The sequence below is a fragment of the Opisthocomus hoazin genome, chromosome 5, assembly GCF_030867145.1.
Source record: "Opisthocomus hoazin isolate bOpiHoa1 chromosome 5, bOpiHoa1.hap1, whole genome shotgun sequence".
NCBI lineage: Eukaryota > Metazoa > Chordata > Aves > Opisthocomiformes > Opisthocomidae > Opisthocomus > Opisthocomus hoazin.
Genome location: NC_134418.1, coordinates 18,105,809 through 18,394,166, shown reverse-complemented (window position 1 = coordinate 18,394,166; position 288,358 = coordinate 18,105,809). Strand labels below are relative to the sequence as shown.

The 288,358-nt window shown below is 40.6% G+C and overlaps 1 protein-coding gene across 10 annotated transcripts; it reads left to right on the top strand.

The window, feature by feature from the left end:
- The first annotated feature begins 68,639 nt into the window (after positions 1 to 68,639).
- Positions 68,640 to 285,347, top strand: LDB2 (LIM domain binding 2). 10 transcript variants are annotated; one of them, XM_075420596.1, is made up of 9 exons: positions 68,640 to 69,231; positions 147,635 to 147,737; positions 231,314 to 231,486; positions 236,606 to 236,728; positions 238,339 to 238,422; positions 273,593 to 273,716; positions 274,864 to 275,012; positions 281,204 to 281,346; positions 284,057 to 284,144. In XM_075420596.1, exons 1-8 carry the CDS (start codon positions 69,100 to 69,102, stop codon positions 281,306 to 281,308), a joined length of 993 nt encoding a protein of 330 aa, XP_075276711.1. In that variant the 5' UTR covers positions 68,640 to 69,099; the 3' UTR covers positions 281,309 to 281,346; positions 284,057 to 284,144. The 10 variants fall into 10 exon arrangements, with proteins under 10 accessions (XP_075276711.1, XP_075276712.1, XP_075276708.1 ...); XM_075420597.1 differs by having other exon boundaries at positions 68,641 to 69,231; positions 274,861 to 275,006; XM_075420593.1 differs by having other exon boundaries at positions 68,641 to 69,231; positions 274,861 to 275,012.
- Positions 285,348 to 288,358: the final 3,011 nt, after the last annotated feature.

Below are 288,358 nucleotides of genomic sequence, written 5' to 3'. Positions count from 1 at the left end.
GTTGATATGCATAGATGAGAACCCCCTGAGCCTTCTCTTCTCCAGGCTGAACAGTCCCAGCTCTGTTATATGTGAGGGTCTCCCATCCCTTTATCATCTTCGTGGCAGTTTGTTGGACTCTCTCCACTATGTCCATGCCTCTCTTGTACTGGGGAGCCCAGAAATGGACAGTCCAGGTGTGGCTCACCTCTGCAGAATAGAGGGGAAGGATCACCTCCCTCAACCTGCTGGCGACACTCATACAAATCAAATCAAATCAAATAGTAATTAATTAGTACCTCTTACGATTTGTATTCCATCATACCATCTGAGATAAAACCACATCTGACCTTCTTACACCTTCATTTTTCAAGCACTTGAAATCAGCTTCAGTCTCTGATCTCTTTTCAGCTCCTGCTAGACTTTTCATACGACCATATGCATAAGAAATCACAGTCTATAAGGACTGTATTGTTTTCAGTTTTGGGAGTTATATAAAACAACTGTTACCTATAGAAAAACAGTTTCTACACAGTTTCATTTGTTATGTATTATGGAAGTGCCCAGGACATACCCAAACACCTGTACAGATTTGTGCTAAGCTCCATATGGACAACTAAAAAGGAAGAGAGTTTGCCACGGCTGTACTTTTAAATTAAGCAGCATCCAGGAGTGTTCCCAAGACCTACCATTCTGCTGGTACTTTGGGAGAACATTTCCTGGCATGCCTTTCACCTGTGCCCACTAGCACTTTCCCAAGTGACTCCTACACATAGCTCAGAAATCAGGGCAGGTGAGGGAGCACTCCCAGTGAGCTGTTTGCACGGGTGCTCCCTCCTTTGGATGCTCGTGCCGGTTTATAACACTGCTGCACACAATTCTGGGCCTGCTGACCTCACCGCCATAGTGTGGTCTCGGGCACATTTAAGTTACTGGTATAGGCATCACCTCTGCCTCTGGGTCCCATGATGCCTCTGGTGTGTGTGCCAAGATATGAACAGAGAAAAGAGGTTTTAGTGGGGAAAAAGCTAAACGAACACAGTGGGATAATAAAGTAGAGGTTATAATTCCTAATCAATACCAGGTTGAAGAGATTTGTAAATACCATAGCAAACATAAATTTAAGGAAGGGTTTAAAGGATAAAGTAATGGTGTTGTAAAAGTTTGGTGGAGTTGTTCTCTCTGCATACCAAGGTACTCCGAGAGAAATCATCACTGCTTGCAGGGCAGCAGCAAGAATTTGATATTCACATTGATGTCAGAACGCAATGGGGCATGAGGGCTCAGTAAGATAAGAGATCTATGTAACATTGTTATGAAGTTCTGACAAGATGTATCATTTACTGAAGTGGAAGTCATCACGCAGGGAGCCTAAGGGCCCATGCAGTTTGGTACAATATATGGCAAACCATAAGGCCTCACAAGTTTCCAACAAAGAAGTCATAAGTCATATCAATGTAACAAAAACCAGCTTAGTCTTGTAATTTGTGATTCTCTGGTGGTCAGCTAATACAACTGCGTATTATGTGTATTGTAGTTACATATATTTCTCAACACAGATTCAACACATATATATATATATGTATAATAGATTAGATATTTAACATACCAAATTTAGGTAACTTTTCTTGTTTGGTTTATCAGTCTTAACAGCTTGTGTATTTGAAATGCAGAAATTTGTTTTCCTTCCAGACTTCTGGGAACAGAATTCTGTCTAAGGAGATGTTATTAAAAGCACATTAGTGCAAGGCAGTATTTAATGCAGAAGGGAAGAAAAAGGCAACCAAGCAACTCACTACTGTTGTCCGATTTCACGTGCCCCAGGCCACCCCCACAATGGATTATGTAGGTAGTACAGATCCTGATGGTTTTGTTTGCTTCTCACCCTTTTGTGAGACCAAATTGTGGTGGATTTGCTTTGAAGCAGAAGTTATTAATAAAAACACATCACCAGAAGTGCTGTTTGCCATGATTCAATCCACGGCACACTCTACAGTAACACCTAGAGGTTAAACTAGGTCAGATGATGATAAACTTATTTCCAATGAGCTGCTTGCTATATTTAATTGAATCATAGAAACACAGAATGACAGAATCATAGGTTGGAAAAGACCTCTAAGATCATCAAGTCCAACCATCCGCCCAACACCACCATCCCTACTAAACCATATCCTGAAGTGCCACATCTACACGTTTTTTGAACAGCTCCAGGAATGGTGACTGAACCACCTCCCTGGGCAGCCTATTCCAATGCCTGACCACTCTTTCAGTAAAGAAGTTTTTCCTAATATCTAATCTAAACCTCCCCTGACACAACTTAAGGCCATTGCTTCTCATCCTATCGCTAGTCACCTGGGAGCAGAAACCAACACCTGCCTCACTACAACCTCCTTTCAAGTAGTTGTAGAGAGCAATAAGGTCCCCTCTCAGACTCCTCTTTTCCAGACTAAACAGCCCCAGCTCTCTCAGCCGCTCCTCATAAGACTTGTTCTCTAGACCCCTCACCAGCCTCGTTGCTCTTCTCTGGACACGCTCCAGCACCTGAATGTCTTTCTTGTAGTGAGGAGCCCAAAACTGAACACAGTACTCCAGGTGCGGCCTCACCAGTGCCGAGTACAGGGGCACGATCACCTCCCTACTCCTGCTGGCCACACTATTCCTGACACAAGCCAGGACGCTATTGGCCTTCTTGGCCACCTGGGCACACTGTTGGCTCATGTTCAGCCGGCTGTCGACCAACACCCCAAGGTCCTTTTCTGCTGGGCAGCTTTCCAGCCACTGCTCCCCAAGCCTGCAGTGTTGCATGGGGTTGTTGTGACCCAAGTGCAGGACCTGGCACTTGGCTTTGTTGAAACCCATACAGTTGGCCTCAGCCCATCGATCCAGCCTGTCCAGATCTCTCTGCAGAGCCTTCCTACCCTCCAGCAGATGGACACTCCCCCTCAGCTTGGTGTCATCTGCAAACTTACTGAGGGATCACTCAGTCCCCTCATCCAGATCATTGATAAAGATGTTAAACAAGACTGGACCCAAAACTGAGCCCTGGGGGACACCACTTGTGACCGGCTGCCAGATGGATTTAACTCTGTTCACCACCACTCTCTGGGCTCGGCCATTCAGCTAGTTTTTTATCCAGTGAAGAGTACACCCATCTAAACCATGGGCAGCTAGTTTCTCCGGGCAGATGCTGTGGGGAACAGTGTCAAAGGCCTTACTAAAGTCCAGGTTGATGACATCCACAGCCTTTCCCTCATCCACTAGGTGGGTCACCTGGTCATAGCAGGAGATCAGGTTGGTCAAGCAGGACCTGCCTTTCATGCTGGCTGGGCCTGATACCCTGGTTGTCCTTCACATGCACAGTGAGAGCACTTAGGATGAATCGCTCCATAATCTTGCCTGGCACCAAGGTTACGCTGACAGGCCTGTAGTTCCTGGGATCCTCCTTCCAGCCCTTCTTGTAGATGGATGTTACACTGACGATCCTCCAGTCATCTGGGACCTCCCCTGTTAGCCAGGACTGCTGCAAGATGATGGAGAGTGGCTTGGCCAGGTCGTCTACCAGTTCCCTCAGCACTCTTGGGTGGATCCCATCTGGCCCCATGGACTTGTAAGTGTCCAGGTGGTACAGCAGGTCATTAACTTCTTCCTCCTGGATTATGGGAGGTTTGTTCCGCAGTCCTTCCCTATCTTCCAGCTCTGGGGGCTGACTACCCTGGGAATAACCAATCTGACTATTAAAGACTGAGGCAAAGAAGGCATTAAGTACCTCAGCCTTTTCCTCATCCTTGTTGGCAATATTCCCCCCCTGCGTCCAATGAGGGATGGAGACTCTCCTTGGCCCTCATTTTTTGTTGATGTGTTTCTAAAAACATTTTGTGTTGTCCCTTATAACTGTGGCCACCTTGAGTTCTAGATCACAGAATCACAGAATCACAGAACGGTAGGGGTTGGAAAGGACCTCTGTGGGTCATCTAGTCCAACCCCCCTGCCAAAACAGGGTCACCTACAGCAGGCTGCACAGGACCTTGTCCAGGCGGGTCTTGAATATCTCCAGAGAAGGAGACTCCACAACCTCCCTGGGCAGCCTGTTCCAGTGCTCTGTCACCCTCAGAGGGAAGAAGTTCTTCCTCATGTTCAGACAGAACTTCCTGTGCCTCAGTTTGTGCCCATTGCCCCTTGTCCTGTCACTGGGCACCACTGAAAAGAGCTTGGCCCCATCCTCCTGACACCCACCCTGCAGATATTTATAAGCATTTATTAGGTCCCTTCACAGCCTTCTCTTCTTCAGGCTGAACAAGCTCAGCTCCCTCAGCCTCTCCTCGTAGCGGAGATGTTCCAGTCCCCTCACCACCCTCCGCTGGACTCTCTCCAGTAGCTCTTCATCTTTCTTGAACTGGGAAGCCCAGAACTGGACAAAGTACTCCAGATGAGGCCTCACCAGGGCAGTGTAGAGGGGAAGGAGAACACCCCTTGACCTGCTGGCCACACTCTTCTTGATGCACCCCAGGATCCCATTGGCCTTCTTGGCAGCCAGGGCACACTGCTGGCTCATGGTTAACCTGTCGTCCACCAGGACACCCTGGTCCCTCTCCGCAGAGCTGCTCTCCAGCAGATCCACCCCAAGCCTGTATGATGCGTAGGGTTGTTCCTCCCCAGGTGCAGGATCCTGCATTTGCCTTTGCTGAACCTCATCAGGTTCCTCTCTGCCCAACTTTCCAGCCTATCCAGGTCACGCTGAATGGCAGCACAGCCTTCCGGTGTATCTACCACACCTCCCAGTTTTGTGTCATCAGCAAACTTGCTGAGGGTACATTCTAACTCTTCATTCAGGTCGTTGATGAAGAAGTTAAACAAGACTGGGCCCAGTACTGACCCCTGAGGGACACCACTAGTTACCAGCCTCCAACTAGACTCAGCGTTGCTGATGACAAGCCTCTGAGTTCTGCCATTCAGCCAGTTCTCTATCCACTTCACCGACCACTCATCTAGGCCACACTTCCTGAGCTTCCCTAGGAGGATATTATGGGAGACTGTGTCGAAAGCCTTGCTGAAGTCGAGGTAGACAAGATCCACGGCTCTCCCTTTGTCTACCCAGCCAGTCATGTCATTGTAGAAAGCTATCAGATTGGTCAGGCATGATTTCCCCTTGGTGAATCCATGCTGACTACTCCTGATAACCTTCTTTTCCTCCACTTGCTTGATGATGGCCTCCAGGATAAGCTGCTCCATCACCTTTCCTGGGATGGAGGTGAGGCTGACCGGCCTGTAGTTCCCTGGGTCCTCCTTCTTGCCCTTTTTGAAGATTGGAATGACATTGGCCTTTCTCCAGTCCTCGGGCACCTCTCCTGTCCTCCAGGACCTCTCAAAGATGATGGAGAGTGGCTCAGCAATGACATCCGCCAGCTCCCTCAGCACTCGTGGGTGCATTCCATTGGGGCCCATGGATTTGTGGACGTCCAGATTGCTTAAGCGATCCCTCACACAGTCCTCCTTGACCAAGGGAAAGTCGTCCTCTCTGTAGGCTTCTTCTCTTACCTCTGGGGCCTAGGATTCCTGAGGGCCAGCCTTAGCACTGAAGACTGAAGCAAAGAAGGCATTCAGATGGGCTTTTGCCTTTCTGATTTCCTCTCTGTATGACCTAACGAGACCCCCTGTACTCCTCTTGACTTGCCTGCCCTTTCTTCCATAGTTGGTAGACCCTCATTTTTTTCCCGAGTCCCAGCAAGAGCTCCCTGTTCAGCCAGGCCGGTCATCTTCCCCGCCGGTTCGTCTTGAAGCACATGGGGACAGCCTGCTCCTGTGCCTTTAAGACTCCGTCCTTGAAGAATATCCAGCCTGCCTGGAGCCCTTTTCCCTTCAGCACTCTCTCCCAGGGGATCCTCTCAACCAGTGCCCTGAACAGTCAAGTAGGGGGGCAGATCATACCATGGGTAGATCATACCATGTTCCCACTGACACACTTAAGAAGCAAAGCACAAAAGTAGGACCATGAATATGGAATCTCAAAGCTAATAAAGCAGTTTGTTGAAGCAGTGAACACTTAGAATTCAAAGAGAATGAAGATGGAATTGAAGTCCTAGGAATTGCCAAGAGGTGTGTTTTCAATTCTGAAATATTTTTTGCAGTGTGATGGAACTTTACCTTTTTTTTAAGTACCATTTATTTCTTTTTCATCTTAATCTAGATTTATTATGCAGTACAAAAAAAAATCAGAGTTTTTCAGCTGTATTTCAGCTAAGCCTTTAAATCATTTGTGGACATGGCAGCATAACTGCACTGCATGGGCCTGGAGTGTTTTTCAGGTGGTTGGAGATCTAAATTATTGAAAAGCTTAATTTTTTTCTTTGGGGTGGCTTGGAGAGGTTGTGGCAAGGACTTAAAAATACAACTAGGAACCATGTTTTTAAGTATGTAAGGAACATAACATAAACAATCATTGTATAAGTGTAGTTCTCCAGAGAATCACGAGTAGAAAAGACAAAGAATATCTTAAGGCTAATGTTGTTATATGTGACAACAGCACTGACTTTTTATGAAGGAGGGAATAGAACCTAGGGTTGCTGTGCTGTTGCCCTTTGACACTGAGTAGTTACAGTGGGTGAATCGGTAAATCTCTGTTTTCATTCTCCCAAATGCTCTTATGGCACGTGTCTAGGAAAACAAACTGAGCTTGAAATGTGCGCTTGGTGTGTTGCATCTTTCTTTGGAAATTTGTGTAAAACAGGGTTGTCTTCCCTGAATGCACAAACTACTCAATGTTGAGTGCAAACTCAGTAACTGTTGCAGTTTTTTGACAATCCACAGTACTTCTCAGAAGGTACAGTTACTTACTTTCCGTATATCTGTTCAAAATACCTTTGTAATTCCATTATAGCAGCTTTATACTAGTAGATCACTTACCTTGTGTTGAGAGATTTTTTTTTAATCCACGTGAACTATGTAAATGATGATACACTATACCTATTTTAGCCTTCACCAGAGCTAATATTAGTGCTAATTTCTTGCATTTTGCGTTGGGCTCTTTCTTTACTATAGAGCTGTCTTGGGATATACACTGGGACTTGGGTGTGAATGGCTGCTCTTCAAGGTGGGACTTCAGCATCTCTAGCTGTGCTCCTGTGGAAAGGTTGCTCCTAATAAAGTCATGAGGACTTCTGTGGTCGTACTGCCGGGTTTCCAGGGCTGTGGTGAGCTGAGATGCTTAATGATGCTTTCCTGCAGACTTGTGGGAGATATGATCTGTTTGTTTTGGGGTACAAATAAAGGATGACGAGAAGGCTTTGTGAGGACTGAGCTCAGGTGGTTTAGTTTGCATCTGGGCTGTCAAGTGGATGTTTAGCCTCTCAAAGGGAGTGGTCTGCCTGGCTGTAGCCTGTCCTTCACATTTATGGGAAGAGATTTATGTGTGCATGAGGGGAGGTGGCTATGTATAAACTCTAACATTACTGAACTAATGTATTTCAGACTATAAAACATCTTTAGAAATTAGATTTTTCAGGGGAAAGAGTGTTTATGTTTACTTACTGATTTATAATGATTCTGAGAGTAAATGTTACTTAAACCTTTGCAATTAGGGAAGTTTTCTATTCACTTGTAATGGTGACTCTAAACACTGCCTGATAAGTGTCGTTGTAGTGAAAGTTACACTTGTCAAACAGTGCCTTGAAATGTGATATTTTCTTCTGAATACGGCTGAAAATCTTTATTTGTTTATTAAGTGGGAGAAGTGCATTACTGCAGTATGAAGAACGGAATAAGACTCATTTTGGCTCCAAGGACATTACGAGATAGCAGACATTTAAAGGAATAAATATACTGGGCAATTCAGACGTTCTGACTGGCAGTGGTGTCATTATTTTCTCTTCATCTGTCCTCTCTCATAGCTCACACGATAGATGGCGAATGGGTAAAACACTTTTATCTAGGCTGATGAGTGCTGCAAAAGAAAGATTTGGCCTGGGAAACATGGGCTGTCTGTGTCTGAGAGCAAAAGGGAGGCCTAGGTATATAGTTCTAAAAACTGAGTTTTCCTTCATTACTGTGCCACGTGTACAGCAAGAGGGCTGCAGTGCTCGCATCGTTTAGTGGTTGGAGAAGCGATTTTGGTATGAGGACTATAAATTTTATTTCTGACAATCTGTACGACCTTAGGGAATTTATTTTATTTATCTGGGCTTCAATTCATCCAACTATAAAAAGTGGAAAATAATGATTTTCCACCTTTCCGAAGTGCTTTGAAAACATTTTTGGTACCATTTACAGAATATGCAAAATATTGGTGATTTTCAAACTGAGTTAGAGGGAAACTCCTTATCTTCTTACCAAACCCTTGGGATATCCATGACTTAACTAGATTTCAGGTGTATCTCCAAATATTAGTATTCATAAATCAGTTTCAGAAAAGTTTTTAAAGCTGTAAATCATGATCACATATGGTATAATTCTTGACAAAAATAAAAGCACAACAAGACTCTTTAATGTCATTAACTATTCCTCTGCAGAGTTTAGCTAACAAATTTTAAAGGCTGATGGGCCTTCAAATGGTCTTTGTCAAGTCTGAACCCCTGTTTAAAACTTACCTTGAGTCCAGTGGCTCTGCTTGAATGATAGATCTTTCAGGGGGAAAAAAAAATGACAGAAAAAACAAAACCTCATTCTAGTGTTGGTTTAAACATTTCTAATAATAGAAAATCCACTACAAACATTGGTAAATTGCTCTGGGGTTAATTGTGTTCACTGCAGAAATATGTACCTTTTCTCTAGTTTGAATTTGCTTAGCTTCAGCTGAGGTTTCAGTGTTAATTCTTGTATTGATTTTAAAACGTGAAAATTCATTTTTATTTTTAACAGGAAATGGGTTTGAGTTTCAGTACACTGTGGAATAGAAACAATGTTGAAATTATTTTTCTGTGAAATAATTTTCCTGTTATTCAGTCAGCTCTACTATTATCCTGAAATAGTTTTGTAATTTTTTAGCTCCGTGTCATTTCTTAGGAATAGAAGTCAAACTTATGCAAGAGTAAATTTCATAACTCTTCTTCTTTCTTTTTCATGAATATTTTGTTACTTCATTTGCTTTTCTTCAATCCAGTACCTCCACAATTCTATTATTTTCATTAAAGCACCATCAGTGGTATACATGTCAGTTATTTAATTCCATAGAATGAATACCAATAGGTCTTTGCAAAACTGATGAGGTTATGTGGTTAAAGTTAGAGGCTGGATGCCAGCAGCATTTTTTCTGGAGAAAAGCAGAAGACTGATGCCTTTATTCGGTTTTCCATTAAGAATACATTGTTATAAATACACAAGAAATTTTTTAAAAGAAATTTTGGCAAATCGTGACCACTAAATCAAATTGTATAGAAAAATGAAATAGTTTATAAATAGTAGATAAAACACTTGCAAAGGTGAAGTGCATAGTTGCCCAGTGAAGAAATGTGTAAGGACTGAAAGGGACTGGGGTATAGAAGACTGAAAGCATGGTATGTTTGCATCTACTCCTGCTCACACAAACAACTGATTTTTCTGAACCGAGCCTAAACTGGGTTGCAGGCAGACCCTCCTGATTGTAAACTGTTTTGGAAAACATCAAAGCAGGTTAATCTTTGCAATTGTAGCAAAGGTACTAACAGGATATAATTCAGAATATATAGTGATAATAACGCAGAGCTACATAAAACTAGAATGGATGATTTTCTAGGTGATCCCCAGTAATGCTATTTGCATATGTGCTATTGCGTATAAATTAGGGCCCCACTGTCTTGAGGGGAGAGGGTATGTCTAATTGTTGGTAAAAGAAATGTCAGCAATTTGGTGAAAGGAAGGTTAAGGAGTACTGACTGAGTACCAAGAGGGCTGTTCACTGGTAGAAGTGGCTTCCCATTTGTTTTGGCGAAGTGCCCCTAGACTTGATGGCTCCAGTCCCAGCAGGAATGGAATCTGCTCTTTGAGATAGCTCTGGAGAATCAGTCCTGAAAGACTAGTTTCAGACCATCTGGAGCCAGATGGCCAACTTCAGACTTCTATAATTTAAAGGGCAATTTATTGGGCTTATTGAAGTCTAAGTGAGCTTTGCCACTGATTTCAAGGAGGGACATGAACTTACACAGGGTTTGGGGTTCAGAAGTATTACCAGATTAGAAATCTTTTAGCATGGAAGACGAACACTCTAACAGAAAATGTGTGGGGGCTGTACTGGGAATGAGAATCTGGATTTTCCAAGAGCAGATGGTGAAAAATATCTTTGCTGCTAGCTGGTGCCTGAGCTTGAATTGTACTACTTTGCTGTTAAAAAATCCAGTCTATTCAAAGTCTGTCTGCATGAATTGTACATTTCTAAATAAAAGTGTAATAGGATAATTTAGTTATTTGGTGTCTGCTGTCTACTCACTCACTCTTCTAAAAGAAATTACCAAGATCCAAATACACTAACCTCTCAGTGTCATGACTACAGATATTGCTGAATGATTCTTACTGTACTCATTGGTAAACTATTGTTTCTTTTTGGTGTTTTGACTGTCTGTTCTAAGCTTTATTTACCTTGTTTACTGAACTATCAATTTACCATGCTTTTGCAAACGGAATTATCTTCTGTTCATGATTCTTCCATTTAAAAGTCCCTTCAAAAATAAACCCTAAAATGTTACGATTACAAATATCAAGTCTTTCCTTTGAAACAAGCTGAGTAATTCAATATTGGGGGACATGGGCGAAAAGAAGAATTGAGAAAGGAAGTCAGTATATTGAAAAGAATGGTGAATTATGTAGCAAAAAAGGTGAGGACCTTTTAACAGGTACATTATTCAGTGCACAAAGTAGCTTATTGTGGGCAAAATCTACTTAGTGTATAGCACCTATATAGACTTTTCAGGCAATGTTCTTGTATCTTGAAATTACATAAAGTTCTGTGGAATCATAGCATCCTATGAATAAGGTTCCAATTATATGTGTAGTGCTGAAAAAGAACGGCATTAGTGAGAAATTTGCTTATTACTGGCATAGGTGTATAGACATGTACAACAGTGATATTAAAGTAGTAGTAGTTACTACTGGATGAGTTTTTGTGACTTTCATTGCAATTGTGCAGATGCTTCATCTCGTTTTCTATACATATAAATAAGGACTGTTGTTTTCATTCTGTAGCAGAAAAACTATGCCATTCCATATTTTTCAATATGCAGGAGCTTGGACTCAGTCAGCCAAAGGTTTCTTCTGGCCCCGAGCTCTGAGACTCTATGTGCGTGCCTCAGGTACACAGGGGAGCACGACAGAGCATTCCACTAGTGAGTAACATGATCAACTACGTTTCCCCATTGCTGTGCATGATGGCACCATGCTAGCGCAACAGTGACATACACGTGTTAGTTCAGCCTTGCTTCCAGGTCGTAAGCTGCATAAGCTCTTCTGACCCCATCACGCTCATTCATCTCTGGTCTTCACTCCCCTCTGTGGATGTGGTGTATGAATCTCTACAGCCCTCTTCTACCAAAAAAGAATGGAAAAGAGGATTGTGCACTGGAATACATGGAACTTGTCAGCAGATACCAGAGTGCAGACACTAGTTACAGAGTCCACATAATTAGATGTGAGATCTCTGCTATCTAAAGATATTACTATTGGCCCCATTTTATGAAGGATGGGCATCATTCTGCTTTCTTCTATATCTCCACTACACCGTTTTAGTTTTACCTTGAAATCTGGCAAGCAGTGATCTTACTACTATTCCCTAATCATTAAAAAAACCCAGAGTTGAGTACTTCAAAGCCAGGCAGAAGTTGGTGGGACTACCACTATAAATATCCCCACTCAGGGATTCCCTGCTAACACCTTGTGCTGACAACAGATCAGTTGGTCAGGACCTCATTCTTATAACGTGGGCTTTATTGATATTGTAGAGTGCTCATGTTTCAACTGGGTTGTTACACATTACAAGTTAGTGTCTTATTAAAAGGTTAAGTATATTGCGTTCAATTCAATTATATTTATCAATTTTTCAACTTTTGCCAGACTTGCAATCTTTTAAAAATAAGTCAGATTTGATTAGATTTGTTACCAGTAAAACTGATTAACTGGCATTATTGAGGCTTCTTTGTGTTAATTTTTATTCAGGTTAGTACTGTATGTGATATCCCATTGGTTTAATCACTGCATTAAACCTAGGCCAATAGTTATCTGATTTTACCACATTGTACTTTTTGACTATTTACACAGTAGCACTCTGCAAATCATCTAGAATTTCCTTAATACAACAAGATTTATTATGGATTAACATCAGTGTGACGAACATTTTCTCGGCCATTTCCTTCATATACTTGTGTGCAGATTACTGAGATCCATTGACTTCAGCATATGTATTCCAAGTAGCTATTGTTTTAACACCAGCTATGGCACTAATGCATTAAAAAAATCATCCCAGTGCCACTGCACATTACCTTTTGTCATAACCAAAGAACACGTCAGATTTTTCTATATGTCTTAGCAATTTGTCACCTTGAAATAGTCAATATGTAGCTAAAAATCCCTTTCATTAATAATATCCTTACAAAAAAAAATATTTACCAGGAGGCCTGCCAGCATGGATTTGTCTGAATGCCTTTAGCTTTCTTTTCAGACAAATTGTCGTGGTTTTTGATTGCAGAGTCATGGCTTTTTTTTTTGTTTTGTTTTTTTGGCTAGATAATGAGCTCTTCTTAAAAAAATCTCTTATCTGTATTTATTTATTGTCTTTGCTTTTTCTGTCCAGTCAGCCTTGCTTAGAACTTTCTGCAGATTTGGGAAATCAGCCATTTGGAAACCTTCAATGCATATGTGTTATTGGCAGTAGCAAGCTCTGCCCATATTAAGCGTCAAAGGGTCATGCTTATACATGCTATCTGTAGTTTATAGTTTTGATCTTAATTATTATTAATAAGAGTCTAAAATAGTTATCTCATATTTGGTTCAAATTCTTTTAAGTTGGTTTACTGTTACTGTTGGCTGAACGGCAAGACACAAGTTTGTTGTTTTTAATGTTTTGGTTTCGGCTGCCGCCGGCAACAAAAGTGCCACGCGGCCGCCCCTCCCCCCGCCGGCGTGTGGAGGAGAATGAAAAGAAAGAGGCAGAAACTGGTGGGTCGGGATAAGGGCAGTTTAACAGAACAGCAAACAGAGGGAAACAGGAACAACAACGATACAAATAAGGAGAAAAACACAACAACGAACCGTACGACCCAGACAGCCGCTCTCGCGAACAGCACCGGCGCCGAGGTCCCCCCAAGCCGCGAGAGCGTTCCCGCCGTGCCACCCCCCCCACCGGAACCCAGCGTGACGTCACATGGTATGGAATACTGGGCTCTGTTTGGCCAGGTGGGGTCAGCCCCCACCCCCTGGCTGTGCCCCTTCCTGGAGTCCGGTGAAAATTAACCCTGTCCTGGCCAAACCCAGGACAATTTGTTAGGTGAGAGTTTCCACATATGCCTTCCAAATGGAAGTACTCTATAACATACTTCTCCTCCACACATTGCAAAGTTAAGGAATACTTAATCCTGATTTTGGTTTAATTTATTGTTCTGTATTGTGTGTGTGTGTGTGTGTGTGTGTGTGTTCATTTTTTTTAAATCTGATCCTTGCTATGGACTTTGTCACATAGCGCATTTGTCTGCTTCTGTTCAAGATCCTTTGCCTCTGAGCAATAGCTCTAAAATAATTATCATCTTTAGTAGAGAGCGTCACTCAGTGGTTTTACTTGCAGTGGAATAAGTGCCCCTCCGCTGCCACTCAGGTACCTGGTGTAGAGTCAGATACTTCAGTATGGTAATCATTCAGACTATCCCAAGTTTCAGTGACTGTCCATTTTCTCAAATGGGACCAATATAATTTTGAAAAAATATGAAAGTATTTGTACACAAAGAACTTAAATTCCTAAGCAAAAGCTCTTCTAAATCCTTCTCTTTTTTGTCTTTCGCATCTATTGTGCATACTTTAACACACACGTATGTTGTATACGTGTCAGAAGACATGGACATACAAAACATCTTTCTCCACATATCAGGGAAAAGATGTCCTCTGAGTCCCCATCAGTCAAGACGCAGAACCAAATCCTCTTCCTCTAGGGGTGCATGGGCTGAAAAACTAGAAGAAAATCTCAGCCTGACTCTATGACACTGGAGGTCATAAACAGCTTGAACAAATGTCGTAAAGAATGCAAAATTTTCAGTTGCTTATAAATCACGACTATCAAACAACAAACAGACAGTGGAAGTCAGTTCCTGGAGCGCATTCACTCCTTCAACACTGAAATAATTTTAGGAACTAGAGAATTTTGAAAGTCTTGGATACCTTTGCTATGTTTTCCTATAATTTGCATAATGATTTCTACCCCCAGCTGCAATATTATTCCCTGCAGTATTCTCATTCCAGACTGTTTCCTTATTATGTGATCATTACAGTTTTCAAGACTGATTGTTTTATCATTCAGCAGCAATATGAGGGATCTGGCTAAAATGACTTCCAAATACTATTTATTTAAGTGCTAAAACAGTATTTATGATTGCGGTCACAATTTCAAGTCACTAAATTCCCAAATGTGTGTGAAGCTGAATATGTAGATTTTTAAAATATATATATCAATATATTAATTTTATAGCCATTGGCATGATTATAAAATACTTACAGTTTATTAAACATTTTGTAAAAAGATCTTTCTGATTTATTTTCAAATCGATCAATCCATCATATATTTTGGAAACATGCCAGTCAGTTCTTAGATATAAAGGAAATAAGCCATACATTCCTCAGATATGTACATCATTTTTCTTATATAAGAATAAGTTAAGCATTTTCGCTTCTGAGAGTTGATTTCAGAAATAAAACTTTGTTGCTAAGATTATAAATCTTCAGCGAGACATACCTGCTCAGCATTTCAGGATGTGATTCACAGGGATGTGAGGCACACAAAGAACCATTAAAGTCAACTGGAACTGTGATCAGTTCCCACTTCTCAAAACCTGAAGGGCTATTTGCTTTCATCTTGTTAGTGATCACGTAATGCTAGTTCAGATCCAAGATGAAGGGATAAAGTCAGCATTACATAGGCAAGAATGAAAGACCTTCATAAGATTTTTCCATGTAACTACTATGTAAAGCCATTTCAAAGAAACGTGAGGCCCTCCAGTCACTCATTTCTACTGGGAATAGATTTTTAGGGCCTAAGACAGGCTTTACTATTTATTACATAGTAATGGAACATTACCTTTGTTGTGAGACTAAAGGAAGAAGTTGAATGCTGGGTTGTAAAATCTGAAGAAAGCCTCACGCTTGTCAGAAATATCCAGTAATTACCATATGATAAGTTTGAGGACTGAGGTCCCAAACAAAATTAAGAAATAAGAACTCAAAGAGAAGATTTTTTTCTCTCTCTCTCTCCCAGTTTCCTCTGTTCCAGGAAATTCATGTGGTCAAAGGTTTCTTTTAACAGAAAATTATTTACAGGTGCCGTTCCTGGCTCTGTCACAGAGCTGTGTCTTACACCTCGGTCGAAGTGCCGTCAGTCTTTGGATCAATGTGACTTCTTCCTGTAGGGATCTTTATGTTAAATAACTGCCTGCTACAAAGCCAATGTCCATGGCCTTCCAGAGCGTTGGATGACTGCAAAGGGCAATGAGTATTTCAGCTGGATGGAGCAATAGGATTTCTAGATGAGGTTATAAATTTGTATATAAGTTACTGTATTTCAGAAACACTTCATAGCAGCACCTGAACATTTATTAAAAACCTAAAACTTCTATCCACAGCTTTTCCTTTGCAATACAGTAACTCTGGGATATGGGATTTAATGAACGTGTTTGACTAGTAGTGCATGACACTGTTTACAGTGAGGTTTGCTATTTATTGTTGTTTAATCTTTTTGCATTCCAATTAAACATCAGAAATCACAGCTAGTTCACCTAGAAGTTAACTTAATTTAAAGCTTCTATTACCTAACACTCCAGAGGACATGTGCAATATGTTATTGAAAACCTGCCCCTTTTCAATTTTTCCAGTTCCAAAACTGAATACTTACTGTTCAATAGATTTTGAAAAAATTATTTATCAGACCTTTTCTCCTACAATCGTGAAGTGTGGAAATGCAATTCTTACAAATGATGAAGAGAAAAATAAAAGAAAATTGAGATTCAGTCACAACCACATGAATCCTGAAGCTGGGACTAGAAGATACACACCTTTAAAGCCTTGCGACTTGTACTGCCCTGCCGGTATAATGAATTGCAACTTATTTTGGCTTTGCATTACAATTGTCAGATAGCCTTCCTTTCTTTAGCACTGATCAGCTTCGAATTAGGCCAGTGTGGCCTCTTCAGGGGTAAATCCCACTCTGAGTGAGGCCTGAGCCAGGTAAGAGAGCTACTTCCCACAAAGTCACATGAACTTCATGTTCTAATTCAGTGTAATCGTGCAAAAAGGTGCAGAAATACTGCAATTCCAGTCCTTTTCCAACATTCAAGAGGTTTTCTTTGATTACAAGTACATAAAATAATTCACTGAGAACTGTGTAATATATGAGACCTATTATTTAAATTTTATGTAATTTTAAAATTGCAAAACTGACCTAGCCTGAAAGTTTTCTAGAAAACCATTTGCCTAAGGAAAAAAATTAAAGAAAACTCTCGGCCTGTATGGGATTTGTTTGAAGGAATTTGAATTCAATCTTCATTATTTGTCTTCTCTTAGTAAAAGAATTATAAGTACATTTCATCCGCTTACTGAATGTAAGCAGGATTTCTTTTAGATTAAAAAATATTATTATAAATGGATACCTGTAGCCCTGAGGAATTTTTATTTTACGAACCTGCTGAGTTTAATAGAGTGAACGGTAACAATCCTTGAATATTTCCACTTTGTTTCACTATATCCAAGAGGTGTAGGGGCTTTCCTCAGTCAAGCTAAACTCTTAATGCGAATCTTTCAGGATTCACCCAGAATTTAGTGATTTTTACTTATGTCCTGTAACACCCATGTCTTCTGTGCAGATGCAAGTGAAGCATGCCAGCCTCAGCTCAGAGTGATTTCAAACAGCTGAGCTATTGAACACTCAAAAGCAGTTTTGTAATAGAAACCTCAATTCAGCACTAACTATGGCACTTTTAAATGTATGCATACTATATTAATAACATCAAGCAGCATTTGTAGCATTTTAATCTTGCTGTCAGATAGCTTATCTGTTAGTAGTTTTTTGTGATAAATTCAGAGATTTTACGCTTAGGGCTGAGAAGGTGAACATTGCACAAAATCAGCTCAACAGTGAAAGGAAGAAGTTGTTACTAAATATTTCTTGGTCACCAAAATATTGAAATTTCTGTAGCAGCTTCAGCTTATTTTTACAACGGAGTCTTTTCCATTATCCAAGAGTGGTTTTCCGATTTCAGCTTTCTCCTTCATTTCTTTTTTTCCACACACTTTTTGAGGTTTCCCTGCTTGGGCCTCTTTTCTATCCTTCAGTAAGGTTGAATTCCCTGATGGTAATCATAATTATAAACATATGTTGTTACTGTGGGCTACCAATTTACTTGCAGTCCTTGGTATTAAAAAAAAGTAGGTTTCAGAATATATTTTACATCATCAGGGCATATCTCATGAATAACTAAAGGAAACTCAAATTTGTAGTAAAGAGCAGTCTCTGGAATACCATGTCTAAAGATAATTGTATACTAACATAGGTTTGAAACAAGTAAGCCCTCCAAACAATTGATATCATGGCAGAAAAATATTTTTGAGGTTCATTATCATTGATATGTTTTAAAAATTGGATATTTGTGTCTTTGCGATTGGGATGACTATTAGGAAAACAGAAAAATACAGAAATAAGTATTTTGGAAATTGCTAGACTTAGAATATTTAATTTATCACAGATATTTACTGAAAAAAAACTTTGCAATTATAAACAACTAAGAAAAGCAAAGTAAAAATGCTCTGAATTTTACATTTGTTTTAGTGGTTTCTTCCAAAATTTGTCTTTCATTCAGGGTTATTGCAAAGAAGTTCCTCTGTAATTAACATATTAGATTTTTAGTGACTTATTTTACTGTGTAGTGTTTTATTGCTGATGTGTCAGTCAATGTAATGTTCACAGTGCTGCAGGGAATAATCAGAGCATGCATTAGGCAATTCATATTGTATTTGGTATCCTGGTAAGACAAGATAAAATGTTCTGAAGATTAGTTTAGAATTAAAAAAACCAAAAAACCAGTACCACACACACACTGGGAAGATATAACAATAGTTAAAGAATGAATTTGAAAGGAATGTAGGTCCATTTTAAATTGGGCTGAACCTGATAAATTTTGCAACAGGGTACTTCAAGAACAGGTGTTGGCAGTGTCACAGCCCTGAGCGAGCAGTTCATGCATGGATGTCGTGGTAGCAAGAAGAAAAATGCAGTAGCTACCTATGAAAAACAGTGACAGAGATGCTGGGGTGTTACACACCACTGAGCACCAGTTCCTGGAAAAGCACTGGAACAAATAATGAAGGTTTGTTAACAAACATACAACAAGGAAAAGAATAAGAACTAGATATTGATTTATAAGTTGAATGTGTCAAACTAGTCTAATTTCCTTGCTTAAAAAGGTAACAAACACTGTAGATATGAAGGAAATAGATGTCATATGTCTTGAGGCTTTTGTCACTGTCTTATGGCACAGACTGGGTGAAATCACTATAAACTGAATAAAATTCTAGTTGGAAAGCAGTCCAGATAGTAGTTATGTGTTGAGCCAGGAGGAGATACTGAGTAGAGATCTACAAGAATCTCTCCTGGGTGTGGCTAAATTGCATATTTTCAGTAATGGAGTGCATGACAGAAGAAAGAGCATACTTACTCAATTCACAGTGCCTAGCTGGGAGAAAGCAAAACATTTTGGTAAGGAAGAGACACAATTCAAACTGATCTTAAACAATATTCTGAAAAAAGCATGCAGTTCAAGGAAGAGAAGTCCAGGGTTAGGTACCAACAATTGCACAAATGCAGGAGAAGGAACAAGGGGCTTAGATATGGTCTTGGAGGTCTGGGAGGCATAGTACATTGCAAGTTGAACATTTACCAGAAGGTAGCACACATCAGCAATGGCACACTGCTGGGGAAAGGTCAGCTGTTTTACTGGGATGGAGAAATGATTATTGTCTGGTCCATCTTTTTGATCTTGTCAGCATCGATGTTGCCTCAGCTGGAGAGCTGCGCCCATTTACAAGCACAATGCTTTGAGAAAGATGTGGATCAGCTGGATCCGTGCCATGGATAAAGAAAATACTGGTCGTAAACTGCATAGAGGAAGATTCAAGCCAGCTTTAGGAATTCTTTTCTTATAGGAATAATTTAGCTTGGGAAAAAAATGTCTAACAGTATTGTGATCTTACTGTCACTGGGAGATTTCAAGAGCAGATTGGGTAAACATCTGTCAGGAATGTGGTAGTTATATTTGATACTCTGCTGAAGCAGAGAATCGACTAAACGACTTCTCACTTCTCCCACCCTCGTTTTTGATGATTTGTTGAAATGATCTCAAGCTACCAGTTTTGACTAAATGGCCAACTGTTCTTATGTTGAAGTCAAATGATGTAATTTTCTATTGATTTCACTAGGTTTGGATCAGGAAAGTGGTGAAGAGCAGGCATATAAATGTCAGCTGTAGAGTAAGTATAGGAAAGGCCTGATCCTGCTCCCCTTAAATTCAGAAGAGACTTAACCTCTTTCAATGGAGGTTTACTTGAATTCTAATTGTAGGCCATGTATACTTACGTATATGTGCATATCAAAATATATAGTGTTAATACAGTTCTATCAGTTCTGCACAATCACTGAAAACTTGCTCTTTGAACAAGTGTGAGAGAACTGAAACTTTACCAACAGCGTGTCTTTTTCAGAGTTTAGCAATAGAAACTCCAGCAGAAGTGTACCCCAGTGACACACATTCCAAGAAATTCTCATAGACTTGCTGATAGCACCTGGGTGGATGAGACACTGAAGCATTTAAACCGTATGGCTATAATGAGTGAACAAGATGCCAGGAAAAAAGGGATACTTGGGCTCCACTCACAGTATCTTCTTGGTCACCTGCATTCTTCTTTTTCATTTTAGGGGCTTATACAGTATTCTAGGAGTGATAGAAGTGGGATTTTGCGATCTAGCTCTCTGGGAGTGGAAGAAAACTAGCAGTAGAAATAATCAAAATGTGCAAAAAGACTCTTTTCAGCTTCTCTGGGACCTAGCCAAACTCATAGATGGCAGCACAGTAAGAAAATCCCCTTCCAGATTATTTCATAGTTAGACTGGTCCCAGCCTGGTAACTTGTCTCTGTCTTTTACACTAAGCAAAGTTCCTCTGTATTGTCTGGAATTCTTGCTCATCCTCTTAGCACATGACTTTTTCATAAGCCTAGCCCTAGGAGTTTTACAGCTTCCAGAACCAGAGAGGCTTGGCCAGGTTTAAATAAACATCCATGCTAACCATTTACCACTGAACATTATGATGTTTGCTAGCCCCATAAAATGCATGCTCTAAGCATCAGCTGATAAATGTCTATTTTTGTTGAGGTTTCAGTCAGAATTCTCTACCAGAATGAACAGAGAAACTCAGAAACCAGCTATGTGCTCTATACTACAGAGAGGTATCAATATGTAATAGATTAAAGAAAAGCAAATGCCGCCACATAGGTAGAGATCGTGAACAGTGTATTCACCCTGACATGCATGGTCAGTAATTCATATTTCAGTTCATGAAGGAAGCAACATTACTCCATGGGTAAAACTGCAGACTAGGGCTTTTGCATTGTATTACTGCATGGGTCTGCAGTACATCTCTAATTTTGGAAGTCACTTTATTTCCTTCTCTTTGCCTCATTTCCCCTGTCAGAAAACAGGATGAACATTCAAGTGAGATTCATTAGGCTACAGGGATAAAAATGATGTTAAAAAAGAATAGTTGTTACATAGTTATAGTTAACATGTCTTCGTGTTATCTCTACTTGACCTTTACTGAGAACCTGAAATTGTTTGACTTCTTCAGACTACATTTGATTCCTACTTTGAGCCCCTAAAAATGGGTCAGTTTTACCTGGGATAAGATGGGAATTAAAAATGAGATACTAGGCTGCAGCATATCTTTTTATTAAGAAATGTAGACTTTCTTTTTTAGCACAGGGACTATTGGTTTATATCTGATTTTACAGATTTTGCTTGAGGTTATCCAAAGGATGAATGATTCACAAGAGATGGCTCCTAACTATGCTTCCATATTTTGGTATTAGTTTGTTAGCTAATGTGGCTTTTTGCACCAGAAGGGTTACAAGTTTTCCACTTCACTCTCAGAAACTCTTGTGAAGAAATAGTAGTGTTTGAAGGCCTCCCAGGTCATTGAAGTCCACACAAAGGTGGGCTTTTGTCTTGTTTGTAGCATTCCTCTGAGGGATCTAACAGGCTTTTAGAGCTGCTGTTCTGTATGTCTGCACTGAAAGAACAATGTCATCCAGTAGACTTGCCATGAAATGCCTTGGAGGAATTCGAACAGCAATGTGTATATGTGCATGATGCATTCTAGTCCACTGTCATCCATACTCAGCCGAGGAAAAAGACTAGAAAGGTTTCAGGAGCAAGAGGAGAAAAAAGTGTAAAGGTTAAACTCAGTGCTAAAATCACTGACATTTGAACAACATAGATGTAAAAGAAAAGTGAAAGCATCAGACATTAACTAGGGTTATTGTACTGGAAACTTTTATCTTCGTAATGATTACCAAAAAAAAAAAATAACCTGCCCAAAAAACCCAACCAAAAAACCCCAACCCAACCTACTAGGAAGGCTGTGGATCAGCAGAAGTACATTTTTTTAAAAAATATGCCTTTATATAGATACGATCGGTATAAAATCTTGCCTGTCGTACACGTTTGAACTTGTTCTTCTGTAATTAAAATCAGAACTAATTTAGAATTTAATGCCATAAGAGCAGAAAGAGTGTAGAACAGAATTATAAATGTGATGCCATAACAGTATTTTTATCTTCTGAATTATGTACTTCCTCAACATCCCTTGATATATTTGACTCCATCTAAATATCATGGATGGATTAACTGACTGTTAAACTAGTGCCTACTTTATGTACAGGCATGAACATTTCTCTTGTTTTCTTTCTGATTGAGAGGATGTGAAAGTTGTTTTTTTTTATGAAGAACAAATCAAAGATTCTTGCTAAGTATATGATCAGGAATTTCATGTTTGATTTGAAGTAGTATCTGAATGTGTTTATCTTTAGGAATAGAACGATTTCTAAAATAGCTTGAAAATCCTGGAAGAGCAAGTGAGTCTGATAGTGCCATGTGATTTTCAAGTTTTGTAACATATATTTGAATTCTTATATACAAAAAGACATACTTATCAGGAAGGACTTCTCAGCACTAGATAAATAAAATAGAACAACAAAAAAAAAGACATAGGAAATATCGAATGCCATAATTTCAGTGAAGGACTAGTAACATTTATACAGATGTCTCTACTAGTTTGTTTGCCCAATTTCTGGTTAAGAAAGAACAGACATAGGTATACATTAGGTTCCTTTCATTTAATCTCAACCACTAATAAATGTGTTGAAGATAACTGTTGCTCTTGAGCTAGCCTGCCCTCGTCAGTGGCATTATTAGCTCTTGGGATACCGGCTAACAACACAGATTCAAATCTCTCCTGAAATCTAGCTTCTTTTGAGAGACCCAAAGCAATAAACATCAATAAAAAGCCATCAGCATCCCTCTTATAAACATATATGCATATACTCACAAGTCCGGATTGTTTTTTTGTACAGGCATGAGCAAGCATAGGCTTCCTGGATTTCATTTCTTTGAGACCTTGTTAACTTCAGTCTATTTGTGTCTTCCACTTAGCTGACCACGTTGTCAATGCTTACCAAATAATAACTCCTAATTATAGTAAAATCAAGTTTGGAGCACGCAGCTGCAAGTCCTCTAAATTTGTCTCTCATTCTGCCTCTAAAAGCTCATCCTTGCTGAGACTGCTGCCTTTCAAGCAGCAGTATTCTTGGCCTGAAGACTGACTGATATTTGAAATGAATCAGCAGTACAGTAAATTTAATTTTCAAAAACATATTGTTGTTCATATTTAGAGCTTGGCCAGAAATTTTATAGTAGCATTCACTCTGCGTGCTTTGCTCTCCCCAGGGCTGGTTGGTGGTAAAATTGAGCCAGACCAGGGGAGCTCCAACTATAGTTATTGGTATGAGTGAAGTCAGGCTGAGAGGAAGCGTCTCAAGGACCAGAACAGAGGCCGACGCTTGAGGGTGCAGCCTGTAATCAGTCAAGCTGTAATCACTAGATGTTGGGACCAGAGTGCGCACGTTCTGACTGGCGTTGGGTCAGTTCCTCCAAAATCAGTACAGGTCTTTCTGAGGTGGTCTTGAGCAGAGAGGAAGAAGAGACACCAAGGGAAGGAGATAACTGGGATACAGATATTGAATAATAAATAGAGATAGCAGCACTGCTCAAGAGGGTCCAAACCAACATTTAAAGCCGTGTCTGAGATTCTCTTATATACAGAATAGTCAGTTCTTTAATTTTTATTTGTCTGGGAATGTATTTCTGCTGTTCAGCACATTGGTTTTCTCTATCACTCCTATCAGGCAGAGCTGAAGCTTGGTACGTTGGAGCTATGTAGTTGCATTTTGTGTTCCCTTAGCAACTGAATAACTGACACTGGAAGAGGAAGCAATAAAAAAGCATGTTTTAATTCTTTTACAGTTTGATAGAGCTTGAGAGATGGAGAAGCCATGCGGCAACTTCATGACGAAGGAGAAAGTAAACAGCCTTTTGTTTATATCTATTAACTGGTCTGAAAATACCTGCCCTGTTGCTGCTATTTGAAAAGCACACTCTATGTAGCTAATCTGAACTGATGTATTTATGTTATATGGAATCCTACCTATAGGTTATTTGTAATACAGATTTATATGTTTAGTATAGTAGGATGAGAGTGAAGAGAAAAGGGAGAGGAATGAAACAGCTAGGCCACCCCTTAGCCACTTCCTAAACCGTTTGCCTTCAGAGACAATTCTGGTTATACAGGTTGGTCAATTCCAACTTTTGTTTTGCCCAGCCTCGGAAGCTTCTCTGGTGCGAAAATTCAAGAAGGCAGAAGAATTAACTGGCAATTTGACTTTTTGAGGAGTGAAGTGGGATAGTTTTTCGAGGACCCACGAGGTGGCTGGATAAAATGGATCTACCTATTCTTTCAGGAAATGATATGCCTTTAGATAAGGCACATAAATATACACACAGACAGACTGACATTTTTAAAAACATTCGCTTCAAGAGAATTGTTCCTTGTGTTAAATGTAACTTTTTTTTTTCTAAAGAGACTGTTATTTATCCCACTTGGTGCAGAGTTGTGGGGGATGGAATGGAGGGAACCAGGCTGCACAAGAGATACTCAGAATGTAGTCAACGTACTGTGGTCTAGGGACTGTTCTGAGAAGAGCAAATTTATTCGAAGCTTTTCCAGAAAAGGCAGATGTACAAGGTCTAGGGTAACACTCATCAGGAAAGAGCAGAATGGTGCAATATCCCTCTAACCATAACACACATCCTGTAAGAAAAATGCTATATCCTTTTATTGCCTCTTTACTCTTTGCCTTTTTGTCTGCAGTTTTCTGCCTCACATTTTACCTTTCTCCTTGTATTGCCCCAACCATTCATTTTAATCACCTCTTCTTCCATAACCTGCGGCTTTAGTATTCTGCATCTTTCTGCATGCTAAAATTGCTCTCCCGAGCATTGCTCCACCCACACTTTGATGGATTGCTGTTTATGTGCTACCGCTCCCTGCTCTCTCAGAAGTGCTGAATGCACACAGGCACAGGGTGCAGACACTTTCACACTTCGGTACAACTCTGAACATGGATCTGACTAGACCTACAGTGATGCTTCTGCATTTCTGTGATTGTGCTCGAATACTTTTGCTATCAAAACCAGTTTAGGGGAGATGCTGCTTCCTCATGTCCTGTTTGACTCTCAATGCTTTTTCTTTTTTTTTTTATTGCTTGTCTCTAATCCTTCAGAAAAGCACATCTTCCCCTATCAATGATGCTTGCCTAGGGCCAGTGCCTGTCAAAGCAGACAGGTACTCTCAGTGTCCTATTAAATTAGGTAATTTGACTCAAATAACTGTAGCATGTTCAAGATTTTGGCTACTTTAAATTTGCAAAGTTTTCTGATGCATGGCAGTATCCCTTTCTTCCCCACAGATAGGCATGGCAGCAAATGGTCATGTCAGGCCCTTGAGTCTGTCCTAACTCTTTCACCAGGACATCTACCACAGCGGTCCCTTTCCACTAGTGGTCACTTGGTCGTGTCGCAGAAGTGATTACCCTGAAAGGACTGTTCATCACCCTCCATTTCTGAATTAGTGAGATGACAAATAATTTCCACCTGAATATCTGTGACATTTGGGTTCTGAAACAGCCTCAAATACCATGCTGTTCATTAGTGGGGATTCAATTTCCTGTACCTCTCTGCTTCAGTTTTGCTTCAATGCATAGAGTGTGCATATTCATTAAAAACAACAATAATAAAGTTTTGCCGGAAAAGGGGGGTGTGTAAATACAAGATGCCTGGGGCAAAGCTGTGTTTTGTGTTCTGGACATTTATGTAGCTATTTGCAGTGTTCTTCAGTTAAATAGTAATAATAATAAAAAAACCCAGAATTACCATAGCAACTGAAGCAAGTATGTGTTACATTTTTAATCTCTGAGACACACAAACCCTTACTAAGAAAACATGCAGAAGAAAAAATGTGAACTTGTGTGCCTTCCCTATGTTTGAAGGGAATATTTTGTTTCTTATTTCCTTGCCAGTAGTTAATGCTGCCTTTGTTAGGGGAGTAGCTTTGTTCTTTTTGCATTGTTACGCTTGCATCTCAGGCGGAGGATGAGTGCAGCAGACAGCTGGAATGCATTCTCTTCCGAGACATTTTGGAAACTGCCAGGAGTGTGTAGCAAATGGTGGCTATGAGGCCACTACGATATTTTTTTCCAGTACACTGGAATGAATTCCACAGGTGAACACATGGGGAACACATCTATAAATAAAATATGCTTGTATTTCATGTCTGCACAAAACTACTTGCTCTGCTTTTCTGAATCTGATGTAGAGGGAGGTACTTGTTCAAGTTTATTTCCCGTCCCTTCCCACCCCAGTCCCCCAGTTTTACTTGGTTTCCTTAAATCCCTTTTGAATTAGAGTACACAACATTTCCGCTACATAAAAGATCCATAACAGTTCAGTTTAAAAATACATAGGCCCACATCAGTGTGTGTTGTGTCTAATAAGAGTGAGGGGAAAGAGGCATCAGTTAATCCATTAGTAGTCTTTCTGTTACTTTCTGCTATGGTGGTAAAATTGGATTTATTTCTCTTGTTGATGGCAAACATTTTTTCCTCTATTCCATCCACCGCTATTATTGGCAGAATAATTACAATTCCTCTTATCAAGACAATCACAGGACTAAACTAGCTGCTTTCCCCATATTACTGCAGTACTTTGTTTTGAATCTATTGCGAAGAATGGGGCTTTTACAGTAACATGCCTGGACACTTCACTGTTTCCAAGACAAACAGCTCTTGAGCCAAGATCGATTTGGACAGCATGCAATAGCTTGCATCTTTTTTTCAGGAGATTCAGAGTCTTTTAGAAAAGCTAAATGAGCCTTACAGCAGCCCTAGAAGGAACAGCTGTGGGTAGCTTGAGGTACAGAAAGATTGTGCCTGCCCAAAGCTATATGAGTTGACTTAACGGTGCAGAGCATTACGGTTCTCTGAACTATTAAACAATTTCAAGCCTGATCTTGTTGGTACAGGCCTCTGACACACATTTTTACCAAGTATGTCTTCATGGTCTGTAGGGAAAAATCTACCCTTCTCATTTCCCTGTCAAATGTCTGCAGCTTACTGTATTGCAAAACCAAGCGAGGCCCCAGATTTTGGAGCAAATCCTTAAGATACTGACGGTACATGCTCTTCATATTCTTTACGGACATAAAATTTTAGGTGGAACATTACTGTGTTTTGTCAGCATGGCTGCATGGTATCCTTTCTACAGCTGGCCAAGAGTGTTTCTTTTGGAAACTACTGTTTTCTCAGAATGAATCTTTGCACGGGAAATCAGCTGTTTCATATGAATCCTCATTTTGTAAGTTTGTGATGAAATCATAGCAGAACGCTTATAACTTCTTGGGTTAGAACACTTTAATTTGCTTTGACGCTATGCATCACGCACCAGTCAAACTGAATTAAATAGCTGGAGTTTATCAGTAAATAATATTTTTTTAACTGCAAGATGTAAAAAACTGTTTATTCAAAATTTTTTTAAAAGTGGAAATTCTTGGTTTCATCTAGCTCTAATTTTTGCTTCAAAATGGTGAAATAATAGTGGCATAACTCAGATTTTTTTCTGGTTTATTTCTGCTACTAGCCTTGAAGTAGCGCTTCCATCTCCTGTGAATGTTGAGTAAAATCGACAAATGAAATATGAATTTTCAATAGCTTATGTTCAGCTTGAATTAAAAACAAGTAACTCTTCCCTTCCTTTCTCATCTTGGAGTTCATCATGCAGTGACAATTTGAAATTTACAACCCAGACATTTAACATCCTTCACAAGAACATATAATTTGAAAAACTTGTGAAGAGAAATGTCTCTGCTAAAAAATGGCACTATCTCTTTGTCAAAAAGACCCCTGTCATTTAAATTTCTGTTCAGCTTCCCTTCTTAAGCTAAATATCACTGACATTTTTTTCAGATGCATTTTTTTGAAAGTTACCCAGATTAGACATTCACTTAAAAGAGGTTTAATATGACGTTGCTGGCTTTCTTCTATATCCTTTTGCATAAATTTTCAGCTAATGCAGAATACAGATTTTATCAAATTCCATTGCTGCAATTAGAGACCATGCCATTCAGTAGGTGTTCATAATCCTACAAAATACCGAAGCAACATTTACCCTGAATTTGAAAAATGAAACCCAAAATTTTATTTCAAAAAATGTAGGGTGATGTATGTTTTGATAAAACCTAGTAAAGAAGGGTTTAAGATGAGGTTCTGTCTGTGGAAACAGATCTCTGATGAGATTAATAAAAGCAGGCTTGATGTCTAACTCTCCTCGACTCCATAGGATATTGGATACAATCTCTTTTAGTAAATCCCACCAAGTGCGTATCTTTATTATCTGTTAATTAAACATCTTTGCAAATCTATTCTTTACACACCAATACATATCTTTCAATTATATTTGACATACCTGATCCGCTGAATACCTCCTTATGTTAAAACGCCTCCTAAATTTTATGGAAAGATTCATTTCCCTACTAAGCTTAGTAAATGCACCATTTAGAATACCAGTCAAGGGAAATGCCTGCCTTGGAAAACTTTGAGTTCCTTCATATTTTAATTGGCAAGAAAAATTCTTTTAGTTCTTCAGTATTTCAAACGTGTGTTACACCCCGTCTCCATCCATATACAGACAGTAGAAAGAAGAGTGGGGGAGTTATTCAAAACCGAAGCTCTACAAAGCTTGCTCTTTGATGTGAAAGTTTCTTATGATGGCAAATTTGACCAGGGAGAAAATGTCAAGTAGAAGACACAAGAAACCATATTTCTTTTGTGAAGCAGTAGAGCAGACTCCATATCTTGACTAGATGAGATGCTTAGCTCAAAAAAGTTAACAAAGAGAATCCAAAGGAGTCCCCATAACGGGTTGTCTTATGTGGTAAGCTACATTGCCCCACCATGTTTTCTTCCCTCATCCTCAATGAACAGGCTTATGAATATTGTTAGAATTGCAGAACACAAAAGTAGTATAATAGCGAGCCAGATTTTATGCTAGGAAATGCTCCCTTCAATGTCTTTTTTAACTCTCATACTGGTATCAAATCAAAGGAGACATATTTCTGTAGGGTAACTTTGATGATAATGAAGAGACACAGACCTAAACTTCCAAAGGATGCAACATAAGTGTTTAATTCTCATTTTCAAGAGCATCTTTGACGCTGAGGAGTCCTTAGTACGAAGCATGTTACACAAGTTACTAGCAATCCTACTATGCCAAGCAGTTATTCAGGGGTGGGGGTTGCTTAACGTTTCCTACAGCCAGGCTATGCTGGATGTTTGCCAGGAGTGAAAGACAACAACTAATACATACCTAAATGTACTTCAGAAATGCACATGAGGAGACAGGTACATGACGCTTATGTATTTTAAGTTTGTTAGTGATCTACCTTGTTTTAGCTTAATCTTTCATTCACCTAGTTTTCCTGTGAAGCAAGTGATTGCAGTCTGCACTGTCTGAGCTCAGGACTGCATACAGTCCTAGGTTAACACATTTCTCCAACAAGCAAGTGTTTATTAAAAGTGTCTGTGGCTGAGTTCACTTTGTGATCATACGCGTCTTGTGCTGTATGTTATGAGCATACTAAGAAATAGTGCCTTTTCCACATCTGACATGCAGCTTGAGACCTATCTGCATATCTGGTAGTGGTCATTGAAAGAAAGAGGTAAAGAAATATTTTTTTAGATTTTTTTTTATAAGTGATTAAAGTTACAGTTAAGGCTTATTAATGGTTATGCTTTCAGACTAGGTTATCGTTTTTCCATTCCAGGATTCACTGTGGGAATAAAAGTACGAACGGGGACAAAAAGGGGTAAAAGAAGAGATCATTCTCTTGGCAGAGTCCTGTACTGGTGGTCAGTTTTGTGAAACGAACTATGGCTGGGAGCATGAGTTTATTTCTAGAAAGACAAGCAGTCTAAAATTGCTTAGAAAGTCTGTTCTAAACTGGAAAGAAAGTCTCCTAAACTTTGGTAAGTTTTGAAATCAGGCATGAACTTCTCAGTTCTCTTGGAGTTTTTCTAATCCCACTCGATTTATCCCTTGTCCCCATGCTGCGTTGCAGTTTCTTTAATCTCTGAACCAGTTGCAGAAGTTCACAGGCCTCTCTGTTTTGTAGTCTGATGCAACTAATGGGTTTTGACTCCCCTAGAATGGTCCATTGTGGTTTTACGTAGTTTGACATTGTAATGAGATACGTTTGTTCACAATGTTAATTTTGTTAGCACAGAGATTCTTTATATCTATGAAATAGTAAGAAACACAGAATGAACTCTTGATCTTCAGACTTGTGCAATGAGCAGCAACACAGATTACAGCAAAGTCACAATGTTTTAATTCATTCTGCTATGCTTTTCATTTCTGGGTTGTAAGCCCAAATACATTTGCCTTTAAATGCGTTAGAGTTAGACAGGTTGTATTTTCATTGCTTCTAAATATGTGGCTGCCTTGGGGCTTCCAATTTATTTATTTTTTTAATGGAGTGAGAGGCTATAAAACCTATGTGCTGTAAAGCAGGCAGACTTCTAAAAGTTTCCTACCAGCTCACCAGGCTCAGCTGAAAGAGCAGGTATCTTCAAGCTTATTTAACTCTTGTTCCTAGGCTTCTAATTAAAACTACTGAAATGCTCCTCATTCTGAAAAGGTCACATCTGATTTCATCTGAGGCATTCCCTTTGTCTCATTTTAGATGTCTCTAGTTTACATCTATATACTAATGAAAAAACATACGGTTTTGTGTATAAAAAATTAGAGTCAACTGTCCGTTACCAGCAGGAAGATTATCTGGTTGGTGGATGAGCTTTGGCAGAGGTGTGGACACAATTTCCCTGTCTCTACACGTATCTTAGCAGAGTTTAACCCAGAAATGAAGGCTAGAGACTCCTGAGTTGCTCTGCACAAAACAAGTGAGGACCAGGGAATGGTGCAGCTATGAATGGGTTTATTTGTTCAGCCCCCAACGCTTAGGAATAAAAGAAATTTGATTCTTCTGATTGTTATTGCATTAATTAATTCAGTTCCAATACAGAGTTTTCATCTCAATAACCTAAAATATCAGAATTTTTGGAGCTATCCTACAAGGGTAATTTTTAAATATATTTTTTAAGATATTGTAATAAGATAATTATCTATATGTTTAGGATATTGATGGAGTGCACTCTTCAAATGTGGTTATTTATCTTTGTCTATTTTCATGATTCCTTTTACCATAATATATGAGTTTCATGCCCTTTAATGTGTGAATCTGCCCCAGGCCTCTCTGTATAAGTGAGTATTAGCTACATATTGAAAACTGAATGTAATTCATACTGTCCAGCTTTAATTGTCTAAATTAAGCCTCATTTTGTTGCCTTGGATCCCAGTATGGGCTATAAAAGAGGTTAGGCTGTTAACTGAGCCGTGCTGGCTCGTACTCTACCTTCTCCAAAATGACTGTTCAGGAGTCTCAGTGCCTAAATAAGGCAGTATCACTATCCCTCCAGGAGACTAAGTAACAGGTTTTCAGAGATGTCTAGACACTTGAGAAAGCAGAGGAATATCAAATGGGATTTAAAAAAAAAATAATGCTGAAATGCTTAGGCATGTTGAAGACTTACTGAAGACATTTATCTCCATCTGCCTGCCTTGCCAGAGCACGGCAGGGTCTTGAGTTCAGATCTGCAAAGTCCTGTACCTCTGGTTAGTCAGTGGTTCAGTCATCTTCTTCGCTGCTTTATTTTTTTGTAATTCATGTCTTAGGACAGAGGATAGACTGTTGGCGTGGGTTACGGATCCGTTGTAACGATGTGACCCCAATATGAGTACGATCGTTCACCCTTTATTAGTCAGCAAAACAAGGTTTATATAGCAAAACTATTACAGCATCTGAATGGTTAAAACCTCAACCCATATATAGGCAAAACCACTGCAACTCGTTGTGATTGGTGCAGAGCTGCATCTCGATGTGAAAACAGTGCTGTGGCAGGAAGGAAGTGACAGTGTGGCAGGAAACGGTGACGTTCCCCTGCTCCAGTGTCCCGAGCTCGTCGCTCTGCCTTCCCAGCAGGGTTCCATGTCAGCCGCTCCCAAGGCTCACTTCCAGATCGGAACCTGGGTTGCTCAACGCACCAAGTTATGTCCCCTCTCATCCTGCCAGGACTCCACAATAGACGTTCTTCCCAGTGACCTTTGAGAAGTGTTTTTAATCACATTTGTGCCTAGGGAATACCAGCAACAAATAATACTAACAAGAACTGCACAATGACAGGGTCAGAACCTGTCCCCTGTCGAGTGGGTGAGAGGAACTGTAAACTTAATCCTTCATAACTATTTCTTTTTAGTATGTGACATAAGAAGAAAGATAAATATCACTGCCTTTATTTGTATAGTTTATGATATTATTCTTTCTGGAAATACTAGTCTATAAGACTTTTTCATGAGGAAGCATTGAAGTCCTGGCTCAGTTGCTGGTATTTGCTTTGACTGGCTGTACCAAGAGGTCCATACCCCTGTGTTCATTGGTGTTGCTGTATGGCTTTATTGTCTCCCCTTAACTTTTGCTCCCTTAATCTTAAACCTTAAAACAAAGTATCAAAATTTGCTGCAAGGAAAGTAATGATCCTCCAAAAGAAATTCGGTGCAACTGGAAAGAACCATTTTAATTAGCTGACAGAATTGCATTGTTTAGGTTTCTTTCAAAAATCAATAAAGTGGCTGCAAATGTTTCTGATGTCTTCGTGTCTTTAAAACTCTCACTGGGGAGCCCTCATTCTTACCACAAAAGAAGTTTTTATAATTTTGAAATTATTACAAAGGCAACTGGTACTTGGACAGGGCTAAAATCACAGAATCACAGAATCACAGAATAGTAGGGGTTGGAAGGGACCTCTGTGGGTCATCTAGTCCAACCCCCCCGCCGAAGCAGGGTCACCTACAGCAGGCTGCACAGGACCTTGTCCAGGCGGGTCTTGAATATCTCCAGAGAAGGAGACTCCACAACCTCCCTGGGCAGCCTGTTCCAGTGCTCCGTCACCCTCAGAGAGAAGAAGTTCCTCCTCATGTTCAGACGGAACTTCCTGTGCCTCAGTTTGTGCCCATTACCCCTTGTCCTGTCACTGGGCACCACTGAAAAGAGCTTGGCCCCATCCTCCTGACACCCACCCTTCAGATATTTGTAGGCATTTATAAGGTCCCCTCGCAGCCTTCTCTTCTTCAGGCTGAACAAGCCCAGTTCCCTCAACCTCTCCTCGTAGTGGAGATGCTCCAGTCCCCTCACCATCCTTGTAGCCCTCCGCTGGACTCTCTCCAGTAGCTCTTCATCCTTCTTGAACTGGGGAGCCCAGAACTGGACACAGTACTCCAGATGAGGCCTCACCAGGGCAGTGTAGAGGGGAAGGAGAACCTCCCTCGTCCTGCTGGCCACACTCTTCTTGATGCATCCCAGGATCCCATTGGCCTTCTTGGCAGCCAGGGCACACTGCTGGCTCATAGTTAACCTGTCGTCCACCAGGACACCCAGGTCCCTCTCCGCAGAGCTGCTCTCCAGCAGGTCCACCCCAAGCCTGTACTGGTGCATGAGGTTGTTCCTCCCCAGGTGCAGGACCCTGCACTTGCCCTTGTTGAACCTCATCAGGTTCCTCTCTGCCCAGCTTTCCAGCCTATCCAGGTCACGCTGAATGGCAGCACAGCCTTCTGGTGTATCTACCACACCTCCCAGTTTGGTGTCGTCAGCAAACTTGCTGAGGGTACATTCTAACTCTTCATCCAGGTCATTGATGAAGAAGTTAAACAAGACTGGGCCCAGTACTGACCCCTGAGGGACACCACTTGTCACCAGCCTCCAACTAGACTCAGCGCCGCTGATGACAACCCTCTGAGTTCTGCCATTCAGAATGCACTTCTTCATGTCTACGGTGTTTTTCTGAGTTTGCTTGGTGGCAAAAAAAATCCGTTTAAAAATCCTTGCCCTGTTTCTGATTTCTTCTGGGTTTGGTTTTTTTTTTTTTTTCCCCAGACTTTTTGTGGGTCAGATGTACATGCCGTAGAAATTTATGCTATAGAATATTGTGCTATTGAAGCCTAAGCCTGAAGTAAACACTTCTTCCCAGAACCTCTCTATCCAGAAAGGATACCACAGACTTCTCCTGTACCTAGGACCATGCTTAGCTTAGACTAGCTGGAGCTGTCTTCTAACACCCAGGTCTGGATCAATCTTCCCTTCCATTCACACAGAGAATACAAAGAATTATGCATGTTGCTCCAGTAACACTTGACAAATGGCTGCCACTGGCTGAAATCTGTATAGTCTATGTAACAAAATGGTTCTGAGAAAGCTAAATATAAAGTGGACAAAGAAAAGAGCTACAACTTCGTAAACCGAAGTGCACTGAACAGCCCTGCTCAATGTGCAAAATGGACATCTGGAGTACTCTGTCCAGTTCTGGGCTCCCCAATCCAAGAAGGATGAAGAGCTACTGGAGAGAGTCCAGCGGAGGGCTACAAGGATGGTAAGGGGACTGGAACATCTCCCCTACGAGGAGAGGCTGAGGGAGCTGGGCTTGTTCAGCCTGAAGAAGAGAAGGCTGCGAGGGGACCTAATAAATGTTTATAAATATCTGAAGGGTGGGTGTCAGGAGGATGGGGCCAAGCTCTTTTCAGTGGTGCCCAGTGACAGGACAAGGGGCAATGGGCACAAACTGAGGCACAGGAAGTTCCGTCTGAACATGAGGAAGAACTTCTTCCCTCTGAGGGTGACGGAGCACTGAAACAGGCTGCCCAGGGAGGTTGTGGAGTCTCCTTCTCTAGAGATATTCAAGACCCACCTGGACAAGGTCCTGTGCAGCCTGCTGTAGGTGACCCTGCTTCAGCAGGAGGGTTGGACTAGATGACCCACAGAGGTCCCTTCCAACCCCTACCATTCTGTGATTCTGTGATTGCCCTTCGAGGTCAGATTGACCAAAGAGTCTCTGCTGGAGGGCTCACAGCTGGTACCTTTTCCTTCATTCATCTTCATCTTTGAAAGATTAACATTTCTCTAAGATGAGTCTGAGTGTAGCTTTTGAAATCATACAAGCATCTGATACAGTTATGTAAAAAACCCCACCTGTATGTACGCTTTTGTGCCTCACAATTGTATTCTCTGAACTCTGATAATGAAAGAGAAAAACTTATCAATCATTCTTTGGAAAGGCCAAAATTCAGGGAGACGGAGAGCAGAATGTATCGCTCCAGTTAGTGGCAGAAGGAGACCGTAGTATTCTGGCTATTGCTTCCAGGTCTATGAGCCATTGCTTGCTCCTATCCAGTCCGAGTTTAAAATAACAATAATGTTAGCTTTGTCTCTGACTCTGAAAAAAATTGATTTCGCTTAAATTGCTGTATGACTGACAGAAATGTTGCAAAAGTGTTGCTGTTCCTTCTTCACTTTTCCTTTGTCTTCTCCTTAGAGAAGAGTTAATAATAGTATTAAGCCACGTTCTGTCGATATTTACATATGTGCAACTCCCCAGTAAGGTGTGATCTGCCTGACAAAATTATAGAAGAGGCAAAGATTACAGCTGATCAATGTGAACTGCTTTTCTGTGGTAGGGTTTTTTCAAACAGATAGATTACGAGTCCAATCCTGCATTCCTTACTCCCAAGAAGCCTATTTGGATTTTCTTTAATGAACATCAGTGCTGTTGATCTCTAGTGATTAGAATATCACTGGCAAGCATAAAACTCTGAAGTCCCTAAGACTTCTTCATGTGGGAAAAATTCTTCTTGAGTCCTTTCCTAACTTCCTATCCAACATAAACTATACAGAAAAATATACTCAATATTTTACTTTCCAGTTCTCTCATTCCATTAGTATGTAACAGATTATATTGTTGGTGTTCCATTTCCATAACTTTTTTTGAACTCTATTAGATATTTATGGGTTATTTCTCATGTACACTACAATACCACTACAACAATTAAATCATGGTTCGAAATTATTATTATTCTTACACAGTGTCTCTCTTTAATTTATTTTTCAGATTCAGACTCCTCATTTACATTCCTCAGTTCATTCTGTCTGGACTTTTCCTAGCCAATCACTTGTGAACATGTCGATGATTGTGAAAGAGTAAATAGAATTTAACTTGGATTCTCAATTCTTCCCTAGCCTCCTTCTTGAAAAACAACACAATTTATTTGAAAACGCTTGCCTTAAAGGTTAGGAGATCCTTAACATAGATATTAGTTGGAAGAAAAGATAAAATTGTGTTACTAGAGTTCTACCTCTGAACTTACAAAGACAAAATGCAAACATTTCTGTTAATACAGAAAATATGTTTCACAGCCATAGAAGAAATCAATAAAAACATTCCTTTGGAGGAAAACTTAACAAACGGTTTCAGAGATCAAATGATAAAGAGTAAGAAACATCCAATCTATTGTATCAAAAAAGGTGCCATGAAAGTTCACTCTAGGGGATTTTAGTGTGTATGTTCTCATGACAACAAAACTCAGAGCATTAGCAAGGGGAGAGAAATCAAAGGACAAGAGATTCCGATGTCATTTTGTAGCTTTGAAAGATCTTATCTGAGAGAGAACTACTTTAAAAGAATTCTAACTGACGAATACAATCTACTGTGATTCCTGAGAAAAAAATAGTGACGTAGCTGTGATGTCAGACTGTACCTTAGTTTTAGGAGTAGGAAGAGAATTTTCAAATCCATTAAATATAAGCATATTTCTTTTTTGCTCACAACACATGAATTACAACCAAAGCTAGCAAGAGCTTACATTTTATTTGTTGTATGAATACTTGTAAGGAAACACCATTCTGATTTGAGAGAAGGCTGCTTCTGAGGCAAAAGCAGCGTAATTGTCCAATGAGCTTATCCAAGAACTGGATAGGAACTCACTTCAGCAAAGAATGAATTTCCCTTTATTTGGAGACTCTTTTCCCTAGCTATACCTCCACAGTTGTCAACAACATCTATGACTCAGATCAACCCCTTCAAAGCTGATGATCAGTAACATAAATGTGGCGCCTATGTTCGCTCCATGTAGCCATGTTTCAGCAATACTTAACTTATTTTTCTGATTTGAATTCTTTTGTTGTTAACCAATGAGTGAAACAGAAAAGGAAAGAAAGTTCAAGTGCAAAGTCAGAAGTTCCTCTATGAGGCATTTTTTTCCCTTTTCAGTTCACATGAAAAATGCTGTTATGTTCTTGAAGTGCCAGTATGATACACAGTCACATACTGGCCTTGTTGAACTGCTGCTGTTAGCTGTATCACTTGCCGAACATCTGTAATCATTGAAGGAATCAAAAGCTGGGTCATTTGACACAATTACTGTGACGCTCAGCAACGTTTGTTCACAAAGCTGAGTGTGTGCATGTGAGAACAGGAGGCTTGCTTCAGTAGCACAGTTCCCTCGGTGCACAACTCGCATGCAAGGATGTGGAGACACATTTTCATTTCTTTAGTTGGTTTGCGGTAAGTGGTCTAGGTGGTCACCGCAGGGTCAACACCGCAGGACGTGGAGGCTTTCAGCTTGCCCTTGGAGAACTCTTGGTTAGCTTGTATCCATAGAGCATTACTTTGCTGCACACTTTGCTAAGTCGTATGGTAGCAGTAGGAAGAACTAAAAGAGGCCTCTTTCACAGTCACATGTTATTTCCATTTTATGCCTTCCCAAACTGTAACTCCAACTTTTCTCAGGCTGTTAGTCATCTTCTAAAACTTTCACATTTCTGGTGTTTACAAAGTTTTCAGGGCTCAGAGAGCGCTGTGAAAGTATGCAATTAGTGACAAGGATGAAAGACGGCAGAACCTTGTCATTTCATTATCTTTATATTATAGTGCTCACAGAGCTTTCCAGTAGCCCGCTGCCTCTTAGGAGAGCTATTGCATAGAGCTGGCAGAAGACTGCTGTTGCCCTTACCATCTTAGAGTTCAGTTTTTCACTGTCCTTTCTATGGTCTGTCAGAGGGGAAACTGAAGTACTTCTATTTCAGAAGTGGTGGCATCATTCGAATGGGGTTGACAGGAGTTTAGCCGAGAAAAGCATAAGCTTAGGGTACGTCTATGGCAGACTTGACTGCATTGTAAAGGTACTGAATGGGTTAGGTGAGCTTGCTCATAGATGAGCTTGAGGACCCATGGCAGCACAGAATTCAGTGTGGGGTATCCATATGGATGAGAAGCTAAACTGCATGCTGTTATAATTAAATAGTATGTGGTATCAGAGTGAGATGTCTATTTTTTTTTTTTAACAGCTGCCTAGGGTATGTCTCCATTGTAGTGCCATTTGTGGTGTAGATGCAAACGTCTTTAGCAGGAACCAGATCTCAGTTTCTCAGACAATTGCTTAAGCAGAAAGGAAGCTAAAATTCTATTCTCATCATTCTCATGTCTCTGGTTTTCAGGATTTCTGTTTTCTTCCAGATTGCATCACCACGTCACATGTAAAATCCCATGTCCAAGAAAGGGGTGGAGGGCTATGCCTCTTCTGAGTTGAAGAACAAAGTCTGAAATCATTTGTGCAGTAAATGAAATAGGCTCAAGCCTCCTCTATGGTATGCAACTAATTAACTGATGTTCATTTTCAAGTGTCTTGTTCACAGTCAAGCTGAGACAATGTGTAATATGCATTATAATGTCCCAGGAATGTGTCCTGATTCTAACAACTGCTTCGTTTTACTATTGCTGCTCCCAACCATGAATAAACCCTGCTTGAAATCTTGAAAGGTGATGGGTGTATGCTGGAGACACACATTTTCAACATCTTCTGAATCTGAGCTCTCTGTGATGCAAAGGCTGTGAAAGAGAGCGACTCTGGCATTACTGCCTAGGAAAATGTCTTTCTTTTGGCTTTTTCTCTCTCTTTGTTTCTTCCCCTCTCTTGATGCTTACCAAAAATTTCAGTTCTTTCATTTCAAAAAAATTGTTGCTCAGAGACTTTTGGCTATTTGCATCCATTTAATTTTAATAATACACATACTGGATTTTAGTGTTAGCAATGAAACGTGATTTATTTTTTATTATTTATTTCTATTTATTTAGGATTTAGTTAACAGTCTCTGTAGTTACAAGCAGCTATAAGCCAGCCTAGTGAGTCATTTCCTTTACACTGACACCCACTGAAATGGCTCCCTTGCTGAAAATTCACTGATGTAACCAGACAAGCAGTATCGCGAGAGGTCATAGCTCATTATTTCCCATTTACTCAAGTACATGAATGTTTCCTGGACAGAACAAAATCAAAAGAAATCTAGGTCTAGAAGGGTCAAGGACACAAGGGAGAATGAATTTTAGCCACATGAATTAATGCAAAATTTATTTGTAAAAGTAGGTTTAGTTCTCATCACAGGCAGAAACAAGACAATGAAAATGTTCTTATTAACACTCCCTGTCTGCACAAGCCCTGGTGTCAGGCTTGCCTACATGTTTGGAGATAAAGTATTAAAATCATGATAATGCACTAACTCTCGTGAAGAAAGCAGAACCATAATTGACTTAATATTTAGAAGCAGCTAAACTAAATAGACATTATTAGTACTTGACATTTCTCTGATAACTTTTTCATTTACTCATCGTGGTCATCTGAGGCCTCAGTTTTCTCCCTCAGTGTTTAGAAGGCATATAACTGGAGCAAAGAGAATTTTATTGCTGGAACATTCAAGTGGAGGTTGTAGCTGTATTTTGTTGGTAAGAAATCAAATGCCTACAATGTACAAAGTGTAAAGTCACGCATGTAAATGCTGGAGATCAAAGAGTTAGTCTTCTATGGGCATTATCTAATGTTACTACTTTCTTCCTCACTTATTATGGCATCACTCAGAACATAGTGGGATTTCTTGTCACATTTGTTGATATACTGGAAAATACTTGAACTTTCTCCAAGTCTGGAGATCTGTCTGCCAGGATGGATTCCTGCAGAACCCGGAGGGGCAGCTTTGGGATCATCACTGTGTTTTTTTCACTAGACTAAGATACATTCAATAAATAAACAAGCAAACCAACCCACCAACCCACCTTGGGATAAACGAGGTTCCAGATACCAGCCTAGAAAAAGAAAATCCTGCCCTCGCACGCTGCTTCTCCTAGACAGCATTGTGCTGCCAGCTTCTGCCTGTCCCTGCAGACTGTGCCTCATCTTCTTTGTCACACGCTCAGTTTTGGGGCTTTTCAGGCCAACAACCAACCAGCATAATAACAGAGGAAAGATTTACTTTAGACTTTAAATGGTCTCTGTGGTAATTTATCATCTTTTTATCTTTTTAAGAAATCCCAGTGGTTAAAAAAAGCAGATTAAATTGCATTTTTAAAACACGTACTGCACATTCCTTAGAAATGGTGGGGGCAGAGGGAAAGCGAGATTTGTCTGTGGCTCAGCACCCAGAGGGGAGGCCTGTGGAAGCCTCGGTGACCACAGGGCTGAGTAGCCGCTCCAGAATCAGCGGCAGGTAGCTTGGCATGTCTTTGGCAATCCCTTTGCCTGCACAACCTCCTGTCACATGGCTCCCACACCCACTCCCTGTCACAGCTTCACTGCTTAAATGAAAAGAAACTGACAGCAATAAGGAATTCAAAAGGTCTCTGTTGGGAGAAAGGAATGCATGCGACTGTACAGGATGGAAACAAGTTTGGGTATAAGGAGTTTAGGAGAGAATTTAAACTTGTCTTTTTAATGCCTGAGTAAGTTCATTTGCTTCGCTGAAGTTGATTTTATGATTAAACAAGTGTTTATCTCCCATACACTTTCTGGGGAAAAGCTGGACAGAACGGAAGCCTTGTGGCTTTTCAACCTGTTGAGTAGAGGCTTTTCATGCCTCGGTATATTCTTCACATCGGGGTAAATAATCCCCAGCAAGAGGTGGGGCACCTCGCATGTATTTATGAGGTGAACCTCACAAAGCTTGAATTTCTTATACTTTTCCCATAAACATGGAACAGTATAGCTGCTTGGCTGAAAGTAGAGTCTTTTATTGTTAGCTACATTTCATCGCTGCTGCTACAGCATTTCTCATGTGACCTTGTCTGCTGATCTGCAGATCTCCTGAGCAGGGGCCCTCTGCAGTCAGCTTCTCTTCAGGCATCAGTCTTCACACGCAAAGCCTGAAACTACTTGCTAACAGAGAAATCCTCATGCATCACTACCACCCTTCTTTACACAACTCTTTCAGAAGGTAGTTACAGGCTTCCTACCTCACTGACAGTTTTACCAGAGTATTTGAAGTGTTCAGGTTCATACCACTGTTGTGCAGTATTTTGTGGCAGCTTGTTTAGAAATATTCTGGCCATGATAATTTTCTAGCATCGTGCTATTTAGGGGAAGCAGAATAGACTATGCTTGACTAACTACAGTCTCATTCATTTTGGGGCAGAAGGGCAGGTTCTACATCATTGTGCATCTCTTTTTTTTTTATTTACTGCTCTATTAGGAGAAAAAAATGTAATAATTAATACTTAATTGCATCAAATGGGCCCAAAATTTGCTCTGAATTGCATGCACGTAACTCACTGGCAATTGTACTTGCATTACCTGAAGGCATTTAAATTGCTTCATGAGATTCCCTTTCCTTTAGCCAGATACATAATACTTCTCCTCTGAGATCTGAACTGTTTTATTTAGTAATTAAGGTAGTTTGTGCAACATCTTAAAGATGCAAAGGGCAGATACATCAATTCAAAATCCAAGGACTAACTCAATGGCTCTTAAAGCTTTCCCATTAGCGAATTCTCTGAAGACGAAGAATTCTCTCAAAGGCATATGCCTTTACATTTGGATTTGGCCCATTTTAAACCAGTATCAGAGACATAATGAAAATAAACACTCCTAAATCTAATGGATGTTTAATAACATCCTCTCATTTTGTAGCTTTACTACTTTCTTTTTCATTTCCTTCACATATTTTAGAGCTGACTTTCTCATGTTACTCACAGCCCTTTGGTCATTGCAGGTTTAATTTTGTCCTACAGAAGATATGTGAATGTGTGTAGAAATTTGAAATGAAGTTTGTGCTGGTGCTTGCCAAAGAGAATCCTCAAAAGATACACAGCAAAGCTTTTGACAGTTTCTAAAATTTTGGAAATCTTACAGCAATCCTGAGCTGTTATGGCTTGAAGATGATGATTTCACCAAAAAGTTCCCCAAACACAACTGAGCAGGTGAACTGGAGCAATAGAAATGGAAATTCAAGTTCACACTTTTTGCATATAATATTATTTTTGCCCTAGGTTCTACACATATCTGTGAAAGATGCCTGATCTCTATGCATATGTAGTATAAAACTAGATAGCAAATTAGGAATGACATGTTGGCAATTTGCTAGTGGATGAGTGTCACTTGTTTTACAACACAATATATTGCATTTTGCTGTCTTCCTTTAAATCTCCCCACTCATATCTCTGACTGCTCAGTTTTGGCTGTTCTGGTATGCCAGAGATGAATGGTGGGCATCTTTCCTTAGCAAGGTGCTGCTGTGATCCACACTCCTGACTCTTTCTGCTCTTGGAGTTCTTGCATTGTGTTTGATGCCAGAGTCCAGTGGCAGTACAGAGCATTGGGAGACCATATAATTACTTGTCCACATCCTCTTTTGGAGAGTAATTACAGATCTTCCCTGCACTCTTAGTCGGGTTTCTGGATTTCTTCTCACTGGAAACCACTGTAAGATTTTAACTGGGCTAGGGAAATAGCAGATTTTTGAGGTCTGTTCCAGAATTCAAAGAAAAATTTGTCTGCTTTGAGGGAAATAAATAATTAAAACTGCTAGATGAACATGAGAAAAATATTTAATTTCATTTTGAATTCTTTAACTCCTTTTAAAACACAAATGTCATAGTAAAAAATCTATTTTGAAAATGCATAATCAACAATTTTAGACACAAAAATTTCTTTTGGATCTTTGTGAGCAAACTTCTCTTTTTCCCTACTGAAGTGCACTCTGCAGCAAGTTTACTTTTCATTGAGAACATCTTTTTTCCACCATTTTGCCCAGCTAACGACAATCTTAGCAAGGACAATGGCTAACAAAGACATGGAGCTGGAACAAAAAAATTTGCTCTGCAATTAAATTTCTCATGACTCATATAAAGTAAATAACCATTACCAGTTTGGGTACAGGAAGAAAAGTAAGCGGTTTCCACCTTGTAACAGCTAGTTTCCGCCCTCTGGGCCTATTGAATGCAAACCAGGACCAACAGCCTTGGGCCCAACGATAATTTATCCGTCTCATCCGATATCCAGGCTTCTTACTGTAGGCTTTCCAAAACAATTTTCACTGGCTGTGTACATCCAGAGTCAAGTTTTGCTTTTACTGTTCTCTTTCAGAGATAGAACACCAAGAATGGCAAAACCCTTTAGAGATGAGCAAAGATGGCTGTCTTTCAGAGGTTGAAACCTGTCCTAGTTCAGGTATTAACCCTCACATGGGTTGCTTTTACATAGTTGTGAAATGAGATCTTGTTTAAAAAAATCGCCAGTTATGGTCCAGAATAAAATATTGGCTGCAGACTGCAGCACTCCTGTGTGCCCTTGCTCTGAGGACAGCGACTTCTGAGAGAGGTGGGACACAGAGTACAGAGCAAGAATTCCTGTAACCATTCCAGTTAAACCCACTTCCCCACATGAATTGGCACCCATCTTTTCTTGTTTGTTCCGACACAGTCGGCTGCTCAGTAAGGGCTTTGAGATATATTTGTGGCACTAATGGTCATATATACGCTGCTCAACGCTGGAACTTGGAATAGCATGTTTGTGGTTTGCGCATGCGTGCACATAAGATGCTATTTCCTGTCTTCGGGTCTCTTTTCTATCTCCCACAGCCCCTGTACCTATGAAAAAGTGGATGGTTTGGATTGTTTTTAATTAGTCTAAACTTTCTTGCAACTTCTTCTTAAAAAGGAACATTATTTTGGGTCTATTTTCTACCGTAGAAGAATTTGATGATTTTATATGAGAGTGCCTCAACTGCGGGTATTTAATCGAAGCTTGCAAAATAGTGAAATAAAAAAAGTCTGCTTCTTTCCAGCTGTCACAGTTGTTTAAGCCTATTTGGTACCATATCATCAGTACTAAAATTTTAACTATACTGAACAGTAAACGGAACCGTTTAGTAAACTGTATCTGCAAGTGTGTAAGTAAAAATCTCTTCCCTAATTAGCCAGTAGTATGTTATTTAAATCAGCTAAAATAAATAGGCAGTTGCTGCTACTGCCATAAAATGCATTTTGAAAACACACAGGAAAAGAGGGCAACTCCTAGGAGCTTGTTTGTCCGGGTTGTGCATGACTCTTCATGCTGTAGCATTGTCAAATTGCACCACTGCAAGGTGTTTGCTGTACACCAAGTAGGCATGAAACTATGTTGAATGCAAATTATACTCTGCACTTTCTGAGTGAAATGTGACAGAGTTTAATTGCCCAAATAAAAGGAGAAGTAACAAATAGGTCGTGTTTAACTGTTTTGGAGCACTGTTTTGTATATTACAGACGAACTCTTTTCTCTGGGCTAGTTTCCAGGATCCTCTGTTTAATTGTCAGCTTCAACTCTTCAGAAGAACTCTTCGAAAAATCTGAAAATATCAGGATTTTTTTGATAATATGAGATTTTTTCTTATTAAGATCAACTATAGACAGTTCATAACCTGTTTATTACCTCTGAGAAAATGAAAATCAAATATTTTATCTTTAAATTCTAAAATATATGAATTTTTTGTACAATGAATTACTTAAACTTTGTTAAAATTAGATGTTTACACTTAAAACACTACAAAAAGAGCCTTACACTGTGTGGCATAAGTACGAAATAGGATGTATGTTTTAAAATGGCTGAAGTTTAATATTTTAAAAGAAGAAAACTTTGGTCCTTTTTCCTCAAGAGATAGCTATGGATTTTTTTTGACAACTTTTGAACAAATAACAAGACAGATAGAGATAATAATCTATTAAATATAAAGTCTTTGAGTTAAAATGCACCAGGCATGGAATGTGAATTTGAAGGAAAGCTGAAAATTGAAGCATGAAAAAATGAGGAAATAGTTAGCTGATTTCAGAAAATGCTATATTCATTTTCATGGAATTTGAGTGGCCCTGCCCAGGTTTTACTTGATGAGAGATTATTTTCAGGAATAATTACATGGGGAAGAAGGACAAAAGCAGAACGTTGAAAGTGATTCATTTGTACGAACAGTGGGGGCCTGCTGGGTGAGTGATTATAGTAAGTTATCAGTAACTTTGACCAAGGAATAATAGCACCCTCAAGGCATATATTCCACACTACTAAACCTGTAATTTTGAAAGAAAATGTAATGCATGCATTTTTGAAAGAAATGTAAATGCTGGTTTGATTTTGTGATGTGATATGGTCCCAAGGCGCTCCGCCATACTTGCCTCCCAAAAGGGCAGAAAACAGCACAGATCCGTCAGACGGACTAGGTAGGGTCTTGTACTTCTGTAGTGCCAGCTGGCCACCCATAGTCCACAGCTGTCCCTGCTCCACCTTCTTGTGTACATCAAAGCATACCTCAAGGAACTGGTCAACTCAGGCTGCAGGTTACCATTTCTATTGAATCCCTGGCAGATGCTGAAACTCCCAGAACGCAGCTTATGCATTGAATACTCGCTGTCATCTCCAGCTGAGGATCTACACTCACATACTTGTACATTTGTAACTCTTATATGAACTCTGAAGACGTATGATATCCACTATGTTGTCTTCAGCATGTAAGAGTCTCCAAGAACTGAGGCTTTTTAAAAAGTGTATTCTCAACATGGCAGCCTACTGTGAGCACATCAGATCTGTCCTCTGATGCTTTCACTGGCTTCTCCTTAGATTTTAAAACAGATTCAGGGAGCTGTTGCTTATATTCAGCCATATTCTTCATTGCCACGTATGCCAATGAAGGCATATTTCATTGCCTTGTCTGGGATATGTTAGAGATGTGGAAGGGATTTGTTGCTCACTACACTTCTCTGAAAAATGGAGCACTCTATGTTAAGAGGAAATGTCTTCCCTATGGAGAGGATAACTTTCTCCAGGGCTGATCTCATACTGGAATGAATTCTGGAAATTTTAAAAGCCCCCACAGACCTCACTGCCTTCTGCTCCAGTTGCAAGGCACTGTTCTTTGACCCCCATCCTCTCTAATGTAAATATTTAACAATATACATATGTCGAAAGGAACAGCGACCACAACTCTGAAACTCTACCAAGCAAAGCACAAGCTTTTCCCACAGGGAGCGAGTGAGAGGACACACAGTATTAGGGATGGCGCTTCCTGCACGACAGTAGGTGTTCCTCCATACATAGCAAGACAGTACGGAGTGCGCTGTAGGAACATCTGTAGAATGACACAGCAGCTCTGGGTTGCCTCTGGGAGAAGGTCTAGCCCTGAAGCCAGCTGCCGGCCCAGACTCCTTTGCGTCTGAATGAGCAGTGGAGATGGTACAGGGAGATCTGAGTTACAGGCAGCCTGAACCTTGTGTCCATATTACCCTGGATCTCGTAGCAATCTAACCATGTGGCTATCACCTATCTACTTCAGCTTTATAGCTGAGGTTGTAGACTTGTGTTTTAGCTAGTACGCCATGCCACTCCATGCCAGTGGCAGAACTTCAGCTATCTGTGTGCAGTACTCAAGGGATGTGATATTTTTTTCTGTTGCTAACTCATCAAAGTCTAGTGGTCAAGTTGATAGCCTGACCCAGGCTTTTTCAAGCTGTATTTCAAGACCGAGATGAACAAGTTTAAGTATTTGCTCAAATAAATAAGCAAAAGTATTAAATCTTGGTAATAAGAATTTGGCAACAAAAGCTTTTTATTTCTGCCTTGGAATACAACACCATTACTTCTTTCTCTCCTTCCCACTCGTTCGATTTTCCAGGTACCACTCAAATTGCCCATAAATCTTGGACTCTTAATTTAGAAAACAATCTCTCAATCTCTATCACCTCCTAAAAAATACTCCTGAAAAATGGTAACTATTTTAAACATCACATTATGGGTTTTGTTAAGCTTTCAGTGCTTGCGCTACTGAAAGAACATTGGAAAAAAGGGAAAATGAAAGTAATAAAAAGAAAAATCTTAACTGTGTTTAGATTTCTCGCAACACATCAAATAGAAAACACGTATCATGTTACACCATTCGATTAGCTGCAATCTGCCAATTCCACTGAAGTGCTACCACCTACATACACACTTTTTTCCAGAGTTTGTGAAAGGCTATACCTGGCAATAAAACTCCTGGTATTTTTGAAATAGCACACATGCACACACAATACGTGAGATATACGCCATAACCTTGTGATCATACTTTTAGTTGTACTTACAGGAACACAGAGGCCTTCAGTAGTGCCATGGCTTCTAATGGCCCCTGTTCTATTACGTATAGATACACATAACTAAGATAATCATAATACCTAAGAGTTTATCTGACTAATGTGTGGCTTGTGTCCCACAATTGCGATAGATATTTCAGTGGAAAAAAATCCCTCACTTGTCCTACCTCTTCGATCCTCCACTTCCTATTATTACAGCCAATTGTTGGAGGCAAATAATTATCTCCTTCCATCTATGATTGGTGTCCCTGCTTGAGAGGGAAAATGGACATCGCTAGGTCTCAGGTGGCTGGATGACAAGTTAGATGGAGAAGAGCCTGCCTGCCTGAAGCTGGCTGTTTGACACCCACGGCCCAGCCCGGGCCCCTGCCTGTGGGCAGAAAGCACAAGGGGGCTGTGTCGAGCCGCCTCTCGCCCCAAAGGGCTGCGCAGGGGGCAGAAGTACTCTTCTGTAGCGCTACTGCGGAAGCACAAAATGATGTTTTTCTTGTGCCAGTTACGTTCTTATCATGGTGTAATTCTTGCAAGTGGCAAGAGTTTATTTTATGTTTGGGGTGTTTTTGTTCCTTTTGCAAGTATTTGAGATAAAAATGGAGTTAAGTAAGCTATTAATGATTCGGTGGGCACATTTTTAGGAATGACCACACTACCTCTGCTCAATACGGTGGAAGAGAATAGCTGGTGCTCTGGTTACATTATTGTGCTTTAAAAATTCAAAGGGAGATCCCATATATATCCCATAACACCACTTCTTATTCACTTGTGCTCCCTAATGGCAACTTTAAATTCTGGCTTCTCTATTGTCTTTGCTAAAGACGCATGACTTTGTGCCTTTGCTGCCAGAGTGGCATGTATTGTGCCAGTGAAATGCAGCCACTGCCTAATGTGCATTTACAGAACTTTCAAAGACCGCTATATATACATTCCTCTTCTTTTTTTTTTTTTTTTTTTTGTGGAGGATATATGATTTCTTCTATCAGAGCAGCAGCTTGTGATGTGATAGTACAATGACACACGAGGCCAGTGCAGCCAGATACCTTTTTGCTTCATATTAAGGGTATGAGCCTTCTTTGATGTCAGTAAAGTTAATAAAATTTAGAGATATAAATATCATGTCAGTACTCACTGACTAAGAAAGTAGTACTAGATTCCCTTGCTAGCCTCAGTTTTTACCAATTTTCCTATTTATATAAAAGAAAAACCTTTTAGAAATAAAGACACACGTCCTTTGTTTGTACAACTTCTTAGACAATATGTGGAAAAGAAGACCATATGTTCACTCCAAAGTTACACCATCTTTTGGTCATTTTATAGCACACAAAAAGGTGTCTTGCAGGGAAAATCGCTACAGCCCGAATCCCTCTAATCTCTCCCACAGAACTCACAGCAAATCCAAACTGAAAATTAAGTGAGATTGGGGAATAAAATCCAATGACTTCTCCCTTCTCAGTAGGCATTTTTTTTTATTTTGACAGATATCTGCATTTTTTTATTCTGAAGAGCACAAGGAGAATTTGTAGGACAAAAGGGTACTCACTGAACATTTCCACGAAGCTCAGCCTATAGGCTAGAGAAGAAATAACAGTGTAGTAATTTTGCCTTTTTTACACCTGTCCACGATTTTTTTCAAATGTGCTTTTACTTTCCTAAGTATACACACTGCTCAAAACCTGGCAACCAAATAGATCTTTGGCTGTTCAGTTTTGTCCATTACATAATGGAAAACTGGTTTGTTTTGGTTATAGGTAGACGGTAGACCGCATGACATTTTTTTCTATTCTTTTATTTTTGGACTAAATCCAACAACTAAATTGACACAAAATTTTGAAGTTGGCTTTCCCTGATTATTCACTAGTATTTTCTTGTTATGTTTCATGTAATTTTGGGAAGTGATGAGGATTATTATTCTGTATCACGTAATTTATAACGCATCATACAACCTATTTGCTGCATTACTTGCAGAGATCGAAAAGAGGGGCACAAAAATGCTTCACTGCAGCTGTAGCACATAGTCCTGAGTACATTCCTGTTGCATTATCTTTATCTGTTTCCCAAACAGAACATGATTCTAAAGTGGCTACATACGCAACAAGCAGTACTTAAAAAAACTAGTCATAAACTGAAATGTGTCAAAATGTGTTTTGAAGAGGTTCTTGGTTAATTAAAGACTCCTTCTCATGTTCTGAGCATGAGCCTGGGCCTTGAGACCCAGCTTGCTTCTTATTCATACTTTGTAAATGAGGGCTTTTACTTACTTTCAGGTATAAGGTTTAAGCTTGAGCCAACTTCAGAGTAATGCCCATTCCTTAGGTCAGTCTACAGTATCCAAAGACAGCAATGCGAATGTGTAAAACCGGACAAGGGAACTCGCTCGATTCTTTTGCTGGGCTCTTTTGCCTGGCACCCTAAATTCAATACAGTCCTAGCACGAGGAGGTGTCAAAAAAAAGCCTTTTGCATTCATAGCTGCTTATGATTTTCAAGCATACCTGTAACGTGTGCCTTCACAGAATCTGCTGGGGTTTTTTAAAGTACAGCCTCGTCCAGAACAGGACCACACCTGCTGGTATCACACATTAATTTAAGTATGGTGTTTAATAAGGAGATAATAAAGACAATGACTGAAATGCAACCATGAGTACAATAACACACCCTAATAACTTTCAGCTGACTGTCTCATGTTCATTTAAGTGGCTGAGGATTAAAATAATGGGAATAAGGTAAAACAGGCCTGTTGGTAACATGTACCAGCACAGCTAAGCGGGGACTAATAAACCATGTATCTATTATATTGTATAATAGTTGTCCTTCAAAAGTCAGCACTGCCATGTATTTCTCCATCTTTTATCCAGAGGGCAACATAACTCTCTGTAACTGGGAAATGCTAAGCTTTTAAAACACCTAAGAATGAGGAGACATATTACCATGGTATCATATGATGAATGGAAGATGTGATGCATCCCTCTTACTGCATCTTACTGGCAATATTACAAATTTACATATATTAGCAAATTAGACGATAGTCTTAAAGGATGGCATTCTGAGTGTTGCATTTGTATCCTGGACGTTTCTATGAAGCATGCCTAGTATATAAATACCAGTTTGCTCTAACACATACAAATGTAAAACTGCTAAGGAAATAGTAATTTACCTGGATATTTTGACTAAGTCTCCGAGAAATAGGTCAATTCAGACTAGTTTCCTTGTAAGCTCTATTTTAATGCCTGTATCTCTTTTCTAAAGGCCAGGCCATTTTTACCCATGTAAATGTCCCATGTTCTGAATTGCATGCAGTAATCTTGAGGGGAGAATATGTATTTGGCACCATTTTCAATGATCAAGACACTTTACATGACATTTTTGTTTAAATGGCATGAAAACCAGAGTTAAGTGCTGTGTAAATGAGGGCAGAATAGAGCCCTTTGTATCTCATTTTCCAACTGCCGTGGGATCATCTGGAGGTATAACCACATAAACCCCCTGAGGATATGTCGCCAACTCTCTCTTTTAACATGCTGTTCCCTGATCACATTGGAAATCCACTCAATTTAGATTTAATCTCAGCAAAATCTACCCACGACTTTCTTTCTAAATTTGCCATACTACCTTTTTGTCACTTTTTTGCATGGGTGATTCTGTTTAGCTGCATTTTTACTCAGACATCCTCAAACGTGCTTCTTTGTGCATCGGGAGGGCAGGGGTCTCTCAAAATTAGGGATGAAACTGGTGGCTCAGCCTCCCGTATGGGAGCGTATTGCTCCCTCTGTCACCGACTGCTGCATGATGTTAGGATTGTACCTTCTCCCTGATTTACTTTGCTTTTCTGTAATATGGCCATAATGTTTTCCAAACATTTTTTTGCTTAATAATATTTCCAAGTTAAGGCTCTGCATTTCATGGAGCAAAAGTATGACCATTCTCCCCACCCAAAAAGGAAGCTCCGAGCTTGTAATGCGTGACTATGGCAAATCTACAAGTGGAAAATAAATAGGAAGTTGCATGTGGAGGAAGAGAAAGAGACATAGAGACCAATGGATTTATATAAATGCAGCTTTTAAAGTGTTGGAGGTTTTAAAAAATTAAATAATTGTAAGGAGTAACCAGCTGTAGTATTATTCTTCACTGTGTAATCTGCACAGTGAAATGTAAACAGGGGGTCAGGCTCTCCTGTGGCCATATGACCCTCTCAGCAGGAAAAGGGGGCACAGAGAGAGGCTGTGCACAGAGAAGCGTAGAAGGATATTCATGAGCTGGGAACTTTTGCAGCAAAAAATAGCTTTCCTGCATAGTCAATGGTGCATAGCGTTCGGTTTAAAAACCCTTATTAAATTAAGAGGAGCTTTCTGCATCCACCAGCCTTTGCCACCGCTGCTGTGTGTACTTCCATAATGTTGTTGAGAACACTGGGTCTTAATATCAACTTGAAGGTTTAGAAAAATGCAATAACATTCAGATACAACTTGATTACTGACGGAACAGAGATACAGAACATGAAAACTGATACATCTGGGGAATCCAGCTCTTCTGAATCTCTTTGTTCCCTAAAAGAATTATTTCTTAAAAAACCAACGTCTATCTATATGTATATATGCATTCCTTTGTCAACACAGGAAGATGGAGGGATTGGCAGCCCAGCATTCTTCAGTATGTTAATCATCTAATGTTTTCTGTTCTTTAAAATTCTCTTTTCTTCCTTTTCTTTTTTTGCAGATTAGAAAGCTGAGCCTGTCTCTTGCACTCTGATCATAGTTCTCATGCTGTGTATTTAATACAGCATATTTTTTAATTCACAAGCATACTCTCTCTGTCATTGCTATAGTCACTATAGCTCTGACTACCTTTTTGTTGTGGTTCAAACATCTTTTCCCTGCAGTATTTTTATGGCATAACAAACCTTTATTTATTTCTTCATTTATTATTTTAAAAACCAATATAGTTTTACACCCAAAACACCCGTTTTTACATAACCTTGAGATGCCTATTCATTCTTTCTCAGGAGGAGTTGAGGGGAAAGGTGCAGCGCCCCTCTAAATCACAACTGAAATGAGTTTGTTGGCTTGAATAGTATTTCTCCTTTCAACCCTCCGCACATTTCAGTGCATTCCATTAGTCATTGTTCAAATGAGGCTGTTCTCCGACCCTAGAGGCAGGGGAGGAGGGAGTTTGGGGTTTAAATGAGTTTGCCGATCAGTACATAGAGGCACATTGTTTCTCATCTTATATTTTGCATGTTCTGTTTACAGAAAATAACCCTGGTTCCCAGCACCAAAACGTTTCAGGTTTTGAGCATACAGTATGTTTGATGCAGCTAATTTAAATAAATGACATTCACATTTAAGCAATTAAACCTATAATTAGCACTGTTTGAATGAACTAATCAGCTAATACCCCATGACACACAATTCTTTTTTTCCTCTCAATATTTTTAAAGGGAGAGACATTTATGAAAAATTATAGGTGATGCAGTAAAAAAAATATGCTTTGATTCATGGAAATTACAAAACAACACCACAAACTATTGAGACCAAAGTTCTCCTTTGCCTTCCAGGGAATGTTGAATTATGCACACTCATTTCCTCTGAATTCAGAGGAAAAGACTGCCACAAACAAAGTAGTGAAGCTTTTCTAAAGCGGGCAAACTCCTACCAATGTTGTGTGTTTTTAGAAATACCCAAATGCACTTTTAGAGTACTCACTGTATTTTAAAATGTGTGCACATATCTAATCCAGTGGTAGGAGAGCTGCGTCAGCCATACCCTTGGGAGGTTCCCTCTGACTGGTAGAACGATAGCCGCTCTCAAGAAGATGGAAATTTATTAGGAGGAAGTTATCCTGGGTCCTCTGAAAAACGGCATTCCTGATAAAAATCTTGTTCTCTGACAGCAGTCTAACAAGCTACATTTGTTAGCTGGTTTTGTTCCTTGGACTCATCTGTTAATTTTAATTCTTCTTTTGCACTGCTTTGTATTTACGTTCTGAGGCAGACATGATCTATGTGTGCTCAGTGGAGATCGAGATGTTAGGGGTGAGAGGGCACAGAAGTTTAGGAGAGACCTAGTATTTTTTTTTTTCTTTTCCTCTAGTTAAAGTAAAATGGAAAAAATGTACTTACATTTTTATTAAAGCTTGAATTTGTTAATAAAAGTTGTGCCTCTTTGAATCTATGCTACTAGAGATTTCTGTTACTACAGAAATATGTATAATTTATTATATAATTCTTTTCTTCAGCTCTGTTGTCTCTAAATGTCACAGTAGCACACCTAGGACATACAAGTCACATCATATACTAGCATTTTACTACTTTTTTTCCTGTAGAACACCATTAAATGTCTTCAAATGCTGAAAACATCTCCTGAGGTGTTCAACTCTGAGGTGTCCTGAGGTGTTCAACTCTGCCTATCCTCACTACAGCTCCACTAGGGATGGGATTCAGGACCCTTCTATCCAGCCTGAGTTTTCCTTGAGTCTCTGCCTCATGTAGGGCTCCGACTGGAAGGTTTTCAGAGAAAGAATGTGGATTTTTGATGAATGAAGCTGGCATTGGGAACCCTCCCTGCAGTATCATGACTTGCCAAGCTTAGTAGGTAAGTAGTGCTCTGCTCTTGCAGAGCAGACAGGACAGCAGGAAGATGGCAGATGGTCTTCTGTGGTTATATGGCTCACTAAAACTTCAATGAACTGGTTTCTATTCCTGTGTGATAACCAGCTTCTGAAAGTGCTTTTTCATCTGCCAAGCTTAAGATAAGAGCTAGTTTAGATTTAGATTATTTTTCTCAAACATTTTGGGGAGAGTAGGAAGGAAGAAAGGGGTCACAGGACAGTGCTGCCTTACCAAAACTTTTCAAATCAGATAGGATTCACCCTTGCTTTTGATGGAAAGCCTCAGTTCAACAAGGAATTTCTGTTTTAAGTAAGAGAAAGAAAAAGTACCACCCTATGCAACCCATACTATGTTGTAGGGAACATTCAGAGAAGCTCTGGGTTTGAACCATCAGGTTCAGAGCAGAAACTCGCATCTCAGGCTTTATACACTTTTAGGTAAAGGATTTGACTACGCAGTCATTTCCCATGGTGATAGTCTTTCTGCCTAATGCTTCCAAATGTTTCCTCCAGCCTGGACTGGGGAAAAACATTATTTTTGGAAAGACGGGAAAATAATTTCTTCCTTGGCACTACTTCTGAAAATCTGAAGCATTGACAATTCTCACTGTAGATAAAGTCTGAAGGAGTGGCAAATGGTCAACAGCTCAAGGGAACCAAAGCCTAGGTATTTGAAGTTGGGCATCTAATCACCGAGGCACCCCAGACTCTAGGAATTCACAAATTTTAGCCTTAATCTTGCTGTTTGGGAGCCCATAGACAACACCGAAGCACTTATGCCCTAAGTAACAGGGGAACTCATTGCTAAAGCAAGAGGTGCCACCACCTGAGAGACATACTATGCTGATGAAATTCCTAAAAGAACTCATGAGAAAACAGACAATTCCTTATTCAGAGAAGCTTTTGGATAAAGTGTAGTGAGTATTGAATGAGAGGGCTGGCAAGGTTCACATGTGGGCTGAGAGATACTCGGTTATGAACTTGCTCTCTTGAGAACCTTCCCCTACGGTAAGAAAATCCTGAGTACTGATACTCAGCAACAGTAGAAGAGAGGTGGCTCCGCAGACCACCCCGTGGGACTGTGGTCAGAGGATTGCAGAGGTTCTCTGGAAATCTAAACCATGGTCCCCCCATGTTTCTCTCAGCATGAAGATCAACTGGACCTTTTCTTGGCACACATCTGCCACACCTTTCAAGGCCTGCTAGGGAAATGCTGCAAAGTTACTCTAGTTGTAATTTTACAGATTTGAGTTGTAATTAAGTGAGTTTGCTACAAGTAAGCTCATTATTTCTAGAGTAGAATGAAAATGCACAGACTTCAAAACTATTTTAATATATTTTTTCTATGTAATAATCTCTGTACGATATAAAATGATGGTTACTCTGGTTAAGTATTGATAGCCATTAGCTCTGAATGCAATTCTTTAAGTGCCAGGAAATATCCAGTTAAAGCAGCGCCTGTAACACACCTAACTCCTACAGGGCACGCTAACTTATCACTTTGTTAGGGTCTACGCCTCTCCAGTGGCGTTAGCACAGATGACCCCACACAGCAAAAATTATACCTGCAAAAAGATTCTGTATAAAAGATTATAATACTATCCTGGTTGGTTCAAAGTTTTAAACTCTTTAAAGTAGAAATGTTATTTTCAAAACTATTCTGCTTGTTTTTTCTATTCATTGTTTCCATGGCAGAGCTGTAAAGCTATTACAGCTGTGTTTTGGGTGGTCTATTGTATACCACTGTTGGTTTTGATTATTACGTTCAACACTCTCTTGGTATGTGTTTCACTGTCCCAGTGTCTCCACACAAATAAGGAGTGGTGCTGCCTCCACCCGTTGTTTACACAATTGCTCTGCGGTTACAAAGTAGGAAACCTAACATTTTTGCCGTCTTCTGCTTGACGGGTTCACATGTCCATACACCATGTCCTAGGAGCGTGCCCTAAGCACTAGGTTACAGCTTAGTATATAAAAGGGCATCTCTCTGCCCTTCCTTCTGGAAAAGTCCTGGAGCCAAATGTAGAATATAGAAGAACGAGCACAATTTAGTGTCCAAGCGATAATGACAGCTCGCCGAGAGGAGGACACCAGGTTTCTGCTGGTTTGACTCTGTGCTTTACATTGAACCATCATCAGGTAAAAAAAACCCAAAACCCCCCAAATTATAGAAAGATATCTATAGGCTAAGGTATTGCTGACGTGATTTTTAAGCATGCTCTCATAAAGGCCTTCTGCTAAAGTCCATCAGACAATACACAGTGCACTTGCCTGCAATACACTACTCAGTGTAATGGACACTAACTTTCAATAACGTGTGTTTAAATGTCTGCATTCGGACATTGCTACAGAAGATGTGATTTATTAAAGGTTCGTAACCTTCAGAACCGAATTACGAGTAGTTAAAATACCGACTGATGTCTGTAAGATACACACGTTATTTGCTGCAGAAGACAGGAGAATAAAAGTACTTCCTTGGACCCAGGATTGTGAAAATGAGTGACTGTGGGTGTAAAATTAGTGATTACCTGTGTAAAATGGCAGTTGTAAATACAGTGTGTCTAAGCTGACCAGCAGAACGCATCCTGTCCTGTACAGCAGCTAGCGAGGATCAGAGCAAACAAAAACTGCATTGTGGCCTGTCCTCTCCTGCTTTGCAATTATACAGCATTTGACCTCCTGCAGCTGAAGCAGGACCCTGTAGCCCAGCCATAAAAACAGCCTTTAGAAACCTGCACCTTGAAGGGGACTTAGGCCAGCTGAGACACACGTACCTGGAATCAAAAGTAACTGATGCCTTACAACAGTCAACAGAAAATTTTCTTACGCCATGTACTTTCCTTAAACTATGTGGTCTCATGTTGGTTTAATTACTTGATGTAAATGTTCCCATTTTACGCTGGTTTTCTTTGTCCAGCATTCACTGAGAATAGGAAATCTATAAAGGCAGGACTTGTAACGCAAATCATTATTCAAAGCTTCAGAGGTTTGTCTGAAACTCATCTTAACTTTCTATGTGTGTCTACAGGTTAGTTCTGGCAATATTGTTAAATGATTTTTTTGTATGTAAGATCTTCAATCCTTGATTTACGATGGAGTCGTGGTAAAAGTGAAAACAAAATAAAAACCCAGGAGATTATCTGAGCATTATTTAAGGGAACTAAAATTAAGATCATTTCTAAAGTAGGAAAAACACACAAGATGGGGCACAAGAGCCTGTTATACCCTAAAAGAAATCACTAAGCTTTTGTATTCATAAGAAACGGAAGTCTGTAACCTACTTGGCTTAACAGTAGAACAGGAGCTGGTTTAGCACCCGAATGGACATTACTCTGGTTTGAACGGGAATGACTACAAGCCACACAGATCGTGTAGTGAACACCTTCGCATCCTCTCTCCTCTGGCTATATCCCAGTCTTGAATACATATCTCAAGGAACTGTGACCTGAATTTAGATGATTGATCACAGTAGCAGCAGAGTAAACTTTCAGTATATCTTCACATTGACAGTGAACTTGATATCAGACTTTAACCTGCAGCACTTTGCTTTCCCATAAAATAAAAATATTCTGTCCTAAATCACTGCCTTTTCAAAAACACAAACAAAACCAAAAAAGCCAATTCTTTTTGACTGGCTGCACTGATTTCCATATAATTCCAAGTTTCTTATCTCTCTGATTTCCCATGCGCTCCCTCTTACCTTTCCTGATCTCCCACAAAACCCTGGCAGAATATCAGCAGATCTGACAGTTTCTTCTGGGCTGGCTGCCATTACCATATTTTATGTACTTCGGGCTTTCTGTGGGATTGATGACGCACAATACATCATTGGGCTGCTGTGACCAAACAAGGTCTGTGTGCTGCAGCTTCCCCTAGTATTTGGCCAGAAGTGCTGTGACCTATCAAGGGGCTGAAGAGAGATGAGTACATGTTGGTGAGTGATGGTGGGACAGTGTTGAAACAGAGTAGATGCTGGGTAGGAGGAGAGGTCTAAACACAGTGTCAAGGGAAGAGTTAGTAGGCATTTCAGAAATGTCTGAAATTGAAGGGAAGATAGAAATATTCTGATTCAGGATAAGATGTAAGGAATGGGCTACTAGGGGGAAATGAAAATAGGGACTTGAATAGAACAGAAGGAAAAGAAAAAGGTGAGTTTGGATTGGGAGGATGATGACTGCAGGCAGAATGATGGTGGTGAGAAAGCTTCATTAGGATTTAGTAAAACAAGCATCTTTGTATCTATGCCTTTGGCTGAACTGAACTGTACTTCACAGCCTTTGTGAAATAGCCTGTCCCTAACTGCAGTCCACCGCTGCACAAGGTTATTAGTGTTAATCGATGCATGACAAGGATTATGTCCACACTGCAGGACAGGTGCATTTCAGGATCCCATGGGTGAGCCTTGCAGTGATGTCCTAACCCTGTGTTGGGAAGACAATGCGGCATGCTGTCTGCCCCTTTCCTCACTGCTGGCAGAAGACCTGGCTGCATGAGCTGCCGTGTATGACTTTAGAGACAGCAATTTGGACCGCTGGGCAACCACTGCCACAAGACACATTGGAGAGTGTATCTGCCTTGATATGCACCATCAGATTCCACTGATGTGATGCTCTTATGATACGTGCAGGAACTGCAGACTATGATCTGAGCACAATATGCCTGTGGAAATGCCGTTCTGAAATCAGCAATAAATGATGTCAAACTGTACGCATGATATATGCTCCCGTTTCTTACAGGAAACATCATTAACTTAAATTTTAGGTTGTTAAACTTCATTTAGCATCATCATATACTGTAAAAATCTAAGAAATAGCTAGTACAGTCACTCGGCTCACTATCCCAGTCTCCCACCTCAGTCTCACCTCTTGCCTCCTCATCTCAACGAGCACTCTCTTTGAAGAATGGTTGTGGGAGGTGCATAAAGGAACCAAATAGATGCAAATAAAAATTAAGAAGAGGAGGCAGAGAGGTCTCTCCTTTTATATTATGGCCTCATTGCCACTCTGAGACTGTAAGGACAAGTGTAATCTATGTCTTTGTAAAAGCTTGCATTTTCTGTAAAGTGGCAGGTGTCTGCTTTTGCTTTAGACAAGAAATACTGTAAGATTTTCCAAGTGTGACCCAATTTGATTGTTTCAAATCAAGGAAATTAATGTGAATTTGGATTTCAGAGTTTCCAAAGTGGCAAAGGCTTAAAACTGTGCCATAGTGAATATATTTACATTCTAGACCTTCTGGGAAGCGTGAAAGCGATAACAGCAGTAAACATACGGAAATTAGTCTGGACAAATTTTCAACACAGGAAAATGTTTCCTCTGTACCAGTTAGTAAAAATGAAGCTTAGGTATGGGACACTTTAAAAAACTGTTATTGCTTTAGACTTATTTGCAATCAGATGTACTCCCTGAAACTACTTAGAAAAGCCTGACCTGCAAAATGGAGGTGTAACTACAGATCATATACAAACTACCTGCCATCTGCCTTGCAAAGCGAATGGCAGCCGCAAGGAGATAACCCATGGACATGTCCCTCCATAAACTTGACTACGCACACTGGTCATGTACTCGTCCTGGCACCCCCATCCCATTGTGCTTTTTTATTACTCCACTAGAAAACTGTAAGTGAGCCTAGATATGGCTGGCAACATTTTGCTCTGTCCCACAGTGCAAAGAAGTTCTAAAAATCTAAACTCAGTTCATCAAAATGTGAAATGATTGGATTAAAATGCTTTTTTTAAACAGCAAATTTCAATGTAGTCTTAACGGAAGGCATGTAAACACCTCTTTTGTTTTGACCTCTATGTAACACATATTGCTAACTAGTGTGTGATTATAATGTATGTATATACATGAAACACAAAGGTTCTACCAAGACTTAAGAAAATTTTCAGTGCTCGTGCTGTTAATGTAAAACAGCCCTATAATTGCCCTTATTATATTCGTAATTCTTTAGCTAAATGTCCCTTCTCACACTTTTCTTTATCTTTCTCCCCAAATCTTAAGTTCTTAAGTTTAAAAATCCAAAAGCCTAGAATGTTGTGAGTTAGAATTCCAATGCCTGAACTCAGTCCAAAATTTCATATTGCATTAAGGATGAGGTGGTTTTAAAATACTTGGCATTGTTGTGCTACCCTTTCTAGCTGAGACACAGGAAAGTTCGACTGCAGGTCCTGTGGTAAATTTACTTGCTATTTTTGCTTTTGCAAATTAACACAAATGTCTTGCTGGTTAATTTAAAGGCTTTTATGTTCCCTCCAAAATTTCTGTCTTTATTGGATTCACATCTGTAGTTTTATTTAATAGAAACCAGATGTTGAAATCAAGGCAATATTTATTAGGATGCTTGCACTGAAGGAGGCTTGCTACAGATAATGTGTCATGCCAGTTCTCTGGGTACAGTGTCAGGCAGAAATAAAGTATGCTGGAGGTTTTTTCCTATTTCTGTAATTAGAAACAAAGCTTTCTAATCAATAACCTTCAAACGTCAGACTTCACAAGAAAAGAGATATGGACAAATGTACAGAAAATTCCACCAGCTGTTGTACTTCATACACAAAACATTGTGCTGTTGTTAAAGCTGCAGGTTGGAAATACACCAGTATAAATGGGCACGTGTGGCTGCAGAATCTGTGCGATGGATGGGATGATGCTGGGAAGACAACAGACAGCACAGAGCAGAACGTGCTCTTAGAATCCAAAATCCAAGCTAGGGATGAGAGCAGAAGCTGGGAGATGCAGCTGCTGCCATTGAGCAGCTGGCTGGTGGTGTCCTGTCTCTGTGAGAGGCAGCAGCTCCCGGTGTGGGCTGGGTTACAAGTCAGAGGGAGCCGAGATCCGCTGCAGCACCAGAGCTACCAGCATCTTTCCATGTTCTCTGCAGTATGCGCGTTGGACATGTTTAAGATGCGTCTGGTGTATTTTAAATACTGAATTAGATACATGGTCACTTTTTTGGTCACTGTTTGGATATAGCTCACTGAGTATCATGCCTGAAAAGTATGAGATGTAGAAGGAAAAGAATCTATGACATAGAAGAGATAAAGATTTATTCAGTATATGTTTTGCTTAGACTCTATTTTTCTGTGCAAAATCATTATTCACTAGAAGGAGAGGCAGAGCCAGTCTTTCGCCCTCATGAGCTGGAACATTTTCCTCTTGCAGCATAATCAGATTTTCCAAGCAAAACTCCTGGTTATTTCAGTCACATTTATGCAGCCGTACAAGGCCTTGGCAAAATTCAAGCCCGGCAGAGCATGGTAATGTTTCAAAGTATAAAATTTAAATCAATAACATATACTTAAATTTTAAAGGCCAAATTAAAAAAATATATTGTGTCTACAAAATATGCATACAGGTAACTGATTGCATTTTTCATGTATTGAGTGTACAGTCTACAGCAGTATAGAGAGTATCTGTAGCAGCGATGTCCAGAATCTCAGTGGATTGCATTCAGCATGCTTTCATTTCCTGGCAAGCTTTGGCTTGTGTTTCGCAAGTGCAAAGGTTTAAGCTTAAGATCAAATCTTTCTAAAGAATGGAGAAGGAGTTAGAAACATCAAATAAAAGACTCTAGAAAAATCTGTGTAGGAAATAACATTTTCCAACATACATTTCTTTCCACTGTTGGTTGGGACTTGGTGTTAAAATAGTTGAATACTCAGAACAGAGTGGCACTGCCTGTTTTGTAGCAAGGCATAACTGTTTGTTCAAAGCAACGAGGTGAATGCAGTACAGGCTTTGGCAGGAGCTTTGCTTAGTTATATGATAAATGCCTAATTACAAGATCCAAACTTCTGTCAGATTAATCCCACCTTGGTATCAGGCACAGAATTTCTCTGTGCATCATTCCATTTCACACCGGTTGTCCTGTCTGTCCAGCACTTGTTCTGCTTAGTATGTGTGTCTGTTCAGTGCAAGATCCTGACAGAAATCCTTAAGCCATACTTTCCTGAGGTGTAACTACATTTCTGCCACCGACTTCCCCAGTCATTCACCTCTCCCTTACCTTCTCCACCTGTAACATGGGGAGAGAGACCCACATGCAGGAAGCTGCATAGCCTTGTCGTAGTGCTAATCACCCCAGTGTCTCTACGAATGTTTATAAAGTGCTTTGAAGATGAAAATTGCCAAAGAAGTGCTAGGGATGGATTATTAGAAGTTAATGAATAAATTTCAACATGTATTTGATTGCCAGGTAATTCAGAAGGGAATCACCAACCCTTCCCTCTCTTCGAAGAAGAAAAGTTGACAGTCAGCTAGTTGCTAATTAGCACTCAGCTGAAATGCCTCCAAAGCTGAGTGGTCCCAGTTGAGTCCTTTAAAAAGTAAGCTTGCAACTAATTGAAATATGCTGAAAGTTGAGCAGTGGGTGAGGTGTGTAACAGGTAAATCAGTATGGTGGAGTTGGGTATGTAGAAGGAATATTAAACTTTTCCAGGTAGGGAGTAGAGATTTTGGGGGAAACACCAGCCAAAATGAGCGTCTTTTTTTTCATATTTGCAGATCTCTTTGCTTTCTCAGGCCCAGTTTCTAATCTGTCGCAGGCAGGCTGTGCTGCCATATATCTGTGAGGGCAAGTTAGGGAGGAAGGGTTGCCTAAAAGCTGTGTTGAAGTGTGGTGTTGCTCATTTGTTACTACATTGAGGAGGAGTTATAATGATTTGTGCTCTGGACTGAGATCAACTTAAGAAATTTTGAATAACACATTGCTTAATATGTTAGAGCTGAGTGACTGTACCACCTGCATTTAATTCATATTTAGCTTACCTGTAAGGGAAACCAGTGTATCAGAAAGGGGCGTGGACTCTTCAGGTCCTTACCTCTCTGCTGGCCTGCCTGATTTTTTGCTGGAGGGTCAGTCTCCCAGACCGTAGTCTGCTCCTGCAGCCTCCCCCACCACTGCTCTGGATTTTGTTTTGGCTGTCTGCCAGCGCTATAAACCGCAGCACTGTCTTCTCTGCTGCTGAAGGCTGTTTTCTTCCTCAGCCGCTGGGAGATGGCTGCAAATGACAGGAATTTCATCCCTTTCTTTTCCCTGCTTGACTGCTCTGGATTCGCCATCCTCAGCATCAGCTCTTCAAGGAAAGAGGAAAACACACTCAGATAAACCTGTTGAGCACTTTGGGTGAAGAATCTTAGTTGTTTCAAACAGCACTTACCAGCATCAGCCTCCAGTGATAATCCATCCCATCCTTCAGCAGTGTAGATGGGGGAGGGAGAAAAGAATTAAAAATGTGTGGGGTGTGAAACTAAAAAGGCAGATATTTAGAGGTGATTCCTGGGAAGAGGAACTGTGTACTCCAAAAGGGGCTATGAGTATGGATGATATGAAGGAAAATGGGAGAAATGGAGTGAACACAGAAACAAGGGGGAGATGGAACAAAACAAGAGAGAAATGTTCTTGAAGCTGCTGGATTCTGGAAAGCAGCCTTCATGGTATCCTCACGAGGTATATAAAAGCTATTTGGCATTTTACTAGCCTGGAAGATGATCTGCTTCTGTCAACGGGCAGGTGTTCTTTGGTATCCTGAAGATGTTGCAGCCCAGGGAAGCTCAGCCTCACCCTCTCCCTATCCTCCCAGTACCTCATGGAGCTATTTCCCTTGAGAAGAGTCCTCTCTGGTCCTATCTTGATGCATTTAGAGGGCCCATCACTGTAACACCAAGATATGATTTGCACCACTTCAAGTTTGTCTCAGGTTTTCTTCCTCGGCTGTCTGCAGCGGGTGCCCTGCATGTACTGTATAGGTAAACCAGACAGACCGTTCGGTCAGAGGTGGACAGGCACCTCAAAGACTGCATTCAGCTGTGCATTCACAAAGTTCCAAAACAAAATTTAATGCCCATTTTGACTGCGGACAAAGACGTTGTGTACGCTGCAGAACTAAAAAATATTTAAATTCCCCTTTGTGTTCTCATCTATTCAGAGGTACTTCTGGCATCATTGGTGAGTGCTGGAGCTGTAACTCTAATTTGCTAGCATTAAATAGGTGAAGAGAATTCTTAGAATTCTCATATGTATCTAACTATCATTATATGTAATTTATGCAAGGTGGGTTGGAGTTTTGCAAAAAGCCTGAAGCATTTAAAAGACATGAACCCCTCTTGCTGCATTGTAAATTCTAAAACAATAGCTTTGGTGCGCCCCACTTAGAGTTCTTAAAAATCTTTCTGATAAAAATAATCATGTTGTTTATTAATGACAGAGAAGGACAATTATAACGATCAAAAAAGAAGGTAGTCTGCATGGAAAAAGCCTGGAAGTGTATACTGAGCCCAGCAGATCTTTTTAACAATGGATTAAAAAGATTTATTTAGTTTCCTGTCCACAAATTGTCTGCAAAAGGGCAGTGTTTTCCGGAATATGTTTTTTATTTCAATATATTAATATTTAATGCAAACAAATTACAGCTTCTAGATTTCTTATAAATTGCAAGCATCTGGTACACTCCATTCTATAGCTGTAGAAATTAATGGCAGTATTCAGTTCTGAAACCTGTCAAATTCCTGTGTTTGAGCTCAGCAAGTGAGCGTGTATTACAGGTGATGGGGCATTACTGGTGGTTCTTTACTGTGCATCCCAACTTTTGATAAGCAAATTTCGTTTAGTCACTCCTGAGCATCCAAAGGAAAACAGTTTTGTCCTTTAACCAAAGGTTACTCCATCAAAAGTCTTCAATGCTATCTGGCTTTCATATAAACAAAGGACAGTTTGAAAAGGCACGTCTGTTGGTTTTTTCCAATAAATTAATGTTTACTTGAGTATTCTCAAGAAATCTCATTTCAAGTATCTCTAGTTTTTAGCTCTTGCTTTGCTGTGCATCTGTAATGAAGCTCAGTCTCTCCGGTCTTCTTAACAGCTACAAACCACCTTAAATGTATCCTTATAAACCTGATTACTGGCAGACTGAACAGTCAACGCACACCAGGAATAAATACAGCAATTACACCTATTTACAGCTGTATCTCTTTTCTGCATTATTATTATTACTAAGTGGTTATTAAAAACAGTGCAGCCATCAGAGCTTCTCTGACTGTCAGCTGGGTGAAGCGAGGACTGTGCCTCGGCTGCGTGTGGTGCTTTCGGCGTCGCTGCGTCATAGGGCTGGTGATGCTGCTTGGTGTCACGGTGTTGGGTGGCATGGCGTGGCAATGGGCAGCGTGGGTGCCCTCCTGATGCAGGCTGTGCAGGACCCACTGTGCCAGGGGCCCCGGTAACAGCCACAATCAGAAGGCAGCACCCGACCACATGTGACAGCATGAACAGCAGACAGATGAACAAACCGCGCCAGTTCATCCCTTCTCGCTCCCTGCTAACGCCCTGGAGGAAGTTTCTGCTGTTGGTTTGTGGTCCTTCTACTATAGGGCGTCTCAGCTACTCGTAGGCACTGCAGCTTTCATGCTGGTGGGCACGGAGGAAGAGGACATGGACCCTTCTGCTCCACGACATTGATGCTTTCCCCTGAGATGAAGGGAAACTATCCTCCAGTGCTGTCAGAGCGGGGTCCTTGCATTATGGGGGTCCTTCTGCATCTGCCCAGGAGAGGGCAATCCGGCACCCAGCCATCAGCCATCTCAGTGCACCATATCTTGGGGCTCGGTGGGCTCTGCGAGGCGCATGTGGTTAGCACCGGCCAGATGGACACGAAACACGGCTCCGTCTCCGCTGGTGGGGTCTGACAGCACCCTTCTCTTACCCATTTCCTCTTCTTCGGTGGGGACTGTGGGCTGTGTCCTGGTCCCTCTCCGCTCTGGCGTGCCGCCTACTTTCCCACCCAGTGCAGCACCCACGCGGGGTCCAGGTGAGCCCACGCGGTACGGAGATTTGGGGTCTGGGTAAGGCAGGGTTGTCGTGGCTTTCTGGGCTCTGATCAGCGGGGTAAGGCTCTCTGCTTGGAGACATGGTGGGGTTCACGCGGGTGTATGCCCTGCAAGTGCAGCTCTGCACACGCTGGTCTCCCAGCTGTTTGCAGCAGCGTATGCACAGGCACATGCACACACTCCTTTTCAGATTTGGAAAGACTGGCTTGTCACTGCTTCTTGTTTTCCTCCACCTCTTTTTTTTTTTTTTTCCTCTGCTCATATTAAACTCCTTTTCCAGATTAAGGAATTCATTGATTGTCCTAAATCTTAGGCCAGATGTTCGCCTTTGACCCCAGAGCCGCTTTGGGTCGCGGCTCGATGCCAGTGATGCAGGAGTTTGGAGCAGCCCAGGCAGCAGGGCTGGCTGCGCGGCCCCTAACCGCCACTCCCGGAGAGCACGCGGAACTTAAAAGGCGGCAGATCCAAGCGGGAATGGAGATGACACTGTCAGGATCCCTGTAACTTTATTTTCCTTTGATTCTGCCTTCTGTTTTACTGCTCTGCGCATCACGCTGGTCTAGATGATAACAGGCAACTGGAAGTGCTGCCGGAGCCTGTAATTAGCAGGCTCCTACCCTGGGACTCGGTTCTTGCCGGTGGGCTGTAGGTGTGCGATCATTTGCCAGTTAATCAATGGGAATTATTAAAATATCACCGCATATTTTTGCTTTGCACTAGATGCGTACACAGCAGCTCTTACACGGGGCGTGCGGGCAGTATCTGGGGTTCCCAGTTGTGAAAGCAAATCCTACCGCTCATTGACTGTCAGTACTCTGAATTTGCTTTTTTTTTTTAATTTTAAAGCAACCTCTTCCTTTCCCCCCATCCCAGCCAAAATGAAAAACACTGATATTATTGCCATGTTTAATTTCTTCAAACAGTGCATTTTAGCCTAGTGAAAAAGTCCGTAAAACAGATCTAGTTTTCAAGCTGTGCAAAATTCTACCGTTTTAAGTACAAAAAGCAGTGTGTCCCTTCTTGAGCAAGTACGTTTTACTTTGGATTTGCTTTGTAAACAAAAATCCACAGTTTATTGGGTTGATTTTTTTTTTTTTTTGGCATTTATTTACATAGATGGTACTTCAGCCATAAAAATTGTGTACATTAGTGCTGTAACTCTGTAATTTTTCCGGTCATTTTGGCTTTAGGCTTTAAGGTAGCCTTGCTGGGATCCGGCGAGAGTACAAGGCAGACGCAGGGAAGTTTTCTCCCAGGTATGCAGCCATGTTAGAGGCTTCTCGTGTGGCCAGCGAACCCTGGAAGAGCACTGCTGCTGTCGTTACAGCACTGTTGAGCCAAACATTGTACGCGCTATTTATTAAACCCAGCACTTCCTGTGATGGTACTGGGGCGACAGCACAGTGTTGCCACGTAGCTGGGGAGCATTTACAGAGAGAAGTGAAATACCCCATGTATTATCTGTTGGCTGTGTGTTCAGTGACAGAAGCTGTGGGAGGTCTACAAAACAGCTCAATACGTCACTTCTTATGGAAACTGTTATGCCACAAGAGCGTACAGAAATAGTTTTGCTAAACAGCGACTGGTATCTCAAAGATGAATTGTGATCCTGATCAGTGGTCACCAGAACAAAATGATGAACTTCTGTATTTTCTCCTGAAGACAGAACTCTCATTTTCCTGACTAAGCCAAGTGCCAGCGAAACTGGAATTTTTCACATCTGTCTTAAAATGTTCCTACGTTCAGAGTCAAATTCATTTTTTGGCAGTGGATGAAGCCACCTCACGCTCAACTCTTTTTCGGGATTATTACATAGATTTAGAAAATGTAACGGTGCGTGCCTTGATTTCCCCATCTGTGAAATGGGCGATCCCGCAGCGCTCCTGTGAAGCACCCCGGCTGGGAACCGCTGCGACTGCAGCTGATTGTTATTCTCTTAATCATATTAGTTAACTAAATCTGTTCCTAGAGTGGTTCCATTTGCTTGAATGAATTTACATGAGAGATTAATTCAGTGCTGTTTATTGTTGGTTTTACATTTACTCAGCACTGTAAATAACGCCTGATACTTTACAGCTGTGTATAAGGACAGGGCGTGTGCTTGGAGGGCTTTTTTGCGCAGGTAATTTGCAGGCTCCCCTCTCAAACCTTGTGCTTTCCCACAGAGTGGACGAGCCCATTTTTGTTCCTCAGTATTTCGAGGACTTTTCGTTCACGTGGTAGCCGCTCCCAGCACTTTCCTGCGAGTATGATTCAACAGATGAAGTTGACCCTTCGCCTCCGAAGGGTGACTAGCTCCCCTCGGCCCCCTCCTCCTCCCTCCGTGTCTGCCCCCCCAATTTTCGGTACGTTTCCTTCGCAGTGTGCTGTGACCGCTGCTGGGTTTATGCAGAGCGATGACCCTGGGAAGAGGGAGCGGGCTCCCACCCGGCCGCCGCCGCCTTGCCGCCGGGGAGCCGCTGTGGCAGGGGTCCGGCCGGCTGCCCCCGGCCCCGCCGAGCGGGACTCCCGCGGCCCCTTGGGGGGCTCTTGCTCCCGCCCGGCGCGCTGGGGGGTTGACGTTTCTTACGGGAGGTTTCTATTACGAGCATCGGACTGCTCTCCATTGTGTGAAGTGTGGCGGGGGGGCGGGGGTTATTTCTTTGTGCGGGCTACCCGGCCATCCCCCCCCCAGCTGTGGGTGCGAGGGGCAGCCCCCCCCTTCCCCAGGGCAGCCCCCCGAGGCTCCGGCAGGTCTCCCGAGACCCGCTGGCCCGGTGCAGCAGCCGCCCCCCCCCAGCTGTGGGTGCGAGGGGCAGCCCCCCCCCCCCGGGCGGCCCCCCCTGGGCAGCCCCCCGAGGCTCCTGCGGGTCTGCCGAGCCCGGCCGGCGCGGCCGCTGGGAGCGGGCAGAGCCGCGCTGGAGGCAGCCGGGGCGAAGCGGCGGGTGGCGGCGGCGGGGCCCGGCGTGGCCCGTGTTTATGTATTTTGTAGTAATCACATTTCTGACATTGCCCGAGCGTGCTCCTCGCAGAGGGTGATTGGCTCAGGCAGCTTTCAAACCACCTATATGCTAACAAGCCTTGCTGCCAGGTTCCCGAGGGGTCCTGGCTGGGAGAAATTAAACCCCAAACCTCTGCCAGGCGGGCAGGAAAATTGTATTTTCGAACTAGTGCACGGCGCGGACAGGAAATGACCCCTCCAGCAATCGCGGCTTTAAAGCGGCGCGGCGGTGCCTGACGCGCCCCAGCCGCTCTCCGCTCCCTCCGCTCCCCTCTCCGCTCCCCTCCTCTCCCCCTCTCCCCTCGGCGGAGGAGCCCGTCCGCTCCCTCTCCTCTCGCCTCCTCTGCCGCTCCCCCGCCCGCCTCCCGCTCCGGAGGGCTCCCGCGGCAGCGGGCAGCCTGGATGCGTGTGCGTGTGCGCGCTGCTACTTTGTACTGTGAAGAACACCCAGCCCATGTGCTCTGTATGGATGTTGGTGATACTCCGGGTAGCTTGAGTCTCTGCGAGCAGGCAAGATGTCCAGCGCACCACATGACCCTTTCTATTCTTCTCCTTTTGGCCCGTTTTACAGGAGACACACGCCGTACATGGTGCAGCCCGAGTACCGAATCTATGAAATGAACAAGCGGCTGCAGTCGCGGACGGAGGTAAGTCCCTCAGCCTTCTCTTCCTCTGCGGGCACCGGGGCAAGGTTTCAACCCCAATTCCAGCCGGAGCGTCCCGCTAGACAGTGGAGTGCGTGCAGGCACGAACCCTAATTAATTTCGTAGTTTAATTGGGTAATCCCTCCTTGTGTTTCCACGCAGAGCAACTCTTTGAGGAGATAGCAGTTTAGGCTGAAATCTTGGAATTACGGTGCAGCACTTGGGGATTGACTGGGATGCTGGTCTCAGGAAATTTCTTTGCCTTGGTGCACGGTTTGCTCAGGATCTGTCCTGCTGGCATTTGCCGCTGTGGTATTGCAAGGTATCATGCATAAAACTAATTCAGAAAGGTTGCAGGCCGAGGGGGAGAGAGGAACCTTTCTCCGGTTTTGTTTTGTAAACTCGTGAAAATTAAAAATGAATGATGACAGAAGACAGGAGCAGAGTTTTAAAAACTTACTCCTAGGCTGCACTTAAAGAACACATGCTCAGGACGACCGACAAGAGAAATTCGTGTTTACGTTTAGAATGCAGTTGCTTTTAGCCAGAGAGATGATCGGTTCATGACTTTATCCTATAGCTGTCAAAAGTATCCAGTTAATGTAAACTACATTCGCTGTTGGTTAGCTTTGTGTTACCTGGTAGTGGTTTATACACCCTGGCTTCTACACCCAGATCAGCCACCACAAAGAATATGCCGAATGGACAGGGGAAATACTTTCGTCACTTAAGGACAAAAAATAGCAGAGGCTGCATCTTGTTATTTACATGGTTAAATAAAGCACCCTTTTTAGTCTGTTGAAGTGAAAACTATGTGGACTGAATCAGGCTGCATTTCTGCCCATGTGTCTGTGTTTGTGCAGCAAACATTCTTGGGGCTGCAATTTTTCACAGTAGTTTACTAGTGGTGCCCTGAAAACACTTTTTAAAAGTATTCATCTTTTATAGTGAATGGCTTTATGCAGAGGCAAATACCTGCCAGATTCGTGCCAGGAAGCATGGTAAAGGATCTCAGATTGATCTGCTTGTTGTATTGTAATTCTTTGAGAGAACATGAGGTTATCATAAAATAAAGCACACATGCCTCAATTGTCAGCTAAGCCATGGAGAATCTGTGACGTTTAATGTATATGATACAGCTAACGAGATGTGACCTGCTTTCTGATTGGGTAACTGCCACGGGGTAACTGCTTTTCTAACACTGTTACCACTGCCAGGCTTAAAACATTGCCTTGGAGTAATGGGTAAATTAACTCCATGTGGCTCCTTGCTCCCCAGATCATGGCAACTGTTTGTCAGTTTTGCCCCAAGTTCTTGGTTGCGGAGGGTCGCTGCCATTTAGGTAGAACAAGGGGGTTTGGGGGGTTTATTCGCTACTGGTTTGCCAGTGTGTTGCAACTCTGTTCCTTACATTCCTGAACATATTAATGTAATAATTTCTGGACTTTTTCAAGTGAAAAGAAGAAATATGTATCATGAAGTGATTCCTTCAGGGTTTTATATACAAGCTGTGCTGAAAAGCTGTCAGTGCTCATTTAGCCTTTTTATGTATTCTTTTAGTGGTGCTTTTAATAATTGACCAGTTTCTGATTGCAGCTCCTTTACAGATGCTACGCTAGAAAAGTTTTTGAGTGACTTGTGAAACAACTTCCCCCTCCTGCGTTGCTGAGGTGTGCTGAGTTAGACTTCAGTGCCTTTAATTGCAGTTTTTGCTGTGCACGTTCACATGGACTGTTATGGGCAAAAAGCAATAACCCACTCTTTCTCATTAGTACTGCCATAGGTTTCAAGAAGCATTTTACTTTGGCAGACAGTGCTTAGTTAGTGAAGGCCTTATGCTCCAGCATGTCTTTTATTTGCTCAGAGTAAAAATACTTTTGCCTTCTGATTGTTCAGTGTTTACATTCTGGTTCTCTGATTTTTAATTTCTGAGCTCTGTGCTGTAAGCATTGTTGTTTTTCAAATGTATTTTCTAGCTAGCTTCAGGTCATCTCATTCGTCCTCCAATTAAAACACCTTCCTTAATAAAAAGAAAAAAAATTAAATTAGTTTCCTGGGACACTTACAGTGGCTAAGTGTGGACAGCCTGTAAAGAATCATGCTGGCTTGTGAGGCAGGTTGGGAGTGGAAGTTTCACATTAATTTTATGCACTTCCAAGCATGTTTGGGATTGGTAGCAGAAGGCTTTTGGAGCATGTATAACTAGCTCTGAATTTTTTGAACCCAGACCGATGGAGCCCTGCATGTCGTGGAAGGAATGTGCTTGTGCTGTGGGTGATGCAGGCTTACTGCATGAGCGTGTCTCTTCAGGCAGTCTTTGGAATAATGTAGGCACTGGTCTCTGAAGGAGGCTGCTTGTGCTCTGTGAGCCCCAGGGGGTAGGTGAGCACAAGTAAAGCGGCTTAAGGGGAAAGGAATTACAAAGAAACTCTCCAACAGACTGGGGGTAGCAAGCTGGCAGATTCCACTTGGGCGCAACTTCTGGAGAGAGCCAGTGGCAAGTGAGGATGCATTAAAAAATGGGAACCTACAGCTCTTAGCCCAAATATATTTTTGGAATGCCTTTGCGATTTTCCTGTTTTCCTACAAAATAAAAATGTTCTTAATAACATGAGTCGGATTCTCTGCTGTCCCTTGCAGTGGTGAAAGTTCCAAGGCAGAGCAAAACAGACGTAATTAAGTTTTACAGAGGATGGATGGAGAGCCTGTGAAATGAGTATCCATCCGTATACCATGTCTATCTGTATTCTCCTCTCCATCTGTAGGGCCCACCTTTGTAGTGAATTCTTGTAGCTGCTCTCTGGAGCTTGGAGGTAGGCGAGAGCAATTCAAAAAAAGCAAGGGCTGGTAGAGAGACCATTAGGGAACCCACCGGTTAATGCCATTTCTACTCCTGCCCCCTCAGCAGCAGGGTCTGTGGTATGCTGGGGCAGGCAGAGGTGTCCTCAAAGTGGCTCTGCGCTTGGGGACCCGCCCCTAGAAATCCACCGCTTCCACTCCGGTTTGCGTCAGCCTTGGGTGGAAGGGAGTAATAGTTGGCGTGAAGGATGTGCTCAGCGTATTAAGCAGACAAAGTACAGAGTGATAAATAAAGGTCATTTAGATGCAGCATGGCTATCTTTGTTGCTGTTATTTTCTTTAGGAAGAAATGTTACTTGTGAAAGTAAAGAATTAGCAGCTCTAGCCTGTGCTAGGTGTGCCAACTTTTGCTCTCCAAACTTCTTTCAACTTTATGGGCTCCTCAGGCAGAACCTACAACTGCCTTTTTAAATTCAGGGTCAGTCTTAGGCGAAGAATTCCAATCGCACCCAGGCAGGGGGTGGTTTTATGATGTAAGTACTGGCAAAAGTCCACCACCTAGCTAATTCTTATGTGATCTAAAGTAAATTAGGGAATCTGAATTACTAACTAGTGTACAGGAACACCTTACCTTCGTTAAAAGTTGTTCAAAGGCATTGAATCTGGTAATACTTTTTTAAAATGGGAATTGATACTTGCTATCTGAATAATACTTTGGGAGCGTCTGTTGCCGTTTTGTAATGCATCAACAAGCCTGATATAAGAAGTAAAATGAATATTTAAATGTTTAATAATCTCTGGCAGATATAAAGATAAATCTTATTTACTTCTATCATAGCTGATTCACTTTCTGGTTAACCAAAATGCAGCTGTTTCCTTGCTCTGTGTGTGGTTTTAAAGATTTTATTGCTGTTCACTCAAACACCGTTTATCTGAATATTTTTATATCTTTGTTAGTTTAACATTTCAAGAAAGCAATCCTATTGTGGCATATCAGCAGTTTCTAAAGTTCTAGGTAGCAATACACAACATAGGTAAATTAGCTTAAATATTTTCATAAAACTGAACGTTTAAAATAAAGCCTCTTTTCCTCTTTGTTGTAAATCCTTTTCTGTTCTAATTTTTAATCATTTGAAATTGTTCACACTTCAGAGAAAACAAAAGGTGATTATATCTTGTATGTAGTTATTTTTCAGTAACATCACAGTGCGCTGTGGATAGAACACTTAGAGTTACTGACAGTTTAAAGTTTGAGGCGTTGCTTTATTGCCAATAATCAAAGAAATGTATCGAAACTTTCATTTGTTTGTTTAGTCCCCTATATGGTTAGAACTTTTGCTTATCACAATATATTAAATTCACCTGTATCTCTCTCTCTCTTGCTACAAGAGGTTATGCTTTACATCATCATTATATGCACAACACAGCTTTCCTCCTGGCTAAGAGAGCAGTGTTTCAAGGTTGACTAGAGAACTTGATTAGTAGCGTATTTGTTTTAAAGACAGTCAGCTTAATCAGATCATATTAAACTCCTATTAAACTGTATAGTGAATTTAACGAAAGTAGAGATTTCATGATGGAAGAAAATGTAAAGAAAATTAAAAGGAAAATAGAGGAGGATGTTATGATTATTTAAAAGCTACTAAATGAACTGGAAGCTTACACAGATATTCATATTCAACCAAATATTTAAAGCAAGGCAAATCAAAGCAAAACAAAATTTCTGCAGTTTCATGGAAGTCTCTTATTTTACTTCCTCACATTGCTATCTGATAAAATAATCTTTTCTTCTTCTTCCTTGATGCATTTTTAATAGATTAGTCACAAAAATCTATGTTGTGACATCACATTTGTTCACATAGCAACTTAGTATCGCAAACAGATCTCTCATATTGTGTACATAAGTCTGAGTTTGTCCAATGAGTTTGTTTTGTTGAGGGGAAAACACATAAACTTCTGTCTCAAAGTATGTTTGAGGAAATATTCTTTCACCCACAAGTATACTAATACTTCGCAATGCTAGGAACATGAGTGAAGTATTTTTAAAAGAGTCCTTGTAAACCATGCTTTGCTGAAACTGAAAGGCCAGTTTTAAAAGAAAGCCCCTGAACTCCTTTAGGCAGACACGGACTACAGAATGGATTCAGGGCTCTTTTTATTGGTTGTCTTTTATGTCATATAGTTGTTTCATCCCGTTTAAAAATTTCAGTTGCAGCTGTTTTCAATTAAAATTGTTACAAACTAACAATTCTTATGAGGCTGGGGGAGAAAAAAACAAAGACTCTACTTCCTTTCCATGCTGATCCTTAGCTTACAATCAGGGATGTCTTGCTGCTTTTTTTCCCCCTAAAGTTGTAATACAGAATGTAAACTGTACGCATGAGGAACGGGGAGCTTCTGGGGGCAGGGGCTGGTGAAGGGGGAGAGGGAGTCAGTGTGAAGTGTAAAAATGGATCTCCCCTGCAAATCGCTCTGATGCTTACTAGATCATTTTCTACAAAGAAACCTGTTCAACCTTTCCTTTTCTTTTTTTCAGTCTGTACTTTTTAAACCATAAATCCACTTAAAAAACCTTAAACTCAGTCTTTGCCTGATGTAAACAAGATTTACTATGCAGATCCAGTCTCAAAAATAGAAGCCTCTGGATGGTGAGAAGGAACAAAATAGAGATCATAACAAGGGCCCAGTCCTGTGCTCTTATTTAAGCTGGAGTTTTGCCTGCAGTAGGATTGCAAGATCAGATAAAAAGAAGTCTTTTATTTTTGGTATATACACTTTTCTTTGTTTACAGAAAAAAGGGTATGGGTAGATTGCTAAACTCGTTGCAGTATTTTTAGCTGGATTCCTCACTTCAAATGGTATTTTTTTGTATCTTTTTGCCAAAAGTTGCGTATCTGCTGTAAACAGGCATTCCGACCATGCCGATACTTTGTTCGGTTGCTTCCTCCCCAAGAAGAGCTTTCTTTCCTGCACTGTACTGTGTAAACAGGCCAGCATATATACTCAGTTTTGCCGGGTCCTCTTTTCCAGAAGTTCTTTCTGGGCTACTTGAAGCCTCAGAGGGGTGATCCTGGCAGGGAAAAGCTTGCCCCAAAGTGGCTGATGATTAATCTCCAAAAAAGACTGTGGTAGGGCAGGGCCTGTTGGCCGGGTCTCAATGCTCTTATTTATTAGGCAAAAATAGTAGAGAAAGAAATCTTCCCGAACCCCTGGCTGAAATCTTCTCCCTAGGCTTGTGTCTTTTCCTCAGGACTTTCCTTCTGCATTTGGTTACTGTTAGAATTTCAGAGAGAAAGCACTTTATGGTCAGAATACTATTTCCATTTCTATTAGTGTGGTGGATAGCCACGCCCTTCTAAACTAAAGCCTGTAAGTTACTGATCTAAGCCAAATAGTACCCTTGGTACTCCTGAGGTAACTGGGGATCAACTGGAACCACCTGCAGTCCATGAACCTCAGTATGGGAACAGTCAATGCTTCTGGAGACAACCTGAGCAGTTTCATGCCTTATGGGGCTAGTGAAAAATCACCAGCCTGGAAAAATCAGACATTTGCAGAGCTAAACGTGAATTAGGACTTGGTGGCTTTCTAAGCCTATCACCTCTTCCAGACTCAAGAGTGATGGTAGTATAGAGTCTTTGCAAAAGCCATGAATTTTACAGGAGCAGGCTGTCCCATCCATGAGCCTTAGGTTGCCTTGACACCACCTTGCTGTTTATACACCATTGTCAAGAAGACGTAATCACGATGAAGCTGCCAGCCAGGGTGCTGTTGCCATCTGCATCATACAGACTTGAAGCATGAGACTTGAGTGTAGCAGACTTCTTTCTGAATAACTCTGACAACTACAGCCAAAATGCAAGTGTCAAACTAGAACTTCTTCCTGAGGTCTTTCTGTTGTCAATATTCACATCCAGATACTTGGCCGTGGCTGAGTCACAAACTCACAACTGATACAGTAAAGTCATAACTTTACATAGGTTTCTAAATGTACTTAAAATCTATTGCCTGGTTGTCTGCAAACTAAATACTGAGGTCTTTGTATCCTTCCAAACAACTAATAAATGATAATGTTGCTGTGATGTCTATCACACATGATCTGCGATACCTGCTGATGTCCATCTTTCCTGATTCTAAGCCACAGAGTCAGCTTGCCAAGCCTAGCTAGCTGAGCAGAAACATTCAAACCTGTCTGTACCGTTTGTGTGTGTGTTTAAAAAGGGAAGGGGGAAATCTAATCTCTGAGTATAGTTTTACTACCAGATTACTCATGTACAGCAGATTCAGTGTCTGTCCAGATCCTGTCCATTTTACACAACTGCTAGCTGCAGACTAGAGCATCCGTCATGACCCAGAAGAATTGCACAGGCTGGTTGGCTGACTTTATCTGTTGCATTCAGAGGGCAAATGAAACAGTATGTGTGTATAAAAGTCATCATATTTGGAAAGCCTTGATTAAGGCAGACCCAAGGATAGACCTAATCACAGATCAATAGCTCATTCTTCAGAAACTAAATACTGGGTAAAAACAACTGTCCCTGTTTGAGTATTATTATATGCGGTCTTACATCATTTGTCTCCTTCTCTGGAGATATTCAAGACCCGCCTGGACAGGGTCCTGTGCAGCCTGCTGTAGGTGACCCTGCTTCGGCAGGAGGGTTGGACTAGATGACTCACAGAGGTCCCTTCCAACCCCTACCATTCTGTGATTATGTGATCACCTGTGCAGCGCATTATTTTTACTTTTTTTTGGACTTTCAAACATTTATTTTTTCTAACTGCATTTTTAATTAGGTTATTTTCTAAAGTAGTAAATTGAGAAAATTATGACTTCCCGTACATTGCACATTTAAAGTATTTCATGTACCTTCTCATGATTCTTGTTCCAATTATGTAGTTTTGCTTCAGCCATTAGCAGAAGATTGTATGAGAGAACGAGTTGCCATCTGTCCTACAGCAGGTTGCAAAGAGATTTCTGAAATATTAATGACCACATTATACGAAAAGAAATATTCTAACTCTTTAAATACAGTAGTCACATGAAGAGAGGAGAATGCTCAGAAAGCAAAGTAGATAGAGTGAAACTTTTTAGTTTTATTATTGTTTAGGCTGAAGCACCCTCATGATACGCCATCCCTCAGGAAGGCAGTCAGCAGCACCAGCATCCCTAACAATCTTCTCTTCTACAGGTTAGAGATCCTCCAGCTTCAGGTGGCATTGGCAAGGCAGGCATGAAACCTGCTTCACCGCTAGATTTGCAACCAGGTTAGCATTTTACAGTTGAACAAAAGGAATACAAATTGCCATGTACCTAGAATGCTATGTTTTCTTCATGCGGTTTACAAAAGTCTCACAAGTGGGTTGTGCGGCGGTGGAAGAAGGCCTGCAAGCGTCTGTTTTACTCCGTCCCCCATATTCTGATAGTAACTTGCCTTTTCAACTCAGTGTCACCATCTTCCATAATTCTTGTATCCGCTTTAACTACCAAAACTGTTTCCACGTTACTCCATTTCGCATCACAATGATGTTGTTGTCACTAGAAAGTAGAACTGATGTAAAATAATTCCTTTAGAGCAAATCAAAGTTCTTGTTGAAGTTGTTCAGCATCTTGCGGGACCCTCCCTCCTTTTGGCACTCGGTCAGCATTTCTCCACTTTTTACCGTACCAAGATGTTGAAAACATTGACAGGGTATAGATTCTATATGGGCATTTGCAACCATATGGCTTGCTGTAGTGGATGAAGGTGATACAATAGCTCTATTACTTCTACCTAGACTTAACCACTGGAGTATCAGTTAACCCTTGGGGTAATTAGGTAATAATGTTGTTGGTGTGATTTGAAGTGTAATTTTAAGCAATTAGAAGTTCAGATATAATGTGCTGCAATTATGCATTATATAGCGCATCTATCCGTTTTACAGAGCAAAAATTACCATATGTTTTGTGGGAAGCTTGGCATTTTGCACTGACTGGAGTTCTGCTTGTATTTACGAACAGCGTGCCTGTAAACTGTGGTAATAACTCTTTGAAGGCCACACCTATGCACATTGCTGATTATGCTAAAAAGCATGGGCCCGTTTTAATGAATGTCTTGGCATGAATAATGGGACATGAAAAGCCAGCACACTGGGTAAAGGTTCATTACCTGAGTGCAACAAATACTACACACAGAATTTCCATGACTATTCGCTCGAGTTTAACAGTGGATTTGCTTTGGCTATGCTTGTGCTCTTTATGCGTTTCTGTGAATGTTTGATCAATGGAGTTTTATTCTTACAAATAATTGCAGAATGCAAATTTCAATTTGTTAAGCATTCTGGAAAGAAGTTGCTGATTTTACACAGGCTAAGCTGAGAGGCAGTGTTTTCTGTTTTGAGTTTCCAAACCCTCCCAGATAGAACCATGATACTTAGTAATTAAACACACCGGAGAAGCATCTCTGATTCCTTTGCAGTGAGGACTGACTGGTGTATGAATGTAAAGCAAATTAATGGGAAAAACTGGTGGCAGTGGGAAAATTTCAGGTCAGTAAATATGATATATGTGCATTTTTTTATCGTGGGACAGGGCACTGCTTACCACGCAGTTACTTTGGAAAAATGTATTGGGAAAGAATTGGTGAAAAAATTCAAAGATCTGTGGCACTTTAAGCTCTAGCTCCATCTGTGCTCATCCAGTCAAGGATGCGAAACGGTAACACACAATATATGACCATTTGCAGCATATTGTCTTAACAGAATATTACATGCTTACAGCACACTGCTTGTTATGAAAGACGAGCAAAAATATGTCTTAAATTTGAATAATTAATGTATTAAAATAAATTGTTATTAATTCCTAACAACCCTGAGTAGAACGAAGTGGAATTCGTAAAATTTATTATTTGACGTGAATTATTAGCTCATCTCTTTTCAGTACCTCTTAACACCCTGTCGGGGTTAATAATGCAAAGTAAAAAGATCGGTCAAGATGCCAGCGCACCAAGTACATCTCTTCTCTGACGGTGGTGTGAGATTATTTAACACCCACATCAAGAGCGTCCTGAAGCAACCGAGTTCCACCTTGACTGACTGTTTCAGCCGGAGGGCTGCACTTCTGAACAGGCAGCGCAGCAGCGTCTTCCCAGGGCCGAGTGGTGCTGGTGCTGGTGTGTGACACGGAGCCCCAGCCTGCGTGGCTGGAGTGACAGGAATCGGACCGCTTGAGCCACTGTGACACCTGGGGGCTTAGGAAGCCGCACAGGCATCTCTTAGAAAACGAACAGGTGAAAACCAGAGGTTAGTGGCTGTTGATAAATGCCCTCTCATGCGACTGTCAACAGAAATCTCTTTGCTGTGTTACTTCATGTTTTTGAGATACAGTTAAATTAAGCGGCAGTGGGCTCATTTCTGTTCGGAGTCCTTGTATTATATTTTGCTGTGAAGTGCCATAAGTTGGGGCACCGTTTTGTGAAGTCTGACCTGTTGCTGTTATCTCCAGGGCTTTGGTGTTTGCTCCTGATTCAGATCACATAAGGAAACACTGTTTTGGCTGCAGTACAGAGTAAATATTTTATTTGTTTGCAACCATTAATTTGGTTAACCAAAAGAACATTTGAAGGGAGTAAGGTACTTTTTGGTGATGAATATGTTCAAACAGTAGCAGGGTTAAAAGTAACTAAGATATAGTAAGCATTTGGCAATAGACACGCAACTCTGTAAAAACCTGAATTTGGGGTTAAATAGATCAGTGTTTCAGCTGTGGATAATTCATTAACTACAATGAAGCTGTATTTTGCTGAGAAATTCTCAATAAGCTTGAAATGGGGCCGATAATGTGTGGAGCTGAGAAGGAGCTCTGCATCTGTAAAAGCTCAAGACCTGACAGTACCTGACGCTAGTCTCTTGATTGTCACTTGTGGCATCTTCAAACATCACGTCCATGTTTTCTTCCATGGTGATCCTCAGCATTTGAGAGGAGTTTCCTCTAAACTCACGCGTTATGTCCCGTGAACACCTTCCTTGGCTGCGACGCGTTCAAAAATGTGGCAACAACTGGGCTGAAATGGTTTCCTTCTGTTGCCAAATACCGGCTTACTGCTGAACGCGCTCCCTTACGATGCAAGGGGTCTGCACCCCTTTGTTGTCCCTTATCTTCAGGTGCGTCCACAGTGCTGTCACTTAAACATAATGCGTAGACGCAGATGCCCAACCCTGCAGTTGACTTGCTGGTGTGGGAAGCGGTAGCAGCACAGGGCTCAGGGCACGCGATCGACCTTATTTCATGCATAGGTGTTTTGATTCTTTGCTGAGCTTTATGCTCTTAAAGTTTGGTGGCTACCAATGCTCATGTCCAGCCCTGTCTTCATGATGTGTACCATTATATTTACGGTAAGATTCTTGGGGCTGGGACCACCTTCTCTGGTCCTGTACGGTGCTAGCACAGTGGAGTTCTGGTCTGTATCTGCAGGTTGTTTTTAATACTGTGCTATGTATCGTAACTAACTGAAGGCTAAACGTAGATAGTAGTATTTACAATACTTTCAAAACCAAATCTAACTATACCACAGTCATTTTGATTTCACAAATCAAAATGTTGTAATTGATATTACGTGTATTTATGCACTACAAAGAATTATCTGACTAGAAAATACCACAATACTCTAGGTTCTTGGAAGATGACTGTTTAATGTTATTAACACATTTTGTAACTTCTCAAAGAATTCAGCACACCCATGCGAACTTACTGCCTTTGCCAAGAAAGTACAAATATGTTTTAGGGCAGCATTCTGCCAGTTGATTTGTACATCTGATATTGTTATTAAATCTATTACTTTTTTAGCGTGATTCTTTAGTAGTTTCATGTCAATCAAAGAAGCTCATTCCAAGTCCATTTTCTCTTAACAGTGGAAAGACTGTCTTATCTTAATCCATGGGAAAATCATATTCTTCTCGATGGGTGCTAGCGTTGTGGAATATGTATCTTATTTCATGAGGATTTGGGGATGGAATATTGTAAAGTCTTGTAATAAATAAGTTCTTGTAATAAATAAGTAGAGATGAACCAGAGAGGTTGTTCTAGGGAAGAAAGGCAACACTTATTTTTTTTTCTTTTATTGTTTGCACTCTGCAGATTTAATTAGCCAGTGAGAACAGACCCACTTTGAATATTAAAAAGACAAAACCAACTCCCCCCTCCCCCGTCCCCACATCTGTTGCCTTTTGGAGACTACTTACAGTACCAAAACTACCCAGTGTCTAATGGATTTTGCTTTTTAACAGACGTTATCGGTATTTGCTTGCAAATAAATGAGGTAGTTATAAATATTTTATTCTGGTTCTGAGGGAGAGGCGCTGTTTAAATTGTCATTTTGAAAGAAACAGGGCTACCTTAAGCAAAACTAAAGCATTTTTGGTGGTACACAAATGAAGGTAGTCACAGTCTTGACACATTTCTGGATGGTGATCTAATAGCAATAGTTTAATGATTACCATATTATAGAAACTTAAATGGATCTTGAGACTGCTTGAAGTTGGAAGGAGCAGAGTCCTGTGCGGGGTTATGCATTGGTTGGGAGCAGGAGAGCATAGATGGGTGAAACTACTGAAATGATCTCTGCCTCATTTCACTACGCTGCTGCCTTCTGCAGTATCAATTAGATGGACGGAATTTCAATAAGGAAGTGAAGCAGTTCGCTGCACCTCTGCTGGGTTAGGCCCACCCCTGCACAGGGGCTGGAGCCTTCTTTCTAATCGCGGTCTGGCGTATGAATATTAATGCCTCATCCGGATTGTAGTGTTGCAGGACCACGGGATCCTTGTCCTGCTCAGTGCCCATCCTATTTTGGGACCTTTCATCATCTCTGGACCCCGGAATTCCCTTGGCTTTGTTTAATGCTGCATCTAAAGACAGCATCAAGAAAAGGTGGATTTTTCAATAATTTTTTCTCACCTTTTTTTTATAGGCGTATACTAGCTATTTTACTAAAATATTTTTCCTTTTGAGAAGAAAGAACTCTCCTAATTTTGCTGAAGGTGGCTTTTTAGAAACACAATTACCTATGTAACTTTCAAGATTATTATTAGGAAGTACGTGAAACTATGAGGACCATGGGAACTTGGATAAACCCACCTGGCATGCAAATTTTGTTACCAGAATAGCTGCACTAAGCTTGAGAACACCGAGTGTGATTATAAGAGTCAACTGAGGAACATAAATTGAGAGCTCAGGCCAGCAGTCTTTCCCTTCCTTAGAGATTGATGGCACACAGATGCACAACTGCAAATAACATAGTTTGTGGGCCAGTGGTGCTGTTGTGACTTTTAAAAATAAATAAATAATTAATAAACCCCTTTTTCTCTATCACAAGCTTCCTAGGTTTGCTTCAGCCTGAACCTGTAACTGCAGCTCCTTATTATCCCATGCAAAGCTTTCCTGTTTACAGCAATGAAATGAGCATTTGGCCCTGTATGCGAAGGTGGTAGAAGAAGGTGCAGAAGCTTGTTCGGCAAAAATTTGTTTTGTGGAACCTACCTATTCTAATGGGTTTAGCAATTTTAGGTGATTTAGGTCTTAGAGATGAATTTGAGGCACCTTGAAAGGGCTAGAAGGACATGTTCAGCTTTGAAGTGTTGTCCAGAGTTGGCTATGTGATAAAACCTCATGTTCAGGGGCTTAGATTATGTTTGAACTTACCATTTCTCAAATGCCAAAGGTATAATAGAAAGCATGGTTAAGAACAAGCAGCACTCGCTATTAAGGAATATTGTGTAGCAAAACAAATAACAGAAAGGGGGTTAAGTTTTTCTCAATCAGAAATTCAGCTGGAGAGAAATGTATGGTACATAAATTAGCAGAATAGTAGGCAGATCTGGCAGGCTGGATGGAGTACGTCACTCAGCTGAGCTAACACACGCTGCTTGAAACTGGACTCCGAAGCCTACATTGTTAGCTGTATTAATATACAACAAATTTTGCAATATTTGTTATTGGGTTTATTCTTAGCTTGTTCTGTTTTAATACCAATCCAAACCAAACCCTGGATATTCATAGTTAATTTTTTTCAACGTTTTTCTCTAGCAGCTGCAAACCTCTACTGCTTTACCAGGAAGAGGAAAGGAGACGTTTAAATGAAATTCGTAGCCTTTTAGTGTCTGCTCAGTCTGCGACTGGCAGACACACACTGGGGTTTGTGGCTGCTGACCTGGCAGACTTACAGCATTTTTATGACGTCAAGTGCACGCATCGTGGGTCTATGCAAGCTAAATATGGGCTTCAAACCCCCACTCCCTGGTTGCTTTCATTTAGGAGACTTAAAGACTCCTCACAGTGAAAATCAGAGCAAAAGAATTGAACCGCTCGTTACAGTTGCGAAGTTGTGTGCTTGGCAACATGGCTTCAGTTACTGGGCCCAGCAGCTTTTTTTTTTTTGTAGACACACTTTCTGTATAGTGCTTTATTGGTTTGGTATAGTGAATGATAATTTGCTGCATTAATAAGTGAAAAATGGATGCAGCTAGCAAATCTGAGTTCTGCTGAAATAAATAGCAGATTCTTCATTAGCTTCAGCAGTACCAGCACTGTATATCTACCTTGAAGTATGGATTCCTGCAGTTTGTTATTTGTATGAACCTTTGGAGTTCTTTTGCTAAGGAAATGAAATTGAAATAATTTTCTCTGCAAGGTTTTATGTATGTTCACAAAATGTTACTGTCTGTTTCACACTCAGTTGCATTTAAAATCTGTGGGCGCATTTCAGGCCATAAAATAAGTTTACAAAATAACACCCACTTGCATTCATAGCTGTCTCCCTTGCATCTACTTAATGATTTATTTATTTCTAGGAATTGCATTTGAAATTCCCAGACATCTAAACCTTTTTCAGCATCAAACTGACCACTGATCTTAAAAAAATCATCTACATCAGCACCAAATCAATCATTGACAGGGCCTGGAGGAAATGAAACATCTGGGATCTATTAAGATTTTTATTTATGCTCTTAAATATTGAAATGTGTATCGCGGCTTGCCTTTACGCTTTGAGCCTGGATCCATTAAAGCAAGCTCTCACAACACAAACAGTTGCATGGTAAAGTGATTTGGGCTAGAAAGCGGAGACCCCACCACGTAATTGTAGAGGAATCGCAAGGAAGGCGACGACTGTGGTGAACGTCGGTTTATTTATTTATTGCGGTGACAGAAAGACTTTACCAGGTTCTTCCCAAAGATAACAGACTCTTCAATTCTCTTGTGGCTTCTCACAGAAAATGCTTCACCATTGCATTTAGCTGCTTTCTGTACACCATGCCTTTGAGGCGCAACCTTGTTGGCGACTTCAGTGAAGGTGTGATGGCCTGAAATTTTCTTACTACTGCACTTTCAAATAATCCCCTACTTGCACCCTCATTGAAGGACATTGTTTTTTATTATTAGCTTGTCTTTGTAATCATGTAATATTTTTGGAGGGGGAAGGAGGCTGTTAGGCCAGTAGCCCCGGCCTCATCGAAAATCGGCCAACTTTCCACAAACTCTGCTAATTCTCTTCAGCCCCTCCGTGCTCCTCCAGAGCCCGTGGAGGGAGCGGGGTGCGGGACGAGGGCATGGAAGCCTCCGAGGTGCTCTGTCACCACAGGACCGGGCAGGTTGTAAATATGTTGTTAAAGACAGACATTTGGGCACTAGGCAGTGCTGCTACTAGGCTTCTTTGGAGGTTGGTTAAGGAGAGTGTGAGCTGGAGTGCTGTCAGGTGTTCCGCCAGGCAGCCCCGCGCTGGAAGCGAGCTGCCATGTCTGAGCGAGGCAGCTGTCATGTTGGGGCCTACATTTTCCAGACTGCAGGCTCTTATTGTCACTTTGTAAATACACTTCTCTGCCTTGCTCCTCTTTCAGCTGATACGTTTAATTTCTAAACTAAAGAATTGTGTAGGCTGGGCTCGTTCGTCAGGAAGGCCCTGGGGGGGTTCCCGCTGCCAGCCCCCCCGCAGAGCGTGTGCAGCATGGCGGCAGCGCTGCTGGCGTGTCGATGCCAGGGTCGGCAGCACGGCCAGCACCTGGGGTGCTCAGCCGCTAAAGCTGAAGGGATGGCTTGTGTTAACTATCAGTAAGTAACTGTATCCTATTCTCACTGGGACCAGTCACTAGAGGGGGTGAGATTTCATGTATTAACCTAGAGTAGTACAGGCATTTTGGAGGAAGATTGTAAATCCTATTTATAGTGGCTGGTGGAAAGAGGAGCTCATTACCAGGTAGCAGTCCTTCAGCTGAGGCCCCTCCATCCCACAGAAACCCTCTTGCAAAATATCTTCGGGATTTTGCCTGTGGCGTGCTGATTTTACTGGAGATTCTGAACACAGTATCTGGGAACAATTAATTGGAAACCATGTCATTTGGGGGAAGAGGAGGGAATAAGGATGCACATTTGCAGATAGTTGGTGCGTTCAAGGTATACTTCCCATAGTGAGTTTTACCAGGATTTTCCATTCTTTACTTTTGGATTCAGGGAAATAGGAGAGTAATACAGTAAGTGGTGAAAGTTAGCTTGAGGAAGGGAAAGGTTTTCAGAAGCGACTTGCCAGCAAATATACCAGTCTGACTGACCATGAACAGAATGGATGTTTAAATAACTTTTTATACAAAGTACTAACCCAAAGGGAACAGTAAAAGCAGAAGTGTTCGCTGATGCAGCGTACAATGTCTTTAAAAGGACATTTTGAAACTTGTTGTGACCTGATATGAAAGTTCAAGAATGGCTAATATCCTCTAGTGAAGACGATTTACTTAGTCAACTGCTATTACCTTGATGAGCTACATTTAAAACTTACCTAGGATGTATCTAAAAAACTATACTGAAGTAATAATTCGGTGAAAAGCTAACGTATTTATCAACAAATGTTCACTAGATTACAAAGTTTTGAAAATCCTTCATGGTTTCCCTCTGGGTGTTGTCACCACGTACACATGAAAATGTTAGACATGTCAGCATAAAAACTTAAAGAAAAGTGAAATTAGGTGAAGTTTCACCCAGAACCTCCACTGCTGATACAGAGAACTGTAATGAATACTGATGATGCCACCACTGATTATCATTCAAAATACCAGTGTTGTGGGTTTTTCCTTTTAAGTGACATTGTAAGAGATAGTTTGGGGTTTTTTTTTTACAAGTTTAAACTGGCATTTCTCGTTCATTTAGAGAGCTGCACAATGTTGTAATAGCTGACAACCTAAACTTATGCTATGAATGAAAAAGCACATTTACAAAACCTTGGAGCTAGGTAGTAGCATGGCAATTCTGTGAGAGACTGTTCACTCAGGGATTAGTCACAGCATTCTTACTAAATGTGTTTCAATTCATTTTTTGTCACAGAGAAATCGAGAAATAGGTAGATAATTAAAGGCGACCACATCCTTTTATGCAAATTTAATGCACTTGGCAGGTTTATCATGATAAATGGTCAGGATGAGATAGTTCATGATGTGTCTCTAATCTCTTCTGTGAAGATGTTCATGTCTTGCAGGAAGTAGCCCCTTGAGAGCTCAAATCTTTAGAAGTATGTGGCAGATGGTGCTGTCTGCAGAGTCTCATAGATTGCTTTGAAGTTCCTCCAAAGGATGCCTTCAGTTAGCGTCTGAGTTTTTGCAGGTTCTCGTGCTTCACCTCTCCTTTGGTGCCCTCTTCCCTCCTCCATCGCGTTGTGTCCCCAAGTTGTTGCTCATACTGGGAACATGCACCGCATTCTTATACAGTACATCTCGACTCGCTCCCCAGTCCTGTCATATCTTTGCCTGTAAAGTTGTTCTTCCATTAGGTATCTTGCATATTTTAAGTGCAGTGGTTCACAACAGGAAAACAATAAAACACCACAAATGTCTTTCTTAGAAAAGCCTCTCAATCATTCATGCTTTGTGTTCAGTTTTTGAGTAAATCTTTGGAGCCAACATCAGCACCAGTGTCATGTTAACTAATTCATCAATGGTAATCAATTACCAATATTAATTAGGCCAACTTCTCTTTAGTACCAAGAAATCATTAAATTTTAATGCTCCTGCAGTGAGTCTGAAGGAACTCACAAAATCAAAAAACACTGCAAAGCTTTTGAAAATCAAAACTTAATTTGCTGGAATACAGCTAATGAAATAGATACAGTGTAAAAGCATAAAATAATACAGGTTACAGATCTGAACAATTGTGTATTTTCAGAGCTGAATATTTTCACTTTTCATTAGCTGGCCTTGATCAACTGAGTTTGGATGGGCTTTTTTTTCTGAAATTAAGTTCCAAATTTCATGTAGATTTTTACACCTGTCATATTCCCTTTGTAAGTTCACATTTTAGAATCAGTCTCCTTAAGTATCTCTGTTACCATCTTCCCGATACATAATCTTGTGTGTAATAATTGGTAATATTTAGTTAGGTATACATAATTTTTTAGTATCTAGGGTTTTTTTGGCATTATTTCTCTCTCAAATAGAATTCCCACAACTTGATCCCTTTTAAATACCTGTATTTGTAATGGTTCAATCATGGCCAACTGATTCCTACTAAATCCATAAAAAATCATGTATTAATATTTCAAGTAATAGTTTCATGATTGTTGTGATACTCCTCAGTCTACTGTATGCTGTGTAACAAAACATAGCTTCTGTTAAGACTAAGACCTAAATATTTCTGCTTGCATCACACTTTTACTGTTTAAACTGTCCTTGATGGCTTTTTCTTCTGATACATGTAGGAGCCACAGCTAACCATGCTGTGATCACGTGCTGTGAGACCCAGCTTTTGCTCTTAAAAGAGAGAAGGCCAATGATCTGTGTATTCTTGAGATGTGATTCAAGGAAAATTTGGGGAAACCATTAACTTCTGTGATTAGTCCAATTTAAAAATTCTTGATCTTGGGGTTGTACTCGCAGCCGTCAATCTATGAGAGTAACTAACCTTTCCTTGGACTTTTGGGATTTTTTTTTAATGAAGTGTCCATAATTAAATGTTGAAGGCACGTTAGCATATCTTCATCAAAATATGTTTTGGGTCCTTGTTATTCTGATTAGAAAATCATCATGTTTTCAAATCACAGTGGAGTTTTTTAAAAGAAAGCCCTCCAAACCAGTACCACAGACCTGACTCAGCTGCCTGCGATCTGGAAAGGGGTACTAAAGAATTGTAAAACCTCCTTGTTAAACTTCTGCACGTGAGTTAAGGAAAAGACTGTAGTGACTTTTCTGTCTCTGTGACATTCCCTTTGTTTCTGGTTGTTGCAATAGCATGTCATCCCAAGGTGATTTATAGTATCACTTGGAATGATTCTAGATTTGTAAGAATTCATTTGCAGACCAAAGAGGGTTTTTTGCTTTTGGAATGGAGAAGAAAGTTTGAAATGATAGTTACAATCTTTAATTTAAATATATATATATTCTCTTACCCAATTGGTACTATACAGTCTAGATCTACAAGGCCTATCAAAAGATTTCTTTCCCTTCCACAAATAATTCTTGCTGTTCTAATCCAGACCCAATGAACACTTTAATAATGATGTATCTTGTAGTATATTTTAATAAATTATGACTGAATGCAAAGTTAGATTAACCCTTACTCAGAGTGCCTGGCTGAAATGTCACCTTTGCATTTCTTCCCCTGCGTTGAACTGAACTGACAAACCATTTGTAGATGCAAATGAAATACTAAATATTTACCTGCTTACTGCCCTTCCTGTGAGTGCAGATTTTTTTCTGGAGGAATGGGGGACAGGCCTGGCAGTTGATTCAGTCCGTTCTGAAACCTTTGGCTCATGTGCCGGGGAGACTGAATCGGTGCCTGTGACTTGCTGCGCTCTACCACAGATCATATTAAAGTTTAATGGACAAGACCATTGGAGGCAATCTGGCCAGGACCAGGAGATTCATTTGTTCAAATCTCACCCATTTTCCAGTTTGGCTGTTAAAAGTACGTCTGGGCCGTCTGTGTCCCTCTTGATTGCTGTCTTTTTTGCATGAGCCACGCTGCCTGCTTGTCATCCGCTGAGCAGCACCACTTCTTTCTCCACCTGCTTTCAGACTTGGACCTAGATCTCCTCAATGCCATGCTCCGACCTGACTCTTCTTGTCCTCTGGCCCTGGAAGATTGTTAACAATATAGTACTATGTTTTTGCTAGTGAAGTTCAGTAATGAATATTGTACTTCTCTGGCTTTCTGGAGCAGCGTCCAAAAGACCGATATATTTACAATTCTGAATTCTCCAACTTTGATGTTAATTTTATTGCAGATTTTTTAATAATATCAAAATAAGAAACTTCTTTATGTATTATTCTGAAAATCATCATAATCCTCATATATCCATGGTGCAAATGAATATGCAGTACAGTGGTATCAGTCAAGAATGTCCTGAGTAGTACATCCATTGCACACATTGTGAATCATAACCCAAATCTTTTATCTAGGGCATCTTTTGACTGTGCTTGTGAGTGGATTGCTCTCTGGTGATCTAGTGATCTTCAGAGGAGAAAAGCTGCTTAACTGGAGAGAAATAAAATAGGAAAAAGGGGGGGGAAAAAAATAATGCCATCAAGACTAAACGCTTCACCAATGGCTAATATCTGTGTCCACATAACTGATACTACTTTTTAATCAATGATATGCACTGATAAAAAGGAGGTTACGTATTCCAGCATGGAAAACCCAAAATATTTACTCAAAAGTCTGTTTGCTTTTATAGTAGCAACCAATCTAGACTTTTATTTACAAACTGTGAACAAAGATGAAACACTAAAATAGCTGTGAAGTTTCCTGGTTTTTTTTTTCTTTTTTCCATTTGGGAATTCTTTCCACAACTGTTGGTTTAGTAAATGAACACATTTTTAAACTTTAGGCATCATACACGATAGCTGTATAAACTAGCCAGAGTCATTTCACTTACAGGAATGCCAACAAAGCTCTGAGAACTAAAGTAGACCCTAAAGCTAGCTCTAATTGTCCTGGCCACGTGGGCACAAACAGGGAGGTACAGTGACATCTCTTTTGCATGGCTTGGCCATCCTGCCTGGAAAGAGAGAGCAGGAATGGAGAGACTGGCATGAATCCTCAGTTCCTGGGAGCACCATGAAAAAACAGATTCAAACTTAATAATGCTGTGGGCCAGCTAGCAGAGTCAGGAAAATACTGGTAAAGTAACAGTTTTGGTTTTAGAACAGCCTGAAGGCTCTTATTTTTGTTAGGCAGCAAGAGTAAAGATAGTTGATAGACGCCATTTAGATTAGTCAACTTTGATGCTCTCTTTCTAATGCTAAGGATTGCTTTAAGTACGTCTCTTTTTTTTTTTTTTTCATAGAAGAGCCTTCCTCCGGACTTAACAGATGGGTTAAGAAGGATCACCTGGTGACAATCAATAGAGTAACTCTTGTTTTTTCAGGAACATAATTTAGCGATGAGTGTGTACAGTTGGTCTGTGTGACCTTCATGTTTATGCAAAGGCTAAAACTGATACATGGCTTGAAATGTTAGTTGACCATTTTTCATGAGCTCTAATACAGAGAGGAGAAGGTGAAGGAGAGACTCTACAAATATGTCTGATATCTTACAGCTGTAAATAGCTGTAAAAGGAGACAACATTGCAGGATCCTCCTCTGCCCCCCAGTATGTAAGATAATAATGTAAGTATGAAAGAAAGCAAAACATTGTAAACTTCTAGGATGGTCTGCAGCCAAAAAGTGGCAATTCTGCTTACTGAAATAGAATAGGCTGTTTGTTCTCAAGAGGAGAATGTTGCCAAAAGGAGCAACTGAATATATATTCTATAAAAAGTATGGGTTTAGGTCTTGTGAATTTCTCATAGTTGAATCCAATATCACTTAGGAGAGCACAGAGCAGTTGAAAATGTGCAAAACCAAAATCCTAGAATATTCTGTTGTCACTTTTCCAGCCACACTCCCCATCTGGTTTTGTATAAGATTCATAATTGAAATTTTAGTTAAAAATAATACTGTCAGCTACATAAAAAATGAAAAAGAAACCAAAATTCCTTGCCAGTAGTGCTATAAATAGAAGAAACAATATTTTTTTTAATATCTGCTATACCTAGCACTGCTTATTATGTAGTGTTCAAATTTGCGTAGTGTTTTCTACCTGGTAGCGAAAATATATTGATCCTTTTTTTATATATGATTCTGTTTGTGGTGGATTTCTAGGATGGATTTTCTGGGACCGACTGACCTGCAGGACTACTTATAAGGGCTTCATAAAAAGTAACTAGGAAGAGCAGACTCCATGTTGACAGCCTTTTATTTGTCTTTCAGGGGCTGGTATAATTTTTGTTTAAAATTTGTAGGTGTCTGCATTAAAAAAATGAGAAGTGATGCATTGTTTGGTTTCATTGTCATATTTTAAACACTAACTCCATTGTGCAGTGTCTGGGTAACAAATGAACGGATTCATTGTCCTCTACTTGTGTCCTAATATGCAGGCTCACAGACCTCAACAGAGATCCACTGAAGTTCATTAGCTCTGACTGTAGCTTCCAAGTTTGTTTGCTAATTGATTAAAATAGTAAACAAAGTCTTAAAAAGATCATCATCACCCCCACCGAAAAAAACCCAAACAACAAAGAAAAGGAAAAAAGGCCGAGATGCCTGAGTTGAACTGCTAGACATTATCTGTTTAAATTCTCAAAGATAGTGAGATCTGCACAGAAACTCAGAAAGAGCATCCATAGACTGCACATTTTCTCACATGTCAGTGCTCTCACAGGCTGGCATGTCAGAAGAGGCTTTGCAGTTTTGTTTTTTAGGGTGTCACAAGCTAGCACAGGCGTGCAAGCCTTCTACAGTGCATGAAATTGGAAGAAAAACTGATCTCCTCAGATAAGAGTAGGAAGGAAGCGGGTGTTTTCTGCTGTTTTCCTTCCATCCATCCTCCATCATGCTCTCATTCAGAAGGTTACATTTAGATAGAAAATTTAGGCCTCAAACATTCTCTCCTGCATACAATTTTTTCAAAGATCAGTTTGGGGTGGGGTCACATGTTAGGTCTTTACCTATGAAGTCATCTACCATTGAGAAGCTCTGGACAAGTTTCTTTTGGTGCCTGACTTCATTGTAAATCTGGTGACTAAATGGGCTTTTTCAGCACAGATTGCTGCAGTGAAGGTAACTTCTGCTATAGTTTCTATTGTACTTGAGCTTTTAGAAGTCTTTCCCCTTTCTGTGCCTCTACGTTCACGCAACAATTCATTATTTCTGCTGGGATCAGCAAAAATAAGTGTGAAGTTGGATGACTGGGTGAATGGAAGGAGTGAAGTGTCAGAGCTAGCAGTGAATCTTTAACATATGAATTACATGCTTCTTCCTTCAGCCTGTCCAACTACTTTGGTGCCCCTGACAGAGCTCATTGATGGGCTGGCATATCTCTCTCGTACAGTGAAACAATTCTCGGAGAATGTCCTAATCTGCCTGTCTAGGATCTTGTATGAACGCTCATTGCCATTGTATCTGAGCACTTCCCAAGTGTCAGAACAACAATGATATCTCTCTCTTCCTTCCCCGCCGGGGATGGAAACAGTTAGTTTGTTCTTTCCTCATAAGGGAACTTAAATGGGGTCAGAGAGCCAGGATGGTTAACAATATGGTTTTGTAACTGAGCTGGATGGGTGGATTTCATACCCATTGTTGCTTTCTTCCTGCTTCATGGTGGTTGCACGCTCGCTTGCCAGCTTCCCTTTCTGGTCCCGGGCACAACTCAAAAGGGGAAAGGAAGGCTCGAAGTGGCGGGGAGCAGAAGTGAGGCTGGGAAGAGATGAGATGTTGCATGATGCGAACTGGTAAGGAAGAGGCTTGATGACGCGGTCAGACAGAGGAGCTTTAAATGGTGAAAGTCAGATCTGCTGAGAAGGATTTATTCCAGTACCAAGAGGTCATGTATTTTTCTCTTATGAAGCCTCATAGGAATGGGCTGTAGTGCAGAGAACTATGTGAAAAGCCTAGTGGCAAGGAAGGGGAGTTAGTTCTCTCTCACAAACCAGGGGAGAGAGAGTCATACACTCAACTGTATGGGCAAATGTACATGGTGGAGGTCGTACAGCTGGGGGCAGGTCCCAGCTTTTACTGCAGTTGGGTGCTGTCTAGTAACTTCTTCTCCTAAAGGCAGCGACTTCAGCAGGGTCCTTCTAGTAGGCAGGTCGTGTTGCCAGAGAGTGACTCTGAAAATATTTGTGAGGAAAAAAAAACCTTTAAAAATCCACTGCTGAGAATATGGTGCTGGTCAAGGGTTTTGTTTATTTAGCTCAAAAACATTTTAGCAGTGACCATGTACCCTTTGCATGAGAGCTCCGACAGATTTCATCCTTTATTCCCGTGAGGCAGGCTGGATGGCAGAAGGGAAGTAGTAGAGGAAAGATGGAGTGGTGTTGAGACACTCAGAGCTGGAGGAGTGCAGGGCGCAGGGTGGGTTTGCCTCGTACAGGCAGGGTACAACATTGGCTCGAACATCTCAGACGTGCTGGTCGCATGCTCAGATCAGAGGAACGCGACATCCTTAACTGTTAAGTTTTATTGGGCTGTTCAGAGTGTGTGAAATGCAGAGGGTTTGCATTTCTTCTTTCGGAAGATAATATTTCCATGCACTATGTGTCCACCCTGACCCTCCATACAAACAGCCAGAGTGGCACAAGGGTAACAACGCAGCATGAGGCATGATGTTTCCACTATGGTCAGTAATTCTAGAGGATTCTTAATGCAGTGAGCATTTACAGTATGAATTGCTGCCAGAGCTACAGGCATACTGTTGCTAGAACAGCAAACAGCAGAGCTAAAAATGCCAAGGGCCAAAATTTACCATTGGGTTAAATCTGAGAACTGTGTTATTTTTTCAGGGAATCCCTCATGCATAACCAGTTTACCAGCATATTCTACTTGATGCCTGGTCATACAAACCCTTTGCTTTCTCAGTTTTTGTAGTAAAGGATTCTTCCAGATCTACCTTTTTTTCTTTTTGGAAAAAAAGTGCCTGGCCTTTGAGAGCTCTTTCTTTCCCTCTTGTTTCGCCATTTATTTTTTAATCCTTCCTTGGTTTCTCTCACCTTTGGTTCACACAAGCTGATGTCCTTAGTAGCTGTCAATGCACAGGATGCCCCAGTATTAGCTGATGATTGATAGGTCCTTTACTGAACCCATGCTGTCTTTCTACATCCCCTTCCCTTTCCGTGTTTCATTTCCCTTTCCCCTTGACTACACAGTGGTTTCCAAACTGGATGTCTTTGGCACTGCTTTGACTTTAAAAATAATTCAAATTCACGTGTTTTGGGAGTTGTGGAAAGAAAAAGAGAATGGTTGAGGACTGGTTGATGTTCCTCTTACTTTCTGCTAGAGTTTGAATTTCCTTGAATTCCTGTGGGAATGAGAACAACTTTCACAAGGAACAGCTTTGCCAGACTGACCAGGAGTTAGATCCTGGGAACCTGCACAACTATTCACCTGTGCTATGAATGCAGCAGTCAGAATATCTCCTATAATCTCCTTCATCTTGCAATTCAGAGCTTTTGATTCAGACTGCAAAAAGCGTTTAGTTCAGTATCAAAAGAGGTGAGAAAATATATGTATCCACCTCTTACTGGGCTTCTAAATCTGCCAGAGAGTGAAAAGTCTTTCTTGCAGCTGCCCATGCAGCAGTGTTGTCTCCCACTTTTGCTGAGATTTGCAGTCTGCTGGAGAGCTCTGCCCAGCATATGCAAGAGATATTTTTCTGTAGGTGTCTTCTGTCTCAGTTTTGCTAGCTAGACTCAACTCCATTCTCTCATTTTCCTTTTGACTTTGGTTCGTGTATTTGTTCTTCCACCAAGTGCAGCCAGAATATCAGAGGCAATTCTTCCCACATCACTCCTTGTGTTAATCTCTCCCCAGTGACCATAACAGCCTGGTTGGCTGGCAAAACCCCTCATCTGACAATCATTTGCAATTGTTTAATTTATGTTATTGCAACTATCTAAACTGTTTCCACGCACTCCAACTTTGGTTCTGTTTTCTACATTTTCTGTCGAACTCTGCACTGCTCAAAAGTGAAACTCCCCGGTGCCAATGAGACACCCCTGGGAACGGAGAATTTTTAAGCCAGCCCTTCTCCACCTCCATAACTCTAGGTGATAGCATGAAAGAAATGGAAAGCTGATTTATACAGCTTGAGAATGATTCATCTTTGTATAGAAATCTGTGTGTGGCTGTGGTAGCAGAGAATTCTTATGGGAGTGTGAACTAACTTGTGTAGTATTTTGGGCAAAACTGCAGATGGCAGAAAAAAGAAGTCTCTCCTGATCGCTCTGTTTTCACGTGGTGGAAAACCATGTTGGCCATTGCTGGTTGACTAAGGTGTGCTGCCTTGATCCTTCTGGCCTTGGAGACCAAGAATAAAAGTACCAAGAACTTAACGTGACTCAGTTACAGGCAGTTACTTGCTACACTGAATAAGACAATCTGGGAAGTTTTTTCTTCCTGTCTACATATTAGCTTTGGCATAATAGTTCAGGAGGATGATCCAGAAAATAGCTCTCATGCTTTAGTAATTTCAGCGTACGTTTATTTATGTTCACAGAATTGAATGCAGACTGAAGCTCACTCAAATAATAAATATAGTATAATGCATGTTTTCTACAGCCTATTGTATTTATCAGCATGTGTATTTAAAGTAACACTACACAGAAATGCTAGTCCAAGTTTTTTTTTCTTGGGCATGATCCAGCTTAACCTTTCTCCCTGTGGTGGGCTGTTCCTACACACCATTCCCACAGGACTTTCCTCTCTTGAGAGCTGTCATAATCTCTGTAAATATTAGGGTAAACTAGCCCGATCACTCATCATCACTCAGCATTTTCCAGGCGGAACAACACCTGTTCATTTGGGTGTAGGGGAATACATGGCAAAACCACTCCTGCTAGCCTGTGACAAGTAATAATGTTTTGTTAGTTTTAAAATTCCTCTCCTAAAACACACAAAGAACTGAGGAAAATTCTGGATGTATAGCTGTTAAACACGCTTGTCTTGGTCTGCGGCAAAAGAGTTGATAAACGCTGATGCTACGCTTGTGTGATTAACAGGGGAATACATAGCTGATCGCTTGAAACAAGAAAAGGACCTGCCACGCAGGAGCATTTTGAATTCAGCATCCTCCTTTAGGACTGAATGGCAGTTTCAGCAGACAGAGAGCTTAGACAAGCTCACAACTGACCCTGCATACTCCTAACCTGCACAACAAGGAATAAAATACATCAGCTTAAATGTTTTGGGTTAGCAGTTTCCCTAATGTGCCGAATCTTGAATCTGTGGTAGGCTAACAGCATGCATCCAGTTAGTTACTGTCTGACTGTTGTACAGACACATGCTAGATGGTGGTGACTCATTGTCTGGGTCTGAACTACAGGTAACATAGCAAAAATGGCCTGTGTTTAGAGGACTGGGTTTGAAAACAGGGCTCCTTAAAGGCATTTCTTACAGGCACTTCTGCTGTGAGAGCTCTCTAAGACAAAGATTCCCTAGCCCTATGATGAACAGAGGTTGGTTTACAAAAAATAAGAAGATGCCTTTGCAAAGAGGTAACAATCTATTAGCTGAAAAGCACTGCTTTGGGACCTGGAGAAAGAATAAATACACCTGATAACCCTTGTTGCTCTCATGGCCCTACTTTTGACTCGTAAGATTCAATCTGAGATTTCTGGGCTGTAACTGATTTTTCCATGTCTAACTAATATCTCCTCAAGTACATATTACATATGTTACATATAAAGATATATGTAGTAAGAACATATTTTATTCCAACTTTGTCTGATTTTGTTGTTACACTGCCTTCAAATGAGAGAACATGGAGGAGATGATACAGCATCACCCACGTAATCCTGCCATGATCCTCTGTTAAGCAATCCAGAAAGCCAAAGAAAAAGCAGGAGGAAGCAGTGTTTTGTAGAAATTTTATACCAGTGGTCACTCTCATGCATCCCTACTTCACCAACAGTCTTCAGCCTGTTGATCAGGGTTGGAGATATTTTGCTCTATATGCCTCTTGGCTTTTACCCTCTTCCTCTATGCCACCTCTAGATCATGCTAATTGATTCTGTTAGTGTTCAGTTGTGCTTGTTTTTTTTTTAATCAGGCTACTTTCATTTCAGATGTCTAATTCAGATTTAGCAATGTAAGTATCGGCAGTCAGATTTAAATATCTGGGCCATAATGTTCATACTGCACTGAAATATTGAATCTGTTCTCACTAACAAGGCAGTTTTTCACACATTAAAGGAATATGTCGAATGTTGGATCTGTTATATTCTTGAAGTGCTGGATCTCTCCCCTGCTCAGAGCAGTAGTCCTCGTCATGTCTTTCATTTCAACAGTAAAATATTGAAACACTATTGAATCACATGGATTCTTCTCATGCTTCAGTCCTATAAAACATAAAAAAACAAAGCTCAATTGTACCTTTAGCCTGAGACAATAATTCATCAATCCTGTTAAAACAGAATGTGTCATTAAGTGCTAACATAATTTTTCAGCTTTATATGTCCTCTACAAGTAATTGTGGAGTTGGGGGGGGGAACCACCACTACCCACAATAAGTGTGTATGACATGCACTGCCTATTCCTTCCCTGTATCTTTTCAGGTGTAGTGTATTTAGTGTATGGCATTGTCTATGTCTCTGCTGAGAGCTTGTGTAAAGCCAATATACCTATTAGGTTTCCGTAAACTCTGTTTATACAGTCTCCTGGACCTCTACAGATGGCATTTAATTCACTGATAAATATCTCGGCTCTTTTCTAGTTAAATGGTAGAATTCTGTGCTTCAATAAAACAGAGGTAATATGCATCTTGAGTAAAAAGTGGGAGAGCTGATACTTCAAGTTACTATTTAGAAAACATAAAACTATATAAAATAGAATTTCTAGTGAAATAGTAGAGAAAGCTATAGCAGAAGTATCTTTAAAAAGCAATATTACTGGGTCATTAGACTTTGTTTTTCAGAGTTAACAGCACTGAGTTGCATGTGTATATTGATACAGTTTTCAAAGTCAATAAATACTGCATCAGCTCCTGTATGGAAAGAGGATGTTGCAGAAATAATTATGACATGATGCGATAACCCCTTGTTAAAAAAAAAAAAATAAAAAAAGAAAGGGAAAAAGCAAAGCAGAACAATGCTGTAGTGTTCTGGCCATCAGGAAACCACGACAATGCTCCCACCTTTTTCCTGTGACTTACCCAGAGTTCCTTCCAGGCGACACAGATAACTGATAATGCCGCGGACTGGATCCTGTGCCAAATGAAAATAGAATTTTCTTTTTTTTGTTAAATTTATATCTGATTAAAAATGGGTCTTAACAACACCCTTTACACTCAGCTTTACAGCTCTTCTAGGCAAAATACTGCTTTCTAACTTTAAACACTGCATTGTTTACTACTGCAAGTTTTAATTCTGCAGAGGACAAGCACAAAAAAAACCTTTATAAATTCATATCTCATAAGCTAACCGTGATTGAATAAGAAGGCTGCTCATCTGTGTTTCTACTGAAAAAATAATCTTTAGAGTTATATTTTACGATTATGTGGGACTTGAGTATTCCTGAAACAGTTAGATTTACTTATAAAGCTTTCCAAAGTGCATATGTAACTTAAGGAAACCATCTCATCTCACAGTATTTGAAATGCAGATGTAGTCCTCTACATGTGAAGATCCTCTGTTCCCTGTGTATCCATGGATGTGTGTTTTACTGTATCCCTCAGTGCTCTGGGCATGGTGGAACTGGGGCAGCTCTCCAAGGCTGCACCAGCACGTGGGTTTTAGTCTTGGAGGTCCTTGGTCTCTGCCCTAAAACAGGGCCACTGTTTTATCTGTTTAGGAATGGTGTTTAGGTAAAATCTCCCATCAATGCAGGGCTCTGCAAACCTGTCTTCGTGGAGCGCAGCGTGGATTAGCAGTTGGCTGCGGCATCAGGTGGCAAAGAAACTCTTTGCCTTCTGCTTGCTGGGCGAGAAGGGGCCTCTCTGGTGTGGGTGGGTGATGCTGGGGTCCATGGGGGCTTGCTGTGGCTCCAATCAGCACACACCCACAGTTATCTTGTGCTTTCTGTACAGGTAGGGACCACTTTATAGTCCCTTGTTTTTAGCTCTGCTCACTCCGTTAATTTCCTCAGGCATTTTGCAGGATTATTTATGCTTCAGCCTGTACTTAGCAGCCAAGTTATTTTTTTGCGACTGGCTACTAATGAAGAGTAAGTCAATTTATCCTCATCAGTTAAATTATAAATACAGAGAAAACAGAGTAAAAATGTCAGCACATGGAGATGGCTTCACTTTTTTCCATTCCCTAAATCCTCGTTTATGTAAACCGAGATAAATATTTATAAAAAATGCTGGGCACACTAACCCTCTTTCTTAAACTATTTGGATTAGCTTGTGAGATGTAACTATTGATAACATAGTTTGGTACCTTTGTAAATAGATTTACTCTGTACAGCTGTATCTTTCACTAGGTTTTAAAACAAATGTTGTGTTTTATTTGAGCTGTGTAAGAAATGAACTTGTGAACCACTAAAAAAAAAAAAAAAAAGATGTCAGGAGAAGGTTAATTTTCATAATATATTTTGCGATTTAAAAAAAAAAAGAAAATTACTTAGAGGCCAAAACCTGGCCTCAGACCAAACAGGATTAAAGGGGACAGACAGCAGGGAGTTCCATGGACTGTGTGGAGGTCTGCTGAGCACCCAGAACACGTGCGGGGTGTGAACGGGTGTCAACGCAAGTGTGCCGGTCTCCCCGCTGCTCGGCACGTGGGGCTGTGGGGAATGAGGCAGCTGATGGGTCCAGTCAAAGCCTTTCTCAGAGGAGCTGGTCCCGCTCTTGTCGAAATCGGAGCGGGGCTTCCCTGTATTTCAAAGCAACAGGATTAAATTCCATGCCCTGGAGGTTGGTCTCTGGTTGGTCTCTGGTGTGACCGCTTTGTGCCATCCCAACCTCACAATTACTAGTTCTGCTGTAAAAAGTGTGCGAGCCAGCAGAGTTTGTGTAATTTTTTTTTCCTAAAAAGGGAAGTGAGGGATTTCAGCATTTTATGATGTTTTTAATAATTAATTGTCAAAAAACACAACAAAAGTAGATGGAACATTAAAGCAAATTTGCAAGCCATTGAAGTAAAGAGCTGCAAATAGAAGCAACGCCTGTGTTCTACCTTCAGCTATCAGTATAAAACTCATCAAAGTAAACCAGTTTTATTTAGACATCTGGAAAATGTACTTTGACAAACATCCACTTGATGACTGTCAGTGTCTCATAAAGAGACTTTGATATCAAAGATCCTCAGAAACTGTCAGAATAAATTGTATTTTTTTTATGACAAAAGGATGTTTCCTAGCCATGATTTGTATTGTCTGGTTGATATGTTTTTAGTATTTTAATACAAAGGATTATTTTTACAAACATTTTTCTATTGACTTGTGCAAAATAATGTGACTCTCGAAGAATATATTTTCAGAAGTTAAGCAAATGAGAAAAGCACAATCTGTATTCTTGCTCTTTCCAGCACTCTTAATTGTTCTGTCCCTGGGGTTAATGGATAGCAACTTTAAGACTTTGTATTTTTGATAGACTCACAGAGCATAGGTAATCTATCACAAACCCTTTTCAAGCAGACGAAGAGAATACGCTAATCATGTACTTTGAATGATATTGTTTCCTTGCATTTATGCTACTGAAATACATAGGAAAAAGGCAAAATACGGTTGATTCTGTTACATATTTTAGCCTTTCTACAAATGCCTTTTCATCAGCCATATCCAGCATACCTCACCCTAGATACAAAGAAGATAATTAGTCACTGAAGTGTATGAGACTTTAGGTATGACTGCAGATATCCAAAACCATTTTTTCCTCTTGGCTTTTTTTTTTTTTTTTAATCCAGAGAGGAGCTGTTGCCTTGCAGTGTTACTGGAGATGCTGAATACATTAAAATAGGAAGATGAGAGGAATGCCTTGTGGGGACTTCTTGTAAACATGCAGCATGATTGCTTTTTATTGGAGAAGGCATTTCTGCGATGTTCTGTGCAGTGCTGTAGTGCCATAGATATGTTGAGAATGCTATGAAAGCCTTAACTGTTTAATTCTCATAATCCATCTACAAGCACTAAGTGATTAGTTGCAGTTTATCCGTGTGTGGAAGCTGGTCTTGGTACTTGCATAAACCTGCCCTGCCAGAGATGGCGATGCCCATGCTCGGTGTGGCTGGCAAAACTTCTCTAGGAGATTTAGAAGAGGGCTGACAAGGTGGTCCTGGATAAACAGAAAACTGCAAAAGGTGAGCAGTTTAAACTGGTTGGAGGAATAGTGGTGTAGTGGCTTGATGGCTACTAGGATGGTCACACTGCTGAATTCTAAGCACCAAATTTAGGTGTATGGTTCCCCGTTTTGTCAATAGGGAAAGGAGGCTTCTCACATAGGTGAATCAGCGCATGAGACAAACTAAATTTTAGGTTTATATATACATCTCTAGGCTCTCCTTTTCAGCCTCCCTTGGATAGTCTGGTATTTGCTTAAATGTAGGTTTCTGCACGTGTCTTTTTCTGGTACCAAAGAGACGCCGTGATGTATTTCAGTGTCCCTGCCTTGGGCAAGTACATTGTTTGCAGAAAGGTTTTTTATAGGCAGATAAAAGAAATCCAAGAATTTTGAAACAGTTTGTTTTAGGAAAGCAGGCTGCCTTGGGGTGGATATCCTGTATGGAGTCAGGAAGGTACAGGAGGGGACAGGAGATGCTTGCTCGCAGTCGCTGTAGATCTAGAAATGGATAACAAAGGGGGAGGAGGGTAGTCAGTCTCTCACTCTTTCTTTCTCACACATAGGCTATTTTTGTCTAACAAATATCAATCCATCAGTATTATAAAGCGGTCCTGCTAAGGAAATACCCTATTTTCAAGTTTTTGTTTGATGTGGAGTTTCAGAAAGTTTGGTCAAATTTATCTCAAAATTTAGTGACTGAATTATTTCATTATTTACCTTTAGGATGGCTAAACAAGGATTCAGTTCACTTCTAAAATACCATGCTATTTCAGAGCAATTGCTTGCAATCCAGGTAATTACACCATACAGTTCGCTCATTTAAGGATGGCTGTTCAGGGGGTCACAGGTATCAGCCTGCTGGGACGCAGCCAGCATTGGCTGCAGCCTGAGCATTGGACTAAGCAGGTTAAAAGGAGGCTATTTCTGCATTTCAAAGTCTGTTTTTCTGAGGGAGTTTTTTGAGTATCCTTCCATGTTTTGGATCAGCCTCGGATGGTGCTCTAGGAGAACCAACTACAACAGTTAGTCTGAACCGAAGGACAGCTGGAGTCTATGCTTTGCTGGAGGCTAAAAGATCTTATGCTCTGCTGCCTCTGCTGTTACTTTGTGTATATGAATTTTTGCAGGTGTGCACAATGCTTAGTCTAGAATTGCTTGAGGAAATGAAAAGGAATCATCAATAACTTAAATTTTAACAGCGCGAAATTAAGCTAACTAAGCTCATTTAGGAAGAGGCTAGAGAATCACTGGAAATAAACACGTGCTGCTAAACTTTATCCTCCAAGGCAAGACTTCGAGCTGTTTTGACTAGGTGTAAAAGTTTTTAAGGCTTCAGGTAAGGTTCCACAAAAATAGCTTGTTTCTTCGTGGCCTGGATTATATTCCCCAGCTTTTTTCCATGACCATAAGTGTTTGAGCTCACCACCTTGTATTTCTAGCAAGGAGCTCCTTTCCACTGATTCTTCACTATGAGGCTGGTAAGGCACTGGCACAGGTTGCCCAGAGAAGCTGTGGATGCCCCCTCCCTGGAAGTGTTCAAGGCCAGGTTGGATGGGGTTTTGAGCAACCTGGTCTAGTGAAAGATGGCAGGGGGGTTGGAACCAGATGATCTTTAAGGTCCCTTCCAACCCTTACCATTCTGTGATTCAGGTGGGTTACTTTCCTTGACCTGGGGATGGTGTTCTTCCTCCCTACCTACACACGTCTTTCTTGAGGGAAGTGGCCTTCTCTGCTGCTCATTTTATTTTTTCTTCAAATGTGGGAGATGGAGAACTAGTATCCTCATTTTCTTTTTTCTTTTTCTTTTTGTCCCCAGAAATGATCTTCAGTTGTTTGTTTTGGCAAATGATTTCTGACAAACGATCCGTGAGAGCAATTGCTACTATTATATTAGCTTCTTGTAACTGATTTGTAGCCCCATGTCCAAGTCACCTCCTCTCACTGCTTTTCCTCTTCCTGACTATTCCCCCTGTGGGTTCCTTTGCGTTTTTTTTTTTGTTGCCTGTTTATATCTTTTTGTCATCCTTTCAGTTATGATTTTTCATCCGTCAGCTCACTGCTTTTGTAAGACAGGCCAAGAAACTGCAATAGTTTGCACCTACACTCATTTAGCCACACAGAGAGTTAAATCTTCAAGCTTCCGACTGTAATTTGTCAGCCAGTTCTCACCTTCCTTTCCCACTGTATGAACAGCCTGCGTCTTTCCAAATTCCAATTTTGGGATACTCTTTTTTCCCCTCCTTATGTTTAATTCCTAGGAGGTAGGCTGAATTAGGCAGAATGAAATGCTGGCTCCACTGCATGCTCTTTGCTACAGAGCAGTGCCCACACTTTTCATCTCTGTGACTCAATCTACGAAATTAGTGCCTGCGAAGCTCGAAGAGCAAGGAGAAGCGGCAGTTCCCAAGAAACACTGTTAGCAGGCATAAGCTGCTGCTGTCACAGAAGGTGGTGACTTTCTTCTTTGGGCTTATCCCTGTTGCCCACCCTGCCTTGCTTTCCTTATGCCAGAAGCATTTGTGTAAATTTCCCGATCAGGGAAGGATTTCACGTAAAGCAACTGGGGAAAAATAGAAGGCTAATTTGACTTTTTTTGTGTCAAATGCAAAGATTTTTTAGTTGATTTGTTCCTCTTTTTTTTAAGGAATTTCCATTAATAGTTTTTTTAAGGAATTTCCATTAATAGTTTTTAATTTTTCTTTTTATGGATTCTGTGACAATAGAGAATGCTTAAATCCTGTGTTCACTGTCAGAGAAAATGTGCAAAATTTTGCATTATAAATCTGCACAGGCTTTCCTATGGTGGCCAGAGACCATGTAGATTCCCTGGTAATTTCCCAGGCCTTCAATGAAATCTCGGGTTTTTTTTTTTTTTTTTTTTTTTTTTTTTTTTTTTTTTTTGCTTTTACCACTCTATTTAAGAAAAAAAAGTTACTATCGCCCAGAAGGATTCCCAGTTGGAAACTCTTTCAGTTTTAAGTGGAAGATGACAAACTTAAAGTACTTGGAGCATTATATCAGCAACTGTAGCTAACAATGTAGTTTTAAAAATATTTTAAAACAGAGAATAAAAGTTACCATAGTTGTTTACATCTAAATCCAAATTAGTCTCCTTATTTGAGTAACCTTTCAAAACTCTTATGCTTTCTAATAATTGTGTATCTAAAACGAGTTCATGCATTAAGTGTTTAATTGTCATCCAGAAAATTTAAGCTGTACAGTTGGTACCACTAAAAATATTTAGGAATCCAAAGAGCTAAATTTTCAGTTTTTGATTGAGCAATATACATGTGTATATATGTGTTTATATGCGTATGTGTACACCCTTTCATAAATATAGCTAACAATATGTTTTTCTGCTAGATTAAAAAAAAGAACAGTAGAGCAGAGTGTAAGTAACCTGTAATCATCTAAAATAAATCATTCAAGAAAGCTGAGGTGACCATATTTCATTCAAAACTCCATAATTCTGCCCATTTCAGAATTATGATGTAACAGAAATTTGTATTTATCAGCACAGTTTTTTTAATTTAGCCGTATTTTTTAACATTTGAAACAGCACATAATAGTCTCCTCTGTTTAGGGATGCTTTCCTGAAAATTTAAATCTGCTCCTAAATGCTAATGCAAGAGCTAGTTACAGTTCAGTTGAATTTTAACAAGTGTATGGATGGCACGTTTCTGTGAAATAAGATTCAGTGTAACTTTCCAGGGTAGTTGCTCTGCCAAGAAGTATGCAATTTCCCATACTAACTATATGTAATCATTGGAGGATATCTTTTGGTTTCTAGTGGTAGAGACAGAAAAATATGCCAAAATTGGTCAGGCTAGGTAATGTTATTTTGAGCTCAATCCTACATAGCACCCAGTGTCTCCATCACTCCTTCTTCTTTGCAGGAGACAGCCGGGAGGAAGGCACAGTGATGCCCAGTTTTCTTCTGTCCCACTTGGGACTGCAGCTGCAGATCCAGAGCAAATGGATCACTCTTTAACCCCAGCTGGAGGTTATGCCCATTTAACTCTCTGCTCTCTAACCCCTCTCTGCAAAACCATCGCCTCTTACAAAAAAGACGGCTTTTGGTTTTAGCTGCAGTCAGTTCACAGAAGTGAGGAGAGAGGGGACAGAGTGAGGCCTGGCAATGAATGTGAAGGAACGAGGGAGGACTGGATGCTGGTGCTAACTTGGGTCTGCTGCCAGGTGGGTTGTTTGGTCAATGACCTTTTAAGCTTCTGGTTCTTGTCAAGGTGGTCTCCCTCCAGCCATGCCCTCTCTTGTAGTTGCAATGGCACATCCTGAACCCCTCCAGGAACTGATCTGGCTTGCTAAAGAAACAGAAAGCTACCCCAAACAAACCAACAGACCAACCCCTGCAGTGTTTTGCCAGGTGAATGACCTGACCTGGCCCACAGAGGAGTCAGATGAGCTCAAACACAGGAGGTGGAGGGCCTGCAGAGCCGGGAGAGCATGAGATAGGAAGGGAAGGAGGCCAAGAAGCTGCTCATTTTGACACGAAGAGCTGTTGGACAGGCTCAGCTGTGCTGCTTAACCATGCTCTCAAAATGGGATTTGCAGCAGCCAGAACACTGTGCGTGGAGCCCAGCAGCCTAGCCAACAGGTAATGCAGGAGAAAATCCAGGAGCTGTAAATCCTGCCTTCACTTTGGTCTGCAAGGAAAGGCTTACTTCAGCTTGGAACTGTCAGCTCAGCTGTGTCCTGGAGCAGCCACGTACCCCTCTCAAGCCTCAATTTACTCGCTCCTGTTTGCATAAGGTGCTGGTGATGAAGAGGTTCCTCAGCTCTCTTGCTTACGGCGGGCAAACGGACGCAGAGCACCACATCCATGCTTACCAGGCAAGATGGGGTTGGAGAAGGGACTTGAGACCACAGGTTAGGAAATCGGGCACTCACCTGAAAGCGGGGAAGCCTGGGATCCAGCCCTGCTTCTGGCACACTGGCCACAGTTCTGACGATGTGCAGAAAAGGAGACTTCTGCAAACATGAGGGATGAGATTCACCCAAGCAAATGTGGATGACTACCTCTGAGTTGCATTTCTAGACTCCATTTGTAATTGCTGGAGAGAAACATGTTTGCATAGGACACAATTTATCTCCTTCCAATGTGGCCACTTAAAATAGATCAGATGAATTGCAGCCTCAGAGCGTCTCTGCATCAACTACAAGGACTTTAGAGAAGCAGCTCATATGTAAACAGCTACACCGAAGGAGCCTGCTTGAGATAAATCTTACAAAAGGTAGCTGAGGAATTCAGGGCTATTTTGAGATCAACACTTTACAGTTCTATTGCCTGAGCTTTCCTTTTGGCATCAAAGTCATTTAGTGCATCTAGATCATGTTACCTTACAGGATAGGACCTTTGTTTCCCAGAGTATAATGATTTTCATGTCCAAAAGTGCACTTCGTGTTGCACATTCTGATGGAATTTGTAGCAAAAAGCCTAGTAAGGAGGAGACATAAAACGTCAGAGGATAATTGTCTACCGACTTAAACAGTGACCAGAATTTGTTTTGTGCAACTCTTTGTCAACCCAAGCTTTTTTCCTATCATTGAGATGCATACATTATTTAGATTGGGAAAAAAAACACATATTGAACAATAGTCCGGTAGCCACAAAGCTGGGAAAGTGTTTGAAACATTTATCAAGTAATTTCCTTTGAAATATTGCAGCCTGATCCTGCCAATTCCAAACGTGATGTTTCCAGGCTGGGAAGGTAATGGCTGACCAGAGTACACCAGCCTTTCCACCAACAGAAAGGTGGCCATAACACATCAGGAACAAGTTCTTCCCCTCCAGGCTGGTGTGTTACTGCATCCTGGGTCATACACAGGTGTGCGCAGAGCAGAAAAATACCCAGAAGGAGAGAGAGGAAGAATAACTCCCTGCTCTCCAAAGGGCTTGGCTCAGTCACTAAAAGTAAAGGTGTAGTGAAGTTATTGTGCAGTTTTCTTCAGTAGTATCTTAGTTTGCTTCTGGTTTTATTTGCTCGGTATAGACCTCTTATGGAAATTACAAGAGAATTAGAACATTGAAAAAGTGAACTTAGAAGAAAAAGGTAACATTGCTGATTGTAGCACAGCTCTGTTCTCGTTATCTGGCCATGCTGCTGTGCCTTCCTGTATGGAAGCCACCAAATTTCAAACTGTAAAATAAGTGTCAGGATACTTATTTATATAAGTGTGTATGTATTTATATCTATATATTTATATCAGGATACTTACTTGTATAAGTATCAGGATACTTCTTTTTCTAAAATTTGTGAAGTGACATGACTCTTGAAAGTCTGTGAAGGTTTCTTTTCACTGGAACAGATCTAATAAATGCTAATTCATCTGCAGAAAGAAATAAACATTTCACTCTGTTAAAAACATATCCATATAACAGGTGTGGTCGTGATCCAAAAGGGCTGGTGTCAGGAATTGTGGCATATGAATGAAGACTACATAGGACCAAATAGAACTGGCAAGCGAAGACCCCTCTCTCCTCCACAGATTATGCACAGGCAATGACATCTGCTGTGATACGCAGTGGCATTGCTGTAATATATTCCCATCAATGTCATTCTGAAATTCAGAATTTAGGTCTAAAATCAACATTTTTGTTTTTCACTGAAACAGTAATAACTCAGCAAAATGGGCTGAGAGTTTAGGGAAGACAGATATCTGTTATTACAAGCATCTGAATAAAATGAATTGATGAACAACTAATCAAATTTCAGTATTCGGTATTTGTATATCAGACTGCAGTCCTCTTCAATCAAATGACACTTGCTTTATAGTAACTACAGCACTAATCATGATGAAGCAACAGGTGAAAACCACAGTAATTTAATTAATTACACCTCAAGCATTAATTTTCCCTGTGTTTGAGTCATAGTTTTGGGAAAGTAACAGAAAAGTTATGTTTGTTATTGGAAGTTGCTTCTGTGTAGCAAATTGGTTTTATCTAGTTTTTCATTTTCTAAGCTTCACACAGTGGTTTGATTCTGATTTAGTTAATGTTCAGCCTATTCAGAAGGGTAAAATTACTGGGGTGAGCTTTATTGCTGTAATGGAGGTCTTGAGAAATTTAAATTGAGAAGTATTCTAATGCATCTCTGTAGAATATTATCTGCCTCACTTCTGAATGCTTTGCTACCATGTGCAGAACATGGCACATAAGTGGCTTTTGGGGCTCGATGCATTTATGCAAGTGTTTTTCCTTGCTGTCTCCTAACACAACAAAAAGACACTTGAAGCCTCTTCTTGGGGTTTATGTTTATTGATAGCTTATATGTAAAGAGACTGAAGTCCACCACAATGCGCCTGTAGGCTTTTTTGAAATGTAGACATTGTGATGATTTTCAATGAAAAGGTCTGTTGCTGAGGAATTGCTGAAGTGAAGGTTTGCAGAAATCTATTGTTGAAGACAGAGGCAAGATTAAATGAAACAAAATTATTTTTGCAACTTGTAGATCAAAATTGTTTATAAGCTTATATTAGCCAGTCAGGGAACGTAAACTTTATCCTGTGCTTTAGCATAAACTTTATCCTGTGCTTTTGCGATTCTACAGAGCAAATGTTGAACTGCAGCTAATGAATTATCTAAGGAATATGCTCTGTGAACAGTTGCAAACATTATATGCTGAGATGTGTTCAATACACTGTTCGTGGAGCAACTCTGAAGAGTAATAATAATAATAATAATAATAATAATAATAATAATAGGAGCCTATCTGCAGACAGTTGCAAGCAGGAGAAATGGCTAAATGCTTCATTTAAATTATTCCTTATTTGCCTTGTCATACTATGTGGTAACAGTTAATAACATAATGCATTTTAGTAATGGGTTGGGTTGGGGTTTTTTTCTGGATTACTTCCTCTGGCCAGATTATTCTCTTCCATTAGCCTATTCTCAGTGGTTTATTTGTTTGTGAAGTCCATCCAGTGATCATAGGCTGAATTCAAACTTGGCTTTCCTACTACGTCCAAGCGGTGAAATAATGTTTTCTTGTGGACACTTTTCCATCAGACCTACTAGTGGAGGGTTTTGTTGCTATTTTATCAAATTTCTTCCTGGAGGCTTGGTAATAGCTGTGCTGAGTATCAAAGCTGGAGGTGGATATGGGTCTCCTTTACACATTTTTCAGAGAATTTCTGACCTTTAATACTGTAACGTACTTTAACAAATACTATGATTGAGACTTTCAAACAAGCAGACTTAAGATAGTATAAAGTCAGTTTAAAATTACATCAGTTTTGTAGTTCAAATATGGGACTTTACACCTCGCTAAGCTTTCCTGTTTGTATTTAACTCATCTATTACTTTCTGCAAAGGAAAGTATTTAAGCTTGTAGAAAACTGTGTCTTCTCTTAGCTGTTTATAACAAGCTGATTAATGTAATGTATTACAAATAATGTGGTATTCAGGGTTCTTTTTAAACTAAATCAGTTCATGTCAGACTTATAAAAATGCTAAAGACACAAAGTATATTCAGATACATCCATCTAAAAGCAGAGGAACACTGTGCATTAGAGTGAAGCGAGAGGAATTTTAGCGTATGCAATGGATATTGCCACTTGCATAACAATTCACCTCCCTCCGTTGCTAGTGAATATTCATATTCCCCTAGTAGGGCTCTTTGTATTTACTGTTCTGCCAAAGAGCGAGATGGCATCCAAGCCCTCTAGCGTTTTATTGGAGTAGACATGTCATTTGCAAGGTTACTCTTAAGCCTTCCTAAATAGAACAGTCTGAGATGAACAACACTCTTGTATACATCTCCTAAAACTCCTTAAAATGTAAATGTAACATGGTATCGACTCCTATATAACTTCCTCATTTTGTAAAAGCACTTACACTGGCTTGACTTGGAATAGGAAGCGAAGGTGGGGAGAAGGGAGAGAGAGTGGTTCTCTGGACCCTGAGCAGAATGTATATGTAGTCCAGAAAGCAAACTCTGAGAATCACCTGCATTAGAAGAAATAGTTTCTAGTGCAATAGCATGCAGGAGAGAATTATTACACAGAAAACAAATTATTTAAATTATAGGTGATTCCATTCAAGGGTTCTATTTGCTGTATAGCTGGAGTACAAACTTTCCAATAGCCATCACTGCCTGCCTGCAGAAGCACAGGCTGTAACTATGAGCTGTAGACTGCTTATAAAATAAGTAATCAGCCCGATTCCTAGCAGCCTTCCCTGCTCTGGCTGCCCTTGCCTTCCTGGCCCTTCCCTGGCTCCTTATGCCATCCTTCCTGCCTGTCCTCCCCCGCAGGTCTTTTCTTCCCGCTCTTACCCTGCTTCTCATGTGCTGCATTCCCCACAGTTCAGCGCGGGAGCTGCTCAAACCATCCGCTCTGGCAGCTGCATCTTTTCCAGGGGAGCAGCCCTCACCCCCTGCCCCAACAGCCCCCTTTCCCCGGGGAGTACCGGCTGTTCACCTCCCTTTCCTCCCGCCCCTCTGCTGCCTTCCCACTCCTGCAGCTCGTTACCTCGACAGGGCAAGTAGCACCCAAGAGCGGCTGGCAAATTTTAGCACACTTTAGTTACAGCTGCATTGGCTACGTTGTGCTAAGGGAGTCTCACCAGAGTGATCTGGACCTAAACTGGGACAGCACTAGGTGATCTCCCTGGCTTGGAGGGGGCTGTCCTCTCTCTGGGATGAAGGGGCTGCTCTCTGAGCAGTCTGGGGTGCAGCCGAGTTTCATGCAAAGCCTGATATCTGGACTCCCCAGGTTAGAGGCAAGTACATAGCACAGCCTCAGATGCCACCTTTCAAAACAGATGTAAATAACTTTTTCTGTCTTGAAAGGGATTGAAATCCACCTGCATAGCCGCCCTTACCAGCTAGCTTGTTCTCCTACAGTTAGCTTCTACAATGTTTGTGGGCAAACAGTGCTTTAAACCGATCAGGCAGCGTAATTAAACAAAACTGCACTTTAGAAGCACTGAGTTTCCTCTTCATCTTGGTGGGAAAAGAGGAAACATCCATTAGGCCTCGCACTTCAGCACACCAGAGTCGTACGACTCCCGTTGCTGCTCTTCAGTGCCTCTCTAATCAAGGTGCGTCTTTCCAGATCGCAGTTAATGCTTTGACAAGCCCTCGTCAGCCTCTGGTGCCCTGCAAGGCCTGGGGATGCCGACACCGAAATGACAACCTGTTGTTCCGATGGATCGTTGTGTGCTGTGCTGACAGTGTCCCTGCAGGAGCAGGGCTGGCGAACGTACCGAATCTGAGACGGGTGCTGGAAGGTTCGCTCTGAACAGTGCTGGAAAGGGCTGAGCCATCGGTGTGTCTGAGCGTGAGGTGCTCCATCCCTGACAGCAGCTCTGCAGCTGAGCCCTGCGAACCGGGGCTGCTCCGGGTGCCTCAGGACAGGGGTTCAAAGCCTGAAGACAAACCCTGCTAGGCAGTGTAAGGAAACTGCTTGGCTGCTTTTATCCACTGTCCTTATTCTGTATTAATTTTCCCAAATACGTGAAGGCAGAGGTTTTGTTCTCAGATTGTACGGTGACTTTTGTGCACCATCTGTGTTCTCTAGAAACACGCCATCAGCATGCTTTGGCTGCAGCCTGCCATTATGGGGAGGCCATACTTATTCAGGTAGTTACCCAGTGCCTGTTCCCTAATGAAAAACCTCATTACCACAGGTTTATGTCAGGGTGGGGGACATTCATAGCAACCGGTGGGAGCTGGGGCTCTCATTTCAGTTGGATTTCTTTGACTTTTGGTATTGCAACTGTGGTCCTGTTGGGTGTTCTTTTTGCTAGTGTAGTTGTCATATGGGGTTTAAAGCACTAATGTTTATTTAGTGAGTGTTGTTATCAATAAAGATAATTTTAATCACTCTCTTTCTGTAATCTACTTTTTCAGCATGACAGCGTTTTGTATTTGCTATTTGATTTTATTGCAGTCTCTGTTAATTTGAATCTGATTTTTGTTACTTTATTATAGTATTCAGCAGCCACTGTGTTTTATAAATATAAATGACTTATGACTGGAAACACTTGAGTGGGACATTATAACTTGTCATTTTGGAAAACAGATTTTCATTATTTTGTCAGGTGAACTTTAAGCTAAAATGCCTCTACCAGTAAATGAACAGCATGACTTACCTTGGCTGGGAGATCTAAAGTAATTTGAGTGAGCCAACTGCAATGCTTGCTTGTCTTTCACAGGCCATACTTCCATCAGAAATAATGATTCTTAGAACCACCTTTTCACGGAGGTTTTTCTTTACCCTCAACATATCAGCTAATACAAGAGCTCACTTTACAGACATACACGTGTGTGTAGATGTGGTGTAGGGATGGGGGGTGTATTTCAGATAGCACCAGCTGCCTCTGATGCAAGAGGAGGGGAATGCAATTACTTCTGTGGAAGTCTGTACATATTTGCCAGAATTTATAAATGTTTACAAGTAACTGGTCTTCACATAAGCAGGGCCCTCAGGGAGTGCTAGGCCCCCATCTGCTGGAGAGTTTTATGTCAATTCTGGTGAATTTTAGGTTATTTTTTCCTGCATTTTTCTCTAAGAATTATCATCACTTGGCTTTCTTATTTAAATGTTGATAGTGCCTGGAGAGGCAAAGGCCTGATTGTTTAGAGTACTCTACGTACATATGGTGAGAGACAGTTCCTCTCCCAACAAGTTTTCTATCTAAATAAACAAGGTTAACAGGGCTGGGAAGAAGCAGTAACTCCCCATTTCACGGAGGAAGCACCAGAAAGTGAGAGGAGCTGAGCACTGAGCCCCTATCCTGACAGGCACCAAAACGCTTGCTCCTGGCAAGGGCAGAGGTTTTTGGAAAATATTTTCAAGTTGAAAACAGTTGGAAACGTACTTCAAGAAAAATAAACATTGCAATCTGCTTGGATAGCTGAGGAGGAATGGCACAGCACTTGGCGTCCCAGAGGTTGTGGGGATTAACGGCTTTCAGCTACTTTTATGCCCTTCTGGGGATATTCTGTGGCCTCCTGAGTAAGTTTGGTAGCTTAATTTGCAGCTCTTTGGTGTTGTAGTGCTGCCTAGAGCTGTGCCTTTCGATGGAGTCTTTCAACTGTACTTACACAGCAAAACCCTTGATGTGACCGAACTCTGACCACGAAGTGATCCCCTCCTTGGTGGTTTTGAGGAGCCTGAGAAGGCAGCTGAGACATCTGCCTCGGCGTTTGCGGGGAAGGCATGCTCGAGGAGCTTCTCGCATGGCTGGCAGCAAAACAAACGGGGACTCTTGCTAGGATGCAGCTTCTTTTCTATGCACTGTTAGTTGGGATGTAGGAGGATGACGTACGAGGATGTATCCAGGGCATGCAGAACTGTCAGGCTTGTATAGAAATTGCCTGCTTTCCTCCATCTTTCCCCCAGTGTGGCCACTGCAGGAAGCAGGAGTGAGAGTGCTCCTGGGACCTGCCTTACAGCTCCTGCCAGCCACCTCCTGGCAGTGTGTGGAGAAAGAGTAATTGCTCACTTGAATTTTGCACTCGTCTTTAAGTGCACCTCTCATTATGAATGCATTACAGGTTACAGTTAAAAATTGTTGAAAACATGGAAAAAAAATTGGTACTTGAAATTGCAACATTGGGAATGTTTAAAAACAGACGCTTGTCATCAGCAGAGAAGTATTTAAGGAGGTAAATCTTATATTACCATTTCCCTCTTTTCCTGGGTAAGAATAGGAGTGGATGAAGAAGGAAGGTCCCTGGTCCTGTAGAGGAAAAACCTCTCTGTCCAGTGGAGATGGAGTTACTGGGGGAAAGCATCCAGGTTTGGGGATTCCTTGGGAAATCTGCTGTTTCTCCTCTGTGAGATCTAAGAAATCCTTCACAGACCTGCCCAAAGAAACTGGCGTGGAGCTGGTCCCAAGTTGTGCCAGCAAAGAGTAGTTACACTTCATCACACGATGTAGGTTGAAGAGACCATCAGGGCATAAATACAGCTGCCTGGTTATAATAATGGGCTGATTTTTTGGGGGAATGAATCATATTTAGGTAGAATCCCATTTATATTGCTGCAAATTAATTTTGAAAGTGACTGGATTCACCTGATTTCCTCTGAAGTCCTGTTTGTACTCTGTGACCTGATGTGGTGTAGAAAGGATCAAACAATCTCTATATTTAAAAAAAAAAAAAAAAGAGAGAAACAGTGCTCAAACCATAAAAAGGTTTTTGGTTTCTTCAAAAGAAGAAAGGCAGTCTTGCCATAAGTTCGGTAAACTGCATTTATAGTGCTTATGCCCACAGATTTAGCTTGTAACAGGGAAATGTGCTATGTTTAAATACCCAGAAGGAGTCTGGAAGACAGATTTGTCCTGATAGCTTGTCATTTACCAAAATGGGTAGTGATAATTGGACACAGGAGACGCTTGCAGATCAGCCTTTAGTGACAGTGCTCATAGTTACTGAAAACATAAAATATCTCATGGTGGAGCTTCAGTGCCTTTCCTCTGATCAGCCCAGGCAGTGTCCCCAGCAAACACCATATGCACCATTGCCAACTGCATTTTATCAAGATATTGTCAGTTCAGTCCCTTTCCCATTCTTTAAAATATTGTACAACTGTGCATATTAAAATTTACAGAATACTAATGAAATTGCAGAAGTTTAAGATAGGGATAGATAAACCCATCCTTTTGAGGTTGCCTTCGGCTCTGATGGTTCAGGCCTGGAGTGTAGCAGGCATATTAATTACCTCCCAGGATTAAGCCTGTTTTCCAAACCTTGATACCACTGGTCAGATTGTAATCTTCACCTTTTAGCCACCCCTTTGGTATTTTGTGCCACAGGGCTGAGCGCCACTCTGGTGGAATGGAAGAAGATGAAGAAGAAAATAACTTCTTCAAAGAGTGAAATATCACAATTAACAGAGAATTTGGATATCAAAGACCATCTCAATATGTCTGAATTAGAACCTTTTCTTTTGCATTGCTTTTAGGTATCACTTGCTGCAACTTCATTTTTTATTTAGTTTATGCTTTTTAAGAACTGTGTTACTTTTTTGTAGGGCACTGTACACAACTATGATATAATGCTAGAAATCTCAGCAAAAGGTCATATATCACTCTGAATTCTCCGACTACACTTCTGCCCGTCAAGTAACTTCTAAGAACTGGGTTTCTTTTACTGTTTTTTACATGCTTGCATGCGACATCTTAGATGCAGGATACTTACCTCCTTGCTCTGTACTGCCTTTTCTGCACTTCCAGCTAGTCCCTTTCCTGCTACTCACATAGGATACACAACACTGTCTGCCATAGGTGCCTGGATTGCTTAGTTGTAACCTTTGGCTGTCTAAGGAGCTGCTGAAAATGATATTCAGAAGCAGCTAAATTGCCAGCTAAATATTGAATTGAGCAGTAGATGATGAAGTCCCATGTAGTATTTTATTATTAATCTCATCAGGAGGTTGTAAAGAACAATACCAATAATTAGTCAGCCTTCTAACCCCGCAAAAAAAGAATCTGTTAGTTATATTACCCTTCATAGTATATTTTATTAATAAATTCCTATTGTCCTCATCGTATATTATGATGTGAGAAGGATTGCTGGATCTTAGTGAAGGTATTATATGAATTAAATAATACCATTTGACTGAATAGGTTAAAAATTTATTTATTCCAATCTAAACCAGTGCTCAGCAGGTTGGTGTGTATGGTACGAAAGGTAACTTTTTGATTCTGAAATGAGACCTGGGATTAATGGATGCTGGAAAGATTTAAGAACTTGCTTTGCTGCCCTTCTGCTGATGTTGTTGCCCTAGATGTAAAGTAGGCAGGCTGTATGTTATATTCATATCCGCAGCTTCTAAGACAGATGACCTGAATGTAACAAAAAGATAATTTTGTAATATAATGGTAGGAACTTATAAGGATAAGAAATGAGGCCAGCAGCTAGCCTATAATGAAGGTTCTTTTTGAGGAAAGAATCCCTGTGCAGGAGAGCTATTAAGTTCTGCTCAAGTAAATGAGATTTAGGCATATACGTAAAGTTAAACCCATACCTCAGTGCTGTTATTAATCAGGATCAGAAAGTTTGTTGATGTTTGTAATTGAGTCAAGAGAAAATGTTTGAGTGCGTTTCCTTTGAGTTGTTATGGCTTCAGTAAACTTTGTGCTGCAATTGCATCATTTTACCCAAAAGTCATTTGGAATGAAAGATCTGAGGGAGTTCAGTAACACAGACTGGGTCAAGTTCTCAAGAAAGCACAAACACTAAATGCATATATAGATTTAACTTTAAAGCATTTTGCTAAAAATTACTTAATTTAAAATTTGTTGCTATGTGCTAGAAATGGTTTCTCTGACCGTACTTTTGATGCGTGTATGAGTACCAGGTTGGGTCCGTGCTTTGAACTGATAAATATTTACTTAGAAAGTTGTTTTCTCTCGTTTCTTCTGTACTTATTAAGCTGATGACTGGCTAGTATAGGTCTGGTGTGAATAGAAGTGCCATCTCAAGCAACCCTCATTAAAGAAGGCTAGACGCTGAGACTGTGTGTTTTACTACTGTCCCCTCAAACGCTCACCGCAAGCCACAGATTGCCTGTTCAGGAAAGCATAGCAAACTGCAGGCAATGGTGATCAGCAGTGCCTGGGCGAAAGCACTGTTTAAAGGGGCTTGCAAACTTTGCTGTAGAAACACACAAGGGCAATTAAAACTTCAAATAAAGAAAAAAACCCAAAGAAGGTAATGGTGATTGTCCATTATGATCTGTCAGTATTTAAACTTAAGGTTGAAATCCCAGCCCTAGCTTTCCTCCTACAGGTTGGTTTGGATAAATACATAAAAGAGAAAACCCTGCTTTTCCCTCTTATGTATCTTCAGTTTTTAACTTATTCTTCTGTGTTTGGCCCAAACTAATCCAACTATGATAAGCTTAATGCTGTCATCTTTTTTTCAAACTTTTGAGGAGAAAGGGGTGTGCTGAAGACCAGTTTTCAAGCTTTAGGTCTTGCTTTCTTGTTTGTTTTGTTTTGGGATGTTGGGGTTTTTTGTGAAAGTAATTTTTTTCATGTGTCTAAGATGCTGAGAGCCAGGCTAGTGGTCTCTGAGGTATCCGATAGACATTGAAAAACATTGTAAACTGTGTTTATTACTCTGTGTAAGATGCAAGGCTAATGGAATGAATCGATAATGCTCTGCGTACACACACTGTGTTTACCTAGTTTTGCATAAATATGAATGGACATTTTACTTACTGTTTATCTAATAATTAATTAACCAGCTATATTAGTTCTGGGTATTGATTTTACACTAGCAGTAAATTCGAGAAATCTTTTTACAACTATTTAATTGGTTATTTTTTTGTTTGTAGATAATAAATTTAAAAGTCATGGCTGAGCCATTCAGCTGCCAGGAATGAGCACACACCAATACAAATGCCATAATAATATTTTGTCCTGAAATTCTTTGCAGATATCAAATCAGAGTCTGGTCTATGTACTCACATTTATCTAAATGTTCAATTCTTTAAAAGTTGAAAATAATAAGCCTCTAACAGTACAGGCAGGTGTCTGAATTTGGAGTAAGGTACCCACTTAGAGGTCCTAATGAGGAATTATCTGGTGAAAGTTGGCAGCTATAATTAACTGTCCAGTGACTACTTTAAATTGAGTTAAAGATACTTCAAGGTGTGTGGAACCACTGGAGGGTAGAAGATGGGGATCTGAATGCTAAACGCCCATTCAGGCTCCACCTGAAGTTAGTAAGTCAGAGTTTTGACGCACACTTCTGCGAGTAAGCGTTGTTCCTGGGGGGTAAATGTTGAACAAAAGCCTGTTTGGAGCAATGCTGGTTAGGAATGATGTCCTGCTGCTCATTTAGATCATGAACTGTTCGTCAATACTAACAATTAGTGGGCTAAAGATTCCATTGACCACATGACAAGAATCAATATACACAGTACTTGTTAGTTGTTTACCACAGAGTGTATTAAAGCCTATAGATTCACCATAAATCCTTTAAAGCTATCCTGCTATGATCCTTGCCACAACATGCATTGACACATCAATAAATCCTTTTGACAAGGGCGATATGTGAAAATCAATACCAGTTTATCAGCTATTTCCATGTAGTCTTTTCTACAAAGGTTTAAAGATCTTTTCCCAAAGCTGTGTAACTGACACAGAGTAGGGACAGATCTTGTATCATACAGTGACCTTGATTAATGCCGTTCACTCAAAGAATTTTGTAAATCCCATACAAGGGACATAAAACCATTTCTGATGAGGTTCACCCTTTGGAAAGTGCTTTTCAAAGCTTTTACCAAAACTATTTTTTTTTTTGTTGAAGCGAATGAACTTTCTGTATGCACACAGAATGAGTTAGGCTTTTTTTCTCAAAGAAAAAGAAGTTTCTTTTACTGACAGAAAATTGTCAGGTGTTTCCTTTTCACTAAGCTACTTTCTGCAATGTAAGGGCTATCACCAAAGGCTGTGATGTGTGCTTATTCTGCTATACAAACTTTATTTCATTATAAAAATTGATTTAAAACATATATGCATAATGGAAAACACAATTTAGGCAGAGTAGACCATTTTTTAGCTGTTTTTTATTTAGTGCTTGAGGAACTTTGAGCTGATCCTATGTGATTTCAAGTGTTGAGCAGTCTTTTAAAAATCTAGGTTCCTTAGGCTTCCAGTAGTTGATTATTTTTCACGTCTAAGTAACAGATTATTTAGATTTTTACAGTCATTCCTTCCACACACGCTTTCCTCCAAATGCAGTGTTGCAGTTTTATCCTGGAGTTGTATACGTTACTTGTTCTACCAGCAAGTTCTAATTGTCCTGGAGGATGAAGTAACCTTGGGGACTAATGGAAAAAAAGAAATCTCCCTAAAACCAGAAACATATCTGAAGCAAAACTTAAACAGAAAATAATAGCTACATTAATAACCTTGTTATTCTTTTTTGATTAAACTTTGTTCCCTCTTTCTTGCACAACAAATGAACAGTTTGAATTCCAAAGTAGGCAAAATACTTAATTAGTTCTGTATGTTGCGTTCAGGAGCATGTAAGTCATGAGGCAGCTTAAAAACCATCTCAGACCCCACAGAGAGGAAAGGATAAGGAAGCCTGTTACATGGCTCTTTGGGAATACCTCTTGAAAAGTCAGCTTTGATAGAAGTAAATCCAACTCCCACTTCAGTCAATGGGAGCTGGCGTTGCTAATGGTGGGGTTCCATTCTGCCCCTTTCATACAGTTTTTCTTGTGGAAGCTGAATGTACTGCATGTTACAGCTGAGTGCAAATGTTTTCTGTAAAGTTTTCTACAGATGCTGACCCTGAACAAAGGAATAAGAAATCTCATAATAGGAGATTCTGGTCTCTCAATCTCCCCCTGCCCCATGCTATATGACATTTTACCATAAAAATCTTACCTAAAACCTCCACTCTAAAATCTCATTTATCCTGCTATGCATATGGTGTAATATTATACATTGTGTTATCTACCTGCCTTTCTCCCCTTTATTTTCCTCACCTCTCCTTCATTTCTCCTTTATGTTGTTCCCTCTGATGAATCTCTATGTACTGATAAATGTAATGTATTAAAAGGCAGTAAAATACAGGGAAAATTTTGTATTGTTTAACTACCTTGTTTATGGTGATAAAGATATTTAGATGGAATCCCCTCCCCGGTTTAAATAATGAACTATCCTTAAAACTAATTAGTGAATTTTTCACTTTTCACAAAGGATTAGTTAAATACCTTTTCTCTGTCTCTCTCTCCCCTTTATAGAGGAGAAGTATTTTCGCTCAGAGCTGCTCTTTCCCATTAGAGTAGTCTGGATTTCTTAGTGCACAGCCAGGATGGGCTTCTGGTACCTGCTGTGGGGACTGAAGCTGAAAAGGGAGCAAAGCATGAAGAAAAGGGTGGGATGAAATCCACGTAAACAACCGAAGAACAATGATCCCTGAATGAAAAACAAGGTAGAGTGGCCTCAGGCAACAGATAACCCAAGCTCCAGCTGACCTTTGCAGCATGACAGGGTCTTTATATACGGACAGAATCCTCCAGTAATTTCATCAGTTTTGCCCCAGTGTCAACCTTCCATCTATTGTTATTTTACATCTTCTTTTCTTTTCTTTTTCTCTGCTCATATGTATTTATTGCTCAAGTGTGTTTATTATGGCTAATAGAAGTAAACTCTCTATGCATGCTTGAGCTCTCACAAGTCTCAGACTCCAGAGGACTTAGGAAATTCTGGAACTGTTGAGGTTTTTTTGTTTCAAAAGTCTTGCGCCAGGGAAAATCAGATACCAGTTTTGCACCAGCAGGGTTGAATTTTGGGCACAAGAGCAGTCTTGCTTTTCATTTTGGCATAGTTGTAGTGTATATCTTTTGCCCTTTCTGCTGTGAATGTGCAGTTAAACTAACAGCAGAGGATGGAAAGGCAGCCGTTTCAAACACGTTGGTTGGCAGCGACAAGACCTTAAGCATGAACAGATTTGTTGAGGCAGCTTTCCCAGCCTATTCAGTAAAGGCAACCAGTTCTGAGCCTTGTGTACTGTGAGCTGATGGGGTCTATTAGATACCCTCACATAAAACGCACCAGGGGGCGGTGTACAGGAAAGAAAGGAGTATTCATGTAGAGACCTAAGTTCAAAACTGTCAACAGTTCTGTCTCAGTAAGGCTACTTATTTGACTATTCGTTTGCAAAGGATGCGTGAATGCATCTTCAAAATTGTAAAGTCTGCATGAATTTTTTGTCATATAATAATTTTGCCATTTTTTTGGCTATGACAAACGATCGTGCCGCTGCACCTACAGCTGGTATATACAGATGAAACTGGCCAGCTGAGAGAGGAGGATTGCTTGGTGATCTTCATGTTACAGACTACCTTGTACCCTATGCACCTGTATTTTTGCATGAGGAGAACTTTTAAAAGTGGCAATATGCCAACAGGAGTCAAACACTTGTGAACTGAGCTGTGCAGGATAAAATTGTGTTACCATGGTGTTTTGATGTTTTAGCAGCTTTAAACATTGATGTCACATGAGAGAGTGAATTGCAAGTTTTAACTGATGATTGCAAAAGGATCCTTTCTACTATATGAAGCATTTTGTGTATGTCTTCATTTAAGACTGATCCACTAATTTCCAATATCTTTATTTTTAAAAGAATGAGTCTATAGCTTCAAAAAGCACACTAGTAAGAATACTGTTAATTTCCAGTGCTGCTGAAAATAAAGGGGTCTTCTGGTCGTATAGTTAAAAAAGACACTTGTCATATGACGAGACTGATAAATTATTACATGAAGTGCTGTTTGCTGTTTTCAGAAGGAGAGAGAAGTTTTGTCAGTCTTCTGCTGATTGCACCTGTCTTGATCAGATTTTGCTGCAGAGGAGGTGCAGTGGCAGAAATCTGTGCAGAAAACCCTCCAGGAAGTATCACTGCACAACTGTGAGGTATCTTCAGAAAATTATTATCCCTATAGTTGACAATTTGGGTTAGGAGCAAAGTTAGAAGTTTGAACAAACAACCAAACAAATGGCAAGGAGCAACAGAGAGGATTTCAAAGGCAGGGATTTGTTTGGTGTTCAGGAAGGTGCTTTTGTTCCTGCCCTCCAATCTGACCTACTTTCTTTGCTTTTGTTGTTTCATTGTTTTACATGAACAGTGAGGTAGCATGTGTGTTAAATAAGGAGCAGTGTTTTGGCAAGAAGAGGTTATATTTCAGTAGAAAAACTGTGTCAGTTGCTTTAGAAAGTTTGCAAATCCACTGGTAGAGGTACCTGAAGCCTGAAGTCTGACAATGCTGCGTAGATATTTAACTGAATTAATGATAAGGTGTAAAAGCATACTAGAGTCTGTTAGATGGGGAAGCAACAAGCACATTTTGGTTTCACCTTCAGCTGTTGTGTGACAAAACCAAACCACCCATTTTTCAATTTGTGCCTTGCACAGTGGGGGTGATGGAATGCTTTACTTCTTTCCAAGTATATGATGGTAGTGTGCTAAACTACTCAAAGCTTTTTTCTTCTAGAAATAATATTTCCTCAGCTTCTGAGGTTCATAAAGAGAATAGACTTAAAAAAAAAAAAAACCACCACCAAAAATCTTGTGGAAGCCTAGGCTATGTAGTCAGTCCGCCCATTATATGTGTTTGTTCCTGGGAATTTCTGGATTGCTGGGATTCAGACATCCCTTCTGTACTCCGACTGAGACCAGGGCCTATGCTGGAGAAGGCTGGAAGAGGAAGGGCTTGCCTTTAAAGATGTCTCGTCATGCACTTTGGCTGAGGTCCTCCCAGAAGTCCTAAAGAAATTTGGCAGGTGAAGTGAAGCAGTCCTTTGCAAAGATATTTCCTCGTGTTTGAACACCTCTGATGGCCGGTGCCGAGGAGGGACAATTGCCAGCCACTCCTAAACTCTTCCCAGCCCTTTTTGGGAGAAACTGATGTCATGATTCATCTTCGCATGAGGCAGCGCTCATGTTTCCCTGCTGTTTAATGCCTCGGCACAGGAGGAGGTTCTTTGTTTTCTCTCCCCTTGCACTCACTCCTTGCAGTCCCATGCAGGGCTAAATACAGTCTGGACCATGGTAGGGATTTGGAATCCGTTTGCTTGCTCTTCTACAGCTTTCAAGGCTTGCCAGCAATACTGTGGGAAGCCTGGAAAAAATTAAAGCTTTATTCTATCCTGAAACTTGTCTCTGCAAAAATGCTATTCTAGGCTCCCATGTTTATTGTTTCTCCATGATTCTTTGTATGAAATTTGATCAATTTTAAAAAGGCGACCAAAAAGGCAAAAAAAAAAAGAAATAAAATCCCTGATTACCTGCCCAGCAAACTCTCCTGTGAGCAGCCATCCTGAATTCTCTCTCCTCATTCTTCAAATGGGATTTAGCACTGGTGGTATGCACTACTGGTAAAAGGAGTCAAACCTAGCTGAGAATGGTTCTGCTGTGTTTGAGCTTAAAATTCTTTTCAGCTGAAAAAAATGAAGCTGCTTGACAGTAAATTCACAGTGCAAGGCTATTTTTAAAGGTCAGTATATTGACTGATTCATAGGGAAAACTGAGGACGGTAGACTGGGTCTGGCAATGGGGTTTCCTCTGCGCAGTAGTTTGATCATCTGTATTCCAGCGTCATTTATTCAGCCTGCAGAGTAACTTCTCATGTTTCAAATGCAAATCACAGACAAGTTCTCCAGTGAGTGCTCCTATGACAGCACGTATCATCCCTGTACTAGGTTCCACTGGAGACAGCCCATGGAGATTTGAATATTTGACCTCTATAAAATTCACCCAAGTTCATTGTGAACTTCCCTGTTGGAACTTTATGTATACTCGGAGGAAAAGCACATGGCACAGGAGGGGATTGAGTATTCCCTCAGTAAGTTTGCAGATGACACCAAGCTGGGTGGAAGTGTCGATCTGCTGGAGGGTAGGAAGGCTCTGCAGAGGAATCTGGACAGACTGGATCAACGGGCTGAGGCCAACTGTATGAGGTTCAACAAGGCCAAATGCTGGGTCCTGCACTTGGGTCACAACAACCCCATGCAACACCACAGGCTTGGGGAGGAGTGGTTGGAAAGCTGCCCAGCGGAAAAGGACCTTGGGGTGCTGGTCTACAGCCGGCTGAACATGAGCCAGCAGTGTGCCCAGGTGGCCAAGAAGGCCAATGGCATCCTGGCTTGTGTCAGGAATAGTGTGGCCAGCAGGAGTAGGGAGGTGATCGTACCCCTGTACTCGGCACTGGTGAGGCTGCACCTGGAGTACTGTGTTCAGTTTTGGGCTCTTCACTACAAGAAAGACATTCAGGTGCTGGAGCGTGTCCAGAGAAGAGCAACGAGGCTGGTGAGGGGTCTAGAGAACAAGTCTTATGAGGAGCGACTGAGGGAACCGGGGTTGTTTAGTCTGGAGAGGAGGAATCTGAGAGGGGACCTTATTGCTCTCTACTACTGCCTGAAAGGAGGTTGTAGTGAGGCAGGTGTTGGTCTCTTCTCCCAAGTAGTTAGTGATAGAACGAAAGGCAATGGCCTCGAGTTGCATCAGGGGAGGTTTAGATTAGATATTAGGAAAAATTTCCTTATTGAAAGAGAGGTCAGGCATTGGAATAGGCTGCCCAAGGAGGTGGTGGAGTCATCATCCCTGGAGGTGTTCAAAAAACGTGTAGATGTGGCACTTCGGGATAGGGTCTAGTAGGCATGGTGGTGTTGGATGGATGGTTGGACTTGATGATCTTAGAGGTCTTTTCCAACCTATGATTCTGTGATTAGTGAAAGAGTCCCTGTGCCATAAATACGGGGAGGAATATCACAGGTCCTGATGTGAAGGAGATCTGCAAGAATTCTGAATTAAAACCAGCATGTTTATTAATGGTCAAATCTTATGAACTGATGAGTAGCTTTTCTCATCTCTGGAAACCGTTCTCTTTCTGTTTATGCACAGAAAGCAAAAAAGTGAGCTCAATCAAGTCTTCTTGATCTGTGAAAAATAAAGCCCTTCTGGCCTATAGAGCCATAAAGACGACACTTGAACTGCTCTCCAAGGAGCTAAGAGCTTGGCCATTATTGGGAATGAGCTTGGGATTGTACTTATCTCCTTAAATATGATTAATAAAGAAGATCAAGCTTAAAGGACCACTGCTTATTTAGACATAGAAAAGCCAGGAAACTCAGAAGTCACATATGCAAATCTGTCTTGTATTCTTTTGGTTATCCCTATACAGCGTCTCTTGATGGCCATGTATGACAGGCCAGAGGAAAGGGACGGACGTTGTACGCAGCCTTGCAGCTGGCATCCTCTCAGACCTGGCGTCACATCCTGGCCTTTGTGGAGCTGCTGGGTCTGAGTGCCTCGAGTGGCACGTGTCCTGCTTCGCCTGAGCGGTGCAGGCAGCCTGGCACCCAAGGCTGAAAGCTGGTGTGTGGGGCTCATCGCCAGGAAGGGGAAGCTGGGCTTCACGGCGTTCGGTGGGGTAAATTACTGCCTGAAGCCTCAGTCTTAGCTGTGAATCCCTTCACTTATCTGCATTTAAAGCTGTCTTTTATGGTTAGTAAGGCACATTTTAAACACGGCTGTTTTCCCGTTTTTGAAAATCAATCATAATACAGCCATTAAAAAAAAATGTGGATACTTACAAACAAAGAGAATTGCAGGGCATTATTTGCTGCAGTCATTGGCAGGGCTGATGTTCTCATTACTTCAATTTTTAAAAGTCCTTTTGGCCCATAACATAAAGGATTTTTTCAATTTGATGACATCTTGCAAAATAAAATAATGCACTTTTAAAATAATGTGCAGTGAAATGATTGCCAAAATCTATCACAGTAGGCTATGCTTTCATTATATCAGAAGCATCAGTAATCACATGTTTTATACTATGTTTTGTGCTTTTTGGTGGTGTAATAGATGAGGTTTTACTAAGATTGCCTAACGTCTTCCATGATAACTCCCTGTTTGCAGTTGCTGATAACTTTGCCAGGCTTCAAACATTGGGCACCTCTGTGGGGTGAAGCTTTCCGTGCTGGGTTTCTTCTTACCTGAACCTGTTTTGGAAAATTTCAGCAAAAATTATTCAAACACTTCCAGTCATTAGGCGAGGGGAAAATATATTTGTTTTGACCGCACTGAAAAGTCCTGGCAAACCTTGTTCTGAATAGCTATAGCTTCCCATCCCTCCCTCTGTCCCCCACCCAATTATTTTGGAATAAGGATCTGAAATTTGGCAGGAGGGTGATCTTTGTCTTATAAAATTTTTATGAAAGGCATCACATTGGGTGAAGTTATAAATCTTTGAAAAAAGTTTAATGAAGGTAGGTGAAAGAGTGGAATTAGCTGAGAAAACAAATAGTGCTATCTCTGGTTAGCGCCATTAGGAAGTAATGGAGGAAAGCAAGGGGGAAAGGGATGTGAACAGAGAAGCAGTTAATCGAGGATGAGACACGGATATGAAACCGGAAACCAAAGGGAGTTAGGGGTTTGGTATTTCCTATACAAAAGATCAAGCCTTGGAATCAGCCTTTGCAGAAGACAATATCTGTGGGGGAGAAGGGTCGGATGTCCACTATGATGCCACCAGCAGCAGATGGTTTGGGGAATTAATTATAAGTGAGCAAAACTGAGAAAGGACCAAATACTTTTTACTGATGTATCAGCTCATCCCAAATGGGAGCTTGCACCTGGAGCACTGCCTTCAGGAATTACCAATGCATTCTGCCTCCAGTAATGTACCTAATATGTTTTAAAATTTGTGTGTGCTTCTGACTTCTATGAAGCCCGGCAGCAGTGAGTTCTGCAGCTTCTTCACTGTATGAAAAATTACTTCCTTCTACTGGGTTTAAAACTGGAAACTGATTTTATTAGCTGTCCCCAGATTTTTGTTTTTATAATTTATTTATTACAATTATGATTATTAGACTGAATAATCATTCCCTAATCACAGACAAGAAAGTCCAGAACTTTTATGGCTTGCAAACCTCTCTTGTACCCATCCCCAGTTACCTCTTTTCCAAGTTGAAAACATGCGGTTGGCCTTTTTTATCAGTACATATCATTAAACCAACATTTCCATGGAATTATCCATAATGGTTCCAAGATTTTTGTGCCGAGTGATAATAGCTAGGGTCCGTTGTGGTTTAGATCTAATTAGGATTGTTTTCCCTCATATGCATTACTTTGCATTCATCAATACCCTCTGCTGTTTTATTGTTGTTTAGCATTTTAAGCCTCCCACAACTCTTTGCATTCAGATCAGCTAGCCAGAGTGACTCTCCGTGCCTGGTAAACTTTTTCATGTTGTTATGCATCTTTCAAAGTCCTACAAGACTGTACCTAACATCTCAGGTCCTTGGGAGATGGGTGGGTAGGTTTCCTTGTTTGTGAAAGCTCGCCAGTTATTTCTACCCTTGGTTTGCAATCTTTTAATGATTTATTAACTAAGTCTTTGGTTTTCCTTTATTAATACTTAGAATAAGGTAAAAACTATCTGAATGTCATAAAAAACTTCAGTGCTGCCACTTGGAGATGCAGGAATTCAGTTTGCCTATGAAACTTTAACGGGCATCTTTTAGCTTACAATAAATTCTCTAACTAACAGATCACAGAGTATGCAGTCACATGATTCCTTCTTTCTGCAGAGCACAGCATGGCCCTGTAATAGGAACGAATCAGGATAACATAGGGGAAGAGACTGTTGTATGGAGAATATTTGTTCTGGAACTTGGAAACTGTACTGTGAATAAAACAGGGGCAAAAATGTCCCCTGGCTAAGGTGGTTAAACGTTAAGGTGAACAACCGGTTGCATTTTCACATATTACTTCAAGGTACTCACATGTGCAAATAACACGCAGGTTCTCATAGGGACCAAGGCCTTTGCCTGGCTATTTACAACAGGCTACAATAATTTTATGAGAGATTGGAGCAGTGAATGTTGTGGCATTCCCTAAGAAGGAATTCTGGATGAAAGAAGACACTCACACACAGATACATGGACAGATAGACCTATGTATGCAAGATCCTTCTTCTAACTGTAATTCAGAATTAGATTATTAGTGTTATTATTAGAAAATATCTTTGTCTCCAGGCAGCATAAGAACCACTGTCCACTGTGGTACAGAACAATTGCTTGCAAATGGTTAGGCTTAAATGTTGGCAAAATAGTGTCGAAACTCTCAAGACAACTCTGATGTGTATAAATCAACACCAGCTGTTCCTGTTTGTGCAACACTTTGTAAAAATAAAAGAATAAAATAGAATCTGATATGACAGCTCATATACCAAGATTCAGCTTTCTTCAACAACAAACCAGGCCATTAAAAAATGTAGGGTTTATTTCAGATATTCTAACAGAGCCAACTGGTCTCATGATAATAAACGTAACCATGTTTCTCTAATGCCTTTAGGCGTATGGCAGGTACTTGGCAAAAAGACGGCTAAAGCTAAGCCATCCGAGAGGTTTGCTTGCTCTCCCCCTGGGAGGAACGAGGAGGATGACCCTCTCATAGGCAGCACCTGTCAAGCATTTCCAAGTCATGTCAGGCTCAAATTTGCCTAGAGTGCCAAATTCTGATTTCTGTCACAGAAAGTGAAGGGATTCTCTGAAGTCGGTGGGGCTTGCTTTAGGAGAATTGCCCTCAGAATATAGCCCCAGATCTCTCTTATGAGCTGAGTGTGTAGTACTTTTGGAGTATTACTCCTTGCATAATTAAAAGCTCTTGGGTTGCTTATTTTGGTGATTGTTTCTCACATGCAGAGTGGCCTAGCTTACACAGTTAGCTAAAACCAATTAAGCGGGAAAAAAAGTAAGATTTAGTCATCTCACCAGCTAGGTGCGTGGCCCCCGGAATGGAATAAAGCCACAGACTGGTTCCATGTAAAGCGTAGGGTGAAAGCCAGGCACCTTGAAGCAGTTTCGAACAAGTCCTTTGCTAAGCTCAACACTAAGCTTATGGTTAGGTGGTCTTTAGAAGAGGGGATTTTTTTTGTTTGTTTGTTTGTTGTGAAAGATCAGCACCTCTCCAGAGCTGGGATTCACCCAGACACAGCTGCACACCCAAATCCCTGAGGGTAGGAACCTAAAATTTTCTTCTCAAAAAACAGGTGCAGATATTAGCACTATTTTTACCTTTTAAATATCTAGAAAATGTAATAGGGGCTGCATCTTCACCTCTGCTGGTGTTTTAGTTTGTACTTGGATTGCCACTTTTGAAGCAAGTTATCTGAGTGTCTCCACTTACTGCACGCTGGGTCACATCGCAAAGCAGTCTTGGCATGTGTGAACTGGACCTTAAAATCTCTGACTGCTCCTCGGTATTCAACCCATGAGATTAGTCTTAAGCTCATTGAAATAAAACCCTTCTTCTCCCTTGTCCCCCCCCACATCCTTACACTGTGGGCCTTGGATCATCAGCACCAGCTGTTGTGCTCTCATTGCAGCTTGCAAATGCAGAGGTGACTAGAGACCTTCTATACAAAAAGCTATTGGTTAGTCTCCAGAAGTATAAGATCTATATCTCCCAGAGGTGCTCAGCTCCCGTAGCTCCAGAGTTCCTTCTTGCTTAGTCCCTTCTTGGCCCTGAAAGTTTGTATCGCTTTCTAAAAACAGTGACAGAGCTTTAAAAGAGTCACTATAAAGGGATAAATGGTGTCTCTTTTGGACACTTTTGCAAATTAGAGCACTGCCTGGGTGATAGAGAAGGCAGTTTTGAATCTGCAGGCTCCAGAGAGACTTGAATTTGGGCCTTCTTGGTAAGTACTTTACTGATGATGTTGTCACGTAGGAATTTTCTCCTCTTTACCCATACTGGCCCAGCCCTGCAGGGGTTTAGGTGCTGTCTGGCACTAGCCAAACCACCTTGCAGCTGTTTGGGGAGGAGAGGTCTTGGGCAGGATGGAGCTGAAATCCAGCTAATTTAGGATCTCCCAGTGTAGACATGACAGTGTTTTCAGAGAGGGAGAGATTGCGTTGTGGGGGCTTTTTTATTAAAAACATGGCTGGGGGTGGGCTTCAGCTGACCTAGTCTGTTTTAGGTGATAAAGGCATTCTTTGGTTCTGGCTTCCTCTTCTTTCTAGATGGCATATCTAGAAGTTTTTCATTCGTTAAATGTTCAAAAGTAGATGATAAATTTTTTGATGGCTTTTGGAAATTTTTCAGCTAAATGTTATATCTCACCGTCTATTGTTCATTAACGGTAAAATATTTCCTATCTCTATTCAGATATTCTAGTTGCCTTATGGTTAGTCACCTTTACTTATCATTGCCTAGTATTTTTTTTAAAGCAAGCAGAAATCCCATCATGTGGCAGACTAACTAGTAGCAATAGTAGGTTGTCATGCTGGTTTTTCTATTCTCTAATTCTGCAACTCATTTTTTATAAGCTACCTCTGTCTCCACTGGAAATGAATTTAATTTAATCACAAAATGATTTTTGTTTTGATGATTGCATTCATCTTGGCAACCTGCCCCTAAATTCATTGTTCACAAACATTTGTATGAACTAATTTTTGTTGCAGAATTCTACATAAACAAATCAAATTGAGATCAGATTTGTAATTTGAAAAATTCCTTACAAAAAGATTTTTACATTATTCAGTGACTTCTTCTATTGACTGTTACACTACAAACAACTGCCTACAGATTTATTCAGCAGTGCAGTGGTAGGACAAGGCATTAAACTGAATACTTGAGAAGTGAGATGTACTTTCTCTGGCTGAATTTTATGAGCATTCCCTTGATAGAATTGTTCTCAGAATATTTACTATTCAAAAGCCACTTTTATTTCTAAATAGTATATAGCAATAATTGTATAGAAAAGAGCGCCGTAATTTTTCGAGGGCGGGGTTCTGGTGATATTTGTCACAGTGATTTAAAGCTAATAAAAAAGGGCTGGATAAAAGAAAAATTGCAGTCCTGTTAACAGAAGCTTGGCCCCAGAGTGGAGCAGAATACTCACCTGGGAAGAGAGTTGTTATGTCTTGCTCTGCAGCCAAATACTGTGATCAGTGCTTGCCTGAAGCACACCACCTTCAGGGTGTCTGTCATAGAACCACAGAGTCATAGAACGGTTTGGGTTGGAAGGGACCCCTAGAGGTCATCTAGTCCACCCCCCCTGCCGTGGTCAGGGATACCTTCCACTAGATCAGGTTGCTCAAAGCCCCTTCCAGCCTGGCCTTAAACACTTCCAGGGAAGGGCCATACACAACTTCTCTGGGCAACCTATTCCAGTGCCCCACCACCCTCATGGTGAAGAATTTCTTCCTTATATCTAATCTAAATCTACCCTCTTTCAGTCTAAAGCCATCACCCCTTGTCCTATCACTACATGCCCTTGCAAAACATCTCTCTCCAGCTTTCTTCTACCCCCCTTCAGGTACTGAAAGGGTGCTATGAGGTCTCTCCAGAGCCTTCTCTTCTCCAGGCTGAACAGCCCCAACTCTCTCAGCCTTTCCTCATAAGAGAGGTGCTCCAGCCCTCGGATCATTTCTGTGGCCCTCCTCTGGATTCACTCCAACAGGTCCATGTCTTTCCTGTGCTGAGGGCTCCAGAGCTGGAGGCAGGACTCCAGGTGGGGTCTCACCAGAGTGGAGCAGAGGGGCAGAATCCCGTCCCTTGACCTGCTGACCATGCTGCTTTTGATGCAGCCCAGGATATGGTTGGCTTTCTGGGCTGTGAGTGCACATGGTTGGCTCATGTCCAGCCTTTCATCCCTGAGTACCCCCAAGTCCTTCTCGGCAGGGCTTGTCTCAATTCCCCCATTCCCTAGCCTGTATTGATACTGGGGGTTGCCCTGACCCACGTGCAGGACCTTACACTTGGCCTTGTTGAACCTCATGAGGTTCACAAGGCCCCACTTCTCAAGCTTGTCCAGGTCCCTCTGGATGGCATCCCATCCCTCAGGCATGTCAGCTGCACCACTCAGCTCGGTGTCATCTGCAAACTTGCTGAGGGTGCACTCAATCCCGCTGTCTATGTCATTGATGAAGATATTAAACAGTACTGGTGCTAATACAGACCCCTGAGAGACACCATTTGTCACTGAAGAGACACAGAGATGGTCTTCCTACTTACCAAGTTTTGTGCAATATCTGGAAAGTAAAGACATGAAACTATGAAATCTCAACTTTCCTGGTTGGAGATTTTCTGGGACATGACATTTTAGTGGCAGAATCCACTAAATAGAACACATTATTTTGGAACTCTACTTTTAGCTTATTAATTTACGACTTGGCAGACTCCTAGTCAAGAGAGGATAACCCCGCCCTTAGTGATAAGTTTTAACAACTGCATGTTTATGCACCGGTAGGTATCAGGAGGTCAGTCATAAAAACTGTCAGTTTGTATTACTTCTCTGTTGACTTTCTATCACAGCATGAAGGAAGGGGAGCTGCCATCTTTCTTTTCATACCAGTGGGTACTATGTAATGAATTAGATAAGATGATTTTTTTCTTATATTGGTGCAAAATGCTCTCCCTTTGAGAACTGGAGAAAAACAATAAATTTCATGTATTTATTCTGTCAGTGAAGCAGAGATACCACTTTTGCAGGTGAAGGCAGTGGAAATAATGTACGAGACATGCTTCTTCTAGGCCCTTTTAAAAACACATTGGCAGTGCTCACAGATGCTTGTGATTATCTAGTGTTGAATTCTGATCAGGTCTCCCCAAAGCAGGTCTGTTTGGATATTAATGAACCGTTAATTTTTAAGTCATATGCAACAGGGAATAGTGTAACTTGCATCATCTTTCATATGTTCAGGTCACTTCCTTTTGATACCAACACTCAAATCAAAGAAGCTGAACGAGAAAAGATAATATCAAAAATGATCACAGTTTCTTCTGCTCCAAATGAGGAATTTACACTCTGTTGAACACCTTGCCTCCAAGTGAGCATCCAGTTATCTGATATTGATGGCCCTGAGAATGAACGTACGCGATTAAAATAGGCAAGCCACTGAGTGCTTCTACCCAAAGCAGAGCCAGGTTCTGAAGGAGCATGCAATTGGCTTAAATGTCATCCCATTGAAGTCAAAAAAGAGTTTGGAATTCCTTTTGTTCCCTTGCTCATGTTTAAATGCATTTTGTCACACTCAAGCTTCTCTCTGCAACCATGGCTACCATCAGGATAGGGTCCTGTTCTTAAGAAAAAGAATATAGATGAAGATCTATCTAGAGGACCTGAGAGCTTTGATTTCAAGTTAATTTTTTGACAAGACAAGCTACAGAGTGCACAGTCTACAGCAGAAGAATAGAGGACCTAGTTATTCTAAGCTTGCAGCAAGAAAGTAGGTACTAAAACCCAATGATTTCAAATATTAAGCTACAAGGTCTGTCTGTTTGCTACCAGCACTACACCATGCAAAACAGATGCTGCTGCATCTCCGCTGGGGTAGACCCTGTAGATCAGGAAGACATCCAGAATTTTTTTGATCAGTATCTGGGTGGGAAATAAATTATTTTTGTGTTGAAACATCATGTATAGTAGTTTCCTTGGAGGTGTTTATGGTACCAGTAATCAAAGTCAATGAATTGTGTACCTGCTTCTCTTTATTTCACCATGGGGTAGGATACTTCTGGGTTCTTCTCTCTCAAAATCAAACAGATGGCCACCTCAGAAGTACAAAAGTACTTGATTAAATCTAAGTACACCTGGCAGGTGCACATTTTCTAGGAATGAAAAAGGAGTGTAGGCTTTCAAGTAGGAAACATCAATTCTTAGAGCTATGGTTACTTCATACAGCACCACCTTTTCACCTTGCATTTCTTAGGAGACATTTATTATGCCTGACTGCTGTGCTTATCATCATAGGAGCATTGTGGAACATCATGTTTCCTATTATGTTTGCAATGCACTGCTACTGATGGTCCGAGAGGTTAGATATTTCCATACGATGTTCTTGACTGTGAGACTCGTCCTGTACTATGTAGAGGACTCTTCTGTTTTCACATCCCATCCTGACCGCTGGCTTCAGCTGGTATATATCAGCTGACAACCCATAGGATGGTATATCTGTAGCACACTGTATCATAGAGTTGAAAATATTCAGTGTCTCTGCAGTTTCTAGACCATTTCCTCTGGGCAGCTTGGTGTCACCTCCTTGGTTGCTACTAATGAGTGCTTGGAATATTGGCAAAGGGGTGAGGAGAGTACGGACAGTGTAATCCTCCATATGGTCACTTCATATCAAGGTGCATGAGTATTTTCAGAAAGAGAGAGGGAAGCTGCTTTGGTTCTGTACTTGCCGAGTCCATCGAGACTTTAGGACGCGAAGGCCTGCGACTGCCAGCTGTACTGGAGACCGTTGAATCAAGTCACAAGGAAGTCAGCCCAGATCTGATCCCTGCCAGATGTTGAGCCTTACTGAACTAGAACATTCACAGGAGTCTGAACAAGGAGCTGCTTGCTTGATACAAAGCATATCTGGTCTTCAGTGCACTCCTTTGTCCTTACTGTGTGCTGCAAGTTACGTGGTGGGCTCTGTGCTGACCTGGCGGTTTTTGGTGGGCCTCTTGCAGCTTTCGGACCTCACATGTTGTGGAGGATATAAAAAGTTCACGTTCATTCTAGAGTGTCTTAGACCAGGGATAACTTAATATATGATTTTAAAAGGCAGATGACCTGATCCAGGAGACACTACTACAGAAGCTGAGAATATCAACAAAAAATGAGTGTATGTACATCTGTATCAGTACATCTGCTTGTAGAAAATACACTTCCAAATCAGAAAGTGGAACTGAACTGAGAAGGCACAAGGAGATAAAAAGGAGTTGTTTGTTCTAGAGTAGAGAGGTGATCTTCCAGTGCAACATACAGAAATCAGGTGTGAAAGCCAAGCTGATTGTGGAGGAACTAATTTGGAGAAGGAGAATCCTAAGATGTTTGAACTGTCAGTGCCTTCAGAAGAGGATCTGTGAGATTTTGATATATTCTTTATTTGAGGACCTAGAGAGAGATCCAGCCATGATTAATTTTACAGACTCTGATTAAACATAGTGCACACAAATATGATAGCATCTCACAATGGTTGTTGCCGCATTGGTAGAAACCAAGCTGCCTGGTGTGGATCCATACATTCTTGACTGAGCTTGACATAAGCTTCCCCTAGTCTAAGAAGACATTAACACTGAATCTTTCCTGATTTTCTGTCTCACTTTGAGATGACAGCTCCTCTGGAAGTTACACACTCCCAGAAATGGGACTGTGTAGTTTCTTGGCTTTGTCAAGGCTCCTGCTGCCTTCTCAGGCTCTTTAGTAGTCTGAACACAAAACTTCCCAGAAAAGCTCTGGAACTGTAGATGCTCTGGGTTTACAGCACTCCTGAGGAATGCATAGTACTTAAAAAAATAATTTAGGGTTCTGAACACATTATTCCTTATTTTAGCTAGAAGTACACAGCTGTAGCAAATCAGTCAAACAAACAAACAAAACCCCAAGCACCCACACTATATGCTTTTGTTAAGATAGGAGGATTTAGATCTTTGAAAATAGGTCTGAGCTCCCCGAGAAGTGCATTCCTGTACATAGCTTCTTTAAGTTATTTCACTCTCCTCTGCAGCAGTTCTGTGCATGATTCACCATGTTATGCAAAAATGTTTACTTTCTTAAAATAGTTTTCTGTGTGTTTGAGCTTTTTCCCAGACTTCATATTCTTTATGGTTTTAAAAGGCTGTATCAGCGCTGGTATTTTTGTTTAGGCTACAGATATGCACCATCTCTTTAGATCCTGTTCCTTAAAAAAGCTGGGGAGGAAGGGAACTGCTTTTACCAAAGCTTTGCTTGCTCTTTGTGAGAAGATGGTTTCACCTGGAAGGCAACAAGGGTAAAAATCTTCATCACCAGTCCTAGGTGTCACTCATTCGGCTCAGACTAATGTGAAAGTTAAAAATCAGAAAGACCATTAGTCAGTTTTCACAGTGGAGCTTGTTGGCTAGCGTGAACGCACCAAGAAATTCCATAGATTCCAAGCAAATTTACAAGCTCTCTGTAAGCAAGTTTTCCAGATTGTCACGTGCATATGGTCCTTTTTTATACTGCTTTACATCTTACAACTTTCTACGAAGGAATTTTGAAAGCATTAGAAAATATAAAAGGCTAAATACCATCTATTGGAGGCTAAGGAATCTCAGGTGAATCAGTTTTACTGCTGACCTAACAGATCTAGAGTCTGAAGTGTTAGGCTGGAGTTCATAAGAGTCTACTGCTGTGATGAAAAGATATTTAAAATTTCATTAAATGTTTATGGACCCAGAGGTGAGGCCCCAGTGGATTATCATATACAACATGAAGTTTGAGGTTTTTTTAAAAAAGGATTAAACGCTGACCTGTTATGATCTTTTGACTAGATCATATCAGGTTTCAGCTACAAGGATGACCTTAGTGTGTAATTTCCCTGACGTGTAGTTCACACTTGGCCTTGCTTACTTTGCTTAAATTTAGATTTATACATTTTTCATGTTTAAGCAGTAGGGTAGCTAGTAACTAGACATTTTTAGTAAATAATTGCTCGTGTTGCTACTAGTTGACAGACAGCAAATGAAATCCTGCAAGGATTTTCATACATTGTGGTGGTAGTGATACAGCTAAGTGGCCACTTGGTAGGTGAGAGCTTTGTTTGTCTAGGGTTTTAGCATAATCATTAAATCACAGCTTTCTCTAATTGCTTCAGCCACAGCCAAACTCAGTTGGATGGGATTCTGTAGCAAATGGAATTCTGTCACATTCAATATCAGTGTTTGCTTTATTAAATAGCATTTCTCTTGGGACCCACATAGACTTTTGGAGTTTTTAATTTGTTACAGTATGTAGTAGCTGGCATCTGTGAAGGAATTGTTCACCAAACAGCATTCTTGTTATTTCGACTGATGCCTTTTTACCTTAAATGAGGTTGAGAGGATAAGATATGCCATTTAGAAGAAAGCTGTACTTACTTTGCTCAGTGCAGACAGAGTTTTGAAAGGGAGCACTTCTTGGCATGCATGAATTCTACCATTTCTTTGAAGTGAAAATTTAAAGTTAATAATTAAAACAAACACACAAAACTACTCTGTTATCACAGCCTCTGGATTTCCCAGTGTGTGCTTCATTCTCTCTATATTTCTTTTAGTGCCTGTCAGGACAGGAATGGAATATCCTTTGATTTAGCAACCTTAACACCCTTGTCAGTGATCTGTTACACTGTTATACAATATTATAGCAGCAATGACAGTAAAAATTTTGGTTCTAAGTACTTTTTTCATGGTAAATAGGTGATTCAGACTTCTCAATTTGAGTCAGTTTTAATTTGTAAATGCAAATGCCAGTTTAAAAAGTTCAGTGCCCTGTGCTAATACTGCTGCTCACCATCAAAACTTGTAAACCATGGTGTATACTGGGAATTTGTAAGTGTCTTCAGCACAACTCGTCCTCACTTTTCGGGACAACCTGGACTCCTGATTATTCTTCCTTCATTAATCAGATTTGGCTGTCACATGTCTGTTAGTGAATTTTATGTACTTGAGCAGGATAGTGCTACATGACGGAAACAGGGAGTGGCCAAGTGATCTGATGGTAGCAGAGTAATATTACGAGAAATTACAATATTTGGTATGTGCTGTCTTGACTTAGATTTTCCTTATATTTCCTATTTCTGAGGACGTAGGAAGATATATATGAACAATTCTGCCTCTAGTTTGATTGTATTTTGTGCAGGAATTTTGCATCCAACTACAGGTTGAGATAAAATACAGGACCTAAGCGCCTTTATTGGCAACTATGGCTAGCCAGGGAGTGAAGTTAGGAATCCAGGCAAATAATCACGTCTTCTTCATTCAAAACATTTCATACTGGCAGAAATCTTTAACCAATGCTCCAACTTCTGCTTGCCATTCGGAGCTTTTTATATGAAACAGCGGGAACCTGGCAGCCTGGAGAGCTTTGAGCGTTGCGAGCAAAAAACTTGAACATCATTTATAGCTTTTCCTGCCAAGACTGTAAAAATCTAGACAAAGTAGATATGGTTGTTTCACCCAGCTTTTCACTTATGTTTGTCCTTCACTATCTAAGCTCCCAAAACCTCAGCCAGTTTTCTTCCTGAATTTTAAATTCTTAGAATTTTAAATTCTTCATAGGTACATAGAATAGGATTTATCCTACCTGCCTTTACCCCCTGTAGAAGTTACAGGGCTAGACTGAGCTATTCTCTAGGCTCCCTCTACAGTCAGTGAAGAGACAGAGATCTCCAGGAGGCTTTTTATCTCATATGAATTTAGACAACTGTCTTGGGGTGAAATGAATCCCAGCCCTGTTGTCACCCTCCAGCTTTGATTCGGGAAATGTAGCAAGTTCCATTTCCATGCTGGGATTTGGAGCCTTGCACAGAATATTCCAGCGTCTGATTTCCACTGAATTTAATGGAAAACGAATGCATGAGCTTTGAAAATCTAAGCCTTAATGTTTGATTAAGATTGAATGCACATGAGTCTGTATATCAAAAATTACAATGTAGCTATATTATTTTCAGAAACCTGAGCATCTGACAACTGCAGCTGATTAGTGGCCCAAATGGCTGCTACCGGTGATACTAATCATGCTGTAGTGCTGAAAGCTGGACCGAGTAGGTAGGGTCTAAAATATGGACTTAATAACTTAATACCTCAGCATTACCTTTTTTCTTGTCTCCCTCTTAAGTAGATTTTAGATTCTGAAACACACATTTAGCACAGATAATATTTGTGGACAGAGTGACATTGCCAGTTGACAAAAATGGCTGTGATTACTAATCCCAGCAAGTACAGAATGTATACAGGAATTAACTTGAAATATACTTTTGCTATACTAAAGAAATAATAGTTTAAAAAAATCATAACCATGGGGCTTTTGAGATGAGTTGAACAAAAAATGTGAATGAACTTCTAAGGGACAGAATATGCAGGTGACTGTATCTCTCTTATGAAAATATTCGTTAATTCCCACAGTGGTTTTTTTTGCTTAAAGAATATGCACAGTTTATGTAGCAAAGATACAGTATTTTTTTTTATTAGTAATACATAAAAAAACCTCAATTTTGTGCTTTACCATTTCTTCTTGCCAGAATTTCTGCAAAACAGCGTAACATTTGCTTCTCTGCACTATCTGGAATTATATAGTGCTCTTATGGTTTATTTGATTCTGTGGTACTTGAACACCCAGAACCACAGTTAAATTATTAAGCACTTAAATGCAGCCAAAAATGTATAATTTAAAGTGTAGATATGCTTGTAAATAGTAACAAAAGGCAGTAATTTCTTAAATACTTCTCTCTTAAATGCTTTATCTTTTTCGAGTTATTAGTAAATTAAGCTTTTGTGCATGAGATTACCTGTCCTCTAAAAGAGATGGGACATATGATACACTGAATCTTTTCTACTTCATGCACCTTCCCAAGAAATAACAGCTCTTTGGTTAGACAGAGCTGTCCAGCATTGCAATATGCTCTTACCTGGTTTGCAAAGCTTAATAGGAAGTCATGATCTTTAAATAATTTGACTTGCAGGCTAACAAATGCATACTTGGATCCCAGTCCAGCAAAGCGTTTAAGCATATCCTTAATTTTAAAAGTCTTCTGCTGAGTCTTAGCAAGAGTTTTCTCAAAGTCCTGTAGGCTAGAGGGTATGTGTGTCGTATGGAAATATATCTCCTCACCTATATGTCTTTTCAAGCCATATAAGCTCCATTTATGATAAAATCAACTCTTCATTGCTGCATTACTTAGCCCTGTCAACATCTGATACTTTTCCAAGAAGTTGGAAGGTAGGCAGAAACGTGGTTTGTCTTACCTGGGTTTCCTATCCCTACCTGGGACACTAGGCTTGCACAAGAAGGCACAAGACTTAAAAGCAGTATATTTTCTTAACTTCACTGAAGAGCTGTTTCTTACCTCTCAGAATACAGTCCGTTAGCTCACAGTTTAGACTGTAGTTGTTCAGAGGCAGGGACCTCTGAAGGCCCCAGCTTCGTACTTGTCTCTAAAATGCGTGATGCTTTCAGGAGGCTTCAGTGAACAAAGAGGTGGTGAGAGTCCAGCGTGAAGTGGAGGCATCAAGGACTGTCTTTGTTGTGTTCCCATTGTTGTATTTAAATGTTGTCAGTAATAATTTTACTTTCACTGTAATAACTGATAAAGGCATTTGTGTTCACTAAATTTTAGAGCCTTGGGAGTTGGTGCAGTTGGGTAGCTAGACCCAGAGAGACTCTTTTACTAATGTTGCTAAGAATACGACTTTTTTTCTGTGCCCTAGTGACTTACAATGTTTGATGCTCTATATTCACTGATGGCAATACTAGTTATTGCCTTTTCATTGGGATAGATAGCATAGTAGCTTCCATTTACTCATACAGATGGAAGTAAACAAGGTAAAAAAGAAACCAGGTCAAAATGTCAGAGTAAAATAAGAACATTCATATGGCTGACAGTAGTACAATAGATAATAGACACACTTAATATTCCATCTCTATAAACCGTTCTTAAAGGCTGAGGCTGTGGGGTATTCTGTGGCAGAATAGAGGAGTGTAACTGTGGTTCATTTTTGATAAACACAAGACTCAAGTCTGTGATTTGTCTGCAATGATCATGGATGGAGAATACTACTAAGGAAATCCATTACTGTTCCCAGCCAGCTAGAGACATCCTCATGGCTATTGAAAAGAGGGCTCAAATTTAAAGCAGCTTTGCATATGGATTTAGCATGCACTGTATATATACCGAGTGCAAACAGGTAACTACACTGTGGGTGGAAGTGTCTATTTCTGTTAACAACTGTACATGATTTAGTTGTTAATGCCCAGTCTTTTTTGCTCACACAGCCAGAATATAGGTCTTGTCCATAGAGACTGAGTGCGATCTTATCCCATACACCTGAAAAAGACAAAAGAGCATCTTCTGCTAGTTATTGATAATATTGCTGTGAAATATCACGGATGATGCCATGGTGGCTATAAGGAATTGGCAGTGGAATATGTCTTGAGCACAGCTTCATTGCTGTTTTTCCCCTTTCTTTCTCCTATCCAATCTTGTGCATAAGTTCCAGGAGTGGAAATAATGAATTCAAATTAAAGAGACAGGTAAAATGACACGTTTCATAAATTAACCCCTTCTGCTCTGTACTGCTTACAGTTACTCTGCAATCTGTCTGTTTGCTGTAGGTGAACAGTGAAACCTGCACAGAGTGAATATTTAAGGATTCATTTCTCTTTTGTCCGCAAGCTGCAGTAAAATTTAAACAATGACAAATAATAGGTTTGAGACCAGGCATTCTTCTTTGATTCTGTTATTAGACTGAACCAGATAGCTCTGTCTTATCCTTTCCTGACAACTTAAGTTAGAAAATCTCCGTAATTTTAAGGACTCCAGTTTTAAAAGGATATCCAACTTGATATACATGTAGCATCTGTATAGACAGAAAAATTGGGCAGCTTAGATGGAATGGAATAACTATACTGTTATAGCTGTGTGTAGACTGGTCTTGCTATTTGCCAGCCTAGTGAGCAGTTGCCACAACTACTCTAACAAGAAGTCTCTAGTTTGGACATACGTTAGTGGCCAAATGACAAGGAAGAATTCAACCTTCCTTCTAAATGCAACAAAAATATTTCTCTTCCTCATATCGGTGTCAGCATGTTTCAGTTAATCTGAACCCCTAGTACAGTTGCCCAGTGTAGACTTGCTACTTGAGAATCTACGTGACGCTGTCTCAAAGCAGTGTATCTGTAAAGCTGAGGTGGGTGGCCAGTATCATTACAGCACAATTGTTTTGCTGTAGTGATGCTGATTCCCACATCCCTGGGTTCAGAGTACCTCAAGAAAATGGCATGTTTTGCAAAACCTCTCTCTTTTTTCTTGTCTCTCCTATTTTTATCTGAAATCAAATAATTAATGTTTGATTTTCAGTCCCCCATTCAGAAAATGAGCTGTTACTGCCCCCCTCCCCCCGTATTTTGTTGCCTGATAGTGTAGAGATTTATAGGCAATAAAAATAGGATCCTTGTTATATTACAAATTTCCAGTGGATCTGTAAGAGTAGCTTTCCGTTATGAGCTTTTCCCTGTAATTCCATTGGATTCTTAAAGTTACTCCATATTTAGGTGAGAAGCAGAGACGTTGTCCCCATTTTGCACCAGAGTCAGTCTCTCTGAGCCGGTATTGCTGTGGGGATTTGTTGCATGAGTATGGTCTCCTTCAATAAAACAGAAACTTGATGTTGGTTTTTTACTGTACAAACAAGGAGAAGTTCCAAAGTGGAATGTAAACAATAATTTAATTAATTGTTACGTAAGCTGAAGAAACTGGTATGTTTTGGGCATTGAGCAGAGTTTTGGCAAGAAATTGCAAGTATATAATGGAACAGAATACTACTTATGACCAAAGCCAAGTCTTAAAATCCTTCTGCCAGTTTTACTACACATTGTTTGAGGGACGGCATCCAGCCACACTAGTAAGTGAAGTAATAGCAAGCAACACCATTAAAACTGTGAATACATGTGAAATAACAAATGGAAGGAATAGAGTTGGGCATTCCTGGTCGGGGGAGGGGAGCTGGAGATTCTGTAGAAAACCACTAGCTGCAAGGTTAAAGGCATGTTTAATGCTATGTAAAACATGCCTTATATTTAAGATAAAATAAATGAGATAGATAGGATAACAAATGCAAAAGCAGTGGCAGTCGTCCTTACAAACCAGCCCTGGGGAACCAGACTGGTCCTCTTTTTCAGTTGCTTTTAGTAACTGTGCAAGGTACCACATACTGCTAGCAAAGTTGCTGTGAATGTAAGATAGGTGTGCACTTCTTGTACCCGTATGATAACAGCCAGTCATTTGACTATATGGCTTTCTCACCTACGTTCTGTATATGAGTATTCCGCTATTTCACTCTGTTCGTACTGTTTCCAAGAAAATCAATTTAAGACTCAGAATATCTGTATTCCATACAGAATTTATATAAATAGCAAGAAAAACCCCTATGCCAGATCATAAAAAGATTGTGCATTGCAGGGTCAGACATACAGATCAGTACTCAAATGTCCAAATGTATAAAATTAAGATATATGGGTCCCTGTTAATTTGTTACTCCCGTGAAATTTATGTCGGAACCTTAGATATGTTGGATAGTCTCACGACGGGTCTAATTTAAAACTAATGGGGAAAGTTACCCGTTTCTTGTATCCAGGCATTTTATTTTTAATGATCTGCCAGTGTGAGTATAAACATTAGTGTCAGAATCTTTTATGATACTTATCATGTGAGGTTCATAATTTGTAATGGCTGTGCAGTTTTTACAGGTGTATTTAATGGCAAAATCTTATCTTGAACTGCATTTTAAAAGCTCGAGTGTAGTTTGATTTTCTAGGAACGGGAGGAGGGGAAGAATACCATTCTCTCCTTGGGGAGACAGCAGTTTTCTCGCGCAGCATTAACTTGAAAGAATATGAGAAGCGCGTGTGTTGCCAAAAGGAGTGTGGACGTATAGAGTTCTGAAAATAGTAAGTGTCAATAGGGAAGGGTTGCAGGTGCCAGAAGAAAAGTGTAAGCTCCCAAAGGCACTATCTCTTTTTTGCCTTGTCTAATGCCAAGCCATGTAGGTTGATGGTTAAAATTCAGTCCTTCCCTGAAAAGTGATTATATATTAAAAAAGGTCCCGTTTCAGAACAGATGTGTTTTCTGTGTGTACTGAAAATCACAGTTATTTGTTTCCATGACTTTTTAATATACTATTTACACCTGTTATACATGTGCAGCCGAAAGTGATGTGAGGGGAGAAAACACAAAATCCTCTTCTCGCTTGTTACGAGCTGTGGAGCTGCCGTGCTGGGGCAGCTCTGCCCAGGGCTCGCAGGCAGCGGGACCTCTGCCTCCACTCTCCTTGGGAACACAGCAGCCGCGCTCTGTGGCTCTCTCCTCTCTGCAAAACGGTAGCCTGGGAATCTGTAACAGGGGATTACACCACTTAACCAGCGACAGCAGCAAACTGAGCCAATTATTACTTCTATCCTTGTTAGTGACGGAGGACAAGTGATCACTCTGCTTTATAGCAATCTTTTCATATGGTTGAAGACTGTCATCACATTCCCTGTGAGCTTCTTCTATCTCGTACTAAACACGGCTAGGTCCTTCTGCCTTGCTTCCTATGAGTCTTTTGGGATTGGTTTGTTTGTTTGTGTCTTTAAACTCAATGATTCCTGTTGTTCTCAGGTGAATTCTTTAAGAGTGGGTGGCCCAGACCTGGCCACAGTACTTCAGAAGTGGACAGACTATTCCAGTTGAAGTCTTTCCAGAGATGTATTTCCTGGAGTGGAAGGGAATTATTTCTAAGATATTTCCCTTATTTGCAAGAGCAACACATTGCTGACATATTTGCTTTATAATCTGGACCATTTTCTACAGTACTGTTTAGCCAGTTAGTCCCAATTTTGTATTTGTGCTTTTGTCACTTCCCTTTATTGAATTTCATCTTCATTTCAGACCATTTCTGCAATCTATCAAAATCATTCTGAATTCCAATTCTGTCTTGCAAGGTATCTGCATGCTCTCTCGAGCGTGGTTTCATGTTCTGACTTTTTACATGAACTCCATTCCGCCTTCCAAGTCATTAAACAAAAATAAAGGAATTTGGAGAAAATGCCATAGGCTCAGTTGGCCTTATATTCCAGTTGCAAGATCTATTTTGGTTCAGCAATCACCATCACAGGCAAGTATCAAAGCCTCATTTGGCTTGCAGACTGTTAATCATGTAAGTGTGTAAGGTGTAAAGAAGAACCCAGCTTGACTCTCAGATCCCACAGTGAACATGTGGGACTATTAGATGGAGGGGGAAAAAGAACATCATTGTACTTAAAATCTGATTACATTTGCCAAAGAAATCAGAGTCAGGAAAAAATATTGAAACCTTAGGATTCCATTTACTTGGAGACCCTATTCAGAGTTGAGCCATGCTTCAAATTACAAATAATACCAGGGGTGGAGGGGATCAGAGAGAACAATGGCAGTTGTGGCAGAAGACATTTTGCTGCTTGGGTAGCTGGCTACAGCAGCATGGCATCTTCACTCCTGGCCCAGCTCACTGGCTGTCTCTGCCCTCTTCTGTCCTTTGACCCATTCCTTAAGTTTATTTTAACTCAAAATATTTTTAAAGTATTAATTTTTTTTTGTTATGTTTAGGCCATTATTTCAATGTTTGAGCGTGTGAGTGCACTACGTGAAAGGGAGGTTGCCATGGTAATTTCTCATTACTGTTGAATAGAAAAATAATTACTCTGGCAAAATCCCCCATAACCTGTCAGAGCATAAGTTAAAGATGCCTGGGGGCAGCCTTGCCTTCACCGTCCCCTATCTGCAAGAAAAAGGGGGTGATTTTATTACCCTTCTTTTTCTTTGTAATAACTGGATCCTTTTTCAGCTTGGCTAGGGGACCCTCATTGAGTTTTGTTCACAATTTGGCTGTGAGAGTCGTTGGGCCCACCTGTGACAAGGGTGGAGCAGAGAATTAATCAGCAGAGCATATCCAAGCTTCACAGAGGATTTATATATTCTATGAAGGTTTGGGAGTGTTTTTGTGGGTGGGGGTGGGGTGTTGCATTGTCTGTTTTTCCTTCTTCCTGACCTAAAATATGCAAAAGTGTAAGATAAAGACCTTGGACAGTATTCAAACTGTGACAGAGTCTGGATATTTCATCTATCCAGGGAGAGAATCCACAGTAACTGTGTCTCCGCATTTTCCTTACCTTCAGACTTCTTGGAAGCAAGAGTGAGTGCTAATATGTGTGATTTTGAGGGGAGGCCCTGCACTTTCCCGGCTCTTCTCTGTTCTTGCCATGTGCCTTTGCATCCCAACTATGGGTTGCTCCCCTTTCGCCTCCCGTGTTGTTGGATGTTGCATGAGTAACTCCAGTGATACTCAACTACTGGGTTAACAAGAGCTGCAAGTGTGGTGCTTGACATTGCTTCAATCCTTCCCTCCGCTCTTCCTTCCCCATGCAGAGTATGTCCGAAAGGTCCCAGTTCAGGGATACTGCAGCCTCTCTTTTGGCAAATGGCAGAGCGTGGTAGCTCATGGTTACCTGGTGGACAACACACTCTTGTATGGGCTTATAACGTCGCCCACCAAGCTGTCCCAAGTGAAGGGTGGGTGCACAGAGGTATTTTGCTAAAAGCTGGTTGCTGAGCGTCCACTGAACACCTATATATGTATTCTGTACTTAGCACCGTGGCTACTCGGCTAGTCAATGTGGCGATGTTTGCACCTGGAAACACTCATCAGGTTTACACCAGCAAAGAGGAAAGAGCAGCAGCTCTCTGTGACAATGGATTTCTAAGACGTGGGGATGGTTTTGATGCCTCTTTGTGTGACTGAATTTTGAGCGAGTACCACAGGGCTGTGCTGCTTGTTGTGCTGCCGCTGCCGGGCAGGATGAACCTTGGCAAGGAAGGTGAATTTTAGGCTCTGACCCAGCCAAGAAGTCTCTTGGACGTCTCTTGTAGGACCTGGAATGCCTGTCCTTAACATTTCTTCATTGGGTGCTTGGCAAAAAACAAAGTAAAGTTGTGAGGCAGGAGAGATACCCTGCTCAGCAGTTTGGAGTGAAATCCCATAGTAATGTCTTCAGGAAAAACAGGATCAGAACTAAAAAACCCAGATAGTTATTTCTCTGCACCTGTACATACAATGAATGTGACAGAGGCATGTTTTGGCTTAAATCGGCGTTTTATCTCAGGGTTTTTTTTTCTGTGAGGGTAACAAATGTTTTCTGGCTTAGTTATGTGTTGCTCAGACATTAAGAGGTACTCAGTGCTCGCTAGGCTGAATGAACCTGGCCTTGCACACTGGGAAGGCAGCTGCCGTGAGTGGGTTAGAGTGGCTCTGAGGAGTGCGACTGGGGCATCTTCAGAAGTGTATTTCCAGCTTTGTTGCTGATCCTGTGTGCTCTAAGTGGTTTAAATCTCAGGGCCTCAAAGGAGCAGAAGAGACTGCACCGAACATTTCAAATCCAGCTGTTAAATGTATCCATAGCTTTTGAATGAAACAATTCATGGATTCTCTGTTACCTGACTTCTGTGCAAACCCTTGGAGGCTGGACCACTTGCACAGGTGCTAGACATTGAGGTTTGGGTGCCTGTTGTTCATCACCCAGGTCTGATAATGCCTGGTTCAATTGTCAAAACCAACAGACCCCCTGCAGGGGTGTACTGGTATATACTTTACATTGTACACTGTATTAATAATTGCTATGTTCCAACTATGTGTATTACTGTAAGTCTAAGTATACACAGGTCATCTCAAAATATTGTTTTCACTTCATATATTACACTGAAAAGTAGAGATTTCTCTCAACAATTATATTTAAGTAACTAGTTGGTATTTAATTAACCTGCAGTAGCATTGTATTTGTATTAAATGTATTGGAGTGGAATGGGTATTATATGTAGTTTCTAAATAACTTTCTTGTCAAGTCATGCTGATAATTGGGTTATGTAACATTACGGAATGAAGTACTGAGGTTTTTCCATTATTAGGACCAAGCATTTGAGATACACAGCCCAGAAAAGGAGGGGAAAAGTCGTAATTGCTTCATTTGCAACTGATTTATAAAGACATTTTTAACATTTGAAGAAACATGTGTATTTATGAGAATGAAAGTTTTTACATATTTATTGTGCTTGATAAAATGAAAAACAGTTTATTATATAATAAACTAAATATTTTAGCTTTTTTCGTAAGTTAGAAGTAGAACCTTACGTAAGAAAAGTAGTTTGAAATATCTTATAGACATGTACACTCCAAAATCATAGATGAAGAAGTGCAAAGTATGTGTGAACCTGTTGAATTTCTTTTACAAAAGATGAACATATTTTCATTTTGCCTCCTCTTAAGTGAATGATCTCTTGCTTCCTAGGATAGTGACAACCTCTGGTGGGATGCCTTTGCAACTGAATTTTTTGAAGATGATGCAACCTTAACCCTTTCATTTTGTTTGGAAGACGGACCAAAGCGATACAGTAAGAGATATATTTTTTGTTTTAATCGTAAGTCTGAGTTTTTAAGCACAGTTTATCTGTACGAGACAGATGCAACCCTGTCACTTGTGTGTATTCAGTGACCATCAAGTTCAAGAATTGCATGGGTTGGGAATCCATTTTTTTGTGGAATTCCTCTGAATTTTATCACATGAAAATAAATTATTTCGTAGTGGAGTAGGGCAAATAATCCGCAGTCACTGAAATGTTGAGTCTTGTGGGCAAAATTGTTCTCAGAAAGGGAACTTTGTAGCAAATTTCAGTATTGTTGCTGGATGGGCTTCCAGATTTAAACAGGAATCAGAAAAGAAAACCAAACCCAAGAGATATATCCTTGCTGGTGTAGATAATCATTATTCCATCAGCTGCATGGATCTATGCTGTTTGCACACATTAAGGACCTGCCCTGGATATTGTCTGAACGGCAATGGAAGCTTAGAATACTCTCAATCAAGCACTAAAGGCAAGCACTAAATGCAAGGTTGAATAACAGTGAAGCAGTGAATAAATCTGATGGCATTGGTGTCCATTGCCTGCATATGCTGAGCAGGAAAAAGGGGTAAAATTCATTGAACAAATTGTTCGAAGTGAATAATTCACTCAGCTTTAGCACTAAGCAACAGAGAGATAAGTAAACACTGAAAAACTGCATTACCAATTGTTTCACTCCATTCAGAGTGACCCCTGCTTCACAGTGACAGCGTGTGCTCCCTGCTTAATGTTCTGAATCTTGTGAGGTTCTTCTTTTCTGTGAGAGTGACTGATTGTCAGCATATCACTCACATACTTCTAATTCCTTTTATCAATTATCTCAGGTATTTATTTGACAAGTGTTGCCTTCTCATGGAGAAAAAATAACAGCCACTTTGAATGCACGTTCTGGGATTAGTGTTGACAGAATTGCAGTTTCTTGCCTTTCAAAGCAAGTGATAACTCTGTAAAGGTCCTCAAATTACAGCCTATAGCAACGTTGGTAACAGCTGATCTGTCCTGATTAGGTTGAGTCAACTTGTCAGATATCAGATTTGCTAGTTGTGTTATCAGTCCAGAAGGCACAGATACATCAGCAAAAAAGCAATTAATGTCCAGTTAGATCAGAGGGAGTTGTGTTTCTGGAAAACAGTGCTGCATATGAAAGAATTTGTCAAAGAGTAAAATATTCCTGTTGTCACAAATGCTTGATAATGGTTACGCTATCTGTAACTGGGACGGTTTGGTATGGGGCAATGCTGTGATTCTTAGCATTGTTGTTGATAAGAGTGATTGAAAGATCAAATTGCTGTAGGGATGTTTTTAAAAGCTGCTAGTACACAGGATTTTTCCTCTGGTTTTAATTTCTGACCTCTGACCTTTCTGTTATTCTCAGCATCTGGAACTAAAGCTCAGCATATAGCATCCTTTGTTAGTAAATATTTGTGTAATTCTGAACTAGAGTATTATCTATTCTTTCTGACACGAGCAGTATTCCTGTTTAGTGATACTTTAAAGTGCGTGCTTGAGCTGTTCCAGTGTGGGACTTGCATTGCCATCTGAGCAGGCTTTGAGAGCAGCCTTGAGGGTGCCAAGTTGTCCGGGTCCCCACTCGGGGACACCTCCAACATTGCTTGGGGAGGGCGCACAGTGGAGGTTGTGTGTTAAGAGCAACCCTCTCTTCCTGCCAGGAAAGTTTGCATCCAAAAGTGTGTCCAGGAGTTGAGAACAGAGCAGTCGGCTCCCCTTTGGGTGCAAACATTAGCAGAACATCACTTCTACCTGTAGCAGGTCCTTGCTGGGCACAGAGACCTGACTGAGGTCTCCGTTTTGCCTGCCCAAGCTGTGTGCGTGCTGTGTTACGACTGTGGAGGGTCTTGGCATCTCCCAAAGACCATGATGTCACCCGGTAGCTTTATTCCAAGTAACGGGTGAAATCCCTGGCCAGTGGGCTGGGGCTTCTGTTTGGTGCACCAGAGTATGCTGCGTGGTGGCAGCACTGAGTGCGGAGTTTGGGAAGAGATGAAACAGAAGTGCCTGGTCTCCATCCGCGCTGTCCCCAGCGAGACACCTGCCTCCCTGCCCAGCATGCACACTGGCTAGTATGTAGTGAGCAGTAAAAACAGTGGAGCTGGCTGAGAGTGAAGGGAAAAGACAAATTGTTTGTTCTTACTCTTGCAGGCACAAACAGTAATGGAGGGAACCAAGATTAGGCCCTGGAAAAGAGAAACAGGCATCCTTTGAGAAGTCCTTTGTAGAGTTGAAAGTGATGAAGGATGCCGACCTCTTGCCTTTGCTCCAGGATTCAGCTCGAAATTGCCTGCCTTTGTCTTGCTTCAGCCTGTGAGAGATTTGCTTACATCTCTGACATCGGTTGTGTCTGCCACTTCATTTTCTTTCCTTTGGGCAATGATTTCCCTCTTTTGGGAACTAAAATACTATCTTCTGGAGCAGATAAATTCCAGAAAAAAATCTTGTGGGGGTGTGTGTGGGGGAAGGATAAAGAGATTTTTGTTATCCATGGCCACAATTTTTCTCTGGATTATGGCAATTCCCAGTCCTTTTCCCTCCTTGTTCTCAGGAACTATCCGCATCTTGCCCTAAACTGCCAGAGAGGAGCAGGAGCATGGTGTTTTGCCCCAGGTTTTTTCTTCAAAGCCCCTGAGAGCATTGTGGGAGACTTGCATATTCTCTTCTGCTCTTCTCTAATTTTGACTGCCAGTTCCCAGACCCTTGTTGGGGCTTCTTTTCCATGCTTGCTTTTAACTTTTCCTTTCCATGGGTCTCCTGTCGCAGCCTTTTTCCCAGCTGACTCTCTCTGCCCTCTGCTCTTACCTGCACAGCCCAATCTCACAGCAAATGCAAATGTTCAAAGCACGTGAATCAGACCTCTAAATCATTGTTTGTGTAAGTGTTAAAAAAACATAAAATTAAAAATACTACTTTTACTTGCCTCCCATTTCTTTTAACTTTTAATAGACACTTCTGTCCAAGAAACTGTAAGGGCTGTAAACTCACTTTTTTTTTTTTTTTTCCTCAGAAAACTAAGCTGCTTTAATTTCAAGGCCCCAAACTGATGCTTTATGAAAAACACTGGATATTTTTAGGCCTGCCTTTCACATTACCATGTTTTACAGCATTCCTCTCCATACTGAGAAAAGTGTTTTTCTTCCCTTTGGTACTCTCACTGTTGCGTCTGCGACTCTCAGCCCTGAGATTCTTTAATTTGTAGGGAAAACCAGATATGGGTCAAAGTGGGGATTTGAAGTCACTGGGTTATGTTTACTTGGCATGAGACAGCACTGTGTACTGATACTCGAGCTACCTTTAAATGTGCCTGTGTATCTGTATGGCACAGCATGTAAAGATACTTACTTATGCCCTGGGAAGAGTAGAGGTCTGTTAGTTCAGTGATCCACCAGTGCTAATTAATTTGATTGCCAGGTTTGTTAGACCTAGAGCAGTTATCTTTACAGAACATTATTCTGCCTCGGATAGATGTGCACTGGAAAGCCCAGCTCAACTTTTCACGCAGAGATTCTGTGTCAGACCTGAAGTCGCTGCTGTGCCCATCTTTGCAGCTCTTTTTGTCTTTCTTCAGTATTTTATTTCTGTAGATGCGAGAACTTTACCTTCTGCAATTCTTCCTCCTCGGTACAGCATTCCAGAAAGAAGATACTATCTTCTTTCAAACATCCAGTGAAAATGTATGGTTTTCTCCTGCTTGCTTATACTCCTCAGGTATTCTTTTGGTCTGTTATTATCTATGAACCCTACTCATGCTATTAAATTCTGTGTTGAAATTGAGTTTTAATGAGAAACGCTACAGAAATGAAGATATATTTTAATGTAACAAGGGTGTAAGTTGTGTGTTTTCTCTAGTCTGGCTTCTTGGCTCCGGTGAGATGGAGAGAAAGCTCACACATTCCAGCGCCTAAAGACAAGGCAGGATTCCCAACCAAAGAGATGCTACCTGTTTTAAACTGCATTGCATTATATTCAACAGAAACTAAGAAGTAAACCCATGAAATTCTTTTTACAGTGACAGCAAAGAGAAATTTGCTTTAATTTATTATACCCTGATTTATTGGGTCAAAACATAAATAGGATTTAAACAAAACCAAAAAAGAAAATATGCTTAATGAAGCAGATTTTATTTTTTTCCTTGTTGTGGATAAAACATATTTGTTTCCTGTTAGGAGTCTTCTATCCCTACAAAAGAGTAAATACTAGGCTCTGATCCATTGTTGCCCAGGTTCTTTGTTTCTTAGAGACAAAATATTTCCCGAACAGATAAGAGAAACAAGTTTGATTGACAGCTCTTAGCAGAGTCTCATCAGCTGCTGTGCTGACAGGCTGGTGATGCGCACTGTGCTGATGTGGTAGGGACTGACAGGTGATTGACAGCCCAAGACTGTGGAGACAGGAAAGATGAAGCATGCTCAGTAAGAATAATGTGCAGTGTTTATGCAGCACTGCAGAGAATAGGAGCTAGAAAGTTAACTCTTTCAGAGCAAAGTGACACTGTAATGCATAATGGATGCAGTTGCCACTGTACAGAAAATTGGAGCTTGTCTACATTTCTGTTCACTAAATGCTTTCTGTTCATGGAGGAGCTATGTACTGTGAGGAAGCAAAAGCATGAGCTATCACATTTGTAGCTGTAAAAAAATTTCATGTGTGGTAGGTCTGATGGGTCCTCAAAATGTATTTATTTAAGCCTATGGATGTAGAATGTATTGAGAATTTCAGGCACTTTTTACGAGCTTCCATCACCCAATTTTATATGGCATTGCGTAATGTTACACAGCGGAAATTTCAGAAGGAATCAGTTGAGCTCTTTTGCTCTGTGTATCCCTAGAAAAACATAGTGATTTCAGTTTTATTGTTGCTCTGAATCTGTAGCTGATAATTGAATATGTGTTTTGTGTTATAATTGCTACTGCAGTTTGTGTTCAGAATGTACAATAGAACTGTATCACGCTTTGCATTTAATGCACTTACTGTGCATTTTCTCTGTTGGCTGCATGAACCCTGCTTGATTTTTTGATGACTGAAAAGTTAGAGGTAGAGTTTTCTGGGTAATAGTTTCAGAGTACAGTGGACTTTGGGCCAAATGGTAAAATCATCAGCTTTAAAGTGCTTATCTATGTTTCTCCATGTGCCTTTAGAATATGTTACATTGGTATATCTTAGACTTTTCTACAAATTATTTAGTGAATACACACCGAGTGAGCTGCAACAGATTCATTCTACCTTTGTCCCTGTTTATCACCTGTGCGATACAGGTAACTTTACAGCCCTTTGTCGGAGAACTTCTGCGGGAGGTAATGGTGGAAAGCTACATCCGGGGGGCATTTCTTACAGGCAGGGAACATAGTGTGGGAATAAAGAGGGAAGGATCGCCACACTTGATACACTTGCTTAACTATTGTCAAAAAGATGGTTTTGAGAGGCTAGCATGCTACATGATCACCCCAGGTTTCTATAAAACTGTTGTCTGGCTTCTCTCACATAACTCTTACAGAGAAAATGAAATTTGCCAAGAGAAACAGATTGTAGTATTTTCACGAACATGCTCTTTCTTTTTCCTTTTATTTTTTTTCCCAGAGAAATCCCAGTCATTAAACATGATTTAAGCATTCAGGTACAAACACAGTAAATTGGCCTAGCTTAGTGAGACAGATTATTCTGTGCGACTGCCTGGTCTTCATCTCTATATACCACTTCTCTAGTTTTGTTTTTTTCAGAGTTTCTTGGCAGTACTGTTGAGTTTAATTTCAGAACATAGACGAAAATTATGTTAAAACCACATCTAACAGATCCACAAGTGCCTGTGGATCACCACTAGCACGTTTGCCCCCCAGTTAATGATTTCTAATTGATAATTACATCTTAAAATTGGTGTTTTAAGGAGTTCTCAATCCATTTTATATATGCTGTATTAAAAATGTATATTACTAATTTTTAATAAGAATATAAGCAGTGCATTAGTTAGTCAAATGCATTACAGGTGTCTAAGTGTATTATATCTATGCACTTCTCTTTATCACCCAAACTTCTGTAAGCTCATCAAAGAATAAGATGAGATTTGTTTGACAAGACCAATTTTACATAAACCCATGTTGGCTGGCATTAATTACATCCCTTTCACTTCAATCTTAGTCAGTTAAATCCTGTATAATTTTTTTCACAATTTTGTCTGGATTGAGATCAGGCAAGTGTATTATGTTATATAGTTACCTGACTGTACAGTGTCCCTTCTTAGATATCAGCACAACTATAGTGGTTTTTTTTAATTCCCACTGTAGTTCTTTTTTTTTTTTTTTGTAATTATTATTTTACAATACCAGATAGAAATGTGCAAAAGTAACTCTTAGAACTGCTAATTTTACAATATTTACTCCTAATAGATACTATTCAAGATCATTCTTAGCTGCTGACTAAGGGAGAAAGTAAGGAAGCACTTTTCATCTCAAGATCAACATTCTTTCCAAAAATAGAACAAAAAAGCTGTTGTGTATTGATGTTAACAAATTTTCTGTTTCCAAATTAAATTAAGTTTTGAATAAAATTAAATGTCTTTTTTGTTTTCTCTAGTACATACAGTCATGAATTTTTCACTGCCACCTTCAGCATCTCATTCTAATATTTTATGTTCCATTTGTTTTTACAGAGTGCTTTCCCCTTTGTTCTCTTTGCTTTTATGTTCTATGTTCATTGTGACTATCAGGGTTTTTTCCTTCTAATTATTGCCTTCATTTTTCTGCTAACTTTTTTGCCAAAGTTGTCATCTTTTTCGCAGTATAGTTGTGGCTTTTGTGTATCTTATCAAGTCTCTTTAACAGATTCTTAATTTTCATCCATAGTTTTTATCTGTATTTTGTCCGAGTCAGTTGAGCTTTGGTGAATCCAGTGTTTTGAAGCACCAGCTGTATCTCTCCTACTGATTGGGATTGCCTTTGCTTTGTCTGTACTGAATGCATGTTTTAGAAGGCTTTTGTACAGAAACATGTGGTCTGATTGGAGAGTGTCCAGAGGAAAGCAAAAGTCTTGAAAATAAGATGTACTAAGAAAAATGAAAGAATTTGAGTTCGTCAGTCTACAGAAGAGAAGACATGGGAAAAAGGAGAGCGGAAAATGGGACATAATAACAGGACCTACCAAGTAAAGGCATGTGGTCTGTTTCCATATCAGATCCATATCTCCTCCATAGGAGGAGAGATGCTGGCCTTAAATGGCGTAAAAAATGTCCTTTGAGGGGTTAGTTGCTACTGATGAGAAAAGTGAGGTTGTGGAGCAGGTTCCCTGGGGAGGCTGTGGAGCCTCCATCAGCCAGGGGGCTGTGTCGGACCTGCAGCTCTGATTCCCTGGAGTCACTGGTCCCAAACCAAGTGCCAGCTTTCAGCCCCCTCTTCAGTTCAGTCTCAGCCACCGTAACAAGTTCCAGAACGATTTTCTCATCTGGGGTGCTAAACATTTTGTGATTAAAACACTCTACTAGTTCTCATATTTAACAATATGAATAATGTTTTTCTAGTACTGCTGGCTATGCAAAACTTCCCGCACGAATTTTCCACCAAATTCCTTCAGAACATGCATTTTTATTTTTCTCCATATTACTAACAGGTGCTGAAGAAGTAATTCCTTCTGGTTTCTGATTTGCGATTAGCAGGTCTGAATTAGACCTTCACCTCTGCCCGCTGCAGGCTTGCTAGTTAGCATTACACTCCCGCACTTCTGAGTTCTCGATATCTTTAAAATACAAAAGGGCTTCTTTACTGTGAAGTGCCAGCCCTGTGCAACACGTGTGTGCATGCATGTATGTACGCACATAACCTCAGTTAGGTGCTCCATGGAAAGGATTATCATGAAAACTGCCCTACCAGCCTCTTCTTCAAATATCTTACAAGTAAGTACAAGGTATCAGATATCTTATAAATGGGTATCTCAAATCGCTTCTGCTTGTTGCTAAGCATGTTGTACAAATCAATGTCGGAGACCCTATGTCTGTAAAGTGACACCTGGAAAAGGGCTACTAAACTCCTAATGTGAATATTTCACAATCATATATAACCTCTAATTGCAACGGCACACTGAAATCCCAGTCAATCAGATTGATTCTGCTGCTGTATAAACAGATTAAGTGATAAGCCCTCTTTGGGAGAAATCATAATATAATAGGACACGATACGTTGTAGGAGTCTAGGGTCCATTCAGAGAGCAGGAAGAAAAAAGGCAAAATTTACATGAGGGATCGGTGATTTATGGGCTTTTTCCCTGCCCAGTACAAATAATCCCTTTGTTGCGGTTGGCTTTTGTTCACCCATTTGGTCCGAATTATGTAGCATTCAGTTCTTTCTCTCTGGTTGAGACAATGGTAATAAAATGCTGGAAATCCATGCAAAATAATGGAAATTAATAGCTTTTTACACCAAAATATTAAACAACTTTTCACTATTCCAAACGCAGGGTAAATGGTTGCTTTCTTTGCATAGTGTGATGGCAGTTGTGATGAACTTTTCTGTTTTGCTCAGTAACTGGCAGGCAGATCAGTGTTTGGCTTCAGATGGCACCAGTACATTAAATATAGATGGTTAAGCTTTTTTTTTAAAATGAGAACTAAAAATGTTGCTATACTAAGTTTTTTTAAAGTATTTTTATATGAAATTGAAAATACTCGGTTATGACTACTTCAGCTTTTAAAATGATTGGGTGATTTTGAAGATGGTCAGTTAATGTATGTTACATTCTTGCAGAAATATATTCTAACATGCTTACAGAGTTCCTGTAAGAAACAAGATTCAGTCTGAATATTCATCCAAGTCTAGAGTTATATGTGTCTTTCCCTTAGTAGTCAGGAAATATTTTTCTTCTGCTTTTTTCATTGTATTTCTTTTCTTGTATTACGTTGTTTCTTATTCAGAAGTGCAACACTCCACTCTATGAGTGACCTCATCAATACCATAAAAAACTGGAACCCTTGTGGCAGAGCATATTTTCATATTGTCATCTTGTTTCTAGACCAAAGAGAGGCATTTAACCGGTGTAGTAATTTTACCCACAACCAGTATAAACTGTAATACTTTGGAGCATGCAAATTGCCTGAAGGTTTTAGAAACAAATTTCCTTTATAGAGCACTGAATAACTAAACAGTGGACTGTCAGACTTTTTTCTTCCTTTGTTGAATCCTCGGTTATAGGTGAATCAGAATCAATCCTAATGGGTCTGGGAGCTTTATATTTCTCATGATAACTTGAAAATGATTTGAAAATTCTGTATTGTGCATATACACTTTACACTGCAGGTAGTGGTGTTGCAGACCACATGGCTCAAGGACACTAGCAAAACAAGGCTTGCAGGTGCAGATGATCTTTTTGAAGTTCAGATAATAAAAAACTTGCTGCAAAATATGACTTCTACCCACAAATTCCCTCTCGCAGACATGTGTGCACACACAAATAGGACACAGTCAAATATGCAAATGTGCATCCTGATACCGTGTTGGGTTTATTACACAAATGTGCATGCTTGTGTTGACTGTACAAATAAACTTTAATAAAACCGTTACATGGTATTTCAATGATGCAGTAGTGCAGTTCCACATGATGCACCTTATTTTTAGGCACTAGGTATTTACTGTAGTGCAATATTGTTAAATGGCTTAGGAGAATACAATATGCAACATCACCAAAAATTATGGAATCTTTATAGAAATACATTTAAACTGAGTCAGCTGCAGCACCGTGATTAGTAGAAATAGAGTCAAAAGCTGGCTCTGGACACTGAGATACTGTTCCGAATTCCATATTGGAAGTTTCATTGAATTAAAGTAGTCATGAATTTTTTTTTAAAGTCTGCTGTGTATGAGAAGGCTGAGATATTACACAGTGGCTATCGTTCTTTATCATATTGAATTCTGCACTCCAAATTATATTACCTTTAAAATGTTGCTGACGTTCTGCTGTTCCACTATTCTGATCCATACAGGTTTTATACCACAGTATTTTAAGTTCATTCTGGTGCATATAGCAGTGTAAGCTGTACCTTGCATTTCTTGTTTCTTCTCTCCTTGTTTTCTCAGAAAAATGAGCTCTGTGGAGTATTTGTGTAGGATTTTTCAAGACATATGCAACCAGTATATAGATAGTATTGAAAGTTTACATCAGAGAGGACAGTTTATAGGAATATGTATTGGATTTGGAACAGAATGATTCAAATTTGTGATATTCCTTTGGTTTTGTGGAGTTCAAACTACTCTTTTACTGAACTGCTGGGAATGCCCTGCCTCCTGAAGGACACTGTTCGTTGCCTAGCTCTGCCTGCGCAGGAGGAAGTGGTAATTCAAGTCCAGTATTCCAGAGCTGCTCTTTTATGAAGGATCTTGGCTCCGCGTCCTTGAAAGGGAGTGTTAGTACCTTTTTTATTATATGAGAAAGCCAAGAGAAGGAATATGGGCTAGATCTGATGCACTGCAGATACGGCCTGGACTGCTGAGGAGGTAATGCTGCAGCACATGGAGTTACCTGCAACCTTGTGGTTTCACTGTGTAGGTCTGTTTCATTGCTGTCACCAGCCAAGACATGTGGATCATCATTCACTGTCTGAGAAAAGCTTATTGCTCAAGGGCACCATCACATGCAGCTTAGCACTGGACAAGAGTCTAGGTGATGTCTCTTCCACACCTCTACTCCAGAATGAACTGGCCACTTGTAAGAGTGTTCCTTCAGCCAAAGTGGTTTGTGCCTTGAGTACAGTGTCTTGCTATTCCTTCATTATCAGTGTTGACTTTTGCATACCATTCAGCTTGAAACAGCTAGTTTTCATCTATGACCTGGGCTAATCTTAGAAGTTTACAATTTTGGATATAGTGGAGGAATGTGTGCAGAGAGGAACCTGTGGACAGCTATCTGTTAAGCAGCAGCTTTTGTGTCAACATCATCTGTGCAGTTCACTGAGTGCCTGAAAGTAAATGTTGACCATTTTGTTGTATCTTTTAAAAATCCGTTACTGCTCCTATCTCCATTTGACTATGAAAAAGGCTTTTATATACAATTTTATCTAGTCCAGAAATATTAGAATACTGTGTAATTCAATTTTATTTTTGTCTTTAATGTCTGGACGTGAATTAATAGGGCATTACTTTTAATCCTGATATCAATCTTGTTCCTTTCATTCAGATCCAAATTCCTTTGTAGTACATGATTTAATTCACTAAAATGAGGTAAAATGAAACCCTGGTCCATGGACCATTAAACTAACATATTTTTGGTGGCACATGTGATAGCAGAAGCCTGCCGTGTAACTGCTTGTGTTTCTCTCCCCGTTTTTAGTTGCTCAGAGACTTTAAAACTTTTTTCACTGTCAAGAACCAATATTATCTTTATTTGTTCCTCCCACCCTTTCAGCCTTAAGGAAAATTAGTTCATCCATTATTGGATGAGATTAGAGAGATTAAAATTACACTTTTCTTTTATAAAATCAAGTCAATGATTTTTTTTTAAGCAATCCTGAACTCAAACTAGCTTGGTATTATCTAACCAAGGATCAGTGCTTTCTTTTGTGGCAAATTAGCTTAGATTTGACAGCTATTTTTGTTTCAAGATTGTACACACACTATTTTTTCTGCTGAGGCTTGGCTCTTAGGGACAGTTGCACGTGCATGATTGGCAATCCAAAGGGATGCTCCAGGTTATGGTTATTTAAAAAAAAAAGAAAAGAAAAAAGTCCAGGCAGAGAGATGTTAAACTAGAACGTGGCCTTGCACCAAGAAAATGTTTATCAAGTTGGAAAACAAAGGAGTATCTGCCCTTTCCAGACTGCTTCTATTCAATATTCTGCTTTTCTTCATCATGCATGCACAACTAAATTGATTGAACTGGTTAGTAGTTTTTGAATGACAATGAAATAGGGGATATCTTATACTGAGAGAAGGGTTTAATGTAGCTTCATAAAAAGTGCGCGACCTGTAATGTGAATTTGTGTACAACCTGAGAACTGTGTTGTGGTAGGGAGCAGGTGCTCGAGTAAATAGAAGGGACAATGCATTCCAACTTGGTGACCCAGCATCTCCAACCACCTCCAGAAATGTGGAGGTTGTACTGTTAGCACTCTCAGGGGCAGCTTGTTGATTTAAGGTTGTAATCTGTTGTGCTAGTAGCTGGAGGCTACGTTGACATTAGTAAGCAGTGCAGTGCGGTAGGAAAGGATCTGAGGAGCAAACCAGCTGGTGTTGAGGACAAGACATCCACACTGAATATATTTTGCAGAAGTTTACTTTGGACTAGGTCCAGTCCAGCTTAGTGAATTAAATGCCTGTTAATGGCTGGAGTGCATTAGGTGCATTCGTGGAGTCCATCTGATTCCTCTCTGGTGAAGCTCACTTGAGCACAGAGACCTCTCCACTCTCTGCAGCGCAGACCAAAGTGGGGTGATTCGGCCACTGACTTCAGAAAAGCAGTCCTTAACTGAGCTAAAAAGTGTGTGAATTTAGCTCTGGAGAAGGAACGCCTTTGTGATAATGCCTTCATTAGGCATTCTGCCACGTACCGTGTCTGGCATCCTGTGTAAAAAAGTTGGTTTAGTTTTACTTTTGATATCATTTATAGCATAGAGGGAGTAACCCCCCGCTTTTCTCCCTTGCTTCCAAAAAAAGCACATTGGTCCTGGAGGAGTCTATTCTACATCTCCAGCACTGATCATGTTCCTGTGACAATGCTTTTCTCTGGTCTGATGGCAATTCTTCTTCCCCAAACGCCTGATTTTTTCTTTAGAGATGTAGAGAAGGTAGACTATTCAGCACTCTGCCTTTTACCCTTTTCACTTATTTTAGTCCTTGTTAGGTCTGCGGCCTTGCTCTTCAGCTGTGTCTCTGCCCCTCTGGTGCTGCCGACCTCCCTCGGGGTAAGCCAGTAGCCAGGCTTGGCTGTAGCTGGGTTTTCTGCTCCAGACCCAGTTCCCCCATGCTGGGTCAAGCAGTTATCCCCAGCTGACAGTCCCAGAGTGCTGTATTGAAACCCTGTCGCTCAGGGAATGGTGTCATGCATGTTCTTGGCATACTTTAAAAGCCAGTCTTACATTCCCAAATGCCTTCTTCTGAAGCTTCTTTTCTCTCACCAATTCTCTTCAAGAATAGCAAAGATAAAAGACCTATTTAGAATCTGATGATGTGATTCTACAGTGTAGAGCTCAGATATAATAAATGTAACTTCAGCTGCTCCTAGCAATAACTTTTTCAAAAGAATGTAACAAATATGTCAGTAGAAATATTGTGGACTGCCATGACTTCAAATTAGTATTAATATACCTTGATATGTCTCTTGATTGTAGAAAGGTACACACGTATATCTAGATTGTAGTAGATTAGTATATCATCAGATTCATTTGTGCAAATGTATGTGATCATGTAATTACAGTCTGCATTATTGCAATACAGATGCGCAGGTAAGCAGGATTAAGATTGTGCTGTCGGCTTCAATTTCAGCATCCCCTGGCATCTGAGCACACTGCAATGCAACATTAGCTTTTGGTGAAGCTTTTGCTGCAACTGCCAGAATTAGGATCAATGCTTGCTTCTCTATGGCAAGTCACTGCTACCCTAAAGGCAGGTATGTGGACTTGGTCATTCTGATCAGTGCACCGGTCACCCACAGCACGCAAAAAAAGTACTAGGAATGGAAATAATGTCCATGGGAAACGTTAGCTGCTACAGAAAATGGCAGTGTAACTTCTTAGCAGAAGTGGTCAGTGAGAGCTGTGACGCAAGTACACGGAGCAGAGCATCCTCTGGACCTGGCCACTACCAGTGCATCTTGCTACAAGAAAAAAATCAAGTAAAGCATCCCACAGGACAGTTAGCAAGGACCAGCTCTCTCCTTGCCTTCGTGATTACAGAACTGCCACTGCTGGAGAAAAAGGACTGATCCTGCATTTAGACCTCCTTTTAGAAAGGACGAGAATGTCAGTGTATGATTTTTGCTTGTTTGTACAGTGCACCGTGAGGTAGTCATTCAATTCTGTTGAAGCTGAATGATTGTTTAAAGACATTTTAGTATCTACCGAAAGTGCTAGTTAATATGCAGAGACAATAAACAAAAAATGCTATTTACAGAGAGCACATTAAAGCCATTTTTGAGCAAGGCTTTAATAAGATAATATTGGCATGTGAGAATTTTCTGGCTTGCGTGTCTTTCTAATTGAGTATTCCACTTCTGTCACTCTTTTTTTTTGAAGTTAGGGTTATTGCAATTGCACAGCATTTATAATTTGTCCTTATGAAACTGATACATCTACTCACCAGACAGTGACACATTTTCTAGACCTGTTGATAGGCTCTAAACTATACTACTTCTGTGTGCTTTGAATTTGCAAGCAAAAGTCAGCAGGATTGAAAGGGGCAACCTTGAGTCCTTTACCATAAAATCATGAAACAGTTCTAATATTAGAGAAAAAGGGCTGGGAGCCTGGATCAGACAGCTGTGTTATGATAGCATGTACAGCTTTTCATGTACACATTGCCATCAGATTTTCATTCTCACTGAAGAACATTATAGATTTTTTTTTTCAAGCTTTTCAAGTGCTTATATCTTTCTCTTCCTTCTTTATACAATCATACTTATACTCTGATTTTTGTTACTGTTTTACTTTATGAAAGATGCTGTTTGACATGTCTAGCTAGTTTAGTTATAAAGGAAGGAGGCAATGAGAAAATAACATCCTAATATACTCAGTATATCCAAGACAGCAGTGCTTGGGCAAAACAGTGCTTTTGGTTTATACTCATATGCCTTACCTATGCAATGAGGAGGCACAGAGGCAAAGACCAAAATTTTCAGAGGCAGAGAATGCTTACAGTCGTTTTTACAAGTGTTCATATGAACTTCTCTATTAATATATCCATGACTGCCATTATATACAGCCATTTGAGAAAAAGAAAAATTGCTATTAAACCCACTGCTATGTATTTAGAGTCTCACCGTCATTTATGAAACTTATTTATGAAACTTAAACTTTAGATTTTTCATAAAATAATTATTAGTGTTTCCAGGTTTCTGGCACAACCAACTTGGTAAAATGTCATGCATATATAGCTTTTCTATTTGAAAAGCAGTCTAGGAAAGATAATATTTGATTGATTACGTATGAGTAAACCTACTATTTCAGACAACATAGCTGAATGTATTTTATGCAAAGATATTACAATGCATTTCTTCTAAAACAAAGATAGGCCAAAACATCAGTAATTATAAGAGTCTTTATGCGGGTTCACAGCAGTACAGCGGTTCTCTTTCATTTGATAATTACCTTGTTAAGCTAGTGTCCAGCTAACTGTATCTTTTAAAGAAAAATAACCTACTCATTAATTCATGGCAGAACTCCAGCACTGTTCATCAAAATATTCGTCTGGAAATATAACTGAGTTTTAGATTTTCTGGACTGAAGTAAGCAGCTCCTTCTCAGATTCCCTCTGGATCATTTGCCACTCTCTTTTTCCATTTCTTATCTCTCCTATTAGACTTCAAATTGTGCCGTACTTAATTGCCTGTGTTTGGTGAGTTCTGCCCAGCGCTACATAAATGGCAAGAAGTCCCTGTCTCCATACAAACCAAGGAGCATGTGATTTTTTTTTTTTGCCTGTCCACTTGCCCTCTAACTTTGTTAAAATTAAAAAACCCCAATATATACCACCTTTTTAACTCATCATGTATTTTTCAGACTAATGGTTCATGTTGAAGGGATGGCAGATAACGTAAGAATGCTTTAACAAAACATATAAAAGTTTCCTTGGGTGATGTGAGGATGGCTACAAATCCTCAAAGGGGAGTTTCTTCCTTTCTTTGATATTTCAAATGTAGCTCAGACTTGTTTGGTGGGATTGCTGGGAGCTGTTGACAGACTTAGATCAGTGGAAACCTTTCTCAGAAGTTACATTTTCTTCTTTTTCTTTGTCCCGAAGACTAACGTCTTGTTTCACATCTTAGATGCCTCGTGCTCACTGAGAATAGCAACGATCAGGTTTATCCTGTTGCTGAACTAGCTTAAATATAGACATCTATAAAGACAGCAATAATGAATCTCAGCTAATATCCTGTTTATTCTTACAGAGCTTTTGTATAGATTCCTTTGCTGTCACTGAAGATGCTTTTATGATTTCTGTAATGTATTTCTCTTTCAAAAGAGCAGAGAAGCTTTCATCTGTCTGCCATCATTACTATTTACAATTGCACTAAAGATGATCTTCCTCAAGTTTCCAATCCACAGTATTTTCTCATGCTCTTCAAAACTGCCAGAAGTTATTTCAGGGATAATACGTTTAATATAGACTATTAAATCTCATGCCTTGAATTCCTCAAGACATGCGAGAAGTGACTCAAGCTCTTACTTGTTTTCCTACGGACCACATGAGAGCATCCTTTTATTTGAAATCAACCCAATTTTACCCATTGCCAAAAGTGCAATGAAAATTAGTTCAGGATGGCTCAAAGGTCATAAGAAGCTTTGGTAAAGGTATATCTCATCAGAGTCCTCCACCCAGTGCTCTAGACATGCTGTAGAGTATGAAAGCCTGATTTTCTACTACAAGGAAAAAAAAAAAAAGGCATGGGGGGGTGGGTAGTGGTGTTTCAAAGTCCTCCTTTGCTTTTACTTAACATGACATCTTAAGTAGTTGGTTCTTTTTTGACTTTGTGTGGCCGTTGAGTGCCCAGTGCCCTCATGCGCTTTCACATCCTGACCTTGTACATAACCTGAGAACATGAAAGTGGGAGAGGGCACGAAGGGGCTCTGGCCCGGTGGACCGCCCCTGTGAAGGACATGTTACCCTTAACAGCTCCTAAGCTGTTGGCATGTAGTCCCGTGCTATGTGACATCCAGAAGTGCCTCTCTGCAGCCTCTGGGACGACCGTAATTCCCATGTGGATGGAAGCTGTATTGGCTCTAGCAATTGCTCTCTGCCTCTTGGCAGGAAGAACCAGCCGCTTTTCCTGTTCAGGAACATTTACAGGCATGCGTTGAGCCTGGCTTCCCCTCACCACACACTTTTACGCTTCTAGGACCAAGGATCCCTGAAATGCTTTGGAAATACCACTTTACTGATTCATCCCAGCCAAGTGAGCCATCTGTTAGAAGGCAGCTGGTTTTGTCTGGTTTTGGGTTTTGGGGTTTTTTTTCTAATTTTGGTCAAAGAAAAAATCTCCTACAAGGACTTTTCTTCCCTGTTCAATTGCTATGCAGAATTCTACTGAAGACCTCCTGCCTTTTGTTTGGAGTTTGGTCAGACTGTGCTATTTATTTTAAGTTTAGTGGGACACAGGCATTCATCAGTGCTATGCCTCTGTAGGCAGAAAAGTGTCTTTTGGAATTAGAAGAATGCCACGCTTCTCAGGAAGTGTCATGGTCTACAAATTTGACACGGCTGGGAACAGTTTTCCAATTCTCATTTCTGCAGTATTTGGACTTCTGAGCTCCTTCATGCTCACTGTTACCTGCCACTTCATCCCCTCCTCTCCAGAGCATGAAAAGAGTCAGCGGGGGCCCTACCACGGGAGCAAATTCTTCTTCGGGCTGGAGACAGAGGGTCACTGCTGGGGCTGGCCAGGGAAACGGGACCTGGGAACCTGAGGGACACTTGGCATGGAAGAGAATGGAGGATTGCAGGAGTTGGTAATGTGTGCCAGTGGCGTAAACACTGGAGAAGGAGGTAGGAGAAGAACAGATCTCAAATATTTATTTTTGTGTGTTCATTTTTTTTAAGATGTACTTGAGGCTCAGTGTTTGGCTTACAGCAGATGTGCAGGGAAACCTAGCACCTGAAAAACGCAGTGGTCCTCCACAGACTGTTGTGGGGTTTTTTAAAGTAAACATCAAGATGGATTTTTTTTCTTAATATCATTTTTGAGTGCTCTGAGGTCTTATCTCTTCTGAAAGGCAACACAGTGAGCTGGATAAAGAGTATTCTAAAAACTCTGAAAATAATGAGTCCAAGACGAATTGTCTTGCTCTAGTTATATATAGATGCTAAGAAGAAAACACAAATCCTCTGAGCTAGAATTCCTAAACTTTCACTACAAAGTCAGACTTTTTCTTTAGACCACCCATTCTAAAGCTTTTGACAAGATGCCTCCTAGTTAGAAAATTATTTCTGTAGTTAAATTCTTCTTTTACTATTATTTATTTCACTTATTTTTCTGCTACTGCCACCTTTTCCACATTTTGCCTCATTTTGGAGAGGAGGCACTGAAATAGCATGGGAACCGCTGTTTTCTCAGGATCCAGAAAATTGCCAAATACCATGCTAAGTTATTTATCATTCTAAGAGATCCAATCTGATTTTAAGAGTCAATGAGGTCTAGTTATGTAACCAAAAGTTTGAAAGCTTGCATGATCTAACAGGACCCCGGACCTCTTGTGAGCTGTACATTACTATAAAATGCAAATCAGATATTTTTCTTTTGCTGTAAGTGTTGCTTGAGGTCTGAGAAGAATTTGCAGAACTTGCAAAGGAAAAAAATCTCTTCCACATTGGCATCATTAATCCTGCATTTTCTACAGCAAAATACAAATTAATTTTATGTAGCACAGAGCTAAAAATCAAAGGTAATAAATCCTTGCAGGTTCCTTGTAATCTTCTACACTGTGTCTGACGGCATCACATCATCAATGGAGAAAAGACAGTTTCCATTTCAGCACACAGTCTTTTTCAACTTTTTATCATAGAACTTCTTGCTTTTGTGAGGAAAATTACCATGCTCTCATTTATTTTGTTGCTGCTACTTTTATCCTCCTGGAGGTGAAAAATTCTGTACCCAGTGATTCCTGTCCAGTAGCTGTTCTAAGAATGTATGCTTTTACATACCTTTTTAGTGAGACTTTTCTTCTCTAATGCATAACCAAAAATTTCTGTAGATAATAATGTGCAAATGATGTATTGTATGTGCTAAGTAAAGCTGCTGCCTTCTGCTATGGTTTCTGACTGAAGTTACACCTCAACACGTACAGAAGGTCTAAGGGATGCAGCTAGCAAAGGATCAAAACCTTGTCTACTCAGATTGTGACAGTTAATTTGGGTAAGATTTGTTCTGTTGGACAAGTTCAGATGCCTTCTTTGATTGCCTATCCAAAACACTGCCACACGTGGGAGATGGGTATCCAACAGCTCAAACTGCCTTTCCACATGCACAGGTACTGGGAGCTTCCAGGCTCATCAGAGAGAGTTGTCTTCTGCACAAATCAACAGTAAAGACTTTCTAGTTGACCCTCTTGCAAATGGAAGTCCATCACATCTTAGATGAAATTAGGGGGTGTGAATTTTGGTCATGCTGTGTGTAGTAAAGTGTTTGTCTTTACTTGTGACGCCAGTCCTACTTAGATTTGTTCTTTCTCGTATCCGCATTCCTTATTACCAAGGCAGTGCTTTAGTGTTAGACTATGAGGATGATGAGCATGGACAATAGGTTTCAAAAGGAAGGTCCTAGAATATGTTCTAGAACACCTATTTAAGGCCTTAAAAAATTTCCCTCATTTTCAAAATTCCAAACCACCTAACTTTCCACAAAGTCAGTGAAAGTTACTTGCATGGTTGAGGGGAGGACTGTCAGAGGCACACAGAGGAGAAAAATGCTGCATGCATGTGACCAGCCAGTGTGAGGTTCGGTGGCTGATACCACTCCACTAGATTAGATATTAGGAAGAAATTCTTCACCATGAGGGTGGTGAGGCACTGGAACAGGCTGCCCAGAGAAGCTGTGGCGGCCCCCTCCCTGGAAGTGTTCAAGGCCAGGCTGGATGGAGCTCTGAGCAACCTGGTCTAGTGGAAGATGTCCCTGCTCATGGCAGGGGTGTTGGAACCAGATGATCTTTAAGGTCCCTTCCAACCCTTACCATTCTATGATTCTATGATTTTAAGACAAATCTGTGCCACAGATCAAGTCTGTCGCGCAAATAACCAGAATTTTCACCCATTAAGTTTTTAGCATCCAGGATACCTTTGGTCTGTATTTCTAAGTTTCTTATAGGTGAGAAAGCCTCTTTCAGGCAGAGGATAAATGCTGATGTCTCTCTCCATTATTAAATGTCTGATAGAAAAGGGCAATGCTTGTTCAATCACATGACAGTTGTGCAGTGGATTTGTGAGGCTAAACTGTTAGTGATTCATAGTTGTCTCATTTTGGGTAGGAGAGGTAACCTGTTAGGTCCTTGTGAAAGACCGAGCCTCTTCCATACCACTTCCTCGTTTGTAACTTTTTGGATAGTAGTGACAGTCTGTGTGGACTTGTCTATATCTGTCATTTGCCTTGTGACTGTTAGGTATCCACATAAATATACGGCTAAGGAAATATAACTGAATGAATGATACAATAATTTTATTAACTGACACAAAAATCAACTTCTACACTTTTTCCCCCTAGAGAAATACCACGACATTTGTGTAGATGTGAACTAAAAATCCCGTATAGATAGAGCCTGGACTTCTGAACTCTGTTGGAAATGGAATATATATAGCTGTCAAAAACAGTAACAAAAAACTAGGCAGTGAGGAGGCAGATCTGTCATTCAGACTGATTGGACTTACATACATTCACCACTTTCTGTATCTTGCGCTATGCAGCATTTGATCATCCAGACGCCTTTTATCAACTGTTCAAGTGACAGAAGTCCATTGGAAATTGGCCTAACGGTGTGTGAATTACCTTGCTGTGATTCCTCGGGCACCCAAGGGCGGCTGTGAAAGGCTGAATCCGATTCACCTCTGCGCTCATGTCAGATTAAGCAGGTGTTACTTCTGGTTTTATTTGTTTTATGTGATTATTCATTTAACAGAAATTGCCAAATAAAAAACCCTGACAACTTCTTTTAGCTAAAGAGAAGAGAATTTGCTGGAATGCAGTGTTTGCTCCTTCCCTAATGTCAGTTTTGTTTCCATTCCTTTAAAATGCATATCCATGTTCAATTAAGTTTAGTTTTCTCAAACAAGCTAGTTGTCTGTGCTGCTTCTGAAGCAAGCCAGGCTTGAGTCTTTGCTTTACGTATTCTAATGTCCCAAAAAAATACGAAGAGGATTGGAGAAAATTGAAACAGAAGGACCTTATTTACAGGAGAAAGGTCTACAGATGTAAAGGATGTCAATGATTTGAGCAGATTTTATTTTGCTATTTCATAATTCACAAGTTTCTGTGGCTTCTTCTGAAGTGCTGTTCCTGCTGTTTACCAGCATTTAAAAATTTACAAAGAGCAAAGACTTTTTGCATTAGCAGATTCATCTCCACTTCTTTGTCCTTTCCCGTTTTCAAGATCAGCCACTGCCTGGTGGGAGCGTGCTGTTACCTCACCCTGCTCCCCACCATGTAAACTGCCTACTGCCTTCACGTAAAAGGTGAGGCTCTTAATATGTGCTTAAATTGATAGAAACTGAGTAGCATAGTGCATGTGGTGTGTTAAACAAATGAAAAATCACACGACATGAAATGTGGGCTCAGGCCCACATTGAAGCAGCACCTTCTTCCATTCTGCAGCAGTCAGAAATCTGTGCATTAAGTGCTGCATTTCTGTTCGTTATTTTTTGCATGTATGTGTGTGTATGTGGATATTTTCAAGAGTCTAAAATCATAACTCATGTCTGCAGTTTTACTTATAAAGCAAAGTCTTTGAATGGACAAATTTTTAATGTGCACAATGTGAAGAGGAACATTTAAACCTCTCAGCACCGCTTAAGCTGCAAGTCAAACTTTCTAGTCTTTGGCTCCAGTCTGTAACAAATCAGGTTGAAATCAGGGAATGCAATGGCTGATAATTTAATCTTTTGAGAGGAATTTCATCCTACGGGGAAATGTTCTGGTTTAAAAGACTGAGTTCTAGGAGGTGGGACCTGACTGTGATCTCATGTTGGTTTCCCAGTGCTATCACTCATTGACTTGGGGCAAGTTGCAACACTAGATTTACACCCATGTGAAATGATTATTAGTCCTTCCATGCCTGAATCTAAGCTTGATTGTCTAGAGTGGATGTAGACATATCATTTGGATATGTCTGAATTAGATAATAAAAATTGTTTTGTTTTCCTGGCACAATTGGCAAGGAACTGGAACTGGAGAGCATCTTGGTTGATATCCCAAATCCCAAACAAGTCCCAGCGCCTGCTAGGAGAGCTCAGGCATAAGTTCAGCATCTGTGACCACTTCTCTTGTTCTGGGTTACACACAGGGATCTGAGTTATCTACAAAGAACAGGCAAAAACATCCACAAGCTATCAAACCAGGTACTGTAGTTCATTTTGTGAGGTCTCTGAAATAGATTATGTGAGTGCAAATATTTGTCAGAACTGGTCTTGGCTATTCACTGATTTTAAACAAATGGACGACTGTCGTACTGCTTCCCTAGGTGCTAGAAATCAATGATAATGCCAGACTACTTCATTCATTGTTATTTTAGAAAACCCCTAATTAAAACAAGTAGAAGTGCTGATGTGTGCTCAGTGGTGGAGTTTTTTGTGTTCCTTGGAAAGATGATATTCGCTGGAGAGAGAGGAAAGGATTAGAAATGATAACCACTTTTTAAATACATCAGCTTACTCATGTATGTGGTGTTTTTCATCAGCTTTACAGCAAATGCTTCATTTGATTTGTGCAGGGATGTGGATAACAAGGAGAGAGGCCAGCGAGCTGATTTTTATAGTCTGTTTGTAGCTTAAACAAAGATCTGGGATTTTGCGGATAAAGACCAACTGAAATACAGCAGATTATGCAGCTTTGGTTTTTTTCAAAGATTGGTTAATTTTTCCCCCACACAGGCTGATTTTCGTGTGTCCACTCTACAGGAAAACAGGGAGATTTGAAACAGAATTTGTGGCAGAACTTCATCGAATCCTGCTCCGTGACTGTGGCTGATTTTTTGTATTCAGAAATGTGCCATGCTTAGGCACTGCTGCATTTCTGATAAACAGGGTTTGAACATGCAGCACTGTGACTTTAGGAGGCATAGGTCTTACTACTAAAATGCCACTGTTCTGGATAAAATCTGTGAAGTCAAACAAGAGGTGGAGCAAGCTGCCATCTTCACTGGAGAGTGAATGTAAGTCCGTGGCATGGCTCCAGTTTCTCTGTGACACAGTTAGAAAGCTTGATGGAAACTGTACTGCCTTGTCTCCTGGGCAGGAGTGGAATGTGCAGCCCTGCTAACAGGTTTCTCAGTGCAGGCAGAAGTAGTATTTTCCTTTTTTTCTTTTAATTTCTTGTGAACATTGTATACTTTATGCTTAAATTAGGATCACTTGAATGCAAAGTGGCTTCTGGACGCTGAGAGCTAAGTGAGAATTGCTGGTGAAGTCCAGCACTGCAGCTTCTGCACAGGCTCTGCAGTTCACAGCTTGCTTTCTTGCGAAGCTGAACAAGATGCCTTCACAACAGAGCTGGGGCGTCCTGCATTGGACATTTCTGCACTGGAAGTGCAAAGAGCCAGATAAATAAAAAGCATCATAGAGGTGCTGTGTGTGAAAGTATTTGCATTATTTTTAAATGCATAGTAGAAAGATAGGCAAGTGCAAGGCAGAGCAGCAGGACAGCACATCGGTTTAGCAGTACTGCTCATTTTCTTATTCTGATGAAGTTTTTTTGTCCAGTCTTGAAAGAAATGGATGTTTTTAAAATATATTTTTAGCTTTGTCTAGAATTTAGCTGCTTTCAGAACCTGAGATAGAGGTGTTGGTCACATTTATTTTTAAATTCCAAGGGAAACAAATAGAGGAATAAAATCATGTTTCCCTGCAGCACTTGGAAAGCGACTACTATTTCATCCACCAGGTACATGACCACCTGGAAATGCAGTTGACTAAAAATTGTCTAAACAAAGCTGAATCTGCAGGGAATATTTCCATTGCGGAGAGAGCTGCAAGGAGTAACTCCGCAGCGTTCTTGCAGGCAGCGGGATATAGTGGGCAGAGCTCTGGCACAGCTCCGGGGGGAGCATGGGGAGACATGGGTCTCAACTCTTGTAATCTGTAAAACAAGTAAAGCAGTGCTTTTGACTGATGTGTTTTAATTTTTCTGATACACGATTTATATACTTTAAATTTTCAATGAGCCATCCTTTTCCCTTTAAGCAGGAAATAGCAAATTGAAAGAGATGGTGCAGGCAAAACGAAGCATTCTTAAATAAACTAGAGCTACTTGTAGGAAGATTGAACCAACTGTCAGTGACTTAGAACATCTAAGGGATGGGAGCTGATTTTGCTCTTAATAGCTATACTGTCCCTTGTTTTAGAAGACTGTTAGATATTTTCAGCATATGTTTGCAAATTTGCCATCTTTGCTGTAGTCTTACCATATCTCATGTACAGCTGACATCCTGATGAGGGACTTCTGAGGATAACTCAGCCTGAGTGATCAATTACTGCATATTCAATCTGTAAAGCACTTTGGGTTCTTAGTGAGGTTAAGGTGCTGTCTGAGTTTTCCAGTAGTAAGGGTCAGACTCTGGTGCTAGTCCTCATATTAGCTAGTACCTATTCCTGTATCAGCTTCAGTGGGTATGTGTGTTGAATGCAATATGATTAAATGTGAGTTAAGGTAGCTGATGTAATCCTCTAAAGACTACACATCAGTATATAGTAGATATGGTTAAAAAACAATGGCTTTTGTAAAACCAGTGGCTGCACATGAAGAGGAAAATCTCAGAAAATAATATTCAGAGCTTTCAGAAAAACAACTATGACTTCCAGTTCCAAATCATCAATAAGCTTGTTGTATTTTGTGGTGTGCTTTTGAATGGTACCAGGCTGTGAGTTTAGACCATGTTCACTTCTCCTGCAGGTGTCTGGCCACAAAACAGAGTTCTGAAAGACCTGCTTTTTATTTTGCTGATTTTGAAAGGACTGAAGTAGTGGGGCTGCTGTTGAGGGACTGCCGGCCAACTGCCACCCTCAATTATATCTAGCATTCTTCAGCTTCAGTAGGGTAAAGTCAGAAAGTCCCGTTAAGAGCCTTTTTTGCTCTACAGGAAATGTCATGTCTAAGTTATAGTAGTGCATCTATCATGAAGTGTTCAGTTATGGGGCAAACATTGCTAAGGGAGGTAAATTTGGTCTCTGGGAAGCAGATGAAATAGAAAGCAAGCTAAAAGACTCCAATATAAATGAAAGAATTAGTATCAAAAGGATAATTGTGATTGTGTGAGACAAACCCTGTGTTACTGTGACTTTCATACAGCTGACCATTGAAATTCAGGGTCAAGCTGTGCTGGATACATAAGGGCATATTCTGAGGACTTGATCCAAAGGGAAAAGCTTCCAGTGGGACTGGCTCCATCAGGACAGGCTGCAGCCCCAGACTGGACAGGGGCTGGTGTGGCCGTATTCATCCCGTAGGACCTGAAGTGGAGGCATGCTGCACAGCTCAGTGTTTCATTCCCTGTTTGTGACAAGTATTAGCCAGTGCTGGCCCTTAAATCAGCCCCACCATGTGGGGTGAGGAACCCCCTGCTCTGGGCAAGGACATCCTCCCCATGACACAAACTCTTTAGGTCAGCACCAGGGGGAATTCATTACCAGTGATTTAGACTTGCTGCTAGCCAGAAGGTTCCCACGTAACTATGTCCCGTTTTTTAAGAAGTGGGTTGTCTTGGTTTAGCTCAGCATGTTGACTTCATTGGGGGCCATTGAAGATCCCTGCACTCTTGCTCCTGTAGGTCTCCAGCCCCCGCTTTGTCACAGGCCAGAAGCAGAGAATGCCCCAAAGTTGGGTAGTGGTGGCAGTCCTCAATCCTCTGCATTTCCCAAGTGCTGCTTCCAAGAATGCCAGTCAGCAGTGCATCATTTTTGTGTCTTACTGTCTTGTTTCGTGCATTCCATTGATCTGCTCAGCGCTGCAGAAATGGTAAAACCATGACCTTTCCCATGAATTTTTAACATAAGGGCCCTTATCTTGCAAACTCATCCGCCTCTGCACACCCTAGAGGACTAAAGTCAGAGCAGCTTGATAGCTTGCCAACATTTGTTAGCAGAGATCATCCTGAATCTGGCAGAGCTGAAGCCTAAATACTTGCTGATTCTTACAGAAATGTCCAACAATTCAATTCTAGGATTTTTCTGTTTTAAACATATTAAGCACAATGAAATTTTTAACCTGTGCTTTAAATTAACTTTCTGACCATATAGCAGTAATTTCAACCTGTCTTTCTTAGTGTATAAAGTTAATTTTTAATGCTTCAGTTTACAATTTGGAGTGACAATTTATGATGTTCTATTAATGTACATCAATTTGACAAGATTCTGCTATTAAAGTTAAATGTTTTAACACACATTTATAGTTGGAAACAATCTCTGTTATTTTGAGATTGTTTAGCAATAAATACAAGCTGAAATAAGTAAATTTTATCTTTAGTGAAAATAGTCTGTTATTGTTAAACAGAACTTCTATTATACGCATATTATTTACTATTGTTTGAATTAAAAAGAACAATTTATTTACATTACAAACTGTAAATTTAATTTACTGTTAAATAGTTAAATTACAGCATTAGTGAGGCTTAGCTGCCAGTAATTTGACCATAAATGTATGCCATTTTTTCCCCGAATGCTTTACACAAAACATTATGAAAATGCGTACATTACAAGAATGCAGAGAGGGAGTGCAATTCAAGCTCTCCTAATTTTTATCCTAAAATCTATCCATTTTCAGCATTAGAAAATAAGATGCAATAATGTATTCAGAGTGATAGAACAAGGGATTGTGATGGCTTTCAGCATCTAACACCCTTCTTAATGCTTCTAGGTTCTGATCCTTTAAGATATCATCTTGAAAATCATTGTGAAGGAAAGCTACTATAATACATGTGATACAATGCATCTGGTATCTGCTTTCATTCATTTTTTCCTTAACTGCCCTTTTTCAAGTGCTTTAAACTCACACATATTTCTGAACCAGTTTCCATAATCAACAGTTACTACTGACAACAGTTTTCCTATATGTCACCAAGGTCGGGGTCCTACAAGGCGTTGACTGCTCTGGTGCTGATCTCACAAGGGCCAGCCTCAGCCTTACCCTGAGCGCGCGGCTCTGGTCCCTGCTGACCTAGAGCAGTGCTAGCAGAAGGGCTCACATCTGGCTGCTGGATCTGTGGAGTGAGCAGCCTGGTGGACAGCAAAAGAGACCTGTCTGAGATGTGGCATGAGCAGCATATGAGCCCTGAAAATGAAAAAGATCTGAGCAGAGGCTCTAACCCTTCCTTGCTGTCCATTCTGACTTCCAAACTGGAGGCCTTCAGTTCCAGTTCTTGCCTTCCTTCACCGGAGCTTCCTCACCACAGGCTGCGGGTGGGGGTCAGGGTGCCAGGCCAAGGGCAGATCCATCACCTGTTGTAGAAGGATATAATGATTTTCATGTTTCCCTTGTCTTTATTACAAAGCTGTTTTCTCCAGAAAAGCTGCCAAATAGACACATCATTCATGCCTGCTCAGGCCTGCCCGTTGGCCCGTCCCGCTCCATCAGGGCCAGTAACGCTCCTGACCCCATTGGACTTGGTCCCCGCAGAGATTTCAGAGAAGGGATGCTTTTCTTCCTTAGGCCTCTAGCTGCCAGGCTTCCCCAGTACAGACTGACACTATCAAAGCCAAGATATTCACTGCTAAATTAATTATGTTGTTAATTGGTTAATCCAGGACAGACTGTATGGAAAAAATGTCTTAATATGTGTTTGTTGGCAAGAGTGGATGGAGCTGGGCAATGGAGATGCACAGATTATGACAGTGGAACGTTTTAATTGTAAAACATTGGAAGATGATGTGCAGTTGAATGTTCTAAAATGTCGCTAATATCATATGAAAATAACAACGTCCTCTGGAATGAAATCACAGACGCATGATGACTAAGCGTAGGTAATTTTGGTGTCTCTTCACTTTTTCCTGCTTAACTGGTATGGTCTTCCCATTCTAGCTGCCTGCTGTACAGAAGACAGCATGGCACAAAGCGGTAATGGGGTGGTGCCAGTTGAAATGGCGAGCTGCAACAGTGGGATCCTGGGCCTGGAATCCGGTTCTAGCAAAAGGACAGGATGCTAACGTGAGCATTAAAAAAAAAACAAAACACAAAAAATTTCCAAAGGTGAAACATCTCCAGCAATGAGCCGCAAGGAAAAAAGCCTAATTAAATTGCCCAAATCATTTTAGCCCCAGAGCTTGAAAATGTCAGTAAATAAATAATTGGTTATGCAAAGATTACTCTTCTCTGCTAACAGAGCATAGGAGAAAAGAAGCAAAACCACTAGGGGTTCCTTCTTTGATCCATAGCAGGTAATAAAACCACAGACAATACCACCAAAATAATAAAAAAAAAGACATTTCCTTTCATAGCTGTCAGTCCTCTCCTTGCTTTGGAAGGGTGGAAGGCGGGTGATCACTTGTGCATGCGTGAATTTCAGCCTTGTTTGCAGTATGGTTGTATAAATGGCACTTTATTAAAAGCTGTTATTTGCAGACTTTAAACTTAAACACAGCCAAGTTCAGGAATAGATATAAAATCCATATAACTCTTCAAGTATTGCAGACAACATTCTGAAAGGCAACTACTTAGAGTGTAGCAAATGATTTACTGATGAGGTTGTTCTGCTGATCCGTTTGTGGCTGATTTGCTATACCTTGTCCATTAACATTACTGCAAAATGGGACCGAGAGCTCGATTTGACTCTGCTGTAGGACTTTTATTTCATCTTCTGAAAAAATCAAGAGCAGCGTGTCTGAAAGTTTGTACAAGAGAACTCCTGACACCTAATGTGAAGCCATAATGTGTTTTTACACAAAACATGCTGTGCATTTCAGATTGTTTTAATCGTGGACTGTGCTAAGAATCTTGATTTATTTTGGAACCATTAGGTGCATACAAAACTCCAGTAGTGCGTAAGGAGAGCTAATGAAATGCTGGGTTACTGACTATGCCTTTAACTACTTCTTAGTGTCTTTCTATGGATTCTAAAGAAATTATATATGATTTCTGCAGTATTAATATTAATAGTATTTTCCTTGTATTACGTGGACTGAAATGAGCACAGTAACCGTGAAATAGAGTGCTAATATTTCCTCGATGGCCCCATCTTACTACATTAGTTCTCTAGCTTATCTGGTTCAGAGTACCATGTAATAGGTGAATGTCATTCATGTCAGTGACATGAGTTTGATGTCAAATGTGACTTAGGCTTTGAGGTTGATGGGATGATAAGTAGCCCACCGTTTCCCCCTGTGGGAGATAATGTCTGCACCAGCCTGCCTTTTTACATTCAAAGGTCACGTCCAGTTGAGAGAGCAACATGTACAAATGGGATTTTAGGTACAAATTACCTTTTGCCCCTGAAAGTACAGGGGGGTTGTGACACAATAAATATGCAGGTTTTTCTTCAATCTTACCTCTTCCTATGACTAAGAGCAATTTTTAAAAATGTACACAGCTTTAGCTTAGATATGGCTGCCTCTTTAATTAGATCCTTCCCCCAAAAAGTCAGCTTTTCAAAGCACAAGTCAGTCAAAGAAGAAAAAAACCCGTGAACATAGACTGGACAAGTGTCTTTATATATATAGTCACTGTGATGGGCACAGTAGAAGAACTCATATATGGTTTGAGGACAACAGATGGAAGTTCTTTAGAAAATTTTTTTTCTGAAGAGCTTTCTAAGCGAATTCAACGACGATATATTTTTGCCCATAATTTATATTTAGTATTTTAGGTCTCTCATTTTACTACCTACTCTAGAGATCTGAAAAAATAAAATATGAAAAGAGGACATACACATATATACTGATATAGTGCTGAAAATGTGATGGGAAAGATTCTTATCACTTTCCAGCCTCTACTGTGAAAATACTGGGTTTTTACTTGTGGTGTTTGATGCATAGGCACTGTATTTTGGACCAACATGAGTTTTAACAGGTGAGGGATCATTTTTCCCAAGGAAGTACGGAGTATGCCAGACCTCTAATTCCTATTAGTGTGACACTTTATAGTGACGCTAGTGACCACCACTGTTATCGGTGTAAATTCTGCATGCGCTGAGCTTTTATACACAAGTTGAAGGGTGAGTGAGGGAGGAGGAAGAGGAGACAAGGCTGTACAATGCTTCATGACTGGCTTAAGGGATATTAAATCGACCTTAAATCCTTGCCAACTGGTTAGATGGATAGTGCACTGTTTCTAAAATTTGCAAGTCAAAGGGAGACAGGCCTAAATTCTTTCCGCTATGAAACCCCCACAGTCCTCTGCCTTTCAGGCAGAAGCAAAAAGGAATGGAAAATTCCAAACTAACGAGCGCTTCATTTTTTTTTTTTCTACAGTGCTGTGCTTAGAAAAATTGCAGTCTTTTTTTTTCTAAGGCAAAGGAGTAAAATTAAAGTTGTATGACTGTTATAAATATTACATGTTCAGGGTATCAAGAGTACCTGTAGTTCTCTGGTTTCTGAGGGTGTTTTTGAATTAACCCTTTCATAGATACCGGGTTTTGGGAGGAAAGGATAACATCCACGCTTAGTCAAATCTTACATTGTCTATTTAGGAGAAAGGATCCTATCTTAAAGGTGCACTCATTGGAGTAATAGTTTGTGGTATTCGTGTGTACACTTGTTTGCATGTCTATTTTGTAGAAGTGGATTGTAAAGCACTGAGACAAATAATGACTTGGCCAAGTTTGCCTGACAAGTCAGAGATGGAGCAAGAAATGGAATCCAGTGTCTTCAGATTCTGTGACGTTTTGTAATTCCTTTGGTTTTACTGAATATTAGAGATTAGTCAATGTAGATGTTGGTTCCACACTAACTACAAATGTATTCAGCAGCAGGTGTATTCAGGATTCAGGAAATGGTGAACTCTTACAGAATTTCTCCAAGGCTGAAAAAAATATGCTGTCCTGTTTTATTGACGTGGTTCAGAAGAACTTCAGACTGGTCCTTTGGGAGGAGTAATGTAAGACAGAAGGAGGTTGGAGCTGCCAGAGTCCTTGGCTGAGATGTCCTAAACCTAAGGACCCATACAAGCAGGAATGGAGCGTGCAAGAAAGCAGGCTCCCCTGCTGATCTGGACAAGAAACGTGCACTGTGCAGTGCACTGACATTCCGGCAGTAGATGTTGCCTGGAATTCACTTTGTCATGAACTTCACTTTAGCTGAGTACTGCTCTTGCAGGGAATGAGATGCTCCCAGGGATGCTTCCTACATAGTTAAAGCTCGTGTGTAGCTTTCTGCTGGGTCTTGTATAGCAGTAGAGAGACTCACTATGTCCTCATTTCATGTATTCGCAACATCTTCCTACGTAAAATCTATCTGTAATTTAACCCATACTGTCCAGATTACAGTGTTTAAGAAGAACTTCCATCCTAAGCCAAAGTCAAAAAGAATACCGTCCAATTTGTTGTATTTCTTCTTGCGGTACTGTGGGTATTTTTTTAAAGCTGCTTCACTTCTACTTCTCCATTGACTCTAGTGAATTTACTCATTGGATCAAACTTTGTTTTTCTCTTTCATCGTAATACCCCAACCACATACCCTAGCATCACTCTGCCCGCCTCCAGTCTTTGTTTTGCAAGCTGCTCACAGCCAGTCATAGCGGTGTCCTGTCATTTTCTTCATAATCTTTAGCTGTCTTTGGCCTGGTTGATGTTCCCATGATTTAGGTAGATGCTACCTTATTTAAATAAATAAACACATTAAGTAGATTGTCGGGTATTAACGTAAACAAGACATCCCTAATGTAATTATTGTTCTGTGCGTTAGTGCTTCAGGAGTGCATCTTTTCTGTGTACAGCGTTATAAGACTGTTTTTGGGAAAATGAATACCAACTCTTAAATTCACTACTCTCTGCTGCAGAAGGAATTGGTGATCTTTGAGAAAATGTACTGGTTTGGATAAACATAAATACCTTTACTAATTGTGTCACAGGCAAGAACAACAATTTGAAAAGTTGTTAAATTTTGTATTTAATTTATGTGGCAGTTCTTAAACATTCCCCAACATGTCTGTCTCTTTAAAGTATTCACTTGCTTCAAAGCTATTTTTGCCTCTGACCACTATCTGATGAGAAATTCACATGTGCTAAATATACCCATGATAATAATCTTATTTTCAGTCCTCCACTAAAAATGCTGATGACCTGAAAGGGATTTGCATCCTGCGTGTAGCTTCCCTGCCATTATTTTTCCAGTGGATTTCAGGAGAAAGGAAGGGTTAGAATGCTAAGCAATGAATATTGCTGTAATGTTGTTTACCAATCATTCTGTCAATATAACATAATATAACAATAACAATATGTCAGTGTAACAATAACAGTATATATAATAATAACAGCGGTATTTGTCTCACAAAGGACTCTTTAGTGAATAAGTTACCAGAGAAAGGGGTTGGGAGAAATGAATCGTTCATACATATGATACAGTGCCAGGTGTGAGTAGTATAATTCCACCTATGTGATACATTTGGGACAGAAAGGAGTGTTGCAAAATTGTTCAGTTGTTCAACCAAACTTCAATTTGATTTTCGGGTCTCTGGGCTATGGCTTGAAATACAGATCATGGCAGACCTCTCTGATCGGTATGCATGCATCATTCTTAGCTTGAAGTCAGTGAGACTGTTGCAAAGTTACCTCAGAAAGAGTGGGCACTGGAATCCAAGTTTCTTCTGAAACAAACCTAAATGCCACTTGCCACTGATTATTTTGGCATGTGAGGGCAGATGAGGTGTATGATTATGTGCCATGTTTTGGTAGCTAGACCACAGCTTGATTAGAACTTTTCTGTTGTTTCTGTGTTACTCCTGTAGCTGAAGAAGCAGAAATTTTAGTTCTTGCATCAAGCAGCTCCTGATTTAGCTCAGGCAGATGATAGATAGGGCTTAGGTACAACTACGCTGTTAGTAAGTGCTGAGCCTTTCTGCTGTAATGCCCTGCAGAAAGAAGAGGGCACCCTGGTATACAGTGCATTGTTACCTTAGAAGTATTTATGTAGCCTACAGGTAGCAGTGTCTGTATTTTTCTCTCTCTCTGCCTCAGCTTCTACACAGAAGTCAGCAGCATTCTTGGTGTCCACCAGACATTTCTGTGAGCTGAAACAAGAAAGCTGTGATGAGACTCTGAAGGCTATTGATGCAAAAAACCTTTCGGATTATCAATGAAAGATTAAAACAGTCAAGCAAACAAACAAAACCCCTAAGCAACAACAACAACAAAATTACTAAACACAAAACCCCAAGATTTAGGAATCTGAGCATTATTGTTGGAAAAAGGTGGAGGGGAATAAATGTGGTTGTTATACCAACAGTGGTTTTATGCCTGCATTGTTTTTGTGATTAAGGCAATCTGGCAGAGTGGGAGTATTTTTGAGAGTGAGAGCAATAGGGAAGATCTAGGCCAGTGTCTAGAGAATACAAGATGCTGGTTTTGTGAGCTCCAGAAAAGTTAGGAGTTCATTTAATGAGCTTACTTTTCCAGAAAACAGGTTCATTCTCAAATGTATAACTAGCACGACCCAAACTATCTACTTGTAAGTGATAGATCACTCTCCAAAATAGCATAAGCTTTAAAGAATATAATATTTTTAAATTTTGTAATTTGATTTTAAATGTTTTGGGTATGTGTACTGGTTCAGTTTTGGTTATCTTCTGCAACCACTAAGTCTGTAAGCATTCTCTTTTTATCACATGAAGGCTGATTCCGGGACTTGCTATTTAAGAAAGTCGTCAACTATCATTAGACTTTCAGTAAAATTATCAGCTAATCATTTATGGTAGACTGGCTTCTTCAGGGCACTATCAATGAGCCACAGAGCTGCTCTCACCCACAGGCCACCATTTCTGACTCCCATGAGACGAAGGCTGATACAGTCATGGAGAGAATGGATTTTAGTAGAAATCTGAAATAGCAACACTGTACTTGCTGCATATCTACCACAGTTAGGTGGAGAAAATTAAAAATCGAAACAATGATCAGGACCCAAACTTTTAATGTGATTTAATTTAATTTTAGATTTGAGCTCAGACCTAAGCATTTCTAACTTTGAGGCTTAATAAAGATAATGCCTATAGGATCTTTTTCTACCATGCTTATTTTTGAGGTTTGTGAGCAGTTCCTACATTTAATCTGAGGGTCTCCACTTTTGCTTGCTTATTCATGGTGGTAGTTCTCCTTGAAGATCTGGATGAAGTTAGAGTGGTATTTGCAAATTCCCGTCCATCAAAACGATTCCAACTGTAGTAGAAGTTACATAATAAAGAGCTTTATTTGAATATTTAGTGCTGAAACTAAATAATAATTCCAATTATAAATTGGAATTATTTTACTGAATTACGTATCATGTCTGAAGATATAGATAGATAAATGAGTCCTTCTGGCAACATTCTAAATAAAAGCGTAATTTTAGTAAGCAGGTGAACATTTTCTTCCTTCTGTTATCAAACTGACAGATAACTACAATGCAAATCTATTCTCATAATTTGAAAACACATTCCTTCAACAAATATTTGACTTGGGTTAAGAAGTGAGGAAGATTATAGCTGTCTCTTTGTGCTTTATACTCAGGTGATATTAGGTATCTAACAGGAAAAATTAAGAATGTGGCAAATAACTGTGCAGAATTCTGAATTATAGAAGTACATTTTATTTAGAAAATCTTACTCTCTTTTGTATATGGTAGGTGAAAACAAACTACATTTATCTGGTTTCATTATAGTACACTCTACTACCTCACGTGAAGTTTTGTCACAATTTAGCAGTACCAGTAAAGTTTTGAGCACGTAGTATTTTAAGAAATTAATCTATAGCTTAAACTAATGCCAGGTTTTCTTCATCTTGAAGTTGCTTTCATGTTTAATTGGAATTTGGTTATTTGTTGAAATAAATTCTGATTGTTTGTCTGACTCATGGACATACAAAAATCACTTTGTGTCAATTCTTGGGGGCTAATTTAGCCTCCTAGTGTGGTGTGAACCTTCAAATATTATGGGGTTGTAATACTCGTGCTTCATTTACTAGCTCAGTTTACAAACTCTGAGGATTGTCATCCTTAGGTAGGGGAAAACAGACATAGGCTTACTGCTCTTACCAAAAATTAGTCAAGTGAATCATAGGAATACTTAGGTTGCAAGTGTTGTCTAAAGACCCTCTGGTCCAAACTTTGTCTCAAAGCAGGGGAAACATCAAAGCTAGAAGGTATTCTCAAAGATGTAGTCTAGGATCTGATCAGTGATAAAATGGCCTATTCATTATCCATTTTATTTAAAAAATGTATTTACTTTAATTTTCCTTTATAAAAGAAAGTAAGTGACAATTCTTCCAGAAATTAAATAGTCGGTCTTTAAAACACAGGTTTCTGTATCCTGTAACGTGGTCTGGATTATCAGTTTTAGCTCACTGAAATCCCATAATTTTGTAAGTATAATTTGCTAGGCTAGTGATATGATTAATACTTCAGCTTGCTACACATGCTAAAAGATCTAGAAGGAAAACAAACTACTCCTTTTCCTTTTACAGATAAATAAACTGAAAGGCTGCAGGAGATCTCTCCAGGCAGAGACAGGAATCAAGTTGATAGATCCAACTTTTATCTACTGGTTTGGAAATACTGTGTTCTTTCTGCTTGGCTGTCCTGCTCATACATGCTAAAATACCCACTTCTCCCCTAGCTAGACAGAAAATCTCAGATTTCTGTTTCCTTCACTACTGTCTAGTAACTGTAATAGCATGTAATTGGTCATTTTTCCATCTAGCTCTTAGCTTGTATAGAAGCTGTATAACTTCTTTGGGCATTAGAAGTCCATGGTCAGAAATTGAGAGTACCTGTAAGAAACAAGATGAGCAAGTTTTCAACAGAACAAGACAGAGTTGAAAAAGCAATCAATTTGAGTTTACTGATTTGACAGTATGAACAAATCTTCTGCAGTGAACACCAATGTTTTGCAGTAAAGTTTTGTCTTAATCTTTCAAGTGAAATCATACAACTGAATAAGAGTATTTTACATTTCAACACTTCTCAGACTTGGATTTGTATGTGTTTCTCCTTAATGGCATTGTAGATGGGAAGCTGTGAAAGAAATGATTCGTATCTGTTGGCCTCAGTGGTCACTTTGCATTGCTTTATGTTGGTTCACTTTTGCAGAGCAATCCAAAAAAAAGCAAGGGGGATAGAGAGTACGTGGTGGTAATCTAAGAACACACAAATTGTGGATCTGAGGGCCTTTGGGCCCTGGAGACCAGCTGTGTTAACTGTACCCCGGCTGCTTCTCCTCTTCTGCCTCTGATGGCAACACACGTTTCTGCAAAACTGAGCTCCAGTTCATTACCATCACATCTTCAAAAATACTGGAGTGAGGGTTCCCCTTCCCTGAATATTGAAGGCAAATGGGAGCATAATGTGGACAACGGGCTTTGACAGCTGAGGCCTTTCCCAAACGCATGTGCAAAGTCAAAAACATTTATATCAATCATGTGGAATGTTTTATTACTATTGATAGATACAACCACCCTCTCTTTCCCCTCCACAAGAAAGAACTTCAGGCTTCACCGAACCCCTAGAGGATTCACCATCTGAAAAAGAAGGAAAGACAGATAACAGAAAAATAACTCAAATAAGGGAGAGGAAAAGACAAACTGGAGATGTTCCCAAAGCAGTGCATAAGCCCTTCCAAAATGTCACGAAGTTATTCTCATAAAGCAGCTTAGCTGTAGATTTTGGCACTCTTCATCCAATGTTTTTGTGAGAGAAAGCAAGAAAGAGACACTGGTGATACTGGTCATTTTTGGTTCATTGGTCATTCCCCATCTAATATTTGGAATATTCATCTGCCCCTTTCCACACTTAAGAAACTTGGTGGTGCCTTTCATCTTCCTCACCAGAGACCTGGGGAGGAGGAGTGTTTCATTCCCTCAGTGAACCCGATCTCAGCTGGGAACACCTCTCCTTCTCTATCTGTGTCTCTTTGTTCAACTTTGTATCTGTATGTCTGCGAGCATGTTTTTAAGGCCAGGAAGCTCAGCAAGGAGAGAATAATGTCTGCATTTGTACCCACGGTTTAAAGGAATTATAGCACAGAATGATTTACAGATATTTTCTAAAAGGCACTATTTTAAGACATGCACAGTCTTTTTTTTAAAAAAAAGAACAGGCAAAGAGCTGTAGTAATTACCTTCAGTCAGCACAACCCTCAGCGTTCATTGCTGTCACAGAACAGAAAAATATTTCTTCTTTGTGTTTCTGGATGCAATGTTTTCCACTTTTAACTGCAGTATAAAAGGACAATGATTCTCTTCTCCACCCCCAGAAGAGTGAGAGATGAATGTTTAATTAGAGCCAGAATTTGTAATGTTCACAGAACAATTTTTTCCCCATAAGTGTCTCCACTGATATGGATACCATTTGTAGCTCATCTCCATACGTCCTTACTATCTGCTAACAACAGAGCCCTGCTGCAGTTGCTGCATAAGCAGTTTTTGCTTTTTTAATAAGGAGAAGGGAAGTCTTGTGGTTCATCCCAGTGGTGCAGTTTAAGAGAGAAACAAGAAATGAGGCACACAAGGGCAAAGACGATTCTTTTAACCCTCTGATTGCTTTTGCCATGTGGCTTAATTTACACTGGTGAGAGAAATTTCGGCAAACTGTGCCTGGTGCACCTCATTCCCCCTCACTGCCGAGAAATATCAACTGGATGCTGTCAAATGGCTTTTACCTGGCCATTTTTTCTTGCATTATTTGTCATAGCTCATTATCTGTTTCGACTATTGGCTGCCTCAGATTGCTGTGGCTCGTCAAAAAGGAGGAGGGGAAATAGCAAACTGGCCAAATGGGATCTGCTCAGCGGGGCCCTGGTGAAAGAAAACCTGCTGAAGCGAAAACGAAAAGTTGGGGGGGAAGCAGGGGAGAAGGAAGACCAGGACACCAACTGCATCCTATTTGAAACCTTCCGTAGAAATCATCAATTGTTTTCCTTAACTTTTGCCCTTATAAAGCAATTATAGCTGAAATAATCCTATTGTTTGTAAAGGAGCTCTTTGAGTGCTTTTCCGTGGTCTCCTGAATCTTTCAGAAACGGATGGGACTCTCAGGGCTGTGTTTTTATGGCAGGTTTGCCTGGCAAACTCTGCACTGGCCTGCACACTTTGCATCCTAATAGCCAATTTAATTGCTCTTTGATTCCAATGAAACAACTTACAGAAAGGCAGTGTGATGTTGCCAGGCATAAAATCCAAACCCCGTAGAGGGGTGGGATATAGGGAAAGGTGTGATGTTTATGTTAATCACTAATTCCAGTAAAAATGAAATATTGGGGAGGGAGGGTTGTGTGATCGCAAACATATTGCTGGAGCGGAGCTGCTGTAGTATCTCTCTCATTTATGGAGCAGTGAAATGTAGGAATGATAATAGCTCAAGTTTATATAGCACCTTTCATCACAAAGGATCCAGAGGTGATTTACAAACTTAAGCTGTTATATAGATGACACTTATAAAACAAAACACAATTGCTGTTTTCCAAGTAATGGTCTGAAACACTACAGATTGCATTAGTGCTACTGAAATTATTTGAGCTATTATTGGTGAATAGGTAGGATTTTTTATTTTTATAGAATAAAAATTGGATCACAGTGGCCAGCTAGCGAGCAAGCTGTAACAGCTGTTTAAATGTGCCCAGAAAAGCAGCACAGCGCAGGAACTAGCACGTCTGGGAAGAGAGGGTCTCTCTCGACACAAGTTGTAGGAGTGGTTCAGTGGAAGCAGTAGCATCACCATCCCATGGGAAATATAGCCTATAAAGGCTGCTGACTTCCATGGAGTAGCATGTGCCTTTCAAGAAGCCTTGACTTTTAAATTTCCTGCAAAAGTATGTCCAGCAGCTTGATGGCCCAAAGCATTGCAGGGGGAAAACAGACCTGCAGTCCAGGCTCCTGGAGAGCAGCAGCGTCTGTTGAATTTGCACTCTTATTCGTGACACCTCCTGGTTCCCTTCCAGGTTTCCAGCCGAGATGCTGGTGCTGCCAGTGATGTTTAAGGGGATTTATGGGAAAATACACTGAGGTTATGCTATATGAAAAGTTAATATAGGTGGATCTGAAACCTGTAGGAACTATCATCTTTTTTGTCAGTCATTAGCCCTCAGATTGTGATTGCAGAAGTGGTCTGTGCTGGCCCAGCTAGAAGGTGGCTCCTGTCAAATGAGAAGGCAGGCAGGAGCAACTGCTGTACAAACCACGGCTCTTTTGTCTGACGCCCATGAGGCGAAGCGTTCTCTCGAGTGCCCATTGCTGCCTGTTACAGGTGAAGTTACAGCACAACTCTCTCCATCACAAATGTGCGTAGTGACTCATCTGCCTATAAACTGAGCTGAGACACTCTTTAACATCTTCTCTGCAGAAAGAAGTTGGTGTCGTGGGTAAAACTGAAAATCGGACATCTTCATTTGGTACAGACTGAAAGCAGATGTAGGGGAAAAGGGGTTCAAATGACTACTAATCCTTGACTACTAATTCCATACTAATCAGGAGGAGGTGGTGCTGACACCTTGTGCAAACTGTGCTTCCGCACTGTGCCTGCATTCCTGCGCAATTATCACTGCACAGTATTAAATGGACGTTGCTTTCATCAGTGCTTTCAGCAAGACTTGCATTTCACAGTCTGTAAGAATTGTATAAAATACCCCCTGTAAACTGTTAGCATCAAGTGTTTGGAAATATTTAAGATACGGGCAGAGGAGATGTGTGCTTTTTATTTCAGGAACAGGTTTAGTCCAGCAGGCTTCTGAGGGGCTGTATCCATTTTTATTTTTATTTTCCTGTTATCCTGATTCATTGCAGACACATCTACTCCATGCAGTTTATTTTAACCTAAAAAAGAAGTTCCAAATGTAATGTATTCTAAGCAATAGAATTGAACGAATCTGTCTCGCTGGCTATATGGAGTACTAACAAAGTAGGTATTAAAAAAAATGTAAAAAATTTCAGCTGAGAGATGTGAGATCAGCTTGACGCTAAGCAGAGTGTTGGCAAATCTGTGTGTGGTTTTGTAGCTGTGTCTCCCATGCAATTTACTGTGGAAAATGCAAGCCTTAAAACTGCATGGTAATCTGAAAATATTTGTGTCTGTCCTGTGCTTGTTCCAGTACCATGTGAAGGGTAATTCAAAATGCAACTACAGTAATACAAATTGATCTACATAATGGGATTTGTAGATTAAAGCCTAATTAGGGCAAGTAGCTCAGGAAAGCCTTTTCCAAAGTGCAGCTGCACCATAGAACAACTTGTAACAGTCTTTCACCAAACAGTTCTGTATTTCTGCTAAGTAGACTAAATATCAAAAAGAGCGTGGGTCCGGAATTTATATCTTGGTTCTATTAAAACTGGAGTAAAGAACCACTGAAGGAGATGAATGCTGTGGGGTTGGTTTTTGGTGGGAAATGGGGAATTTGCTTAGGAATATAAAAAAATAATCAACGTGTGTAATCCTTCTTTACAAATGTCTGTACAAAACTCAAAACTGTTCTTAATTCTTCCCCAAGAGATCAAATACTCTGCCCTGGACAGGTTGCTTTTTAAGCTAGCTAGAATATCAGGAGACTGTGCTTCTATTCTGGTTTACTTTAGTTTATAGTTTTATGTATTCTATTATTATTATTCCTCATGTTTTAATAGGTTTATTTCTTCTATATGTGATATATGTTGGCAAGGTGAAACAGGACAATACTATACTTTCATGTATTCTCATTCTATCAGTTCTGCATCAGTATACCAGTTCAACAGAGAGATGCTTAGATTTAAGCCTGTGAATGATTACTTTGCTGAAGTGTGATCTTACTGTTCTCATTCAGTTTTTGTTCACTATTTCGGTAACACTGTTGTTGGTGTCAGTGGACGTTCTGCCTCAGAAAGAATTCACTAGAACAAAACAGAAATTTGAAGATATGACCCAACCTATAAAGGGCTGGATTTGCTTCCACCAGAAATGCCGACACAGGAAGCAGCTCTTACCCCGAGGATGGTAATAGCATGCAGCTCTAACCAGCTGAAATTACAGGGGAAGGTTACAAAGACATAATGTGACAACCCAAATTAGATTTTGGCAAACTGGGCAAAACTAGCGCCTTACCCTCAATTTTTTTTTACAAGATTTCCAGTGTCCCCAGTGGTCAGGTCCTTAGATTTATTTCTTGTAAGACTGGTGTGTCCAGGAGCAACACATGTGAATTAATAGAAGAGAGGGAAAATAAGTCAAACAGGAAAAAAACCCACAACCCAAAATAAAAAAAAAACCCACCCTAGAAGCAGTTTTATTTATATGAGGAGAGGATAAAGGTGTGTGCCTAGGAAACTAAATCAAATTCTCTGTGTAGATCTGAGAAACATTCTGCTGTTCTATGAAAATTTAGTGTTGATCAAAGAGAGAGAGTCAAGCAGTTAGCTTCTTTGAATGAATGCTAAAATGTATGTTTTATTACGGTTTCTGGTACTTTTCAGATGTGTGAATGCCATCCCTCTGAGCTGAGCTTGCTGGGACCCCGGGGAGAGAAGGCGTCCCGTGCAGGACCGTGTGCCACTGGGGCCGAGTGGCCCCGGTGAGCTCCCGCTGCCGCAGTGCTTCAGCACAGGCATCTCAGCAGAGAGCTCCGGGTTAGACTGAAAAAATTTGTTGATGTCTGTTTCGCTGATGGCCAGTTTTTGTGAGAAGGCAGGGGCCCTTGGAGATTGCATGCCAGGCTGTGCTGCTACCTGCTCGCGCTTAGTTTGCAGCAGGCTGAGGCAGAGCTGGGGGAAAGCTCAGCCTTTGCCGGGAGTGGTTCTGGGGGAAAAGAATCTGCTCACTGACGCAGAAAGCCTTTTCTTGTGCGAAGTCCCCCCGGCTCAGTCAGTCTTGTTTCCCAAACTGGCTGTAGGCTCTCCTGCGGCAGTTCAGGCACCGCCGGGGAGGGTGCTGCGTGGCTCTGCATCGCCTGGCTGCCTGTCCCAGAGGCAGCCTGCCCACGGGGGGCACAGCCCGAGAGACACAGCCGTCCCTCCGTCTGGCTTCGCTGGAGCCCAGCATGCCGCCGGCACTGCTGGCACCGCCGCCTGCCGCTTTCCACCCACGATGTGCTCCTGAGTCCCCACGAAAGGGGATCCATCTGTGTGGGTGCCCCCAGTCCCCTCACTTGGATGATGCAGGGACTGGAGTGCGACCATGTTGCTTCTTCCTTTCTCTCTGCCTTGTTGTACAACCCGCTACTGGGGACAGGCAGCGGCTGCCAAATTGCATCCTACATCTGTTCATTTCCAAACGCGCCTTTGTTAGGTGCAAACGAAGGCCTCATTATTGGCTGTAAATATGTAGTCACTTAGGAAAATAAACCAATAAGTAAACATCTGAGTGAACAAATTGGTGATTTGCATCTACGTGTTCCCTGAATGTGTTCACAAGTGGTAAGAAAAAGAGCCAGTGTCTCCAAATACATCCACGTGGCATTTCCCCACAATGTACTTTTTCAGATGGACTGCCTGGCTTTTGCAGCCAAGCGATATGCAGCAAACTCTGGAGAGAAGGGAGATAAATGTGCTGGATTTAGTAATATGGAGGACTGTGGTAAAGGTACAAATCTTACTATCCTTCTGGAATACTTCTAATTTACTCCTAAACACAAAGATGACCATATGGAAAGCTTTTTATGTCTGAAGAAAAGTAGCTCACTAATTCAGGTCTGTGAGGGTAACTTGTGCCTCTGAGGACAGTGAATCTCTGGGCTCTCCATTCCTACAACTTTGCATTTTTCTGTTCAGTAGATTGAAGTTTAGATTCAGGAACAGTATAGAATTAGAAGCAAATAAACTGTTAGAGAAACTCTTAAGTCATATTGACTTAAGTGATGAGATCATGCCAACAAAGTTAATACAGGCAGCTCTAGGGGAATGCTGATCAACTGATTTATTCATCTCTGTTTGTTCTAAGCAAAAACATATGTCTAAGGAGGCTTTCAAAGCAGAACAAAAAGCTAAAAAAAACAAGTTTCCTTTAAGCCCTTGTTGTCTTCACTCCCTTCGCTATATATTTTTCATATAGAGATAAAACAGTATGAAGAAGTGAACACACAGCATAAAGGCCTTTTAAAGTATCTTTTCAATTCTGCATTGACATTTATTAAAAACTAACCTTGGATTCCAGGTTGTGTGGTCCCACATCAGTGGGGTAGAATGTGGCCATATGTTTCTGCTTGCCTGAGTCACTGCTGATCTGCCTCACCTACTTTGGTTATGCTAGAGGCCACTGCCTGTTGTTTTATTATAAAAGATTTTCTGCAATTTATGCTTGCCTGTAAGGTTGTACAAAGATAACTGACAGCCTAAGATCTAAAGTGAGTTCAGGCTTTTTCGAACGGTAGATGCACATTGCCCACAAAGGCACACGGTCCCATGTTAAAAGGATGAATTTTTTTTTGTTATTCCACTCCTTTATGGAATCCAGTCTCACCCTGACATGCAGGTTTGCTGAGAGTCTGTTAGTGTTATAAAGAAACAGGGTCCAGTTTTCATTCTTCAAAAAACTCTCAGAAATGGAACAAAACAAAAATTCCAGACAGATATGCATGACACACAAGCATGCTAGGAACAGTTAAAAATTTTGTCTTCTATTTCTAGACTATAACCTTTCCCAAAAGCTAATAAATATGCGATATCTACAACAAATCTGTGCTCTGGACTGATTCAGCATGGACTTTAATATAGTAAATCATCCATCAGTATGAACTATAAAGCATTTACATCCAGGCACTGAAGAAGCTTTTAAATATTGCATTTTTAATATATTTAATAGGGACTTATAAGTTTAGTTGTGTTTGACTACCAAGCAAATAATGCACATCTCACATGCAAACGTACAGCTCTGAGATTGGCTGTGTAAATTAAACTCATTTGTGTAACTGTGCTTTTGCATGCATCTGCCTGTTTCTGGGATAGAAGGAGATACTACCACATTGCCAGTGAAAACCCTGACCTGTCAGAAATTCATGCCTCTGTTCATTTACCCATCTATGGCCAGAGTTTTGAGTCCTTTCTCATAAGAATCCTTTGCATGTGTATGGCTTTATGGCTTTCTTACTTAAGAATTTAAAGGCTACCTTTGCTTCTAATTCCATATGTAAGCATAAACACATTTAGCCATATGTACGCATGCTATTGTCTTCAAGATCGTATTAGATCTTCTAAGATGTTGAGATCATTAGATGTTAGATCAGCATAGTGTTGAGACACATTGTGTCTTTGCCCCAAAATTCATTACCACAACTCTTTTCCACAGCATAACCTTAAGGGGATCCCTGACAAAGCAGGAACCAGTTTCTGGGAGACTATGCGAGAACCTTGTAATTGAGTGGGTATGGACCAACCCTTGAAAGGGCAGTTCCAGTTGTTTGGAAGGGAGAGAAGTGATGAATATGGTCTAGATGAGAACTGCAGCCAACAGTGACAAAGAGAAAGTTTAGATTAAAAGTTATGGGAGAAAGTTGTGTGGGGTCTACAGTGCTCTCCACTGAGAAGCAGTAAAATAAACCAGTTCCGTTGGTTTAAAAAACAAGTAAATAAAGGGTTGGGAAAAGTCACAGAAATGTACCTCAGGGAATGATTTTACGTGGTTTCAGGAAATGACCAAATGAGGCATTCATTCTTATCTCAGTGATTTATCTCAATATGAGCCAAAAGCTCTTCAAGTCTCTGAAGAGGCACATGGCTCATCATTTTTCAGTGTATATAGGTGGCAGAAATTAAATCCTATATTCTTTCTTTCTTTCTCTCCAACTAAGGCACTCACTGTTAAACCTGATACACTCTGAAGAAAAGACTTTCCCCGTTAGGCATGTGAATCCTAGTGAACATAAAGATTCCCCAGTTGCTGTGCGATGGAGAATTTGGATGTAACCAGAATCAAAGTTAATCTTTGAATTCTGAAAAAAAAGATGCAGACTCATTAGCACAGGAAGTACTGCTCAGCACAGGAGGTTCTCATGAACCAAGAGTAAACTGATTACCTAAAAAGCATTTGTTGCATATGCATCTAGTGATCATGAACTTGTTATATCTGTGAATAGAAATGATGGCACCAGCCAATCACATCTACATTTAATACTTTAAAAAATACCACCTTTTTACGAAAGCTGAAATCTCTGCTGGCATAAATGATGGCAATTATATTTAAAATTGGAATTGTAAATCTTTGGTATTGTTGAAAGAGGGTGTGCTGGTTGATCCAAAAACTATGACTGTAAAAACATGAAAAAAGTTCTGAAAAGTCCCTGATAGAAGACATGTAGAATCATCTTTAAAAAGTAAATACAGGTAAGTACAGAAGTAATGGGAAAGTGTGAAAGTAGAAGCAGGGAATTTAAATTACATGTTAAAAATGCGTGCAGTGAAGAAGAGAAGCTAAAGAAACCAATGAGATATAAGTAGAAATAGAATTAAAATAGGAAGAAAGATTTTAAAGGATATTTAGGAATAAAAATCACCTTAATCCAGGACTAGGTCCATTGCAATATGCAGACTGTAAAATCAAATAATACAGAAAAGTCAGAAATGTTCAATTAATATTTTTTTTAATATTTGAAGAGAAGTAGAAGATGATACAGTGGATGAAATGAGAAGTTTACCATCTCCAGTGAAAGAGAATGTGAAACGGTACCTTTTATAATAAAATGCTATAGAAACAAAGAGCCTGGAGAACGTACAATTAGAAGTCTTAAAGGAATCAGCCAAGGAGCAGAAAGAGCTGAATCACTTGATGATTGAGACATAACTTTAGGATTGGACATGGATAAATTACCTGTGGAAGACAGGTTTGATGGTAGCTTAGATGTCCCAAACAAAAGCACATAAGGGTCCAGTGGGTAAAAGTTGAACTTAAACAAATTCGGCCTTGAAGGAGACAGATTTTCCTTGTATTGAGGTAATTTAACATGGGAGCAGCTCACCAGGGAAGGCGGCAGACTCATCAGTTGGAGACTAAAGTGACAGGAGATAGCTCTTAAAAGAGTTGCACCTCAGAAAAATTCTGTCCTGTGTATAGACAAGGTCAGGCCAGATGATCAGAGCAGTCCCTTTTGGCCACAGAGTGTATAAATTATAAATTAAACTCAAACTAATTTAGAAAATGATGTTTCAGCCCAAACGAGAAACTAATTTACTGTCTCCTGCATTAGACTCTTCCCTCTTACCATGTCTCCAGCATAACTACATTGATTTTTATTAATTAAAGGCACATGTTTCTAATGTGGTCTGTTTTATGGCCAGTTAGTACTTAGGTTCCTTTTGTTTTGCTGCTGTATGGGCACATGTAATGAATGATATGTAAAAAAGGACTGTAAAAGAACTTGACAGACAACCTGAGAGACAACAGGTGGGCACAACAGCCCCAGTGAAGGGGGCTGAGGGATGGTACAATACCAGGTAGAACTGAAGTGTTCCTGTTGAATAGAATAAGGATGTGCCATCTGGCCAGACATGCCTGAATGTACTGTGGGGGCTTTTCAGCGAGACTGGCTGCTCTAGCAAAAGGCTCAGAAGTGGCATTAAAAATGACGAGGAGAAAATTTTATTTAATTGTCAAAGAATCAGACTCAATAGAGGAAGTCGGCCACAATCCTGTGAATACAGAAAGCACATGCACAGAATCCAGGCCTGCGTAAATATAGATATTTTCAGCGTCTTTATTTTAGAGGATGCTGAATGTAAGGATGTTGGTATCCTCAGAGAGGCTGAATCGAGTCATTTAAGTTACTCCTTGAAAACCCTACCTAGAAATATATACTTCTATTCTGCAACAGATACTTCCAAAAATATCTGAGCAGTAAGGGATGTTTTATCATCAGCTCCAAGAAAAGATGGGATACCTCTCCTACCATTTAACGTAAGTTTAGAATGGGTACGCAGTGAGAATGGTTGCTTGTACCAAGTGAGTTTTCAGATTGAGGAGAGTTGTATTGCTTTCTTCCTAATCACTCGGACGGGCAGAGTGTATCTAAACCCAGTGAAAGACACCCTGCTTTCAGTTTCCTAGTGGCATCCTGCCCTTCACTGGGTAATTTAAACATGTCCAGACACAGTTCTACAAGAGCCTGGTTAATTGTTTTTAAAGGATAAAGACAATAAAAGACAAAATGAGCCAGATGATAATCATTCCTCAAAACAACTTGTAATACTTGGAATATAGTGTGCTTCATATATATATACATACACATACACATACACATACACATACCCATACATGTAGAATTATATAAAATGTGTATTATATAGTATTTGCTTACTTATTTGTTTATTTCTGTAGCTAGCTCAAATGGCCATGCTAGATAACCTACAATAATTCCAATACTTCTGGGAAATCATCTTTGATGGACTGGGGAAAATAATCCTAAAACTATATGCAGTGGTAAGCATGCTGACACCTTTGTCTATAGCTGCGTGTGGGACAAGTGTATAAAAGGTGATAGTTTCAAACTATCATGTGTCAGCTCTATCTCAGATGGCATTTAACGTGCACTGTATATGGTACTCTTATCTGTAGCTCTTCCTGGAGCTTGTTAAGAAGCAGAGGCAGTGGTTTGCTAATATCCTCATATATAGAAGTACTGTGCAGAAGTACACCATGCAAACTGAGTGTGGATCATTTGAAAAGTGGAATTTGTCCAGCAATTTCAGTGGACAACAATTCAGGCCAATACCATTTGTCATCATTCCTGTTTAAAGTCCCAACAGTTGCTTCTGAAGAGTTTTACAAACAGCAGCAGAAGAAAAACCTGTATTTCTGAACAACTAGTTAAAGTCGTGAAGTATTGCAGCTGTCTGAGCAAGAGCAGAGTTCCTCGTGATGCAGTAAGGCAAGACAGGCACCAATGGGGATTTTGCCTGCACCAAAACCCCAAGTCTGGGCCAACAGAGCAGCTTTTTCAGAGGCTGCATGAATCAGTTTGTGTTACCATCATGGCTTGTGGTCCTTGGCACAGGAAGAAGGACTGAAAAAAAAGAAATTCTTAATACATTTCTCAGGGCCCGTTGGTTTTTGCATTATCATCTGTATAGCTGCCTACCTCTCTGGGTGTCTCGTTATCAGTCATAGTGTGGCCTTCCTAGAATGCCATGCATATTTATCATTCAAACTGCTTTTGCAGTCTGCTTTTTTTCTGTAGAAATGCAATGAAGGTATGGTGCAAGCTGAGGTGTTTCTAATATCCCCGTAATTTGGAATTCAGGTGCCTTAAAAGAAATCAGTCATGCTATTCCTTGCCTGGTCAGTTACTTATCTGGAGTTGTTTTATTTTCCCTAAAAACTGAACAGCCACAATCTCAATACAAACATTATTTCGCTTTAATATATCATTACTTATGAAAGCAGAACGATTGATTGCAAAACATGAGTGACTGCAGATAACTTCTTTTGTTTCTTACCACGTTTGGCCTCACCATCTCAATTCTTAGGCGACAACTCTTTTTTCTTCTTCTAGACAAGGCACGTTTCATATTGTATTGCTGAAATGTACAGCTGTGTTTAGTAGCTCCGTCCTCACACATTTAAGAATAGCCGTGCCTGATTTTTCTGAGGTTGTGCCAATATCCCAAATGGCTTCTCTTTTGTTTTTGAGAAGTTAAAGCTTAATTTTGGCATTTATCAGCTCTGAAGTTATGTTTGGTTTCAACAGCTTTTTTTTTCTAACGTTCATCATCCGAAGCGACCCACCGCGATGACGGGGATTTGTCGGGGTGCCGCCGATCGCCCCCCGTGCGCCCATTTCTGGGGGCGGGGCAGGGCGCGAGCCCGTCTGCTGCCCGCGCCATGGCGGCACCCGGCACCCCCCTCGGCGGTCCGCGGGGCCCCTCGGCGTGCGGCGTTCAAGCTGTGTGTCACAGCCAGTCACAACAGTTACTTCAAACAAATTTTCACACTCTTTGGCTCAAACTGCTGGCAGCATTCCTAAAGACTCTGAGGAAATAATTCCACAAAGTGGCATAAATTAATGTGACTAATTAACATGATGTTAATTATTTGTAAATTGTATGTTTGGATACACATTACTTGAGAGGCATATGTTACATTCAATGTTTACTGAAACAAGTGACTGCTAATCGCATCTCCTGAGTGTTCCTTTCACAACAGTCAGCAAATAGAGGCTTCTCTAAAAATAAAAATTGTGTCCTAAGGGAATGCCTGAACTATAGCACGCAGTGAAATGAGGAACTGGAGTAGAGAGTTACCTTCGTGTCGGCCCGGGAAGCGTGTTGGAATGAGTTTCGTAGGTAGTAACTACTTTCACCTCGTGCGTGAGTCAGGATGTATGTAGCGTATCAGCATTATTTTTAAATGATCCTTTACATGCCCGTGGAAAAAATAAATGGAACTCATGTAATTAGAAGTTGCACACAGGGACAAGACCTCAGTTTAAGTTTGAAAAAGCAACGGTAAAGTGGTTGTTTTCTAACTTTTGTGTTTCTGATGTGATGCTGAATCATTAGCAGTAGATGCCCGGCACCTCCGTGGTAAGTGCAAGGAGGGCATAAATGTGACACGCTCAGTAACCCACAGCTTGCTCAGCACGAGGGCCTCGTACAGTGGGTTGCAGGCTGTCTGCAGGCATCTGCTCCAACACACCTGGTGACAGCTGAAGGTACGCGTTATCCTGAGCCCACACAGGTTCTTGCAGGCTCTGGAGGGCATCGACAGGTGATGCTGATGCCCAGCGTTGGAAGCTGCTTTTGTGAACAGGGAGTTTGGTTTTCAGTGACAGTACTAAAGGGGTAAAACAGAGAAATGCAGTGAGTCCCATGGTGTGGTACCACAGGCCACCACGTCAAATAATCCCTTTGTTAAATTGGCCAAGCTCCCATCATTTAGGATCTTTTTCTCATTATTGCTGCTGGAAAGTTATTTTAGAATACAAGATGGTAAGGCTTAGACACTCTTTTGTAATTTCTAGATTGTATTTCTCCATGATTGCTTAGAGCTATTTTTCTGTCACATCAACATTCTCTTTTCGATTAAATAGCTCTTTTACCTCTCCCATGTTTCCCCCAGTTTCATTTACATGACATCTTTCAGAGTGCAGGTCCATAGAAGCTTAATTACTTTAAATGCTGGGTTATTTTCCTGCCACAGCAGCTCCCTAAACTCATTCGCCACCTGACTGCACATGCGCTAGTGGTGGTGCAAAGGAGAGGGAGGGACCATGTGCTGGAACAGAAACACAGAGAGAGAAATACAGATACATACAAAAAGGGACAGGCGTATGTTAGCTGTGAATTACAGCAGTTTAAGCTGCCATGGTATGACACCTTCAGGTTTCACTTCTCCGTACTGAAAACATTAGCAATTATTTAATCTTTTCTCGTGCAAGGAGCTCTGAACCCTTCCGATCTTCACCTGTTCCAGCTGAAGTTCATGTGTCGTGAAGAGCTGTGATGCTGTGGGTTGCTTTTGGTTACGGAACGTAGATGGCCAGTGCCATGCAAAGCGCCCTCGCGTTGCCCGCCTTGGCCTCCGGCTACCGCTCTGGCAGGGTGCGGGTCTTCCCAAGGTCTGTGGTATTTGTGCCAGCCCCATGGGGACATCTCAGATGGCACCAGACACTTAATATTGGCCATCTCAATCAAGCCCTGCATGACTGACAGTTTTAGAGGTAAAGTTTCATCTCCTGCTGTAAGATTTATGTTATTCCTGAGTTAGCAACCTTGACATTATTGAAATATTATTGAATTTAAAAAATAACCGAAACATTTTCTACAATTTAAAACCAACCAAACATTGTCTTGAGAATTGTTGGAATCTTTTTGCTGCACAGAATATGTCTCCATTTCTTGAACTAGGCAGTTGGTAGCTACAGAAAACTCCGTCTAAGAGAAGCACTTTAACAGCCAGATCCGAAGGGGAGAGCGTGGTCAGTACAGACAGAACATTCGGTGACTGAGGTGACTGATCTGACGGCCTCTGATGTATTTTATTGTGTGAAAAGTACAGATTTTTGAGAAGTGGATTTTCAATCATAGTAACAACCATATCCTGGATACTAGGGAACCCTTTGCATTTTACCCTTTCTCTTCATCCTACTGTACTTCCTATTATTACTTCAATGCGTCAAGACACTCAAGCTTCCCAGTAAAAAAAAGGTTTGGGCTTTTTTTTTTTTTAGTAAAGGCAAATAACATGTTTCCCTAACCTCCTTTTTCTTTTGGAAAGACAGAAACTGCTTTTATTGCAAGCTAAGAAATAAAATTTCATCTGAGGAAAACATCTAGCCTGGAAAATTTCAGCTAAATAATTACAGCTTGGCAAAGACATAAGCAACTGAAACCAACGTATTATATTAAAAAATATTAAGCAAACTTAACTGAAGCTCTTGTCTATAATAAAAATGTACGCAGGCATACATATGTATATACAGTGCTATTTTCTTATATATGTAATGAATAATGCAGTTCATTATTTTTGGAACTGTGTCATTTGCAGTACTCTTTCAAGCCAGCTCCTGAATTCAATGGGGCTCATTGTATATGTAAAGTTTAATACATGCATAACTCTTCTGCAGGATCATATTCTACAATATTAATGTGGTATTCACGTTATGAATATACCTGCCTGAAAATGTAGAATATTTTAAAATACACATACTGGCAATTAAATTACAAAGCCTAGCATTCTACATTTTCGTGCTTTCTTTGTGTAAACCAGTTGTATTATATTGAAAAAAGACAACATGTAACTCCTTTTTTTCCCCCAAAGAAGTTATTGTGGCTTTTTTAGTCTCTTTTTTTTTTCTTCTTCTCCAAGTAGAAGAAGGGAAGAGACAATACACTCAAACACAGATTTTACATTTTGCTTGTTTAGGGATGATTTTGACAGTTGGGTGCATGAGTCCTCTGCTGGCAAGGGTGGGGTGGAAGCCCCAGTTGCTGTTGTTCTGAGGTGCAGATGTTCAGCAGGCTGATTTGGGACCTTTGTTGACTTAGCTCTACTTGAATAAAGAGCCTTCCACAAGCAGATACTCTGAAAGTCTGTGTTGTGACCGGGAGTCTGGTCTGTATGAACTCTCTTGACTGTTAAGTTCAAGGGAAAACTCAACTCTGTGCATGGATGGGCAACTGAGACTGGGATTTGGTGCCGAAGTTCTACAGACTACAACAGCAAAGTTCTTTTCAGAAAGCTACAACTTCCAGCCACATTTCAAAAGAAACTTAGAAGAGCTTTATTATTCCATAGTTGATAGTGACTCAGAATTCTTTGTACAATGCATTTTTAGATAAATAGAAATAGGTGAGTGCAGGGAAATTTTCTGTTCTATAAAAGCAAAAATACAATTTTTGAGGTTTTGCAGTCATGCTGAAATCATATTAAGGTTTTTGAAAAGAGAAACAAGAGGGTGAAGAATTATATAAAAATAATGACTAACAGCAGGTCTGAAGTCTATTTCACATAGAAATGCTTATATATCTCTTCCTCAGCTGAAATATTTTTCTTAGCATTTAGGTATTTCCTACACATTTCTGACATTGGTCAGACAACAACAAAAACCTGAGGATAACTCAAAATATTTTTTACAAGAAAACAGATTACTGATTTTTTGAAAATTAAAAAATAATTATGATCTCACTCATATATTGCTTTTAGCCAGGCAATTGCTAGCCGACTCAGACAGCAATTGAATCAATTACACTGGCTAGGCCACCCTTAAACAGGTGAGAAAGGGTCCTGGCAGTTCCTGTCTCATGTGGCTCTGCTCAGTCATGTGAAGCAGAGCCACTACTTGCAATAAAACAAAACAAAACAAAGTTAGGGTAGGACAGAAGGTAAATAACAGAAATTGCAGGGAAGAAATTGCAGCCTGCAGGCGGAATTAATCATCAGAGCTGGTGTTGGGAGATACCCGGGAAGTATGTCTGGAGAAGTCCCATTGCACTGAGCACACGTTCTCAGGACCATGGGTTTGGGGACCTGCTCTCCCCAACGGCAGAGTCCTTCAAGGCTGAAACCTTGCCCAGGCAGTAGGTCAGCGGGAAGGAAAGCTTTGGCTTGTCTGATGGCCTCTCAATCTTGCAGACGTTTCAGGCACAACCCAACCGTGATTAATTGGAGGAGAGGACAGGCCGAGACCTTGTAGAACCAGCCGTATGACGTGAATGGAATTTTAAGGACCTGACAGAGACCCCAAAGATTTGGCAGGGAAAACTGACTTCCATTCCACTTAACTATTTGCAGTTTTCTTTTGCCCGGTGACAATATTCCCTGTGCTGAACAGCCCGTATGGACGGTTGTGAAGTCCCAGTTGTGAAGACCTGCAGTGTAAGGCTGACAGTCAGTGCTTGCTAATCCCACAGATGTCACTGGGAGTTTGACTAGAGCCCAGACACCAAGGCACCACAGGGAATGCAGTTTTCCTTCTGAATTCCTCCAATCTCCAATGATATTTTGAAATATCCCTAAAGAAATTGATTTGAGAACTGCAAGAATCCGACATGGATCATGAAAATTGTAACCAAAGCTATTGCAATCCCACACTGCACTAAGGAGAAATGGTATCAAATGTCTCTGAATTATTTTGCAGTATTGAAATAATTTCAGACACATAATTTCTGCAGCGTTTTCTAGGGAATAATTTAAGTTTCAAAACTGCTCTTCCTGATTTTGTTTTCTTGATATTTTACATAATTTTAAACTTTCATTTTATTTTGTTTTTAACTTCTTATATTATTTGGAATTTTTCAGAATTTTTCAGCCTCATAGCAACAGCAGCTATAAATTCATCACATATATACAGTTATATTCTAACTGTAAGGTTTATGATGATGCAAATCCCCCTAAAAATTCAAGAACTGGATTTCTAAAAAAAATGGGTTACAACTGTATACCAAGGAAGGTCATCAAAACTTAACTGTAGTGATTTTCAATGTATATTTTAATGCATTCCAAAAATTGATCTGCCTTCTGGAATCACTGCTGCCATCTCAAGTCCAAAAGGTGTTTTCTGAATCTAATAGTATTAGATTTTCAAGAGTCTTCATAGGGTGTAGGATGAAGGTTGCCTGCAGATAAAGCCACTGGGAATAGACCCCATGATAAGAAAATGTAATGGGGTGAGGAGAAACTTAAGGAGGGCTGGCTGTTTGTTTTTTGTTTTTTTTTACTTAGAGGTTGATTTTGTTTGTGAAACAGAAATGGAATAATCTCCAACAGGATGTAGGGAGCCAAAGGGTCAGGTTAGACCCCTAAAATTCGCACTACCTCTCTGGCTGGGCCAAGTGAACATCTGCTGCCTCTTAGGGAGTTTAATATTCAAGTCAGCACCCTGAGTTACATATTAATTTCCTACTGTCAAATTAAGGCCAGTTATTTTAGAATGTGTTTCACCTACTGGCAAAAATTGTGCCAATATATTAGATGATTTTAGCTTGAGCATATACTCATTCACAAAAATAACCAGCTAAGGTAAGGTTAAACTGCAGGCATATAGCTTTTTTGTCTATGGGTCACCTTTCTTTTAGGAGTTTTTCTGTTGTTGGTTATATCCTTGGAGTATGCATGTCCCTTCACACAGAACTAGAAAAGCTTTTGTTGCCACATCCATGAAGGACATATTTGTGTTCCTCACTTCTCTGCCTGGCGTGTGACACACAGGACAGAATATACCCACCAGCCTCTCTGGTTTTGTGTGACAAGACACAAGTCCAGCTGTTATTAGGACACCTATTGGCACTGTACATCTCAGAGATGATGAGTTTCAGGTATGTAAGCTTTCCAGAACGAAAAACCACCCCAGCAGCTCCACATCAAAATTAGACTCATTCAAAAAGTCACATGAAGATAAAGTTCAGATCTTAGCTGTAGTCTTAAAAAATGTGATGACATTCAGTGATTCATTTTAATAACTTTGTTATAATATTGTCACAATTTGCCTATCCATTACCTGGAGATCTGTAATGGAGAGATGTCATTTAAAAGTGCAACAGCGTTGTTGCTCACTTGATTTATAGTCCATTCTTCTCCCTAGCTTTCTGGCCTGCAGTGGGATTTCTATTGTTGTCTGTTGTTAAATCCCAGCATAATGGGTACCACAGCTGCGGCGGACAGCTGTGATTTTTACTGACTTCTGTAACTCAGCCTTGCAGTTCAGTGCTCAGCCCATGTGTTTTGAAAATGGATTTAAAAACCGTAAGTGTATCTGTTGTTTCATTAACAACAGGCGATGTTTATTTTTTTGAACTTCACACTGTTGAAACTGAGAGAGAACACGTGTCTGTTTTTAGTTTAATATGGGTATTCCCTGTGCGCTTAATGAGGGAATGTATAGGACAGCTGTTTTGAATGTATACAGAATGTAAACCCTTGGTGGAGTGTTTAACTTTTTGAAGCTACATTTAATTTCAAACTCTCGTGAAAGGTAAAATAGTCAAAAAACACTGAAGGAGTCATATGATCTTACTACAAAGACAGCAGGAATCTGGTATCTATTAGCCAGGATCCTTAGTACCTAACACCATGTTTTCATGTTTGAAGAAGAGCTTTTTGCCAGCATTTACTAACTCACTCCTTTTTTTCCCTGCACAAAAGCCTTAGAAAAAGTACCTTCATCATCCCTGAGCTGAAATTGAATTGGTATACCAGCTTTTCACTAGAATATCCCAAGACATTCAACTTGTCATGTTGTGTGTTGGATCTTGTCCATTGAGTGACACCTGATACCTCATATAATTGAGCAAGAATTGTATGCTGCTGTCGTTAGGATTTGCACTTAATAACAGGTAACACACGCTTACATGTAACTTGCTCGAAAAGCTGAATATGTCCTCCAAACAACTTTTACTGCAAGAACATCTGTAAACACACGCTCTCCCCTTGTCACTTCTCTATGGAACAAAAGAATAGGGAAGACAATATATTCGCGCACACTGAAATCGAGCAGTGTACCCAAAAAGCATCCCAAATTTAGCTATGTGTACAAAACCCCCTGAGAAGTAAGAAGTCTCTGACAGGTGAAATAAAGATGTCACCCAACAATTTGGCCTCTCTGTTTTATACCTGATATGCCAGTGAACATCCCATAATATCGTAAAGCAAATCTAGATTACTGAATGGTTTGCAGGTGAAAAGCTTGGTGCTAACTACACTTTGAATTTTTAAATAAGAAGTCCTCCATTGCATTAGGTAGAAATCTGTTTTCTGTCAACATGCAGGCACTCCAACCTAGGATTTTAAAAGGAAATATCAGTTAATAGTGAATCTGTCTCCAGGCTGTATGAGCCTCTCTAATGTGTAATTTCTGGAGAATTGCCACAGAACTATTTTGTATCCAGGACTGAGGCATGTAGCACTCTCCATGAGATTCGGTGTGATAGAAAAATGGCAATAAAACCTTCAGTCTCTCCAGGAGGAGGCACATTTGTGTAGTGGTTGGCCATTTTAAAAATCATTTGATATCTTGTAAATGCATAAGAGTATTGAGAATTAGCAGTCTGTTTTTCTTGTGTTGCAATAGGAGGGCAGGTGGTTTTCTAGCTCTTGTCCAGGTGAGAGCCAGTCTTGCTGGCAGCAGTGGTATTTTAAGAGAGGAAATAGTGTCGGTATTTCCACATTTTTATCTGATTACAATAGCTATTTAACAAGATTCTTTACACTCTCAGTCAGGAAGGATGCTAGCTGCAATCTGTTAATTAAAACTGGAAAGGGTTGGGTTTCCTTGGAAGAATCTTGGTCGGCTGTCAAGTGAGTGGTCAGTAAGGACACTGGGTACTTATGACAATATTCAGCTTCTAATTGGCAGGGTCAAATTCTGTATTGGATTGATAAAATTAGGAGTGTAAGGCTGTAGAACACAATGTAATAATAAAATTAATTACCTTTGATATCTGTAAAATTAGGATAGCCAAGAACATTTTGGATATATATGATTAAAACTTCTTGGGTTTCGAAAACAAGATTTGCCGCTATGGATCAGCCTATGGTTTACTGTTCCTTTTGAAGTAGTGTGATTTTTAGCTGGTTTAATTCAGAGACTATCACTGTATTAAAAAAACCAAGTTTTTCTAAAAAACCTTTTCACCTAATTATGATTTACATGACCAATATAATTAATATGATAACATTGGTAATGTTTCTCACAAATGTCCCAGTAATGGTGTTATCCATTTTTTCTTTTTTTTTGTGTTTACTCTTTGCATCTGTGTGCTGTTGATTTTTCCTGTTAATAGCTTATTTAATTTTGTACTGTCTTGTAGAATAACTTTCCATTACATGAAATACCTCGCATACAAGATCAAATATTGCGCTATGTAGTCCTCTCATTAAAGAATCAGTAATCTGTTTTCTGTATTGTACGTAGCTTGTTCAAAGCGGGAGCTTGCAAAAGTAGTAGTAAGACATCTCCAGTCTGTTTTTTATTTCCCTCGATATAAAAGGAGCAGCTGGATAGAATCTGTCTGCCATATTAAATAACAGCTCAGTAGGAACTGCTTCTCTTTCAGAGAAAGTCTAACACTGAAAAACTTACCAAAATGTGCAGACTGGAGATTCTACTTTAGCTTTTACTTTAATTCATCCTATAGGTCATGTCCAGGTATACGTTGCTACTTCTCTACATGGGATTTTTAATGAATGTATTTTGGAGTATTTAAATTAAAACCTAATAAATTGAAGGGAACATTAGATTTTTTTCAATGGAAGGATGTAAAGTCCTGAATTGGATGAAAACCCTATAAAAATATTTTTGGTGGTGGTTACAATGTGCATGGTCACATATTAAGTGTGAAGGTAAAAGCAGTGTGTAAGGATTTTTCAGAGCTCTGTGCATGATGAATCTTCAAATTAGATGCAAGTTACATATTTTGTTTAAATTGTGTAGCCATTTGTCACATAGCCTGGTAAAAAGCTGCAAGTTAGAAAGGGTATGTGGAATTTTACACGGCTTAAAATATCTGAAGAGCATTCTGTTTAGGTGACATCTTCAACTATTAAGTACAAGGTACTCACCATTGGAGTGCCAGATAAAATGTTAAGACAGCTATTTGGCATGTTAGACTATTATATGTACTTTTTCTAAAATTTATGTGATTGTACTTGTTAGATTCTTAAAGGTTTTCCTTTGTTTGCAATCAAGATTTGTTGGCGATTATACTTGGAATATGTTTATGCAGGTGTACACAGACACACACCCTTAGAGATCTGTATAAAATAATGAGGTAACAGTTTATACGATAATGAACTCTTTATACTTAAATGTTGGTTACAGATTCATTATGCTGTTTGACATCATCATATTGGTATGTTAAAGCCATGAATAATTCTTCTTCTGTAGCAGACTAAGACTGTATGATTAAAAGAATTGAACAGCGGGAAAGCAGTAGTAGTAGTTAACCAGAAGTTCACCTTACTGAGTTAAGTTCTCCGATTAAACTCACGTCCACTCCAGTGTGAGGGGATGTGAACAACTTCATGCAAACCTTTTCCTGCCCGTTACCTGCAGGAAAGCAGTTGTTACAGGTTTCAGCTAATCTGAGGGTAGGATTTTTGCCCAATAGATTACAGTGCATCTGTGCATAATTGCCGTATCGGGGCTGCTCCGAGAAGCTGCTGCAGGAGATCAGGCACCAGCAAGGGGACCCCTGGCAAACTGATGGAGGTGGAGGTACACAGTCTGGTCCGGCAGACATGAGCCATGTATGCTGAGGCCAGCTGAGGTGCGGCATCAGGAACTGAGTTAACAGGATCTCGTGCCACGTTGGCTTGCTGTGGCATGGAGGTGTGTCCATGCCATGAAGAGAAACCCTCCAGTTGCTGAGGAAAGGCCAGGGGGAAGACTCTCCTACGAAATCATAGAAATGAAGGGAACGTGTTGCAGAACTGGTTGCTTTTTCATTCTGGGCCTTTCTTAAGGTGATTGTACAGGATTGTACTCCTCCCTCTTTGTTTTCTTTTTCTTTTGGAAAGGAATTTAAAAAATAAGTGAACAAACACATACTACCTTTGGTGAGGGAGATCAGTAAAATGCATGTGCCCACAGGATGGGTTACAAAGACAACTTTGGCATTAGAGTGCAGGTTCCAGTGATATTCCCTTGACAGCAAAGGAGGAATTATTCTGGCAGCTGCAGTTCCTATAGTAATAGAAGAAGCTCGTGCAGTAAGGAACTCTGTTGTTTTTATTTATCTTTATTGTTATCATCCATAACAAGACATATCAGGGCCTGTCCCCATTGACTCTCCTGCTCAGAGTACTGTAGTTCAGTGCAAGACCTCTGCTCAAAAGCTTATTAAGAAGAGATTTAACCCCAGAGTCATGGAAGTTACTGCTTTAGAAAATGATGCATAGCCTAATTCATCACATAAGAAGAACATGAGTTAGTCTTATATTCAGATGTATCTGTGATGAATACGGTATATTGGTATCGATTTATAACATTTTAACAGAAACTAAGAGAAGCTATTGTGGTAATCTAGGAAACAGCTGATTTTCCTCAATTTTTTCCAGTTGTTACTTACCAATGTACTTGGCATTGGATCTTAAAACTTTTACCTCTGATATAGAAAGTGTAGGGGAAAATGGAATCTGCCTGATAGTCTGGCTGATAGCTTTGTTCAGAAAACAATAGTTTTCATCTTTTAATTAATATCACCTGATTCATTCTCCAGATCATATATTTTTTTCATTTTGCTGCTCTTGTTGTGTGTAATCCACTCCTTGAGTTTTTCCTATTGGGAAAAAATGTGTGGTTAGGTTACTTTTTCCCAGCGTTCCCCCAGTTAACTCCAACTTTGCCTTCGTGCATGTTACAGTGTATCCCAGAAGCTCTTGACTAATTTCAATAACTAAATAATCTCTGAGGTGGAAGCAGCATTTCTTAGTGTTCTGTAATGATTCTGAGAAACAAGATTAAATCGAGTGCAATGATGACGTAGGAACCAATTCACTGTCATGAATAGAGCATATTTAAATTGCATAAACATTTTATATTACAGGTTTATATTAACAAAGTCCAGGGTGAAGGAAATAAATTCAAAATCCGCTCTTCAAGCCTGGAAGCACGTGCCTCAGTCTTACCTGAGGAGAGGAGGAAGCTGCTGCAGAAACTAACTTTATTCATGTGGTAGAGAGTGACATTGCACCAGATGAAAAGGGTCATCACTCCTGAGCTTTAAACAGTCTTTTAAACATCCTGCATCCAGATCTTTAAGTGATTTGGAGCTAGGGTTGCAGAACTGACCTTAATGCAATATTCTGGAGGGAACTGGCATAGCTAGCGGTGATAGATTTTACATATTCTTGGCAGCATTTCCAACCTTTTGGCTGGAGTAGCTTACAGAGGCCCTTCGGAAAGCGTTCGGTGGCCCCCCCGTCCTGTTGTCTGACTACAGATGTGGTTGTCCTGTGATCCAGGTAAAGCAGGAACTGACCATATGGCAGTCACACACCTGTCCATATGTGCCTCCTGAGCCATGACAGGACATGTAAGCAGCCTCCATCATGTCACAAAGGGCATGAGCACTCCCAGCATGTGATGGACGGGAGGCTGTGGAGCTCCATAATGCAGGAGAAAGCAGCGAGGCTATCCCAGCAGGCACAGCTGGCCTGTGGGCTGGGCCTGGGCAGTCCTTCATTCAGAGCACCCCTTCAAATCAGACGGCATGCTGCCATATTTGCTGCCTCTGGTTTCTTTCAACATGATGTTTAGAGCTCAGGCAAACTGCAGTCTTACAGTCTGGTCAGATGTTTATTTCAGCGGCAGCTAGGCCTTTTAATTTAGTTAGATGCTCTCAGAAACATCCTTGTTATCAGTTCATAGCGGTTGCCTCCTGGGTGAGTGCAGTTCCCCAGTAAAGATCTAAAAAGCTCCAGGAAAGACTGGGTCTGGTGGCACAGAACATCTTCCAAAACTCTTTCCACAGCCACATATTAACTACCGAATTTAGGCTAACAGCTACAGATCGTCCAACGATGTTGACTTACTTGCTAGCAATAGTAAGCTCAATAACCCTGTGAGAGCACAATGCTAATCAGTCTCTTATCAAGTCTCTAACCAGCCTGGAAAATGCGTTATGTCTTTGAAGAGCAGAAATTCATGTATTTGTCATTTTTTATTTTCCTTCCTAGCACTTATAATAGCTTTATGCCGTTATGCTCCATCTTCTATGAGAAGCCTGATATATTCTCACAGGTCTCTGCTTTTCCACTTCTTCTCCTGCGTTGTGAAAATGCATGAATGCTTAGTTTGCGAGTAGGTATAGGAAAATAGTTATGTTTAAAACACAAGTTCATATAAGAATGTTTATTTCTTGCAACATGTTGTATTCTGAGGCTCTATATCGAATCTACATGATAAGTTATCCTTTTTTTTAGAACTATTTTATATCAGTGCTGGTTAATAGCTGATTTTTTAGTGCTTTAGTTAATTTCTTCCATATAAGTCGTCTTTATTTCGTGGATTGCTCTGAAATAAAATTTCTTTAATGACAATTTTCTTAAGAGGTAATTTACTACCATCTCATTTTGTCTGACCTTTAAATTAGTATTAAGCAACCACAATATTGGAAGATTCGAACAAATGCAACATAGATTTATCAAAGTTATTATCCCGAACTACACTGATACCTAGATACAGGAAATGTGGTAGATTGGATATTAGAGTTCAGCATTTGTACCAGCTCACACATGGGAAATTATTAGTCCAGTTCAACAAGGTGGATGTTAGTAGTGGTATTGCAGAACAGAATGGGGCTGAATAAAAAAGAGATGACAACAGATTACGTTAAACAGAGAACTGTCACACTGGAAGGAGGCTATCAGCAGAATTTTTCAAGGATCAGTCTAGAGGACTTGACTTACTTAACATTTTAATTAATGATGTTGGCACAAAATGTAGAAGTAGAGGAATGGAATTTGGTAGTGGCAAAATATTGTGAGGCATCATTAATATAAAGGATGATCAGAATATTACACAGGAAAAATGTTCTAACCTTGGGGACTCAAGTAATAGAAATGAGATGGAATTTAAGAGTAAGGATGGCACTTAAAGGCTGCTAAAAAGAATTTCTGCTAGAGACTTATCAGTTGAAAATGATGGAGGAGGCAAAAGACCTGTGTGTAACAAGAATAACTATGAGTCACCGATGTGATACAGCTGTGAAGAAAGCGATGTGATCCTAGAAAGCATCAAATGAGATATTTCCTGCGAAGACAGGAAAATGTTAATGTTGTAGCAGCACTGGAGAGCTCACTTTTGAAAAACTGGCCACTCATTTTTAAGAAAGATGAAATCCAGGTGTAACAAGTGTTACGAAGGGCTATAGGGGTGATTAGAACAATACAGGAGATTACGTTGTGAGAGCAAAGTAAGAGGTTGTGGCTTGTTTAGTCCAGTCATATAAGGTTGAGAGGAGACTGGATTGGTGTTCGCATGCTCTTCAGGGGAGGAAGCAGCAGAATGGGAGAAAAGTGGCACTTGGCACTAAAACAAATGGATATGAGTGAGTATAGGCTGGAAATTGGAAAAATATTTCCAGTTGTCAGATCAATGGGTCTGAATCAGTAGTAGCAGTGGAGGAAGAAATGGACCGGTTTTAAGACAGAGCTCAGTAAGCTTGTGGAAGAGATGGTATGATGTGATTTGCTGAGTCAGTAGGGGACTAAATCTGCAGATCTATGATGTCTTATGTTCTTCGTTGCTGTTGATCACCTATGTATGCATCATACGTGGCACAGCTTGCTTAAAGCGTGTAGGTTATTTATCCTCAAATTGATATTGAACAGCAAAATGCAGCCTTTCCTTGAGAGGTGTCCTCATTCATACCTAAAACGTTGCTCAGAAGTACTCAGATATCCTCATTCATATCTAAAACACTGCTCAAAAGTGCTCAGACTTAGAAGATTTACATATTTATTAGAGGTGTTTTAGATTGTACAAAAGCTGGATTGTGTTCTAAAATAATTATGGAATTATTCATATTTACGTTAAGGCTGCATTACATAATTATGGCAAAAGAAAAGCAAAATTAGTGTAAATAAAAGTTGCTGGGCTGCGAGGAGGACGTAAAACACTTTTAATACCAGTAAAACTCAGGTCTTCTTTGCTGACACAATTGCGAACCTTAGAAAATACAACAATCATAGTGTCTTCTCTATCCATTATATGTTCATTTCCACAGCTAATTCACTGGAACAGTGCGATAGTAGGTTTTACTTAAGTGAGAGGTTGAATTTGACTCAGAATATAAAAAGAACTTCTTGGAGGTTATGATACTTGTGATGTGAATTCCACCAGTAGAAATTCAAACGTACATCATTTCTAGCAGGATAATAAAAGCGAAGGTTCTGGGCAGCTAAAAATGTTGATCTTTAGATGCCTATCAGTAAGAACCAACTATACAGGAAAGTTTTCCTGTTAAAAATATTTGTAATGCGCTAAATTATTTTCTGACTTTAGGAAGTAAAAATAATTTTAAAATCTATGCAGGAAAAGAAAGGAGCTCTGGCGAGCAAAGCAAGTCTAGGTTGTCCAATTTCAACTGTGAAGTTGTTCTTCACATTAACGCCCCTACAGTAATGGATTTGGGGTGGGGGGCGTGGGTTATGTCATAGTAGAGCACTTTAAATGACAAGAGTTGTTATTAAAAGAAAGTTGAAGAAAATTCTTAGGGAGGAGCATCTTGGGTTTGCCTGGCTCACACTACTGAAGAAGACTTGTCTTGTTTGTAAAAAATTTTAATATTATAGTTACAGAACCCTCTGGGCTTTCTTCAGTGCAAAGTATCCGCTGCTTTACCACTATAAACATTGCAGAAGCTTGTGCATAGGTTTCTGCAAAAAAAGTGTTCTTCCAGTATAAACATCCTTTTTGCAGAAAGCTGAAACAAAGAAAGAAGGCAGTACACTGACATGTTGCTAAGCAGCAAAAAGAACATATGTCAAGAACCATCTATGTCTTTTGTATTACTGCACTTCCTTTCCTCACACCTTCATCACACAAGCTGTTATGATTCTCATGTACCCATAATATAGAGAGACATTGACACAGAAGCTAGTTTTTCCTCTGTTTCTTCTCCATTTCCTTTTTAAAAAATCTAGTGTTAAAGACAGGTCCCTGGTGGGTCTAAGCTGGTTGAGACATTACTGGTTTCAGGTCAGTCCAGGGCTTTAGGCATTTTCGGTGTAGCTGATTAATTCATTAGCTGATGGGCATCATGCTGAAGTCTTTTGGGCCTGGGTTTTTCTCAGAAACGAAAGGAAAATCTCACCAAAAGGGAGAATATTAACCTTAGAAATAAAATTTGCCTCTAGACCATGAGGAGGTCAGCGGTATTCTGCTGCTTTCCTTTGGCTGGGGTGCTTAAGACCTGCAAAATGGTGACTGCCAGGAAAAAAGAGGTAATTTGAAAACACTACCAAGCGGGAGTTTTGAGATGGCTTACACTGACCACTAATTTAAGTTGCTGACCGTGTGTCTTATTCACTGAAGTAGGTGTCGTTTCTTCATAGCAAGTTTGCACTGAAAAAACGTTAAGGTCTCCCTCTTGCTCTCTTGTAAGCATTTATTTGTATGAGTAGTTTCAGTGACATGTATTTGTAAAGTGTCGTGTATTAAAGACCTTTTGCTAATTGATTATGTTTTTTGCAAGGATGTATTTTATGGTAATCACATTCCATGGTTTTAAAAGCGTTTATTTACTGTGAAATTATCACAGAGCACTTTCAGGACACACCGTCTTCCTGATAACAAATGTCTCCTGAAATGAGAAAGAGCTTTTCTTAATGTAAAATTTCAATACTGGGATTATTTTTTATTAGTACAGCTATTTAATAATCTCTTCCAAGTAGTTTCATATTTTCAAGGTCAAGATTGTTTAAAAGGACTAATGGGACCCAAATTTCTTTTCACTTCTATCAGACCAACTATGATGAAGTAATGGTGTTCTGCAAGTTGGCGTTGGAACAACAATTAATACATCAGCCAGGATTCATCAGCCAGGGCATGTGCCTTTTTCCCTATGTGCCCTATGACTGTATGACTAATAAAATGCCGATTTTTATTGTGTGTGGTCCAGCTTCAGAATAATAATCATCCTTGAAGATTAAATTAATGAAAAATCAATTTAGCAATCAAATATTTCAGCCATAGTAGGTGGCTGAGTTAAGAAAGTATTATAAGCAGAATATAATTTCTTCAGCCATATAGGCAGCTGTTGAATTTCTTATTCAACCATCAATTACTACAAAATAGTTAGATGAAATTACAATTAAGTAATGGTTGCAAACCACACTGTTAAAGCACATGTGGAAGCAGCTGTAGTTATTTTAGAAGTGACCATTCTTGCTGCTTGCTGTTGCTCTTCCTCTGGAGGTGACTGACCTCAGAGGGGGACTTCTGTCACGTGCTGCCTTGCCAAGCCACCTTCAGCCCCCCCAGACCCCTCGTTTGGAGTAGGAGCCGTCCCAAGGGCCGTTGTGCTTTCTCCCCGTGGGCTGGTAACTGCCAACAGGGTGACAGCAAGCAGCTGAGGCTGCTCACGTCTTGCGTTGCTCCCGCTCCGCCTGCCGCCTGGCTTTGCCCGTGAGCTCGGGTCTTGGCTCACATGGAGAAGTCGTCCTTAGCCCCTTTCACAGTGATACGTTTATAAAAGCATGCTTTGTGCCTGCATGCAAAGAGGGATAAGCTGTACCTGAATAATATCCGTTTACCTCCTACTACTGTGACTCCTCTTGGAACGTTGCTGTGGTACAGATTTCAATAATATTTACATAGTACAATTATACTTTTATCAAACTGTGTGTAGATTAGGAACTAGGCTATTTAGAGTGGTATTTGCAGTGAAAGTATCTGCAGTAAGCTTTCTGTTTCAATTCCCCGCATGTTCAGCACCCATCTTTATGACATGAGTGAAAATAATTAATTGCTCCTTGATGAAATAATTGCCCCCAGTTTACTGTGTGCCATAGGACATTATAGAAGACATGGGAGAGGCTTTGAAATTTGCTCTCTCCCCTTTCAAGGGAAAATGATGATAAATTAAGGAAGACTTTGGAGCTCATCATAAGCTTGTGATTCCACTTCAGGGCTCAACTGCTCACAGAAAAGCAGTGACATAATAATGCGGTCCAAGTCTTTCCTTTTTATTCATGGTACAAGTTTTTTTTCATACTTACCATCTCTCTCTCAGAGCATTATATGCTCGCTTACATACTTGAGGGGAAAGGTTGTTCTCTGCAAGCTTATCTGGTGCAAATTTCCAGCTATCCTGTTTTAAAACATTTGCTAGTAGGCATACGTATGCAATGCACCATGAACAAATGCCAAAAAAAATCTCACAAAAACTTATTTTGTGTGTTGAAAGAGGATGTGGGTTCAGATGTGCTCCAACACTGCACCACTACTATGTCCTTTTAGTAGTTTTACATGTAGGCGTTTGCTATTAGGTGTTTGCTATTGTTAAAAGTGACAGCTACATCCCCCTCTTTAGGCAAGCCTTTTAAAAATAAGTGTGATTTACATATGGTTTGCATATTTTAAATCATAATTTACATATGCTAATTGACAGAGCATTGCGGTGCCAAATGGTATTGCATGTAGTCAGCCTAAATTGTAAGGAGTTACAGGAAAGTTTGTCTGCTCAAAGGCAGGGTCCTTTCTGTGTCTCAGGAAAGACTGAATCGCTGTTGACTCTCCCCGGTGATGCTGAGGAGAGGTTCTGTATTGCATGCTTCAAAAGTCTGAGTAAATAAACTCAATGGTCTGTCCCGTTTTCAAAATAGATCTTGCAACTGTGGAAGAGAATCATCCCTTGCTATCAATGTCTTTTGTGACAGTAACTTTGTGCCAGATTGTATAGAGATTTGCTCTTGAAATGAGCCTACGTTTCTGTAACATTTTCAAATTTTCTTGTAACCATGCAGAGGAGTCGGGAGATAGAACTGTGGTGTAGAGTGAACCAGATGAACACTCCACTTTGTGGCATGGACTGTCATGACCTGGAAAACAGCAATGCTGCAACATGAGATTCGTTTCTGCAAATCGACAAGGTGTTTTCCAAGAACAAGCAAGATCAGTGGGATACTCAAAAATATGCATTGGAGGAAGCTTCCACATTTTTTCTCAAAAAGGTGTTAGATAGGAAAGGGCACAGTAGGGAATAACTCCTTTAATGATATTTAGGTTGCTGAATGTTGCAACAGTTGACCCATTCTGGAATAATCTTGTGAAGGGCGCCCATTGGGATCCTTCTGCTCTGTAGCAGACACACTGGCATCAGTTTATATATTTTCTAGGCCACTATGTTTCAAACAAAAGCAGATTCATATTACTACTGTCAGTGATGCATTGAGAAGAAAAAGTGAAAAAGACAACAAGAAAACCTGTATAATTTTCCATTACAGTGACACCAGTGTGATATCAATAATATGGATCATCCATCATGCAGCCGCGTGTTCCTGCGGTTAGCAGATACACAAGTGGCCAGTGACTCTTTCCTTCAACATACCTCATGTTGCCAGCGGTACGGTTTTCATTCAGTGTTTCCACCAGACTCCCACTTAGTATCACAGTTAATAAAGACAACATAGTAATTCCTGGTGAATCTAGGAGAATGATTCATAGCCCAGTAAGCAGTTGGAAGAATCCCCCGTAATTGTCATCTCACTGTGCCCATGAAGAGACATCCATTGGCAGTCACCCTCTGGGGACTAGTTTGCAAACCTGGCAGGGAGCACTGCTACATTTGCCTAAGATGCGTCAACCCAACGTACCGTGGTCGGTATAGTGAGTATGGTGTATGGGAAGGACTTGATTATTCCACATCAGTCGGCTAGTTACATAAAGGTTAGGTATTTCAAGTAGATCACCACAGAATATACTGAAATATTCTGAATTTCTGGAATCACTGGGGAGAAAAAAAAGACACCCATGACATAGATATTGTCACTTTTTTCATGATAGCGGAGTGTAAACATAGAAGTTTCTCTGAAAAAAAGTAAGAATTCTTCTTGGTTTCTGATAGCATTTGGGTTAAATTTTACTCCTTATAAAGTAAACATCACTTTTTCTTGACACTGCTAAGAATGTCATTCCTCAAGTGTAACTTGTAGCTCTGATTCAGTAAACAAAAATGTTGTTTTGTTAGTGCTACCATTTGCTCTTAAGTCTTCTCACAGTTGCATGAAAACCTGTGTTGTGAAATTCAGCCATTCCCATCACCTTTCTGGAGATTCTGCAGCTTTAGGTACATTTATCACTACTCAGAACATACGGAGCACCGATAACTTAACAAACAAGTGGCAAACACAAAGTCTTCAATGGAAAGGCTTTGGGTGACCTGCTTGTGAGCGACTTCCATGTGAGTACCCCTTTGAAGGACACTGAGTGCAGCAGACAGCTGACGACATGGGAGAGTAAGATGTGAATGGGATGTCATACAAGTGATGAAACTTGAGGGGAAAAAGCAGGTGGAAATAACAGAGAAGGAGCAAAAGTTCAGCTCCCCTACGCAGCATCCCCACGCAGAGCGAAGGCTTCCTGTGAAGTTGCCTCTTTGGGGGTGTAGCCTGCCATCTGCCTCGGAAGTGGTGGATTTTTAGGAGAAGTTAAAGGTGAGAAATGTCACTCAGAGCCACTGCTTGTGACTACGCTGCACACCACCTCATGAGAATAGCTCTGGGAAATCGAGCTGATGCTGCGTCGCCAGCACAGCGTGCGTGTGGTTGGAAGCTCCTGTTCCACCCCAGCAGGGTATTGTGTGAGTGTGTAGGCACAGAGGATTAGCCTGAAGAAATTCAGGATCACTTCGCTAAATGTTTATTGCTCCCGGAGTGGGCACGTTATGTAAACACAAAGAACATACTGTAAGAGAGGGTCGATATTTTCTGAGGTATAGGTCCCTATATACTGATATGAGTTTCATCTGCAGTAATGGGTGAGACTTGATTGCACGGTGTGACAAAATCAAACCACCCCATGAATCTTCTCTGCAGTTACGTGACACACGTCGTGTTATATGGTGCAGTCAATGTGGGCACCTACTAGGTACGAAGCCCAGGGGAAAAGAGTCTTTAGTGTCACATTGGTTGCTGTGAGTTGTTTTCTATATTCAGTTGAATACATTTAAACATTTAATGAGTTATTTATAAGTTCCAAGCCATAGCTCAGACTGATTTCAGTAATTTCACTCTTTTCCAATGGCAAGCAGAACAGCCATCCTTTTTGACGAACCACTTGCCTCTGACGTTCTTGCGAAGGCAGGAAACAACAAGAATTTCAGGCTCAAAAGCCTGCGAGAATGAACTCCTTCATATGATATTTAGCACTTCCTAGCTCTAACCAGATGTGAGGTATGCAAGAATAACCTTTTAATTTACATCTCTAGCTGTGCTGATTCTAGGAGCAGGATGATAGGAGGGATTTGGATAAAGTACTGTATAAAATACAAGAGTGCTGATCCAAAAAAATTTTAAATGTCATGTTCAGTCCAAGGTTTGTGCAGAGGTCGGGGAACAGCTCTTATTTGTCTAAATTGCTTTCCTTATGCATTACTGTGGGTGATTTTTCCTCCTTTCCTATTCTTTGTAGCAAAATGACATTTTAGTTTTGAATTAATCCACAATTTTGCTAAAAGGAAAAAAATGCCGAATTCAGTTTGCGTTAGGAAGTAATTGCAGAGCAAAGCCCATGTTTTCTGAGGTTTTCAAGTTGTGCTCAATGTGCTTTATTGACGTGATCTGGGCTCATAGGGAGGAGAAGCAGTGCAGCTACCTGTCGTGCATCAGAGTACGGCACTCCTCCTCTGCCTTTACCTCTTAGATGACTAACTTCACAGAAATTAAGATAATTTTCTTCAATTCTTCTTATCATTATGCAAGCAAAATTCCTGCTGTTGAAGTGGAGATCCATGAGAGACCAGGATTTGTCCTTGAATAATGTCTGAAGTAAGATTAGGTTTAACGGGGGGAAAAGTAATTTGAGAATATGCATATATGAGTGTACTGAAAGAAGTCTGACTTCAGGTAGAGATATTTTTGTATGGTTATGGTGAAAAAATGGCTTTGTAGGTGTGTTACTTTCTATTAATCTTCTGTGTAATGGATGCCCACAACATAACTATTTTGGACTGGCATTTTCTGCACTTTATTCTGACATCTTTTTTATTTGGCTTACAACAAATGTATGAATTAGTTCCTACCAAACTTACTATTATATAATAATATATTATTATAGGATATATAATACAATATTATATGTTAGACTTTGTAAACAAGTAACTCAGCTAACTGTTCACTGCAGTAATCGCCACACAAATTTGTTTCCAGATCCTGTCTGGAGTTTGCAATGTTGCGGTTAAAAATTACATTCTTAGTTGAGAAAATTTGAAAAATTATTTGAAAGCCCAGGGGATATATCAAATCTGTATGTGTACAGCGCCATATTTGCATGTTTATGTTGCAAGGTGGAGTATCATTTTTTTTATTATTATTCAGACTCCTGTTTGACCGTAAAAAATGTGAAAGATACCAAATTAAATTGATTTTCTCACATTAGGCGAGTTCTGTACATTTTTCAAATTTGGTAAATTTTCACAGAATCACAGAATGTTCGGGGTTGGAAGGGACCTCTGTGGGTCATCTAGTCCAACCCCCATGCCGAAGCAGGATCACCTACAGTAGGCTGCACAGGACCGCATCCAGGCGGGTCTTAAATATCTCCAGAGAAGGAGAATCCACAACCTCCCTGGGCAACCAGTTCCAGTGCTCCGTCAAAAAAAAATTTATTTTGAAAAAATATATTTAATTTGTCAAGGAAGTTTTTTGAATTACATAGTCATATTCATGTTAAGATATCAGAACACTGAGTTATCGATCTGGATCATTCTCCCTGATGTCAACAGGTACGCTTACTGGCAACAGTGCACTATAACCCTATCAACACTGCTGAAAGATGAATGTTATTCCTAAACCTTTAGAGAAGACCTGCCCACCTTGAATTTCTTCAGTTCTCTAAGAAAATATGTTCCAAGATATTTTTTTTAATATGTTTCCAGTCTGGGATCATGAAGTTTGTATATATTTTTCTGTAATTAAGAGTTATTAGGTTGATATTTGGAGCATGGGGTTCCCTATGATCTCATCATACTTGGATGTTAATAGCTGTGAGTAGCCATGAATTTCATGTCTAACTGAATGCAATCATCACCTTTGTAGCTTCCCACCTGCTAATTTTTGGTAGCAGGTATGATGGACCAGGACAAGGATCATGTCATACTTGTCCTTTTCTTTTTCTTTTTTTTCTTAGGTTTTTAGTTTGGCAGTTGTCAGGCACAGGTGTTGGTCTGGGTGGGCATTTGGGTTGATCCTGTGTGGTGGTGGTTATGTTTTGTGGTCAGGGGGTCCCTGAAGCTGTCCTGACAGTGGCAGTGCAGCTTTGTCACAAGAACAGCATCTTACCTGTAGTGGTTCCAGAAATCACAGTGAGTCGTTGTGGCAAAAATATATCAAGAAGATGATACAGTGACTGTGAATTGTGGAAAAAATGTGTCATACAGCTAAAAGGACAGAAAACATAGGAAGAGGCTGCTTCAACTTCAACACAGATACATTACAGCAGTTATTACTGATGTTACCTTTTTCAAGTTAAGAGCATTCTGCATCGCTGCATAAAATTTTATTAAAAACTACGTATAACGTGTGTTCTGACTGAAGCTTATAAACCTGTTACATTGCTTGCCCTTTTCTGAAAGCGGTTCTTTATTATTTGATGTTATTTTGTCAGACATCTGATTTGCGTAGCTGAACACAGAGCTCTTGCCTCCGTTTTAAGGGTAATAAACAAACTGCACTTTTAAAACCAACAAAATATTTTTAAATGGTAGAATATTTTCCTAATTATTTTGTCTAGTGTGTTGAATACCTTTTTACTTTCTCTGCAGTTAGCTTCCATGAGCTTGAAAGAGAAAGAGAAAGAGAGCGGGAAAGCAAGCTTTGCTGCAGAAAAAAAGAAATCAAAGCCAACCACCAACAGCTTTTTGAAAAAGAGTGTTCTGGTTGTTATAAAACATGTATATAACCGACAACTGATATTATCCACTGGTGAGATATTGTTCATACATCTACAGCATAAAATTACCAGAAAAATCATGCTGGTTATCAATCCACACGTGCTCAATGCAGTTTGAGGATTTTGAGAATGCCATTGTGTATCTTTTATCATATCGCACTAACCCCTCACCTCCCACCAGTTCTCCAGACACACTCCCCACTACGTTATGTCCCCTTTGATGCACGTATCAACACATTTCACCTCTGATATTTTTCACCTGAACGTGGACCGTGCTGTGATGCTTGACTGACAATGCTTGAGCACGAAGTCCTGTGTTCGGGGAAGGGACTGTCTTTCTCCTTCACGTCACCTACCTGTGGGCTTCAGACTTGCCATGAAAAGAAGTCTTCCAGCGTTGAGGAGGTCAGCTGTGCCTGTATGGCAAATGCCTCTGTGAGCCCGTTCTTCCCACACACCAAGCTGACCAGATGCGGTGTGGCCATTTTCATCCAGCTCAAAGCCCAAACAAATGTATCCTGCCTCCTCATAGGGTTTACTTGTGCAGAGGTGAAGCCACACTATGCAACCTTGTAGCTTTTGGCTTACTCGGAGTGTTAGCAGAGCAAGTTATTGTCGGCCTACAATATGTTTTATAGACACCTTCATGGCTGTGTTTACACTGTACTAACCACAGCGAAGGAGTAGCTTTAACTAACTTAAGCGAGCTGCCATAAGTACTGTTAGTAGTTTTCTCTCAGCAGAAGGGAGCTGGTGGAAGACTCCAGAAAGCATCCAAGAACATTGGAACAGGCTGCCCAGGGAGGTGGTGGAGACACCATCCCTGGAGGTGTTTAAAAAACGTGTAGATATGGCACTTCAGGACATGGTTTAGTAGGCATGGCGGTGTTGGGTGGATGATTGGACTTGATGATCTTAGAGGTCTTTTCCAACCTATGATTCTATGATTCTATGATAAGAAAGGTAAATTCTGCCTGAGCTGAGCCCTGTGAGGTCCTGGCAGCCTGTGCTTGTTCTCAGGCTTCTCATCAGGTGTGGTGGTGGTGGTGTGAGGTGCTATTCTGGCAGATACAAACTGGACTGAAATAAAAAATAGGATTTATCAGAGTTGCAGCTAATGAAAGGTGTATGTTGCTGCTGATTTTGCCTGGATCTGAATCAGGAGCTTTAGAAGTGAAAAAGCTATCCACTACAAATGGTACTCTGTCTCCGTCACTCATAGTTTCTCTTTTAACATTTTTAAGGGTGAAAAGGACCTGTGCATTATTCAGATCAGTACTTTGTTAGTTGTTTATTCTTTCTGCGTATAGGGTATAAATGTTTAATAGTATTTCTAGAATACATGTAAGATTTTTTAAATTTTTTTTTCCCCTGCTTCAGCTTCCCACCTCAACATGGTTCAGAGGAAAGAGTGGAGATCAGAAACTGGTAGAATTACATTTGTAGACATCTGTCTTCAGAGCAACTTTGCACCAGCAAATATAGCACAACAGATCTTCCTACACGCTTTCGTAGCAATAGCTTGAATATTTACACAAGTCAGCTAGGGGAAGATCCCCAGCATAATGGCCAAATACTTTGCAGGTAGTAATTGGCGTGGTTCCAGTGACTTGCTTAATTTTTGTGGAACTGTTTGGATGCAGATCAACAGGAGATTAATCCCGTCGATTGCAGTGGAATGGGTGCACTGGTCCGTTAACCCACCACCAGCACAACTGTGCCACAGAAAGGCAGACACTCATTTTCTGCGGCAGCTAAGGTTTGGCTTTGAGCTGTCTGTCTAGGTTCTGCCCCAGATCAGCTTGGGTACCTGCATGAAAGAATTGTGGAAGTATCTAAGGGTATGGCCAACATGACTTTATCTAGATGACATTTTGCTTGTGCTTTTACATAATTTTATGCTTCATGCCATGTTTAGTATTCTGCTAGGTCAGATGAAGTCAGGGGTCAGGGGTGTGCTTGATTTAATAGAACTGGATAGTTTGCCTGTTTTTTGTCTGTTTCTTTTGGTGTCCTGTCATTTGAATTTTCTGGTTTTGCCTTTATTTCTTGAGACGACTTTTCTGGGTATCATTTTCTGTTCTGTGTCGGTCCTTTATGCTGCTACAGATTGCATTTGTTCATCTAAAATGCCTGTCCTGCACAATTTCCATCATTTTTACGGTCTTACATTTTGTCATTTTATGCTGGAGTTTGGTTGTGGTTTGTTATGTTTTGACAGTGGTTTGTCATACAGCTGTGAATAACCTCTTTGGCTTTCCTTTAAAACTTTCTTCTTTGCAGTTGTTGAACAAAGTTAACTGAAATACTCTTTCTTCAACCAGAATGATTAGCACAGGCAGAAGCGTGAGTGGCTGTATACTGCAGCCAGGCAAACCACTTCTGCTGGATTTATTTGCATTCAGATTTTTTATGCAAATAGAAATATTATCTTCGCTAAAATATTCATGTATAGGTCTTTGCTGGGGAGTGATGGTTTTGCTTTGTAAGATGTGGAAATTTTACAGTTCGAACTGGAGCTCCCGCATTGAAGGTATGTCTTTTGTCTGTGGAAAAAGAATATGGGTAATCCCCTCAAACACTGCTCCCCTCCAGCCTGAAAAGTCAGCTTAGACCGTAGGCTTCCTCAGAAATGTGCCCACCATTAGATTTTCTGAATTTTTCAATGTGGGGTAAGAGTCTGGCCTGCTCTGTACTACTAGAATCCTAATTAAGTTGTTTAAGCAACAAACTGTATGGGCTCTGAGTTTTCATGTTATGATCAGTTAGCAGACTCCCTGAGTTCTTAGAGTGTTGTCACTGGATACAGAGCGCAAGCTTAAAGCTTGAAGCTGGTACAGAACAGTGCAGGGCTGGTGTTCTGCTATTTGTGCTGGAGTTTGAGGTGCTGAGACCTGCAGGAAAGGAGCTGAGAGTTCAAGGTGACTGTGAGCCAGCAAAGAAGCCAACAGCCTCCTTGGCTGCCTTAGGGACAGGGTGAGGGAGGTGATCCTTCGGTTGGTGCTGGTGAGACACAGCTGGAGCAGGATATTCAGTTTGGGCTTACCATTTAGAAGAAAGACATGGCTGTACTGGAGCGAGTCCAGAGAAGAGCCATGAATTAAGGGCTTGGAGGATCTGCCATATGAAGAGAGGCTGAGAGAGCTGAGACGGTGCGGCGTGGAGAAAGGGCATCTTATCAATGTGTGTAAATACATGATGGGGACGGCGTAAAGAAGACAGAGCCAGACTCTCCTCAGTGTTGTCCAGTGAAATGCAAGAGGTGCTGGGCATGAACTGAAACACAGAAAATTCCATTTAAACATAAGAAAAAACATTTTCCTTGAAGGATGGTCGAACATTGGCACAGGATATCCAGAGAGGTCGTGAAGGCTCCATCCTTGGAGATATTCAAAACCCCACTGGACACAGTCCTTGGCAGCCCACTGTGCGTGACCCTGCTCTGAGTGAAGGGTTGGACCAGAAGATGCCCAGAGGTGCCCTCCAAGCTCAGCTGCCATCCTGTGAAAGGGAGCTTGGACTCTGCCGCTTGCCCTCTGCATCCCCGGGTCCACATTGTCTTAGTCTGAGATCTGAAGACTCTGGATGTTCTAGTGAGCAATTCTTTAAAGGCTGGTAGTGTGCTGTCGGTATAATAAGGAAAGGGTTGGGAGGAAATGCAACTGTAATAGGTAGGCTGGCTGAACCTTAATGAAAAACTATGCTGATGCAGTTTAGCTTTGTACTGAGACAAACAGAACTTTTTATAGTTGTTTTTTGACTATTTTTACCAAAATGAATTATAGTAAAATATTGTCTGTCTTCAGAGAGATGACGGATTTAAGACTGAGTTGCAGATTATGTGTCTGTGAGAATAAGGCTCATAAGGTGGGGAGTTAAGCTGAGGTCTCATTCTCATGAAGTTTCTGTTACTTGTTCTTGACTCAAGTGTGTTTTAGAGGTTTGAAGTGCTAGTTACAGACTTTAGAGGGAAGGAAATACACTGTCAACAGTCAAAATTATACAGGCAAATCCTCACCAGGGTAAAATGTTGTTAGGAAATAATTATTGGAGAAGAGGCAGAGTCAAACGTAACACAATGTTTGAATTACACAGGATAGAAGGAACTGGAGAGGGAAACATAGACATTTACAATTTTATAAGTTTTAATATTTTGGGTTATAGCTTTTAAGTGTAGGCAATATCATTGACATAAAAATAATAAGACATCGCAGATACCATTAAAGTATCATGGATCAAAACCAAAGCACACCAAAACATTGGGTTCTGGATGGGGGAAGGATTCAAGTCGCTCAGCCACAGTGCTGAATCCATGTTACTCATCTCACTTTGCAGTTTTGTTACAAAATTGCATACAAAGCCAAAATGGTTGGAAACCTTAGACTTCTCCAAAGTGCTAAGTAGATCATTACAGATAAAAACAAAATTGTAAGGATATGGGAATAATATATATACGGCTAATTTTACCTCTTGAAATGCTGTACTTTATAAGCAATATGGAGGTAGCACTTCCACTGTCTTCTGAACTTCGTGGAGTTTAAAATCTGTAATGTCTGTAGATAATACAGATGTTTTCTGAATGTTTAAATATAATGTAATATATTACTAGTATACTACTACTACTGTAGTATATTATATTATTGCTGCAGTTGTAATAGATTTTAAATCATACATTTAATCTTACTTAATATTTAATTTATGTAAATATCTACAAATTTCCTGTAATTGGAAATTAATCATATATTATAATTTTTATTCTATAAATAGTCTAAATGATAGGAACCCAATCTTACCCACTAGATAGGGAGAAAAAAAGGATAGGCCTGTGTGTGCCAGATTCTGCCTTGGATACATGTGGGTGGTTTAATCAACATGGCCCACACGTCTCTGAGACAGAATTTGGACTTATTAGACTGTATTTTCACTGCCTTTTTGTGCCATACTATCAAATCTGACAGTAGCTTTTCCTGGGAATTGACAGATTTATGCTGTTTGGGTTTGAATCCACTCACCAGACAAGGTCTTTCAAAGGTGGAGGAGCGCTCCCACAAGCGCAGTTCTTCCAGAGAGCAGGTGACAGTACCAAAAACTGGTGCTTGACTGGTGTCCAGCTGCATGGAGGGATCCCTCCCTGCATGTCCCAGCCAAATGGACTGTGTCTGGGAGGGAACGCACCTGACGTGCGGTGTCACTGGGACAAATCTGGGCAAAGAGAAGTATAGGCTGAGTAACAGCAATGATATCACTACATAACTCCATGAACTTTTGCTTTGTGTGTACTGATTTGTTTATTTAATTTACAAAAACATATGCAAATGAACATGTCAAGCTCTGGCCCACACAGTTGTCAATAAGCCATGCCCAGAGATGTCAATTAACAATTTACAGAAAGCTCGGGCTTTCTTCTATGTTGCTCAGGAAAGCTCTTTTGCAATCAATGGGAGATGGTCTCCTGGCTTCCCTAGCCTTTACATCTGGTTGAGGGGGCGTTACTTATAGCATCTCCATTTAATTACTGAGATCCAACTGCGATAATCTCGCAAGGAAGAGACTTTCATGGTCTGCCTAGAGCTTTATAGGACAGCTCAACATTTTGTGTTGGGAGCCAAAACAACCCCTGGCTCCAACCAGTGGAGTTCCTCAAGCCCGTCTATAGCATGTTGATGAGATAATCAGCTGCAGGCTGCACCAGAGCTTCCAGACAGAGCTCCTTTAAGCTAAAGGCAGAGGGTGGTTTTTTCATTCTGTTGCTGATTCTGTGGAACTTTAAAGGCTTTTTATATTTTACATTTTTATATTTGTGTCTGTTTTATTACTTAGTTTATATCATAGCTCTAATTGAAGACATAGGACTTGACAGGATTCAGAGGACTGAGAGGATTCAGAGCTGCAAAAACCAGCCTGTAAGCAATAAAACCAATGTTTTGTTTCATTGATTAACACTTCCATTGTTTCACTTCTGTACCAACTTGGCAGTTATCTTACATGGGGTATACGTATATGCCAAATCCAAGTCTCTGCCCCTGAGAGCTTCTACTGTAAAGGCAACACATGAGCAGTTCAGTGAACAAGAAGGGGTTTGCTATCAAGCCCTGCTTCTGCAAATATGTCATGAACCTTCATTCTGTAGAGAGGGCATTGAGATTTTGACAGCTTATCTTTGGAACACAAAGAGGGGAAGTGTTCTTCTATTCCTAGCCCACAAATAATACCAGTTTCCTGTGAACTAGAAAAACATGTTTACTTTCTGTTTTATTCAGATCTTCCTTGGGGAAAAAAAAAATGCAGCAGTACCATCACCACAACATGGTGTGTGGTGGTACCGCCATTATATTGCAAAGTGTATTTTTGACTGGCTTTCCACCCATATCTAGTCTGAGGCTTGCAAAAACTCTGAACTTCACAAGTTATGGCCATTCCCTCCTAGAGATCTTTGGACTTTTTGGCTCAGTTTGGGATGGAAAAATACTTTCAAAATTGAACATATTCCTGAGACAATAAAGTATTTCACACTCAGGCAAACATATTGAAAAGTGGAAATAAATGAAAGGAGCGCATGCAAAAAATGATTGCTATGATCGGGATGACAGAGAGGTACCCTAATCATTACCTTTGCATGCCCAGGCCAGAGAGCAGGAGCGTGACCTAAGTGCCTCCCTCCTCAGGAGGCGGGCCTTGGGTTATTTAATACGTCACATGGTTTAATTCTTTTCTTTAGCATTCCTCAGGAATAATACTTGTAAAATAATATACAATATAGCTCTTACTGACCTATAAAGCTTCTTGCCTATGTTCATGGATTGCATTAATTGATTTCTGGACCATTCACATTCAAGGGAGTGTCAAAAATCTGCCGATCTTACTTCAGTTCTAAAATTGTATTTGCATCTCTGATCCACCAGAAAGTTATACAACACCACATGTAGCCAAGCCGTTACACCACTGAATAGGCTAAAGTATGTCATTCCAGCAGGTGACAGGATTGTATTTTGTGCAAAAGAGTCATTTTGAATACGCCTTTCTTATAGACATTTTCATATAAAGAAGTATTACCTGTTGCTAAATCCAGCTGATCTTTATCAGTTTGCTTTGCTACCTGGGGATTTGCTAGCACAAATGAAGCAAACGTTACGGGGCAGTGCCTGCTTCTCACGGGAAATAGTACATCCTCAGATACTCGGCTAGGGATGGAGGATGCTGCCCAGGACAAAATGATAATTTAAAGCAGCATTCCAGTGATCTGGAATTAATGCCTGAATGCTGAGGGGCAGGTGAATTTTGCTTCTACTATATCCAGTATCTGACAATGCAGGGTGTCACATTTCACACTATAAAAGAGTCTTTTCTGGGTAATGTGACTGTAAGAGCCTGTTAGTATTTGTATAGATGCAGGTATGAACCTACGTGTGCTTTCTTAAGACTGAATATTGGGCTCAGAGCCTCAGCATCTGCAGTCATGGCTATTCCAGTGTATTCTTGCAGGCAGATGATATAGCATCTCTTATTAATATTGTTTGATAAGTCCCATTGAAAGGTCTTCTTTCTATTTATTTAGAATTTTGCCAGTCTTGACCCAATAAAGCTGAAATTGGTTTTGCTTTTAGCCCGTTCTTTTTTATTGAAACCAAAAAGGAATTCTTCTTTCCCTCCAAATGGAAAAATATTGTTTTGTCCATGTTACAGAAGTCTTACAGCTTTGTTTTTTAAATGCCCAAGAATGTGTATGCTCTGGAGTAGGGTCGCTCACCCTTAAGGCAGGGGTTTCCCTGTTTTCCTGTTTGCGGAAATCTGACTGAATTTCACAAATTTATATATCTTTGGGGGAAAAAAGCATCATTCTCCAGTACTCAGTTCAGGTTTTACTAGAGTTTGACAGCTAAAATTTCCAAGGGCTCTTGGGACTGGGACTCACTTTCCCAGTAAGGCTCCTTGCAGGAGCCCAGCGGGGCTATCCACGTGCCAACTGTAACAACTAACAAGCCGCGCTGCAGCTCAGGGCTGTGTGGGCTCGTGGACAATTCCACTGCCAAGCCCGTGGGGAAGGCCCAGGCAGTGCTGCCCGCCAGAGCAGCGAGCCCCTCCTTCTCCTGTGCTCCTGGCGGATGCACCCGGGATCCGGGTGGCCTTGCAAAGGAAGACCTGAATGTAGCGGAAAGAAGAGGGAAGAGGAGAAGAGAAAAGAGAAGGGAATAAAACAGGGTGAGATGACATTGGTGCTGGAGAGGGGAGAGAAGCAGTAACTGGGAGGTAAAAGGAGAAGATGGAAGATGATTAAATAAGGGAGAGTCAGAAGTCAATGAGAAAAACACGGAGAAAGGGGAGATGCTTGACTGGGGAGGGGGGTGGGGCAATGACACAGAGGGAAGAGGTCCTCTTGCCTGGTCCCTGCCTGGATGGGAAGCTGGAGGAAGAAAGGGATATGGGGTTCCTTTGGAGAAAGAATCTGCTGTTAGGAGGAGGCAGAGTGGGGAAAAGGGCCAAGAGAGGATCTTGGGGGGAAAAAACCACAAAATCAAGATCCAGAAGGAAGGCTTGGACTGCTGAGGCAGGGAGCCTTACAGAAGCCAGAAAGGAAATCTGCCTGGCAGTCCAGTGCTGGAGCAGGGATGCTTTCAGGCCCCCCTGACACTGGGGAAGGAAATGGCAAGAGTCTCCCCGTACTCAAACTGCTACTGCAAACGCTCACTCTTGGAGCTCCTGTGGCAAAGATCTGTGCGCTGGCTCTGAGGATAGCCATGGGATGCCTCTCTAGGGAAGTGTGGTGTGAGAGGGAGGAGCACTACAAAACCATGCAGAGATACATTTTTAAAACTGTATTCTGCGACTAAAAGCCAAGCTCTAACACATGAAGAAATTCCTATCAGAGTAGCATACAAGGCTTCATTCAGCCCTGTTGGTGTGAGAAGATATTTATTACACCATATGCTGTTTAGACTGTACTTGCCATTATTGCCTGTGACTGCCTCTGGGGAATTGCAAACCCAAGACCCAGCCCGCGTACAGCTCGCTCTGTGCTCTGCAAGGTGTGAATTCACATTTCTGGTGCAGGGATGGCTAAACTACATCCTGAAGTGGCCACAGTGTCAAGTTGTCCTACAATCCTGCCCTCACATTACTCAGAGTCCTCCTAGGGAGTAGCCGCCAGCTGGCTCTGGCAGAAGATACATGGGGTTGAGATGTATGGTGGCAGAGAGGTGGAGTGTGTACACCCACGCCAGAGCACATCCATCTACTGCCAGAAGAGAAGGAGAAGCACATTTGCCACATTCGTATTCCTGTGCCTGGGAAAGGACTGTATGCTGGACATTTGCATTAGCTATTTTCAGTTTTACAGACAGACAGGGTCTGCATGTGCATCTGTCATTGAAAGTCAGGTTTCATGGGGCGTATCCTTGTGGGCACCTCTATTCCTCTTCATCCTTTTGGTCCCCCACTTTGTTGTTCACAGTAGCATATTCCTATGGCAAACACGGATAATGCTTACTAGGAAAAGTAATAAGAATAAGGTATTTAATGTATTTTTAGCCTTCTTTAATGTGTTGTAGCTGTGAATACAAGGCAAAAAGCGACACCATATGACCATGCTACTTTGGGAATGGTCTATAAACTGCAGCTAAAATAGTTTCAAGACATTTACGCAGTGCAAAAGTCACGTGAATAGAGGTTTATCACAATCAGTAGGAATGCTGGATTTTCATATCACACATTCGCTGCTTAGGATGATTAGCAGGAAATTTAATTTGCACTAATTAGCCTTAGGGGAGCCAGAAATTAACTTGATGGGTAAATTTCACATTTTACTATATACCATACCAACATGGAAAAATTTGAGTTAAAGCCTGAGTTAAGTCTTATGCCAATACACTGGACTTCACTTTCCCTAAATTAAATTAAATTAAAAGACCGTGGAAAATTAATATATGCATGGTGAGTGGGTGGGGTTTTTTAGGAGGTAGAGTCGTAGAATAGTCTTTCAACGTATTCATTGAATTGTCAGCAACTTCCAAAGAGTGTAGTATATTTTTGTACATTAAATTATGTTAATACCTAATATTACAGCAAAAGCTTTAAGAAGTCCTAATTTTCTGTATTTGTGTATTTTCATTATATAATGTGCGTTATGACTGCACATGCAGTATTCCACATTGTAACGCACAGAGCAGAAACAGTTTTCACAGAACTACTGTGAAAATGCCATACTTTTTAATTTACAACACCCACTTGCAAATACATTTTTAGGGTCAGGAGCCTTTGTTTGTACGCTGGAAAAATTCCTATGAACATAATTTTTTTAGAAATTATTCTCAAAAGTATACAGCAAATGAGGCAGGCATGAGTCACCACATACTTCTAACAGACAAATAAGAATTAGGAACTAATAAACTCTAATCTTGCCTGTTGACGGGGACTTTTCTATATCATTCTTCCAAAACACAGTTTAGATTTCTTTGTTTTTCCCTCTGTAAAATGGAGGCAATTTTTATGTATCCACCACTCGGAATTACTGTGGATTGATTAATGCATGCAAAGCAATGAGTCATTCGGTATGGAAGTATCAGTCTATTATAAAGTGAAGTGTTCTGTCATACCAGGCTTGTGGTTGTATCCAAATTTATCTGTAAAAAAGGAAATGGAAGACATCAGTTGCATACAAGATAGTGGTCTTTGATGTCAGTGCTTCTGCTAGTTTGTGCATCTGAAATACACCCAGAAGCTCACTGTTACTAGTATGTATTTGGAATTAGACCTTTTAGTACTTACCTGAAACAGCTATTGAAGTGAGAGGTGTGACTTCAGTGGGAGTTTTGCCTAATGAAGTACTGCAGAACTGCGTACCTTGAGTCCGTAGTTTGGGGTTTAGGTGGTGCAAATAAGGTAGTTTAGGTGTCTGCTCAGAATTTCTAGCCTATGACATAAATGCTTCTGGTCTAAACAGAGGTCTCAGCTGGGCCTGTGGGTAGTCATGTGTTGTGTAACTCATCATACTGCAGTCTCAGGTCCTTCAGTCCCCAGGACTCTGAGTTCTCAGCAGTAGCCCTCCTGTTCAGTCAAGAGTGTGTGTGTGTGTGTGTGTGTGTGTGTATGTGTGGGTGGGTATACATAAATACACACGTGCCCACACACAGGCAAACATAAATGTGTACTCAACCCCCCTATATAAATGTGCTTTGCCTTTTTGGGTGTACGAGTATATTTCTGTAAATGCTCGCCACTTACATTTATACATTTATGAGTAATATCCAACTTTCAGTCATAATTGACACCATGTGGCTTTCTGTATAATAATTACTTTGGGACAAAAAACCTTGCAGATGGTTTCAAGAGTGACTCTAACTCGCCATCACTGTAAGAAGATAAAATAAGATGAGCCCACTCCCTCTGAATGGAGTAAGCCGTTTTCATTGATTTCAATGGGAGCAGGCGCAACTTCATTTCTACAGCAGACAGAGAATATGTATTATATTCATTAAATGAAAGTTTGATTTCATTGAGCTTAAAATTATTCATGTTCTGTTAGCAAATGGTTTGAGATTTTATAACCTAGAGCATTTGCTGAATTCTGCTTTGTATTTTCCTCACAGCAATTGGAAGGACCCTCATTCCTCGTTATTTTAGCACTGTCTTTGAAGGAGGTGTAACAGACCTGTATTACATTCTCAAGCACTCAAAAGAGTCATACCACAACTCATCCATCACAGTGGACTGTGATCAATGCACCATGGTCACTCAGCATGGAAAACCCATGTTTACCAAGGTAACAGGGAAGACTCAATAAAGCATGTTGTTGGTTTGTTTTTTTTTTGGTTTTTGGGTTTATTTTTTTTCTTGTTTCAGTGTATATAAGGGTGAAAAATACTGGCTGTTGCATTTTTCTGGTAGACTGAGATTATTTCTAATACTGAAAACCCTTGAAGCCATTTAATTACTATTTTCTATATTCATTACGTGACTGGAAAATTCTGTGGGCATCCTCTCCAATTCTCCCAGAGAGACTGCAAGAGAAGCACGTAATGCCAAGCTGCCGGCACCATCAACTGTATGTGAATTAAATTCAACCTGCCCATCTCCTTCTCTGGGCTTGATTTTAAAGCAACAATGAGATTTCACATTGCTGGTACCTACCATTTAGGATGGTATGCGTTACATTTGATAGTTACCCAGTCCAAGGACTACAAATCTCTGGGAAAATAGTGATTTAACAGAGTAGGATGCTGGTCCAAAGGGCAGTGAGGTCAATGAAAGGAGTCAATTGGTTTAAACATGCTCTGGATCAGGCAGTTAGTGAATATTCAATATTTGTAATTGATAGTGAATTCCCTTCATGCATTGGCCACTTCTAGTTCTGTAATTAAACTGAGTGCCGTAGATTTATAAAAAACAGTACCAAAGAGGGGGAAAATGCAAATTAAATGAAAAATTTTCTTATATTACAAAAATCGGTAAACTGATTTTCAAAATGGAAATCCATTTTGTAAATTGACAGGAAATTATGATTTTCCATCTTGTACCTGTTCATCTTTATGAATTTTAACCTTTGCATGGAGTAAAGCACAGAAGGAGAAGACGCAGCAGGAGGAGATAACCCATCTGTGTTGCCCCTGGCCTGAGGAATGCGGAAGTTTTAGAGTCAATTAAGGCACTGGCTATCGGCAGCATCGTGACCAGAACCATGGCTTATGTTGTTTTAGCACGCGCGTGAGTGCCATCCCTTCGCAGCGTCTTCCCTGCCATCTCCGTGGCTCTTGGGCTCGCAGAAGGAGGGGAAGCCGCTGCTGAGCTGGGAGGTGTGCGATTCATGCCGCCGTTGTTCCAGCTCTCCCACTGCAGACCCCTGTGACTCATCCAGACACAGAGAGAGATGCGAAGAGAGGAGACAGTCCCACCTCTGTGCCACCTCCCTGCTCAGGAGGAGCAGTGCGTGCTGGCCACGTGCAGAGGACGTGACAAGGATATACAGTAGCTGCTTCTCTGTGGGGCTCCCTAAAGCAGTTTCTGTTTGTGTTAGCTTTAATGCAATAGCAAATAAAAGGTGGTGGGGTTTTTTTGAGTCAGGAAATACAAGATGCTTTTCTCAATTCAATTAGTTGATGTTACTTATCATGGCACCACGTTACAGTGTTGTTACTTTGGGAAGGAGGCTTGCATCCAGCAAGCCAAAGACAGACTCGCAGCCGGAGCCGGGCAGGGGCACACCTCGTGGGAGGGGGGCCACCCTCGCCTCCCGCAGCAGCGTCCTGTTGTGTGCAGTCTGTCTGTCCGTCCGCTGCAGTCCTGGCAGCGCACGGCCTGCTTCAGCCCCGACATTTCTGTTGTGGATTCCAGTATAAACCTCCGTATCCCGGTAGAAAAGTTCAGGTGGGGATGTGATTTGGATTCTAGGAGAAAAATTAGGAGTTTTTAATGGCTGTGTGTTTAAAATATGACTGTGTTAGTAAGGGCAAATTTGAAATAAAACACAGTAGTTGGTGGAATAAGGGAGAAAAGAATGTGTTTCTCAGAAGTTAGAGCTGAATGTTGTCTCAGCTGTGCATGAGTAACTTCTAGCAGAGACACCAAGGGCACAGATCTTGTACCCCAAGGTAAGCTCCTGCTCTCACAGCATCGGTGGTGGAACAAAGCAGACCTCCCATAATACGCAGCACTCCAGTGAACTGTGTAGCTCTGTAGATCATGTCTGAATTTGATCCAGTGAAACTACCAAAAGGGTGTTTTTAATGCAAAAATACAAACTAACGATATTTGTTAATAGCTGTTTCAGTTTCACAAACAACTTCTAAGCTGCAAATTCACTAACTTGTAGTATAATGGGCTGAAACAGTTCTCATCATGCATTGAATCAGGAATCCACAGCTACATTTTATTCATTTCAACATTTTCCTGTAGTAACTCACTGCATACTGCAGTATTGGACAAGTATATAAAATGGCATTTCCAGTTTTTTTTCAAACAAATATGGCTAGAACATGCCTAACAGTAAGAATATGAATAGTCCAGCTTGTCTTTAGAGGGCAAGAGGTCCTTAGAAACTGTCACACACTTAAAAATTTTTTATCAAGGTATAAATAAATAAAGAATTTAATACAATCCAATGGCATGAATTATATGTGGTAAAAGGAGACTGAAGCCCTGACTACCATGTTTGTTTACCTGGCAGATGCTTCATGTTTTTCTCCAGGTAAAGTAAAGCCTTAGGAGTCCTCCTGAGTCTCTGTTTTCACCGTGTTTACCGGCACTCCAACTTTATGTGTAGTCAAACTGTTTTTCTGCAGTTAGCGATGTTTATATTTCCCAATAGACTTGGAGAGGCGAGCTTTGCCTTCACCTTTAGAGCAGTGAGCACCCCATGTTCGAACCATTGTCTTCCTGCAGCCAACAGTGGGGCCGTCAGCTGGATTATATGGGTGAAGCCCTTGAAACTCAGTGATTTTAATGCTTACTAACAATCTCAGGCACTTCCCAGGTCTGTATAAGCTTTAGGTTTCTTTTCAAGGAACGACTCAGGTTCGAGAAATGGAAGTTAATAAAAGAGGAAGACTTCTAAAAGATACCTGGTGTTAGGAGAGAAAGAGTCTGAGCAATAAGGCACAGGACTAAAGTTGGTTTTTGTAGGTGCAAACAGTTGAAATTCCTACACTTAATAAGTGCAGTGAAGGGGTTAAAAAGCTATTGGTTAGTTTGAGAAATGTTCTTTTTTAGTTTTTTCCTGGCCTAGTCTAGAGCAACCACGTGATATACTGAATGCCTGCCAGCCTCTTTCTTGTTGATCCTCCGGAGACCATCTGTGCTGGGGGCATTGATTAGAGTGTGTCTGCTGGGATTACATCTTTTCTGTTGCCATGCCAACTAATCAGCTGATTTTGGTTACCACAGAAACAAAATGTCAGAGCTCACAGTACGGTAACATGAATTCAGCACAACAGAAAATGTTTTCTTAATTGGAGACCCTTTTGATTTTTTGGATTCTATGTAAAAGGCTGCTTTTTTTAAAAAAAAAGTCCCATTTAAAATAAGAACTGCACCAATTTTACTGATCAAAAGCAATGCGTAAAATTCCGCTCTGCATAAGCAACTTAAATTCCTTTATAAGATGTGTAAATTTTTACCACTGTGATATGAGGAATGTGTTTCGGTTTTTCTATTAAAATTTGTTAATGCCAGTGCATAAAATAAATCTGTTAAGAGCTGTAGGGTTTTGAGCTTAAGAGAGCAAGCATTTGAGAAGCCACAGGTATTAATATAAAAATATATAAACCTGAAATATTTTCATGTTAACTGGTCAGCAATCAGGGTTTTTGGCCTCAGCACAGTAACATAAATTTTTTTTCTTCTTGTATGAATCCTTATGTGTGTGCATGTGTACTCCTGTGTAATTTCTCCTCATAGTGCAAGTGATGTGAAAATCAAAAACAGGGTCAAATGACAAAATAAGTCACATTAAAAATTTGAAGGCGTCACTAAGGTGTGTTGAAAAGGGCAGATGAGAACCTGTTGCAAGATTCTTCTTCATAGGTCTGCAGTGATTTGCCTGTATAGTGTGCCTGTTAGAATTACTTACGTGCTTTTGCAGAAACAACCAGAAGGAAAACCTATGATGATGCTAAGTGAACTGTTAACCAGAAAAGCCACACATTGCCCAAGTGGGAGCTAGCCAAATCTGAGTTGGGGCTTGTAAAGAGGCTCAACAGGCTCAGCTGAATCTAGCATGGCAAGTTGTTTAATCAAATATTAGTTGTATTAAAATTAAAGTTGCAGAAACCGTTTCTTTTGAAAATTGTGACACCCTATTTCCACAATATCTCTGCACCCTGCACTTGCAATTTTACTTTGAACACGAGTTGTAAGTCTGAACATCCAATTTAAAAAAAAAAAACAACGACAGAGGTAGGTAGTTTTCAGATCAGGCATCATTTACAGTACTCCATGGTACCCCTAGTCAAGATACTATGCCAGGTGTATGTTTTGCACCTTAAAGAAGACCACAACCACAGTGTTTTTTCCACAGAAAGTTGTGGACAATTGTTTAAAAGTCTCCAGTTATTTATTTTATTTTTCATCCCAGGTAGTACCTACTTGCTGCATTTATTCCTCCCATATTTTCCCCCGTCTCTTAGACAAGACCCCTCACAAAGCTGCATGAGCCACTTTTTGTGGAAGCAGCTCTGTTGTCAATGACTGCAACCTCTCCTGTCCTCCTCTGGCTTTCAGACCTGCCGTGGCAATGCAGCTTGTACAGCCTGATGGCAGACACCCCATCTGGCTTTTCTTGGAAGGCGGGATGAATGAAAGTAGATAAGAAATGAAAGAAAAATAAAAATGAGATAAAATGCCTGGAAAAGACAAGAACACTTGGAAAAGACAAGAAATGAAAAATAGGAGAAAAATCAGATTTAACCACAGGCATCCAGGGCACTGTGTACTCCAACTGGGCATGAAAGGAAGGTTTATATGCCAAGCTATCGTAAGGAAAGGACAACGTAAAACAGGTTGGGAATGACTGGTTCAGCAACTTGACATCAAGTGCGCACAGTTGCACCACAACCACCTCCACTGCGAGGTTCAGTCATTAATTAGCAGCAGCAAACTGCGAGGGCAAGAGAATTGATGCAATAAATAAGATTTAGTACACACAATATTCTATGTTTGTAAAATGCTGTAAAATCTATAATATTATAAGTTACTGTCTCCATGGAAAGGCCTATGAAGTCATTTTCCCACATTCGTTTTTTCTCCCCAGGAGAAAGAAAACAATTAATCTAGCAGAGATGAACAATAGAATACTGCTCTGATATTTTTGAATGTTGTTTAATCGATGATACAATACCATTGAAAACAAAATTTGTGGGAATTTATTTCATGCATTTTATGTATTCTAGGTATGCACAGAAGGACGTCTTATCTTGGAGTTTACTTTTGATGATCTTATGAGAATAAAAACATGGCACTTTACTATTAGACAGTACAGAGAATTAGTCCCACGCAGCATTCTAGCCATGCATGTAAGTAATCCCTTTTTCTCTTGACCTAATGCAAAGAGATGAGATTAGGTTTATGAAGAACTCCAGCAAATTTCACACCCAAGGCAGTTAACTATAAATATTTTGTTTTGCCTGCAACTACATCCATTTAGAAGTTCTTTCATCAGTCCCTTGTTTCTCAGTGTTCTATTGTTGCCAGTGTTGATATGTTTTTATTTTGTTTAGCACATAGATTTCCTTTTAATCCCATTTGGTAGTCTGAATGATTTAGGCTCAAAATCTGTTCTTATTGATATGAACTACGCTAAAGTCAGTGAATTTTCATCACTGTAGGTATGAACTATACTTAGTCGTTAAACTAACGTTACCCTTGCCTGAGACAGAAAATAAGTAATTACCGAATATGTATTTAGAAACCTTCATAATTTTAATCTAGATCTTTTTTCCCATTTCAAGACTTTTGTAATTGAATGAAAACACACACAATAGAACATTAAAATATTAAATATTCTAGAAGTTGAAGTGAAAATATTATAAAGTAGATTGTTGCGGAGAAACAAAGTACAGAGTCTTATTGCCACTTTCAGTTCCACACTGTAGAAGCATTCCGACTAGTAGTGCTCCGTATACAAGATTAATTGCAGGACTGTAGTTTTACAGAGGGTAAGAACACAGACCCAAATACGCGCCTGTATTTTGACACCCAGATACTTAGATATCCATAGAAAAAGATACATTCTTAGGGAGGAATTTTAAATTACTTAAGAAACCTGGACTTTTTTGAAAATGCTATTACAGGCCTGCAGAAAATACCTTTGAAAACCTGCCCCACCATTTCTGTCCCAGGGTCATCTTTCATTTTAGAGGGCTGATCTTCTGAACAGTATCCCATTAAGGGACAACAAGGATGGCCACGAGCAACGTTATGTATTTAGGGGGCTGCTGCAATTCAAAGAGAGTGGAAGCAGGTTAGCTAGCAATCAGCAGGTATTAATTTTAGTGATGAGATTGATCTCATTTTAAAGAGGAGGCTGGTCTCACAGGTAAAGCTCCTGGCTAGGGTCAGAGAAAGACTGTACTTGCATTTTTCCTGTTTAATTCTGGGGAAGATAACTTAGACCAGAAGGGTTCTCCAGCCTGTGCTTAATGCCACTTATGTGATCAGCTCTGCTGAAGGTGCCTCGATAAATTCTCTCTACTTCAGTTTCTTATCCACAAAAAGAAAGTATTACCTTCTTTATTCCTGCCTTTATCTGCCTGGTCTCCTGGGACTCCCAGCTGACAAATGGAAGACTCAAATTGTACTGTGATCCCTCAGGAAGCTCTTTGGTGGGGCCCTGCTCACTTGTACTCCTGTGCATGACTGGACCTCCTAGGTCTATCTTTTGAATGGGCAGGACAAAAGGAAGATATTGGAAAACAGTCTTTATTCTGCTCCAATTTCATAATGTTTTACATTTTCTATGCAAACAGAACTCTGTAGCTTATTATATAAATTTAGCATCAATGTGTAATTTTTCCATAGGAGTGGCACCTCTTCTCAGAGAACCCTTCCTGGCATCCACCAAGCACACAGAGAAAAACAAATAGACAAAAAGCAAATGAAAATTCTGTTTTCCTCTGTTGTTTAGGCACAAGACCCTCAGGTGCTGGAGCAGCTGTCCAAAAACATCACTCGAATGGGTCTGACAAACTTCACCCTCAACTACCTCAGGGTAAGCGTACCATAGCTGATGATTATTGTGAGCATTTTTTAAAAGTTACTGTTAGCTTTGAGTCAAGGTAACGAGAACAGAGCATGTGTTGGTCAGGTAAGAAATGGACCTAACCTTTAAGGGTGAAGGAGAAACCTGGAGACTGTAATAAAGATGTAGCTGCTAACATTGTGCCATTAAAAAGGATAAGAATTGTATCATGGAGTCAAAGCAATGTGTGAGTAGCCCCTGTTTTTAACAGTTTTTCTTCTCAGATTTGAATAATGGCTTTATTTTTTGTAAGCAAGAAGTTCCCCACCATTTTTCCTCTCTGCTTCACTGTTCCTGAGAAAATGGCGGCTCATTCTTATTAAGAGCTGTCGGTCTTCTCGAGCTTTTTGACCTTCCCACCTCTCACAGGCAGAGGCAGGGCTGAGGGAAAGCTCAGCTCCAGCCCTTTTTTGCAGCAGTCCCTCAAAGCAGTGCTCACTTCACTTGCCTCTGGGAGCCTTAGCTCCCTCCTCAACCTTGCACTGAATCGACTGTGTTTTTCATGATTAAATAATGCATTTGTTCCCATTGCTTTTTGACCCTTGAAGTGCATTCAAAGTTTGGAAGTTTATTTTTAAAAGTATTCCCTGGTGTGGGCTTACAATGCATACACTGAAATATGAGTTTGTAGAGTTCATATTTCAAGGTTAAAATTCAGATTTTTCTTATTTCTAGACGTGCCACTGGTAGATAAAATGAGGCAAAGTGCTCAATGATACACCAAGCTAACTTTGCCAAGGATATCTGATTTTATTCCTTTTAATTGTGTGAGTAATTATTCAAGATGCTTTTTTAAGATAACAAGAACACTAGGAAATGCAGTTATTTTCAGCCTAACATAGAGCTGTACCTGACAGTCTATGTTTTAGCTGCACTTCATTCAGGTCTATGAACCTTGTAATACCTTCCCTATGGATGGGGTCCTACCCCCAGAGTGTTTTGAACTCCATGGGGGACAGTGTGCAGGACTGAGCTGTGTGGTGAGATCTCTCTCATAGCCAGCCTGTAGTTGTACTTACTCTCCCAATATGGTAAGCCATTGGTGATTGTTGCTTCTATGGTGTTAGCATAAAAGTTACTGTTCAAGTTGCAGTCTGAGTTGTATAGGGCAGGTCTGCTGTAGCGTGACTGAAAGGACAATATGCCATAAAACCTCAGGAATAATACATTGCATTAGAATTTTTCCATGTATGGATACAAGAATAAGATGTCTATGTTTACTCTGTGTTTTGGTACAGAGAGTTACCGTTGCGCTTTGACAACATCCCTTAGCCATGCCATCGTTCTCTCGTGGTGAGGCATCCTAGAACATGTTCTCCAGAAATCCCCACTGGGAATTCCTCCTCAGTCAGCCCAAGTTTAGCATTACGCCCTCATGGCAAACTGGGCAGCAAGCAGCTGGCTTAGGTAGGCTGTTTCCATATCTTCTTTCTGAATTTCCCTGTGACACAAGGCATTGCCCTACTTTTGAGGTCTTTGATCCCTTTAGCACAACCGGACACACTGGCAAGCACTGGGGCTGGCCCGCACCAGGCACAATACTGGGTACCCGTTCTCCGTGAGGCTCGAATGGCCGTGCTGAATTTCCAGCGCTGTCTCGATCACCGACCCCTTCCAGGTCTTTTGTGGCATATTTGGCCATTGCTGAATGTGACAATGCAAATGAGAAAGGCAGGGTCCCTGTTAGGGTGCAGCTGGCATCAGGCACCCATGCTGCTCCCCCATCAGTGTCAAAAAAAGAAAGAAGGAAAGGGGGGGACGGAGAAAAAAATCCTCAGAAAAAGAAAACTGGGATCAAGATAAGCGCTAGGGAGATGAGCAGTGAAGTGGCAGGGGATGAAAAGATGAAGTCTTACTTTTTTTCTTCTTCCAGACTAGTTTTCTTAGCTTAACAGACAACATTAGGTCTCTAGGTGCAAAGCTTCCTCTGGTTCCCGCTGTGGTGATTCCAAAGGAAATCTTTTTTTTCCAAAGCCAATCTTTGCATCTCTCTTTCTTGTGTTGAGGAATTGATCATTCTGCTCTTTTTTCAGATGTTCGGCTCATCATGGGAGCTCGTATTAGATGATATATTTCCATTTTGACTTCTTTCCCAGTGACTTTCTTCTGTTAATTTTAACATGAAAATCTTTTCTGAACTTGGGATTGTAAAATCATGCACTAAAAAATGTGGTAAATGCACTTAGGTTTAAGGTGTTCTGTTTTGTGGTGTTTTTTTTTTTAAGTCAGCATTTTATGATATTTTATTCAGTCTTCCCAGTGTTTAGTAATTAGTGCTGTTACATGGTTTTGAATAAGGATTTGAAACTAAGCATAAAAATGATTTTCTTTTTTTTTCTGCTGCACACAGCAAAGGCTTGTGATACTTATAAGCGAGAACTTCACTGATGGGCAGAATTAATCATTTTTATTCTCCAGCATGCACACAGCAGCAAGCTGTGCCGCAGTCTCTTTAAAGACAGAATTTAAACCTGGATTTCAGATGGTTGTGATATAAAGGTACAGCCTGTGTTTTTTACAGTCTAGACATCACAGAATGCTAAATCATTGCTAGTTGGGATAATTGCAGTTGCTGGCATGTAAACCTCCATTCTAGAGTGCCACATGCCTGTGGAGCCACAGCTTTGGATGTTTGCCCTGGTTTGTCTTCATTCACTCCAAGTAAAGCTGTCCAGCATAGGAGAACATTGATTTTGTAAATCATATTTAATATGAATTTAAAATACATCTTATTGGAAGCTGGAAATGAAATGTTTTGTCCAGTGTCATTTGCCAAATGCTCTTTCTCCCGGTTTTCTCTGGCTCTGTTTAAAACCATAGGCTTCCTTTCTCTCTAGTTCCTAGTTTGTTTTGTTCCAGCATAATTGATTACCTCATCAATGGGGTCAGCATACTTTGCTGTAGCTGCTGACTAGGACTTGAATAGGCTGTCTCAGAAATAATGAGAAAAACCTTGTAGGTTTTAAATTAATATCAAGCCTTTTAAAATGTAATTTCTCATCAAGTCATCAAGTAGTAGATATTACAAACTATCAGATAATAAGGCCAAGACCTATATCTTAATGTCAGTCAGTACGAATCCAGGAACAAACAGGAATCCTGTACAGAGTTTGAAGAGGGAGATAACACTTAGAACAACAGTTTCCACTAAGCTACAATAATTTAGTCCCCATACATTTCCTTCGTATTTTTTTTTCTATGTAATTTTCTAGTTGCTCGGCTATTTTATTTAGATCTTCACTGCATAATGGATTTGAATGCACTCTAAAAACAGTAGCTTTGTAGTAGCAGCACTATTCACTATTTGGAGCTCAAATATTTCTTGCTGCCATCTATAAAATTATTTATTCTCTAAAAATTTCTGATGGTGTAAAAAAGCCAGCCCCTGCTGTCAATTAGGCAGGACTATCTGGCCTGAGCCTTGAAATATAGGTGTGTCTTGCCCAGCAGGTTTTCAAAATTTGTCTCTGCTTTCTTGCACTGGTTGGGTTGGAGCGATTTCTAAGTGCCCCTCCCCAGGTGTAGCTATTGCATCCTCCCCATGCTGTGGGCCTGCTCTGGTAGTCGGTTTGTTGGCTTTAATGGAGCCAAATCAGCATCTGCCCTTTGCAAAGGGAGACGTCGCATGGCGCAGCCCTCCCGCTCTGCATCAGGAGAGGTATCTACGCAGGGGAACGCACGCTCCCATTTCCCCTTACATGCTGTATGGTTGAATTAACCAAAGCATATCTGAGCTACAAATTATCCAATTTGTTTGTTTTCTGTAGAAACCAATAATAAAGTATTACTGTTGCAACACAGAAGACAATATTTTCTGAATCCTCACTTTCACTAATTTAGTTCCTCACTAGACATTTTTGGATTTCTTCTGCTAGGAGGACAATATGAACTATTTAATGGGACACAATCTACTAAAGGCAATACTTACATTGCAATCAGAAGCCATTTGTACGTATACCCATTATGTGTCAAAATTTTCTTTTGCACATGCGAAATAGACATGCATGCTACATCTTCCTTTAATGTGCAGGGAAATTTGCTTTTCTAAAGACACTTTCCTGCATGGAAAGGGTATGAACTCGAATCATTTAGGAGCTAGTCTGCTCCTAATATGTAACAGTTTGTGGCAGCTGTCTGGTCAATATTTTACAGCTGTTTCTGTGTCTTCGGTGAAGAAGGAGAAAGGTTACATGCAAGCAGGTTAAGGATGCAAAGTCAGGTACTCAGGGAAAAGAAATGCAATATGTATAGTCACCTGTGCAATACGAATTTGTTTCCCTTTGGGTTACATTGTGTCATCATCTTCTAGGTACATCATCACGCACTGTGTTTCCCAGAGACTCCCCAACACATGCAGTGCATGGGAGGAGTAGCCCTCACTCAGTGGCAAGTGATCCAGTGCTGCTCGTTTCCCCATGGGCTTTTCTGCAGCGTCATTCTGGTATCTCAGCTGCCGGTGTTACTGGCTGCACAGCACCTCCCAGCTGCAGAGGCCTTGTCATTCCCGGTGTGCACGTGGGGCATTGAGGCACACGGATGAGCATTGGGGCACTCGGAGGGGTCAGCTAACGGAAGGTGGCCGTTCTGATTTTGCAGAGCACTTGGAATGTACTAATAACAAAACTGTTGCCATTGGATGCAGTCTGTTGTCTCAGGCTAGCTATATAGTTAAAAAAAATGAACAGACAGTGTTTCTGGGAAAACACTTGTGAAAATGCTTTCTCCATGACTTAGTACCACAGTGGAGCTCAAGGGCAGGGGCAGTTTAAGGCAGCATTGGGTTACTCTAAGTTCATCCTTTCTTGTTCTGCAGTTACCTGCTTCATGCTTCTGCTAGATTTCCATGTCCTCAGTAGATACGAATGAAGTCCTACACACAGCAGCTTCATTTACTTTGTGGTGTGCACTGAATGGGGGGTGTTAGGGAAACAGAGTAGGTGATTGTGTAGCAAGATGCTGTATCCGAATGGATATGAACAAGAAGTTCTATTAAGGGTTCACAAGCGCTCAAAGGAGGGGTTTGGATCATTTAATCATTCTGGAGCTTTTCCTATGAAACCTGTCAAAATTTTAAAGAATGTTCAGAACTGGAGATACCAAAAGCAGATGCAACATGTTGTAGACTTTGTTCCTATAAATGATGGAATTTTTGAACCTAAATCAATTCACCTTGGGACAGCTCTCCCCAGGAAAAGGCACTCAAAATCAGAGGGTTCTCACAGAAGGATTCAGATGACTATAGCTGGCTATCTGTAATCTATCTGTGCCAACTATAATTAGCTGATTCTGCCAAGGTTTTCTGGTAATGTAATTTCTTCGCATTTATTTTAGTAATGATCACAGTGGTTTCTGTTCCTCTCTTTTACGCATCTAATACCTTATAGACAGTGTTATATGTTACTTTCAGAATAATAAATGAGAAGAAATGTATTCTTTGCAACGGCTCATATAGTCATGTTAGCTATTCACTTTTGTTAATAAAGACACAACATCACAGAATAGTTTTGTCAAGAGTTATTCCAGCATAAGCAGGAAAGATCAGAGAAAAAGATACAGCAAAATTTTAAAAAAAGAAGTGATCAGGGTGGAGTGGTTGGGACAAGGGAGCAGGGATGGGAGAGCTGCAGAAGACAGGACAGGTAGAGAATGAGGCACCAACTTAGAAACGTTCTGAAGAGAAGAAGGAATCTGAAGCAATATCTGCATAGGAAAAGGCCTGGAAAGATGATATTCATATTGTTAACATGTATAGTGGTGTGCTTCACATCCATTGATATCTAAGCATTTTATTAAAACAAATGAAAGGTTTTATAGATGGGGAAATTGTGGCACATGAGAAGCAAAAAAAGATGGAGAAAACCCAACGGCATTTCAAAAAATCAGATGGCAATTTTAAACCAGACTTTGGAGAGTACAGTGAGCTAGTGCAGTAGTGACCGCCTCTGCTGCTCATGGCTCAGAAACAGATTTTAGTGTCTGTGGATAGCAGGAATTTCAGAAGTCAGTGAAGAATGAGGAATGGGAAGAAAGTGCAAGTGATTAGAGAACAAATCGGGATTTTAGCAGCAATGGCAAATTTTGCTGGTATTCTGGAGATGGTGATGGCCAGTCGTCACGCAAAGGGCACTACCAGGCTCATGAGTATCAGTTAAGGAGAAAGATATATTGTGTGTGAACACAAGCCAGCTATGGTGCTTCTGGACATACAGACCATATGACCTTTGAAATAAAATTAAGGTCTGGACTAACGAGAATGGAAGGATGATAATCAGTGATGTGAGACCTTGAAGCATCCATGAGTAAGAAATTAGAATGAAGGTAGGTTGAAGCGCTTTAAAAATAAAAAAGTCAGAAGGGTAAAAGGGAGAAAAAGAGAGACAAAGACAAAGCATTAGCCATATGAAAACAAACTACAAGATTTGAACTAATAATGTTATTTCAGGAAAAAAAAAAAGATGAAGAAAAAAAAAGTCCAAGAACACAGCCACAGGCTCTCTTTTTAGAAGATCAAATTAAAGCTTGGACTAGTATGCAGTGCAGTCATAAATAATAATAACTATTAATTAAGTTTAGGAATGAAAGCTGCAGAGGTATGATTTGTATGAAGACCTGAAAACGCCAAAACCAGCTTCTTGTTCAAAGCAATGAAAACAGCAAAAATCTTAATTAGTTGTTTAATATTGAATATCCATGGGTGTTTGGTGCAAACTGTTATGCGGGGGGGGGGGGGGGGGGAGGGGGCTGGGTGCTCAGAAGAGGTCAAGAAATAGGCTTTAATGCAAAGCTGGTGGTTCAGATCTTTATTCTTGGAAGCAGTTATTTTCAAACCTGAAGTATTCACTGTGGAAAGCTTATGGCAGCCCTGTGGTCTGCTCTTGATTTGGAAAGTGAATCCTATAACAGCCCCCTCTCTCGTGTTTTTAATCTTCAGAAAAATTATTTTATGAGTCTGTTTATTGTGATATCACAAGCAACTAGGTCATATGATCTTTTTCAATAATTTTCGATACGTGGTTAACTTTACTGCTTAGCCTGCTCGTCCCTTCCTGTTCCTCTGCCACTCTTTCTATAGGTAAAACGGCTTTGCTGCTTACCTGTCTCTGCTAGCGAGATCTTTTACTATGCATCTCAGGATCAATTTTGGCTTTTCCATGTCTATATGTGTTGGAGGTTTGCTTTGGGCTCTTGAGTTTGAACCTATTTCTAGGATATTCCTGAAAAGCTATCATCTTTCTCATGTGGTGCCCTGACCCTTGTGTTTATGGAGGATGCTTCCCCACTTTGTATTTTCTATCTGTATACTTCCACTATTTCTGCTGTAAACTCACCATTTTATATTCAAAACAGAAACCCTACAAACCAAAACCTGACTCTAAATAGTAAATAGAGTGAGCATTTCAAATGTTCATAACAGTCCTGGGTTTCTGTGGATTTTGGAGACTGGCACACACAAAGCTACAACTGATGCAAGCACTGTCAGAGCTGGATCAGGAGACTGATCTGATGAAAAAAACAGCCTAGTCCTTCCCACCCAGATTCCTTCCCACCCAAATTATGACCACCTCTAATAGCTCACTGAGTGCTACTTGAGCTGGGCAGGGAAGAGCGCAGCAGTGTGGATTCACATCAGCTGGCATCTCTCTTGAAGCTGGACCTCGTCTCCAAATTTGTCAGCACTGAAAGACGAAAACAACAAAGTGCTGGGGAATCCTACAGATCCTAAGCTGTAAATTTCCCTTTCTTTCTTCTGGATCTGAGAACATTGTAGCGGTTGCGTCTGACCTATTATGGCCTCACTGCTACAAATTTATTCACTTCAGTAGAGTGACTACTGACTTTCAGTGGTACAATTTAGAGCAGACTCTTGCTCATACCAGATTACCATTATTTACAAAACTTGAATTGAAAACAAAATAAGCAGGAAGAGAAAAATTTGATTTATTGCACTGGTTCTGAGTGGAAAAACAAAATTCTATCTATATATATATGTACATGTGGATATAAATGGAACACACATTTTTGTAGGTTCCCTGCAAACCATACTGTTCAGTAATTTACCTATTATTTCTAAACAGTCTCCATTTGTACTAACCTGTTAGAAAACTTTGGTAAACTTTTTCACTGCTGTATGTACACATACATGAATATCAGTGTCTCTGTGGTGGTCATTAATGTGCCAATCTGTGCATTACTTTTTATTTGTAAGCATGCCTTCTGTTTGTGTTAAAGGAAATATCAACAGGTGTATCAAAGTCATAAACAGCAGCCCATGATTTTGTGTTTACCTTACCTAAGGCAGACTGATAGGATGTGATGTGGAGAATCTACGGGCAGTGCCGATGAGCAGAGGTGCTGAACCAGACCCGTACTGATGCATACGTGAGGCTTGTGAGCAGAGTGGAGGCAGAAAGACATTACCAAAATGATAACACAGTTTTCCGCCTGAATTGTGTCATTTCTGTGTATGTGTTCTGCACAGCTAGAAAACTGCGCTATATTGAGTATTCCTCCCTACCCCAAATTGCTTCCTTAATCCTGTGCCTTGTTACCTTTTTCAGTCGGTGTTGCTGCCTCACATTACTATGGTAAGGCAGTTTGTTAATCAAAGATCCAGTTCGGCATCTGTTGAAGTCAATGGGTGTATCTCCTTTGATCCAAATGTCATCTCATAGTTTTTCATTTATTCAGAGGTCTTTTATACCCATAAAATCTAATTTATTGAAATTAATTTCTCCATTCCCTAGGGCAATTTTAGCCATGAAAATGCCATGCTTCATGAACAACAACAACTGGTTATTTTTATTGCTTGTTTTTTTGTTGCTTTGTTTTGGATTTTTGTGACAAAAGAAAATTAACTTGATTTAGCCACAGATTATAGTTCTTAGGTGAGCCCAAAGGAACAAATATCAACTTGGGGATCTATTTGAAGAAGAGGGTTAGGAATAGGAAATAATGAAGAAATACAAAAGAATAGTGCTTTCATAGCAAGACAGAGAATTTTCTCATTTTATTAATCATTCAGGCAAAACTTAGAGCTGATTTAATTAAAGGACTGTGCACCATTTCTACCCAAGATAAGATGATTTTACTAAAGTGAGTATGAAGCACATGAAAAGAAGCCCACAGCTGTATTCCCTAGCCTGGATTTCATAGCTCCTCATTTAGAAAGCAGGATGGGACCCAGCCATGCTGGATCAAAACCTTCAAGGAAAACACAACCACTGTCTAAACAAAATGGTGTTGGTGATAGGCAGAGATCACAGTACCCTCCAGAGCAGACCTTGTCTCACTCTGGTGCTTCGCTGCGCCAGCTTCATCAGGAGTATTGCCATTCTGTCCCAGAATGGAATGTAGATCCCAAGTCTACAAGAAGGCAGAGACTTTCCAACCAAAGTAATGAAATATAAAATGGAATAATCTTCTGATAGTGATATGCAAAGGAGGAGGTAAAGTTTCAGTCTTCTAAACACTGCACTGGACCTTTCCACTGCTTAGCTTTTGACAAGATGTCTTAGAGCTATGGTGTTATTTGAAATATTATAGTCTATTTTAACAGCAAGTCTCTGTCTTTTATAACTCTCCCAATATTGTGGTGGTATTCTAGTGTATCCTTGGATGCCTTGCTGATTTTCTTTCCCATAGTGTGAGATGAAATGTTCAGCTATACAAAGGAGAGGATATCATATATTCTATTGCTAAGTGCCCTTGAACAATGTAATTTTTAAAATGAATTAATTTTAGGAAAATAATTGCAGTAAGAAACAGAATATGAAATACAGCTTGCTCATTATGATAGCTAACAGTGTAAGGAGAATTAAAAAGATTCAGAACGAGATGTATATTCTTGGAGTCTTTCAATGCTATCATGAAAGTCATATTCATGACACTTTTTGTTTCCTTTGTGCACCTTCTTGGTAGCTAATTGTATCTTGATGACCATCTGGTCTTTTTATTTCTCAGCTTCTTCAAATGCTTTTTAGTTTAGTGTAAGTATAGGTTTGTTCCTATTGTCTTTTTTTAATATTTAGATTCCTACTGTGGGCCACTTTCCTACCTAAAGCAAGTTTCCTGTTGCTATAATAAATGGTAAGGAAAAATTCCGCTTTCCATTACACAAGTATACAAACTGGAATGGCATCTCAGAAAGCAGTGGCCTTTCTCCAAAGTGACATAAGTGGGTGCAAAGCTTCTCCTGTGGTATTTACATATTTAATTACCTTTAGAAATACAAGGTGCAAACAGTGTCAGATTAATCAGTGAACTTCACAGCAGCAAAGGACATGGGGACACCATCATATTCTGACCTCCGAGGCTTGCTCTCAAGCCTCTGCCAGTCAGCCTGGTTCTGCTGAGACCACAGGGAACAGCCATGCTGTCCTGGTCTTGGTTAAAACAGAACCAATTCTCTTTTAGTGATTTTTCCTTACAACGAAGTTGTTCTGAGTAACTAACTGCATTTTTCTGAAGCTGGCTGCATATTTTACAGGCAGTGTCCACTCCGAAGCTGGTAACACCTAATGTTTATATTTTTACTGAGCTAATGGTAGGAATGGAATGCAGAAAAAGGCCCCTGTTTATAATTATTGCTATAGCAACCACGGTCACTGATAGACCTTTTAGGTTCTGCGAGTGAGGAGTCGTAAAGGGTCATGCTCGCAGGGAGGGGCAGACAGAACAGGTGACCCGATACTGACCAACGAGGTATTCCATGCCACGCACATCTGAACTCAGACCCACTCTCAAGCGCTCGAGCCCCACGTTTTAAATCCAAATTCCTCAAAACTCTCAAAGAAAAAACCTTTTGCTCTCTGGGCTGAGCCTGGTCTCCTCCTCCCGGAGCCTGGATTCCGCTGGCAAGCAACCCAGACAGTACCAGGCACCTAGTCTGAACGAAGCTCTACCATTTTTCACGTCATACTCAGTTTAAAACTGGGGGATCACGAGGGTCTCACTCTCTTCATCCATGGCCGGCTTCTGAAGCGGACCCTGCTCCTTGTCCTGCCTGCGATCCTGATCCAGATTCCGATCCGTGCATTCCTGAGTCCAGTTCCTGTCTTCTGCGGGGCCCAGTCCGGGACTGCCTGGTGCTGCCCGGCAGCTGCTGGCGGGACGCCCGCGCCCCAGTGTCCAACTCTGGGAAACTCAGTGTCGGTCTTGTATGTTTTATTTCTCTTATTAGTATTATTAGTTGTATTAGTGTTATTTGTAAAGATGTTTTAATACTCAGTTTGTAAGTCTCTCTCCCTTTTCCTCCTTCCTCCCTTCCCCCGGTTAACAGAGAGCGTCTGCCGCTCTGTTCTTTGCCGCCCTGCTCTGAACGGTGACACACGCACTGCTCGAGACTCTGCTGAGTACGAGCCCAGTCTAGAGGGAAGAGACTGCCTCCCTTCTAGACCTAAAAAAAAAGTACAACAAACACTTCCAAGAGCGTTCTTTTTCACCGACTGCTGCAGCGAGGATTAGCAATACATGAAGCAGGAGGAAAAGCAGCAGAAACCAAATCTATCCACATAAGCCAAAGCACTGTAGTCCCCCAGGGGGCTTGAGAAGGATGCTGTCTGTGTGGAGATGGTCTCACTTTTCTGCTTACACTGGCCTCCCACGTTGCGTGCACCAAATTCTGCTAAAGACCATTTCCTTGAAGAGGACGGAAAACCAGAGAAATGAGAAAACCAGCAGAAAAATGCTGATTGGTTCGGAGTGATATTTTAGCCTTTTTTCTCTCCATTTCCTTTATGTGAAATTAAAGAAGAAAGCAAACTTTTTTGACACCTCTATGAAGGCAGCTATTGGTCCTTGATAATGCCTTTGTTTAGATGAAAGTTGTGGCTGCTTAGTACTCCTCGAGATGGATGTATCATGCCAGCTTTTACCCCTAATTTATATTCTCACACAAACCTAGAGGGAGCTTACATTTTTAACTTCCAGTGTTTGATTTCATTTTTCAAAGTTTTGTTCTTTTATAGTTTCTTTCTGGACAGGAATTAGATTAGAAAGAACTTCAGAGGGTATCAGCTGTAAGAGGGTTGTTGATTTCAGTGGAATTATACTGAGTTATAAAAAAGTCAGGCTAAAACAGGGAAAAAAAAACTTAGAGAAAAAGTACATGCATTTAATATTCTTTGAGCTTGTATTGACAAAGCTTTTAAAAAGTGGGCTGCTTAAATTTTGCTCACGCTCATTTATTTTAGGCACAAACATATGCTTTCCCAAACAATTAATACAGTTCATCTTTGCTCAGCTTCCTACTAGTAAGGCTGGAATCAAGTTCTTGAGACAGTGTGAGGCTAGTTATGGATACAGTCCAAAAAGCTATTCATCTATATCTGTAATCACGGAAGGTGATGTATATAAAGCTGAAAACAACCATTTGTCATCACAACCTAGCTTAAAGATGATCTGCGCCTTGGGAATAAGGCAATATGGGCAGTTTTTCTTCTCATTAGCTACTTTATTCGTATCTGCAGGGGCTGTCAGAAACATGCATTTAATAACACTCAACTCCCTGTGTTTTAATAAATAAGGCTGTATGAATCTATAGAATATCATAGAAATTGTGATTGTGCAGAAAATGCCTTTGGTGGTGAACAATTCAACCTCCCACTCGGGAGCGCTCAAAAAAATTAAACAAAACCCAGAAGGGATTAATCTATGAAGACTTTTTTGGTTTTTGCTTATCACGTAGATATTTTTATATGAATATAAAATTCTGGTTTTTCTCCAGTATTAGTTGAAAAAACCCCTCTATATTAGCTGGCCATTTTAGGCAGCGTGTTGCTGAGGCAATGGGAAAGTCCAGGGAGTGCATCTGTGGCTGGTTATCAGTATTAAACACCTTGAATGAATTGCGTAGCATCAGGAAAACCAGATGACTTCAGCATCCAAAAAGTACAAGAAAATACATTGCCTGCAGGCTCTTGTGGCTATTATAAAATAGAAATAATTACGAAGAGGGGAAAAAAGTTCATCCACGTACATTTACTAAAGTGTGTGTCCATGACATTGTTGAAAATGTGCCTGAAAGTTCTAGCATAGTAAAACCATTTCCTATAATGAATTTTGTTGTGCCTTCTCATATTTTCTGTGGACTCTGAAAATCTAGATCTACTTGCACTGCTATCATCATAGTATCTGATCTTGTAGCATTTTAAAATTTTTTATTCTAGCAATATTATTATAAAAGCCATTATACCCATTGCACAGGTGAGGAGCTTTAGGATGCTCTGAAGGACCTAAAGCCACAGTCAGACTTAGGGGCTTCACTGCAGCCTTCAGCTAGAGGCTTATCTTTGGCTGGAGTTCATTGCTTGGGACACCATAGACATCTGTGCCATGCCGGTTTCAGCCAGCCATTCTTTTGTTTATTTTTACAACACAGCATTGGAGGGAAGTGATGTCTGGCTTTACCTGGTATTCCAGAACTGTTTCCTGGAAATCTTGACATATGGGTCAAAGTCCTGTTTAACCTGAGGGAGTTCAAAGCCTCACGTGCTGATGCACTGTGAACAGGCTAACAAATTGTGTGTGCTGTGAGCAACCTATTGAAGCTGGGCTACCATGCAGCCAGGAGGGCATGGCTTCCTGGGTCAGAAAGGAGAGTACAAAAAGGAGCCAGATTGTCTCGGCTGATAGGGAGCGTGGCTGACTAGGAATGAGGACTTCTGTGCTCCAGTCTTTTCTTTCAGGTTTCATTTTTTTATTGAAGAGCCACTGAACAGCAGGTTGGAGTGAAGGTGCCAGTGGTTGCTCTTCTATGTACTCAACACGTACTTCCATGTACTTAAGCCATCTGGGTCTGTGAGACTTAGAGCTCATTTATCTATTCAAGACCTTCAGGTTATTTCCATTCTTGTGTGTTAAACAGCATCTAGCGATGTTCTTGGGAACCTGAATGAAATGTCTGTACTCTTTTAGAGCTGTCCCTGGCCTGCTCTGCTGACTCAAATAACTCCTGGGCACAGTTCAGGAGCTGGCATGATATAGAGCCCATTGCTGGAAGGCAGTTTGTATGTGGTCTCCTGTCTTGGTGCATGAGAAGGTTTAACATTATGAAGGTGGGACATTCCCTGCCAGTTGGCCTCACTGCCAGAGAACAGTGCTGGCACATTTAGTTTACTAGGGTTGCTGTGGCTTCAGGGGGCTTAAGCACACTATTTTGTGAATTCTGAATTGCTGGAGTATGTGCTACGCTCACCTCAAGGCAGGTGAAACACAGGTGCCTCAGCAGGACTTTTATGGCTTGTACTCCTGAAGTTGAATGCTTAAATGTAGTTGCTGTTGGATCCTTTTTTTACTGATACTGCATTTAGGGTTGTGACAATGGTCACAGACCAAGAATGAGCTTGAAGACCAGGGCTCTTAATTTTTTGCCTGGTATCATTACCACCGTTTCATTCCTTTTTTTTTTTTTCTATATTAACAGAAACTTATGCTTGTGTGTACCTATTTTTTCTGCCACAGGAAAATGCTATTGTTCCCCTGCATACTGGGGACACAGTTGGTAAGAACAATATGGTCTGTCAGCTAGCAGGAGAAATGGCAGTCTCTTTTTACTTCCCTCCCATATACACTTCTGATACTGACAGAAATACCTTTACTTGCCTCTCTGGAAGAGGCCAGCTGCCTGCACTGGAGGCAGGCATGTAACGGGCCAAGCATCAAAGCACCCAACTGGTACATAACACAACATGTTCCAGGACGTGAGGACAGCTCCTGAATGCTGTGGAGAACCCATAACACTTGGAATTGTGTATCTGGGTCCACAAAATGGGGCTAAAATCTGCAAAAAAATGCCAGCTCCTTGTTGAATACAAGGTCCTTGTGTGCCTGAGTAAAGTAAGAATTTACTCTTTGATTTCTTTTGTTAGTGCTGCAAAGTCATGCAGCTTGCAAAGATTAGAGGGGTTCCTCCTTTCTGAGTCGCACTTTACAACAGAATTGTTAAGCGCTGAGTGCAGTGGTTTATTGTGGTGATATACGAGACAGAAGGAGCACAGCTTGACTTTTAAACTCCAAGCAAGAGTTTGCAGTGCTAACAATCAGGAAAAAAATATTTGTACATGTAAACTGCTAGTCTTACCTGGAAATCACTGTGAGATAATAATCTTGGGACCTTATGACGTTATTTTACCAAAGCATAAGTGAAGTATAACAGCAGTTTAAAGACCTTGTTGTGCGAAAGTTTTCACAAATCTCGTAATAGATCAGCTGGTCTGTTTTTAAAACGAGGGAAGGAAGACTATTTATTTCCCCCCAAAGGAACTGCTACAAAGCTATTTTCCTTATCAGAGGAACACCTTTTTCCTGAATGTTATCTCTTTGACATTTGTTCTGTATAACCTAATGAGGGCAGGTGGAACACCATGGGAATGAGTTATTGTTGATTCAGTATAATTTTAACTTTTGTTTCAAGCCTGCACATGGAGTTGGTATTTTGAGCCTTCGTTTTGCTTATTCGTGACCTTGGGCTATTTTATAGTCAGTAAGAAGCAAAAAAAACTAGTGCTTCTTTTTACTGCTATGCTGTTAGGTGGCTCAAAGCCTTATCTAGAGACCGTGACAGAGTTTCTGTGTATATTTTTTCTTCCGTGAGCAGCAGAGAATGTTGCTTGATCTCCTCACATAAAATGGTAGGGAGCATTTGTGATTTAGATTCTTCCCTGAATGTTTGATTTAGACCTCTTGCACATCTTGTAACAAACACACAGCGGTCGTCCCGGCAAAGGGCCCTGCTGTGCCGGCAGGGCGAAGCAGCACACCCTGGACCCTGGCCCTGCCTGCCACCCCCGGTACTCAGTGGAGCTGACTACTCCCAGTGCTGCCCGCCCTGGCAGCCAGACATGAGCTGATCTTTCTGCATGAGAGAAAGTCCCAGGAATGCCCCCACAATGATCTTTTGACATGGTCATGCGCAGAAGATGGGCTTTCCTCTGCCAGACTTAAGGGGCTATGCAAACCTGTTGCTCCATAGGTGTCAGCAGTATTGGTGTAGGGGTTTGATCCTCATCAGAGTGGATGCAGCACTGTGCATGCAGTAAAACCCAGTGATCGGGAGAGGAGCTTGTGCATCCTCAGCTACGCCCATGCTCCTCCTGTGGCCAGCCTATTTTAATTTGCCTTCTTGGCAAAATAAGTATGGGGGAGACCTGTGGGTTGCAAATGATCGCCATGCAGAGTAAAGATTAACCTTATCTGTGCCCAGGTGCAGCCTCTTCCCATCCTCTCATGAACCCAGAGATGCGTTAAACTCTGGATCAGACAGAATATGACATTGTAGAGTACCAAGGCTCAGGGAATACTTTGACACAGTCTCTTGAATCTTAAATGGCTGAACATCCGTGGTCTGTTTACGCGTCCCTAATTCTTTACATGGTACTGTATTGGTATTAACCAAACCCTGGATGAATGTGAATTCCCAGTGCTGCTACTCTGCCAGGATCAGGGGGCAGCTTCTGTCACAATAAGAAGAAACACTGCTTTAGCTCAGCCTGCCAGATAAATGACCATTCTTTGGAATTCCATCAGGAAAATGGTGCTTCTAAATCCATTTTCTCCTCTTCAGCATACTTGACTACTGGGAAAACAAGAAAAAAAGCAATATAAAACTAAATGTATTTTTCTCTGTTGTCAGCTATCCTGGCCAAAGAGATTTTGTCCCTAGCTGTTATGTCATCTCACTTATGCAGCCCAGCTGCAGTGGAGTAAGGGAGATCTCCAATAGCTCTTCTGAGTCTGGACCCGAGAGCCACAAGCGTCCACCATACCATCAGCCTCTGCTCCAGAATGACCCTTTCTGGAGGGCTGAGATAATCAGCAGTAATTAGAGCTAAATTAAGATAGCTTTCCTTAAACAAGCCAGCAAGGGTCTGGCTCAGACCGCAGTCCTAAAAATGGCTTTGTCTATCACCAAGCAGAAAACCTTCTCCAATTGCTTTGAGAAACCCAGACATGGATTGGCCGTCCGTACCAGTTTCTTAAGCAGCATTTGTCCCACATCACCAGTTTCAGCCACATGTTTCTGCCCACATGCTGCCTGTTCCCTTTGTTACTTTTCAGACAGATCTGTTGCCCCAGCTGGTTTGCTGTACAGCCACACAAATAGCTGGGCTCACGCAGCTGTCGGGACAGCACAGTGCTGCTTAAGCTGGCATTGCCACCTAAGAAACAGCAGCCTTAGTGTAGTGTCCTTTGAATCCTGTCCCTTTCTAAAGCTTCCACTTGATTTCTTCTGGCCTTGCTTTCTCGGAGAGGAGGAGAAAGGAGAGAAGGGAGAGACAAGGACAAGGTCCTGTGCAGCCTGCTGTAGGTGACCCTGCTTCGGCAGGGGGGTTGGACTAGATGACCCACAGAGATCCCTTCCAACCCCTACCATTCTGTGATTCTGATTCTGGGAGAGAAGGTGGTCAATTAGTACTAACATCACTGAAACAAGATTTTTCCTAAGTAGCAGCTTATTCCATATTTGATGGGTCACTCAATCACAGGTTATACAGTTAGATACAAATACTTGCAGTCTTCTTGCTTCTCAACAACAGAAGTGTGTAACTCATTTCTCCACTTAGCCACAGATTACTGAAGGGTTGGGGAAGCTGGAGCTTACATAAAGAATATAAAAATAATGTAATCATTTTTCATATTCTCCACACCCTAAATGTTCACTTCGTGGTGTACATACCATATTGCTTCCCAGAACACTGAGACTAGGGTTCTGTTGCAGTCTACACAACTAATTAAAAGCTTAAAAACAAGGGGTCTGAAAGAGCATATTTCTGCGAAAGCTTTGCTGGTCAGTGGTGACTGCAGACTTATTTATCCTCATGTCTTGATCAATTGACTCATGCCATAATGATCTCATACTTTTCCCATTCAATTTCAGAACATTTTTAATGATTGGAAATCTCTGGCTCTGGCTGTGCTTTATACCTTGTGTCATCTCTCAGACTTCAGGAAATTTCTTAGCAAGAGTTTCCACCTTTTGGTGGAGCTAACTAAGAGCTCTCCAAACTGTACAATTCTTCATTATCAGCTCCCAGAATGAACCCACTCGGGAAGAACAAGATAAATCAAACAACATAGGCAAGGACATAATGCAGACAATTCACAATAATAAAGTAGCTGCATTAGTCTCAAAACAGCAATTCAAAGGAGCATAGGATTAAGCAAATACTGTGTATCCCAGTTCATTTGCACCATCTGCTGAACCAAGTATCAGAAGGGGAAAGGATAGTAGACACATGGGACTGTGTGTTGAAATACATTTGGAAAAAGAAAATTGTTTCAGAAAGCTATGAAAACAAAAATCTGGGTGCTTACAAGTCTGCAGCCAGGAGAGGGAAGGAAGAATGATGTCATTTCATAGACCTCAGAGACTTGATTTTTTCATTTGCCATTTTCAGGAGTGGGGAAGGTTGTGAAGCTTAATATTATCTACTCTGGAGTCTAGTTCAGTCTCAGATAGGAATTGCTATTTAACTGTAGGAAATGCAAGTGTGGAAATTATTGTGCGGAGAGCAAGCAGCACGGGTTTTTCAGACATGCTTGGATGCTGTGAGGGAGTACACGCAAAGTCTGGGCTCGAGCACAGTCATCAGGATACAGCCACAGACTGACCGTGTTTTAGATGGTTTAGGCAGTGCGGCTGTTTACTGAGGCTGTCTTGTGTTGATCAGAGTGGGTGATAGGCATTTGGAGCCTTTCAGCTGACCTTTGGATCAATAACATCACTGAGGATGCTTTCCTGTAAAATATGATCAAAAGCTGAGAAACTCAGTTGTTCAGATACTATTGTGAAATATGCGTATTAGTCAAAAGATTAGATTGGATTTATGCATTGCCAAACAGAGGAACAGTAACATAGGGAAATAAGATTCCAGTATTCCAGTAGTCTGGGAAGTGCTGGTGCAGCTCTGTGAAGTGTCATATGGCATATTAGCATATACCAACCCATTTCAGCGACTGAAAATACGTGTTGGTTTCTCTTCATCAAGACTGCTTAAATATTGGAAGTTACAGTTTTTCCCTTGTAATATAAATTGCTATAAGAAACGTAATTGAATTGTTACTTATTTAATTGGTAATAATTACACTTAACAATCTGTGCCACAAAAGATAATGGCTGTGGAAGTCAAAAGGCATTTGCACGGAAGTTTAACTTGGTGATAAATAGCTTCCCCCATGAAATGACACACAAGAGCTGCAAATACTGTCCCATCTTTAAAGACTTGCAATATTCTGGTTTAGCTGCAGGAAAAAAAAAGAAGGAAAGAATTTTCTGTATCCTTTCCTTTGGTGTTGAATAGGACAATATTCTGGAAGGTGACTGTAAAAATTAAAAAGGTCCTTTGTACAAATACCACAAAAAGTAGTAACTGTTTGGATAGTTTAGTTTTCAGTTCTTATAGTATTGGAACACCTCAAAATTACTGATAAAAGCATCGTTGATTCATAGATAGGTGGTGTTAAAGGACATAAGGCATCAGCAGAGAGTGCAGTCTGACATTGTGTATATCATAGGCCATTACATTATACTGAATTACTAGCAAACTGAGCCCAGTGGTTTCCATTTCACTGAGACATAACTGGTGTTCGGCAAGAGCAGAAAGTATCCTCACAGTGCCCATTTCAAATTATGGAATTATTAGTTTCTTTATTATATAGATGGGACACAGAGTAGTTCAGGGAACCATTGGAAGGTCTTTCTGGATGCTGCGTGTTCTACCAGGAGGCTATTTTCTCAAGGAAAAAAAAAAAAAAAAGAAAACACCACAGGAATCTTAAGGTCTCAGTAACTCCTTCTCCATAAAACTGACTTCTCCTGACACTAGTGGTGATAATGAGAATTTGACGATTGTTCTGTGACTTGTGTGATATTTTCAGTCCTGGCTGGAACACATTAAAAAGCTGTTTGGAAGATAGAGGATACATTACTGTGATCACACTAGCAGAAAAGTTCAAAATCTGTCCTTGCTCTCTAAAAGCACTGAACTGCCTGAAGAAAACAGATGTGTGTTAGCATAGGCAAAATTACCCAAACCATGTGCCAGAAGTAAAATTCACATGGCCTTGCTCACGTAAGAAGATGTAAATTGTGAATATTTTTTAATAAAAAAAGTATAAAAAGCCAAATCATTATTGTTGCTGTGGTCAGAGTTTCCAGAGACAGACACTGTGTCTCGTGAGCTTCTGGGGACATTGTGTACCCTCTGGAAATAACAGCTGCACTGTCCCCAGCAGCACCTGGACCGCTGCACACTGGCTACATGCATCAGTAATGTATGGACAGTGTTGTCTGCAAGCAATCTCAGATTTCAGCTCCCCAATCCAGAAATGTAGGTCTGTGCAATTAGTCCAGTTCCTCTTCACCATGGAAAACAAATAGGACATCCCAGTCACTGGACTTGTTGTTAGGTAGATGATATTCTTGGCATGAGTCTCTCTGGCTGCATTTTTGCTAGCAAACCAAACAGAGCTACGGCAGTGAGTTGAGAGCTGACGTATAAATGTCCACACAGGTTAGCTGTTGGCATGTGTTCTCAAGACAATTTATCCCCTGCCAGCCACCTCGCTCTCTCTCAGACTGCGTCTTGGTACCGTTCTCAGCGCAGCCTGAGCGAGGGATGGTTTCCAGTGAGAAGAGCGGTTGGGACCACCCTCCATTGGCAGCTGGCAGAGGTTAACTGTGTGCACACAAGCGCTGCTCTGTCACACACCCTGAAGGCTGGGCAATGGGCCCCACTTGTTTTATTTGAGAGGATAAATGTACCCATAAGCCTGTGGTTCCGTACCCAGAAGTCTGTGGTTCCATACCCATTTGTACTGGATCCTTGTGTGCTGGATCACCAAGCCATATAAACTCAGCCTGGATCAGATGCGAGCTAAATTACATTTCTGTTGTATTAACAGAGCATCCATTGTGGAATTTAGACTGGCTTTGTTCTTTGTGCTGGGCAATACCTGATCTGATGCTGGAGTGGAACTGGCAGATGATTCCTTGTATGGCATGAAGCGTGCTGATACAGAAGTAATCTGCCAAAGATTTTCAAAAAAAATTTGAACTGGTCAAATTAATTTCTTCAAGCACAGCTCTCTGCATCACTGGTACCCAGCAGCTTTACCGCCAGGGTTGCTGTGCTGCTGAAGCACAACCTCAGTCGCACAGTTAGCAGCACTGAGAGCAGTGCTGCAGTGCAGTTGGTAACACCAATACACGCACAGAGGACCTTTTTCAATATCGCTGTTATTGAGAACTTCAAATGAATGGATGCATTTGAAAGACTTCCCAGAAAACACATTTCCTTTTCAGCTGGCAGCCCAGTTATTCATCTAAGTAGTCTGTGGATTAAGTAATTTGACAACCATTGAAAGGTTTCTTTTTGTGAAACAATTGTGTGTTATTGCTCTCTCCTTTTCCCATTTCACCTGTACAACTAACCCAGAAACTCAACACAGACATATCAAGACACACACCGAGACCAGACAGCAGCCACACCAAGTAGCGTGTGATGATGCTGGTGCATCTCAGGAGCTACTGCAGGACAGGCTTGTAAAAGACTGGGGAGGGAAAAACAGAAGCAGGGAAAGGGTTAAGATTTCTTTTTGCTGTTTGCTTTTTAGCTCACTTCTTTACGTACATGGGGAAAGAGGGAGCACGGATCTTAGTCGTTTCACGTCACAGAAGACTAGTGTAGGGGAGGTCAAGTTGAGGTACAGCATCATGTGTTGTAAGGCAGCTGAATGATCCAGTATCTAATTTAGTAAGATACCAGGCAGACTGGGCAATCTGATTTTTTGAAGTGTGTAGCGACTGCCGGTTTGGTTTGGTACTTCTCCATCTTTCTGTCTGTGCTATGCTGCAGTGCAGGGCGGGGGCAGCAAGAGGCTGGACTGTCCCTGTCTGGCCGCGGCCGCCGTGTCGTGGCAGTTTTTCCTCTCAGGGGGACGTTAGAGGTGGGACTCCCCAGGGACTCCCTTGGCAGTGCTCCCGAGCACTTGTGCGAGTGGGTGGTGTAAGGCGGTGCCATGGCTGGGCACGATGCCCCCGTGGCACTGCGAGATGCGGTCGTTCTGGGACGCAGGGGCCGCCCATGCCGGTGTGTTGTACCTTCACCGGAGCATCAGATCTGCCCACCTTAAATCCTATCTCTGTGTTTTGTATAGATCCTGACAGAACAGCTCGAGTACACTGTGTACAGTCAGAGGAAAAGTATCGATTTTGCTGTACCTGAATAGAATTCTTAACAGAAAAACAAACCTAATGTTGGTGTTTTGGTTTTTTTCTCTTCTGACTTTTGTATGTGGGTTTCTGTACTTGCCGCATAGTGTTTGATCCATGTGAAGTACAGAGTAAAGAGCTTGGTTTTCAAGATGAGCATGACCCACGCTCTGATCTGTGCAGGCACAGTTTCAGAACCAGTAAATAATTTTGCCCATGTTTTATTGCCTGTATTTAATTGAAGTGCAAAGTAATAATTTCCTTCCTACCTACAAATCAGAGAATCAGATGGCCAGTTATTACATTTTTCTGGGGAAAATTATCAGGAACTGTACCCTAGTACATCAGCATTACTAAAAAGATTGGTAATGTAGCTTATCTGCAATTCACTGGGCCAAGGGACAACTAGCCTGATCCGAAGTGTATCCTTATTTATTCTGAGGATGTTGCTGTGAATTAAGTTTATTAAAACATTATTTTAATAATAGGTATAGTATACATTAATTGTGTTACTAATTATATTGTTATGAAAACAGTTTAATCATTATTAACGCATACTTGAAAGCATCCTTTCCTGATGGTGATAATACAGCTTCACTAGTGGATGATCTATGACGGCAAGCATTAAATACTCTCTACTTTAAAGTCACTAATCCCTACTTTCTTCGAACACATTTAATTAAAAAGTCCCATTTTCCAGTAATTGCTGTTTTTATATAACCCTGAAATGGAATTTTATTGAGGCACAAGGTCTTTTATATAAACATCCATCTGTCCACAGCGTAATGGTGCTGGGACAAGTTTTGTGGATTGGGCGAGAAGTGGAGAGATCACAGAAGACTCTGTGTCCCTGTAAGAACTGTGAACTTTTGTCCTCTGTGTAACGCTCTAGAGGACTTTTGCTTTCATAATTTTGGTAGCAGCGAGGGAATTGCAGAGTCAATAGGAGAGAAAATCATAAAACAATGGGTTTAGTGGGTAGTGGAGTTGCTGTATTAGTTTATAAAGAAAAACTCCTTCCTCATTTCTTTTTTCCTATGTCAAGCTCTGCACTGCAAAGCATCATCTGCTTCTTATATTGTTCTTTTCTATTTGAACACAGAATTAAGCCTATATGAAAACATATGTACATATGTAGATATATGCTTCAGGCTAAGAGATATCACTAATAAAACAGAAAATATGTTGGTATTAATAAGTTTGGCATTCAAAAAGTATGAAATAAACGCATGGAAGTTTGTCAGCTTATTAATCATTCCATTGTAAGTGGTGTTTTTACTTTCATTGCTCTAACATCTAACCACAGTTCATTGGCTAAAGGCCAAGCTAGCTTTTGCATTGGCACATTACCATGCGGTGTAGTTCTGTACTTCTCTCCATTTATTAATGCTGCAGACTTCCTACAATTCAGGCTAAAAATAGAACTGGTTATGTGAAAAACACTGCATTTGTACTTGAGCTGCAGTATAGAAACAAGAGGGTTTCATATGGATGGGGGAGAGATTCATGACACAGAAGAGCTAGCTGCTTAGACTCTGGAAAAAGCTTTCTTTTTTTGCATGGTTGTAAATAAGATTAGAGTTGCTATGTACACGTTAGTCTGAAGGATGAATCATAGTTGTGGCATTGCCTCAGTATGTATGAATCTTCATGTGTATCTGTTGTATGAAGGAAAGCTGATTTCTTGTACAAGGAAACCTGAAAATAGTGCAATGTACAGGAGTGAATTTGTAAAACCAAAGGCGAAGGTGATGTTTTGTTTTTCAGCATAAAGAACGTTTTAAACTATGGCACATATTGTGAAGCATCCTCTTAAAATTATACACTAAGCTAAAATGCCAGCTGCACCACTACATTTTTCGACTTGTATTTTGGCCAGGCATAGCCTCTCCTGTTGTTCTGCTTTCAGTATCTTTAAGGCAGCATTTGCTGTCTCCAGACCATTTCACCATGAAAACATTCCTAAACTTATTTCCAAGTTGTAATACAGCGGCACAGTAAAAAATGTCAGCATTCAAATGCAGTCCCTACACTCTTGATCTTTTTTATAATGCTGTGATTTGTTTTGGATCAGCAGCAGTTTGAACAAGACAAACAACATACCAGATTCCATCTGAACCTACGGGAGCTGCCAGGGACACAGGTGAAGAGTGATAGTGGATGCATTTCATAGTCAAAATGAAAAGCGGCAAAACTGATAAGGTCTCATTGTTGCACAAATAGAAAAAGCTAACAGTTTGCATATCAGAAATATCAGGTGCTAGGATTTGACTCAGAACTGCTGAATAGTAGCTTGTTTGCCTTTGGAGAAATAGAGAGGAAGGAAATGTCACGCAGCAACATCGCACGTGATAGTGAGGGGAGATGGCAAACAGGGAAATAGACCCTTCCGATGCTGTTTCCTAAAGATACTGTTTGGACTGGCTGTGATGGCGGATTATTACGGAATTCTGATTATTAAATATCTCCACTTGGCAAAGAATAAGAGAGGAACAAACCTCTTTTGAAGTGCACAACCGTCTCCAAAGTCACCCTTGTTTTGTTTTTAACTTGGTACAGTGTAAGACATAAAATCGGTGATTGTGTTATGAGCAGAGGCAATAATAATAAAATGAGAATAAATTGTAAGCTGTATGATTTCTGAACTATCTAGAGAAAATGAAATTAAGAAACCTTTCAAATGTCATGTGCTTTGCACCAGGCCACTGAAACACAATGAAGTAAAACAACAGCTATTGGGTTTCTGTGTCGATTCATAACCTATAACTGGATGTAAAAAAGTAGAGATTAGTTCACAGGACAAGGCTCAAGTAAAAAATATTTGGTCCAAAGTGCTTAGTTCCTCCTCTTAGTTCCTATAGACCAGCCTTAACCCCCACACAATGGTAGAACTCCATCCAAATCCAGCATAGGCTGAAATCAATGAATCTGCTCCGATTTACATTAAAATTTAATTTTGTCCTGACAAGCTCTCTGAAATTGATACTCGGTGCAATACCAACGGCAGTATAAAGGATCATATCACGCAGTCAACATGATGCACTTTGCAATATAATTTAACACTGATGTTAAATTACAAAGATAAATTTTACGGTCTCTCTTAAAATCATTAAGAGCTTAATTCTGATCTGAGATGTGTAAGACACAAATCTTGCCTATTGACCATTGAATATACAGATAGTTGTGAGAGAGAAATCACACCATTTGATGGGCCGTATGAGACTTTTTGTTATGATACAGGCTTGTGATTTGATGTATTGATCCTGTTCTGCAGTTAGGATCTCTGCTCAAGGAGAAGGCTCAAGCAGGTCGACCTCATTGCAGAAAACGCCAAACAATCTATATACTTTGCATGAACCAGATTGCACCAGGAGGTCCATAAGGAAGAGCTGGGTGGTGAATTATTCAGATTCTGGGTTTTCACGGCCCTTAGAACTAAGCCCATCAGGAGGAAGATGAGACTTCTCCTGCAAGTCCTTTTGTTTTCATTAGCTGAAAATACATGCAGCAACTGGATGCGGTTTGCCTCTGCCATTGGGATTCCAGGAATATCTGCTTGTGTTACTGAAACCAACTGCCCTTACTTGCCTGATTAGTCATCAGGGGAAAAGGAAAGAAACAAGATAACCTTCACTGTTCTCTTTGGTGTGGGAAGTAGGAAGAGGCATGAGCCCAACTGGTGCAAACAATATTAAAAGCTCATAAGACTTGTATGATGCAGTTGAAGGAAGGGTGTTTCAAAACATCTCCCCATTGTACAGAGGGTGAGTAGGAAAAAAAAAGTTTACTGAAAGGACTTTCTTTTAATGGCTGGGTAATGAGAGGAACAATGAATAATTTAAAGTTGCAAAGTTCTTGCAAAAAGTTCAAAAAATATATATCTATTAAAAAACAGTATTAAAACTTCAAAGAGAGAAGCAAAAATACAAACAATGGAACTCCTTTCTAAACCCATAAACTGTACATCTAAAAAAAGATTAAGCAGAATCACAAGGAAAGTAAAAAGATCTCCTTTTTCAAAATTCTGAGGGAAAAGGGTTATCAAATAGTTACAGCAATGACTAAGAGACCTAAAACATTTTTTTTAATACTTAAGAGTATTGTGAAACAGAATTCATTCCAGCACATGCTGTAATGTTGAGGCTACTGCCAAAGTGGTAACTAAATAAGTCAGATGTCAAACTCATCTCCACAAATGGAACTCCAGCATGAGTGCTTCCCCTTAGATGGGGAAAGGAGAGCACGTCTGTCCAGTTCAGCATTCATTATGTGGCGTCTCGAAGGTGCTTCACACCATTCATTACATATGAACTGAAAATATCACCAAGACTGCTCATGTCCAGTGTAAGAAATGCTTAGTTTGGTACAATATGAATGCTGAGGAAGCTCTCAGGCGAGGTTCTTCTCAGGGGAGAGTGTGCTCAGCTGTCTGCAAAGCATTTCAGCAGCAGTTCTGCAAAAACAGGGATGGTTACAGGAATGCTTTTCTGGTTCCAGAAGCGTTGAACCCAGAGCCCTTTCACTAGTATGGGCACGCTGCAGGGAGTGAGGAACCTGAAGTCCCGGGTGGGAGGCAAGGAAGGATGGAGAAGCTTTTTGAATGGTAAAGGAGGTTGGGCTCCTTGCTGACCAGGCACATGGTTTTGATGCTGGTACTGATGCCACCACACCAAAGGGCAGAATTAATGGCCACAAGAGCGAGCAGTGTTTCCGTAATCACCTGGATTGCTCCAGAGCGTGTGGCCGAGGGGGCACTGGTGGAAGCTGTTAGCTAGCTGACATGTCCAAAAAAAAAAAAAAAAGGGGGGGGGAAGGGGAGAGAGAAAGAAATTAAATTGGGGTCCAATGCACTAATGAGAATTAGCTGCAGCGCTGGTAATAGCTGTGCTGTGTTATGGCTGTGCTAAGAACTTTTTCTGTTTCCTACCCACTCATAGTATTTGCCTGGAAAAACACATTTTTTTTAAGCTTAGCCTTACCTGAAATGAATGCTGCTTCTTTCTGTTCTCACTGTTGCTGGAAATTGAAATGGCTGCAGATACAGAGCAGTGTAAAAACATGATGAGCTATGTAGCTTGGGAGCAACTGAGCAGCTGAATACTGCATTATTGAGAAATCATTTGCTACCTCTGGGTGTTAGTGAGAAACTGGAGAGTCCTAGACTGGCAGTCAGGGCAGAGCATAGGATGAATAAACATTACGGAGTGCTGAGTATTTACTAGTGATTCCAGCACAGATCTTCAGTAGTTGCATGCCATCCCACTGCATCTTGCAGGGTTGGCAACACAAAGGAAAGAAACAGTGAGTTCCAGGAGCCTTGGGGCAGAATTGATCTTGTATTGTTTCCTAAATCACCATATTATCAATGAAATGAAAGACATTTGGCTTAATGTGCGGCAGGCAATCTGCATAGGAAAACAGCCATATTTTCAAGTAACAACACGTGAGAATCATTTAAATATATATCAGTAGTCCTCAAGGGACTTGTAGATAGCTACATGAAATTGTTGTTTTCATGTGCATACCTTACTGTTGCCAAATTACTCCTGGCTTAGTATTTTGCCTATTACCTAGTTGAGATAGGAATCTCTTCAGAGCAAGGGGCTCAGTAGTTTGTAAAATATCCATATATATCGCTGGCATTGTATAAATAATAGATAATAAGCTGTAGATGCTAATGATCATTAATATTGCAAGTGTTAAACTGGAAATTCTAATTCCTAGCTTCTTAGATGATTGCAAGTATAAATATTTCTTGACTCAGCATGGTGAGTAGTCACAAAAAATGGAAACTTCTGCAGTGCAGAGTGATTGCTGTCAAGTATATCCCAGACCCAGTAAATCTCAGGTTATGGAATTTGTTCCAAAATCTGCTCTTGCTATGGTATTGTGCTGCAGAACGAGTTTCTGCATTTTTTAAAGCTAACACAAAATATCCACTCCATATGGTTTTGGAGACGTACTTAAAATATGAGCCAAGTTCAAGCTGATGCAGCGCCGTCTTCCTGAGCCCTGAACTAGTCTAAAACAATTTCTTTGAGAGGTGCGATCCCATTCATCTCAATGAGATTTTAAGTCAAAGCCTAAAGAAAGAAATTTCAGTGACAGCTTTTAAACCTTTTCATTACTATCTGTTTAAAGCAAATGTATTTAATTAGGAGTAAATACAGTAAATGTACCTATACCATATTTCCAAGCAGTTTCCCACCTCCTTCTGGGTACCAAAAGCTCATTTTGTTCCCTACCTATGTAGTACAACCAAAGACTTCAATCTGCTTATACACTGCCAATTTCAAATCTTTGGCACAGAAGGAATTGGAAGTACAGAGAGAACAGTAGTCACGGTAAACAAGTCAAGGATTACTCTATGGTATTGAACTTCCTAAGCTATTGGGGTTGAAAGCTGCCTTTTCATTCTGTCCCCAAGATCATTTAAAGCTTCACTAAAATAAATAAGCTTGTGCAGACTGGATTTTGAATAGTCAGGTTAAAATAACTACTTTCATTATTTAAATCAAAGGGGTTACTGAATTTGCTGCTAGCTACATTAAGTACTGCAAAATTTCAAAACTGATCATTTATTTGTTCCATGTATATCATTACATGGGATGTACAATGAACATGTCTTTATTAGGTCCACATCTCAGCAGGATTGTACAGTGGCTCTTCAATAAGTGAAAGCAGGTAGCAAGAGTAGTGTATGTGGAGGGATGGGAATCTCAAACCCACTTATTTTGGTTTAAAGTTTATCATGCAGAGAAGGAGCATGGGTATAGTTTATCCACTGGAACACACTGATGGAAGAGACTTCTATTTGACTTGACATACTGGGCAAGAGCTTAGAACAAAGCAAAACCAATCCTCTCCAGAAAAACAAGCATGTAAAAAAACCACCTCATTTCTTTTGGTTCATAAAAAACCCGAAATATTTCTCATTTATATCTCCCATGTTTTTAATGGAAGACAAAGACGTTTTTAAGATGAAAATGTTGTGTATTCACATGCAATTCTTAAAAAACACAAGCTATTTTGAGCAGTGAATTGCAAGCCAGCCAGTGAAAGAAGCAGCAATATGTTCCTAGGAAATTTTCATTCCTCCCTCTGTTCTGCAGAGGAATGATACTTACATTAATTTTGAAAAACAAGCACAAGCAGAGACATTTAAACTCAGCTACAAGCCTTCCCTGTTTCTAACACCAAAGAATGAATGGTATTGAGAATGGCAGCAAAGCATTACTGTTTCAGTGCCACACTGCTGGGAGCACAGGGCACTTGTACGAGGCTTTGACACCGCTCCTGGAAGTCAGACTTTCAGGTGTAGCTCTTTCCCAGGGGCTCAAAAAATATCCATAATGTGTCCCCTGCCTCATCACAGATGTATCAGTAACATATCATGGACCTCTGGAAACAGGTATCTGTGGATGTCCATAAAACGGTGTGCAGAGACATTCCAGTCCTGTTCAGAAATCCTGCCCCACTGAAATCAATGGGACCTTTCCCAGGGAAACACACTGGGGCCAGAATTTCACTGGCAGCGTTAACTGGAGCCGTTCTCTCTAGATCACGTACAGGATATGCAGAGGGAAGGCTGCATTTCAGCATAGAAATAAAATGTCATTGTGTTCAGATTTGTTCGCTAGTAACTCAGAATCTTTGTGGAGGATAAAAAATGAGCTCTAAAAGAAAGCACTGAACCCCTTCAAGGCTGCACAGTGTATTCCAGGTGTACCTTCACCATCAACATTCTACCTGAACATTAGACAGTGACTAATACTCCCATTCAGATGTTTTTTTGTCACTTTTAGGAAGGGTTGTAAATCTCTGTGAGCTCTGACTATGCAACAGTTCCTATCATTTGCAAGTGATTAATACAGGCATTCAACCAGGAGAAGTTTCAAGCATCAAAGAGTTAAAACTAAATTTCAGTAAAACTTCAGGGAAGACACTTGTCAGATTCCTTGTGGTTTGATTCAGAAAAACTGATGTTGTCTCATCATACATGAAAATTTTTGAGTGGCATCTACATGAAAATTTTCGATAATTCCATTTTTTTAAATTGTGGTTAGTGAAACTTTTGCTTATACAGACAAAACTGGTAACCATATGGGAAGAGACAGCTGCAAAAACTTGCGTCTTTTGGTAGACTTTGGGGCTCATTGGCTGCCCAGCGCTGATCGACCAGATACCTTTGCTGCTTCAAAGCAACTGGTTTGGCGACCTTACCCCCCAAATATTGCGCGATTCGAGTGCCACTGAATTATCTTTAAAATGCAAAAGGGATTGAAAGACTGGAAGGCTGCAGTTCTTTTGTGCTCCTGGCATGTAAGCAGGGGAAACCGTTAGCTGGGCTAGCTCTGCCATCTGCAGCTCAGAGCCGGCAGGACCGCGCCGTCCTCAGCGGCGGCGCAAACTTTCGCTGCTGGAAGTGCAAGAATTCTCATGGAGACAAGAGGTTTCACTGAAGAGGGTAATCGCTAATTAAATTAGCAATAGAATACATGAGTTTATGGTATGCAAAAGTAAGGTGAAAGAGAGCTTTTATACTGGTCTTCCTGCTAATCTTCACTGCTACCAGAATGAGCATCTGTTCTCAGAATAGAATAGAAACCTGGCGTTAGAACAAAAATCATAAGGCTAAAACCATTTTTGGTGTGACTGGAGTGATCTCAGAGCTGAATCTGACACCCTTACCTATGAAGGCCTATTTTGGCTCTGCTGATAACTGAATTATTACTGGAAATTACGTGTGGAACCATATTCTCAGAACCCTCTAACTCCTGTCTGCAGTGCCTCCAGTATCTCCTCATATAACTCCCTTCTTAAAACATACTGTTTTCTGAAACCTATAAATGCTAGTCTTCTCTAAAAAAAAGGTCATTAAAAAATAAAATATATCAAGTCATTCCAGATGTGTTTTACTGGTGCAAAAAAACGATCTCCTTTATTGTGTTCCCTACTTTCACTTCCCTGAGCCCCAAGGGTATAATATTACCATTTTCTCAAGTTGGATCCAAGCCCTGTAATTGATGAATTGTCCATAAGATCTGTGTGGAACTCCACCAAAATCACTGACACTCTGTACAGCACCAAAAAGCATGCATGTGTCCCAGTGTGTGCCGGACACCCACAAATAGAGACTTTTCATGCCAATGACTTCTCTCCCTGTAAAGCGCTGTGTTCGTCTCTAGCACTGGCTCCAACTGCTGTTGTTGCTGTCCACAGTGAAACAGCAATGGTTCTGCAGTAATGGTCAGACATCATTGTGATGATCTCAAATAAGAAAACATGACTGGAAACTAATTCTAATAATTCTGGGTTACTAGGCATCGTGTGGAGTTCTTTCAGTATGTTTTAGTACTACAGAGGGGAAGTATATAATCTATTATGATACACATTCTTCCAAATATGTTTTAAAAGCTAAAAGAAGCATAGCTTTTCTTGTAATTTTGGGCTTCATTCAGTTGCCCACCCACTTAAGACACCTTCTAGTGCGTGAACGATGGACATGGAGCCTTGTGTCCTTCTGGGACAGCAGGAACAATCAGATGGGTCAGATCCAGCATAACCTAGGGCATTTCGGCTGGCACTAGGCACCTGCGTGCAGGCAACTGAGTCCCACCTTTTGTGTTGCCTAAATGCGGAGCTTGGAAATGTCTAATCATGTCTTGTCAAGCATTGCCATTAAAGGTTCTGGGTCCCTAGAAATGTAGAAATTATTTCTGTGATCATACATCATCTTAAAGACTGCACTGAAGTCTTTAAGGCTTTAGGATGTTTTCCTGGGTGGCTGATTCTGAGCTGTGCAGACAATGCTTGTAGAAGAGATCATTTTGTTGGTGTTCCAAATATTATAGTGCTACAGTACAGACTTGTACATTTTAATAGTATCCAATGCTTGAAAAAATGTCAAAATAGATGTTTTGAAAAGGAATCTCACATAGTGAGATGAGGATATCTGTGGGGAACAGGCAGTCTAAGCCTCAGGCTTCTATATGCCAATGAATGTAGGAGTATGTAAAACATTTTGTTAGCTTTGTTTTAAGAAGTCACTTCATAAAATGATGCAGTCAAATGAGACTGCCAGTTACCCTGCTCACTAGCAGTTAAAGACAGCAGGTGGTTTTGACCAGCCTAGCTCTTAAATGCATCTTGTCCCCACATTCTTCATCTAGCTCTTTGCAAAACCAAGCTACTGATTGTCAGTGGCAGGTTCCTCAGACTTAGGATAATTGGACCGCGATCTTTTCCTCTTTCAGGGATTTGGTTTTGAGTCACTTTAGATTTCAAGTAGGACTCAAAGGTCACTGAAAAAGACTGTGAGATTTAATATCAATCATCGTTAATCCAGTTCATTTTACATTTGTGCACAATTCACATGAGCGAGATGCATTTAAAATGGACTTGTCATTACAGAGTTCAATGCTGTCCTATTACTTGGGCATCCAAAGCTGACCTTACAATTTTCAGACTTTAGAGGGAGAAAATGGTTGAGAATTCCCCAGTCCCAGAACCAGAAGAGGAATTTGTGCAAGTCCATACAGCTCCCAAATATCCAGGAGATGAGACTGTCCCATGTCCCAGTGTAGGGGCCCTGGCTCTTGTCATTTTGAGTCCATGCGTGTGAGATCGGTCAGGCATTGCTACATTTTGAGTCCTATCCAGTTTTCATCTCGAGTGTGAAGTGAAAGAGATTATAGAGAGGATTAGCAGTCAAGATATCTGGAGGCAGCAGGGACTCCTCAGTGTGCACTGTGGTGAGTGCACAATGGGAAAAATCTTTGCCAGATGATAAAGAAGTAACATTCTCTTTGTTGCCAACAATAAATATATACAGAAGAGTAAATGTGTCATGAATAAAGTGTCTCTAAGGAAATCTTGGAAGACCCTACATGTATATTTACATACTTTTAGTCCCAGCAGCAGTAGAGCTATGTGAGTGTGGTGCTCTGCCCAGGCTAACTAGTTTGTTAAGAATTATCACAGCTATCTTTTTCATGCTAGTTACTGTCAGTTCATAATGAGACAATTTAGGCAGCTCTGTCAGAAACCCAGACTTTTGAGAACCAAAGCAACGGTGTCGATTATGATGACGAATCTCTCTCACACAAAACCTGAGCAAGTGCCTGCAGGTTTCAGAATAAATTGAATAAGAACTCAAAATACAACACCTTTTTCACAGCATAAACTGTATCCTGCAAATACTTTAGGACCTGATACTCATAATTTTTGGTAGAACACTGAAACAGAGGAAAATCTGAGCCCAAAGTGCACAATCTGATAGCAGCTCTCCATCTATTAGATTACCTTGCCGATATTTATCTACAAAAGTACATGTAAAACGTCTATGTAAGGAAAAAGTCAATGAGGCAACTGCAGATTCAGTTTCTGCAGTTGAAAAAAAATAATTCCTCATACTGAAGCTCTTCATTCTCCCTGCTGCTTTATGTTATCTCTGTTTTAACTGCTGTTAATGAAAGGCTCATCAAAAGGCAGTGCCAACACACTATAATATTTAAATACTGAATTAGTCTCTCAGTCCGCGTGGCAGCTCCCTTTCAGCTATTTTCCCTGTATACTTGGCATCTCCATTGATATGAATGAGAGTGGAGTGCACATGGGGAGAATGGAGCAAACATTGATCGGCTGTGCAGGGAGAAGAATTTGCCTCATGTCTTATATATTTGCTAAAGTATGGAAGGAAAGCATTGCCGGCTGAAGTAAATCCAAGCAAGACATGCTAAAATTAAGTAAATAACTCAAAACGAGACTCGCTTAAGTTATGCCTTTCTGCAGCTGCCATTCTAACTGTTAATAATTTGACCAACTTGTTGCCTCACTTATGTTGGTAAAAAAAGCTACACCTTCCCCTGCATCTAAATGCAGCTCTGCTTTAAAAAGTGACTAAAAATGGCATGCAGCCTCCGTGTTTATTTGGTGTCAGCTATTTCCTTATCAAATATGCTCAGTTAGCAAGTAAGGAACCTTCTCCTCCTATGTGCCAGCCCTGCAAATTTCAGGTGGAACCTAGGTTTTTTCTGTTCATGCAGGATGACCAAAAAACCAAGGATCCTGCCAGCGAGAGTAAGCCCTTCATTACCTATGTGCAATTCTGTAGTCTTCTGTGGCTTTGCGTAAGGTTTAACTGACTGGAAATGATTCTGTAGTGATAAACAGGAGGGAATAGAAACCAGCTCACTGTGTTCTTTGTGGTAGATCTGCTGCGCTAAGAGGATCAAAAAGCGGTGAACAGTGGGTTTAATTACTAAGTGAACAGATAGAAAATATAGAAGACTATTTAGAGAAGAGGTTTGCTTGAAATTCCATGTTTTCAGAAATCTCCATCTTTGACATCATAGAGCATTCAAGCTGACAAGGAAAATAAAATACTTCTTTTTTTTCTTGGACATGTCATTCATGTGATGGGAAGAGAACGTATAGTCCTCATAACAAGAAAGGAACAAAATTATTTGAATTATTTTGTATGCTATAGCAAGATAAAATATCATGTTTACAACCCTCATTTATAAGAAGTCTACACTGTGGAGTGCAGCAGGTCAGAAGATCACTGTGTGTACATTTTGCTATATGGGAATGATAGCTTTCTATTTTATTATTTATTAATTCATCTTTACTGCTTTGGCAATCAAGCATGAAAATTTTCTACTCTTCTGAAATCTCTGTAGTCTGGAAGACCAGAATTGAAGTTTATCTGATTTTTTAAAAAATACTTAAGCTAGCAAATAGCAAGCAAGTTTTCTCAATTCAGAGTTTTGATCCTGCAATCCCAATGCAGATGAAACTGAGCTGTACAAGGCATAGTCTGTTAGCAAGGGTAAAAAAAAGCCAAGACTATACTTTCCAGCTATGTAAATACTGATCAACTGAGTCTTTGCTTGGATGAAATCATTCTGTTCTGAATTTTTCTTCCAGTTGTGTGTAATACTGGAGCCAATGCAGGAACTGATGTCAAGACATAAAACTTACAATCTAAGTCCTCGAGACTGCTTGAAGACGTGCTTGTTTCAAAAATGGCAAAGAATGGTGGCCCCACCAGGTATGTTTCATTTCCAGTATTTTACTTCTTTTGTAGTTAAATTAATGTAGAAACAATGGGAAAAATTACTGCAAATTTACTTACAAAGGAAAGTAATAAGAATTAGCACTGTTGCAAAAGTAAGCCTGAAAATGATTCTGATGTTTTATGATTTCAGTCTGACCCAACTGATTTATAGATGTGCACACTCAGATGGTTTCACTATGACTAGGATATAATTTAGTACAAAAATATGTGTAGATGGAATGCAAAATGCCTACTGGCTCCATTAGAATTCATCGTTTGTGTAATTCAGCTTCCTGCTGTGACTCTGAAATTACAGCTACAATTCATAATTAATTGTCTTTGAGACTAATATAATGTTATTTACAGGCCTGGACCTAATCTCCTTCCTCTTGCACCTCAAAATAATACTTCTCTTTTTTCAAATTATTAAAGATTTGTATATCTAAGACTATTCACATGGGTGCCCAGGCCAAATTTTGAGAAGTACAGTTGCCCCTCTGTTCTTTTCCAATTTAAGAAAAGTTATGTAATTGTCCTGATTCGATCTGAGTTTGGAAGACTCGCAGAGAAATGGCATTCAGCACGCTCCAGCGTGTTCCCTGGGGAGTGGCAGTTTTAGAGGTGAAGCCCACATCAGAGGTAGAAGGAACTGGAACGGTAGTTGCTCGTGTGTTGTATTGATGGCAGCAGTAGGGTAGAAAGCTGCCTTTAGCCTTTGCCTCTGTCTGGGTCAGTTGAGGCTGCACCCTGCATCGGAATAAGATCTGGATTTTTGTTCAGCACTGTTGTTTGCTCTGTGACCTCCAGCAAGTTACATGGTCACTTTGAGCATCATGATAGTTATCGTGATACTCCCGTTGGTAAAATGCTTTCAAATGTCTTTATAGGTAATGCTGGGAGAATAAGCTTCATTAGTCCATTATACAAAATTGAAAGCAGATTCCATTGGTTTGGGTCCAAATATTATTCTACAGTTCGTATGTTGAATCTGATACTACTACTAGTAGCACAACTATTAGTAAACATAGGAATTTAAAACTAGATGAAAAAAATATTTCAGCACTGCTGCTTGTGGATCATTTTAGTACACGCTTTACAATATCTGCCATTTGCTTTCCTTTTTCCTATTTTATTGCAGCAGAACCCACAAGACAACCGACAACCAAACGGAGAAAAAGGAAAAACTCTACCAGCAGCACTTCCAACAGCAGTGCTGGGAACAACACAAATAGTACCAACAGCAAGAAAAAGTCAGCTGCTGCAAACCTGAGTCTATCAAGTCAGGTACCTGTAAGTCTCACTTTCCTTTTAGGCCTGAATCATTTACAGTTTTTTAATTCTTTCCTTACATTGTAAAGAAGGTGCATTCTTGAGTCTAAACTATCACAAGCAAAAGGCGATCTTGCACAGTGTGCCATGGGAGCTGGGGAATTAGTGGCAAGATGTGAAGAAGCCATTCTGCAGTGCAGCTTTAACAAATGACCCCTGAGCAGGGGTATCCTGAGGACCAGATGTTATTTTTTTAAGGCCTGGGCCAACTCCCATTCTGTCAGTGGGAGTCTTTTCACTGGCGGTGGGACTCAGATTTGGCCTCGTGTTTTTAGATGTAGCATGAGTCTTTCAGACTTCCATCTGCCAGGTGCTAAGTGAGGATGAGTCCCTGTGGAACAGGCCAGCTACACCTGAGCAGATCGCTGGTGTCTCTATGTTAGTACCTTACCTCTAGTCGGTGCCAAGTTCAGATGCTTCAGTGGAACAGGTTATGCATTAACTTACCTCCAGAGGTTACCTCTTCTTCCAACCACTCCACTTGCAGAGGGCAGATCCCCTGGGATATGGGTCTCAGCTTGTCCACTCTGCTAGCTGTAACTGTTGACATCCTAATTGTACAGGGAAACAGCAAGTCATTTCCAGAACTGTACCAGCGCTTCAATAATCACATTTATTTGGGGTAATCAGACCCCAAATTGTGACAAAGTGTGCCTTAGTCAATAAGGAGGTAGTTTATGCATTTTAAAGCTAGGGAAATTAATTTGATATTATAGGAACTGTAAAGTGGGATCTTGGGAATAACACACAGTGACTTTTATTGGATTTCTGATCAGCAGATAGGAAAGGGCTAGGTCTCTTCTGAAGACTGACAAAGAAGATAGGCCTTTTGTTAGCACAAAGCAGGCACTTGCTAGGAAGCTTGAATACCCAGATAAAGAAGTGGAGTAGACTGACACCAGTGAAATCAAATGAAGATTTTTGTTTAACAACTGATTCAGCAATCCACTAGCTTGCAAAAGCTTTGGGCTTCAGTACATTAAACTCATATATTCTCCATGTCATATTAAAACTTTCATGTGGCTTGCATCCCCAGAGCCAGATTCTTTTCCTAATATAGGCATCCCTGGGGTTTTGTGGCAGCACAAAGCAGTCAGAAGGCCAGCTACCTGATCCCTTGTGGCACAGGCCACTCTGCCTCACTGACCGTGTCTGCCAGAAAACCCCCTGGATCAATAACCAACCATATTTAAGAAAAAAACAGCAACTAGATGTAAAACTGAGCAATCAGCTAGTTCCCTGCTGTCTCCAAGTTTAAAAGACGGTAAAGTCACTTCATCCTGGCTACTCCCTGCCCTGAGTTCAGTTCAGTAGGACCGGAACCTGACTCTCTGCCTCTCTTCAGCCTGCTCCTCCCTGGAGAGACAACTTTTGTTGGCTTCGGTGGTAGCCATGTGTGCTCGTATGTTTGAGTGTAATTGAGCCCTCTGATAAGTACCTGTCACTCCCACTGATATTCAAGCTGACTTCAGGACCTGAAAGGCTGCTCCTGACAGATGAAGTAGTCAAGGTTACTCTTCCTGGTGGAGATGGTAGTTGAGCATCTGGGACATAATGGTGAAGTTTATCATGATATGAGGAATGGATTTTCAGTCTTCATTGACTTTTGGGATGCTGCATAGTCAATATTTTCCAATATTGGTTGCTCTCTGTACCAGAGTAGCAAGATGGTCCAAACTCTTTTCTATGGAAGATCAGGTTCCATTTTTAGGGCTTTTCTTCTTTCAGTCTGCACAGTGGAAAATGCTTAGCTGTTCGGTTTGACATGCTAACAGCTCCTCCTATCTTCCCCACAGCAAACATAGCAAACCAGATGGAATTGATGGTTGGGCCACCCTGTAGAGTAGATAGAACTCAAAATAATTTTAGCAGTAGGATATTTTGGTTTTCAACACTTTTCAGTTAAGTAGAGAGATGTTACCATGTTTCTTCAAAATTATGCATTCTTTGAAGTGGACCTTATTACAGGTATGCCGCTGCTTTCTGAAGTTAGCTGCAGGCAGCAGTAGCTTGCTTTCTGTTTCTTTCTCTTAACTTTACCTTAAAGCAAATAATTCACTAGTTAGATTTTCCTTATATGCAATACAAGACAAGATATAGTCAAACACAATTTTTCAACTAACTAAAAGTTTCATTTGGCTATAGGACTTTCTGTAAATGGGACTTTCCTGCTCAGTAGAAAAAAACCTATTGAAATAATTCATTTTCAATGTTGAAAGCATTTTCCCCCCTCATTACTAGAGAAGAGGAATGAAGTCACTGCATCTTCTGTCCAGATGACTCACATAAGTAGAGCTAGTTTCAGTTCCACTTTTCCCATCATCCTCTCTGGAGAACCCCAACAACGAGCTCATATTCATACCAAATTTGGATTAATATGAAGTCATGTACTCCAGCTTTCTCTTTTTCTCCAGTGATTTGTTCCCAGCCAGCAAAGACAGACTCTCCACCGTAATAGAATCTAACTCCTAATTTCCTGTCACTTCTAGGGCCCTATGTTGGTTTCCCTTTGATACTAAATTAAATTAATCCTGGTTAGAGAATGTTTCCTTAGCCTCTATTCCATGTAATGTTTCTTGGTTTAGGGCATTAGTAATTATTCAGTTTTGCTCCTAGAGTAATGCTGTGTACACTGGCAAATGTGTGACCTTACCATATCCCTCATCCACATTTCTCACCCACATCATTAATTTCTATTTCTTTAATTAGGTCTTCAGGTCTGGAGAGGCAAATGTTCCGTGTTCAGGACAGTGACCGGAAAGCAGCTGCAGTACCATCAGCTATGACAAAGCTTGAAACTTCAGACAGTTTTGTCATTTTCCCCATAGCCCCTTCCAGATCTTCAGATAAATACATGGGGCTAAGCCAACCTTGATCAATGAGATGGACCGTTTTTTGTCACATACATATTCTTTTTCAGCAATAGTTGTGCCATTTCCTCTACCTGTATTATTTTCTGATCAGTTCTTCAGTCAGGGACAGTGCTGACAATACAGAGCCAAGCCCAGAAAGTGAAATGATGTGGTTGTATTTCCATGCATGGGTCAGGTTGGCACTGTACCCTGAAGCTCAGTTGCTGCAGCATAATCAATCAGTATTGTTTCTGCCCTTTGTGTTGCCTTAAATTTATGAGCACCTTGACTGTGTTGACACATTCTTATACATCTTTAATAACACAGTCTTCGAAAGCATCTGAATGGTGTCTGCCAGTGGGTGGGTATGCATCTTCCCTCTCATCAGTAATTTGAGAAGGGTCAGTTGCAGTCTGTCGTCATATCTCTAATAATTTTTTATACTTTCTCAACCCTGCTAAATGAAATACAAAGTTTTGCCCTTTTGACAGTCACTTGCACTCTGTTACGCTCATTTTCCTTTATAATGTGGTTTCCGTGGTTCTGTTAGTTCTCATGCTACTGGTTGCGGACCTGCAGCATCTCCTCTTGTCAATATGACTCTTCCTGCCCAAGTCCCCTGTTTAACACCTTTCCTACATATTACATATTTCCTACTTTCTTAAAAAAAATGTAGTCAGCCAGTGTGCTACATGATTGCACTGCACAGCTCATGCCTAGGTTGGCCTAGTACTTGTCCAGTGATTCTTTTGACCTGGATCTGTAAGTGCTGAGGAGACACACTAGTGTATTGGAAGTAGAACCAAGTGCCACTAAAGCCTCTGCAATAGCACGAATACAAAACCGTTTTTCTCACCAGAAGTTTTCTTCTCCCAGGCTCTCATTGGTGCAGGCTCAATATTTCCAGTGATTTCTACAGATGCATTGGCTTTTTTTAGTGCATAAAGCAAGCTGACAAAACAGGGACCCAGAAATTGTAGTCCGCTCAGCTGTCTTAGTCTCAGCAGGTGCCAGTCATTTGATCTGTTCTTAGATTTGTGCATGTTCTGGATCACATCTGAGCTTTGGCAGAAACATTAACCCATTGTCCAGAAACTGGAATTACCAATTTCCTCTTTCCTCCAAACAAAGAGCAAAGATGGGCAAGACTCCTTCTGCAAGGTTCATAGAAAACCTGCCTTTCTTAATGTTAGCTTTCCTATGATTTTAAAGAAATTAGTTATCTGGTTTGGGTGTGTCACTGCCATATCGCTTGCACAGTACTAATTTCCTCTAATATCCAAAGCTAGCTGCAGTGTTTTCCCAAGTCTTACTCAGTTTTCAAGCCTCTTCACTGGCTGAAATTGTATTCCTTTGCATTTTTCATATTCTTCTGTTTCAAATAAATCTTTCTCGCAAGCCCAGGCCCTCGTACATAGAGCAGTGACCTGTGCACTGTGATCTGTGGATTACAACAGGTATATGCAGGATCAGCAGAAGAGGTTCATACAGCCATATCACTTAAAAATCACTTTCTTTTAAGTTTAGTAAAAAACATGCACATTCATCCATTTTCATCAATTTGAATTTGGAAATTTGACAACAATGCACAACTCTCACAAACTCCAAGAACCATTGCTCTAGGCTTCTCCCAGTCATAACCATAGGAATTAGTAGGTGGATTTTTCTTTCATTTACTAATGAAGATCCTGTTGAGTGTAATACTGTAACCATGAACCTAGTGAAATATCATTTGTATTAGAAAGAATAAAGCATCACTACATGCCACTAAGTAAATCAAATGTTCTTTGTTACATCCAGAGTCTTAATTAGAGCCTCCTTGCACTCATTAAGGGAGTTACATACCTCAGTAATCTCTCTTTCTCTTTGTAGTTTTCTGTAATCTCCTCCAAAAGCCAAATTCATAAATAAACCTGCTAATGTGGAAGGGAGCAAGACAATCTCTTACGTGTTTCAGAAACAGGGGGTATGTTTAGGTGGTTTGTAATGGATGTAGTAGTACTGGAACTACGGTTCCAGGGTCAGCAGATTAGTGTCGGAAATCATCCCATGTTTCAGAACTGTGCAACTCAGAATTTAAGATTTAGTCGTAAGGAGATGAGAGTGAACAAATTGGTTTCCAGTTGTTGCGCTTTAGGAAAAATATTCCAAACAAGACCAGAATGTCAAGTTAACAGAGAGGACTGTGATAAGATGTGAAAGATGACCGTTTTCCTTTACGAAGTGTTTACTCTGAAACCTAATTAAAATGTCAGTTCTGTTTCTGTAGATCATTTCAACACCAACATCAGTCCGATGTTTTTTTCTTGGAGGTAGTCACCATTACGGGTGTGGGCAGCAATGGGGCTCTCAATCCTTAATAATTTTTGTGGCAAGGAGCTAAGAAGTCAATTATTAAAATAATCACCACTAACACAATTCTGTAAGAAGGAAGGAAGGCAGGCAGGAGGAGGTACCCTTCTTCTTTTGACTTAGAGGTACACTGGCTGCTAAAACTAGTGCCACTTTCAGTCCTTGGAGTAGAGGCTTGCTTGAACAATATACTTGATAGTTTCAGGCTTTTTTAATTATCTCAGGCTTGTGAAGCACTGTTCTTCTACTTCTGGGGACTGTCACACCTGAGCCATGAACTAATCACCGTAACACACGGGGCAGCGGGGCTACGTATCAACAGCAGCAAAGACGGCAGACATAGGGATGGGGAATTTTACGTGGCCCACCACACATTTTTACCTCCAGACTACAGTAAGATATTGCTTAGCCATCAGATGGTCTTTCAAATCCCAAGTTAAAGAGTTTAGTTATGTAACTGGGCATAGCAGAGCTAAACTTTGAGGTTAGGTATAAAAAAGATGAAGCTTGAGAAATGAGCGGTCTGTTAAATAGAAGTGCTTACATTTGAGTTGTGTATGAAGTGATCTCTGTGTATAGTTTATGTGCGTCAATTGAAGTTTGGATGGCAATTAGGGTGATTTCAGGATGCAAGGTACGATATACATTAAAGCTGCTTTTGTGCTTATATTATTAAAGAATACATTTCTATCACATAATGTAAAACAGCCACTGCTTTATTTACAGTGCTTCACTGAAACTATATTTTACTATCATGAGACATTCCTTGACCAAAAATGTTGTTTCTAATCACAGAGTAAATCAATAAGATTGAGTGACTACAGTCTAAATCTTTTTTAAACTAATCTAGTCAAATATGTGCTACCATAACTAGGCCATAGCAGTGTGTGCTGCCATGCGAGAGACTAGGGTTTAATTCTTGGATTCTGCTTCTCACTCCATGAGCAGGAGCTAGGAGCACTCCAGAGCTGCAGCCTCAACCCTGGGAGGGATGGAGCCTTGTGTCATTCAACAGCAGTGACCCCCACTGGCCAATTTAAGGAGAAGCATTGAGGGGCTCTAAAAGGAGTCACTTCCAGTCCTCCTCAGAGGTTGGTGGTCATTGCACGGGAACTAGAGAGTGGAGGTTCAATGGGGTGCACTCGGTGGGGTCTTCAGCTTTCAGTCTGAGGAGCAGAATCCTCTCTGGGGAGGAACCAGCATGTGCGCTTCCTAAGACACTGTTTTTGCCTGGCATAACTGTAAGTGGCAGGATTGTCAAGAATATTTATATTATTTTTTTAAAATGTCCTGTAACTAATTCTGTGATATCTATCTTCTAAATAGAATGAGGGAAAACCCCGCTAACCTCAGTATAATTGTAGTTTAATTCCCAGAGAGAGAGAGATACTCAATAGCATGGAGATAAATATGAGCGTGAACTGTCCTCTCAGTGGGTGTCATAATATTAAAGGAATCACATTCGCAGAGTATCTGAGAAATTAGAGATGGAAATACTTACAGGGTCATTGAGCACCTCCCCGCTGATGCACAACTGTTTCCTGCCACGGACTGAGCTTGTTCCCAGCCCAGCGTCAGGTGACCTGCGCAGCACAGCTAGCACCGTTCCCGTGGGGTCATTGCTCCTCAGGCTGCAGTTCTCAGTAACAGGAGTATTGTCTTAGCAGTGAGGCTTACGTTTTGCTTTACTTAATGTCATCTTAGTACCCTAGTTTCCATCTCATCAGATTGACCTACAGCGATCCTCTTCCTTGCAGCACTTGCAGCTGTTAAGCATATTTACCCCTCCCCATCATTTGGTGGATGTAATACTTATGTAATTCCTTCCCGTGGCCTCCCCAGCCAGCTGTCCTAGCCCCATAGCAGTTTTTGATGCGCTTCTCGAAGTCTCATCCAAGTTGCCGACCTCTTGCTGGTATGGCAACAGGGAGAACTTGAGGTCTGCACTCAGGAGCGTAGAAGTAAGAGGAACAGTAGCCGCCTTGGTCTGTGATTCTGCATTTCAGCTGCTGTGGTCCTTTCTGCCTGCCGTATCACACCGCACACTCAAACCCGACTTGCTGTCCTCTGCCAGGTCTCTCTTGTCCTTAAAGCTCTCGCAGTACCACGGGGTCAGGTCTGGTTCAGCACTGCACACTATACATTGTCTTTTGTTGAGAGGGACGAAATAAGTTTAGATAAACTTTCGGTTATTAACACCTTTGTCTTTTAAACTTCTACGTTGCAAAGCTGTGTGTGAGTTTTATTTAACCAAATATTTTATGGATATAGGTAGTAACAAAATATAGACAATGTAAAGAAGAACTCATGCAACACTTTCCATCTACTCACAAATTTTTCACACATCACAGGCTGAAAATGTGATATAAACATTCCTCTGTAGCATGTCAGCCTTTGCTGAGGGATATCAAGAAGCAGTGTAAATGCTTACAGGCAATGATTTGTGTTGTTTTGTGGTGAGGGAGGTACGTACCCGATTAAACAGAAACCTTACTGAAGGCAAACATTTGTCTGCTGTTTGCTTTGTACAAATGCTTTTACATTCATAAGGAGGAACAGATCCTTTAAAATGAGAATCTGTTGCCTGCTAGGATTCTTGGAAGGGCCGGTTAAATCAGCAGGTACAAAGCCGGACATCTGGAATTACCACGCTTGTACCAGACGCTGGCGGATGCCCTGCCACCTGAGCTGCACGGAAGGGTGCATCCCACGTGTTTCTGTAGCCGTTAGCCCAGCAGCCTGATTCTCCGTTGGACAGAGAGAACAAGAGAGCTCTCTGGCTTTGCACCTTTGCTTTCTGACCTCAAGTTTGCACCTCTCTGTCCTGTGCCGGTTAGGGTTTTTGCAGCAAATCTATGATGCACTGGAGTACAGTAGGCGGTTTACTTGTTTTCATGGAAGGACAATTTGTACTTAAAGCAGTGATTAGATGAATTCTTTCTTTCTTGCATGCTTCAGTTTTTGATGACTACTAGCTTCATCAGTGTAATTATAATTAGCACTCTTCATCTTCCCTTTACGGTACCAGCTGGACAGATTGGTCCTCTTACTGCACAGATTGGCGGCAGGGTTGCCTACATGGAGTTAGGTGACAGGCACCATGAAATAACAGATGGTAAATTCAGGGCTTGTTGGCAATCAGCAGGTTTTTGCTAATGACTTAATTAGCTATGCAAATTGTCAAATCAGTGTGAACATTGTTTTTATCGAAAACTTTACCTAAATTAATTACCATAATTAAGTAGCAGAATGTCAAGTATATTGGATGCGTAAAAGGGCTTGGCTGGCTATGGATAAGAGAGTTACCATCTTTATTAGAGTGCTGTGCTCCACTTTTGAGAAGTCTGAGGATAAGAAATGAGGTTTCTTTTAAACTACTTTTAAAATACGCATATCGCTGAGTTGCAACTGAGATGCACCCCGGTGCCTTTCCAGATAAAATGGCTCAGGAAAGAATTACTGGATAAAGGCTAAATATTTCAAGCAGGACTCTTAAGGCAGTTTTGTAGCCTGCTTATTTGCTTAAAGTCATGCACATTTTTCAGTCTCCTTGCTTTTCAGTGCTGGGGTTTCTGAGATCCAGAGCCATGAGCATGCAGCTAGAGAGATGTGTTACAGTTTGTCGTTTAAATGAGAAATAAAGCTTAAGCCTGTCTTCTGATTCCTGCTATGCAGGAACTTTTAACTCTGTTGTTCAAATATCACAAAGTTAAGAGATGCAAATTCTCTAACGTAACTTTTTTAAGTTGATTTTTTCTCTCTCAAGGTTTCCATATAACAAATATTGGGTGCTGTTCACAGGATGTGATGGTGGTAGGAGAACCAACTCTGATGGGAGGCGAATTTGGGGACGAAGATGAAAGGCTTATCACTAGATTAGAGAACACACAGTATGATGCAGCAAATGGCATGGATGATGAAGAAGATTTCAACAATTCACCTGCACTGGGAAATAACAGCCCGTGGAACAGCAAACCTCCTGCTAACCAGGAGACTAAACCTGAAAACCCCACACCGCAAGCTTCCCAATAGGTTGTTCTGCAGCCGTACCCACTGCAGTGTACGTCGGTGGGTTATTAATTCCTGTTTCACAGCATTCTTCAAAACAAAATTTTAAAAACCACCTTTCAACAGATACAGTATCTATTTCTAAACTAAAGCTATCTGATTTTTTTTAATTAAGGAAAAACTCTTGTATAAGCTTTCATATACATTTCTTGGAGGCATTCACATGCAACATGATACTGGCACTGACCTCAATTAAAATAATTGAAAATTAAATAGCATCTCATGGCAAATTTCTGACAATGCATTTTGTTGGAAAGGGTTGTGTTTTTCCTCTTCAAACAATGGCCATATTTTAACAAGTCATCAGTGCTCAGGATCTCATTAACTATGAGTAACTATGTATAACTTTTTACAATTGTAATATATTTTCTCCTTTTCAACTTGCACCTGAAATTTCTTGTTTCAGAAAAAATGCGCTTTTAAGGAAAAGTAATTTAAAGTAACTTTTGTTCTTTCTTTAACTTACCTTTCATCAGTTAATCGTTTAAAGGATCCAGCATTTTTAATTTGCATTTAGCTGATGCCAGTAGATACTCTTTCCATCATTTAATAAAAATGCTGAAACAAGAAATGTCTTTTTTTCATCAAAGACATGAGAAATATTTTTATGTGGAAAAAGACACCCAGCCCTATGAGAGTTTATGCTTTGTAAAATTGCTGTCGATCCAGATATTTTAAAGCCATGTAATCCATTAACTTTGTGGGCAGCTTAATAAATCTAAAACTTTTGTGTTTTTATTATTGTATCTGAGTTGGCTTTGTTGTTATTTCTTTTCATAGTATATTTCTTGTATAATATTTTTGTAAAGCCCTCAAACCATTTTTTTGTTTTACTTTTTTTTATTATTATTATTATTATTATGGTGTATTTATGTGAAACTTTATAAAGAAACTAATTTTTTCATTTACATATTAATATGTTCAACTCATCATGTAAAGACACAGTGAGTCAGTGTGTTATATAATACAACTGTATTTTATGTATGCTTTGCCAATAAGTGTGCCAATAAACTGTGTTAACAAACGTGCTCTTACCTGGTGCATTTACAGTTCCTTGCGTGCAAAAGACACACGCCCACGTGCAGGATCACGCACCAGGAGTCTTTGGAATTCGTGATTCACTGAATCACAACCTTTTTCCAGCAAGAAGGAAGGAAGGCCTCTAGTTCAGGCACAAACCGCTTGCAGCCCAATTTGGTTAGACGCTCTTTTTTTCACCTGAACGATGTGCAGCAGCGTGGGTCAGTAGCAGCGGCGAGAGCCAAGCGTGAGGGAGCGCAGGGCACCCGGTGAGCGCACCTCCGTCCTGAACTTTGCGTCCCTCGCCTCCCAGGGCCGGGGCTCATCGGAGCGGGGATTTCCAGTCCGCTGGATTCTGTCCGATAGTTTTACGATGAGGCCCTCGACTGGGGCTGAGAGGATTTTTAAAATTCTCCTTCTTTCTTCCCTTTGTTATCAAATTGATTGTTCGCATGAGTGAGCAAAACCTCTGAATGCTGCTGGGCGCATGGAGCCCTGGGGTGAGCAGGAGGCACGGAGGCACACGCCGGCACCCCCGGGCAGCTGGGGAGCCAGCAAGGTGCGCCCGGCGGGTGGCAGGTACCCACGGGGAGAATCACCGAGACAGGGGTACTGAATTCATGCAGTACCGCCTTTTGTGCTGGGGAGTGAGGTTTTGCTCTTGACTGAAACGGGACTTTGAAAATTACTGACATTATAAAAGCATCTGAAGAACTCCTGGGTTTTTTTCAGTGACTGTACGTATACCCAGAAGCCACTCTAGGGAAATGTGTCTCCCAAGCATATATACATATCTTTAAGCATGCTGTTGCTGGATGTAATTTCACCAAGTAGTTTTGAAGCCACCATTGCAGAAGAAGCAGAGGGCCAAGCGCCCTGGGTGGCTGCTTGGCTCTGCAGCAGGAGACACCTTGCTCCCCGCCCGAGGAACGAACCTCAGGCTCCCACGCAGGCCCCGTTCTCCCGCAGCGGAGTCCTGGTGCGGTGCAGTTTGGCACCTGTGGCAGGCCGTGCAGGAAGACAGACTAACTGCCACAAGAGCATATCTGCGGTGGGGTGGAATTTAATACAAACTAAATAACAAACGTGGACTGAGCGCATCTGCAGAGATAGCAACGCTGGGGTGTAGGGAACGGTAGGTCCATCATTCCGTGACAATATCAGCCCTGATTTTTCCATGTAAATAATTAAATTCACAATGTATTCCATTAAAGGATCACTGGCTCCTATATAGCTGCTATAACGTTACAATTATACACTGTAATTCTAATGTTCAAAAACACTAATCATTCATATTACATTTCCATGAGCACAGTCTAAAAGGCGTTCCTTATTATTAATCTTTCAAGACTGGCACTACTATTTCAATTTTCAAAAGATTTATGATGTCATATTACTCCTGTTGTTTCAGTAAATAAACATAGGAATGCTTGAAAAATGGGTAACAGACTCCTTAGAGTGCTGTCCTTGAATTAATCTGGAAGGACGCTTTCTCCATATCTCCTCAAAAACCCCATCTACAAGCTATCAATCCACCCTGCTGTGGTTAGGGTGAGTAACAGGCAGAGCTAGCTGATTGTATTTATTCACTTATTTATTCATAAAAGAATATATCCAAATGGGTCGTCTCCGTGAAGGGGTTGGAGATGGACAGCAGTTGACCACGCAGTCTCGGCATTGCTGCTTCCTGCTTCCCAAGCCCCGGGCTCTGCAGGAGCTTTGCTTACCACTGTTCCCATGCTATGGTAAACTCGCCAAGACAGAGCCTGTGAGCCCGTGTCTTCCCATGTGCCCTGCCCTCAGGAACACTCCTACGGGTAGAGAATTAAGGTGCCGCCGTCACATGAACTGCTGCATTTTATGCCTTTTGGTTGTGGGTTGCAGCTTTTGTGTGCTCCGTGACTGTCTGATGCAGAGAAGTGGGAAAGGTGAGTAAAGATCACAGGTAAGTCCAGCTCTGGAGCCCTCAGCACAAGGCCACGGACCTGTTGGAGCGGGGCCAGAGGAGGCCACAAAAATGATCTGAGGGCTGGAGCACTTCTCCTGTGAGGAAAAGCTGAGAGAGTTGGGGCTGTTCAGCCTGGAGAAGAGAAGGCTGTCAGGGGAGACCTTATTGCAACCTCTCAGTGCTTAAAGGGGACCTGTAGGAAAGATGGGGAAAATCTTTTTAGGAAGGCTTGTTATGATGGGACAAGGAGTAACAGCTTTAAACTAAAGGAGGGTAGATTTAGACTGGATAGAAGGAAGAAATGAGGGCGGTGAAACACTGGCACAGGTTGCCCAGAGAGGTAGTGGAGGCCCCGTCCCTGGAAACATTCAAGGTCAGGTTGGACGGGGCTCTGAGCAACCTGGTCTGGTTGAAGATGTCCCTGCTCACTGCAGGGAGGGTTGGGCTAGATGACCTCTAAAGGTCCCTTCCAACCCAAAGCATTCTATGATTCTGTGTGTTGATGTAACACGTTCATGAGAGCTGAGGTTGCTGCCCAAAGAATGAAAGCTTGAAACCAACAATTAATTTTACTGTAATCTAATCTCACCACCTACAAGAACATTGCATCTCTCTTAGAATTGGGAAGGAAATAATGTTGTTGACACTTTCCTCTGGAGAGCCCTGCAATTATTAAAAGGAGGAAGGAAACTTATCTCATGATGCTAAAATACTTTCAAAGAGAAAGCTCTTGTTTGTTTTAGCTAAATGGAGGGAAATGCTGGCCCTGAGAAGTGCCCTCGCAAATCAGAGGGAGGAAATTCCAGGAGTTAACTTAGAAAATCAGAATCATATAATTAGTAAAGTGACTAAGAACACTGATAATTGAGCTGGTTGCTGTTACAAAGGACTTGGAACATGCAAGAATCATGAGCACTGGTGGGTTTTGGTTATTCTCTGAATTGCTTTGGGGATTTATTTTTTTTTTTTGGTCTTGGGTCAGCAAAGTCCACTTCTCAGGGAGCTTCCACATCATGTGAGTCACCAGCTGGTCTCACCAGCTGCCCCTCATGAGCACATTTCAGTTC

What these genes read in the sequence shown, in the direction of transcription:
- LDB2 (XM_009934324.2), top strand. Translation starts at nt 69,100, where the DNA reads ATGTCCAGCGCACCACATGACCCTTTCTATTCTTCTCCTTTTGGCCCG. An exon ending in GAAAACCCATGTTTACCAAG is followed by an intron (nt 231,487 to 236,605) that starts GTAACAGGGAAG and finishes TATGTATTCTAG; the next exon opens with GTATGCACAGAAGGACGTCT. An exon ending in GTCTATCAAGTCAGGTACCT is followed by an intron (nt 275,013 to 284,056) that starts GTAAGTCTCACT and finishes TGCTGTTCACAG; the next exon opens with GATGTGATGGTGGTAGGAGA.